The sequence below is a fragment of the Python bivittatus genome, unplaced genomic scaffold, assembly GCF_059951505.1.
Source record: "Python bivittatus isolate LINGU-HERP-01145 unplaced genomic scaffold, Pbiv_v1 ctg000580_np1212, whole genome shotgun sequence".
In the NCBI taxonomy this organism is placed as follows: domain Eukaryota; kingdom Metazoa; phylum Chordata; class Lepidosauria; order Squamata; family Pythonidae; genus Python; species Python bivittatus.
In genome coordinates this window covers 1112227-1395887 of record NW_028277087.1, presented here as the reverse complement: position 1 = coordinate 1395887, position 283661 = coordinate 1112227, and the positions used below count along the sequence as shown (strand labels likewise).

At 46.7% G+C, this 283661-nt stretch overlaps 8 protein-coding genes and 1 long non-coding RNA gene across 12 annotated transcripts; 5 read left to right on the top strand and 4 right to left on the bottom strand.

Moving 5' to 3' along the window:
* The first annotated feature begins 25104 nt into the window (after positions 1 to 25104).
* FSD1 (fibronectin type III and SPRY domain containing 1) lies at positions 25105 to 45343 on the top strand. Of its 2 annotated transcripts, XM_088149329.1 has the most exons (13): positions 25105 to 25236; positions 27852 to 27947; positions 29589 to 29720; positions 30399 to 30500; positions 31138 to 31160; positions 32210 to 32331; positions 34713 to 34922; positions 36132 to 36230; positions 37786 to 37945; positions 39487 to 39566; positions 41302 to 41553; positions 43634 to 43722; positions 45205 to 45343. In XM_088149329.1, the coding sequence occupies exons 1-13, from the start codon at positions 25222 to 25224 to the stop codon at positions 45313 to 45315; spliced, it is 1491 nt and encodes a 496-aa protein (XP_088005455.1). In that variant the 5' UTR covers positions 25105 to 25221; the 3' UTR covers positions 45316 to 45343. The 2 variants fall into 2 exon arrangements, with proteins under 2 accessions (XP_088005455.1, XP_088005454.1); XM_088149328.1 differs by lacking the exons at positions 25105 to 25236; positions 27852 to 27947; positions 29589 to 29720; positions 31138 to 31160 and having other exon boundaries at positions 30402 to 30500.
* Positions 45344 to 48646: 3303 nt separating this feature from the next.
* Positions 48647 to 76161, bottom strand: STAP2 (signal transducing adaptor family member 2). Its single transcript, XM_015890986.3, has 14 exons — positions 76090 to 76161; positions 75801 to 75970; positions 74720 to 74791; positions 72790 to 72921; positions 68576 to 68632; positions 65849 to 65976; positions 61334 to 61465; positions 60563 to 60632; positions 58358 to 58460; positions 57387 to 57458; positions 55764 to 55934; positions 53609 to 53695; positions 51879 to 51965; positions 48647 to 49951 (listed from the first exon to the last, which is right to left on the bottom strand). Exons 2-14 carry the CDS (start codon positions 75894 to 75896, stop codon positions 49893 to 49895), a joined length of 1266 nt encoding a protein of 421 aa, XP_015746472.1. The 5' UTR covers positions 75897 to 75970; positions 76090 to 76161; the 3' UTR covers positions 48647 to 49892.
* LOC112542799 (uncharacterized) lies at positions 56906 to 58666 on the top strand. The gene is made up of 2 exons (XR_003086386.2): positions 56906 to 57035; positions 58323 to 58666. It is a non-coding gene; the product is annotated as an uncharacterized LOC112542799 (long non-coding RNA).
* Positions 76162 to 89080: 12919 nt separating the features above from the next.
* Positions 89081 to 107824, top strand: MPND (MPN domain containing). The gene is made up of 13 exons (XM_088149326.1): positions 89081 to 89188; positions 90255 to 90472; positions 91991 to 92221; positions 93054 to 93216; positions 94862 to 94937; positions 96246 to 96342; positions 97466 to 97538; positions 100826 to 100902; positions 102032 to 102200; positions 102329 to 102399; positions 103621 to 103710; positions 104298 to 104390; positions 106672 to 107824. The coding sequence occupies exons 1-13, from the start codon at positions 89161 to 89163 to the stop codon at positions 106756 to 106758; spliced, it is 1473 nt and encodes a 490-aa protein (XP_088005452.1). The 5' UTR covers positions 89081 to 89160; the 3' UTR covers positions 106759 to 107824.
* Positions 107825 to 108021: 197 nt separating this feature from the next.
* Positions 108022 to 159659, bottom strand: SH3GL1 (SH3 domain containing GRB2 like 1, endophilin A2). Of its 2 annotated transcripts, XM_007431234.4 has the most exons (10): positions 158670 to 159658; positions 126458 to 126526; positions 123678 to 123750; positions 119986 to 120129; positions 117859 to 117992; positions 116754 to 116912; positions 115099 to 115202; positions 113487 to 113614; positions 112320 to 112373; positions 108022 to 111299 (listed from the first exon to the last, which is right to left on the bottom strand). In XM_007431234.4, the coding sequence occupies exons 1-10, from the start codon at positions 158712 to 158714 to the stop codon at positions 111100 to 111102; spliced, it is 1110 nt and encodes a 369-aa protein (XP_007431296.1). In that variant the 5' UTR covers positions 158715 to 159658; the 3' UTR covers positions 108022 to 111099. The 2 variants fall into 2 exon arrangements, with proteins under 2 accessions (XP_007431296.1, XP_007431297.1); XM_007431235.4 differs by lacking the exon at positions 112320 to 112373 and having other exon boundaries at positions 158670 to 159659.
* A 2665-nt stretch (positions 159660 to 162324) lies between these two features.
* On the top strand, positions 162325 to 191824 carry CHAF1A (chromatin assembly factor 1 subunit A). The gene is made up of 15 exons (XM_088149325.1): positions 162325 to 162534; positions 163406 to 163460; positions 166400 to 167163; positions 172373 to 172429; positions 174925 to 175166; positions 176518 to 176578; positions 176753 to 176821; positions 178204 to 178430; positions 181594 to 181762; positions 183250 to 183330; positions 183953 to 184045; positions 188167 to 188425; positions 188813 to 189294; positions 190340 to 190430; positions 191492 to 191824. The coding sequence occupies exons 2-15, from the start codon at positions 163412 to 163414 to the stop codon at positions 191560 to 191562; spliced, it is 2715 nt and encodes a 904-aa protein (XP_088005451.1). The 5' UTR covers positions 162325 to 162534; positions 163406 to 163411; the 3' UTR covers positions 191563 to 191824.
* A 1481-nt stretch (positions 191825 to 193305) lies between these two features.
* UBXN6 (UBX domain protein 6) lies at positions 193306 to 207315 on the bottom strand. Of its 2 annotated transcripts, none has more exons than XM_007431236.4 (11): positions 207128 to 207315; positions 203712 to 203866; positions 202928 to 202989; positions 201067 to 201198; positions 200878 to 200975; positions 200107 to 200182; positions 198779 to 198863; positions 197248 to 197470; positions 195817 to 195947; positions 195497 to 195642; positions 193306 to 194133 (listed from the first exon to the last, which is right to left on the bottom strand). In XM_007431236.4, exons 1-11 carry the CDS (start codon positions 207208 to 207210, stop codon positions 194005 to 194007), a joined length of 1320 nt encoding a protein of 439 aa, XP_007431298.1. In that variant the 5' UTR covers positions 207211 to 207315; the 3' UTR covers positions 193306 to 194004. The 2 variants fall into 2 exon arrangements, with proteins under 2 accessions (XP_007431298.1, XP_007431299.1); XM_007431237.4 differs by having other exon boundaries at positions 197248 to 197467.
* A 5295-nt stretch (positions 207316 to 212610) lies between these two features.
* HDGFL2 (HDGF like 2) lies at positions 212611 to 245580 on the top strand. Its single transcript, XM_088149324.1, has 16 exons — positions 212611 to 212770; positions 219990 to 220066; positions 220178 to 220316; positions 221044 to 221250; positions 225066 to 225182; positions 227658 to 227729; positions 228874 to 229030; positions 230996 to 231074; positions 231246 to 231519; positions 232481 to 232578; positions 238901 to 238971; positions 239673 to 239743; positions 240487 to 240588; positions 242272 to 242482; positions 242774 to 242906; positions 245129 to 245580. Exons 1-16 carry the CDS (start codon positions 212699 to 212701, stop codon positions 245220 to 245222), a joined length of 1974 nt encoding a protein of 657 aa, XP_088005450.1. The 5' UTR covers positions 212611 to 212698; the 3' UTR covers positions 245223 to 245580.
* A 3603-nt stretch (positions 245581 to 249183) lies between these two features.
* On the bottom strand, positions 249184 to 256450 carry LOC148214648 (uncharacterized). The gene is made up of 4 exons (XM_088149888.1): positions 256222 to 256450; positions 255266 to 255459; positions 252775 to 253950; positions 249184 to 251010 (listed from the first exon to the last, which is right to left on the bottom strand). Exons 1-4 carry the CDS (start codon positions 256256 to 256258, stop codon positions 249184 to 249186), a joined length of 3234 nt encoding a protein of 1077 aa, XP_088006014.1. The 5' UTR covers positions 256259 to 256450.
* Positions 256451 to 283661: the final 27211 nt, after the last annotated feature.

Sequence of the window (283661 nt, the reverse complement as noted above, 5' to 3'; positions counted from 1 at the left end):
GTTGAGAAACACTGACCCAAGTTCTTGGGGAAAACTCGATGGGAATGAAGGCCAACACCAGCTAGAGAACTGGCAACTGTGATTTCATGTTGTGATGTATATAATAATAATAATGATGATGATGATGATGATGATGATGATGATGATGATGATGATGATGATGATGATGCAATTCTCCTTTAGGAGGTGTTTTGGGCCACTTTGGAGTCACACCCAAGACAGTTGCTCCAGTAATACTCATGTCTCCTGGTTTCCAGGGCAGCACCTTAGCCACTACACCTATCTGACTCTCCTTTTTTAATCTGTATCTCTATATTTATTTTGTACATTTAATCTATATATCTTAATCTATAGATTGCCCTGTGTACATTTTAGTTTTGGAGTAGAACTTTATTTTTAACCTTGCTTTTCTGCGCATGGATACCTTATTGCAAACCTTGGAAAGGTCTTTTGCACGTGCGCAAAATCAGGAATCGGTAGCAGATTTCCTGGCTAACAGGTTTTATTAACTTTTCGTGTTGGCGCAGGGCGTGCCACAATATGCCGGCTTGTGATCCAGAAAGAAAAAGAGGGGGGGGGAGCAAACCACTTTCACACCGAACCAAACGTCCGAAGCGACTTGACCCTGCAAGCGTTGCGTTTCACAAAAGCCTCCCCTCGCTCCCCAGATGCTGCGATTTGGGATATTCCCATCATGCCTTGCCTGGGGCACCTCTTCACTTATAGCGGCTTGGCGGGTCAGGAATACGGAAGCAGGAAGGGGCTCGTGTGTGGGGTTCCTGAGCTGTTTCGGCCCACCTGGTGTTAGCAACATTTGAGAGTTTCTGACTCTCCCAATTAGGATTCAGTCCGGCAGAAGATCAGACATGAAAAGCCCAGCTGAGATTTTAAAGTTTATTGAAAGCAGGCCAAAAGAGTCAGCTGGGGTCTCCCCTTAAGGCAGGGAAGCACCCCGATCACACCCAAAGAAGATGATTTGATACACATTTCTTACACAGAGATACAGCAATTAACAAATTGATCGGCTAAAGTTGGGATAGATTTGGGATCCTCCTTATTATTGGGGGACACTTATCTTCCCGATGACCCATTGGTTGCCAGTCAAAGTTCGGGGCACCCCTTTTGATCTTCTGAAATTTATTGTTTCGTGGAACGCAGAGGCATCGCCAGAGCACTGAAGGGTGTTTTGAAGGCTATCAGATTGCTTCCTCCCATATCTTTATGGCCTTAAGGAGACAGGCCGTCTGCCCAATGTCTTCAACAATAACAGAAATGAGAGAAATGTGTGCAGGTTCATGAACATCAGTTTCCCTTGGCTCCCCAAAAGTAAGGAAATAAAGACGAGAGAAACCGAGAGCCCTTTTTCATAAGGTTTCACTGGGACAGCCCTCTTTCCCAGGCTTCGATAGGAATCGCGTGCGCCAGGCAGTGCATGACAGGAGCACGTCGGGCCCAGCGCACGCCTCCTTTTCGTCTGAGTGCAGCGCCTGTCCCGCGCCATCCCAGCCGTGCCTCCTGGAGGACACCGTCTCCATAGAAACGGGCACATCGGCCGGCTGCATCTTCGGTCCCTTCAAGGTGAAAGAGGCAGGAGCCTCCTGATGCCAGCCCAACAGCGGTCCCTCGCCTGATATTGCAAACACAGGCAGCGCCTTCTCGACCTCAGCAAGGGCCCCAGGGTGCCAAATTATACAACCCCCCCTTTTTTTTCTGATTAGGAGCTTGCAGGTGCTCTGGGTTCAAAGGATTGAGTCATGGAAGAAAACCTCTCCTAAGAGCCTAAATGATGGGGAAAAGGAATGTCTTTTCTGACAGCCTCGGTCATCCCGTCTGTAATACGGGGGTAATCGTGCCTGGGGGCAAAAAAGGATCTAACGCATTCAGCTGTACCTTGAGGGCACCCAACGTCCCCATGGGACACATTTTAGCTCTTAGGGGCAGGGAAGAAACTCGCTGTGCTCTTCTGTAGATCTCCCAAATTTAGGCTATAGAATCATCAGGTTGGAGGGGACCTTGAGGTCATCTAGTCCGGCCCTCTGCCCAGGGTAGGAATCTTCAGACCGTCCCAGACCAAGGTCTGTCCCACCTTGGCTGGGAAACCCTCCAGGGATGGAGCTTCATAGCTCTCATGGTCAGGAAATTCCTCCTTTTTTCAAGATTGGATCTCCCTCCGTAGAATGCCCACCTGTTGGTGCTGGTCCTGCCCTTGGGCGCTCCGGAGAATGAATCCACCTCCTTTTCCTGGGACAGCCCTTTGAGGATAGGAAGACTGCGATCATGTCTTCTTTTCTCTAGGCTAGCCCAGTGATTCTCAACCTTGGCAACTTTAAGGTGTGTGGACTTCAACTCTTTGCTGGCTGGGGAATTCTGGGAGTTGAAGTCCACACACCTTAAAGTTGCCAAGGTTGAGAATCACTGGGCTACACAGACCCAGTTCTTGTCACAGTTCTTCCTAGGATTTGGCCTCCAAGCCCCTCACCATCTTTTCTCTGTACCCTTTCTGGTTCTTCAGCATCCCATTTTTACTGTAGTGACCAAAACTGGACACTGTATTCCAGGTGTGGTGTGACTAGTACAGTGTAGAGCAAAACGACCATTTCCCGTGATCTCAACATTAAATCTCTCTCGAGGCAGCCCAGGATCGCATTGGCTCTTTTGGCAGCTGCAGCACATAGCTGGCACCCGCTTAACAACTTTCCAGAATTGATGGCAAATGCCATATCTCTTCCACCATGCTCTGCATTATGTCACAAGGCAGAGTCACTTGGTCCCCCCAGCTGCCATTTTGGGGAGGTGTCGCCTATCACCTGGTAACCCCATGGCACATCCTGGGATTTCCTGGGGGTGCCCATGCAAATATTAACCAGGCCTGACCCTGCTTAGCTTCCAAAGCCAGACAAGGGCTGCCTGAGTTCTGCTAATTGCTGACTTCAGCTGAGGTGGAAAAGCTGAACAGGGTTGGACTTGTGCAATATATGGAAAGGAGACCACTAGGAAATTGCAGGATATAGGTTATCCTGGGAAGTTAAAGCAAATCCTGGAAGATGGCACTGGGAAGGCATTTCTACACGGGTATCACGAAAATTGCATGGATGGGACCATTACTTCCTGCCTCACAAGAAACACCCCTTTTTTTCTACCCCACCATTAGGACTTCACTCCTGGCTCTTGAGTGTCTCAGTTCCCAAAATATGGGAGATTGCCTCTAATGTGACTTGGCAAGCTCTTCCTCAAAACTCGGGGCTATTTGGAATCCTACACCCATTCTACATATTCTTTGTTTTCCAGTGTTGCGAAATTTTAAAAATATACTATATTAAAATGACAGAATAGAAATGAAAAAAGAGGAATAAAAAGGAAAACTAAAAGAAAACATAAGATGTCCACACGTACATCGGTACATGCGCTGTTTTAAAAATACACATGTTAAGCATTGATACCCAACATTGCTATCTAGAAATGCACTTAAACAGACAAATATTTTAGGATAAACATTGCTAACCGAGCCAATTAATGGTGATTAAATTTGAGCAAATTCATCCATCGCGGTAGGAGTTTTTCCCAAGCTCTTTGATACATTCTCTTCCTTCAGCCAAGCAATTTCCCACACTTTTATATGCCACTAATCCAATGAAAGATGTAGTTTCCTTTTCCAATCTTGTGCAATTAATGAACTTGGCACCTCACAACAAGAACCGAATCCATTTGTTATGTCCCAACAATTTGCTTGCATTTGGAAAAATGGAAACTAAAACAACGCAGCCGTCACTGGGAAATACCGCCTGACTATTTTCTAAATTTCTTTACAAACTTTCCACTAAAAGGACTCATTAATTGGCCTTGCCACTAAAAATGGTAAATGTCCTTATTGAACTAGCCCATAATGACCCTTTGCGGAATGCATGAATTCTCGGGCAGCCGACGGTTGGGGCAGGCTAGTGATAACACACAAAATTGCAGCCCCACAGGGTCGAAAATATAGGGGTGAACAGCGCCTAGCACTCTGGAGAAAAGCATTATGTGTGTTTCTTCTTCCTTCTGCTTCCTTAGGTGATGCATTTGGCAGCCAGTCATCCAACGAGCATGTGCAGAATGCATTTCCCTACCCACCAGAACAGTGTTTTTTAACTTGGGCCACTTTAAGTCGTGAGGACTTCAACTCCCAGCATTCCCCAGCCAGCATGCTTTAAGATGAGTGGACTTCAACTCCCAGAATTCCCCAGCCAACATGCTTTAAGATGAGTGGACTTCAACTCCCAGAATTCCCCAGCTAGCATGCTTTAGGATGTGAGGACTTCAACTCCCAGAATTCCCCAGCCAACATGCTTTAAGTCGTGAGGACTTCAACTCCCAGAATTCCCCAGCCAGCATGCTTTAAGATGAGTGGACTTCAACTCCCAGAATTCCCCAGCCAGCATGCTTTAAGATGAGTGGACTTCAACTCCCAGAATTCCCCAGCCAGCATGCTTTAAGATGAGTGGACTTCAACTCCCAGAATTCCCCAGCCAGCATGCTTTAAGATGAGTGGACTTCAACTCCCAGAATTCCCCAGCCAGCCATGCTGGCTGGGGAATTCTGAGAATTGAAGTCCACACATCTTAAAGTGGCCAAGTTTGAGGAACCCTGCTCTGGTGGGCTCAGCATGCATTTGATCGTAGCTATCCCCTTAAGAGGACGCGCTAGACTTTCCCTGATCTCTAACCAGAGGTCAGGCGGGGCAGTTCCACACAAGGCACCGTCGCAGCCTTAAAAATTGCTTTCACAGGAGTCCGTGTCGTGAAGATGCTGGACGGCCCCGGGGAGACTCCAATTCTAGTCCCCTCTCAGTCACAGAAGCTCCCGGTGGGACTTTGGGCCAGTTACCGTCCTGCAGCCCTGTCTCCCTTACAGGGTTGCTGTTACAGGGAAGAGTGAGAAGGATTCCTATGTGCCCCCCCGCCCTTGAATTGCAGAAGAGCAGGATAAAAATCCAACCCAAATACTTAAAAAAAAAAACAACCACCCAAGCAGAAAGCAAAGAAGCCAGAAAAAAAGTCCTTTCATTTATCCCCCACCCACACCCACACCCACCCACACATACACACACCCACGCCCCCCCCCCCAGGCAAAGTGCAGGAAAGAAACAGAGCAACCCACCCAGCAGCGGAAGCGACATTGATTTTTCCAAGACACGAAGGACGCCTTTCTGTAAGGTCACATTGTCTGATTCAGCCGTTTCTGCTCGGAATATATTGACCTGAAAGAGGTAGCAGCGGTGGGCAGAGGCAGAGAAACGGGCCGGAGGGGGCTGCCAGGGGGCACAAGGCAGAGCTCCGAGGGAGCAAAGGAGGCCGCCCGCCCGGCCCTGGCTCCTTCTTAACCCTTTTCTTAGCACTGGCAGTCAAAAACAGCCCTCTTATGGGCTGCATTTTATTTATTCCTTCATTTATTTACACATCAAATTTGCAAGCCAATCCTATAAAAATAGCACGTTCATAAACAATGAGTATCAAACCTATAAAAATACACTGGTAATTCTAGGATAATTTTTCTCGTCTGCCATCTGTCTATCTATCTATCTATCTATCTATCTATCTATCTATCTATCTATCTATCTATCTATCTATCTATCTATTTTTTGTGTTGTATTGTACTTGTTTTAATTGTTTTTGGGATCGTTCGCCACCCAGAGTCACTTAGCTGAGATGGGCAGCTACAGAAAATAAAATAAAATAAAATAAAATAAAAATCGATATTGAAAGATAAATAGGATAAAAAAGCAAACATATTTTATTACGGTATCTTGAAGCATAATCTTAAGAAGTATGCTGAACCCCTGGGACGTGGATGTTAAATATTTAGGGAGGCACCGAAAATGGTCACCTGGATTCGTGGGGATCTTGGCAAGAACTGCGACTTCTTGGCCGTGAAGAATCGGTGGAAGGACAACACGGAAGAGGCGGTCAAGAGCGAGGAGGTCAAGGTCCCTCCAGGCTCCCTGATGCAGACTGACCAACATTTAGCCCACAGTAAGCCAGACCCGACCGTGGTTATCCAGAAGCCAGTAGGGATCGGGGTGGGAGGACCAGGAAAGATAAGGAAAGACAAAGACCTTCCGACAGAGATGGAGCGAATGTGGGAAAGGAAAGCCCCGCTGATGCCAGGAGCGGTTGGGGCACGCTTGGTGTCCCCCGAAACACCTGGAAAAGCCCTTGGACACAGCCCCCACCCACCAATTACAAAGGTTGCATTACTCGGGAGAGCATCTGTATTACGACGATATCTTTAACTAGCCTAGATCTTTGGGAAGGATCCGATAGTCAAAAGTACCAAATCCCGTCGGGTGAACTGTGTAAATAGCAGTAACAACAATTCTTCGGTGAGCGTGCAAGACAGAAGGCCCTTTCTATTAACGATTGCCAATTCTGTTAACAAAATTTGGGGTTGGGAGGGAGTCTTAACACAAGGGGGGGAAATGCTTATTTAAATTATCTTTTTCCACGCCGGGTTAAATTTAGACATCCCACCGTGTCTTCTGGGTGTGCTTTATAGTTTAATAAAGTTCCCATAAACCTATCTTGGGTCTCCAGGAGCATTTGGCAGGTCTGAATGGGGGCCACGGGGGAATGCAAGGCCCCGTCTGGGCCTGGTGGAATATAGGGAGGGGGCATCAGGAAGGGGGCGAAGAAGCTCCTCTGCCCCCCGGCTAGCACAGAGTCCCGCGGACCCCGCAGGATTCAGCCTGGGGAGATATTTGGGGTGGCTAATTGGAGCTGAAGGGAGAGGCACATTTGTAGCCCAGCGTCCCCCCTCCCCGAGTTATGGGGCTGTGCGGGGGCCCAGCTGTCTGATACATTATTAATCCGACACGCTCCAACACTTCTCGGGGATGAATTATTGATAGGATGTGGACCTCATCTGTCGGTAACAATTAGTCTCCCTTGGCTCAGAGCCCTGGAGCGGAGAAGGCGAGGCGCACTTTCCTTTCTCGTCTCTTTTCTCATCCCTTCCCGTCCTTTTTTCTCTTTCATCCTTCCCTTCCCTAGTTTCTGATCCATTTATGTCCTTCCCTTCCCTGAACGCAGCCTCTTTTCCTTTGGCCCGGCTGAGATCGAATTGGGGGAATAGCCCAAACTATTATTGTGCTATTGTTAGAAGTCAGTTTGGGATCAGCTTTCTTCTTGTCCCTGGAATTAATGTTTCTCAACCTTGGCTGCTGGAAGAGGGGTGGACTTCAACTCCCAGAATTCCCCAGCCAGCCTTGCTGGCTGGGGAATTCTGGGAGTTGAAGTCCACCCCTCTTCCAGCAGCCAAGGTTGAGAAACACTTCCTGGAGTCATAGAATCAGAGGGTTGGAAGGGACCTTGAGGTCCTCTAGTCCAACCCACTGCCCAATGGTGTCCAGTTGAGGAGCACAAAGCCACCGCTGGCATTTCAGGGCACCTCAGACAGGGCTGGACTCATGCCATCTCCTGCCCAGCTTCTCCCAGTAGCCCTGGAGGTTTTTGGCTCATCCGAGAAGTCCAGACCGGCTTGAAGAAGTCCCAGCTGCCCTCCCCAAGTTGCTTAAGTAAATTCAAGTCCCCGTGAGCAGGACTCTTGGTGGCCTCATGGAGACCCCCCCTGTAGTTTTCTTGGCCACAGGGTGGAAGTGGTTTGCCACAGCCTTCTTCCAGATTGCTCAGTGGTCTCCCATCCAAGGGCCAAGCATGTTTTTCTTGAGTGGCTACAGCCCTGGAATTTCCTTGTGGTCTCCTATCCAAGTGGTAGCCAGGTCCGAACCCGTTTATGTTGCTGCTGGTCAAAGCAGGGGTATCTGTGGCCACTGCAACGGTGTGATCAAAGCCCCGCCTGTATTTTACGCCCAGGCTTTGATCACACCATCCGAGCCGCCATCTTGACTCTTTTGACCAGGCCCTGCAAACACGCCTGGGTCAAGGTCAACCAAATGTTGTTCTGTGATGCAATTTGGACTGGAGAAATGAATATGCTTCCCAGGTCTCCAAAATGGAGGGATTGTCAAACCACAACCACCTTACAATGCCTGCTATTTTATTTTATTTTATTTTATTTTATTTTATTTTATTTTATTTTATTTTATTTTATTTTATTTTATTTTATTATTTTTATTTTATTTTATTTTATTATTTTTATTTTACTTAATTTTACTTTACTATTATATTTTACTTTTACTCTATTTTATTATGTTAGTTTATTTTACTTTACTATTTTATTTTATGATTTTACTTTATTTTGCTATTTTATTATTTTATTTTATGATTTTACTTTATTTTACTATTTGTTATTTTATTTTATTTTATTATTTTTAAAAGCTGGGTCAGAGAGACGGGGGGGGGGGACAGCATAAGGACGTTTCCCTCTACCCATCCAGCAATCAAAATCGCTAGCTTTCTGTTGCTCAGATTAGCAGCAAAAATGAACACCGTGGTTCGCTCCCTACCAGCTATCGCTACCCAGAATCCCCTTATTTGAGTTGGGGGTCCCGATCAACAAACAAACAAGATCCTTCTTTGATCTCCCCTGCGTTAACCAAGGAAAGCAGCAAGGCGGATCCGAGTTACTCGGAAGAGAGAAAGAGCAGCTATTCTCAAGAGCCCGTCTGGAAACCCAAGATCGGGCACAGCTTTGCCCACGGGCCGTGAAGGGCGCTGGGCTAAATCCCCCAGGACCCCAAGTTCAGGAAGGGAACATCGATGCAAATAAGAATAAATGCAATTTCTCCGCTCTTTCGCTCTGTTTGCACAATCCATTTAACCAGGCCAGGTTATTAACTCGGGGATGGTGTTTGCACAAGCCTCGCCGCCTCCGGAACTCGCTTTGTTTTGTTCTGCTTGGGTTTTTTTCGTGGCTGCACACTGTTTGCACCCTGGGCTCATTTCGTGCCAATCCAGACAGTGGATTAATTCAGTGCTAGGGTTCAGGAGTCTGTGCGAAGGCGAGGATGGCCCCCCAGATTCCCCTGGCGTGGGAGAAGGAAGAGGCTGAAAGCCACCGTGCAGACCCCTTAAAAATAAATTATTTTTTCCTGGGTGCTCCGTGGGGAAGGGGGCACTGAGTTTTCCTCCCTCGGTGCTAGATATCTAGAAACTGGCTGGAGCTCCGCTGCGGCTGAGCGTGCCTGTCAAGCCGGGCATTTGCTGCGGGAAGGTTTTCAAGCCTTTTCTGCTGGCTGACAGCATCTGACAGCTCGGAGGCAGTGGCTGTCACGGCATGCGACGGCTTCTGGCCGCTGACACGCGAGGACCAGATCCCATCGCGCCGTGGGGGGTGAGAGGAAGCAGGCCTGAGGGGGTGCCAACCCTGACTTTCAGGCGTTGGAGGGAGAAATGTGCCGTCCTGCCAAAGAGGGGAAGATGGCACGCTCTCTTTCCAGCTCGGTGGGTCTCTCGTGATGGGAGGAAAGGCGACAAGCAGTGCAAAGCTATCATCCTAGAGCAGTGTTTCTCAAGCTTGGCCCCTTTAAGAGGTGTGGACTTCAACTCCCAGAATTCCCCAGCCAGCCATGCTGGCTGGGGAATTCTGGGAATTGAAGTCCACACCTCTTAAAGGGGCCAAGCTTGAGAAATGCTGGCTTCGAATAAGGTCCAGCTCCCCTCCATGGGTCACCTCCTGGCTTGCTGGCTGGGGAATTCTGGGAGTTGAAGTCCACACATCTTCAAGCTGCCAAGGTTGAGAAACACTGGTCTAAGGGTATTATTGATGCTTGGGTACATAGCATATACATTTTTAAGTCAGCATCCAGAACTGGATGCAAGAGGGCGGATGACATCTAAAGATGGAAATCCATGCAGAATGAGCAGTGATTTCCCGCAATGTGAAATCCTTTTTCTAGGAATGAAATCGCATTCAGCTTGTTTGCAGCTGAGTCACCCCTGATGGCTCATCCCACTTATTGAATTAAGTCACGGTGGTGGAGTGGGGGATAGATACATAAGCGTGGCTTGGTGGCCCCTCACTCAATCATGCTCAACTGCAGGGGCCTGCAGTCTGCATGGGCAAGAGCAAAGGATGCTGGGAGTTGTAGTTCGGCCACACCCAGGAGGCCATTTGACAGTCCTGCACCTGCTTCAGAACAATGGTGCAGAACAATCACAAACTGATGCACTATTTGTTTGGGATTATTGGGGGGGGGGGTCAATCTGAAGCCCAGAATCCTTTGCAACCCTGCTGGCAGCCAAGTTGCTGCCAGCCTGCCCACACATCCCACATTTTACGGGCCTGTGTTTATTCAACAGTTCCTTTAAACAGGAAGGTGATGTCAGTGCGGCAGAAGGCCTTGAAAAGAGTGGTGGGATGGGTGGGGGGGACGGGGGGGCTGGGAGGAAATGGTGGAATTAATCATCCAAACATAGACATCTGTTTGGTGCCCCTCGGCGTGCCAGGAGCTATAAGGAAGCCTCGCAGCAGGGTGACATTGCAAGTAATTTCAAGCAAATCATTAAATGGAGGCAAATGGGGAGGGGGGGCCCTCCCACCATTCAGGTTTCCTGCAGGGGGTGGAGAGATTCAGGGAGCAGAAAACATCGCTCGCCCCATGCCGAATGTCCGTTCTGATCTCTTGGAAAATCAAAACCAGGAAAAGTGGTGGGGGGGCAGAGGAGGGGGAGGGGGAGGAGGGAAGATCCACGGTGGGAATGCCAAAAAATGCAAAAAAACATGGAGTCGTGTTGGGGGGGGAGGTGGGAGGAAGTTTGTCATTGTCAGAAATGCCAAAAAAGAAAAGGAAAGGGGGGAAAGCCCCCAATTCCGTCTCTTTAGGGGCTTCATCTGTTGTCAAGCAGCTGGTCTAATCAAAATTGTCACGAAAGGTTTGATGGAAGCGGAGATAGATCTGAATGTCAGCCTCTGCGAAGAGTCTGCACTGGAGCATCTGTCGAGAGGGCGGTGGGGAGTTTGTTGGGTAATCAGATCTCAAAGCAGTTTGGGGAAGGGGAGTCGGGCATGGGGAGGGGGCTTGGCGTCGCCTCCCGTCAGCCCCGAGGAAGGGGCAAAAGAGATTCGGAGGACGGGACCGGAAAAAAAAAATGGGAGAAACAATTCTCCCTCTTCCCAGAATTCAAAAGGCAAAGAGATGGCCCCCCATAATTGACCCCGTGTCCCCCCTCCAAAAAATCAAGCTTTATGCAATATTCCCTGAGTTGGGCCTACCTCAGCCGGTTGCCGGTCAAATGCAGGTGGGCATAACCCAACTCGGTGCCATGAGATTTAGAGAAGCGGGTAAGCTGGTTCCTGTCTGGATTTTGAATGATTTTAAATATAATCAGCTCTCATCTTTTTTTTTTTTTAATGGCTATCCCTTGTCTGAAATGTTTTTAGCAATGATGGCTTAAAGGGTCTCTTTAAACCAGTGTTTTTCAAACTTGGCCCCTTTAAGAGGTGTGGACTTCAACTCCCAGAATTCCCCAGCATGGATAGCATGCTGGCTGGGGAATTCTGGGAGTTGAAGTCCACAAATGCTGGCTGGCGAATTCTGGGAATTGAAGTCCAGGGATTTGGGTTTTGTTTAAAGCCAGCCCTGCGTCCCTCTGCTTCATGAAAAAAAAAAATCCCTGCACAGTCTAGGAGTAAAGAAACCAGATTTCTAGTGAGAGTAAGATCTGGCTGCCCCCTGTCCCCACCCCTACAGTAGAGGAAGAGGAAGAGGAAGAAGAGATGGCAGAAAGTGGAAATGCTGAATGAGAGAATACTGAGTGGGAACATAAGCCAGGCTAATACTGCTTGCAGTCAGCCCTGTGAGGTAGCCCAGACAGGAAACAAGACCAGATGAACTAATTCTACTTTATTGTAAGGTTACATTAACAAAAACGTGCAAGTCTGAAAGTACATTCCCCCCCCCAACACATTGCCTTTACAGTCCAAGAAGATAGGGAGGGTCCCTTCTGAGCCACTTGCCCCACCTATATTCCTTCTGCAGGCTCAGCTGCCTCTTATCAGACCGTACCCCTGGCTGCAGCTCTTCCCTCTGTCTCCCAAGGTCATTCCCACATACCATTACATCAGCCCAGTCTATGCTTTATGGCAATCCAGTTAGCCGGGTAAGCAGAGGCAGGGCTGAGCTGCATTGAAAAGGGATACATAAGGAGGCACATAAGGAGGCTGTGATGGATAGCATGAGCAGGGAAGATTCTGGAATGGAGCTTCAAGGTTGTCAGGAGGGGGGAGAGACATTCCTGGGCAAGTGCCTCCTCAGCCCGCAGCAAGAGTGTGGGAAGACGAAGAGGATGAGGCTGGCTCCTCCTTAGAGCCTTGTGGAGTATATTCTATAGTAGCTGTAGGTAAGTTTAGTCTGGCAAGATTCTGTCTATTAGGTACAAACTAATAAAGTATCTGAACTGTACTGGATGACCTCGTTGTTGTTTTTGGGCTGAACCTGACAGAGGCATACATAACGAGGCATAAAGGATATATAAGGAGGCACATAAGGTGGCACATAAAATGAAATTGCTCCCTGGTTCAGAAGTCTACAGCAGGGTTCTCCTGATAAGCACCACCTATACTGGGGATTCCAACTCCCAGCATTCAAAGCCAACATGGAATTGTAGTCCCAAAGCATCTGAGCTGGGAATGGTTGGTCTACAAAATACTGCAGATGGCACTGAAAATACTTCATGGTGCAAAAAACTTAGGGGCGCCAGTTAAACCAGTTCCAGCCTTGCTTCTATCAATCAGTGGGGAAACAGGTCTTTCAAGATAGCAGAGATCGGGACCCAGCTAAGATCACCAAATCAGAACAGCTGCCTCCTCCTCCTCCTCCTCCTCCTCCTCCTCCTCCTCTCCTTCTCCTCCTCCTTCTCCTTCTCCTCTTCCTTCTCCTTCTTCTCTCTTCTTTCAAGATAGCAGAGATCGGGACCCAGCTAAGATCACCAAATCAGAACAGCTGCCTCCTCCTCCTCCTCCTCCTCCTCCTCCTCCTCCTCCTCTCCTCCTCCTCCTCCTCCTCCTCCTCCTCCTCCTCCTCCTCCTCCTCCTCCTCCTTCTCCTTCTCCTTCTCCTCCTCCTTCTCCTTCTTCTCTCTTCTTTCAAGATAGCAGAGATCGGGACCCAGCTAAGATCACCAAATCAGAACAGCTGCCGCCGCCGCCGCCTCCTCCTCCTCCTCTCCTTCTCCTTCTCCTTCTCCTTCTCCTTCTCCTTCTCCTCCTCCTCTCCTTCTCCTCCTCCTCCTCCTCCTCCTCTCCTCCTCCTCCTCTCCTCCTCCTTCTCCTTCTCCTTCACCTTCTCCTTCTCCTCCTCCTTCTCCTTCTTCTCTCTTCTTTCAAGATAGCAGAGATCGGGACCCAGCTAAGATCACCAAATCAGAACAGCTGCCTCCTCCTCCTCCTCCTCCTCCTCCTCCTCCTCCTCCTCCTCCTCCTCCTCCTCCTCCTTCTCCTTCTCCTTCTCCTTCTCCTCCTCCTCCTCCTCCTCCTCCTCCTCTCCTCCTCCTTCTCCTTCTCCTTCTCCTCCTCCTTCTCCTTCTTCTCTCTTCTTTCAAGATAGCAGAGATTGGGACCCAGCTAAGATCACCAAATCAGAACAGCTGCCTCCTTCTCCTTCTCCTTCTCCTTCTCCTTCTCCTTCTCCTTCTCCTTCTCCTTCTCCTTCTCCTTCTCCTTCTCCTTCTCCTTCTCCTTCTCCTTCTCCTTCTCCTTCTCCTCCTCCTCTCCTCCTCCTTCTCCTTCTCCTTCTTCCTGTGTAATTTGCCTTTTGTAAAACGGCCCTAGGCTGCTCGCAGGTCATCCGCCAGAGGTGTGAAACCAGTCGAATCCCAGCTGGGCCCTTTGGGTAGAACGGAGAAGCAGGCGATTGGTCTGACTGCTGGAGAAGGCATCTTCAGGGCTTCAGGGTCACCAGTGGTGCTCACGTAAAGCAGGATTCCCTGTCTCTGCTTATCAGAGATGATGGACCCAACTTCAGCTCTTTATTTGTTTATTTATTTAAATGTCCATCGCCGCCCATCTCGACTAAGTGACTCTGGGCGGCCCGCCTTCCATCTGCGTTTCAATTTCCTTTCTGGTCCAGCTTTCTGGGTCCTCACATCTCCCCCCCCTCCTCCCCCACCATAAAGAAGCCTGCAGCTAGATGTCACACATGCTCATAATGAAGTTTCCCCATTAATTACCACCATTAAAAATCCAATTAGTCTATTAGAACTGCTGGCAGGCACGCAGGGGATGGTACAAGGCAGGAAATGGGAGAGTTGCCTAAAAGCATCTTTTTCATTCTTAGCCTCGATGTAAGCCAGCTTGTCTTTTTTTCCTCCCATAATACCAGTGGGTATTATAACCGTGGGGTGGGGGAACTGGGGGCTGTGAACGTTATTTCATTCCTTTCCTTTGTTCTTTATCAAAGGAAATGAAGTAGCTGGAGTTTTTTCGGACAACCTTCTGTGTCTTTAATAACATTAAAAGGGGAGGGAAGAATACTGGGCTAAGATGCAGTGGCCTCTGAGAAAGTACAGAGTTCCTTACTCCCTGCAGGTAAATCTACCTAGGTCCGAACTGGTCTCAGAAAAGGCTTTTGGGCTCAGCATAGTCTGATGTCCCCAGATCAGATCCCAAATATTCAGGGCAATTTGGGGGATTGCAGAGTTGGCTTGAAGGCCCTTTTTGATTATAGCCCTAAAACCCTTAACCTGGTTTAGAAGAGGGGATTTTGGCACCGGCTCCTCTCCTGGGACAGTTGCCATGATGACAGAAGAGATGCAAGAGAAAAAAACCCTTTTCAACTCGACTGCAAATGGCGCTGGACAGATGTTGCTTTGCTGAAGAACATTAGCAAAACAGCTGCTTTGGAAACAGCCGTTGAGATGAATGGGAGTCTGAAATTCGTTTGAAAGAAGAGGATTTCGGCGAAATTGACATGAATGCTCTAGGTCAGTGTTTTTCAGACTTGGCAGCTTGAAGATGCATGGACTTCAACTCCCCGAATTCCCCAGCCAGCGTGTTTTATGTTGTGTGGACTTCAACTCCCAGAATTCCCCAGCCAGCATGCTGGCTGGGGAATTCTGGGAGTTGAAGTCCACATGGCTTAAAGTTGCTGAGTTTGAAAAACACTGCTGTAGATGTTCTTGTTTTAAAATGGCCAAGGGATCTGAGATTGAGAGTGTCCTGTCTTTCATGGTACAGTCCTCCCCTAGGGATCTGGAGCTTCCCTGCCCTCTCACACTTCCATTTATTCCCCCGGAGGGAACCTCACCCAGGGGCACCTTTTCAGCCCTTGTGCTGGAAGATTTTGGAGAAATCACCCTTGCAACATCTTGGCCCTCTTGGACATGTCGGAGAATTTTCAAAAAGCCGTTCGTGTCGTTTTGGAGCATCCAGAGTTTGATGCGAATTGTCTGCAGGCTGAAAAAGTGAAGAAAAAGGCAAGGTTTTGGGCACAGGCAGGAAGAGATAAGTCTTTGATGTGGTTTTCCTTAGGGCACTCAGAACATGCTCTAAACCAGTGTTTCTCAATCTCAACAGCTTTAAGATGTGTGGACTTCATCTCCCAGAATTCCCCAGCCAGCATGGCTGGCTGGGGAATTCTGGGAGTTGAAGTCCATACATCTTAAAATAGCTGAGATTGAGAAACACTGCTGTAAAGTATCACCTCTTTAGATGCTGGATTGCTCCAACCTCAAGAGGGTGTCATTCCCTACTCCGGTTTTCCCACTAGTCCAGAGAGCTTCTCTTTGGTTTAGCAAAGATCAAACTTAACTCTGGACAACTCCACTGACACAGCTGTGCCATTTTCCCAGCAGCCACACAGAAGCAGTTGGCTAGTGCCTTCTTCCGGCAAAACCTTTTCGAGTTTTCAAGCCTGGGATCTCCTTGTGGTCTCCCATCCACGCATTAAGGCAGTCCAACTTTACTTAGCTTTTCCAGGATCCGGCTGCCAGCTCTGCTACCAATGGACTTTTTTTCAGATGTGTTCCTAGACCGGCGACTCAGCCAACAATTTCTACAGCTCCGACCTGAACCATCTGCTTCTGTGCTCTCTCTTTCTCTTACCAGTTTCTGATAGATTAGTGCAGTTTGAAAAATTAGGCCTAAACGCTCTGCTAATCAAGATAAATGGAACCACCTCTTGTAGTTACAGGAAAAGAAAAGCACAGGAGATGCGGTGGCCACCGAAAATGCAGGCATTGAAGAAAGAAGGAACGTCGGCACTGGGAAAATAGATGAAAAGCAGCGTCAAAGGTTAGGAAAACAGGGCAGCGTGAACCATGTGGCATTTTGCATCTAAAAGTGCCATGCTGTAACCTTGGTCCTGGCTCTGGTTGCGTCCTTATGAGGATTTCTACCTTATTCTTCCAGAGAAGCCGGTGAGGAATCCAGAAGGGGCGAGATCCCATAAAAGCAGGGAAAATAGCCCACAAACAAATAAAGAAATAAATATCTAATCATCAGCCCTATTAAAGCGAGCAGCACGGAAGCGAAGTTGCTGGAGGAGGTCAGCCTGGGCAAAACCCAGGATAGGAACACCGTTTCTCAGACCCCAGAAGAACTCACATTTAGATTAGCTTCTCAGCTTCCCCAGGGGCTTCCAGCTGGGGAGGAAGCTCCCCAAATCCAGGAAGAGGGGGTCTTTTGAAGGGGAGGTAAATGAATAGGTCTGACTGCAATCCCAAGGGCCTTGCAACGGCATTCCAGCGAGCAAATGGGCTCACCTCCACTGGAGTTGGGCGGCCAATGAATTAATAACACTAATAATATGATAGGTGGACCAAAATGCCAAATCCAGTCTAAACATCTGGCTGACTGTGCGGCCAACCATTGTCATCGTAGTCGTCGTCATTGTCATCATCATATCTGCAAGAAATGCCACTTGCCTGCAAGCAAGAACTGGTGGGACCACAAAACAGACAAAGTCATAGAAAATGAAGAAGCGAAAGTGCTCGGGGACTTTAGAAGTCCAACAGACAAGCGCCTGCCACACCACGCCCCAGACTTACAGTAACAATTGTGGATAAGAAAGACAAAAGAGTCTGCAGGGCGGACGTTGCAATAGCTGGATACGGCAGAAGAGAAGAGGAAGAACTGGAAAAAATCACAAGATACAAAGGGCTGCGAACAGAAGTAGAACGACTGTGGCAAAAGAAAGCCAAGAGAGTCCCAATAGCAATAGGCGCCTTGGGTGCCATCCCAAAACATCTGGAGCACCCCTTGAAGACCTTCCGCATTGACAAAATCATCGACAGTCCGTTGCAAAAGGCAGCTTCACTTGGAGCAGCTTCCATCCTGCGACGATCCCTTTAACCCCATCAGACAACCACATCTGCCCATCCCAGGTCCTTGGGAAGGACTCGATCGGGGGATCAAAATGCCAAATCCAGCCTAAACATCTGGCTGACTGTGCAACCAACCATCATAATAATCTTCATGCCCGTCTAACCGTGGCACAAAGAGGCCTTGCCAAATAGCTTTCCGTGCACTTCTGGGTGCTGCTGCAATTCCTTTCTTCCAATATGTTTTTTTCAACATCCCAGTTGATGTTTGAGAAAGGCTAAATTTCCACGCACTGCTTGTGGTGGGGCTGATTCCCCCCCACCGTCTACTGAAAACAAAAACAGAGGAAGACTTTTTTATCTTTTTCAACCTTCTTGCTGCAGAAGCCTGACCACAAACACTTTTCCATTTTTCCCCAGAATGCTTTGGAAAACCCATACAGATAACCCCAGAGCTTTCTGGGAAAATAAAAAGGCCATTAGTAAATCAGCCTCACTGCAACCCCTACTATGGGTGGCTGGTAGAGTTGGGGAGAAAGAAAAGTAGGAAAGACGTTGAATAACCACAAGCAGAACGATTTCGAGTCATGGAAGGGAACGTGCATGAAATAAACATGAAAACAAGTACAAACCGACTGCGGGAAAAATGAAACGAAGGCGGCTTTTCTGGCTGGAATGCAAATGCGATATTGAAATGGAAAGTGAGGCTTCATGTTCATAAATAATCAGGCACTCCCTTCCCCTTGAACGCCGCAACAGCGAAGAACATTTATGTCACCCATAAGTGTCCTCAAAGTTGTGGACTGGAGGAGACGTGGAAGGAAGAGTCTGTTGCCCCCTCGAGAACAGCCCCGTATTGTTATTTCGAGAGAAATCCACGCTCCATTCTTTTAAATGTATTGGTGGGTGGGTTGGGTTTCGTTTTTATTCCGTTCGTGCCATTTATCATCGACTCGCCCCCCACCGACTCTGGGCGGTTCACGGATATTAAAAGAGGAGTAGAAATGCAAATACAGGAACAAATGCATCACGAGTGACATTAAATGCTTAGAAAAATATGGATATGCAGCTGTGTTTCTCAATCTTGGCGGCTTTCAGGTGGGTGGACTCCAACTCCCAGAATTCCCCAGCCAGCATGGCTGGCTGGGGAATTCTGGGAGTTGGAGTCCACCCACCTGAAAGCCGCCAAGATTGAGAAACACTGATATTCAGACATACACACTCCTCTGCCTTTGCACTCAGTCTTCTGAAAAAGCTAAGTTTTTCCTAACGTCCCAAAACCCATGAACGCGGAGGCTGCCTTCAATCAAAGGCAAGGGTGACTGCCAGGTCAGGTCAAAAGAGTCAAGATGGAAGCTCCACCTGTTTTTTCGAGGTGCATAAAAGCCCCAGTACAGTTTAGGGTTAACATTGCCCCCCTTTCCTGATGAGATTAGCAAGTTCTCATGGATTCATGGATTCAGCCATGAGAAATCTCAGGGCAAGCCCTTCTAGGAAGAGCGATGAGTCTCCGACGGGAGGGATCCGCTGGCTTTATGGACCAGAGATGGCTGGGAGGTGGTGCTGGGGAGCACTGAATAATATATTATCGGATAATCATAGATTATTATTAATATAGGAGAGAAGGGGGGAACTGGGTGGGTGAATTCTCAATTAATGTGTTTATAGCCCCCTCTACTGGTCACAGAGGGGACTGGCTGATCAGCCCTGGTAAATACCAGAAGTATCAATCCATTTATTGATTTATGTGTTTTTATGTGTTTATTTATTGCATTGGCACGTTTTCTGAAAACATCTCCTGGCCCTTTAGACGTCAGAAAATAAAAATAAAATAAAATCACAGAACAGCAGAGCAGAGCCAGTGGGGTGAAGGGATAGGATGGGAGTGGGGAGACCCAGGTTCGAGTCCCTCTTGAGTCAAGGGGCATTCGGGGCCCCGTTGCGCTCTTCCAGCCTAACCTACCTCGCAGGGGTGTTGTTCTTGGGGGAACTACGTGGAGGGAACCCCATGCCTGCTGCCTTGAGCTCCTGAAGGAATACAAATCTGACGGGTAAGTAGAACAAGCAAAATCATTAAAAACTAGTAAAAAAAAACTTTTTTTAAAAAAGAGCAAAAATTGGACATCACGCAGGAGGCACCGTTCCCTCTCCAAAAGCCCTCCGGAACAGCTCTGTCTTTCATAGCTTCCAAAAGGCCAGTGATGAGGGTCAATTTCTGGGGAGAGGCTATTTCATAATATGGGGGCGCAGCCCGAAAATATGGCCTGGGAGTCTCCCCAGTTCCTTCCTCCCACCTACCTGGGGACCAGTAAAACATGTCAGTAGCTCCAGCCCGCTGCAGAAGTTCCTTAAGCGCAGAGCAGGTGATCCTGCACATAAACTCAGGCCGAAGCCACGCTGGTTTAAAACCAGCATTTCCACTTCTAGCCAGACGCTTAATGCTAAGCAGGGCAGAATGCAAAAATTCAAGGTAATGGCCACAATTACAGCTCTACTGTATGTCCACCATCTTGATTCTTTTGACCCTGCCTGACGGACACCCCTTGTGGGTCACCCGTGCAGATGTCATTGAGGAAGCAAGAGCTACAAAGACTGCAGAAAAGTCTCTTTGAAGCTTTGGGGGTGAACGGTAGAATTCGGGAACCTGTAAAAGGAGTTCAGGTGAATGAAGGAGGAATCTCTCTGAAATGCTTTTTCCCAGATTTCTCCCCACCTTCTCCCCACTCTTGCCATTAAAGAGAGAAGCTATCAAGGTCCTCTGACTCTTCTGCAGGGAAGGGGGTCAAAAAAGTCAAAATGGCAGCCTCAAAGCATGCGGTTGAAGACCCATCCCTTTTTACCTATGTCAAAAAAGTCGAGAGCCCCAACCACGCAATCGAAGCCCCACCCTCGTTGACATGGATCATGACACACGTTAAAAAGGGGCGGGGCTTCGATCACGTGCTTGAGGCTGCCATCTTGACTTTTTGACCCCCTCGCAGCCTCCCCATAATCTCTTCCAACAGTGATGGTAGGACAGGCGTTAGAGAGATGTAGGTTCATTAATATATGAGCTGCCATGTTTGGTACCCACTGCGATTTCAAACGGAGCCCTAGGATCTTCTTGTGGTCTCCCATCCCTGTCTGCTTCCCCATTTTAGAAGCAATCGAGGTTGGTTTGGTTCTGAGGATCAAACGGATTGGGCTAAGCTAGCGATTCAGGGCTTTGTGGTTTGGGCATAGGATGTGAACCAAGCTGTTGGCTTAAGCCAGTGTTTGTCAACCTTGGCAACTTTAAGATGGGTGGACTTCAACTCCCAGAATTCCCCAGCCAGCCATGCTTTCATGTTTTTGTGGTTTAAAAATAAAATGCATATGTTTCAGAACGGATTAACCGTATTTACATTGAACCTTATGGGGAAATTTGCTTCGAGTTGCGACCAGAGTCATGGAACGGATTAAGTTCGTAACCCGAGGTACCACTGAAGTAAATTAAGTTGCTAGGTTAATTCATGCAGGGCTCCTGGGGAGAACAAAACACCGGGAAGAGCCATTCTGTCACTGCCAGGGGTGCCCACCAGGGTGGTCAAAAAAGTCAAGATGGCGTCCACAACCGTGCCAATGAAGCTCTGCCTTTTTTAATGTGTGTCATGACATAAAAATGGGTGGATGCCATTTTGCCCTCGTGGATGCCATTTTGACTTTTTCGACCACACCCTGCAGATACCCCAGTCCCTGCTCTTCTCCCACTGCAAGTAGGAGGTTTAATTTTAATTTTTGTTTAAATTAAAGCTGAAAGTATCAGTTAAAGCCAAGGATCTGTCATCACCTGCCCTGGGAAAACCCTGAAAACGCCATGTAGAATTAAAATATGCCTATCCTATTTAAACAGAGAGTGACCAGATTGGGGTTGCCAACCCTGGAGGACCACTAGATTGTCTTCCAAAAATGTATAATTTGTCTTTTTTTAAAAAAAGAATTACGGATTTACTGTACTTGGACTGAGGCTCAGAGGATCATCCCATTTTCTTGGAATGACGTTGGTGGACCAAACAGAAGTTGAGCGGATGAAGCCTGTGGACTAAATCGATGTTAATTTTATTGAGGTCAAGGAAAAATGAGGTGAAATGATGCCAAGCAGGGGGAGGTTTAATTCAGTGTTTAAAAAACCCAGTGGGATGCCTGCTGTCAAGCAGGAATTGTTCATTTGGTCTTGTATTTGATTCCACGTTCCTTTCTTCGTTGGCAGATTTGTTCCATGATTTTTGCTTTGTTTTTTTGGCATGCAAATGCTTTGTCTATAAGTCTCTCTCTGTCTCTCTTTTTTCGCAATTGCCTTAAGGCAGTGTTGTCCAAACTTGGCCACTTTAAGATGAGTGGACTTCAACTCCCAGAATTCCCCATGGCTGGCTGGGGAATTCTGGGAGTTGAAGTCCACTCATCTTAAAGTGGCCAAGTTTGGACAACACTGCATTAAGGCAATAAAACTGATTTTAAAACAGGCCCAGAAATGCCGAAAACGCCCTCTTTGCTGCCCTCTGGTGCTCATGTATGTGTTTGCAGCCCAGAACCAGACCTACCCATGGGATCCCCCTGGGACATTTTGCTTGGTCCTTTTGGCCACCCCGCAGTGGAAAATGAGGCAGGAAATTCCACGTAAGCCAAGGAAGCAGGCCAGAGGCCCTTCTCTGCCTCCAAAGGCCGAAGTTTACAATCTCCAAGGGGCTTGAGAAGACACCCCCAAAGACCAGCAGCATCCACGCAGGGAGAAGCGGCTGTATAAAAATGGCACGCAGGTTGGCGCGGCTCTAGTTTAAGCTACAGGGAGGTTGTGCATCATGGAATCCGAGAAGACAAGGGTCCGTGGGACCTTGCGGATCATCCCGTGCAACCCCCTGACCGGGCAGAAATCCACACCGCTGCATCCCCAAACCAAAAGCCTTCCAGCCTTGGGTGGCAAGGTCCTTTGGCAGCCCCCCGCGCCACCGATGATCCGCGTTTGCTGTTGGGAAAAACCTCCCAGTCCTGCAGGAATCCAGTTTGTGGTTCAGAGACTTGCGCAAGTCTTCTTCTAGCGCGGCATCAATGTGGTGTGAAGCAGGGCATCGCATGAAGACGGCCACAGAGTTTATTGGCGTGCCCTGTGAAGGGGGCAGCTGCGTTTTGACCCCTTGGCTGGGGAAAGGGATGGCGGGCTGCCTTCCCACCACGCCAAGCGTGGTGAGCTACGTTGAAATCGAGAGGCATCAGAGGCAGGAACCACCATTTTATCCACTTCGGATGGACCTCATGGTTGAGCTCAATAGCAACAGACTATGACATGTTTTGCTCTCTCCGTGGGGTTCGTATATTTTAAAACCTAATTTTTTTTAAAAAATTGGGGTAACGTTTTTATTTTAACGGTATCTTTTTACCTTTTTATATGCCCGTTTTTATTCGCTTGTTATTTTATTCATTGGCATACGCCGCCCAGAGTCGTCGTGTGAGATGGGCAGCTGTATAAATGCGACATATAAATAAATACATAAATACATAAATAAATAAATAAATAAATGGTAAATTTGTACATGTATGGTACCTGTCTCTTTACTTACATTGTTATAGATTTTTTAAAAATTTCTATATCTTTTTTTTCCCCTCCTCTAGGCATCTTGGATTTATGTTAATGTAGTTACCGGATTTGGTTTGCTAATCGTAGTTCAAGAGAAACGATAAAAATCGAGCTCGGTGAGCTTTAATCTTGGTTAGACTTTTGGCTGCTTTGTGCCAACCTAGGTCAGGGGATTAGTTGGGGGTCAATGCAAACTCTGAAAAGGGGTTTGTTCAGGAACCCAGTTAAGGGCCTTATATGTATGCAAACAGCAACCATCTTAAGCCAGGGAGATGGTTTCGTGAATCCTTTTCAAAAAGATTCCGCAGACTTTCAACAAGATCCTGGATCGGGTGCAAATATCGAACGAGGCAAGAAGATCTACGGGGTGCCAAGGAACTCCTGGCCTCACGAATTCACTCTGGTCTCAGCCTTGGCTGGGGGGTGGATGGTCAAAGACCACACCAAACTGGATGGCACAATTTTTGTCTGCGATTCGATTATGGAAACTTGCCCTGAGAAGAGAAGTAAAGTATTCTGGATACTCCAAAAGTGCTTTATTCTAGAAGCGTGGTATTGTGCTAGAAGTGCTCGGCTGCTATGTGTTTTATTTTTTTATACGGTGCATTTTATGGGTTTTATCTGTTTCATTGTAAGCCACCCAGAGCAGGGTTTCTCAACCTTGGCCACTTTAAGACGTGTGGACTTCAACTTCCAGAATTCCCCAGCCAGCCTGGCTGGCTGGGGAATTCTGGGAGTTGAGGTCCATACGTCTTAAAGTGGCCAAGGTTGCGAAACCCTGCTCTAGAGTCACATATGTGAGTTGGGTGGCTATATAAATTGAATGAATGAATGAATGAATGAATGAATGAATGAATGAATGAATATATATTATTATTATTATGGTTGGTCACACAGTCAGCCAGATGTTCAAACTGTATAACATGCCACTGATAACAGGCCACAAAGTCACCTGAGTTCGCACAGTGGAACACGCCAGCTGTGCTCAGGTGAAGAGCATGGAACGGAAAAGTATTGCACCTGTGATTCTTGCAAGACAGCAAGGATGTATTCACCCATAGCTGGCCCTTCTAGGTTAGCCTACATCTAACCTAGATAACCTATTAAATGTATTCAGGATGTATTCACCCATAGCTGACCCTTCTAGGTTAGCCTACATCTAACCTAGATAACCTATTAAATGTATTCAGGATGTATTCACCCATAGCTGACCCTTCTAGGTTAGCCTACATCTAACCTAGATAACCTATTAAATGTATTCAGGATGTATTCACCCATAGCTGACCCTTCTAGGTTAGCCTACATCTAACCTAGATAACCTATTAAATGTATTCAGGATGTATTCACCCATAGCTGGCCCTTCTAGGTTAGCCTACATCTAACCTAGATAACCTATTAAATGTATTCAGGATGTATTCACCCATAGCTGACCCTTCTAGGTTAGCCTACATCTAACCTAGATAACCTATTAAATGTATTCAGGATGTATTCACCCATAGCTGACCCTTCTAGGTTAGCCTACATCTAACCTTGGTAGCCTATTAACTGTATTCACCTGTAGTTGACATCTCTTGAGGAGACAAAAGATACGGGGATTGGTCCACTGCACAGAAGAGATCAAAGGGAAATCCCAGTTCAGGTGATGAAGAACTTCTTGAACCATCAGTAATCTCTAAATGTTATATCTCCTTGAAGCAAAATGTATAAAAACCCTGATCTCTTTGTGTTCGGCAAGCCTCTTTCGATAGAGGTATCCCCTTTACTGCTGCGCACCGATAAAGGAATTTTGCTCTAAGGAGTTTCTCGTGTCTGGCGAAGTTATTGGCCGTCATCTCTGGGCTAAGAACCCCGTTTTGGGTCCAACACAGGAGTGGGGCCAACAGCTGCAAGGTGGGGGTTCACCCACCAAGTTAGGGGCTCAACCCATTGTGGAGGGTTATGCAATGCCCTGAACACTGGGGCAAGGAAAAGGGTTGGGTTTCCCCCTGCCGCAAGCCGCCATGAAAAAAAGTAACGTAGATTAAACTAACCAAGTTTAGAATCATGACACAAGGTTTGGTTGGGCAAAATTACCGGGGACTGAAATAACCGGCGTATCGTCAAAGCTTTGATGAAAAAAGTAAGGGCTTTGGGTCAAGATGCCCAATCCTTTGTTTGATCCTCTGTTTCTTTTCCTAGCCTCTCTCGCTCTCCCCCTTCTCCCCCTCCTCTCTTTGCTGGACTACATTTCCCAGCATGCCTAGGCAGCTGCGCAGAGAGGAGGGGCTGTAAGTTCAGCAGCCCCCCCTTCCCAGCTTTGTTAATTCCCGAGCAGGGAGGGGGAGGCGTTCGTGGACAGGCCCTTTCTTCCCTCTCAGCGCCGGCGCGGAGCCCCTGCTGGAGGGGCAGGAGGCTCGGGAGCCCCCCCGGACGCCCGCTCGCGTTCAGGCCGGCCCTGAAGATGGGGGACCAGAAGGTGAGGATGCTGGAGCGAGGGATGCGGGGCGAGGCCGGGCGCGGATGCAGCGGCGGCTGGACCAGCTGGGCGCGGGACGGCTGGCTCTGGGACAAAGCTGCTTCCCTGGGAGGGGAGAGGGGCGCGTCTGCCCGGGCTTGTCCGGCCGGCCGGCCGGGCCCGCAACGAAGCTTTCTGCAGCCTCGCCCCACGCACCCCGCCCCGGCCCGGTCCCGCCGCCTCTGCTTTGTCATCCTGGGCTTGTCTCTTGGAAAAGCCGCCCATCCGCAGGGGAGGGGAGGGGAGGGGGCGGAAGGAAGGAAGACCCAGCGACCCTCTCTTTGCAAAGCCCCCACCGCCCAAAAGCATGTCTGTTTTTGGAGGGGGGAGGTGTGCGTGAGGAGGGTTTCGGGGCAAAGCCCAGGAGATACTTAAGAGTCTGGGTTTTTTTCCTTGGGTGGGTGGGATTTCTGAGTTTCTGGAAAGAAAGGTGGGGTGGGATCTTAAGCCCCCGCCCCACCCACCTCATCCTGGAAGGTTAACGTAGCACTTTGGTCAGGTTGCTGCTGCGGTGACCTCTCCCAAGGAAAAAGGAAAGCCCTTTCATGTAGAAATCCTGGGTGTCAGGGCTGCTGTTTGAGCTGCTACACTTCTAAATGCAAGCCTGACATGTAAAAATCTTGCAGTGCTCCTACTTTTATATGAGCCTCTCCTGGCGGTCCGAAATGGTCCAGGTAAGGCACGAGCTGGTCTGGAAAGGTTCAGCAAGAGAGGCTCCTTAGTGAAAAACCTGGTTTGTATTCCCACTTCCAAGCCCTGCTTGAAACCCTGGAAAGCTTCTGCCAGGCCTGACTCAGCAGGGCATATGCTTCTCTCAGCCAGCGCCTTATTCAAAACCACGAGGGCTAGAATCTTGACTTTATCTTTCGGAAGAGGCAGAAGGCCCTAGCTAAGCCTAGGAAGGTGCCTTTCTCAAATCCTGGACAACTGACTGGCAAGGATGCTCTTCTGTCAAGTCAGCCCACAGTTCCCAGCAGTTGTCTGGTAGTGATGGGAATTGTAGTCCTTCAGAGCTGGGAGGTACCAGTTCCTTTTCTTAAAAGGTGTTTTTATGAGGGAAAATGTTAGGGGAGCATAAGGGGAAAAACACCCTCTTCTCTTCTCTTCTCTTCTCTTCTCTTCTCTTCTCTTCTCTTCTCTTCTCTTCTCTTCTCTTCTCTTCTCTTCTCTCCTCTCCTCTCCTCTCCTCTCCTCTCCTCTCCTCTCCTCTCCTCTCCTCTCCTCTCCTTTCCTTTCCTTTCCTTTCCTTTCCTTTCCTTTCCTTTCCTTTCCTTTCCTTTCCTTTCCTTTCCTTTCCTTTCCTTTCCTTTCCTTTCTCTTTTCTTTTGCTTTACAAAACTGACTCTGAATTTTTACTCAGTTTTCCTTTGATAGAACCACCGTGCACCCTTGTGAGAAACATGGAGAAAGAAGCAGGAAATGCAAATCTTCCTTTGACCGTGGAGTTGACTAAGTGGCCTGAGATAGTCACTGTCTCTCAGCCTGGCCTACCCCTCAGGGGTGTTGTGTTAAGGATAAGATGCAGAGAACCCCCTGCGTAGCTGCTAAGCTCTCAGTGGAAATATGGCATAGGACAGTCATAGAAATTAGAGATAAATGCTTCAGATGAGAAAGGCTGCCCACTGTCAACTCCTGAAATGCAAAGTGGCAGGAAAAAAAAAAAAGACTCAGCGTTGCAGATGTAAATTATGGGCAGGGGAGAAGAAAAAGCACTCTGCACACAGTCAGAAACTGCTATTATTATTATTATTAGTAGTAGTAGTAGTAGTAGTAATTAAATTTAAATTCTGCCCAACTCCCAGTGACTGTGCAGTTTACAAGAGTTAAAACATTTAAACACAAAGAACAATTCAAAAAAACACAAAAGGCCCCCAAAATTAGACTCAGAGGTTGAGTCCCCAAACGTTTAGGAAGAAAATAAAAAATTAGGGTCTTAGACAGCGATATCTTAATAAAATATGGTGAAAGAAGAAAGTATCCAGGATAGCTGCAAAAATTATCTACTTTAGCCCGTCTTTTGACAAAGACGTACTACAACATAATACAGTGAATCCCTGAAATAAAAAAGGCATTTTTTCCAACTCCCCTGTGCCATCTTTCGGTATTTCTCCACCAAAAGGCAGTAAATGAGGGATGGACCCCAGGGTATGGTCAAAAAAGTCAAGATGGCCACGATCATGTGACCGAAGAGTTGCCATTTTTTCCCGTATCTCGCATAAAAGAAGGCAGCGCTTCAATTACTCCGTTGCAGGTCTCATCTCGACCTTCTGACCCCTCAGAAAAGAGTGGGGACCCCCTGCCTTAAATATAAAAACATCTGGCCAGCCAGGCATCTGTTAATAAGAAGAGCAGCGGCCTTAAGCCAAGGCTGCGGAAATTTGATCCTCTGCTTTATTTTATGTTCTCAAAGCCCTTTCAAGGCGTTGGAAGTGAAAAAGTGAGATGGAATTTATTTGGGTTCTGTTGATTATTTGACTTCAAAATAAATCCGTCTGTTTTAATCTGGCAAAGGGGAGGAAGCTAACGTCCACCACTCACACCGGGCACATTTTTATTCCTTTTCCGGGGGGGGGCAGGACGAGCTGAGAAAGATCATCACGACCCTTGCAGTGAAGAATGAGGAGATCCAAAATTTCATCTACTTGCTCAAGCAGATGCTTCAAAATGTGGAGGTAACAGGGCTGGCGAAGGGGCAAAGATGGGAATTCCTTAGAATGGTTGATCCAGGTGGAGGGGAGGCACCAGGTCTCACCTGGGTGCCCCGGAGACGGTTTTTACTTGAAAGCACCATGGGTGGTGGAATCTGTGTTCTTGATTCCCAGAATTTTTTTTTTAAAAAAACCACAATCTGGACTGGCCACTCAGTCATTAAGCGAAGCGGTCACTAAATGAATCCATGACGGTCCCTACTATCTGACTTTACCTTTCCTTTGCTTTACAGACCTGCAAAGGTTGTCAATGCGAGGATGAGTTGTAAAGTTACTTTTTCATCACCATCGTAACTGTGAACGGTCGCTGAATGAGGCAGTAGCTAAACGAGGAAGCCCTGTAATGCGACTATTTTGTGGGATTCATTAACCGCACTAATCAAGCCCTAGCTGTATTCCTTACCAACAACGGCAGAAAGGCCAGCAGCAGCAGTACCCTCTGCTCTTGGCTGATATTGGACACTTACCAGCAGAAAACAGGCCTCCAATGGGCTGAGTGGCTGGTTTTTTGCTGGCAAGCAAGGAACAAGATGCAGGAACTATGCACTATGCAAAAAACCTGCAGGCATATAGAAGAAGGGGCTGCACAGTGATGGCCCTTTGGGGTGGGGTTTGCCGTGTCCCACTTAAGACACCCCTGCCCTAAATGCAGAATTTTAGCAGCACTCACACAATAATGCAGTTCCTTTCCAAACCTGTTCTAATTTCGACTGGTTTGTTTTCCTTATTGCAAAAAAATCGACGTAAGGAGAAAACATTCTTAGGGGATTTTCAGCAGTAGCCCCCTAGTATTGCATACAGTGGGTCGTTTTAAACTGGCAGCTCTGTATAAATCAGCCGAAACGCATCTTTGCAAAGCTGTGGCCCCCTTTTGTCCTTTTATGGGGTGTGGGAGATGCTATGGGTCCATTCTAAGCCAGCCAGGGTGGCTGGGGAATTCTGGGAGTTGAAGTCCACCCATCTCCACCTTGCCGAGGTGGAGAAACACCAGACTAGATGACCTCTAAGCCCCCTTCCCATCTATGCACTCCGTGGTTCTGTGAATGAAGCCAGGGATTCTCAAACTGTGGGTCAGGGTCCCCCCTCTTTCCAGGGGTTTTGAGCAACTTAGAAGGAGGAACTATGTGTGGGCAGAGCAGGAACCCCCTCAAAACCCACTTTTGCTCCTTGTTGCCCACTTGAACTCACAGTGGGCCGTTGCGATGTAGCCGGGATGGAAAACCCTGTGAGCGAATGATGAAAATCTAGTTACTGAAAAGCATTGGCTTGTGTCTTTCCTGCCCATCCCATCCCAACCCTACCCAAATCATTAATTTTATTCCCGGAAAGGAGTCGTAAAAATTCGTGTTGGCGAATTTATTTTAGAGGATCACAGGGCCACAGATTGGGAGAGTGCTGGAGTGCGCTCCCTTTCTGGGTTCACGGAATTGTTCAGCCTGTGCATTTACCGAAGAGGTGGGGTTCAGATGGGGTTTCTCCCGAGCACCCACAAACACCCCGGATTTGGCACGCTGGGTCACCGAGGAGGGAGCCTCCAGCTCCCCAACCCTGTCAGGCCAGAAATATTTCCAGTTTCATCTCCTTCCTTCTGCCTCCTCCCACCAGACCAATTCGGATCGGGTCCAAGAAGACCTGGAGGCCGAGTTCCAGTCCCTCTACGTCCTGCTGGATGAGCTCAAGGAAGGGATGCTGATGAAGATCAAACAAGATCGGGCCAGCCGGACGTACGAACTGCAGGTAAGCCTGCTCTGCTGGAAAGAGCCGCCGGGCATCACCGGTCTCAAGAGCGGTGGCTGGGAAGGGGATCCATAGATCTGGACTGGCTGGGGCATTCTGGGCGTGGAGGTCCACCCCTCTTGAAGTGGCTAAGGTTGGAAAACACCCTCGGCCCCAAGAACGGTGGCTTAAGGTAGACTGCGTTTGAACATGGATGCTCAACTGAGCCATCGCCTAGGGCTGCCCGAGGTTTGAGCGTTCTGCGCCTCTTTGCTGAGACCTAGTGGCCACCTGGCTATTTGCAGCCAAGAGGTAGCCCTCGTGCGATTGCTACGAGAGGCCTGGATTTATCTTCCCCCAGGAATTAGGCATCTCCTTCCCTTTCCAACCTATCTGAGTTTGTGGCTCTCTCCATCTCGTGCCGGTGAGCTCCTCTGGGCGAGAACGCAGGGCGCCGGTTGGTAACCTCACCCCGGACCTCTCAGCCAGCCTGTGCCCTTTATCCCCTCCCTGCAGGGGGATTCCGGCTGAATTGAAATCCGGATTGAAAAATAGCATGAATTTATATGTCCTTCCATTTCTTCGGGGCCAGAAAACGAAAATGGGGCCAGCAAAAGCTCTCCTCACCCCTTCTTTCAAATGTTTTTGCTAACATCCCTTTTGGGGGGGGGCTCTTCCCACTCGACTCTCTCACCCCAGAACCAGCTGGCGGCTTGCACGAAAGCCTTGGAAAGCTCAGAGGAACTTTTGGAAACCGCCAACCAGACCCTCCAGGGGGCTCAGAACCAGGATTTCAACCAGGTAAAGTAATTCCCAGCTGGCAATGCCTGTTGGGCTGTGTATGGGTGGGTGGGTGTGTGTACATGCGTGTGTGCAATTATAGAACAAAATCTGCAAGGGGTGCAAAGCCAGGTAAATATGGGCCAATAGGCTCCCCGAGTCGTATTTTTGCATCTCTCCAAACTGGCATGCTATAACTCCCTTCCCCCCCAGCAAGTTGGGGGCTGTGGATGATGGGTGCTACAATCCAACCCTTTTAGAGAGCATAGGCCCAAGCATCATTATGACCCCAGGCTTGGGTGGACCCCAGCCTGTGGCTCTCGTTGGGCGACATTTGGGTGGGTCATTTTAATTTTTTTAGTTCGCCCTCGCCTACCTCGCAGGGCTCTGGGAAGGATAAAAAGCAGAGGGGAGGCCGGTGGGCGGTGGGACTTGCACTCAGGTCCGGGGGGTTATTTTCCGCAAGCATGCACCGGATTGCAGCTTATCACGCTTCCTCGGGGCTTCCTGTCTAGAAATCTCTTGAAATAAGAAGATGCAATGACGCCCTTCTTTAATTCTTCTTTGTGACTCCTCCCTTGCTTTTTTCCCTTCTTCCTTCCCTCTCTCTTCCCCCCCTTCCCCCCCATTTCTCCATCTTTCTTGCGCTGCTTCGAAGGCTGCTAAACAGATCAAGGACAGGTACGCCACCCCTGGGAACAGCTGGCTGCTCTTTGCATTGCTCTTTTCTGGGGGGAGAAAAAGGGCCTAAAAGTACCCCCCACCCCCCCATGACCTGGATTGGGAAGGTACTAAGGCTCCCCTCTGTGGCTGGAGGTGACGGGTGCCCAGATTCATTTCTGAACAGAAAGGCAGGGTGGGTGTGGGTCTTCGGACCTGCAAAGGCCCCTCCCTAGACTCCAGATTTGTAGAATAAAATAAACCTATTTATTTATAGAATAAATTGGGGGGGGGGATTGCTGGCCTCAAGGCAGGGCCTTTTCTTCAGGGGCCCCACCCATATAAGCCAGCCTTGGGGGGGGTCCCCACGCAGGAGTAAATTGGCAAAATCTTTTCCCCTTCCTGATGGATGGAGGATGATGTCAATGGATGGCACTTCTAGTTTTTCAAGCCCAACCACTGGTGGCTTCTAGTCTAGTGTTTCTCAACCACGGCAACTCTAAGATGGGTGGACTTCAACTCCCAGAATTCCCCAGCCAGCTATGCTGGCTGGGGAATTCTGGGAGTTGAAGTCCACCCACCTTAGAGTTGGCAAGTTTGAGAAATACTGATTTCTAGTCCAAACTGAAGCCGGGCCTTGGAGAGATTCTCCCACCTGCAGTGTAGGCAGAGGGAAGTACACTCTGCACATGCCCCACTGTCCCCTTTACCTCATTACTTCCCGTCGTCTTGGCCAGCCAGCCCAACTCTCTACCCTGTCCTTGGTTGTGGTTGCTTGGTGGGGAATCCAAGTCGCTCTGCACATGCTCAGAAGCCCCTGGATTCTGCCCATTCAGCCAGGCCCTGCTGAGTTGACCCCAGGGAAAGGCACTTTGCACATGCTTTGGAGGCACCTTCTTCTTGTTCCCCTTAACTTCGGCCAACAGTCTGGGCGCTGGGTTCTTTGCATGTTGCATTCTCCGTCATGCTGTGTGTTCCTCCGGCCTCTCTCCGTTCACTCTCGCTAGGCTAAAAGACGTGGGGAAACTTGAAATCTCCTCTCTAACTTGCCTTTTCTCCCCCCCCCATAGCGTGACTATGGCCCCCGCATTCCGGCTCTCGCTCAAGGCTAAAGTAACGGACAACATGAGCCATTTGATGGTGGATTTCGCCCAGGAACGCCAAATATTGCAGAATTTGAAATTCCTGCCAGGTCAGTGGGAGAGTGGATTGATTGATTGATTGATTGATTGATTGATTGATTGATTGATACAACTTATGAGCCCCCCCACCTCATTTTTCCAAGAGACTCTGAGCGGGTTAAAAAAAACAGTCAATAAATACACCGGAAAATAGCAAAGATATTAAAAAAACCAAACTAAAACACAACATAATAGGCGAAGGGATGTTAAAAATCCTTCCGCAGCCTAGGTGTGATGGAATGGTATGGCGAAGGCCACGCTCGGGGAGATAAGCATTTCCTTAGCCCGCAGAAAGAGCGTGGGAAGGTGAAGAGGATGAGGCTGGCACCACCTAAGGAATTCGCAGTGTTTGCTTGCTGGCTTGGGGAGTTTAGATTCAGTCTGGCGAGATTCTATCTTGTAGGCGGAAGCTAATAAATGCTATAGAACTATATATGTACTGTCTCGTGGAGCTCTTTGGGCTGAACCTGACACTAGGCCAGATTTCCTTCAACCGAAGACTACCAAGCCCATGGTTTGCAGCCAGGGTGGCCACACTATTGGCACTCTCCAGGTCCATTGGCCTGCTGGCCTTATCACCCCCCAGACCCTCAGCACAGCCAGTGGTGCAATGGTGAACAAGGCCCCCTTCTTAAGGAAGCCTGGCCCAGATGCCAGATTTTGTTTGCTGAATTTGCATATTAAGCTCAGTTAAAATGGGGTTTAGCTTGTGGGGGAACCCAGCCCTTGTCTTGGCCTGTCAGGGGAACCAGACATCACATGAAGCTGGACCATGGCTTATCAGTTTGGGTCTTGCATGTTAGGTCTTGCAATGGTGTTTGGTTAATCCAAGATTACATTTTTCGCCTGCTGAGTAAACCCAGACTTTATTTCTTGGAGAGTTAGGGTTAACTGGCTGGGCGTTAGGCTTCTCTGCAGCAAAGGTAGGCTGAATCCATTGAGACGGACACACAAGAATCCAGGAACTTCTGAAAGGTAATTTATCACAGAAAAGCTAAGAAGCCATTATGAAAGAATTCCAGCAACTGCTGTGTATTAAAAGCGAGCCCTGTTTATACTGAAATCAAAGCTTGTGTTTTTGTGCTATTCCACCCCACTCCCGTCCCCCGTCTGTACAATGGTCTGGACAGCCCTCCCTTCCGGGTGGGAGTGAAGGTTTCTACTTGTCTCTAACAGATAGATCTGATCTCGGGTTGGTTTGATATCAGAGGACCTGGTTTAGATCCTCTTTGAAGCAAAAGCTGAATCTGTGTTCAGACCAGTGTCCCTTGGGAAGCTTGGCTGCCCTGCTGGATTCCCTACTGCCCCCATCTCCTAGCCTTGCTGTGGGGCATTGCGGGAAAATTTAGGCAGCAGCTGGTTGCTTTTGCTTGAGTTAGGGCTGAGAAAGAAATGGCCTTGCTCAATTTCCCGCCCGTTCAGTTTGCTCTTGAATTTTCTTTCTGCGGAGAGAATTCTGGTGACATTCAAACAGGCTGCAAATGCGGTTCTGGCAATTATTTAGTAACTGATGGTCCAGTTTTTCATGGCATAGGCAACACTCTCGTGGCTTTCATTCCATCTCAAGGGAGGATGCTAAGAAGGAGCTCCTCCTGGGGATATTTTTCAGACTGGAGTGTCTGGGCACCCAGACAGGCTTCAGCGGGCAGGAAAGTAGGATCCCAGACTGTAAACCACCAACAGGAGACCTTTTCACCATCTCCAGAAACGACACAAAGAGAAATTTGCAAGAAGTTTTCAAGAGAATAAGGTAGAAAAACAGAAGCCTCTTTCTCACGGGGAAAAGATGTCAGAGCTGGTATTGCAAGAGAGAGCTGGCCATAGCTTACACATATGTGCAGGGATCATGGTTCCTTCCACAGGAAAGTAGAAAGCATTAGCTGAGGTGGGAAGCTAAAATAATGTGATGTTTTGCTTAAGGTTATTACAGTAACTCATTAGGGAACAGACAACTCACGTCCTGTGTGGACTTCAACTTCCAGAATTCCCCAGCCAGCATGGCTGGCTGGGGAATTCTGGGAGTTGAAGTCCACCCATCTTAAAGTTGCCAAGTTTGAAAAACACTGCTTTAAAGGCATCCTGGTATTAATCAACTTCTTCAAAAAAGGGGGGAAGTTGAAATTGAATTGAAATTCCAAAATTGCTTGAAACAATTTTCCCATTAGGGTCTCGAGTCACTATTAAACTAATTAGCGCATATTATTAAAACAATGGTGGTCGCTAGTCACTTTCAAAAACCCTTTGTCTGTACCTGTGGCTACAATCTCAAGCGGCTGATTTAGGGCTTGAAGAGACAACTGAACATCCTACGGAAAAGGGGCTAGTCCCTGGTGAGCTGGAACTAGGATCACGCTGGGGAATCTTGCCCTTAACTCTCTGCTTCACAACGTAGTTCCCAGCGCGCCCGAGATAGACATGGCTGAATCGTTGGTGGCCGACAACTGCGTAACTCTTGTGTGGAACATGCCAGACGAGGACAGCAAGATCGACCATTACGTGCTGGAATATCGCAAGACCAACTTTGAAGGACCACCTCGCGTCAAGGAAGACCAGCCGTGGATGGTTATTGAAGGAATTAAACAAACTGAGTATACGCTTTCTGGTAAGGCAAGCTACCTGGGAGAGGTTAGCTGGGCCTTGACCTACCTACCTTCCTTCCTTCCTTCCTTCCTTCCTTCCTTCCTTCCTTCCTTCCTTCCTTCCTTCCTTCCTTCCTTCCTTCCTTCCTTCCTTCCTTCCTTCCTGTTGAGCAGTCTCCCTCTCAAGGGGCAAGGGGACTGTCCTGCCCACCCACCCTGACAGCTAGATTTGGAATTTGGCCCCACTGGAGAATCCCGTAGGGGTCTGGTACAAACTGTGATGATGTCACGTTCATTAAGATGTCATTTGGCAGATGACAACATTTGGGTCAATTGGCATGATCCACGGTTTGCATCATTTCCACGATGACATCATGGTTTGTACCATTTGCATGTTATGCGTGATATCTGTCCATGGATTTTCTAAGAGAGGGGGGCAGGAGGAAATTTACACTACAGGATTTAATTAGATATATACTATAATTGCAGTCTAATAGACTACAGGCAATCCCTGGGTTAAGAATGAGGTGTGTCTGTAAATCTGTCTTTAAGTCGAATTTGTACATAAGTCAGAACTCATACTGAAGCCGTGCATTTTTAATATACAGTATGTTTTCAGCAGTTCATGAAAACATTGTGCAGCTTCAGCGGTTTGTGGGCTCAAGGAAGGAGAACACCATCCGCCATTTTTAGTAACAGGCAACCCGTTCATAAGTACGAGTTGTCCATAAGTCGGACATTCTTAACCTGGGAATTGCCTGTATTTGGAGCGTGAAGAGGTATCGCCAAATCTGAACGCACGTACATTTTGCATGGTTTACATACCCTTTTCATAAATTATGTAAATTTATACAAATTGCCTGGACAGATTCACTGAACAATGTACTTTCCTGTTATTTGAGAGAACATCCAATTTTGTCTGTTGCATGCCACGCGTACAGGTGCATGAAAATCAAGGTTTTCTTGCAGTTAGATCTGGAAAAGAAAATGCATGTGGTCCTGGAGCCAGGTTGTCTCGGGGCCAAGGGGTCTTGACTTGCACTTAGTGGCACCCCTGACTTCAGGAATCTGGGGTAGCTGGAGAAGGAAGGAGAGAGACTGAAGTGGGGAGGAGGAACAGAGAATTGCTGGCCGTGGCAGAGAGCCCTTTAAAAGGGACGGTGGGCACGGTTGGTGACTTTGTTAAACATTAGGTTCCTCCTGACGTTCTCTCTCTTCCCCCATCTCTGCAGGGTTGAAATTTGACATGAAGTACATGAACTTTCGTGTCAAAGCTTGCAACAAAGCTGTGGCAGGAGAGTTTTCTGAGCCGGTTACGTTGGAAACAAGAGGTGAGCAAACCCCAAGGGGGCATTTCTGGAGAGGGGGCACGTGGATTTCTAGCCCAGCTAGAGATCGGCAGGGATTGGGAAGGTCCCAGCGTGTTCCAGTTCTGGTGACTGTGGTTTCCCAGTTTGGATTCCTAGGGAACTCTGGTTTGGGATCCCAAAAAGGTTGAACTCGGGGGCATCGGGAGTGGAGGTCAAAAAAATGAAGATGGTGGCTGCGCCGGTGTGATCAAAGCCTCACCTAGTGTCCTTGGCTGAACTTGTACTATGCCAAGAGGAAAGGAGGATGGGGGTTGGAGGAGATGGCCTCAGAGGCCCCTCCCCTCAGCATGCTTCATTGATCAATGAAGTTGTGTGTTGTAGGAAATTGCCAGTCCCAGTAAATAGGCCAGATCAGGAAGCCAACTCCACCAGAAGGCTAAAACTACTTTGACTGAGATGGGCTTAATAACAGAATCTTGCAAGTCTGATTGTGCTGACTTCCTCCCCCTTCTTATACTCCCGTGAATCAGGGAGGTGTCTGCCTGAGCCGCTTCTGAAGGTTATCTGGCTGTTCTGGACTTAAAAAATGTTTCGGCCCCCTTTGCCTAGGTAGCAGTCCCTGCATATTTCCATCAAGGTCATCTTCCTTGCTCTCTACAGAAGTGCCCAAATGCACGTCCCAATCACCGACTGGGTACAGCACCCACATATCTTGCTACCCGCCCAGCCCCTGAGAAAAGGTCTTGTGGTATCATGGAGTCTTGTCAGTACTTTGCTGGAGCAAACACTCACGGCTGCTGCAGAGAACATCGGTGGGGCTCCTGTGTTCCCAGCATGGTGCCTTTTGACCCCATCGGTGCGATTGTGCGCTACCAGAATCTTCAGTCATTTGACTGGGTTAGTGGCTGACCAGGTTAAACCTGTGAGAACAGGTCTCATGTTTCAATGATCATGCACACCTTGGTTTAATAAATGGCAATATCATTCAGTGTTTTCCTGGAATGTTTCTCCCCACCCCTCATGTACAACTTGCACTCCAGCAAATTTGGGTTGCACTGTCCATTGGGAAGACAGGAAGTTACTCCATGAAACCAAAGATCTTGGTGGAAAGTAGCATAGCTTGGACTGGGGAAAGGGATATCCAAGGGGAGGGAGGGAGGGAGGGAGGGAGGGAGGGAAGGAAGGGAGGGAGGGAAGGAAGGGAGGAAGGAAGGAAGGAAGGAAGGAAGGAAGGAAGGAAGGAAGGAAGGAAGGAAGGAAGGAAGGAAGGAAGGAAGGAAGGAAGGAAGGAAGGAAGGACTTTGATGGGAGAGAGAGGAAGGAAGGAAGGAAGGAAGGAAGGAAGGAAGGAAGGAAGGAAGGAAGGAAGGAAGGAAGGAAGGAAGGAAGGAAGGAAGGAAGGAAGGAAGGAAGGAAGGAGTTGGGAGAGGGAGAGAGAGGAAGGGAGGGAGGGAGGGAGGGAGGAGTTTGATGGGGAGGGAGGGAGGGAGGAAGGAAGGAGGCAAGGGGCTTAGAGAGGAACATCAAGAGGTGTTAGCAATACCTCTTCACATCCCCTTCCTTCTTCTGTTCTCAGCCTTCATGTACCGCCTGGACGGCAGCACCAGCCACCAAAATCTCAAGGTGGAAGACCTCAGCGTGGAATGGGACGCCATGGGCGGGAAGGTGCAGGACATGAAAGCGCGTGAGAAGGATGGGAAGGGGCGAACCGCCTCCCCGGTCAACTCTCCAGCCAGGTAACTCCTCTGCTTTGCTTTGCTTTGCTTTGCTGGCCGAACGGGAGCAGCTCGTGTGTCCGTGGGATGGGCAGGCAGGAGGCAAATGAGGAAATGCGGGTCGTGCAAACGCGGCTGCCTTTGTTCGGGTGCCACAGCGCTGCCCGGGGGTACCCGTCAGCTGAAGTTTGCGTTGGGGCGCTGCGGGGCAGGGTCCTTCCCTTTTGTAGAAGCCTCATGGCGTTGGAGACCCGTCATATCGGGCAGAGTTCGCATCGTAATATTGTGCCCCAAGTTCCTTGTTTTGGCAAAATTGGACAGACTTCAAATTCGGGTTCCCTGGGCTCAGGGAGATTCATCCTGATACGTTTTTTGCTCATGAAAAACAATCCTGTTTAATTACACCAGCTGACTGAGGAAACCTTCCGTTGATGAGGAAGCTGGATGAACAGGCCAATGGACTTGATGTGAACAGCCTTCTCTGACCCGGAGTTTTCTAAATATACTGGTTGGGAAGGATGGGTGATGTAGTCCAGCCCGTTTGAAAAGCATCTGGGGAGCTGTTATGACCTTGTAATAATGCGAGGACTTAAAAAGCTGCAGATGGTGGGCATCGTTTTAAAGGTGCCTTTGGAAATGTTGATCCATGAACCAGTTTAGCAGATGCTGATCTGAACCACGGATTAAACTCTGTTCCATCAGGAGGCAGTTTTAGGATCAATACTCTAATAAAATAATAACATCTGCTAATGTGTGTAGATTGTTTTCTCTGTAGTTTCCTTGTAAAAACTGCAATAAAATTATTAAAAAATAATAATGAATGCCCGACATGGGAAAAAAGTTCCTGTGTGTATATAGATATATAGATATATGAGTGTGTGAAATATATATTTATATTTATATACATACATGTATATTTATAGACCAGTAGTCCTCATTTAACGACCACTTGATCAGTGACTGTTCAAAGTTACGCCAGTGCTGAACGAGGGAACTTACGACTGTTCCTCAGAGTGGCAGCTGTCGCAGCATCCCCGCGGTCATGTGATCGTGATTTGGACACTAGGCAACCGGTGCACATTTACAACAGTCACAGCGTCCCATGGTCATTTGATCGCCATTTGCTACCTTCACTGCCAGCTTCCCACAAGCAAAGTCAGTGGGGAAGCTGACAGGAGGTCGCAAATGGCAGTTGCGTGATCGCAGGATGCTGTGAGTGCACAGGATTCGCCTAATGACAGCAACTGGAACTACCGTTGTAACTCAGTGCAGTCATGTGACATTGCGCTTAATGACCACGTCACTTAGCGACGGAGTTGCCCATCCCAATTACTGTGGTTAAGCGAGGACTACCGGTAAATTAATATAAATGTATATTTAGACACATGCACACATGCGCACAGACGTATAAAATGAGGCCTTGGTTTCTCAAACTCTGCTTTGCTGCAATGTGGAAGGAGGGCTGGGATCCGAAAAGGGGCCGATTCCCAGACCTCCATTGTTGCTCCCTCTTGAATGATGGTGCTCAGCAGCCCCCGGCCTCTGGGCTTTCTCCTCTGCAGGTGCGTCCAGTCTCCAAAAAGGATGCCGACCGGCCGTGGAGGGAGAGACCGATTCACTGCCGAATCCTACACAGTGTTGGGTAAGGATCTCATCGGTATCCCGAGTCCTCTCGGGGGCTCTTGCGAACGCCAGACCTGCAAGGCGAGGGCGGAGCTTATGCGGGAGGTGGGGTTACGGAGCCCAGAGAGGTGGGTGGAGCCAAGAACAAAATTTGGAGGAGATGGGAGATTCCTGGATTTCTCCTCCTGGTTTTACTAGAGGCTGACGGCGAATCGCATTCGTGTAGAAACGAGGAACAGGCCCCGTTTCGGTGACGGTGGTTGGGGGGAACACCTTCGGTAGGGCGAGCCCATGGAGGCCCGTTTAAGCATCTCGGCTTTTTTCCAAGGGTATTTCAAACTGTCCTGGGGGCAGGAACCCCCTGCCCCGGTTTTCGTTCTCAAAATAAGTATTAAAAAAGTCCGTTCTAAGTAGGAAACAAATAGTCACCAAAATAGCTCTGGTGTCAGGCCTAGCCCAAGGAACTCCAAGAGATCATGCCATTTCAGTCCAGCTATGTTTATTAGCTACAACCTCTAGCAAGAATCTTCCCAGACTCAAACCCCATCTCCCAAAGTCCTCCAGCCACAACAGTGTGAATTCCTCAGGGAGGTGCCAGTCTCATCCTCTTGTTCCTCCCACGCGGTTCTGGTGAGCTAAGAAAACGTTTATCTCCCTGAGCTTCGCCTTCATAATTCCATTCCATCATATCTGGATAGGTTCACATGTCGTGATTTCTTGTGCTGGGGCTTGGTTTATTATCGTTGTTGTTATCGTTACAGTGTTTCTCCACCTTGGGAACTTTAAGACGGGTGGACTTCAACTCCCAGAATCCCCCAGCCAGCCACGGCTGGCTGGGGGATTCTGGGAATTGAAGTCCACCCGTCTTAAAGTTCCCAAGGTGGAGAAATGCTGCATTGGGCTCTGAGAACCACCTGGGGGTGTGGCCAGGGTGTCATGACATCACCAGAATGGGTGTGGCCAATCTTTTCAGCCTTTTAGATTCCGAGCCTGGCATTTTCCTTGCGGCGCCCGCCCTCCTTTTCCGCCTGCCCCAAAATTGGGACTTTTGGCACCCACGAACATCACTCTGCCATCACGGATTCAGTCTGTGGGCGGAATAGCCTGCTCAGCTTGGTTAGGGCTAACCTGGATTCATTTTGTATGTCTTTGTGCCCCCAGGCGATTTGGTCAAGCGAAGTCTCGGGTGAATGGGTGAGCTCTGAAAAGGGTTAGTTCGAGAGCCCGGTTGAAAGCTACCATGCCAGCTCAGCCTGTGCGTTTCAGGGAAAGCCCTTGGGGTTTGTTTTAGCCCATGCAAAGCAAGTTTGTTCGTTTGTTTCTATATCAACTTGGTCACCGCCCGTCTCGTTGAACGACGCTGGGCGGTTTACAAAACAGTTAAAAGCAATCAAAATGACAAAATTGCCATAATAAATAGAAAATAAATAGATCCAAGAATAATTGGCAATCGCTCAGGGAGTGTCACCGAGGTGCTAGCCGCTCCCAGGATTTAATGGATTAAATTAACGGATTAATTTAACAGATTAAGTTAACGGATTTATCAGTCAATGCAGTGTTTCTCCACCTGGGGAACTTTAAGACGGGTGGACTTCAACTCCCAGAATTCACCAGCCAGCAAGGCTGGCTGGGGAATTCTGGGGGTTGAAGTCCACCTGTCTTAAAGTTCTCCAGGTGGAGAAACACTGAGTCAATCAAAGGCATCGACGACGCCGGCCTCCCATCCACGACTCCTTCTTTGTGCTCCATCGCAGGAGACACCTTGATTGACAGCGGCGATCACTACTGGGAGGTGCGCTATGACCGGGACAGCAAGGCCTTTGCGGTGGGCGTGGCTTACCGGACTTTGGGCAAGTTTGACCAGCTGGGCAAAACCTCCTCCTCCTGGTGCCTTCATCTCAACAACTGGCTGCAAGTCAGCTTCACCGCCAAACATAACAACAAGGCCAAGATCTTGGACATCCCGGTCCCCGACGTCGTTGGCGTGTATTGCAATTTCCACGAAGGTAACTACAGAGTCGCGCAGGACGAAGCCTCGTCTGGTTTCTTCCCCGTCTTCGGGGACCAGGGTGGGGTTGAAAATATTTGGCCCGGCCTGGACGGCTTTGGGAGCAGGGCTGTCCGCAAGGCGGGGTCAAAAAAGTCAAGATGAAGGAGAACAAGTCGAAGAGCTGGCTGGAGTCACCCATTGGGGGAGATATGTGGCATGCAGATTTAATTAATTAATTAATAAGGTGGCAGCCACCACTGGGTGATTAAAGCCTACGTGTGAAGAGGGGTGGAGCTTCAACCGCCTGGTTGTGACCACCATCCTGACTTTTTTGACCCCTTCCCCCAGAGATGCCCCCGTTTGGACGTTTTAAGGATGGGCGTAGATTCCTTGAGGGGACTCATCACGCCAACCCCACCCTTATTTTGGTGGCAAGTGGTGCGACTGAAAATTGGCCACTGAATTCTCGTGGCTCAGTCTGGGGGGGGCTCTGGGGGGCTGGGAAATGGAGTTGGGGGCCACGGGGTGATCTTGCTGATCCCGCCCCAAGCCATTGGATCTTACCCATCACCTCCTCTTTTCCCCTAACTTAATTTAGGGCAGGAAACTAGGGGCGATTCTGCTCTGCTAAGAAAGGTTTCCCGTCTTGTTCCAGCCAACAGATGCCCTTGGAATTGTGGGCGCGCTCACAAAATGGTTGTCACGCAGTGATGTTGGGGGGGGTCAAAGCAGGGAAGATGGCAGATATATTTACCCATTTGTAAATATGCTACAGATACAAAAGGGAGGGGTTTGGACTGTGATACCCTACCTACATCAACTGTTTTGACCCCCCCCCCTTAATGGACAATGCTGTGTTGTGGGGGGGGCTTACCTCCTCCCATCATGGGTCCCACAATAGGCATGGCTAGTCACGACCCTTTATTGGGGGAGCTTTGGCTAGCCCAATGGAGCATCCCTGTTGAGTGGCAGTCTACCTGGAATGGAATGGTATGGCGAAGGCCACGCTCGGGGAGATAAGCATTTCCTTAGCCCCCAGCAGGAGCGTGGGAAGGTGAAGAGGATGAGGCTGGCACCACCCTAAGGAATTCGCAGTGTTTGCTTGCTGGCTTGGGGAGTTTAGATTCAGTCTGGCGAGATTGATGTCGGGTTCAGCCCAAAGGACTCCACGAGATGGTACAAATACAGTTCTATTGCATTTACTAACTTCCGCCTACAAGACAGAATCTCGCCAGACTGAATCTAAACTCCCCAAGCCAGCAAGCAAACACTGCAAATTCCTTAGGTGGTGCCAGCCTCATCCTCTTCACCTTCCCACGCTCTTTCTGCGGGCTAAGGAAATGCTTATCTCCCCGAGCGCGGCCTTCGCCATACCATTCCATCACACTACCTCTGAGCACCACCACCATTTCTTTTCCTCCTCGATGACAATATTTAGTTATTCATTCAGCTGCCAGGATTAATTACAACTCGGCTGGCGGGGACCAGAAGCAGGGCCTTCTCAGCAGCCGCCCCCACCTTCCGGATCGTTCTTCCTTGGGAGCTCAGGACGGCCCCGGCCCTGCTGGCCTTTTGTAAGGCTTTACAAACCTGGCCCCGTGCCCAAGCCTGGGGTCCCGAAAGTGTCAGGGGCCCCGTTACCGGGTGGCACTGTGGACTTTTCTGTAATTTTTCTGGTGATTCCCGGCTGCCTATTGGATTAATTTGTCACGGTTTTGATGGTTTTAAGGATTGTGAAATCGTTCGCCACCCAGCGTTGCTTGGATTGAGATGGGCGGCTATAGAAATTGCATGAATAAGTAAATAAAAATGGAAAGAAAGCAACCGAGAACGAGCAAGGGCAGATCACATTTGTTAAGAGGAGGCAAAGGCAAATGCAGACCGTGCGGCCGCTGGGCGTTGGATCGAGTGCGCGCGCTTGCAAATGCAATGAAGATGTCAGTGGGTTTATTGGGGGCTTCTCCCAATAAACTGAGAAACGGTTCTGGGCTAGATAAATTTTTGGTCCGCTTCGACTTCCTCTTGTCTGCGTTTTCAGCTGCAAGCACCTTTTCCTCACCCCCTCAAGACCCTGTTTTCCTCTTCCCTCTTTGCAGGCTTCCTCTCGTTCTACAATGCCAAAACCAAGCAGTTACTGCACACGTTTCGGGCCAAATTTACCCAACCGGTTCTTCCGGCCTTCATGGTAAGAAATCTGGAAGGTGTCGGGGAGAGGAAACTTGTGCGTTATGGTATCCGGTGAAGACTTTGGACATAGTATTTTCCTTTTTTTTTTAAAAAAAAAAAAGAAGGTTCTAGTCCTTAGGATGGCAGGGTTATTGCAGGAGAACAGGGAGGCAGAGACTGATTGATTTGCTCAAAGGAGATAAACTGATAGCATGGATCAAGGAAGTGAATTGCACTAGACCAATGTTGTCCAAACTTGGCCGCTTTAAGATGAGTGGACTTCAACTCCCAGAATTCCCCAGCCAGCATGGAAATGGCTGGGGAATTCTGGGAGTTGAAGTCCACTCATCTTAAAGCGGCCAAGTTTGGACAACACTGTGCTAGACAAAATGACATAACCCCAAAAATGCATATTTGTGTTCCAGGGATTAGAAATCGTTGCTTTTTCCCCTTCCTCCTCCGTACTTAAATGCTGCACCAGTTTTGGATTATGACCAAAATAATTATTCAGTTAGGCGAGGAATTAGAATCGTGGAATTATTGAATCTTTGAGGTGGACGGGATCCTTGAGGCCATCCAGTCCACCCCCCTGTTGTGCGGGGGTCCAAATTAAAACGTCCCCCGATGGTGATTGCCCAGCCTCTGTTTGAATTCATCCACGTCTCTCTGTCGGGTTCCACCAGCAAACTGCTTGGATTGTTAAGAAGTTTTTCTTGCATTCAGCCAGAATATCTGTGTAATTTAAATCTATTACACGTCTTGCACTCTGGAATGAGTAAGGATGACTTCCTTGCAGGTATCTGAAGAGGGCTGTCAGATCTCTGTCCTCTCTCCAACCCTTCTAGACAAATGTCAATTTAATTAAATTTAATTAAATTAAATTAAATTTAATTTAATTTAATTTACTTTAATACTTTACTTTAATACTTTACTTTACTTTACTTTACTTTACTTTACTTTACTTTACTTTACTTTAATTTAATTTAATTTAATTTAATTTAATTTAATTTAATTTAATTTAATTTATAGACTGACTGATTCCATCTCGAACCTGGGCATCATACAGTAAGAGGCAGTTAGAAATAGAATAATACAGCGGTTGTACAAAATAAACATCCAGGGGAAAAAAAAATCAGCACTAGACTCTCAATGGAGCGCTGAAAAATTATCGAAAACTACGGGAACTGATACAAACTCCACTGTTTTCCTCCAGAAAGAAATGCACTGGCAACAGCAGCACTGCTCTTAAGATAAATGCATCGCTCAGTAGGAGCGTCCGTGGGAGGGGGTCGAAAAAGTCAAAATGGCAGACCCACGCCCCCACAAAGACCCAACACAGAGGGCCTTGGTGCAGTTCTGGCCGCCATCTTGACTTTTTTGACACACACCTGCCTCTCAAGGTCTGACTCCTTGTTTTGGTCGATACCCCACTGAATTTCTATGGCTCTTCGGACCTGCTGCAAGCTTTGCTCACCGCGGCTCTTCCTTTTCTCCCCGCCAGGTCTGGTGCGGCAGCTTCCACGTCGTCTCCGGTTTGCAGGTCCCCAGCGCCGTCAAATGCCTTCAGAAGCGCAACAGCGCGACAAGCAGTTCCACCACCAGCCTCACCTAGAGACCCGCGTCACGTTCCTCCTCCTCAAGACGGGGACCCTCCCGCCCTGAGACAGACCTGCAGTACTGACCGCCCACCGCAACAGACCCCACCATATTTTTAAAAAATATACAGTATATATTCTTTTCCTTCCAGGTCTCGGATAGGCCCTCAGACCGCCTTCGGCAAGGGGACCTGAAAGACGTTGGCCGGAAGGCGTTCGGTTCTTGAGGCCGGATTGCAGAGCTTGCCCTTGCTGGTCTTAGTGGCGGGGCGCCCCTCTGCTCCCCGGTGCCGTCGGCGGGACATGGGGCTCTCACGCAGCACGAAGGCTTGGTTGAAAGAAGGACAATGAAAGCCCTGGGTATTCTCCACTCCGGTTTTCTCCCCCACCCCACCCCACCCCACTCCACCCCACCCCACCCCTTTGCTTCTCCAAAATTTCAGAGGCAGGCCCACCCAACTGCAGGGGCCAAAGTTCTGCAAAAACCTTGCAAAACTAGTTGATGTTTTATCTGGCATCCTTTGTCCAGGGCTACGAATGAAGAGCTGTGCCGGCCCAAAACGAGTGGGCTCCTTGGCCTGATTTCTGTGAATAAACGATGGGAAAGTTGACTTGTAGCAGCCTGGGCCGTTTGTTTGCTTCAGCTAGGGTCACCTCTTCTGAATGGCATCGCCTCTCCGAGAGGAGAAAAACCGTTATTCGATTTGCGGTTTTATCCGGAAGTCCCTAAGAATAAACTAAGATTCTAATCCTCGTGCTTCTGAGTAAAAGGCCGTTTAGGAAAGAAGTCAGAAACTGCCGTATAATCAATCAGGGTTTGCAGATCTTTGGAAGCGCCTGTCATTTTGAGAAAGGCTACAACCGTGCCCCCTTCTTAGCCACTTTGCAATGCAATTCAGCTCTCGCTTCGGAGGGTAAAGTGGCCACCATATTTCCCTTCAGGCTACCCCAAAGCAAGAGGGAAATACCACTGTCCCTTTGCCTTCGCAAAAGTGATGTGCGGTCTTTCCCAGGGTGACTGCAGGAGGGGGGGGTCAAAAAAGGGGCAGAGCTTCAGTTGCACCATCATGGCCACCATCTTGACTTTTCTGACGCCCCTCCACGGCTGCTCCGTGGACTTCAGCACCGTCCCATTGCCCGAAGTTTTCCAAATCTGGAGCTTGCTCTGCACTGCCAGATGCTGCAAATGTTGCGGTCATTCTGCTACGGACCTTGTCTCACTCTGGTTAACGGTCCATGGTGGAAAACCAGCAGACCCCTGATTTTTTTTTTCCCCCTTCTGGTGATCCCCGGAGCATTCTCTGGCCAGCTTTGGGGCGTTGTGGCTGCCAAAAAACAAGCCGAGCAACCATAGAAGTTTCGTGGTAACAAGTGGTTTGCCACTGCTTTCTTCCCGGGCAATCTTTCCTCTTTCCAGCCCTGGGATTTCCTGGTGGTCTCCCATCCAAGGATTAACCAGGTTCAACTCTGGTTAATTTGAAGAGATCAGCCAAGCGTGGCCACAATTTGGACAGACTAAAGGCTCTTTCAGGTGAACGTGTGACTCTTGGTGATAATGTCCATGTTTCTTGCTTGGCAACTACACCAAAGTGGCTTGTAATTGTCTTCTTCCGAGAAGCTTTTCCAACTTCGCAGCCTGATTCGGAGGCCTGCATTTCATTGCCGTCTCCCATCCAATTAATAACCAGGCCAAATGTTGCTTAGCTTCCAAGCTCTGACAGTGTTGTCCAGTTGCTGCCTCCTACTGAGATGAACTAGGTAAATACAGTTTAAAAATGAAATACCCCCCATTGAAAAACGTGTATCAAATGGGTGAGGCAGTCCTGCCCATCTTGGCACATAGCTCTGCCCAGTTTGGTGATTGACCAGCACCAAAAAAATTAAGTATGCCCACCTCAGGCCTTGGATATCACAGCAAGCGTGTTGTTTTTCCTTTCAGCCTCTTTTCTCATCCATGAGGGACAGAGACTTAGTTTTATTTTACAAAGAGTGCAGAAATGTTGATGACATCAACTTCTCCTTTCTGGGGAATATGCACAAACGGGCTTGAATGGGAAGCTACTGAAGTAATACGGCGGGCAAATTAACGGAATGTGTTTCTTTCGGGAGCCATAATTCAGAAATGCAACCAGGTTACAGGTTTGTCCACATCAAGGCATGTCAGTTGGAATCTCCAGAGGGGGGTTTGCTTGCTTCCTTGTTTGTTTGAATGTCTCACCATGCAGCCAGCTTCTGGCCTCGGTAATAAATTTCAGATTTCTGCATAACCTGCAAGCTTACGCCTGTCTGTGACTGACTGCGGGTCCAAGAGAAAAAGACCTCGCCTCGCCTCTGTTCCTGTGGAACTCGTTGCCACGAGATGCGTAGAAAATAAGGAAGGTGGTCTTGAGGGAAATAGGCAAGAACCAAAGGGGGCTGAAGGATTTTTTAAGTCCAGAGAAACAAGGTAACATTCAAAAGAGACTCAGACAGACACCTCCCTGATTCACAGGAGTATAAGAAGGGGGAGGAAGTTCAGCATAATCAGACTTGCAAGATTCTGTTATTAAGCCCATCTCAATAAAAGTAGTTTTAGACTTCTGGAGGAGTCAGTTTCCCAGTCTGGTCTCCTAGTAGGGTTGTCAAGATGGGATAGTAAGTCTTAAAGTTGCCAAGGTGGAGAAGAACCTCACAGCCCCAGATCTTCCTTCTCTCTCCCTTGTGCCTGCAGCAGAAAGAGCCCCCTCCCCATCTCTCGGATCTTTGCTTAAGCTAAGCTGGGAATGCTGTTCTTGGAAGAAGCCTGCACAATTGCATCTTGGGGCTGGTTCACACCAGCACCACAATCCCACTGATCCACCTTCTGCATTTTTTCATACCACTAGTATAAACAGCCCTGGAGAACTGTCTGACTTCCTAGATCTATCTCCCTTCCCTTCCCTTCCCTTCCCTTCCCTTCCCTTCCCTTCCCTTCCCTTCCCTTCCCTTCCCTTCCCTTCCCCTTCCCCTTCCCCTTCCCCTTCCCCCCTCCCTCCCTCCTTCCTTCCTTCCTCTTTCTCCATTTCCTTCCTTCCTTCCTTCCTTCCTTCCTTCCTTCCTTCCTTCCTTCCTTCCTTCCTTCCTTCCTCAGAAGAAAGGGCAGTTCTCCCAAATTTGATCTCTTGGTCCCACATCTGCTTTGCAACACAGCCACCCTTTTAGAAATCGAATTTATGACCGGGATTTGCCACACATGCTCTATGAAGCCGAAATAGCATTGGCTGAAACCCTACTAACCACCAAATAGGATAATCCAACTCCGTCCAAGACGTGACCCAGCCCCACCCACAAGCCAACTCTCGCCTGTGTCCATCTCTTTCTAGACAAGGATGCACTAAAAAAAATTTCTTTATTGCATTCCAGGAAGCAATAGCCATCTATGATAGTCAACAGAGCCTGGCCAAGAAGGGAGGGGTGGTTCTTCTGGATTTATACCCAGTCAGCTCCTAAACCCTCCAAGCTCTCCTGTTGCACCACCTCTCTGAAAAGGAGACTCGGATTCCCCTTTATCGTTACCTGTCGCTATTTGTGGACGACGGGTGCCTGTTTACATTCTAGGCATTCTTGCCCGACTGTTCGGATGAGTCCACCATCACCCTGGAATCTTCCAGCCCTTGACTAAATTCCAGATGTTAAGAAGAAGACGAAAGAAAGGTGTACAACCCAACCAGCTCCCTCGCACCCTCTGGGATTTACTTCTGAGTAAACCTGTGCTGGAATAGGCTGCAAAGGACCCCATTTCCATATGTAAACTTAGAGGCTTGCAACTACAAATTTGAGGCAGGTTGGGTGCAATCACAGTTGGGGGGTAAATCAGTCCCACATTGGCCGCTTTTTAGGTCCCTGGTCTACTGACTCCCGTTAGCCTTGTCGCTTGCCTTTCTTCTGGGTGCACATCACACAAGACCGCTTCACGTGAGATTATTTCCCCTTCAAATTCGCAGAAAGCTTCTTGTGCGCCGTGAGATGCCGTGGAGTTGGGGTGGCGACTGTGTGGACAAAGGCTTTATTTGGCAGCTTTATAGGCATAACGTGTAGCTTATCCATCCAGAAACATTCCAGTGATCTCCTTGACCCTGTACATCCACTGATCCTCACCCTTCCTTCCTCCTACTTCCTCCAAAGCTGGCTTTTTTCGACTCCATTATCTGTCTGATGAACCTGGCCCATCATGTGACGTTCTTCTTGCGGTTCCTCTCCTGAGGAGTGCAGGACTTAGTCTTTACAGGATCCAGGACTGATCGACTGGTTCTTCATGCTACTGTTTGTAACTCTCCCCAGATCCCCTTCCACCCGCCTCTTAACTGCCCCCTTTTCCTGCAGGGTGGGCACCTGCTGTGACATCACGGCAGCTCAGCCAGTGGCTAAGAAAGAGGGTCTCAAGGGCAGGTCGAGGCGGGCTTTCTGATCGGACCCCAGAAGATTCCCCTCCCCAGGAACAGGAGAGCCGGTTGGCCGAAGAGAGCAATCAGAGAGGCTGGCCGAGAGATCCAGAGGCGGATTTGCTGGGAGTTCAGCTCGTTCCGCCCTCCCTCGTCTCCGTGCTGATCCTCTGCTAAAGGCGGGCACCACCTTTTCAGTTGCCTAACCTGGCTCTCCGCTCCTGCAGTTTGAGCTTCAGCTCCTTGGTCATCTCTGCAAAGAGAAACACGTCAGCAGCGTGCCCGGAGCGTGGCTGCGGAGCAAAAAGGCCCTGTGCGGAAATTAGTTAGAGCGGGAGTAGCTTGATGGAAGTCCCAAACTGGAAAGCTGTCAAGCGTGATTTTTGGACTTCCTAAGCCAGGGTTCCCCAACCTTGGCCACTTTAAGACGGGTGGACTTCAACTCCCAGAATTCCCCAGCCAGCAAAGCTGGCTGGGGAATTCTGGGAGTTGAAGTCCACCCGTCTTAAAGTGGCCAAGGTTGAGGAACCCTGTCCTAAGCTATTTTCCCCCTTGTGTTTGACTTTCAGGGGGAGATCTAGATGGGATTGTACGATGCATCATGCAGGTGGGGCTTTGATGGCATAGCCATTTTCTTTTATTCTTTTATTCTTTTCTCTTTTTATTCTTTTCTTTTCTTTTCTTTTATTCTTTTCTTTTCTTTATTAAATTTATATGCCGCCCATCTCCCCCAGAGCATGAATCCTAGAGGCTGGATCTTGAGTTTTTTGACCATGCCCCGTGGACAGCCCTCCCCAGCTTTTATCCAAATGCACCAGCGCAATGCAAGCTCTGCCCCATTCCTAGATGTGTGGGGTGTTTGATCCGTGAAAGGGTCCTGCCTGCCTCACAACCACACACGGATGCTTTTGTTCTTCTGCTCCCCCTTGACACCCCCTGAAGATGCTGTTCTGTAAGAGCCAGAGCGGGGACTGGGGAAGGTGCTGAGCTGGGAGACAGGAGACCCGGGTTCAAATCCACCCTTAACCACTAAAGCTCCCTGGGGGATTGCAGGCCAGTCCCTCCTCTTCAGGGCATCCTGCCTCACAAGGTTGTCGTTGTGCAGAAAATAAGGGGAGGGAGCCCTTTCTATGCTGCTTTGAACTCTTGTATCAAAGGCCAGATAGAAATCTAATAAATCTAATCAATGGAGGGCCTGTTTGATATAGTGGTTAAAGACGTCCGTCTAGAAACCGAAGGTTGTGTAAATGGGCTATGGGAATCCCCTTGAGGAACAGGAGGAAGAGCCGCAACCAAGTCAATGGTCAGATAAGAGAAACGGGAGTCCAGAGCAGGAACGTAATTTGAGAAAGCGTCTCAGACTGGACCCTCCCTAGTTCCCTTGATCGTAAAGTCAGGGAGGGGAGATGCGCATTCAGACTGGCAAGATTCTGTTACGGTAACCTTATAAAGGAGCATTAGCATCGATAACTTTAATTTCCTGGTCTGGACTACCTCGAAGGGCTGACAACCATCTTGCAAGTCGGCATGCGCCTCTCTCCTCCCTGCCTTTACGTTCAAAGGCCAACAGATAATTGAGTTTACATGTTTTGCCCTTCGAATGTTGACTCGGAGCCCTACACATTTTGACCCCTTGCAAAGAGTCGGGGCCCCCTCTTTTTTTCCCTGGCTGGACAAAACTGCTATTGAATTTGGCTCGTATAGATGAGTGCCACTTTAAATTTTGTAAATTAAAGAAGCCTTACCAGAATGGCCAGATCCTTTAGCAAAAGTGAGCAAAGGGACTTGAAGCTGAAACAGGCATAGGCCAGCCTGGAAGATTAACTGCTATTGTTTCAGAAGTCCCTCAAGACCTGGTTATGTCACAAGGGAACCGGAGACAACCTTAGATGGCTCCACTGTGGCTGACCTTCTGACTCTCTCCGTGCAGTGTGTATATTTCAATTTTTTGATAATGTTTTTCTTCTTAATAAGGACTTTTTATATTTTTATAATGAGCGTTTCTATGGATTTGTACTGGCGTGTATTTGTTGCTTTACTGATTATCGTACGCCGCCCAGAGTCGCTTTTTGTGAGATGGGCGGCCATATAAATGGGGTTAATAAATAAACACTTAAACAAAATAAATTACATATTGGTAGAATCCCGTGAGTGGATTTATATGCAATAAACTTACTTACCGCCGGTGAGGCTTCTGGATAACGGAGGCTCCTCGGTGGCCGATTGCACACCAGGCTTGGGGGCAGATTTACTATGCGGGAGGCTGCCTTTAGGAGACGGAGAAAGCAAAGACGCTTTGCAGACGGAGCATTTTGGGGCCAGCCGTGCCAGGTCTCTGGCAACTTCAGAGTGCGATAAATAGAGAGAAGCGAGTTTTGTGCAGGTGGATAAGGGGGTCTGCCAAAGGCTGCCCTGCCGAGGCAAGGTTCCCGAAGATATCACGGGGGGTGTTGGAAGGGATCCCAAAGATCATCCAGTCCAACCCTCTGCCAGGTGCAGGAAAAGCGATCCAACCAGGGAGGTGGCTCTCCAGCCTCCTCCTTAAAGCCTCCAGAGATGGAGAACCTACGGCCTCCTGTTCAACACTTGGACAGATCTTACCTTGGGAAAGTTTTTCTGCATATTGAAATGAAATCCGGGTCACTGCAATTTACATCTGTTATTTCTGGTCCTCATTTCGGTGGCTTTTGCATGGATGCTCACCTGCAGGCCCTTCCTTCCTGCCCCCTTGACAAGCTCTCTAAAAGGCCCGGGAGCTGACTTTCAGCTGTCCCCCATTTATTTCTTACAATATGGCCTCTTCGTTTCGAAGTTACAACGGGTGGCTTCAGAGTCCTTGCTCAGAATAGATTCCCATTCTCCAGGGGACACAGATGTTTAAGCTGAGCCTGGAGGACCATCCGTTGGGGATGCGGTAGTGGTGGATCCCTGCCTTAGGCAGAGGGTTGGACTAGATGATCTTAGAGATCTCCTCCAACCTTCCCATTCCAGCATTCAATGAAATGGCCTCCTCCAGTCTTCACTACTCGCCAGGCTAGGCTAAACTGGCCTTTGCAGCTGATTGGCTTAAACATGCGATGTGAGTGCAGCCAAACCGTGTGGCTGGTTCTCAGTCATGCTAGAGTTTAGTGGGAATTGAAATATAATCAGACCTATTCCGGTGCACTCAGGAGTACAGGTAATCCTCACTTAACAACCATTTGTTCGAAGTTACAACAGTGTTGAACAAGGGGACTTTTACAACCAATCCTCGCACTTACAACCGTCGCAGCATCTCTGCAGTCACGTGATTGTGATCCAGGCATTTGGCAACCAGCTTGCACTTATGACAGTTGCAGTGTCCCAGGGCCATTTGCGACCTTCCCAGCCGGCTTCCGGCAAGCAAAAATCAATGGGGAACTGCATGATTTGCTTAATAACCGTGTGATTCGTTTAACGGCCATGGTGATTCACTTAATGACCACTGCAAAAAAGGTCATAAACTTGGGCGCAACTCACTTGATAATCACCCCACTTAACAATGAATTTTCTGGTCCCTATTGTGGTCATTAAGCGAGGACTACCTGTATCCCCAAATTCAAACTGCAGAGTAAGACCACAAAGAGATATTTGCCTTAGTCCTCTTCAAGCTTAGCAGAGATCCTGCCCCCGGCCCATAATCTGCCTTAGCATATGACATCCAATGTTCTCATTTAAATTGGCAGAATCATGAGGACTAGAATCCCTATTTTTTAAAAAAAGAGAGAGAGAGACCAGGATTCATAGCTCAAGGCCCCTTGGATACCATCTCCTGAGCTGCCTCCTACGACCTGAACTCCAACACATCTGGAGAGACGGAACTAGCTTGTCACGTCTACGGCTGGCTGAAAATAACGTCTCCACGCAATGGCACAGGTCCCCCAAACCATACCTGACTTCGGCGGCTTCTTTGGTGGCTTGAGGGGTAAAGGAACATCCCGCCTGGCTTCCTGGCCACCAGCCTGACCCCACGCTCCTCCTGTTCCAGGTGGAAAAGTAGGGAAGCCACAGCTCAGTTCTCATGGCAGAAGACGTCATTTTCACAAAAACAATGTCTACCTTAGACACAGCAGCTGCAACCTTCCCCTATTTCATTAGCACCCTGGACCAGTGGCCAGGGGGACAGACTCCGTTATAGCAGTGAGGGGAGCCCTGTGGGAAGAGCTGAAGGACCAGGGTGGGGACAGGCTGCTAAGAGTCGAGATTGACTTGATGGCACATAATCAGCCGATCCACCCAGCTCTACATCTGGGGCTCCTGAGACAGTCCTGTCCACTCCGAATCCAAGATTTATTTCTGTTGCTTTTTCTCCCCCGGCGGTTGCAGGAATTAAATGGGGGAACCTTTGCTATGGGGCTTTGGCCCCAGCCATATCTGAGCATCCATGGACAGGCAGGTCTCGACTGGCGTGGTTAATGAATCCCACGAAATGGTCGCGTTACTCGAATCGGCACTATTTGGAGTGACATTCTATAGAAAAAGGGGCAATTGGTTCCCACTTGATGAAAAAAATAAACATAAACATTGATATTTATATGTATACTAATTGATATGTATCATAATTAACGTTATATGTATACTAACGAAATATTGCCGCAAAGGATAAAAAGAATATGCTTAGAATTTCAATTTATGGTTAACAAAGTCGCAGAGTAGTTACAGAAAGCAAAAGAAAACCAAAAACGTCTAAATATCATATCATTCTTAAAGGTAAGCTTGATGAGAACATCTTTATTGTCTCTCAATCTCCTTGTAGATATTTGCAAACCACAATAAGCTGGTGCAACTTTATCTTTTTCTTTTACTTCCCCTGCGTAATATTTATAATATTACACGCCGTAGATTCAGGCATTCCAACATCTCGTCCTATTTTAGTGTTGCTATGACCACGTTCATGTCTTTCAATTACATCAAATTTTTCCTCTAATGCGGTGTTTCTCAACCTTGGCCGCTTTAAGCTGTGTGGACTTCAACTCCCAGAATTCCCCAGCCAGCCTTGGGGAATTCTGGGAGTTGAAGTCCATGCAGCTTAAAGCGGCCAAGGTTGAGAAACACTGCCCTAATGTAATAACAAGGCTCTTCTCTTTTGAGTTTCTACTGTTTTCCTCTGACGGAAAATCTTCTCTTTCTCCATTTTGCACCCACGAAGATGAGCAGGGACTAAAATCCCAACCACAATTGCTCCCGTGTTAGCCTCATATTCATTGAATTTGGGGTCACATTAAACATAACCTGGTATACAGTGGTACCTCTACTTACGAACTTAATCCGTTCCATGACTCTGATCGCAAATCGAGTTGGTCGCAAGTCGAAGTAAATTTTCCCATAAGGTTCAATGTAATTACCGTTAATCCGTTCCGGCGTCCGCGGACCACGTGTCAGGGGCGGAAAAATGGCCACAGACGACGTGGAACGGGCAGAAAATGGCCACGGACCACGTGGAACGGGCAGAAAATGGCTGCGGACCACGTGGAATGGGCGGGAAATGGCCGCGGATCCGGTTCGTAAGTTGAGGCGAGTTCGTAAGTAGAGGTAAATTTTTGGGGCCGGAGCTGATCGTATCTCGAAAAATTCGTAAGTAGGGGCGTTCGTAAGTAGAGGTACCACTGTACTTCACGTGAAATTGAATATTGCAGTGTTTTTCAACCTTGGCCACTTTAAGAGGTGTGGACTTCAACTCCCAGAATTCCCCAGCCAGCATGGGAGTTGAAGTCCACACCTCTTAAAGTGGCCAAGGTTGAGGAACACTGGAATATTGCATTATTCACACTAATTGTGACCTACCTGTAATCCAAAGTCAGACCACTGATCTGCCCATACGGGCAGGAAACAGCCTTTGAAATACCAATGAATTATGTTGGGGTAGTGCTTAAATTTCACAGTTATGACTACCATTTTGACTTGTTTTTACACCCCTTGCAAACAGCTGTGTTCTAAAATCTCTCTCTCTCTCTCTCTCTCTCTCTCGTAGCCTGGCCTACCTGTCAGGGCTGTTGGTCAACAGGGGACTGTAATACCATTCACGTGATCCACCATTCTCAACTTACGTTCTTCGTTCATATACGTCTTCTGTGGAGGATCTTCCTTCTCGTACACATTCACAGGTAGGGGTGCTGATGCCTGGCGTGGAGGCGGGATGGGCACGATTGGTGGAAGAGGAGGAAGAGGGGATGGTCGACAATTTGGGGAGAAGTCACTCTTTTTTTCCATGAGATCACCTGCACGCAAATGGAAAGGCGTAATTCAGATGGAAAGTTAATTGCAGATCCCAGAAGACGTTTCCAATGGCTGTGAGTTCTCAGGGCTAAATGGAACCTCCTTATCCAGAGGCAGTCTATCCCTAAAGATTAGAGAGCCCCATTGCTTTCATCCCATCCCCAGGAGCTTCCTGGAGACTCCTCATTGATCCCAGGTGGCAAAGGGAGGATGGGTCTTGGCGTCACCCATTAAGACCTCATCCGAACCCTTCTCCCATCTGCTCCACAGAGGGTGGCCCGAAAAATCCTTGGAAGCCAGTTTTTGAACCCGAGATTATGGATAGCGGTTTATAGCACCTGTGAGCCTTCATCACACTTGCTGGTGGTGATGAATCTTTTGATCCACCAAGATTAACACACAGGTTTGGAAAGGCTGACTAGGTAGACCTGTATTTCTTCATTTCCAGTCATCGAACCGTGAAAGTTGGGTTAAAGTGCAGAATTCCACATTCTGAAGTTTCCAGGATTCTCCTTTCTTCTGTTCACATCTCAGGCCCTTTCCAGGCGAATCTCTCCAACTCAGCCCAACTGTTACTCATGTTGTGACTCTCAAACATGAAACGAAAATAGTTTGGCCTGCTTCCTCTATACCACTGTTAAGGTTCTGAATAGCGTTCACGAGACTTTGTCCAGACAGTGGGCAGATTTCAGCCAAGCTGACCAGTCCATGAACTCTCTTACCCTCCTTCTACTCGCCATGCCCCTTGAGAAGATGCGTGTGGGCAGTTAGCCCTTGGCAAAGAAAGTTCTGTGACACTGTTGGAGAAACTTTCTGAGCAAGGTAAGAAAATATACTTGCACAGCTGGCCCTCGGCAAAAAAACTTTTTTGAAAATATCTGCCAAATGAGCCAGAAGATGCCCCTGCCTCTGTGTGCCAGCTGCGTGCCAACCGTAAACACCACTCAATTGCTCTGCAATCACGTGGAATAAGGGAGCAGAGTCCACAACCTTTGGAATCGAGATTTTCAAGATGATCTTTGAAAGCAGTGGACGTGAAAAGGGAAAAGTAAGGTTGATTTACTTCGTTTTTATGCTGGCATCGTGAATTAACTCCACAGAAGGTAGGAATCAACTTACAAAGGGGCAGAGAAAAACAGCGATCAGGGAAATGGTTCGCCCCACTGAGGTCTAGAAAAATGACATGGTTTGCAGAAGAATTTTACTTTGCAAACTGTGACATTTGGGGAGATACCCGGACCTCTGACTGATTCCACAAATAGTTGCTTTACTGAGAAAGATTTTTTTCCAAGTTTGATAAAGAAACCTTGATCATTTATTAGCCATGGATTGAGGGTTGTGTCATAGCATTAGCATGCAAATTTGAAGTTGGAAGTAGAAGGTGGAAAAGGGAAGCTGCATCTCATGATCCAGATTAGATCCAGAACTGAGCCTCATAATTAGCACCCAAGTACCTTTAGAAGGTGGTTGGGGGGCATCAGGCACCGAGATGCTCCTTTCGCTTTCTTGATCCGTCTCCATGACCTCTGCAAAACAAACAAGTCATAGTAGAAGACCTGGAGGACGATCTGTTTGAGGAGATCAAGATGGAGGAGGCAGAAAGACCATGTAGTATCTCCAAGCCATGGTCTTCCTTGACTGATTTGTTGGTGCTGAACTTCTTTTCTTGCTAAGAAAAGAGAAAGAACATCTGAACGGCATAGCAATCCCGGACGTTTGCTAAGGGTTGTTAGGACACATGGTTCCGTAGAGCCTCCATGTTTAGAGGCAGCTTCTCCTTATACAGGTCATCCTCGTTTAGGACCGGCAACTGAGTCGTTAAGTGAAGTAGTTGCTAAGTGAAACCGCCCTTGTGCCTACGATCCGACTTCAGCTTTCCTTTGCTTTACAGACCCACAGAGGTCGTAAATGCGAGGATGGGTTGCAAAGTTACTTTTTCATCACTGTCGTAACTGCGAACAGTCACTAAAGGAGGCAGTTGATAAATGAGGATGACCTGTACATGAGAGTGCGATGTTGCTTTCATTCTGTCCTCATGATGTTTATTCATCTCAATGGCAAATGGGATGTTGGACTTGAGCTTGATTCTAAAGGTCTCACGTGTTTTGAGGCGGAGTAGTGGGGAAGGGGCTGGACTAGGAGTGAGGAGACCTGACTTCTAGTCCCCTCTCAGTCACAGAAGCTCATTGGCTGACTTTGGGCCAGTCAATCCCTCTCAGCCCCTCACAGGATTGTTGTTATGGGGAAAAATTAGAAAAGGAAGTGCTGAATACGTGGCCTTGAGCTCCTATATGAATGGAGGGATATTAATTTGAGAATTAAAATAACTCAGTAGAGACTGTAGGAAGGGACTGGACTGGACTGGTTAATTCCTTCCGTTTCCTCCCCAGCGACCCAAACACTTCCAGATGTGGGGGAGACCCACCCAGAGCCATGGCGTAGATCATCTCAGTGCTCAGCGGCACGAGGATTCCATTGGTCTTGGTGATGAAGAAGTCCAGCACGGCCATGAGCGAGGAGCAGTAATTCTGGCGAGGAAAGAAATGTATGCCACATATGCAAACAGGCACGCACAGGTGCAAGCCAAGGGGAGGACATAAACGCACACCCGGACACAACCCGTTCCTTCATTACGCAGAAGAAAAGACATTTCCTTTGACTTCTGCAAGCTTTCCTGACCTTGCTGGTATTGCTGGCTATAGGAATGTGATGAGTAAATAAAGAAATAAATATTGGCATGTATTTTATCAATGGGGGCACTGCTTAAATCCCGATGACTTATGAGCAGAGTCTCCCTCCCACAAATTGCATACGTGGACTGCTTTATATTGGCTGCATAAACACAATGAACCTGAACCATATTTTAACTATACAGGTAGTCCTCGACTTACAACCACAACTGGGATCAGAACTTCTGTCACTAAGTGATGTGGTTGTTAAGTGAGTTGTGCCCAATTTTACAAACTTTTTTCTTGCAGTTGTTAAGTGAATCACCTGGTCATTAAGCGAATCTGGCTTCCCCCATTGACTGCTTGTCGGAAGCTGGCTGGGAAGGTGGCAAATGGCAATCACATGACCTGGGATACTGCAACCGTCGTAAATACATGCTGGTTGCCACGCGCCCAAATTTTGATCATGTGACCTTGGGGACACTCTGATGGTCATAAGTGCAAGGACTGGTCATAAGTCACTTCTTTCAGTGCCATCACAACTGTACGGTTGTTAAACAAATGGTCAAAAGTCAAGGACTACCTATAAACTTCCAAAATGAGCTAGGTTTGAACAACATGTGAAGCTCCCCACTCTAAAATAACCCAAATCAATGATAACATGAGCGCAGCTTAGCATGTTGCGTGAAAGCAGGCGCTAAATCTTACTTAAGTTAAAACTTGGCTAAATGTGCTATCTATTGGTTTGTTCATTTGATTATTTATTTCATTTCTATCCTATTGTAATACAGCCGACTCTTAAAAGCAGCTGCATCATCCTGAGACAGGGCACGGCTGCTTTCAAGAGTTGTAACCCTTTCTCTCTACTGTACCTTTTGGGAATTGTACTTGAAACACTGCACAGACCTGGTGCACAGCTGCAGAACCCATTCACTGTTTCTTTATTATTTACTTCTTTATTAAGCCACATTTATGTGGCCACCCATCTCACAAGAAGCGACTCTGGGCGGCATACAACCACCAGTAAAAGCAAATAAATATATTTAAAAAATCATTATAAAATATAAAAGTCATTATTAAAAATGGAAAAAATGCTATAAAAATTTAAAATATACCAACCCCACAGAGAGAGTACAAGATCAACCACAACAGGGCCATCTAAGAACGTCTCCAGTTTCTTGGGAACCCCGAGCCTGATGGCCTAACCAGGTCTTGAGGGACTTCCAGACTGATAAAGCGGATGGAGCTAACCTGACTTTGGGGGGAGAATGTTCCATAGGGCAGGGGCCATCCAGCCCCATTTTAGCTCACATAACACTCTTGACCACTTCAGTGACATACTTTGCATCTGAATTTACACAACCTTTTAGATCAAGTTGGTGATCTCTCTAAATCCCAAGTTCTTTCTGTTCCATTTATGAAAAAAAAAAAATCACATGCCTTGGGTGAACACAGTTATCTGCTTCAGAGGGTATTATTATTATTATTATTATTAATTATAATATTTATTAATAATATTAATAACAACAACAACAACAACAATAATAATACCCTCTGAAGCAGATAGCTGTGTTCACCCAAGGCATGTGATTTTTAAATCACATTTATTATTATTATTATTATTATTATTATTAATAATAATAATAATAATAATAATAATAATAATAATAATTTTTAAAACCTACCTAAGATCTCGTGAGGTTGCCATATCTTGCAAGGTTTCAGATGACAGCATGCAAGATTTTGACATTTTTGTCCCCACCTGCATGAGAACTGGCAATCTGGGGAGATTGCCCATTTAAAAAAAATAAAAATAAATGAATAACTTGGAAAAGATGTCTATTCATGGTCTACTCTTTCTTCAGGATTTGGGGTAATGGAACCACCTTTCATCATTTCTCCTTAAAAACCTGGGCTGCCTTCATCACCCTACTATACCTCCTTATCCTTGGCTCTCTTACCGGCTTTTCCATAACAATGATGTATCCTCCACCAACAGGGTTGATTTTATAGTGCTTGATACTCACGGTTCTGCAAAAGAGCACAAAACAGAATTCTAGCTCTGTCTTCCCCTAATTCTGGTCCCTGGGCGTGATTTCATTCAGGGGTTCCCTGGTCAGCAGGCAAGGTATATTGTTGGCAATCCAAAATTCGAGCTCCTGACATTCAAGCATATTAAAAAGCTGGATTTATTTATTGACTTGTATTTATTTATGCAATTTTCATGCTGCCTGGCTATCATGGTCTGTGGGAATGACCTTGGGAGACAGGAGGAAGAGCCGCAGACGGGACAACCGGCGTGTAAAAGGTGTCTCAGCCCACAGAAGGAAAAGGGGATGTGGGAATCATCTCAGAAGGGACCCTCCCGAGTTTTTCAGAGAGCAAAAGGAGAGGAGGGGAGAAAGACTTTCAGTCTTGCAAGATTGATCTCAGCCCTTCGAGGTAGTCCAGACGAGAAGCAAAACCAGGAATACCAGCTCTATCTTTATTATATTAACAGGATCTTGCAAGACAGAAAATTCCTTGTTTTTGCACATTGTAGTATTTTATTGTTCTCTGTGTTTTTGTCTACGAACTGCCCAGAGTTGCTGGGAGTCGGGTGGTGTAAAAATGTAATAAAAAAATAAATGTGGGGAAATGAGTAGGAGAGCTAACAGCCCAAGAAGAAAACAAACCTGCGAGATGCAGGATTCCACCCATCCCCAAGCCAGACACTTGTCCTGCCCACTCACCCATCCACATTCTGCCGAGTGGTCAGCGAGAAACTTTTGCCGTCTCTTCCGGGACGTAGCAACATGTTGCCGTAGCTTTCATTCTGCTCCAGAAGGGCCACCGCCTCCACCCTGGAGACCCCGAAGAAGCAGCTGGGGTAGAAATAAAACAGAGCCCTAAGAGCGTGCAACACTTCTCTTTCTCATTTCATAACATGGCTGTTTTCTCTCCCTCTCTTTCTCTCTTCTTTGAGATTATTCTCCACTTTTGACAGCGTGCTAGATACAGTATGTGTTCAGAGAAGAGGACTAGCGCCGTCACTAGAGAGCGTTAGACCTGTGCTCCTTGGAAGGTACCTTTAAATCCAGAAGCCAAGATGGTGCTACCAGCTGTATGATCCACAGATGTGTGATAGGTTTTATGCTGTTGCTGTCAAGAGCTTTTGATAGCCTTTCTTTTTAGTGATTTTATTATTCAGGGGCCACCATTTTGCCTACTCTGTTTCAGCTCCATGGCCAGACACAGACTATTACAGAACCCAACACTGCCGTTCCTCTTGTTTCAATATAATTGTTATTGAAAATGTTTATTACAACAGTGAAAGGAAATACAAACTAAACTCAGTGAAAGAAAGAGAAGCAGAGAGGAAGAATAAAAAGTGTAAAGAAAGAAAAAGAAGAAAGTGAAATAGAGAAAAAGAAATGTATAATGAAGTGGCTTCTGATTTTCATCACAACAGTTATAAACAAACGTGATAACTCTTCACCCTCTATAAGGTTACAAACAAGTATCTCTTCTTTCCATAACCCATCCCTTATCTATTTGCAAATCCATAAATCATTAACTTTTCAGTCCTGGTGTCAGCAAAAAGTCTGTAAAGGGTTACCAGAGTCTTATAGAAACGTGTCTTATTTTAACCTTGGTCGAACAAACCAACTTTATATTCCTTCCTTTTACTTCTGACAATCTTGATCTTTAATTCATTCAGATGTTGTTGTAGGATTTGGTCTCTCTTCCATTTTTCTTTTTCCCATCTCCAAGGCTTCTTTGAGGCTTTAGCAAACCTCTTTTGTAAATCCAGTAAAAAGTCGTTATCCAGGTCATTCTCTTGGTTTATCGTTTGTATTTCCACTTTGATTTTCAAAGCTTTAAACAACGTCTTTTGTGTATCCAGTAGAAAATCCTTATCTGGATTGTCATTTGTATTTCCACTTTAACTGCCTTCTCTATGTTGTAATCCACACTTTTTTTGTTATTCAGTATTTCTGTTTCTACTATTTCCGCATCAGGTAAAATTTGTTTTGCATCTGTCATTCCTTCATTAGCACCTTTTGGACATAGTCTATCCATGGAAGCAGACTTCATTGTTGACACTGCTGACATTGCAACTACTAATTTCTGGCTCCATTTCCCTGAAGTATTTCAAATGTTACAGCGTTTTGTGTTATTTTGTAAATCGCCATACTAACTGAAAAAACAAAGACAAGTTTATGCTTTTCCTTTTCCTTTTCTGCCTGGAACCTTTAGTCCCCTCTACAGATTCCAGCCAAGTGTCCAATTTCTGAAATCATAAAGTCTCAGCTCTCTGTTATGACTTAAGATAGACAAAACAATTTGGTTCCCACAAAAAGCGATGTGTTTTATTTAATTATTTCCAAAATCTTAAAGTAAAAGTCTCCACATTCCAAATTTGTCTGGACCCTTAATTTGTTTATAATTTTCCTAGATCAAAATCTTATTTAGCTTTTTGCCATTTATTTCCAATTCTTTAAGTCCTTAAACACTGTTAAATTTTCTTTTGTTTAAGAAGGAAGTTAAAACTCACCAGGTGGCTTTCCAAACTTGTCATTCCAAAGATCTCTAATAGCCTTAGAATAGTTAAATAAACAATTTCCGAAAGTGATTAGAAAGAGAGGTTAGCGAACCCAGTGTCCTTTAAAAGGCTCCACTGCAGCTGTAAGCATGATGGCTGATCCTTTAGTCTCCCAGCGCTCAAATTCACGGGAGACCGCTTTCCTGCAGTCTCCTTGTGAGGAGCAGCTGTCCAGAGCACATGGGTAATCTCCCACCCTCTCCTTGTCCAGAGAGGTTCTGAAGAACCGGTCTACTCGCTGGTTCTTCGGTCTTTGCTGCGGTTATCATCTCCGCTCTTTCAGAGACATGTTTAGTTAGCCATACCTCCCCTGGAGGTCCCCCCAGTGCTGCCATTCCTGTTCAGGATGGAGCTTGCTCACTGTTGATCATTCCCTTCTGCTTCACCCCACACCCCTCTTCAGGGCCTGTGACCAACAAGTCATAGGTGAAGAAGCTCTCTGTGCCTATCTCCTGTTGGTTTGGCTACCTTGAAACATGGTTCCAATGTTCTTCTGAAAGAGCACTGCAGCCACTCTTTAAGTTTAGCCATTCTTTCTTTCAAAACTAACCCCATGATCTGTTCGATGGGTTGCTTCAGAACACGGGTGTAATGCTCTTCTGAAAGAGCACTAAACCCATATTCTAAAATATCCCTTTGCAATATTGAGATCCAGGGTGATGTAGTAATTAAGGTGGGGGATTGGCACTCAGGAGGCCTGAGTTCAAGTTCACTCTCAGCCACTGAAAGTCGCTGGGTGTCTTTGGGCCAATTCCTCTCCCTTTCAGCCCAGCCTGTCTCACAAGGTTGAAATACTGCAGAAAAATTGGAAGAGAGAGCACTGTGTAGGCCACATAGAGCTTCTGATGGAAAGGCAGGATAGACATCTAATAAACAAATCCATATTAATTCCTCAGCACTGTGTGTATTGGGGAGGGGGGAAGGACAGTTTCCAAACTAGGTGTTGCACTGAGTCCCAAAATTCCTTAAACCATTCCTTAAAAAGCCCTTCTTTTTAGTCCGAGAAATGGATACAGAAAGCTACTGTATTCCAGATCGGACTCTTTGTCCACCTTCCCAGATTCTGAGAGACAGAACTGATTTTTCCTCCACTTGATACCTGCCTGTTCTACCTATATAGATGGGAGAGAGAATGGCCTTGAAGGAGAGAAGGAAGAGCTGCTACCGAGCCAACGGCCAGATAAGCGGGGCTTGAGCCCGGGCCAAGAAAGTCATTTGAGAAAGTGCCTCTGACAAGCCCCTCCTTAGTTCACACAAAGTTAACGGGAAGGAGGGGAGAAGCATACTCAGATGTGCAAGGTTCTGTTACTAGAGCTTTCCAATAAAGTCAGTACAGGTAGGTCGCAATTAGTGTGAGTTCAAATAGTGCGATATTCAATTTAGTGTGATTTATAAATTGATACCAGGTTGTGTTTCATGTGAGCCAAAATTCAGTGAATGCAAGGCTAGCGTGCATGCAGTTGAGGCTTACACATGCACAGTTGTCGCTGGGGTCTTAGACGGTAATCGTTGTTTGTGCAAAATGGAGAAAAGGAAAGTTCCGTTCTAGGAAAGCTCAAAAAAGAAGGAGCTGATTTTGAAGAACTACAGAAGAAAACAGGAGAGAGCAGGTGCGCTTGGGATATGGGCTTATCCTCCAGCTTGTCCTTTGATCCCTTGATTTATTTTTTATTTCAAATATTTCTGAGACCTATTTAGATATTTAGATTTTTTTTGTTTTGATTTCGCTTTCTATGACTTTGTTAAAAATAAATTTAATTCATAAGTATATTCTTTTAATCTTTTACTGCATTATTTCATTAATAAAGATATAACAATTTATGTTTCAAAATTTCCGTTACCTATTTCCATCCAGCTGGGACCAATTACTCTATTCCCCATAGAAATATCCCTTCAAATACAGGTAGTTCTCACTTAGCAACCACAATTGGGATTGGCAATTCCATTGCTAAGCAAGATGGTCGCTAAGCAAAATTTCACATAGCCACAATAGACTTATGATGTCACTTCCCACTTGATCATTAAGTGAGTCATTAAGTGAGACATCATGTGACCACGACAGACTTATGCTGTCACTTTTCCTGCGGTCACTAAGTGAGGCATCACATGATCGTGACTTGTGACTTCTCGCTGGCTTCTCCATTGACTCTGCTTGTCAGAAGCCGGATGTGAATCGTGCAAATGGTGATCATGTGACTATGGGACGCTGCGATGGTCATAAACACCTTCCAGTTGTGGAGCACCTGAATCTCAATCATGTGACCATGAGGATGCTGCGATGGTCATAAGTGTGAGGACTAGTCATAAAGTTACTTTTTCAGCACTGTTGTAACTTTAAACAGTCGCTAAACAGGGTAGCCCTTAAGCGAGGACTATCTATAGTGTGAATTTGAATGATGCAACCATTCTGTGGGATTCATTATCCACACGAACCAAGACCTACCTGTACTGACTTTCATGGCCTTGGTTTCACCAAAAATGCCTCTGCTTATAGTGCTTGGCCTTGAAACAGGGACTTTCTCCATGCAAAGCAGAAGATGTTTTCGACTGCTATGGTCCCCCCATGCAGGCAAGTCCCTTCTGGCAGTTGTCCTCTCTTACCAGCTGCAGGCATATGGTCTTATTTTTAGTGTTGGCTCTGAGCAGCTCACAGCCTACTCACCTGGGCAGTTTCTCTTCCCTTTCAACGGTCACGCCCAGCTTGGACCGCCTCTCTTTCTCCATCTCCAGGGCTTCAGACAGCCTGTAGAAGTGTCCGGGCAGCAAAGCCAGAGAGGACGGGACCTTCAACTAAGGAAAACAGAAGACTGGCTTACAAAGCAGCGGGTGCCCAACGTAGAATCTATGTTTTAAAAACGTTTATAAAACACCTTAATGTTTGCTCCAGGTCGGTGGCTGAACACTGAAGAGCTCATATAAAAGCTATAAAAGAAACCATTATATTTAATTTTGAAGAGAAGTCAAATAACTATGCTGCTGGGAACATTAACATTCAAAATTGTAATTAATATTTACAGAATATCCATTTTTTCCCTTTCCTTTTTATTTATTTACATTTACATTTATCCTATAATATTTTTTTCTGATTTTACTAGCACTGCTGTATTTTTGGTTGTACTTTATCATATCTTGTGGTTGTTACAGTTATCAATAAATATATATATAGAAGGAAGGAAGGAAGGAAGGAAGGAAGGAAGGAAGGAAGGAAGGAAGGAAGGAAGGAAGGAGGGAGGGAGGGAGGGAGGGAGGGAGGGAGGGAGGGAGGGAGGGAGGGAAGGAAGGAAGGAAGGAAGGAAGGGAGGAAGGAAGGAAAGGAGGGAAGGAAGGAAGGAAGGAAGGGAGGGAGGGGAGGGAGGGAGGGAGGAAGGAAGGAAGGAAGGAAGGAAGGAAGGAAGGAAGGAAGGAAGGAAGGAAGGAAGGAAGGAAGGAGGGAGGGAGGGAGGGAGGGAAGGAAGGAAGGAAGGAAGGAAGGAAGGAAGGAAGGAAGGAAAGGAGGGAAGGAAGGAAGGGAGGGAGGGAGGGGAAAGGGAGGGAGGGAGGAAGGAAGGAAGGAAGGAAGGACGGACGGAAGGAAGGGAGGAAAGGAGGGAAGGAAGGAAGGAAGGAAAGAAGGAAGGGAGGGAGGGAGGGAGGGAGGAAGGAAGGAAGGAAGGAAGGAAGGAAGGAAGGAAGGAAGGAAGGAAGGAAAGGAGGGAAGGAAGGAAGGAAGGAAGGAAGGAAGGAAAGGAGGGAAGGAAGGAAGGAAAGAAGGAAGGGAGGGAGGGAGGGAGGGAGGGAGGGAGGGAGGAAGGAAGGAAGGAAGGAAGGAAGGAAGGAAGGAAGGAAAGGAAGGAAGGAAGGAAGGAAGGAAGGAAGGAAGGGAGGGAGGGAGGGAGGGAGGGAGGGAGGAAGGAAGGAAGGAAGGAAGGAAGGAAAGGAGGGAAGGAAGGAAGGAAGGGAGGAAGGAAGGAAGGAAGGAAGGAAGGAAGGAAGGAAGGAAGGGAGGGAGGGAGGGAGGGAGGGAGGAAGGAAGGAAGGAAGGAAGGGAGGGAGGGAGGGAGGAAGGAAGGAAGGAAGGAGAAATAAATAAATAAATAAATAAATAAAGAAAGAAAGAAAGAAAGAAAGAAAGAAAGAAAGAAAGAAAGGAGAGCAAGGGAGGAAGGACTGATTTCTATGGGAGCAGATTTGCAAAACTTGCTACATCTGTACAGGAAAAATGTATCAGAAAGTGAGTATACTTTTCTGCAAGCTGCAAATAAACAGGGATACGGTAGCTCCTTTAAAAAAAAAATTAGGGCAATTAAATTGTATGGCACCTTTTATTTCCCAAGTCTCAATAAAGCCAAATAAAGAGACTTGAGACGAGGCTTCTTTAAGATAACAGATGTATTTTGATCAAGACACAGCTGGGTGACCCCAATCAACACATTAACAAGAGATGTTGATGGAACCACCCCTCACAAAACAAACATCTGAGGCTTTATAGACATTTAAATCTGTAATCAGATAGTACATCCCCTCATACCCATACAAGGGATTTTTGGGACGGTCTGAGCAAGTGAAAGGTGGTTCTTAGGAAGGTAAACTTAAATGTAACTTTTTCTTCTGGTTACCAAGAGAATGGCATACAAGATTTTTCTTATCTCTAGAATGTAGGGCCCCACAACTGTTGCAAACTTGGTACAACAAACAGCTTGTACTCAGCTAATTGCTTATTCGAAGACAATCGGGCATTCAGCAAAGAGATAAGGGGGGGGGGAAGAAACCAGTGCTCTTTACAAAGCAAAAGCAAGTTAACCCTTTAGAAATAAAATAGACAGGTATGGTTATACATTATGTGAAGCATATATATACTGTATATATATAAAATATAAAATTGTGTATATATAGAATATAAAATTGTGTATCAAAATAATGCCCTTCAAAATCAATGGAACATGACATTTAAAACATGCTGGAATTTTGCATTAAAAGCTCAAAACATACTAATCTCTTACTAGAGGAAGTTATGCACAGAAACCTGGTAGGTTAATGGCCCATTGCAAATGAAAGTGAGTATCTTTTATTAATAGATTTAAAAAAAAATTATGGTTTTTTTTTTTATCATAGTTCTGCCCCACTACTAAGGAAAGTGAAACTAAAATAAATTTTAAAATCCTGGCAGGAGGCGGTGGCAAATCACTCTCATCTTGCCACATTCAGCTCAAGTTAATCCTGTCATTCCTTCTTGCTGGCACGCCTTTAAAGGTGGTGCTTCTTGACAGCTGATGATTCCAAATTGCTCCAGGGCCAATTAATTTAATTTGATGTCCTGCCTTTCTTCTACCTATTTAAAATAAGTACACGCGAGACATTCTAGAATCATTTCGTTTCTTAAGAAGGCTGGGAGAGAATAAAGAATACCTACCTCAACCATTGTGAGTATAAAACCTTTCCACATTTCCAGATGTTCCAGGCTTTCCATCTATAAAGGAAAAATAAAGCCCACGCACAGCATAAGAGTTATGCAAAGATTAGAATCAAGGAATCATAGAATCATAGGGTTGGAAGGGACCTTGGAGGTCATGGAACCACAGAGTCATAGGGTTGGAAGGGAGGTCATGGAATCATAGAGTCATAGGAATGGAAGGGACCTTGGAGTCATGGAACCATCGATTCAGGTTGGAAGGGAGGTCATGGAATCAGTCACAGGGTTGGAAGGGGCCTTGGAGGCCATGGAACCATAGAGTCATAGGACTGGAAGGGATCTTAGAGATCATGGAATCAGAGTCATGGGGTTGGAAGAGACCTTGGAGGTCATGGAATCATAGAGTCATAGGGCTGGAAGGACCTTGGAGGTCTTCTAGTCCAACCGCCTGCCCACAGCAGGACTCCTCAGACCACCTCAGACAGATGGATGTCCAATCTTAGCTTGAGACCTTCCAGTGATGACCTTCCACAGTTCTAGAATTAATTTTGTTTTGTTGTCATTTAGATTCTACATTAATCCAGCCTTTTCAACCACACTCTGTTGGACTTCCGGCTCCCAGGATCCTGGGAACTGACTGACAATGCATTTTGAGATTGCCAGATTTGGGGAAATAAATCCAATCACGGTTACTCCTTCATCCAGCCAGAGTGGGGCAGATTCAAATCAGCCTTTTGCCCGATTTCAAGAGCCCACCTCTTCCAGTTGATCTTCCTTGGCCAGTCTGCTTGAGCAGAGGAAGCAAGAGAGGAAGAAAACCAAAGGAAAATCTGGGTTCCTAGATTCTGTTAAGCCATGGTCTCTCTTAACTATTCTTGTTAAGGTCTACATGGCACCAAAGAGCAAATTTTTGTTTTTGTTCAGTCGTTAAGTCGTGTCCGACTCTTCGTGACCCCATGGACCATATTGTGCCAGGCCTTCCTGTCCTTCACTGCCTCCCTGAGTTGGCTCAGTTTCATGCTCAAAAGAGCTCATACAACATGCCAAACCTCAGACTTGAATGTGTCTGTCAAAAAAGACAAGATGGTGGAAGAAGCCCACCATGCAACTGAAGCTACAAATATCACCCAGGTGGCAAGACTGTGGTTCAGGCTTCATTTTTCAAGTTCCATGAATTCTCCACCCTGTCACCTTTCTTGCTTTAGGTCTGTTCAACCTAAAGATCTCCAGATAACTGTGCTGTTACCCTTAGAACTCCCCAGGTTTTGTTTGCTAAATCCTGGGAACTAAGCCAGCGCCCCATGAGAATCAATAAATCAATAAATACTACCTCAGGACAACAGGCTTGTGCAATGTCACCCTGTTTGCAATAGCCGAGTTTGAACATGGAAGAAGAAATGAGTTACATCGTAAGTGAGTGGTCAGAACAGATGGAAGGAAGGCCTTTGTCCCACAGTCATGAGGGGTACAGAGATGGCCTTGAAGAAAACAGGCAACAACCATTAGCAAAGCATGAATTTACCCCAGGAAAACAGGAAGGCGTGAGAAAGAAACTCAAGATTGCCCCTCCTTGACTCTCTTTGGTATAAAAGGGAGGGGAGGGGAGGCACTGTCAGGCTTTCCATATTCTGTTATTGCAGCCTCTATCAGCAAAGTCTAGTATTTCTTGTGGGGTCTGTTCCCTGACCGGGTCTACCTCAAAGGGCTGACCCATAAGGCTCAATCCACTGGCAGAACTCCCTGTCACAGGGAATGCCACTTAGAGGGCTTTTGGGGAATAGGTGAGACACATTTATGGAGGACAGTAGATTCCAGCAGCGGTCAAGACAAGTGGGAGATGCAATAAAATGTTGCCATGTGGGGTCCTCCTATTCATTTTTCCAGCCAGTCAGTTCTGCGTATCCTTATCCTGCCCTACTTTACCCTTTAATATGATTTCACTCCTTTCCTTTCCTTTCTATTATCTGACTCCTTAAATCCTATTCTATTATCTGAGTCTTTTCCTTCCCTCTTTCCGTCTCCCTCTCCTTGCCTCCCCTCCCCCACCCATCATTCTGTGACTACTCAACCCATACTGAGTTGTGGAGGATGGGTTTTGAAAGGGAGAGGAATCTTTGACTCAGGTTTCTCTTTCTGCAAATCTCAGGTTCTGTCAAGCATATCAGGACCTCAGGCCTGTTTCACTTGGGCTGTAATCATGTTGGCCGACTCCACTTGAATTTGCTGTTAGAAGGACACTTGCTAAAGGTGCAAAATGCTAGATTGACTCAAACAAGTTGTATAGCTTAAGGTTCAAGGTACCGTAGAAACACCATTCTGATCTCAGCATGCTGTGTAAAGCCATCCTAAGTTTTGTCTGGGCATTATGTATTATATGACTTGTTGATCTGGATTTACAGTTTAATATGTCGTCTGAACCCAGCCATGAAGTTGCCTAGTCTTTTGGTAACAGTCCTGAGGCTTCCTCTCTCCCCTTGCCTCCAATCCCTTAAACTGGAGATTCTTTGGGGGGGTTGCATGCAAACCACATGCTGCCTGGTTTGAGCCTCCAAGTTCAGAGGCTGTCTATCACTGAACACCAGATATAGTACAATATTTTACTTATTAATTCTCAGCAATACTCACGGACCTATGCTGGGCATCTTGGTGAGGCAAACTGTTGCAGACCCTGTCAGCGGGTTGCCCCTACCCTTTGGAATATTCTCCCCCCAGATGTGCAGTGGGGCCCAACCCTCCCGGCTTTCCGGAAAGGACTTAAGACCTGGCTCTGTCAGCTTGCATGGGGCGACAAGAGCTGTAATCAATCGTGGGGGTGGCTGGCACCCGGATGACACTCCCTGAGTTATTTGCCAATTCTCCATCGTTCTTGGAATTTATTTATTATTAAGATTGTTTTTATATTGTATTTTAATTGATTTTATCTCTGCTGCAAACCGCCCAGAGTTGTTTCAACGCGATGGGCAGTGATGAATTTGATATATAAATAAAAATAAATAATTGCAAGAAGTGAGCCTCATGAAACTCAAGCAAATAATCATTTAGAAGTAGTTTCCTGAACAGAAATGCATACTGCAGAACAGTACATCAAAAACCAATTTAAAAGCATATCAAAGACAGAGGAAAAGGAAAAAATAAAGTAGAGGTACCATAACTTGGCTGCTAGATCCCTGCTAGATGGCAGAAAAGGATACGGAAAACAATGCATTGCTATCTAAGATTCTTGTCCTGGGCCGAGGGTTGGACTAAATGACCTCCGAGGTCCTTCAACCCTATGATAGTCGGTATGATTCTAATTATGGTCTGGATCCAGTAGCTCTAATCCTCGATAATAATCCAACCCCCAAGCAGAACTTAAAAAATAAAATATCCAGCCAACTTTCATAGAAATCTTCGGGATAGTTTATGTAACTGGTCAGAACTAGATGTGACCAGAGCGGTGTTTCTCAACCTCTGCCCCTTTTAGACCTACGGGCTTCAGCTCCCAGAAGTGAACGGATGGATCATTGACCACATCAGCCCCGATTCTCACACGAGGCACCAATGACCAGGCTCCAATCATCCTACTTCACACCCATCATGCGAAGACCCAGCAGCTCTCTGGAGGAGGCTCTGATGCTGGGAAAGGAGGAAGGAAAGAGGAGAAGAGGAGGACCACCAGCCAGGGGGAGGGACTCAGCCATGGGGCGATGGGGGCACCCTTGGGAGACCTGAAGGACCAGGCTGGGGGCAGGTCTTCCTGGAGAGACTCGTCTCTCTGGTTGCAAACAGTTGGCACCAACTTGATGGCGCATAATCAACATCAAACATCACAATGGCTCCTAATCTTCTTGCTTTGGAAAACTATTCTTATGCTGATTTATCTGCTGAATGTTTGTTTACTTGTTTATCATATTTATATGGCTGCCCAACTCAGACAAAGTGACCCTGGGCAGTACACCCATGTGTGCATGCACACACACACACACACACACACACGCACACACAAAGAGAGTGAGAGGGTGAGAAAACAATCAACCAAGAAACACGGAAAACAACATGTACCCTTAAAACCCACGAAGAGAATAAAATGGGAATCAGAACTGAAATATACTGTCACCCTTCAGCTGGGAACTTACTATCCTCGTGCAAAGGTCTGGGGGAAGAATAAGGTTGCTAACTGACCAATGGGGTAATGCCCTCATACGCAGAATTTAACATGGAAGAAAATACATTACCCTTAACTTCACTTCTTGGTTCTTCATCTTCAGAGTCAAGCCTGGCTGGTCTGTAGACCTGGAAGCCACAGTTCCTGGACAGTTGTCATCAGCCAGGGAGACCAAGTTAGTCAGATCAATTTTCTCAATATACTGGGGGTGAGGAAGGGTGCATAAAAGTCAGTTTCCAAGCTTCTGGTCCTCCGGATTGCAGTTATCCAAGTCAGCCTACGTGGCTAGCTTTCTTCCTTCTCACTCCCACTCCAGCTGGCCCTCTTTTGAAACGTAGGATGTTGGCTTCTGCTAGATCAAATTGTTCATGAGCCCCACAAATGTTTTTCTGCCTAGCAGCAGTTTCAAACAAAGGAGGGTCTTTTGCGTGATTTTTTTTTTTTTACTAGAGATGCCAAGGATTTGAATCCAGGACTTTAGGCATGGAAAGGAAATTATCTACCACTAATTTATTGCCCCAAATGTATTAGGTTCTTTAGCCCTCTGCTTAATTTATCTGATTGTTTGTCGGGTGTTAATCCCTGCTTATCTGGGTGTTGATTGCAAGAGTCCTTGGTGCTCTCTGAGCTGGGTTGTTTGCTTGGAGACGTTTCATTACCCGACTAGGTGACATCAGTGCAAAGGGGTGTGGGGTTTTCTCCCTGTTTATATACAGTAGCTTGCCCTGCCAGTATTGGTGGGGGTATGGTTTTCCCCTTGGTAGTTCCTTGATTGGGATATTGTTTTCTGCTTGGTTGTTTGTCTGGTGTTAATCCCTGCTTATCTGGGTGTTGGTTGGTGGAGAGGAGGCGTTCTGGTCTTTTCACTTCCTTCTTAGCGTTTTTTAATTGTCTCTTTTGAATGGGGTGTAAGTGTGGTTTATCTCTATGTGTCTATGGATGGCTGCCTTGTCTGAATGCCAGGCTTCCAAGAATTCCCTTGCATTTTTGGATTTAGCTTGGTCTAAGCAACTGACAGTTTCCCAGTTGAAACTATGGTTGAGTCTGTCCATGGGTTGTGAGATTAAGGAGTTTTCACTGTGTCTTCTGACTGCTGGTTGGTGTTCATGGATGCGCTCTGCTAGCCTTCTGCCCGTCTGTCCTACACAGTGGCTGCTTCAGTCCTTACACTGGACGTTGTACATGACTCATAGACACATAGAGAGAAACTACATTTACACACCGTTCAAAAGAGACAGTAAAAAAGCTAAGAAGAAAACCCAAAGACCAGATCGGATCCTCTCCAGCGGCCAACACCCAGATAAGCAGGGATTACAATAGAAGAGAATATACATAGCTCAGAGTTGAACTGTGGAATAAATTTATGTTAATTTAGATACTTGGTAATGTTTGTTAATAAAACAAACAGGTTTGTTCAATAAAAACAGTAAAAAGCAACCCCCCAATTTTTTTTTTAGGTAGGGCATAGAATTACAGGGAAACATCTAAATAGAGTTTGGGTTTTAGAAAGATTGGTTTACTCCATTCCACCATATTTTTCCATTTTTCTTTTCTAAACTGGCAGCCAACATTTGCTGCCTTTTGGATTTATTTTTCAGGGAGCTATTTGGGTGGGTGGGCACTGAATTCCTAAAAAATGACAGGGTGTGTGCTAAAAGCCAGGTTAGTGATTAAGGTGCAGAGGTTGGAAGTTCTGGGTTCAAGTTCCCACTCACTGTTTTACTTTGCCTCTCCCTCTTTCCCTGCCCAGCCTACCTCACAGGGTTGTTGTAAAGTATGGGGAGTTTCCATGCATGTCCCCTGGAATCTCCTGAGAAAAGTGGGGTAGAGATGGATCAAATCCACACACAAATAAGTCCACATCTGGAATGACCCCAAACAGAATGATAACCTCTGGTTTTTTGCTTCTGGTCCCATTCACATCAGCACAAAAATATGGAGATCCCCCTTAGAGAGAGCAGGACCCTTTTGCGATGCTTTGCACACCACGCAACAGTTACCTGATTTTCTCTGCTGGTGTTGTAGAAATACAGAGTAGAGCCCCACAGACCAGCCCAGTATTTCTTAAAATCCTGTTAGGGTAAAGAGACAAGGCGAACAAATACAAGGGGCTGACTTCAAAGGCACTTCCAAGGGGAGGGGCTTGGATCCCACAGTCTCGCCCACCATCTTGACTTTTTGGACCCCCCTGCAGCCAGCGACTGATGGATAGAGCCAGGATGGGCTCTGCTGCAGCCTCTGAGAGAAAAAATGCCCACTTAATCTCCATATTTTCTTTTCGCCACCTCCAACCCCAGCTGTTTCCCCTGGGTTAGATTTGGTCCATCGAAACCCACCGCCCAGGACGCAGGAGCAAACTGAAAGCCCCCCAAACGCTGAATTAGTCTTGGAGTTTCCATTCGAACAAACGTCTCTGATGGCTTCGTTAAAAAGACGAGTCCATCGGATCGTTTCCGATCCTGAACCGTAGCTTGAACCGCGACTCCTCCGTGTAAAAGGCTGGGGAGAACTGCCCCATAACAGACTGATTCTCGCGGGGCCCCCCAAACATCTTTGCCCAGAGCATCCACGTTTCTCCTTCAGCCCCTCCCAAGCAGCTGGAACAGGGGACGGATTTTCACGGCCTGACCCTTTCGTAAAAGACCATAAACAGGAACAATTGGAAAAACAAAAGGGGAAAAAACAGAACTCAAGACCTACAAAATGCCAGCCCAATTTTTTTAGGGCCCTCAAATGACACCGAGCGCCGGATCAAACGTCCAGCAAAGTTTCTCCACTTTCTCACATTCTATTCTTATCTCTTCTCGGGGGCCAGCAACAAATAGTTTGGGGGCTGACCCCCATCCGAGGAGCAGACTTGGAGGAGCGCTGAGTTTTCTGACAGCTGCTGTGTTGGTTCCTGACGGCTGGCGCCAGGCTGCTCTGCCCCCCCATTAGAGTTTGGACCCTGCCCCGATTATCGGCGCTCAGCAACCTGGGCGGAAGCAACTGCATTTGCCCCCCAGATGTGCACAGCCCGAAAGAGCCTCTGGCCCCCCTCGCTCCTGTTTCCTTTCTCCAAGCAGCCCAGAGGGGGGGTACCTGGTCCCACGGATTCTTCTTCTCCAAGAAGCCCTCGTAGTAATGGGGGGGTGGAGCGGGCTTGGCTTTGGTGGGCCGGGGGCGCAGCGTGGCCATCCCTTCCTGGCACTCCGGGCAGAGGCTGGCGGTGGACGGACTCCCTCGCTCTCTCTCCTGCCGAGCTGGGGGTGCTGCACCAGGAAGCAAATGGCAATAAATTCACCAGGAGGGATGGCCTCTTCCTGGGCTCGCAGGCACCTGAAATTTCCCCAGGGCCCTCCCCTTGGCTGGTGCCCCTGGGCAGTCGGACCTTGGACAGGAGAACGGGCCGGAGCCTTGCCAGCTGGTTCATCCCTGCTGGAGCTCGCAAGGAGAAAGAATGCGGCTGGCTTTCGTGCCAAGGGCAGCCGGTTAATCCAGCCCTTTCTGATTCACCCGCGCCGGGGGTCTTGGTCCCCATCCGGCCCTGCCCCCCCAGCGAGGTTCGGTTTCCTAACGTAGGAGAAGAAAGGGGAGAAGAGGAGCATGGTCCTCTGAGAAAGTGCAGAGAGCTCCTTTCAAGCAGTCTGTTTGTGCAGTTTTGGAAATCCAGGGGTGCAACATGTGGACTCCTGGCCAGAGGTTGTTTGTGTGCTTGCTCACTCGCTCACTCACTCGCTCGTTTATTTATTTATTTATTTATTAACCAATCAATCAAATTTATATGCCGCCCACCTCACCAGAAGTGACACAACAGACTTCAACTCCGGCCTGTCCCTGTCTGAAAAATAGGGTTGGGGCTAGGCTCCTGATGACCACCAGGGGGCAGCAGAGAGAGACAGAACCCTCGTCCTCTTTGGCGCCATCTAGTGGGACATTCAGACACGTGCAGTCCAGATCTGGTAGCCCAAAGGAAGGCAGTTGTCATTATCTGAGCATGTGCAGAGTGCACGTTCTGGGTGCCCCTTTTGGAGCAAAGGGCGCAAGAAGCATCTGGAAAGGTTCCCGTATACCTTCTAACCCCTTGTATCATATTAGCAGGCCCTGGTATTTTATTTTATTTTATTTTATTTTATTTTATTTTATTTTATTTTATTTTATTTTATTTTATTTCTACAGCCGCCCATCTCAACCAAGTGACTTCTACTGCTTTCCTTCCGTTACGGTCACCGGTGTGGGTCCCTTTAATAATATTCTATTGAGATTTTAAAGATACATATTTAAAAGTTAGAAATGAGAAAGAAAATTTGAAATACAAAATATAAAGAAAAGGAAAAGAAAAAGTGAAGTAGAGGTATGAAAAATAGATAACTTCCCATCTATCTCTGGTCTTAGAAATAATAAGACTATGATAAGTGCTAGTTTTTAATACATTAAATAGGAATCATTCTTTGTCTAACTCTATCCCATTACATTTATAATCTAATCTTCAAATCCCCATGTAAGCTTCGCCCCACCTGCATTTTGCAAATAGTCCATCAATGGTTTCCATCCTTTAAGGTAGTCGTTGTCATTTTCTCGGTGTGGGCCCCTTTAAGAGGACTGCCACCTACCCGGATTGGCAGCGACTCCTTTTGCACCGGTGCCAACTCCAGCCATTCCCTTGTCTTGTTTACACGTCAAGAAAACAGGGCAGACCCAGTATTTCCCGGGTGACTGGCAAACCTTCGCTGGGAGGTTACATCCCAGCTCTTTTGGAGAGGGTTTTTTTTTAAATCGCCGCTGTTAATCTGCTGTTTCGTCCTGCCACATTCCAGCAGACCTGCCCTTTGTTACTTCAGTCAATATATATATATTTTTTTGAAGATTGATGGGAAGAGGCTGTGTGCACCAGAGGCAGCAGAGAATGGCTGCAGGAACTGCTGTTCTCCCCCCCCCCCGGATGAATCGCATTTCTTTGCCTTTAGGGGATTCCAAACCCTGTGCAAACATTTAGGGCAGTGTTGTCCAAACGTGGCCACTTTAAGAGGAGTGGACTTCAACTCCCAGAATTCCCCAGCCAGCCTTGCTGGCTGGGGAATTCTGGGAGTTGAAGTCCACTCCTCTTAAAGTGGCCACGTTTGGACAACACTGATTTAGGGGAAAAAAGCCTCTTCTTTCTCATACATCTAGTCTGGCCACTGATCTCACCACGATGCCGTCTACTCCTTTTGAGACACCTAGTTCTCCATGAATCCTCACTGGAAGTCCACCATTAGGTCCTCTCCTGATGCAGTGAAATGTCTTATGTGAACATGGCCACCCTGGAGCTACTGAGGGTGCCCCGTGCACCCGAAAGCGTTCTTCGGGGAAAGTCCCCTTGAGTGATTCATCTGGACTCTTCTTTCTGTCACAATCCATTCAACAGAGAAATGCGCTTGGTGGCTGATGTTTAAGACGGAATCCCACATTGTCTGGTCACTTTTTCTGCATTCTTTTAGCTGCTGAGCAAATGAGAAATGTTGGCTGGGGATTATGGGAGCTGGATGTAATGGCCTGTGGGAATGGCTTTGGGAGACACGAGGAAGAGCCGCGGATGGGATAACCACCCTGCAAAAGACAACTCAGCCCACAGAAGGAGAGGGGATGTGGGAAGCGTCTCAGAAGGGGGCTGCTGGCTGGGGAATTCTGGGAACCGAAGTCCACCCATCCTAGAGCACGCTGGCTGGGGAATTCTGGGAATTGAAGTCCACCCATCCTAGAGCACGCTGGCTGGGGAATTCTGGGAATTGAAGTCCACCCATCCTAGAGCACGCTGGCTGGGGAATTCTGGGAACCGAAGTCCACCCATCCTAGAGCACGCTGGCTGGGGAATTCTGGGAACCGAAGTCCACCCATCCTAGAGCACGCTGGCTGGGGAATTCTGGGAATTGAAGTCCACCCATCCTAGAGCACGCTGGCTGGGGAATTCTGGGAACCGAAGTCCACCCATCCTAGAGCACGCTGGCTGGGGAATTCTGGGAATTGAAGTCCACCCATCCTAGAGCACGCTGGCTGGGGAATTCTGGGAATTGAAGTCCACCCATCCTAGAGCACGCTGGCTGGGGAATTCTGGGAACCGAAGTCCACCCATCCTAGAGCACGCTGGCTGGGGAATTCTGGGAACCGAAGTCCACCCATCCTAGAGCACGCTGGCTGGGGAATTCTGGGAATTGAAGTCCACCCATCCTAGAGCACGCTGGCTGGGGAATTCTGGGAACCGAAGTCCACCCATCCTAGAGCACGCTGGCTGGGGAATTCTGGGAACCGAAGTCCACCCATCCTAGAGCACGCTGGCTGGGGAATTCTGGGAATTGAAGTCCACCCATCCTAGAGCACGCTGGCTGGGGAATTCTGGGAATTGAAGTCCACCCATCTTCAAGTTGCCAAAGTTGAAAAACATTGGCCTAGATGAATAAGTCTTTTACAGAATGTTAATCAAGGACAGTTTGGACACGCATTTATTTACGTATTTATGCAATTTCTATAGCCGCCCATCTCAGTCCAAGTGACTCTGGGCGGCAAATATAAGTTAATATGTTTTGAAAGAATTCTGTTACAATTGACAAAGCAAGATAACCACCAAGAAGGACAAAGGTGTTTCGCGGTGTGCAAACATTACAGACACATTCCTTGAAAGGCAACGGTAATCGTTCTGCTGTATGGGCGATGACGGAATATAGTTCCTGTATTTGATGGACGAAGGATGTTACACACCCTTGAATTTACTGCCTCTGCTTCAGGCATGACCATTAAAATCAATTCAAAACTAGTATTCTAGACACAGGAAGAAACTCCCTTTGTAAAGGTGCAACACAGCCAATACGGAAAAGATAAATACAATTATTCGATTTGCATTGGAAAGGACAGGAGTATACAATTACTCTGAGTTCACATTCCAGCTCTCCACCAATTTCTTCCCACCTGTTTGGCGCAACTGCGCCACCTTTGGCCCCACCATGCTTGGGGTCGGTTCCCTTGGTATTTCTTAGGCTTTGAAAAGGAGGTGCCCCAAAAATGCACTCTCAATATTTTGGATTGCATGGGCCTTTTCAGAATTATATGCAGCAGGATGACAACGAGCTGGGCTGGAATTAGTGGATTTTGCTGCCATAAGACTTGGGGACAACCACTGATCTATAAAGGAGAATGAAAAAATTTTATAGAGAAGAAAGAATTAGTCACTGAGACGGTGAACATACTTAGGAGTTGCTGAGCAAGTGGGCCAGGAATGGTTCTTTTAATAATATGCAATTTCTATAGCCTATACATTCTATACATTAAAAATATGTATTATTAGGTTTGTATCCCATCTTTATTTGTACAACTCAAGGCAGTGGGTATAATGCTCCTGCCTCCTATTCCCCCCCCCAACAACCACCCTGTGAGGTGGGTTGAGCTGAGAAAGAGGAGCTGGCCCAAGCTGGCTTTCATGCCTAAAGCAGAACTAGAACTCACAGCCTCCCCAGTTTCTAGTCCAACAACTTTGCCACTATACCTGTAGAGGGAGGAAGGGAAGGCCTTGGTGGACAGGAGGAAGAGGCACTACCAAGGCATTCGTCAGATAAGTGGGGCCTGAATCCGAGACAAGAATGTAATGTGAGTAAACATCTCAGACAAACCCCTCCCTAATTCATACGAAGATAAAGGGAGGGAGGAGGAAGCACATTCCGACTTGAAAGATTCTGTTTCTACAGCTTTACAATAAAAGTATATGGCATTCGTTTCTTAGTCTGTTCTACCTTGGGCTGACATCGATCTTGCAAATCTGAATGTGCTTCCCCCTCCCCCTTTTAACTTTGCGTAAATTAGGGACGGTCATATCTGAAGCGTTTTCTCAGGTTACTTTCTTGGCCTGAGCTCAAGCCCCTCTTATCTGACCATTGCCTTGGTAGCAGCTCTTCCTCTGTCCTTCAAGGCCATTCCCTCTTCCCTCTACAATACCAAAGAGGCTTTAGTGAAACCACTGATTTTTATATTTAATTTAATAACTTAAAATAAAGCTTCCAGTTCCAAGGATAGTCTACCACAGACTGCCAGTTGCCCAAAGACAGCGCCGAGGGAGGTCTGTTGCCTTCGGGCTGCCCTCCTGCCTTGCAGTCGGCCACCGTGCGGAGCCAGATGCTGACCCAGGTGGACGGAACGTCTCTTTATGACATCAGCTCCTTCGGTCATTGGATCTGTGAGTGCACATGGATGTGCATGAGATGGAGAGTGTGCGAGTGAGAAAGTAGCGACTGACCGAAGCATTCCAGCTTGAACAACGCTATGGAAATGGACCTGAGGATGTAAGTTTTCCTTTGTTTCCGGACACCTTTTTATGCCACTTTAGCCGATCTCGCTGTGATGGAACATCTAACCGACCCTGGAGGAGCAGAAAAGGGTGTAAAGGAGGCACCTTAGTGCTGGGGTGGATAAAATAAATAACCTGATTTTAAGCCATTAAATTAAATTTTGCAAGAGGAAGACACTCAGAGCAATCACACGAGGTGTACTGTAAGTTGTGCGGGATCATCGCTTTCAAGATTTGGGGGGCTTCCTGTCGGAGCAAGAAAGACCTTCCCAAAAACTCTTTTGGACCTTCCCGAAAGATCTTTCCAAGTGGTTCTTGTTCCCCATGCTGGCCAGCCCTGCAGGGTTGGACAGCAGCCGAGGAGGAGGCACACAAGTGTGAGTGCTATGATGCGTCACCGGCCTGGGAGCGTTGGAAGCTGCCTTCCGCCAGATCCGACCCCGGGTTCAACCGGGCTCTTCAAGCGCAGATGGAGAAGGCTCCACGCCTCCCCTTCTCCCCTTTTTCTCCTAGGCAAATATTTTGGGTCCGCCTGACCCAGGGGAAGGCCAGAATCGCGCCTGGGGCGGAAAGGAGGAGGAGGAAGTGGAGACATCTGAAGAGGGAGGAAGCACCCAGGGGGTTCCTCACCAAAATCAAAACCGGGAGAAAGTCTTTCAACCGTAAGGGATTGTGGGGGCTGATCTGGAAGGCAGAGCCTTGACTACTTTGGGGGCGGTCAGCGTTACAACAGCCCTAGAGGGTAGGGAAGGATAATTATTCCTTTGCAACTGGGGTGGGGTGGGAGGAAGGAAGGAAGGAAGGGCTGAAGCTCTGTAGGCTGACCCAGCAGCTGGCCAAGGTCCAAGAGGGGGTCCGAGTTCAAAACCAGGCACAAAAGAGCTCTTCAGTCATTGGCTGTCACCCCGTTGCAGCTTCCTTCCGAAGTGGGATTTTATTAAATTGTTTATTTATTTATTTCCCGATTTGTAAAGCTGCCTAACTCAGAGAGTGTGACTCTGGGTGATGGACAACACAAACACATAATGGTAAATGATAATGATAATGAAAACGAACAACCAATATCTAAATACATAAGTTAAAAGGTGAAATGGGATCGATCCCAACCCTGGAAAGTCGATCGAGATCGAGAGAAGTGGAGAAGTCAGTGGCAGGATTTCAAGGTGGTCTCTTTTCCCTACAGGAGGCCAGTGGGTGGAGCCTAAAGTCGGGGAAAATGGCCCGATGTACAAAGAAATGCAAATTGGTGAGTGCTGCGGGCGTTGACGCACGTGCCTTAGGGGACACGTGGAGGGGCGCTGAGAAAACGGGCTCGCTCACCTGTAAGATACTCTGATTGTGGCCCCAAAATGTCACCCGATGGCCAACGTGGTCTCGTTTTAGACTTGGGGTTTATCTTCTACACGGAACTCCCTGCTTTTTACATTTATTTTATGGGGAAATGTACCCCTGGGGGGTTGTGGGTGTGTCAAAAAGTCAAGAGGGTGGTGGGGTGTAGGATTAAAGCCCTGCTCCTCTTTTACGGGCATTGCATGTCAAAAGAGCTGGGATTTTGACTCCACACCTTTCACCGCCATCTTGACTTTTTTGACCCTCCCCCTTTCAGATGCCCCGGATAAGCACCATTTTGTTGGTAAAATGGACAGTTTTCACTCTGCAATCTCCTCCCCCCCCAGGAGTCATATAACCTCCCCCCTGGGCCTATTTAAATGAGCCCCCCAAAACCTGGGCTAGGGTGGGGGATGGGTGGAGCCTCTCTCTTTTTTTTTTTTCCTGGACTTTGATAACTTTTTCATGTTTTTACGGTATTTTTCCTGCTGCGTGTGGGAAGTCGTAACAGGCTGGGGCGTCCTACAAATGAAAGAAACCAACAAACGAATAAAAATATTTTACTTTTTAAAGTAAAAATAAAATGAGCGACTAGCTGGCGGGGGGGGGCGGCCTCTGATTGTGGGGGTTTTGCTTCCCCTTCTCCAGCCCAGCTGCTCAGCGGACGGGACGAACGGTGCTTCTTCCTGGAACGCCTTTCGGTGGCTGTCGAGGTAATGCCTGTTTCCCGGGACTGGGGAGGGGGCTGACTGGGGGGGGGCACTGCCTTCCCTCCCGGCCCCCAGCCGACTGCAGCGAGGGAGGCTGTCAGCAGTGGGCCCCCTCGGGAACCCTCCGGGAGCCACAACCTAAGCAAACGCCACCATGTTCTTCTTCTTTTCATAGGCACGATGTAAGGACTGTCTTTCCTTTTTTAAGTCTAATATTGCCCAGGTTGTCCCCACTGAAGTCCTCATCTTCTCATCTTTGCAGGTCCACTGATGTGCAGAACAACTAGCTCTCCAAAACACTGACCACCCTCCTTCCTTCCTTCCTTCCTTCCTTCCTTCCTTCCTTCCTTCCTTCCTTCCTTCCTTCCTTCCTTCCTTCCTTCCTTCCTTCCTTCCTTCCTTCCTCTCCATCTCCCTCCCTCCCTCCCTCCCTCCTTCCTTCCTTCCTTCCTTCCTTCCTTCCTTCCTTCCTTCCTTCCTTCCTTCCTTCCTTCCTTCCTTCCTTCCTTCCCCTTCTCTCTCTTTCCCTTTCTTCCTTCCCTCTTTCCTTCCTTCCTTCCTTCCCTCCCTCCTCTTACACTTCCTCTCCTGCCTTCAACTCTCTTTTTCCCTTCTCTACCTTCATTCCTTCCTTCTTTGATTCCTAATTATTGTTCTTATTTATCATGAATGGCACTCATATATTATCTTCATTCATTATTTAATCACTTTCACCATCCTTGCATATTATATACTTAGTACTGATGGATATTGCCTGTTGTGTATTATTATTATTCACACTCTTTGACATCCTATTCTTTATGCTTTTGCGCGCAAATTGAGTAGCACAACATGTCGTGACACGGAAGATTATTGAGAGGAGTTGATCTGATAATGCATGACGTGTTACTGTAAGGAAGATGCCTAAATATCTTTTGCTGCTGTATTTCAGAATACTGTGTATGTATTATTTCTTTGTTTACGAATGTTGCATAAAATTAAAACACAGAAAATCTATAACGTAAAGATAACGAGAAGAAAGCACTCCTGCAGTGGGATCCGAGCAGGTAAAAAAAGTCAAAACCGCAGTCACAATCAGGTAATTGAAGCCACGCCCGTTTTTACCTGCAAATTGTACAATGATTGAATAGGTCGGCCGATTCTGATGGGTGACAGTAACTTTATAGATCAGGACCAGTAAATTGCATTTAAACTGCACCCCAATCCTCTAGACATCATAACTTTCATGGGGGAGAATGCCAAAAAGATCTGCCATGCACAGCCGTTATAAGCATTGGTCCGATTCACTTATTTTTTGCAGGGCCGGCCCTGCTTAGCCTCATCTTCCCCTTAAGAAGGACCTATCAGTCTTGCCAGGGATATCCGCAGGAAGGCGGTCAAAAAAGTCAACATGGCGGCCAGAACCGTGCACTCAAAGCCCTGCCCCTTTTTACACGTGTCGCAAAAGGGCAGGGCTTCAATCCCAAGGTTGTGGCCGCCCTGTTGACCTTTTTGACCCCTGCCCTGGAGACCCTCTCGAGGTTCAAGGAGTAGCAGGAACATGGCACCACAAAGAGTTTGCGGGTCTCTGAGTTGGTGATGCGAAAAAAGAGGCTGGATTTGAAAAAGTGCTACGCTGGTTGGGTTGAGGGAAGGAAGAGGAGGAGGAGGAAGGAGGCAAGAGGGGCGGATCTGGTCAACAGGTGGACCTTTGGACATGGGTTGATGGATGTTGCCCACAGTCTTCAAGGCTTGAGAGTGATTCCCTGGTGTCTCCTAAACCAGTGTTTCTCAACCTCGGCCACTTTAAGATGGGTGGACTTCAACTCCCAGAATTCCCCAGCCAGCCGGCTGGGGAATTCTGGGAGTTGAAGTCCACCCATCTTAAAGTGGCCAAGGTTGAGAAACATTCTCCTAAACTAACAAATTACCTTCTTGGAAGAAGCATATTATCTCCACTGGGGATGGGGTATAAATCACAAAACTCAGATGAAATTATTCAGTTGATCGGCTCAGTTCTTTGGGAATGTGATGCAAACAGGGAGGTTCTAGCTGAAAACTTCATCGGACGGTTTTCTCCCAACTTTGTGGACGAATTGAACAGAGCCTGTGCACGCGTGTATCGTCTCCAGTGGTGTCCATGAGGGGGCATCAAAAAGTCGAGATGGTGTTTTTATGTGTGCTACCGAAAGGGTGAGGCTTCAGTTGCACCACGGCTGATGGTGCATCTTGACTTTTCTGACCCCCTTCCCCTGCAGATGCCCCTGATGATCACCAAAGCTCTCCACCCCAAAGTAATTGCAAGGGGGATGTCGCAATATGGATGTTTCTAATCAGACAGCCGGTTCAAACCGTGGTCTGTTGCAGAGAGGGGAAAGGATGCCTGTTTTTTACTGTTTCCAACCTAACAGAACGTGGGAAAGAAATTATGCAGAGGGGTCAGGATTCCGTCCATCTGCCCGTCGGCAGGATAACTCTCCGGAAACTGAACGGAACGGGACCCAATTTGGTGTGCTGGGAGAAGCTGGCAGAAGGAAGGTTGCTTTCAAAAGTGGGCCAGATCCGGCCAGGGGCTGCGGAGAAAAAAAATCCAGAAAAAATCCCCCTCCCCGGATCCTGACTGGGGAGAACTCGGGCAGCGGCTCAGAGTGCTGCTGACTGCTCCATTCTAAGCCCCTCCCTCCTCCTTCCTGGTCATGTGACCCAGAGGAGAGTGCAGGGAGCCTGCCCCGGACTTCCCAGTGCACACACCTGTGCAAATACACACTGATGCAGCTGGAGAGTACATCACAAACACGCTTGCACACACATTCCTTCATTACACAGAAGAAAACAGAAGTGCCTCCTATGGCGACTGCTGGTAAAGGGGCTGGAAAGAGTTCCAGAAGCCGGTCTCTGCAGGTCCCCTCCCTTCTTTCCACCTGCTCCGTTTTGATCATCCCACCTCCCTGTTCCCCTGAGCCCCATTTAAGCCAAGTCCTCTGGAAAGTGCCCCCCTCTCCTCATGCATAAAAAGTTTGCAAGCTCCAGGACTCAGGACCGAACCTCGTAGAACTCATTTCTTGCTATCAAGACTCAGTTATTCCAACTTTGGGGAATAGGACCTGTTGTAGAAACCCTTTGATTATGTGAGTGGCTTATTGTGCTTATTGCACATCTCTCAGTATTTTTTCTTTAATGCAACAACCGGAACCAGGCACAGTCTTCCAAACACGCTGGTGTTTTAGCTGGACCCTAGGAAAACCATTGGATGGTAAGAGCTGTTCAACAAGGAAACAGAGGGCTTCCTCAGAAGGTGGAGGACCCGCCTTTGCTGGAGGCCTGTCAATTCAGAAGTGGGTCTGCTCTGGGCAGGGGGTTGGGCTGGATGATCTCACAGACCCTTCCAACCTTTCCATGCTGTGATTCTACCGCCATCGATTTGCCTAAAGGCGGTTTCATTCCAGGGTTGCGGAGCGGGCAAGCAGCGCCCTCTGCTGGCCTGCGTCTTCCTTGCAATTTTCAGGGGTCACACAACGAGTAGCAATTTTGCTCCGATCTGAAAGCTTTCAATTGCTTCCTGCATCCCTCTTCCTTTTGTTACATCTCCCCTCGGTGCAGCATCACATTTCGTATTTTTTAATAAATATTTTATTGCTTTTTAATTAATAACAAAAAAGAAAAAAACACAAAAATAATAATACACAAGAAAAAGGAAGAAAACACGGTGCTATTCCAAAGAAGTGCTTTTCCAAAGAAGTGACAAACATACAACAACAAAAATATAAACCTAGTGTAGTTTACCATTATAACAGTAAATGGTTACAAATCTTTATATATTTATCCAATGCAAATATTATTCAAATGCATAAATATTTCCAGTACGTTTATATGACTATCGTTTCATATGCTACCCGTGGTCTTCCCTCTAAGCATCACAGGGCAAGAGACGTCATTCCCTCGTGTCATCATAGCAGTAGTTCTGGGGTTGTGCAATGCGTCAGACAATAACTAGCCCAATGCCTCGAGTTCTCACGTCAGGCTAAGCCCCCCAAAACCCAATGCCCAGCTGAAACCTTTAGCAGGCCACGTAAGAGCAACAGCTACTTAAATGCTGTTTCTGCAGTGCTGACGTGAGACTTTGAAAAGGAAAAGGGGTTTCCATGCTGTGTGTGAAAAAAGAACACACCCCAAACAATTTGAACTGCACAGTGTAGTTGTTCTGGTTCTGAGTAATCCAGATGCCTCTGGCAGGCAAGGAAGGAAGGAAGGAAGGAAATGGAGAAAGAGGGAGGGAGGGAGGGAGGAAGGAAGGAAGGAAGGAAGGAAGGAAGAAGGCAGGCAGGCAGGCAGGCAGGCAGGCAGGCAGGCAGGCAGGCAGGCAGGCAGGCAGGCATCGTTGAGCAAACATGCTGCTTTGGCTACAGAAATTGTCCTCTGGATTTGAGTTAGGAAAAGGAAGTGAGTGCCCCTGCTGAGGATCAGTTCTCTGTGCACCTCAATGCAGGGGACAAGGAAGCACACACTCGACTGAGACCACCGCACCTGCAGACATTCAGGGCCAGGATCTGGGGTGCAATTGGGTGTCCTGGTTAAAGAATGTTCTGCAAAACACACTCCCATTGCTCCAAGCTTAGAATAACAAGATGCAAGCTCGGGATGGTTTGGCCCGAGGTTGGAACACCCAGAATCATTGTTTGGAACTTGGCCAAGAGGATGCTTCATCACCATCAGCAAAATCCATCATGACTCAAAAAAAAAAAAAAAAAGCTTAACTTTTCTTTCTCTTGTTGGCTCCAGGAATTTTTAAAGTGTTGGTTTTTAAAAAAAAAAATCATCTTCTTGGACAACTTTTCTGTAAGTTAGATAGTATGGTCTCCCATCCCATTTACTTTGGCTTCAGACAAACAGCCAAGGGAACCAGGGGCTTGTTTTGAATTCCCATGGTTTCCCATGGTTTCCCATGGCAGAGCACTGAACATTCCCTATTTTGCCCTGAGCCTGGGCCAAAAGTGAGGAAGAGATGGGGTGGTTGTTTCCTGCTTGGAATATTTGAAATAGCCCTCCTCATCTTGGAATGACCCATAAAACTCTAAGACTGGTTTCACAGGTGCCATTACACCCCTCACTGTGTTCCTCCTCCCATTTCAATATTCCTTCTCCTCTTTTTTGACTTCTTGTTTTCTCTTTCTGTCCTGCTTCTCCCCTCCGCCTTTTCTCCTCCTTCTGTACTATTTCTGCCCCTAAAATGGAAACACCCCCCAAGATGAGGAGTTGGCCTCCTGGAGCCTTCATGGCCACACTCCCAGGGCTTGGGAAAATGACTCTGCATCCCCTGGAAGTGGATTTTAATATCGTTATGAGTTAAAGGTAGACGCTGCCCGACTCCCAGCAACTCCGGGCAGCTGTTTTCCCTATGAACTGGTTACTCGTTCCTGTGTGTTGTTATAACGCTCGTCCTTTCATGATTTTGAACGGCACCCGCGACGACGCGGCTCCGGTCCGCGCCTCCCGTTGTCGGCTGCCGTGGTCCGAAAAGCCTCCGCGGCAGACCGACGCTCCGGGCGTAGCTTCTTCGGGGTTCGCGGCCGCGGGAGGGAGGCGGCGTGCCGGCCTGCTCTCGTCCGCCCGCCCGGCCGCCGGCTCTGCCCCGCTTCCTTCTGCCCAGCCCCGGCGGCCAGGTGAGGCCCCCGGCCGCGGCTGCATCAGCGCCGGCGCCCGGGCGGAGTCCCGGCGACGCGTCCGGGGAGTCCCTGCCGCCGCGCAGCTGCTTCGGGCGGGTCCCTCGGCCTCCCGGTTCAGCCCCGGCCTTGGGATGCCCGAGTGGTGCCCCGTCCAGGCCTGCAGGTGCAGCCCCGCCGGGCTTCGCAGAGCGCGGCTGGCGAGCCCGGGAGGGGAAGGGAGTCAGGCGGGGGCTGCCCGGGTGCCCTCGGGCGCCGCGTCCCGGCTGCGCCCCGCCTGCCATCCGCCTCCTCCCTCCACCTCTCTCCCCACCTTCGCCCCCCCGCCCGGCTCTCCCCCCGCCTCCCGACGCCGGCCCTTTCTCCGCCCCCCGCTCGCCCGCCTCCCTTTGTTTCCGCTCTCCCGCGGCCGGCAGCCCAACCGAGCGCCCGGCGCCGCGATGCCCCCGGCCTGAAGGCGCAGCGCCCGAGCCATGGCTGCGGCGGCGGCAGCGGCGGCAGGTACCGGCGGGGAAGGAGGATGACGCGGGGAGGCGAGGACCCGCTCCCCTCTCCGTGCCGCGGAGGAGCCTGCGCCCACCCCGGCCCCGGGCAGCAGCGATTGCTGCCGCCTCGCCGGCGGCCGTCTCCTGGCAGAGAGAGAGAGTGTTCCTGAGCACGTACAGACGGCGGGCGGAGAGGAGGCGGGAGGGCCAGGGATGCTGCGGGGGCTGCGCGCCTCCGGGGCCTTCGGCGGCTTCGTGCGCTGGGGCTGGGGCTGGGGCTGGGGGGGGGGGGGGTCATGGCATCCAGTTGCCGGCCTTGCGAAAGGGTTTCTGGGCATGGGCAGATGCCAGCAGCAGGAAAAGCTGCCCACCAGCCCCCTCCCCATCCTTAAGAAAGGGGGAGAAAGATTAGGAATGGCTCTGGATGCTGTTTTCCAAACCTGTCCTCTGTTTTTTTGGGGGGGGAAGAGAAATGGTGTCTCTTTAAAAAGGCCCCCTCCCTGTTCTTTTGGGACCTTCCAGAGGGGTTTGTGTCTCCTGTTATTCTCTAGCTCTTAATTTTTCTCCAAATCATGCCATTTCTCCAGGGTTTCTCAGCCTTGGCACGTTTAAGACCTGTGGACTTCAACTCCCAGAATTCCCCAGCCAGCCTTGCTGGCTGGGGAATTCTGGGAGTTGAAGTCCACAGGTCTTAAACTGCCAAGGCTGAGAAACACTGCTCCACACCCTTCAATAATGAACATTTAAAGGGGCCCTCCACAACCTTTGCCCTTAACAGAAAAGGAAGGGGGGGAACCTCCCCAGGCCTGACAATCTGTCTTCAAGCGCTGGGCCACCTTCAGAGATTCTAAACAATCGGCCCTGGGTTCCTAAATGGACTGTTCCGTCCATGAGGACTAGAACCTCGAGGTTTTCAGAAAGGAGTTCAAGCCAAGCGGCTGCCCTTGGCACCCGAGATTTCATTTCACAGTTTGGATCGACGAGCCTTTCCCATTTCCTGACGGTCAACGGAAAGCAGGGCGATGCGGCGAAGATGCTCCGAGATCTTCCCCTTTGATTCCGTCTCGTGTTTGCTTCCTTAGTGATGGACGCGGAATCCCTCGCTGGGGATGAGTGTCTGGAAGAAGACGAGGAGGAGCTGGAGACCAGCCTGGAGGACCCTGAGCAGGACAGCGTGGGGAAATCCATCCCGGGGGGGCGCGGCTGTTGCATCCTGACCCGCCGGGGAATCACGCTACGGGTTCTTCTGAAGGATGGGCTGATTGAGCCCGGAGAAGGAGTCCTCTCGATTTACTATTTGGTAAGAAACCCTCTCTTCCCCCCGATTCTCAGGGAGTCCTGGTCAAAAAAGTCAAGATGGTGGTCACGACAGTGCCATCAAACCAGTACAGTATTATTTCCTGATTTTTTAAAATGTGTCTCCTGTGTATACCTCGTTTTGCACAATTGTTGTCTTTCACTCCGTGGCTAAATAGAGGAGGAGGGGGCATTCATCACAACCCTCATTGAACCCCACAGGCTTGGTTCACATGGAACGCTTGCTCACCAAAACCTAACCTGGCTGAAGAATAACCAAGCTCGGAATATGCATTGATTGATAGCTCTAATTTTTATTCCGTCACAACCTATCCGACCCTCGGCGTGCCATCGCATGAATGCAGCAGCTAGGCTGATTTAGCTAAGTCCATGGTGTGAAAATAGCCACTTGCCCTGGGGGGAGTCTCTCTCCAGGAAGGGCAGGTAAAGCTTGGCAAGACCCTGACGAGATTCAGATATACCCTAAGCCAGCGTTTCTCAACCTCAGCAACCTGAAGATGTGTGGACTTCAACTCCCAGAATTCCCTGGTTGGAATTCAACTCCCAGAATTCCCTAGCTGGGAATTCAGTTGAAGTCTACGTGTCTTAAAGGGGCCGAGGTTGAAAAACACAGCTCTACGTCTCTATATCATGTCTGCTAATATTCTGCCCCTCATAGGTAAATTTCCAGGAAGAACAGACAATTTCTATGGGAACCATCTTCTAGAACAGGGTTCTTCAACCTTGACCACTTGGAGATGTGTGGACTTCATCTCCCAGAATTCCCCAGCCAGCCATGCTGGCTGGGGAATTCTGGGAGTTGAAGTCCACACATCTTCAAGTGGCCAAGGTTGAGGAACCCTGTTCTAGAAGATTCAGAACTCTTTATCACCTGTGCCGTAGCCAAATTCTGTGACGCCGCAATGAAAATAAGGCATAACTGGTTACAGAAATAATCCCTTCTGTTTTATCCATCCCTTTAGGCTTAATACATACTAGCTATCTTGTTGATGATATATATATTTTATTTCATAGTCATATTTTAGAGTTACACCTGCGCAGTCAATTAATGCACCATTATAGCCCCGGAGTCACATTTTTATGTGTTATTTTAGCTTTGTTACGCTGGCGTTTGATCTCATCTATTTGATTTTACTTTGGTATTGTTCTTTATCGTTATTTGCTTTGGTATTGTTCTTTATTTCGATTACTTTTTATTTCTTGTTCTTTATTTAAATTTTGGCTGGACATTGACCGAATAAACTATTATTGATATACATCAGGAGGAAAGGTTTAAAATGTCACCGTGCACCCTCTTAAACTTCAGTTCTATCTTAGTCCACTACGGTTTGCTTGAGGCTGACGTACTGAGCAAACTAACATTGCACGGGTGGTGCTCACCACGAAGCCCCACTCAAGGAACTTCACGTGGGTTTAGCGTGACGTGTGAACCCAGCTTCTCATTCTCCCGTGTGCTCACACACGGGGCTGAGTATGGTCCCAATCCTCTTGCCCATCCCAGGGAAAGAAATTTTGGGGCGACCTGCTGACCGACGGGAAGATCGCTTGGCAACAGACCGGGCAGATCTTCAACTCCCCCAGCGCCTGGGCTACGTATTGTAAGAAGCTGGTCAACCCCGCCAAGAAGTCCGGCTGCGGCTGGGCCTCGGTCAAGTACAAGGGGCAGAAGCTGGACCAATATAAGGCGGTCTGGCTGAAGAAGCATCAACCCAACGCTCCCCCTGCGGAGGAGGTAAAACCTCATTCTTTGCTTCGGGCCTCCTTCTAGATTTTTTTAACTTACTAGTCTAAAGGTGGCTAACTTTTTTGGGTCATGGCACCCTTAGCTGTTCCCAAACTCCGCATCACCGTGCTGCAGCGAACTCACTAACACAGTGTTTCTCAACCTTGGCAACTTTAAGCTGTGTGGACTTCAACTCCCAGAATTCCCCAGCCAGCAGGGCTGGCTGGGGAATTCTGGGAGTTGAAGTCCACACAGCTTAAAGTTGCCAAGGTTGAGAAACACTGCAGACAGGTCCATTTATTACGTAGTAAAATATGCCTTGGTGTCCTTATGAATTCACTGTGGCACAGTTTGGAAACTGAGGTCCTAGTCTAATCTACAGCCCCAGGGTTTCCTGGTGGCCCCCCACCCAAGTCCTGCTAACCAGATGCAATCGTGCTTCACTTTCTCAAGTTCAGTTCACACTCACCAGGTGCTTCCACCTTCTGGGACCCCAGCAGAGTAGAACAAGGTTCCTCTCCTGGTGATGTGATCCACACATCCATATATTTTCCCAGGAGCAAAAATGGTGGGTTCTTGCCTTGTCCCGAAATTTGGGAGGTGGGGTGGGCTTTCCAATGTATGCTACCCTTCTGTGTGGTCTCCCATCCAAATAATAATTACTTCTGCCCTTGATTAGCCTTTGGAAGTCGGGCAAGGCCAACAAGGTGCTGCCCCCAGCTGGGCACCTATGGGATTGCATGCATGCGGTGAAGTGGCTGAACTGACTGGTGAAGCGACCGAGTCCCACGGGGAGAGCTCTGCTTAGCTGTTGCTCCCTCTTTCCTTCCTCCCAACTCAGAGTTTGATGAGTGAAGGGGAGGAAGATGAACTGGGCGAGGAGGAGGAAGATGACGCCAAAGGGATGAAAGCATCAGCCTTGTCTGACTCCGTGCTGACCAAGAAGCTGGACGAGAAAAGCAGGAAGCCGCCGGCTAAAAGTCTCGCAGATTTGCACAGCGCGGGTAAGTGTGCGTCGCCCGCCGGAAAGGCTGTCTGTACTGTAGGGTGCACAGCTTGGGCTGGCTGAATTTCTCCCTTTTGTACTGGTCGGTGCAGTGATGTCCACCGGTCAAAGAAGTCAAGATGGTGGCCGTGATGGTGTGATGACCATCATGGCCACCCTCCTGACTTTTTTACCATATCCTGCAGACACCTGTGGGTAAGTGCATAACAGCAGGGCCATCTGGCCCTCTTCTAGCTTCCCAAAGTGACAGTGTGCGGCCAGGAATGACCTTAACTGAGATATACTCCCGTGTTTTGATATCCCAATTATTTCGAGATTTTTTTCCCCTAGAATCATAGGGTGGGAAGGGATCTTGAAGGTCAGCTAGTCCAACCCCCTGCCTGGTGCAACCCAGGGCTGCCCAATCTTTTCTTGAAAACCTTCAGGGATAGAGCCTCCCACAACTTCACCGCTTAAACAAAACAAATTTGAATTTCTGCCTGCGGTTGGCCTTCCCACACCTGTTCATCCTTTCTTGTGCTTGTGGATGCTAAACAGAGGGGAATTATTTGGTCTGTGCACAAAGCCTTTGTACAGGGACCCTGAATAGCATTCCTGCAAGTGAAGCCCCCTTTCTGGGAGCTTTGAAGCAGCCGCATCCTTCGGAAGGATTGGCATGAATGTCTGGAAGTTTATGTGTGGGTGCGTGTACAGAAAATAGTTCTGCAAAGCGGAGTGGTTGTGTGCGTGCATGCGGGCAGAAGCACCGTGCAAAGCAAAGCAGCTGCATCAAGCATTGCAGAGGACATGGCTGCTTTAATGCCCAAGAGGGGTATCTTGCATGAGTCAGCATGAATGGCGAGGCACCCCTTCAAAGGCCTTGCCCATACTGACGATTGGGTATTAGAGCTGTCCATCAAAGCAGGCCAGTTGGGGCACCTCCTCCCACTTTTTTACGCCAGAGGGAGGGGGGAAACTGAGGGAGGGGGATTTGGGAGGTTGGGCGGAAAGGCAGGTTGGAGGGAAGTTCCGAATCCTAGAAAAAACTCCATTTCTTAGAATGGGGGAAGATGAATATATGTATTTAGCCCCTGGGGAGGCAAGAATGGGTATGGAATTGGGTGATTTGATTTGATTTGATTTGATTTGATTTGATTTGATTTGATTTGATTTGATTTGATTTGATTGATTGATTGATTGTATTTATGCAGCCGCCCATCTCACACAAAGTGACTCCCTTTACCACCCATTTTATGATCTTTCCTAAAAGTTATTTCAATCCCTCGTTTAAACGTGGACAAAGCGGTTGCCTTGTTCTACATCTTCCACCAAGTTCGGTCACCTCCACTCTCTAGAAAGAAAAGAGGAATTTCCAAATGAGGAAAAGCTTTGGTGGTAGCAGCCAAACCAGTAGATCCTTTCTATCCGTGTTTCTCAACCTCAGCAACTTGAAGAGGGGTGGACTTCAACTCCCAGAATTCCCCAGCCAGCACAGCTGGCTGGGGAATTCTGGGAATTGAAGTCCACCCCTCTTTAAGTTGCTGAGCTTGAGAAACACTGCTTTAGAGAGACTTTTTAATCACCTTTTAATGCTGAAGGCAGAAAAAACATGTTTACTTTCCAGCTGTGACTGGCAGATTTTGGGGGGTTTTTTGTTCCCCCAGATAACAGCAAGAGGCCGGATTGCCGCAACCGGGTCCCTGTCCGCTATTGCAATCTGGGGAGCCGGGATTCCGTCAGGTACGTTCATCTGGTGAATTTCGGGTCCTGTTTAAGGGTGGCTGGAAAAAACAGTAGCAACAACGGAGGACTCGGAGGCTGGATTCGTGGGGGGAAAGGAGAACGATGGAGGTGGCGTAAAAAAATTATTGATTGATTGATTGATTGATTGATTATTAAATTATATGCCACCCATCACCCCCATGCTTATTCTGCATGGGCTAGTCCCTCCCTCTTAGCCCAAGAGCCAATCAGATGTGGCAGGGAAGGGGCTAGACTAGGAGTGGGGAGACCCAGGTTCTAGTCCCCCCTCAGCCACAGAAGCTCATTGGCTGACTTTGGGAAAGTCCCTCCCTCTCAGCCCAAGAGCCAATCAGGAGTAGCAGACAAGGGCTGGAACAGGAGTGGGGAAACCCGGGTTCTAGTCCCCCCTCAGCCACAGAAGCTCATTGGCTGACTTTGGACTAGTCCCTCCCTCTCAGCCCAAGAGCCAATCAGGTGTGGCGGGGAAGGGGCTGGACTAGGAGTGGGGAGACCCGGGTTCTAGTCCATCTTCAGCCATGGAAGCTCATTGGCTGACTTTGGGCTAGTCCCTCCCTCCCAACCCAAGAGCCAATCCAGGGTAGCGGGGAAGGGGCTGGACCAGGAGTGGGGAGACCTGGATTTAATCCCCCCTGGGGGACTTTGGATCCCTTCCTCTCAGCCCAAACTGCCTCACAGGGCTCTTGGTTGGGAAGACTAATTGGAGGAGAGGCTGCTAGATAACCCCCCTGAGCTCATGTATACATCTAAGAAAGGAAGACCTCTTCCAACTCTGGAGTTCTAGGATTTGAGTACATTCAGCCTGGAGACAATATAATTAAAAGACCCTGTGATAGTCAAATATCCGAAGGCCCACTTTCTCTAGAAAGCTGATGGAGAAATCCAGAACACTTCAATTGATGGACTCTGATTACTAGAACGATACCTTCCAGGGTGGGGGGAGGCTGTTCCATGATACTTCCTAGGGCCCACCAGGTGATGCGTCTTCACCCAGGGCACCAGACCCTGCCCGCTCGGGTCAACCTGGTGGGATGGGCAGAGACCATCAGGGAGAGGTGGCCCCATGATAACGTGGCTCCATGCTGGGAGCAGCCTTAAAGGTGACAACCAGCACCTTGAATTGTCCTCAGAAGCCTCCTGAGACCCAGCACAGCCCACAGAGCAGAGGTGTTACGTGGGTCTGCCACGACACGCTCAATGCCGCCCCTGCTGCTGTGCTCTGTATTCCCCAAAGGAGGATCCTAGTCCTCAGGATCACAAGGTTTGGGGTGTTTCGCTTGCCTTTAGGAACCCACATACCTTGGTGGAGGTGACGTCTTTCGCAGCCCTCAACAAGTTTCAGCCTTTTAATGTGGCCATCTCCAGCAACGTTCTCCTGCTCGTGGTAGGTACCGCTGCTTGAGTTGGGAGGGCAACACCGGGGCTGGCTGAAGAATTCTGGGATTTCTGGGTTCAGCACGTTCAGAGGGCACCAGGTTGTGAAAGGCTGGCTTGGCGAATGTTTTTAATGCGTTTGATTTATTAGAAGTATTTGTATACTGCCTGGTGGTTTATGAAGAATCCATCCGATGGACAAAAAAATCAAAGCAAAGGAATCCATTGAATGCAAATACAGGGGAATACTTACACCAGTGTTTCTCAACCTTGGCAGCTTTAAGATATGTGGACTTCAACTCCCAGAATTCCCCAGCCAGCTGTGCTGGCTGGGGAATTCTGGGAGTTGAAGTCCACATATCTTAAAGTTGCCAAGGTTGAGAAACATTGGCCTAATGCTTTGCTTTTCTTGTTTCTGATATTTATTAATTTTGTGTCATGGATGTTTTAGTAGTTGTTTGATATTTCTATGTGTATGTGTAGAATGTAATTAAGGGAGGTATTTATTTTTATATACATGTATTATTATAATTAAGGGGGGGATTTAAGGGTGAGTATTTATTTATTTTGTACTTAAACTTTTAACAGATGTTCAAGAAAGTTACACCAGAATAAGCCATTCAGCCTCAGATTTTTCATCCTCTTGGACTCTCCTTCTCCTTTTTAGTAATGTTTTTAATTAATGTTTTATGTATTTATATATATTTATGTTTTTAATGTTCGTTGTGAATCGCCCAGAGTTCCCCCATTGGGAGGAGATGGGCGGTTGAAAAATGTAATAAATAAAATAAAATAAAATAAAACAAACAAATAAATAAATAAATAAGGACACTAAAAAAGCAAAGAAATGTTAAGGGTTGATGTGATGAGACGCTGCTTTGCAGACTTCCAAGAATCGCTGAGATGCGGCATCTTTACATTTAGGAGGGAGCTGTGGTTTACTTGTGGTTCCTTCCACCTACGGTGGGGCTGACCCTAAGCTGCCTGCTTAAATTTGGAGCTGGTCTCTGGACACCGCTAGTCCTATTTTGACAACGATCAGGTGTCAAGAAAGGCAACCCTCCTTGGGATTAAACGCTGGCTCCTGAGCTTTTGTCACACTCACAGACTTCCTTTGTCACCTTCTCTCTTAGGATTTCCACAGTCACTTAACCAAAAGTGAAGTGATTGGTTATTTGGGAGGCCAGTGGAACATCAACAGCCAACGTAAGTCCCGTTGGGTTATCTCGAGGTGAGCGAAAAGGTTGGATGCTTGGGAATTTGGTGGAATGGTCTTTTCCCTCCTCCATAATTCGCCCCTCTGCTTGGGAGCCAAAGAAACGACCTTTTTTTCCTCGTTTTTTTTCACCCAAATCTTGAAGAGAGATGTAAGCCTGGAGGTCTTCAAACAGAGGCTGGTCATCCACCAGTGAAGCTGTAGTGGATGCTGCACTGAAGAACGGGTTGGACTAGATGGCCCTTAAGACTTCTTCCAACTCCATGATTTTATGATTCTGTGATTTATATTTGAAGCCCCTAAGGTGGTTTGGTTTGATTTTCCCTGCTTTAAGCTATCACAAGGAGTAAACTTAGAGCAAATCCTGGTCTTGTCCATTTTAAGATCCTAGCCCACTTGAATTCAAGAGCTAGAGGAAGAAGGGTGATGTGGGCAAGGGCTTTGATGTGAACATTTGAGTGTGTGCAGTTGGCCTGTTCTTCTGCCCTGTTGATGCAGGGCTCATTTAAAATTGAAAATGATTTTTGCCGATTTGGGCTCTTTTGAATTAGAGTGTGTCTTTGCGCAACCGTTCTACCCAGGTTGTTCTGTTTTGATTTCTTTAGCATTGACTCTGACCTCTTTTGATAATTTTGTAGAACTGCTATTGTTTGTAGGCCTGTTAAAATGAATACTAGTGGGTTTTGATTTGCTGTTAAATACTAGACATCCTTCGTATTTTCCAGATAGTGAGGAAGTGGCAGCAACATTACTGTCCCCCCCCCCCGCCAACCCTGCCTGAGCTGCGCCTGATTGATGGGCTGCAAAATTAACAAAAAAAACAAATAAAACCAAACCTGATACTTGAACTTGCTAAGTAATCCATGCTGACTGCTATCTGCCACACAACTTTAGAAAAATTGGTCAAGGAGATGATATTTTAAAAAATAATTTAGAAATCCATTTAAAAACAATGGAAATGCATTTGCAGACCGAGATGAGAATTAAAACATTAACTGAGATTGGTTCCTTTGTGCCTTTCCTCTGTTGGGCTGAATCTCAGGGTTTATTCAAAGAACCAGAAAGACTTCTCTATGGAAGTAACAAATTAAACAACTTTATTTTTCAGCGAAAGAGGCTAGAAATGTTTGCACTGTTTCCTATGGAGATTTTTAAAACTGTTTTGAAAACTCATGCCTTTGGTCAATTTTATGCAACTTGGATGGCACGTTTTAGTCAGAATGGTCTGCTGTGCCAACTAACCTTGCAGCCCTAAGGGAAAAATAAGGAAGTTGCTTTTAATTCCTATTGTTTCCTTTGGCCAGACAGAATACTTCAAACAGGAATGATTTGTTCAACACTCAAAGCAAAATATGTGTTCGTTTTGTGCAAACCCTTGGCTACAAACCCAGTTCTTTTGTAGATCCCTTTTAAGCCCATAAGATGCTTTCATGAAAACATATTTTGGCTGGGTTCACACACTGTACTAAGCTAACGTATAGTTTGTTCGGTTTTGGTGTAGGATGTTGTGTGAACTCAAACATCGCCGTTTGCCTTGTTGAACCAAACCAAGTTAAGTCAAGCCAGAGTTTGAGCGACGCACACAGACACGAAATAATCCAATGAGTTGTATGAACCCAGCCCTGGTAACACCTTCAGAAATATCTCTAAAATACGCAGGGTTTTATTTGTTTGTTATATTTATATCCCATCTTTTCTCCACTAGTCCAAGATGGCATCTGTAGTGTTCTGTCCTTCTGTTTTTCCTACCACCCCACCACCACAATCCTACAGGTTTGGTTGGTGTGAGTACCCCAAGGAGCTCCCGTGGCGGAGTGGGGGGGGGCTAGAAGTCAGGGTTCCCCACTCCTAGACCAGCATCTTCACCCTTGGACCCCCCTGGCCTTGGGGCTGGCCCAGAGTCCCCCAGGGTGCTTCCACGGTTGAGAGGGGGACCAAGATCTGAGTCCTCCCAGTGCCAGTTCAACATCCTTTCCATTATTCCACACTGGAGGAGCACCGACTTGCAGAAAGCAAATTTCTACATTCTGAATATTGCTCCCCCCCCCCAAGTTAAAGATAGATAAAGAAATATTACTAAAGGAGGGCAGAGGAGCCCTACAAAAACATATGGTCGCTCAAGTGATCGGAAGCAGATCCTGCACCCAGCCAGAAGCTGGACTGGGGAACCTTTGAGGTCATTCCAACACTTTGATTCTCTTTGGCACGGACATAGTCCAGATTCAGTTTTTGACATTTATAAGAAAAGAGTGGACTGTTCAGCCAGCCACAAAATACAGCTTTTTGGTTTAAAGGCATTTCTTGAATGAATGAATGAATTTTTGTTATGGCCTTTGGCCAATCAGTAAATACAATAAACCCCATGACCAGAGTATTGTCCTTAAAATAAATAAAATTAGCGTAATGCAGTCAGTGCAGTTACACCAGCAATGACTAGGCTCTTGTCTTAACAGCAGTATAAAAAAAACCATTTTATTTATATCTGGGTTCACATCTGCAATTGCAAATTACAAATTACATCTGCAACTGCAAATCACATAAATCGTTTCTAAATCATTTCTTCCTGGGAACCTCAAAAGTCATGGAGCTGTACGTTCCTTCCTGATATCCCAGCACAGAATACCGTATAGAGGAGCACATGTTGAGAACATGCTATGACAAGTTATGAGAAGCAGCTTAGACAGTGACATAGAATATCCATCATAATCCTACACATACCGTGTGAATGGCATGTGGGAAAGACCTTGGGAGACGGGGCGAAGAGACGCTGCCAAGGGAATGGTCAGATAAGAGGGAGCTTAGCCTGCAGCTGCATAGTGGGAAGGGCAAGAGGCTCAGAAGAGACCCTCCCTAATTTCTCTGGGTGTAAAAGAGACGGGGGGAGAATTGTACTTTCAGACTTGCAAGATTGATGTCGCCTCACGGGGTAAACCAGTTAGGAACCACAACCAGATGAGCTCATTCTACTTTATTGTAAAGCTACATTGACAGAATCTTGCAAGTACATTTCTCCCACCTTCCCCTTTACAGCCCAGGAAACTAGGGAGGGTCCCTTCTAAGCCTCTTGCCCCACCCATTATCCAGCCATGGGCTGTGCTGTTTCTTATCTGACCGTTCCCTTGGCAGCGTCTCTTTGCCCTGTCTCCCAAGGTCTTTCCCACGTACCATTACACCATCTTTTGACCCTGGTTGATGTATAATGTTGCAAATTAACAAAATGGGAGAAAATTCCTTGTTGAACCCACAACCGTAACCTCCTGGCTGGATTCTGTTCCAGTGCTGACAGTGCTGCGGGCGTTCCCTTGCCGGTCCCGACTTGGAGATGGAGAGTTGGCGGCTATTGTGGAGGAAGAGGTGAGGTGAAGGGTGGAAATGAGAGGAGATCACCTTGGCTCCTTGGAAAGATCACTTGGAAAGATCACTTCCACTTTTTAAGCGCTGCTGGAGCAGCCTCCAGTGATCATCCTCATAACGTGTAATTTGAAATAGCGTACTGTTTACAATAATCTATATTTTAATAATTTGTCTAAGTGGTTGCAAAGGGTTGACACCAACTTAATGCTGCAGAAATAGTCACTATTCACATTTGTATCCTTTCAAGAAATGAAAATGCTTTGCGTGGATTATAGGGTGAGTCTTTTGCTCCCAGAATTCCCTAGCCACTGTAGAGGATTCTGGGAGATGAAGTCCACACATCCGGAGTTAGGTGACGGCTGGAGTTATACTGAGTTGGTCAAGGGATTGCCCTACAAATTGTTGCTGGACTCTTCCCCAGCAGCTCCAGCTAACATGGCCAGGCTGCATGGATGATGGGTGGTGTAGTCCAGCACCTTACCCCATGATTTAAGGCATGTACGGGAAAATGCCTGGTCTCCAGTGGTGTACTTAATGAGTTTGGAGTGGCCTGTTGAAGGTCACAGAGGGGGTAATATTGCAAATTGGGTCGTGCCATTCATGCTGGACTTTTGCAGGGTCTCTTTTAATTAACCGTGGCTGTGTTCATACAACATGACTAATCTGGTCGGTTAAAACACGGTGGCTTCAGGGTGGAAACCTGATTAATTTTTTTGTGGCTTAACATCTAATTCAATCTCAGTGGTTCGGATACTTTACAGGTCAGTGTTTTGTGCAAAGCCAGAAAATGGGTTAATTTACTAACTGGGTTAAACCTATTGTGTGAATGCAGCCAAAGTTTAGGTTATCTGAAATGGGAAATGCCAGAAAATTGAAATTGGCAGCTGGGGGGAGCTTTGGAGGCAGAAAAAAGGAGGATCAAGGGCCATTTCAGGCCTGGGGCGTGGGGGCTTACCTCCGCTATAAAGCAGAGCAGGTATTATCTGTCCCCCATAAGAAGAAGCTTATTCGAGAGCACTGTTTGCCAACCAAGAGCCTTGGAATGAAATAATTTATGGAGACTGACTGAGCCCTAAAGACAAATGAAGGGAAATCCGTTGGCTACCGAGAACAATCTTGTCCTTTCCAGATCTGCCAAAACCTCTTCCTGCGGGGGCTGTCCCTGGTGGGTTGGTATCACAGCCACCCGTTTAGCCACCCTCTCCCCTCCCTGCAAGACATCGACATGCAAATGGATTACCAGCTGAAGCTGCAAGGAACCAGCAACAACTTCCAGCCTTGCTTGGCGCTCATTTGTGGTAGGTTGCCCAAGAGGGGGTCTCCTCGGACTTACTCGGTGCAGAATGAAGAGGGAGCTGTGTGCGTTTCCAAAATGCGGCATCGGAGTGAGTGCGCTCATCAACGCTCTTCTTTCTTGCCCTCCCAGGTCCTTACTACCATGGCAACCAAGGTGTAGAGTCCAAGATCTCCCCCTTCTGGGTGATGCCCCCTCCGGAGGTAGGTGTGATTACCCTTGCCACCGAGTTTGGGCTGCGCACGGAGGCTGGTTGGCGTGAACAGATGGCAGCCTGGAAGGATTTTAACTGGGTGGATCAGCAAGCTGATTCATCCTTTTCTACTTTAAAACCACTGTGTTAATGTTTAACTGACTCAGAAAGAGCTGAGAGGGGCTTTGGAATGGCAGAGGGCCTTGCAGATGGCTTCCAGATTGGAGGCTCTGCCCCCGTGCCCTTAAAACGAAGCATGAACCTGGCTTTGTAGGGGTCAGAATAAGGGCCTTATAACAAGTTGCCCTGTTAAGAGCCATGGAACAGCCTCAGATCTGGGCCCTAAAGCAATGCTGCTTGATTCTCAGATGATTAAAATGTTAGCATCCCTAACCAGGTCTGAGCATGCAATGGGGGATCAATGTTAGCTAAGTGCCTCCATAGGTGGATGCAACTTCGAATCACATAGAAGTTTCCAGCAGCCAGATAATGCTTTGCGCCAGTAAAACTTCCCTTATCGCTCAGGAGATACAGGTAGTTCTCGCTTAACGACTATAATAGGGACTGTAAAATTCATCGTTAAGTGGGGCTGTTGTTAAGCAAAACATCATGTGGCTGTACCCAGTTTTATGACATGTTTTGTTGCGGTTGTTAAGTGAATCTGGCTTCCCCCATTGACCTTGCTTGTCAGAAGCTGGCTGGGAAGGTTGCAAATGGCGATCACGTGATCGCCGGATGTTGTAACCATTGTAAATACATGCCGGTTGCCAAGCACCTGAATTTTGATCACACAACCGTGGGGATGCTGTGATGGTTGTAAGTGTGAGGAATGATCTTAAGTCACTTTTTTAGTGCTGACATAACTTTGAACAGTTGTTAAATGGTTGTTAAGCTGTACTGTCTCTTAACAGTTGATCTGCTTTGTGGAGTTGTGTGGTGGTGGGCAGCTCAACCATTCTCCCACTGGTGAGCAGGAAAAGATGCCCCTGCTTTAAGAGTTAATTTCAATGAAAGAGTGGCATCTTTTCTTCGGGATTGCACCCTAGCCTGAAAAAAGTTGGGTTGCTTTAACAAATCACAAGGAAGGGCTGTGCTTGTGCAGGGTTCAAGTCTCCTTCCAAGTCATTTTCAGAGCATGCACAAGCCCTAAAAGCCAGGGATGTTTTATCCAAAGAGACAAGGACTCAAAGCTCTTGCCTTTCTTTCTTTCCTCCCTGCTCCCCCCCTCCAGCAAAGACCTTATGATTATGGCATCCCCATGGAGGTCGAAGTCACCTACATCCAGGATGGATTTTTAACGAACGATGTTCTCCACGAAATGGTATCCTGGATTCTCTTACGGAAGGGTCATTTGGTTGCACCATGACCCAAGCGTGTCATAGTTCTGGTTTAAAAATGTGACTGGGTCCCTGAAATGAAATGTACAAAGGTGGTAATACCTCACAAGAGAACTGCTGGCCCAAGAGGATTCACAGCTGCTCCTTCCAGGATAGCAGGTTTAATTCTAGTTTCAGTGTTTTCAGACTTGGCAACTTTTAAGACGAATTCTGGGAGTTGAAGTCCACCCGTCTTCAAGCTGCCAGGTTGTATCTTCCAATGTGAGCCAGTCTGGTGTAGTGGTGAAGGTCCCAGGCTAGAAACCGGGAGACTGTGAGTTCTAGTCCCCCCTTAGGCACGAAGCCAGCTGGGTGACCTTGGGCCTGTCCCTCTCTTTCAACCCTGGGAAGAAGGTGGCCAGAGCAAACCGCTTCCAAAAATCTTGCCAAGAAAACTGCAGGGACTTGTCCAGGCAGTCGCCAGGAGTCAAGAATGACTTGAAGGTGTATCTCCCAATATAGGCCCCATAACAAGAGCAGGCCATGCGAAGGGTCCTTGGCGTCCACTGACCATTTTCTAACCTGCTTCTAGATGCTGCTGGTGGAGTTTTACAAAGGGGCACCTGACATGGTGAAGTTCCAGGACCCATGGAGTCAGGAGCAGACCTACCTAGATAAACTCAAGGTAAGACCAATATGGATAAGTGGAGAAACAGCCTCTTGAAGGCCACTGAAACCTTACCCAAGCCAATTTCAGCTCTTCTGGACCAGTGGATGCAACTGGGTCACCCTGAATTCGCCACCACGTCCCGTGACCCCCCCCCCCGTCTCATAGGCAATAGCCCTGTGGCATATAAATGGCACCAGAGACAACCAATAGATGCCAAGTTGGTTGTTTCTGATGCCATGTCTGCTCTTCCTTCTAGGCTGACCTTGAAAGAGAGGGGGGATTCTTTCCTGCAGGGGCTCCATTGCCCGGCAGCAGAGGCTGGGTGAATGATTGACAGCTGTCTGTCAAGTCAGACAGTGCTGTCAGGGAAGAAGCAGCTGAGCCAGCAGGAAGAGATGCTGGATCATATTTCTGCCAAATAAATTCGCTTTGGATTGCAATTAGCCACGTCCCGTTCTGCTCTGGGTAGGTTGGTTTTTCAACTGTGCTTTAGTTTCCCTCGTTACAGAATGTCCAGTTGCAAAATTCAGAATGGACTGTTTTATTTTAGACTCTTTCTCTGTTTAAGTAAAGACCCCAGAAATGATAGGGCTTGGGGGGGTAAGATGCATGTCTGAGCAGCTTCTGACTCCCTCTTCCTCACCCCGAATGCCGTAAGTGTTCCTGGACATTTTATGTTTCTAAGCTGGGACTCAGTTGAGCCCCTTGGTTAGAATCATAGAATTGGAAGTGACTTCGGGGGTCATCCAGTCCAACCCTACCTTAACTGCGCCTGATCTGCTAAGGCAAGTTGGGCAGATGACTGTCCAGCATGCCTTTAAAGGCCTCCGGTGAAGGGAAAGAAGAGCTAATCTTTCTACTAGTGGGTGACCCTCAAGAAATTCCTTGTAAGAGCTAATCTGGATCTTCTGCCTTGTAGTTTCAACTCACAGGTTCTGATCCTGCCCTCAGGGGTTACAAAGAACAGGCCCCTTCTGGTAACCCTTTAGATATCTGAAGACCGGTTTCGGTAGCATTCAGGCTACTAAGAAGGTGAGGGGTCTGCAAACCCAATCCTACGAGCAGCAGTGCGATAGATCTCCCCTTGCAGCACTTGTTTTACAGACCCTCGCCATCTTCCTGGCCATCCTGCCTCAGTTTCTCCTCTCAGACTGTGGCACCCAAGATCAGACTCAGTATTTCAAGTGGGGCCTGATGGAGAGGCAAATGGAGTGGAACTTTTACTGGCTGGATCTGGACTCTCTCTCCAAGATTGCATTCGCCTTTTTAGCAGCTGCATCACACTGCTGGCTCATGTTTAACTTGTGGCCAAGGAGGACACCCTGTCCCCTTTCACACGTGCAACTGCCAAGCCAGGTCTCCCGACTCCTTTATTTGTGCCTTCCATTTTCTTACCCAAATGCAGAATCAGACACTTGCCCCTGTTCACTTCCACCTTCTTGATATCAGTCAGTCCACTGCTCAAGCTTGTTGAGATCTTTTTGAATCTCTCTCTCCTCCCCTAAAGTATTAGCTACCCCTCCCAGCTCGATGTCATCTGGAAACTTGCTTAGCATCCCTTCAACCCTTTCGCTCAGGTCATTAATAAAGATTTTGAGCACCCAGGGCCCAGGATCAAGCCTGTAGTCCTCTATTCAGTACTTCCCTCCAAGATGACGGGAGATCATCTGACTATGGTCATTTGGCCATTTATTACAGGTAGTCCTCACTTAACGACCGTTCGTTTAACAATGGTCCTGAGTTACAATGGCCTTGGGAAAAGTGCTTTATGATCCCTGTAGTCACGTGATCATGATTTGTGACATTTTAACGGTGATTGTTAACCGAATCACTGTGATCGTTAAGCAAATTGCGTGATTGTTAAGCGAATTCTGGCAAAAACGTCCATTGGGGAAGCTGGATTCGCTTAATGACCATGTGATTCATTTAAAGACCATGTGATTGCTTAACGATCGTCATAAAAAATTGTAAAATCAACTCCAATTGACTTAACAGCCAAATTGCTTAGCGACCTAAATTCCGGTTCCTGTTGTGGTTGGATAGCAAGGACTACCTGTAATCCGTTTAGCAATTGTGTACTTTCTAGCCCATTTATTAATGAGAAGTAAAAGAAGAGTTTTTTAAAAAAAGAACCCTTAAATCAGTGTTGTCCAAACTTGGCCACTTTAAGATGAGTGGACTTCAACTCCCCATGGCTGGCTGGGGAATTCTGGGAGTTGAAGTCCACTCATCTTAAAGTGGCCAAGTTTGGACAACACTGCCTTAAATGAATGCCATGTTGTACCCTTTCCTGCAGGGCTCCTTAGCCTCCAGGACACCCAAGGACCAAGGCTTCGGACACGTACTGGAACAAGTGTACGCTGCCCTCCGACACAGCAGCTGACGAAGCAGCTCTTCTAAGGGGACCGGGACTCGTGTTGAGGACAGAAACAACTGGAATTGACCCAGGATGTGAATCCAGAGCTGCAAGCCCTCACGTGCGTTAGGGAGGGAACGGATGGGGCCAGAGTGGATCCTTTTAGCATTTTTGGAATCATTTGCATGACCTTTGGAGGAGTTCGTGGCCTAGCCACGGAAAAGCTTTGGGGAGTTTTGCAGGAAAAGTGAAAGTACCCCATGATGTGTTAGCGAGTAGATCAGTGCTCCCATTTTACAGATAGGCAGGTGAGAGCTTAAGTAGCTTAGTTTGAGGGCATCCAGAGAACCATGGCATGATTAAGACTCACGCTTTCCATAACTTAAGCAGAGACGTGGCACGCCTGCCAGCTTCATCTGGAACTATCACGTTATCAGGCAGGCCAGGAAAATGTATCTGTGACCCATTTTGAGCAAAAACTGAAAAGAGGGCTGGCTGGGGAAGGAGGGGAGAAGTTTGTAAAGATCTGATTAAAATGGGTCAGGGAAGAAAATAAAAACTATGTTTTAAATCCCACCCTTGGGGGGGGGAATCGGTGCCCAACTTTACCATCCTGCTTGACCGAAAGAGAAAATTCATATGGGGAGAAGCAAAGGATGCTGGGCTGGGGAAGGCCAACCTGTTTTTCCCTGAGACCCCTTTTTCCAAAGAGAGGGGCTGGGAGGGAAGCCCTTCTTAGACCCAGAGGGGCTGAAGGATGAGGTGGAGAATCTCGGCAGTGGCCAAGACTGCAAAATTATGAATTGTCAACCTGTGGAGGTGGTCTCAGCCCTAAAAGGGTCTTTGCCCACTGGGGAGTTATAAACAACTATAATTCCTAGAAGTACAAAACGTCAGTTGATAAGCTATTGGTGAATGCAATTGATGGGGGGGGGGGCTCTCTCTCCCAGAAGGTTTGCTGGGGCAGAGAGACAACGGAAGGGCTCTTCAACCCCCAAACGAGCCACAATACCACTTTCAACCATTTAATACTTTTTTATTTTCAAGGATACAAGGTTTTTTTTATCTTTAATTTCAAAACAAAAATAAATGCATAAACAAGAAAAGGTTTTGTTTTGTTTTTCCCCCCAATAAATTGTCCAGACTAAGAAAATACAGAGGACAGGTTTCACTCCATCCAATGGAATAGATGCCAGCACGCAGCCACGACGTTCAATGGATTAAATATTTACAAACTTTTTTTTTTTGCTCGTCCCACTCCCAATTAGATGTTGTTTGGTTTCGTTCAAGTGGTCCTGATGGAAGTGGGGAGATCGCAGGGTGATACACAGCAGAGAAAATATACTGAGAGAGAAATTTATGGGACTGGTTAAAAAAACAAAAAAAGAGGTGGGGGGGCAGTTGTACAAAGATTATACAGAGTTAAGATGGGGGGGGATAAAAAAAAATAGAAGCAACTCTTAGGAAACAGTTACTCATGACACCTACCCCCGCTGGACACGCTCTCGAGCGAGGAGGAGATGCTAACTTTAAAACAAGATAAATCGATCGATACGCGTAGGACTATACGTGTGTCACATACTGGTCGAGGAGTTGAGGGAGGGAGAGAAAAAAAGCTGGCATGGGAATCAAAAGATGATAATGTTGGAGGCCAGGAAGAGTTATCCCCATACGAAGTACAAGTACTGTCTTTTTATTTCTTTCTCTGCAACCCCCCTCCCCCCTCCCATTTATTCTTATTTTCCAGAGCTGGTGCCAGCACCGCCACATCCTTAGAAAGCTGGCAGGGCTCCGAATTCAGATGCCTCCCTCCCGCACAAAGGATAAGGGGAGAGAGACAGCTGGGCCCAGCAGCCATGTTTAATTTGTCGCTGATGCATTGTAGGAAATTCAAATGCAACCCCCCCCCAAGAATGCATTTCCTCAAGGCTACAACCCACAATGGTGGGCTTGGTGAAAAGTATTGTGAGGACTCCCCCCCTCCCCAATAAGTGCCATAGAAGAAATTGTGGGAGGTTTTAGGAGCAATTAGATTGCTGGCGGGGGGGGGGGGGCAGCCCTGGCTTTGCAATCCCTCCCCATCGCCAGCCACCCTTTTGCAGGGAAGGACGGAAGCAAGACTGGTACCCACGCCCAGGCGCAACCCCTGGGAGGGAAAAAGGAAAAACGAGCCTGCGGCGAGAAAAGCACAAAGAACAGTTTTAAACCGCCAGGAAGGGTCGAAACGTTGGAGAGCAACATCCAGGCGCCCCACAGGATGTAGGTCCCAAGGAGAACCGAATCGCCTCCCGCTTCAGTCCTGAATCTCTAAGGCACCAGGTTGGTGCTGCCTTTCCTGCAACGTAGCAGCGTTAGAATTAAGCCTGACCTCCCCAAACCACCCACCTTCCCCCAATGGGGGGCAGGAAAAACATTGGGGTGCTGTGGGCCAGGGAGGTGGGGGGCTTGCTCCCCCTTCGAACCCAGAAACGCAAGGCAGGGCCTCTTCCTCACCAAGGGGGAGCGGAGCCAAAGGCTGCCCCCTTTGCAAGAATCACCATCGACTGCTCTCCGAAAAGCGTTCGCAAATTGCAAGCCCCCCCAGATGGGAACTCTGGATGGGGGAGTCCCGATGCAGCAGATGGGGAAGCCGGGCAACTTTGTCCCCCCACATCATTCCCCAGCCATCTCCCCCATTGCTTTGACCTATACAACTCGATTCTGCTTCACTGTGTTAACAACACGGGGTCTGGCTTTTCGGGGCGGGGGGGGATCTAGGAATGGCTGGATCCTGCAGCCTTCTTACGCTAACAAGAGTGCGTTTTATTGATAGCTGTTTTTGTATCTGCAGCTTTGCAAAAGAAGCACTAGTTTGGGGGAAAAAAATAATTAAATGGGGTAGCCAGGAAGCCACCCACAAGTCTCCTTCTAAATTGTGGGGCAGCCCTTTCCAGAGATTGAGCTGGACCGGAATCAGCTGGAGCATTTCTGCTAATCCTTGTTCTGTGTTTCTCAACCTTGGCCACTTTAAGATGCGTGGACTTCAACTCCCAGAATTCCCCAGCCAGCCCTGCTGGCTGGGGAATTCTGGGAGTTGAAGTCCACGCATCTTAAAGTGGCCAAGTTGAGAAACGCAAGGGCCCCCGTCACTCCAGCTTCCCCTCCGAGCAATGGATGCAGCAGCTTTGCAGCGGGGCTCAGCACTTCAGCTCCCCCAACTCCCCAGTTTCTTTGGCAGAAGCCGGGACAGGCGAAAAGTGCTTCCCAGTCTCATCTGTAGTGTAGGCAGATGTGCTGAAATTAACCTGAACAGCTGGAAAGGCAGGAAGCCAGGAACGGACGCACCCGCTGAGGATCTGACACGGTGCACTGAAGCTGACTGCCGGGGTGGTGGTGGAAAGGGTTGAAGGATGCAGAGGGGGGTTCAACAGAATGCAAAGCTGGTGGAGCACAATTTCCACCCTGCACCGCTGGATTAAGGATCCAGGCACCCCACAAGCCCCTGGCCTCAACCAGGCATGGCTTGAAGGCAGCTCACCACACCCCAGTGCTGTGGAGGCTGGTGGGGCTTATGGGCCGTGCCCTGAGGAACGCAGTGCCCAAGCTGGACCACCGAGAGCCAAAACACGGATAACCAGGAACGCCTTCTGATCCAAGCCCTTCCCAGAGCCTCCCACCTGGGGCCCCTCGGAGAGGTCGGATGATGACAATTCCTAGAAAGCGGTTGGCGAGGCTGGCTAGGAATTCTGGGAATCGTAACCAGAGCGCTCTGGAAAGGCCCACTGAGGTCTAGCTGCTTTAGAAGCCCAAGGAGAGCCCGGACAGAGGAGAAGGGGCTCCTGACGGGCAGGCAGAACCGGCCTGTAGAAAGGCAGGCACGTTTTCTTATCAAAGGTGAGTGCCGCTTCACGCAGCGCCTGGAGCCAGTACACACACACACACACACACACACAGACAAAAAGTCTCCACAGACCTCTACTCTGCAAGTGAGCCACCTTCCCCGGTCCTGGCAGTGTTCAGAAACACACAAAAAACATAAGACTGAACCAAAGCTGGGCACAGAGCTCCCTAGGCTATGCCCAATGGAAGCAGCCCCCATGGCGCCACTTGTGTCCGCCCCAGCTGGAGCCCCTCTGTGCTTCTCAGACCCCACCCCACCCCACCCCAAGGGAGCTCCGTGGCCTCGCTGCAGCCCCTGGGGCCGCTCAGTCGCACCTTTTCCAAAAAGCCCCCCTGGAAGGGAAATTAGTGTCAGGTATCCCCATACACGGAATGTAAGGAAGGAAAGCTCCCCCCGCAGCCCCTGAATTGGGCCAGCAAGGAAGGGGGGAGGAGGAGGAGGAGGAGGAGGAGGAGGAGGACGGAGGAGCAACGGAGAAGGCAGCCGTTTCACTGAGGTAGTGGGACGAGGACTTCCACGTAGTTGAGTGGGAAGAAGCCCGACTGGCCGTTGATCATGCCTTCGTACCAGTTCTCGTCGATTTGGTTGGTCAGCGTGATGATGTCGCCTTCCTTGAAGCCCAGCTCGCCATCATTCTCCGGCTCAAAGTCGTACAGCGCCTTGCAGCAGGGCTGGTCCAGGTGTGGGGCTGGAGGGGCCGAGGAGGAAAGGTTAGCCAGCAGCTGCCCTTGGCCTCTCCGGAGCAGGTGCTCCACCGGGCCTCCAGGGTCACCCCTACTGCCCACAAGGCTGGAAGACACGTGGCCTTCGGCTGTCAAAGTGGACTGTGTGTGGGAATTGTAGTCCACCGAACGAGAGCAGTGCCGCTCACCCACCCTCGACTGACTCCCATTCGAACCAGAAAAGTCTGCTCTCTGGGGCCGGACATGGTCTAGCTGCAATTCCTGCACCACCAAACGGGGCTCTTTCCTTTCCAGCATTCGTTTCGTTTTTTTTCTCAAGGCAAGGGGCTCTAATCGTTCGGATGACCCACCCTTTGCTACCTCTGGGTTATTCCTTTTCTTTTACAGAGATCCAAATAACCCAAGGCAGAGGTGGCACCACCCACCTTTCTGCGGTCAGGGGAGGTCTAGTTGGGAAATGCCTTTCTGAACAGGCTCCCTCCACTGTGTTCGACTGCCCGGTTTACTGCCAGGGTTGCAAACCGGTGGGGTGGCAAGCAGGCTATTTGAGGGATGTAGGAAGCTCTCTTTTTTTCCAATTTATCTGCCCCTCTAGGACAAGGCAGTCCTAGGGACTCCCCAAAATCTCAGGCAGAGAGAGGGGGAGATCCAGATCTTAGACGCTGATGACATCACCTAGCCTGATAATGGAATATCTGTAGGAAAATAACCCAGTTCAGAGAAACCCCAGAACCCAGCTGTTCAAACCTGAGCTATGATTCTCCAATGTTGCAACTGCCTCTTTTACAGCCATATGAACTAGAAACATGAGTCTTAGAAAGAGGCCTGAGCTTTGGCTAAGATCCATGTACCCAACAAGTGGAAAGCAGAACATGGATAGCCCCAGTTCCAGTTATATGCAGCAGTGAATGGAACAGAGGAGGAGGGGAAAGCGAGGGTGGGGGTGTCATGCCCCATGCAGGAAGGGGGGAACGGAGGGGAGAGGAGAGGAGGAGAAAACGCAAAGCGGTGGGGGCGGCACTCACAAAAAATCCTGCTGGGGGTCCGGGACGGTTTTTCAGATCGGAAAGAGGAGGAAGCTGCTCCCAAAAAGGAAAAAAACAAACATGGAATAAAATAAAAACAGACGTGCACACACACAAACAGCCGTTTCAACGAAAGGATCTCTCTACGTGACGTTAAAAACAAACATAGGGAGGAGGAGAACAGTCAAGGAGGCGGCACAGAGGAGTAGCAACGGGACCTTCAACATCAGGGCGCTTGTCAAAGCAGCAGATATGAGGCACATGTGGGAAAGAGAGGCTCGGGGACCCCTCTTTCCCCGCTCCAACCCCACAAATGTGAAGATTTCCGTAACCCACGAGGATTTGGGATGTGGGGCCACCCCTGAGTGGGGGTCCTTTGGTGCAGGAAGCAAGGGGATTCTCAGCCTCCGTCCCTGAGGCTCGGGATCGCTGCCTCGGTAGCTCCGGCTGCAAAGGAGGCTGGCCAGGGAGGCATGGCTGCGGCTGACGAATATCCAGCGAGGGAATGATTCTTCCCCACCCAGAAGAAAAGCAACGTAGCCAAGCTATGAAATGTGCTGCTGAAAATGGGAAGAAGACAAATGCTGCGTGGGGAGGGTTGAAATGGGGGGGGGGTTCTTAGCCCTGAGGAAAGGGTCCCCCCTCTTCCTGAGGAAGCCGGCTGCCAGGAGGGGCAAAGGATGGGGCTCACCTCCTTAAAGAATAGGGGGATATCCCAGAGGGGGAGCTGGGGGGCATCTAGCCCCACCCCTTGCTCAAGGCAGGGAATTCAGAGCCGAGGAACTCTGTTTTAGAAGACATCCAGCCAAGAAAAGGCCTCCTTCTGCAGGAGGATTTGCTGAAAGGCTCCTGGGGTTAAGGCAGCCTTCTGAACATTCATCCCAAACCCAGCCCTCTTAACAGCGCGTCCCTCTCGGAGGAGCAGCAGCGAACAGGACTGGGCTTTTCCGAGCGAAAGGCATGCCTCCAATTCACGGATGCTCCCCAGAAGTGCAGGGGAGCCACCCCCCCAAGTCTTTTAGAAGTCCGACCAGCAGCAGCAATAACTTCAAAAGGGGTCCTGCTAAGCTGGGGGGGGAGCAATCAACAGGAGGGGAAGAAGGCCCCTTTTCTCCAACGCCTTTTGGTCATTGCAGCAAGCTCTCGGTGCATCTGACTGGCCCTTACCAGAGACTTTGGGAGCCGGGTTGCAGGAAAAGCCACCGTTGGACTGGTCACCGCTCTCTCCAAATTCGTAGGATTCCCTGGGCTTCGGTTTATATTCTCGCTTGGGGCGTGAAGAAGCGTCTCGCACTCTGGAAACAGGAAGAACAACAGGCTATCGGCCGGTTGGTGACCAACTTTCCCTTCACTGCCCAATTAAACCAACTGACCTACTTTAAGCCATGAAGCAAGTAGGGTCAAGAAATTAAGGTGGTTTGTTTTTTAAAAAATGCAAGGACTTAACCACAACACAGGTGGTAGGGAGCAGCTTTGGTTAGATGAGGTGCTCTCCAGAGGGGTGGAGGACAACTCCCATCACGCTCGCACCACCATCACCGGGCTTCGGCAGGCATCATTCAAGACATCTGGAGAGTTAATTCAGAATTTTCCTTTACAAGCTGATATTTTAATTTTTGTAGGGCTGCTTCCCAGAAATGATTTTTAAAAAAATCTATTTCCATAATTGAAATAGGACTTTAAAATGCATGAAAGTAAGTACATTAGGGTAGTTGTTTCTGTTGTATGCAAATTTAGCCAGGGCTGTCCACAGGAAAGGGTCACGTAAGTCCACAGGGCAGTCAGAACCAGGCAATCGAAGCCCCACGCTTTTCATGTGCTTCACAGCACACGTCACAAAGAGGCAGCGCTTTCATCCCGGGGTTCTGGTTGCCACCTTGACTTCCTTGACCCTCTCCCCCCGCAGACACTCCTCGGTTTAGCTGAATAGCTATAACTTATTACAAGTAAAAGGCCCCTTTCCTCACCCAGGGCCCCCAAATGCTGGGCTACAGTTCCCGCTAGCCTTAGCCAGGATGGCCAGCAGTGGAAACAATGGGACTCGTAATCCAACAACGCAAGGAAACCTTCGATTAGTAAACACCAGAGTGGACTGATCAGAGGTTCTGTTTTAAATCTCAAAATAGACGCCATTAAATCCAATTAAAATGTGGCTGAATGGATCTCCCTCACTAAGTGGTAGCATCGATCTGACTTTATCTGCGTTCAAAAGCTTAATGGGATTGGATGGGAGACCACCAGAGAATTCCAGGTTAGACTGGGAAATTAGGAAAAAAAAAACATTCCCAAAGAAGGCAGTGCCAAGCCACTTCCATTCTATTGTCAGGAAAACGACATGGCTGCACCCATGAAGTCCCCAGAAGTGTCCAATTTGATTTTTGACAAGTGGCATCACCTACTCACCTGAGCTGACCTCAAAAAAATCTTTAGTAGGGTTAGACCCAGTTACTGTTTGGATGGGAGACCACCAGGGAGTCCGTGGGAGATAATTCAATGGAAACTTACTTGAAGGAATTCTAGGTCTCGATTCAATGTGCACTCTGCTGTTTGGACACCGGGAGGCACCACCCACATATGGGTGGGGCTTGAAGGGAACCAATCAGTGCAAGAGCTTCCGAGATCCCCTTGTTTTCCTGGTGGCTACCCAGGACTTCTCTTCCCAGGTCCTGTTTCCGTGACATTTGCTCGCTATATATTGGACCCAACAACTGCAAAACGCTTCTGTTTTTGTTTCCGGGAGAGTCACGGGCCCCTGCTCAAATGCCCTCACCCAGCTGACCTGCGTTTCAGTTTCTCCGCCAACTCGTCCAGAATCTGCACGGCTTGCCTGTGGTAGTCCAGCTGGGCATCCACCAGAGCCGAAAGCTGGCTGACTTGCTCAATCTGCAGCAAAGCCAAGGGAGAAGGCACAGGTTCCTATTTCACGGACAGTTTCAGACACCGCTTGTTGAACAAGCCATAGCTGATCTTTTCACTTCTATTGCGCCCTTGGTCCTCTCCAAATGGGACAGGGCCTTTTGGTTTTCCCAGATACCAGAACACCCACATCATAATTAAGAGCTTTTTTCTCATTTGGGCCTGGCTCTGGTCAACAGACTGCAACCAGGCGGATCTTTGGAATCAGACGATGTAAACTTTAAAAAAAAGCAAGCACTAAAAAGCTTTTTTTTATGGGCCCCTATGAAGCTGATTTCAAATAGATGAATTATTGCCTGTGGCTCTAAATGCGTAGAAGCTATTATTATACATCACGGACCTGTATGTTTAAATGCACCTTCTGTTAAAGGTATGATTAATATTAACCATTAAGAATTGTTTCTATTGTTATTTTATTCCAGGTCTGTACTGGGCTTAGTTATAAGCCCCTAATAAATAAAACAATGACTAGTAATATATGAGACTATTAGACCCTAAACCATGGTTTAAAATACTGGCTAAGTTCACACATCCATCTTCAGCCCGAAGCAAGCGGCTTTATGCCTTAGTTCCATGTCCTTAATATAGCCCCAGGTATCACCTTACAAGCTAGTATCTTAAGCCATGATGTCATCATGGACCTGGTTGGAGTTAAACTACGATGCGATTTGTTTGGGGCTTAGCATAATGTGTGAACCCAGCCCATCGATTTGCTAATCTTGGTCTTTTTAGCTTTATGTTGCGGAGAACCAGGCTCCTGTGGCTTGTTTGGCAAAACAGGGCTGAGAACATCCTGGCTTGGTGAGATGTCGGATCACCCCTAATGAGCGATTGGGGCAACCCGTTCTCCCTGGCAGCGGTGGGAGGAGCAGCCCCTGACTTCACGGGGTGGTCACCAGGGAGAACGCCACAAAGGTGGCATAACCCCCCCCCCCACACACACACACACCCAATTGGTGCTAAAGAAAGAACATGCTGGTTTCAAATTGGCCCCAAACGTTATTGCTTAAGGAAGGGAAGAGTTAATAGGAGCACTTAAACATCATGTGTCACTATTGTAAGATTTGCCTGTTTGCAAAGCTGAAACTCATTAAAAAACAAAAACAAAACAACGATGGTATTTCCCAAGCAGCTTTTTTTGCAACATTTAGGAGTCACTTCACATCATTTTAATGATCTGCCTGGAAGTTAAATGCCACACTCCTTATTAAATTCCAGTTCTACTATTACTACTATTATTCATCTAATAATAATAATTTAAAAATGCCTTCCCCTTTTGCAAAGGGTGATTTTTGTACGCCTCAGGGCTGAGCGAAAAACAAGCACTTGGGATGAGGGAACTGAAGATCAAGTTTTTTCATTAATGCAGGTCAAGGGCTAACGAATCAAGGCTTGATCTAGGATTGATGACCTTCTTTAAAATAGGGCACAATCCTTATGTGTCACTGTTATAAGATTTCCACGTGAGACAACCTACACTTCCATTTTTTCCCCCTCTTGGTCGCGAGGCACACTTACGTCGGTCTCGAGGAGGTTGTGCATACTGGTCTCGGCCACTTCCTTGGACTCTTCAAACTTTTCCAGAGCTTGTCGCAGCTCTTCGTCGGGAATTTTCCCTTGGCGTTTCTTTTTGTAGTCAAAATCCAAGCGTCGCCCTTCTAACTTTTTCAGATGGTGCTTTTGGGGTGGGCAGGGAGAAAAACAGGAGTAAATTGTCACAAAAGTGTAGAGAAGGGGTACGCTTGGCTTTTCCAAGTGAAACTACTTTTTAATGAAACCTCTTCCCCCAGTTAGCCGGTTATTAACAAGCATCGGTTACACTGGAGGGTATTCGCCTGCATTGGTTGCATAAGGAGGCCATTCTGCAAATGAGGTCATTTGGGTCAATCAATGGCATCTGCATAATAATGTCATTATGTAAATGCTGCAAATGCCCTCCACTGCGTAAAGGTGTCATGATATAAATGCCAAAGGTGAGGCCATTCCCCTTATACAAATGACATGAATTATTTGTATCACAATGATGTCGTAACCCATAACTGCCGGGAGTGCTCAAATACTTGGAGGAACAAGACTGCTAGCAAGTTGGAGGGGCCCTGAAACTTTAAGATAAGCTGTTCCATAACATGGAAAACCCCACCAAGAAGGAATGTCTCTAAGTCCCCATCCCTTTCACACCATGTGGAGATGGGCGTATTCTGGTCCTGAAGACCCATGGATCTGAGTCATGCTACTGCCTCTCTCCTTAACCCTCTCTTTGTTTCTCCTAAGATTTGTTTCCTCCTTATTTATTTATATTTAGGTGTTGCCAAAATGACTCTGGGCAGCTCACAATATCGAGATAAAAACACAATACAATATAAACAAACTAGATAGCATCTGACCATCAATTCATGACATGTGCAGAATTACATTCAACAAGGCGGTCCCACCCACCCTACTCCAAGGCCTGGGAGAACAGCCAGCTTTCAAGGCCTTCCAGTATGCCATCAGGGTGGGAGCTACAAGATCTGGAGGGATCTTGTTTCAGAGGGCAGGCACCACAACATGCAAGGACATGATCCAATCCGATGAGGTCTTCCTCCAAAATCCCCATCAAGTCACACATACACCCCCAGATTACCTGGATCTCTTTCAAGTCCTTATCGCACAAATTCTGAAGGGGATCAATGAAGTTCTGCTTGACTTCGATGTCCAGAGAATCCTTCACTTCGGCCAGGCGCTTCATTGATTCTCCAGCATCAAGCAAGGCATCGCCTTTACCCACATGGAAAAAGACCAGAGCAGTTGGGATGGGATGAGAAGGGAGAAAGTGGGACCAACTGAAGCTTATGAGCAAGGCATTTCATGCCTCAGAGCCTTGCCATGGTTTTGATCCAGCATACAATCTATGAGGAGCATTGCTTACAAGCAGAGAACCAGGGATCAGGATTAATCTTGGGTGCCTCTAGTCAGAAGGATCAGGAAGGAGGCTATGGGAAAGATCTAAGGACCTGAAGAGATGCTGTTAGCTGAAGTGGACACAATTGGTCAAACTGATAAATGCATTGTCTGTATTGAGTACAGAGGATGGCTTTAAAGGAGAGAGAGAGAAGCATGATCAGATAAACGAGGCTTGAGTCCAGATGAAGGAGGTAAAAGAGGAAGGGAAGCGTATCCAGACTTGCAAGATTCTGTTACTATAGCTGTTCTAATAAAAGCATGCTGGCTGGGGAATTCTGGGAGTTGGTCCACACATCTTAAAATGGCCAAGGTTGAGAAACACTGTTCCATATTATTCAGGTTCCAGGAGTCTGCCCATAACTGTTTAAGATTTAGTTTAACTTTGTTTTTACAACCAGCAAGCATAATTTTTAAATCTTCTTACATTTCATTCTTCCACACTGATTTCTGATCCAGTTCCTTATCCTGCTCTAAATTAATTTGTAGTACTCTGGGAACTCTTAGCATCCTCAACTAGTATTTTAGGAGAAAAAACCCAAAGGGAAGAAATCATAGAATGGAAGGTTAGAAGGGTCTGGGGGGTTGGATTAGATGATTTCAGAAATTGCTTTCAGTTCTTACATTCTATGATTCTTTGATTCTGTCTAATCCTTGCTTATTTTTTCACATACTATTTTGCCTATATGGGAAGTCACTCTCTGAATGAGGTTGCTAAAATTAGATAAATATGGAATTCTGTATAATGAGAACTCAGGAGAAGAAGGATGGGGCACATACAATAATCTCTCCTCTCCTTTTCCTGCACAACAGCTGACCCAAGTTTTGTTTTCTCCCAGTTCCCGGCTGATCATTACAAATGAATTAAAAATCATGATTTAAAACAGACACACACAATCTGAGTTCCAAGGCCCACAAAAACTTTGCTACAACTCTTAAAACCCTCCAAAATTGGCACGAAAATGTTTAATATAAATTTAATTTAATTAATTTAAATTCAATCAAATGCCATTTTTGTTCTTCCCCAGCTCCTGTATCCTGGGCCTGTCTATTTTTTGGAATGCAGTCCCTAGCACATCCCTCCAAAGTTAAATACAGTTCTGAAAGTCCACCACATCTGGAAGACATCAGCTGGCATGAAGAAGCCCTGTACAAGCCAACTACACACTCTGGAATGTCTCGCTATTTTGCAGAACGCATCCATGTGTTATAAACCATGATCCACAGTGTGTATCTTAAAAAGAAACCAGGAATCATTTCAAGTACAGTTAGTAGGAGTTCTTCTGTCAGTTATGCAGGAAGAGGAGGAGATGTGAGAAGTGGGTGCTGAAGCCAGAGACTCCTCGTGGGCTTGTTAGGGCACTTGGATGCTATCCTAAATGCACCTTTAGGTATAAGTGGAAACCCAATAAAAGCATCTCCCCAACAGAGGGAATCTTTTTCTCCCACCCTACACATACAAGCATCTTCCACATTTTTCTTTAAGGTAGAGAGAACAAATTCTTCTGCTCTGAATTAAACTCATTCCTCTCAGAACAGCAGCTAGGTTTGTAGAACACCTTAAATTAGGCTAAAATGGAGTTGGAGTGTTTATGATTCAGCACGCTGTTGGAAATCCAGTCACAGTCATTGTTCGCAGGGTGTGAACTGGGACAGTATACTCAGCCAAGACCTGGTTCATGCTGACATAGTGTATTATGTGGACATAGGAACAGTGTTTTTCTGTTTTTGTTTTTTAAACCTGGACATAGAATTTTACTTTCTGCAAACTGGAGGCACCCATTGCTTCATCAGGGCGACAGATGCTCACCGAAGTTGGAGTCTTCGCCCAGCTCCTTGCCATATCGGATCATGGATTCGCCAAGGAGGCCTTCGGACTGGGGGTACCCTGGATTCTTCACTTGCCCTCGGATCTTGGATACCGTGTTCAGCATAGTCAATTTTGCCCGGGACGCTGGCACAAGGGGGAAAAAAGCAGCCACAGTTGACTTTCCATTCTGCAGCCTTGCTCAGGGTCACCTGATTTCCAATTCTGAAAAGAAATCACAGACCGGCTCGCTGGCCAAGAAAACCTATCGCCTGAATCATCCAGAAATATCACAGGCTCCTTTGCTTTTAAAAGCAAGGCTGCTTTCCAAGGTAGGAAGCAGAAAATAGCTCTGGGTGAAGCTTGCCAAAAAAAAAAAAAAAGAAAGAAAAAAAAGGAGGGGGAAGGGGGGCGAAGAGAAATGTCTTAAGCCTTTCGGCCAAGTCCCAATTAATCCCTGGAGGGCTTTTCTCATAAATGTGGCTGGAAAGTGTGCTGGAACACAGGCTGGTTCCAAGAACTGACTGCAGGTCACAAGAATCTGCCCTGCTGGCCGGATCAGCCCAGCTTTCTGTGGCAACAGCCACTGCAAATGAAAGATCCCAGCTGGGGAAGCCTCACCCGCAGCCCTCCATTTGCTCAGGGTCCCTTTCCATGACCAAGGGGGCCGGTGACGGCCCAGTGGGCTGGGACCGGGTTTCTCAGCCCTCCAATGAACTGCAGACCAGCGTGCTTACAACAGCACCCCTTCCAAGAAGAATCGAGGCCCGCTTGCCCAGGGGCCTTTGCCAAGAGGGGGGCGGGTGACAGAACGTGCATCGCCGGGCCTTGGTGAAGATTCCTCCCCTTTTCATTTTTATTTATATATCAAATTTGTCACCGCCCATTGCATTAAAAAAAAACACACAACTCTGGGCGGTTTACAGTGAAGCTAAAATCAGTTAAAAATACAATATAAAACAGATCTAAATAAATAAGAAATAAATATAGTCGAAGAGTTGATGTTAACTGGCAAGTAGCTCAGGGAAGATCATCCACCCCCAGGGTTGATTAAAATTCTTGTTGCCCCGTGCACCTGGCAGAGCTCTGCTTTGGTACTTGGATTGGCACGTTGCGTGGAAGTACGGAAAGGCAGAACTTGGGTTGCGATGTCGCAATACAAGGTTGTCTTGCACGGCTTCCGATCCACTTCTGTGCCCAACGTTAAGTGGGATGGTTAGGGCTAATAAAGCTATTTAGTTCCAGGTTTTTGATAGCCTTCCTGTTGGCTCTTGGTCTTGCTTTTGGGATGGCTTCCAGAAATATTGGGGTGGGGGGACATGCAAGCAGAATTTCCAAGGATGTGTTGGCAATAAGGGGACATCATCAGAGGGGCAAGGATGATTTTGGGTGGGCATTTTGCCTACCAGAAGCTTAAGACATTGGCACTCCATCTTTAAAACAAAACAATGTTCCTGCACTGGAGGGGGTTGGACTAGATGACCTCCAAAGTCCCTTCCCACCCTTCTATGTTTCTATGAAAAATAGACAGCAGTAACCCTACTGAGAATGGATAATTTTTAATAGAATGTTGACAGTGCAATTTTGAGGGTCCTGGGGAAGAGAGATGACAAAAGTCTGTGAAAGCCATTTTGGCCCAGGCATTACCCTTACAAGCAGTCCCTGGGTTATGAACATCCAACTTATGGACAACGGACAATGGTGGAGGCATTCTCCTTCCTCGAGCCAACAACTGCTGAAGCCGCACAATGTTTTCATGAACCGTTAAAACCGCATGTTTTTAATATACAGCCTGTTTTCAGCGGTTTATAGCAGTTCATGAAAACTTTGCGTGGCTTCAGCGGTTCATCAGCTCAAGGAAGGAGAACGCTGTCCACCATTTTTAGTAATAGGCAGCCCGGAAGACCCACACCAGCCATCAATAGGCAGCCCGTTCGTAAGTATGAGTTCTGGCTTGCAAATTCGAGTTCAAAATAGACTTAGGAAGGGAATTCGTTCTTAACCAGGGGATTGCCTGTATTTACTTCCCTACTCATTTTGCAACATTTGGAAGCCATTTCCATCCTAGATTCTGGGTGGTTCTCAGCAGTCAAAGATAAAAAATCATCACCATCTAAAGTCCTCAAATTCAAGGTAAAAACCTAGGATAAACCTCAGACACAGAACACCATAAACATCAGCCACCCTTACAGACTACCTATGCCCCAGAAACCCAGTGGAGGTGGGCAGTCCATAACAGTCTGTGGGAATATGGCGTCCTTGAGAGACAGGAGGAGGAAGAGCTGCAGCTGGGGCGATGGTGAGGTGAGGGACCTCTCGGCCCCCAGAAGGAATGGGGGCGTGGAAAGCGTCTCGGAGGGGACCCTCTCCAATTCCCCAGAAAGCAAAGGTGAGGGGGGAGAGGCATCCTTTCTGACTTGCAAGATTGATGTCAAGCCCTTCGAGGAGCTCCAGACAAGAAACCAGAACCATGAGTACCAACATTACCTTTACTGTAAGGTTACAGTAACAGGATCTTGCAAGTTTGAAAACACACCTCTCCTCCGCCCCTTTGCTTTCCTGGGAACTGGGGAGGGTTCCCTCTGAGATGCTTTCCATGCCCCCATTCCTTCTGTGGGCTGAGAGGTCCCTCACCTTACCATCACCCTGGCTGCGGCTCTTCCTCCTCCTGTCTCTCAAGGATATTCCCACAGATCAGTACAGTGTCTTTCCTGCCAGGTAAAGGGAGGGAGCCTTTCAAATCCTGGTGAGGAGAGGGTTCTATAGGCCCAGGCTGACCACAGAAAACTTGGCTTCTACCACTTCATCCCTTGGACCTCCAGATGGGAAGGAACCGGGAAGATACCTCCCTAGTTAGAAGACATGTCCAGGGAGGGTGGATTCTACTCGGACAAGATGCTCCTGCGGAAACCGAGGATCTAAGCCAAAAAGGGATCTTAACCAGCCTTTTCAACCAGACCCAGAAACCTAGCAGCAACCATCGTAGTTCCTACTGTTGAGTGGTTATTCTGTTACGTCAACCCAGGTAGGTCACTAAATGGGCAACTGTATTTTGGACCAAGGGTAGTTTCCAAGCAGTCTTGAAAGGCAACCCGAAGGGAAGTCATTGCAATAATCCTGACAGAGATGGGGAGATCATGAAGGACTGGGCTTTGCTCCAAGACTGCATAGCAAGCTATCCTGGATGCAATCTCCACCTTTGGCATGGCTGGCTGGGGAATTCTGGAAGTTGAAGTCCACATATCTTAAAGTGGCCAAGGTTGAGAAACACTGGTCTAGCAGACCCCTCCAGATCACGTACATTGCAGAATCATAACTTTCCTCAACTTGCTGCCTTTGCAAGTGTGCTGGCTCCTGAGTAATTACAGGGGCTAGAGACCATCCCACCCAGAAGGTTCCAAGTTCAAGAAGGTTGATATAAATGAAATGAAGATGTCTGGCCACAAAATCACCAAATGAAAATGACCGCTTGGCTGCACCAATGTGTTTTGTGAAGTTCTCTTTCTTCCTTCCACTGGAGTGTTTCCTCTTGCCTAGCACTGAACAGTAACCAAGCAATGCATTTTTTCCCCTCAAGAGGTGGTGGGACTTCTTTTTAGGTCTCCAAGGGAAAAATGGCCAATGCAGGTTTCTCACAACAGAAACACAATGGAAGGAACAAACTCAGCATTTGCCAATGATGGCACAACTCTTACCGGGGTTAGGTTGAAGGTATTCTGTCGTTCTTGCCAAGATTTCTGTAACAGCCTTGCTGGTAAGGTCCACTTTCTGTAGAAATAGAAGTCATGAGTTGACAACATAATAAAAATGAGGTAATAAGGGGGTCCATTAACTTCATTTTTGGAGGTATCATTAAGCTGGCGATGGCTAATCATATTGGGTGGGTACCTTAGACCTTATAAACAAATAAAAATATCCCTAAATAACTAAAATACAAAATTCATAGCCCTCGAACCTGAACCTGACACCTTTCTTGGCAGCCCTTGGACTTTCTTCTGATCACCACAGCTGAAAACTGATGGTATAACAGCTCATCATTTTGAGGCAGGAAACATGAGACAATGGTAGATCAAATTCTGCGTTAGGCTTAACAAAAAAGTCAGGACCCATCACCACTGTCAAAACGGACTCCCAGACCAAGTAAAGTATGAGGTCCACCTGCCACCAAGTGGGACCCCTGGGCTCCCAAAATGTGAAGCCACCCAAAGGTTACCTCTCCTGTTTAAGGGTAAAATAAATAGTCAGGATATAAATCAGATAGGTGGGTGGGTGGGTGTTTGGATGACTATAATGCTATGTGGGAATGACCATGGGAGACAGGAGGAAGAGCCACAGACTAGACAACAATCAGATAAGCGTCAGCTGAGCCCGCAGAAGGAATGGGGACGTGGCAAATGTCTCAGAAGGAACCTCCCTAGTTTCTTGGACTGTAAAGGTGATGGGGGAGAGATGTACTTTCAGACTTGCAAGATTCTGTCAATGTAATCTTATAATAAAGTTAGAGCTAGTACTCCTGGGTGTGCTTCTTGTCTGGACTACCTTGCAAGGCTGACAGCGACTGTGTCAGTGAGTGAGTGAATGAATGAAAGGCATCTCCCCTGAAAATACTTTGTACTTTTGCAAGGCATGGGTGCCCCCAAATCTGCTGACCCCTCTTCTCTTGCGCTGGCCAGCGACTGGTGTTTGAAAAACCGACTTCCCTAACAGCGTCCCTTTTGAAAACATCGTAAGGAAAGAATGGGGAAAAAATCCCAATCAATAATTGCTTTGATTTTGAGTCCTTTCATTGCAAAGTAAAGAGAACAATGACAACCTTTGGCTGCCAGGAGAAGGAAATCTTGTCATCCTGTCTTTATGAATTATGGAATTGGTCTAAAGGACTTCTCTTGTTCTTAAGCAAACTAAAAATGAAATCAATCCACTTTAAAAGATAAGAGGGCTGGGTGCTGTTGTGCTTTTGAGCGCTACTCCAAGTACTTTGCCAAGCTGAAATGTGCAGGTTGGTTACCTGAGAGCAAATCATTTTATTAGTGGCCACACCCAGCTCTGGAATGCCCTCCCCATCAGAACTGCCTGGTGTTATATTTGCCAGGCCAAAGATGTTTTGATTCTGCCAGGCCTTTTCAATCAGTTAATATTCCATGCTTTGAATATGTTAACATTTAACGTGCAATGGAAATTTGGTTTTATTTTTCCTGACAAGTATTACTGCCTGTCTGGGTGTTTATATACGTGCTAGTTTTTTTTTAAGTTTCTGGTTTAGATTTGTGAATTTAAAGGGTTTTGTATGTGCTCCCAGGGAAATTTGCAAATGCATTTTTTAATTAAAAAAAGCAAAGTAACATCAGTTAAGGTGCTTGGCAAGCTCCTTATTAAAATAAATAATTTGACATCATGTCTGGAACACAGTGGCAAGAAAATGCACTGGAAAAAAAAAACACTGACATTTAAGATATACTCTGTGCGGGCTGTCGTCATATACAGTAGTTTGGTGTTATCGATGTGGAATGGCACTGGTTTGTCAGATAACAGATGGATCATTTTCCCTGCCTTAGGGGGTAGATTAAACTGGGAACCTTGATACACAAGTAAGGGACTTTACCACTGTCTTATGTAAAATAAAAATACGTCTCCATCTAGTCAAGCTCAGGTCTTGCAGTTTTCTTGGCATGCAGAAGTGGTTTGCCACGGCGTTTTGACTTCCCAGTTCAGCCTCTAGCCCTGGTTGTTCCTTGTGGTCTCCTTTCTAAGCCTTAACCATAATTGACCAGGATGGTAAAATCAGTCCAACAGTGGAAGAGCCTAGCTACGTAAATTGTGGCTTCTCCAACTCTGGACGTTTTTAGGAAGAGGCTGGTCAGCTAAGTCTGGAGGATGACTGAATTAGTTTCCTTGCACACTGCCAAGGGCTGGACTAGCTCTAAGATCGGGAAAACCGAGTATGCTCCAGGTCTCTTCAGTTAAACAATGCTATCTATTAGGACCTAGGAACTCGCTTCTCTGTGGCAGCACCTGCCCTCTGAAACAGCGTTCTCCCAGAGATCCACACAGCTCCCATCACGACAATGTTCAGGAAATTGTTGAAAACCTAGTTATTCTCCCAGGCCTTGGGATATGATCCTTGTAGTTTTTTTTTAATGTTATGGGTTGTTCTTTTCTGTATGTCTATGAATTTGGTTCCTTCATTATTGTTTCTTGCTTTTAAAGTTGTAAGCTGCCCAGAGTCTTGTGGAATTGAGCGGCCTCTAAATTGTAAAATTAAATTAAAATTAAACAATCCTTTCAATTCCAGTAGTCTATGATTCTATGGCTCTGCTAAGTTTTGGGGAACAGCTAAGGTCAGCTAAATGTTGTTACAAAGAGAGTCTATCTTGGGCTGGATATAGTTGCAGGGAATACCAAAGGCATTGCATGCATGTATACAGTATTCATCCCATTGTTTCATGCATTATTTGGTTATAATTTGGTTACTCACCTTCTCCATTTCTTTGAAGTCCTCATCCAACTTGGTTCCTTCAGCCCCACCAACCTTCTCGCTGACCAGCTGTGAACCAAGAGTATGTATTGATTATAGGTAGTCCTCATTTAGTGACTGCCTCAGAGAGCGACTGTTTGCGGTTACGACGGAGATGAAAAAGTAACTTTACAACTTTTGCAGGTCTGTAAAGCAAAGGACTACCTGTACAGGTATGTATTTATTACAGGTGCTTTGATACCACCCAACTCAAAATCACTCCTAGCGGCTTACAAGAAATATAACAAACTACAACAATAAAAACAGTACATTTAAACACAAATGCTCATCCAGTAAAAAAAGACACCAATCATCTACCCTTAAATGCCTAATCAAACTGCAGAGTTATGGGTTCTCATTCCCATACAGTCAGAAGCCTGATACCAAACCTGGCTGTTATCAAAATAATGAACCGATGGTCATTCTTTTGATTACTTTGGGTACCTGTTTAGCTATTCCAGTCCAGCTTGCCAGGGAGAAACCTGACAAAGGCCTCAAGAAAGGCTAATACGAGGGTGCTATTTGAAATGTTCAACTCCTCTGCCTCTTTAAAGAACATCTGTTTTATTTTGTACGATAGAAAACAGCAAGACATCACCATTTCATCTGATTGTTTGGAACACAGCCATCAATGTATACTTGCTTTGCACAGAATGACCTGAGTTCTGGTTCATCCAAAGGACAAGCCAGCGTGGGGCCATTCAGATTGGCTGTACCAACCAAAGATAACAGGATTTGAAGTCTAGAACCACATCAGGAAAATTGGTTTAAGAATGCCCACCATGCTTGCATTATCACCTTGTCCAGAATGGGTTAGCGTGTATACCACACCGTAAGACCAGTACTGAGTCCAACAGACCTTCCCTAAATTTAATTTTTGGTGACTGGCCTACAAAATATGTTGCTTTAAACCGCTTCTTAATGTTACAGCATGTTTTCTACAGCAGCCACCCTCTGTGACAAGGCAACTGATTCCTCCATAGAAGGCCCACCGTCCAGTTTCCAGCACATCCAAAATCCATGATGGTGCCGCTGAGTTTCAGCTAATTTAGGATCAGGGTTAGGGTTTCAGCTAACTTAGGAAGAATTGATAAGAACTGCCTGAAAGGTGAATACGAGTTCATAAAAAATGGTGAGCTTCCTCTAAGATGTATGGACGTTAACTCCCAGAATTCCCTAGCTAGCATGCTGGCTGGGGAATTCTGGGAGTTGATGTCCACACATCTTGAAGCTGCCAAGACGGAGAAGCACTGCCCTAGAGGTATTTAGCATAGCCTGGACTTCCTTTTTCCAGGGCAGCAATTTACACGATGATGATGGTATTTAAAAAGTATATCCTGCCTTTTAACCTTTTGAATAATCTCAAAGAAAGGAAGACAGTTGAATGAAATGACCTCGAACGAATCTTCCAATACTGTGATTCTGCACAGTCACAGAGGAACTGGGAGAGCCTCGCCAGGCACGGGTTAAAACTACGGACCTTCTGCAGACATACAGATTCAATTTCCTGCGCAGCCCCCGTTCACACACTGTCATAAGAGACGATGGAAGAGACCACGTTCTAACAGCCTATTCCACGTGGCCCTAAACCATGGCTGGTTTGCACATGCTCAGACATCATTGGTCTTGTTTCCTGGAATCCCACCCATCTCAGTGAAGAGGGGAGGAGAGGACGAACTGCAGTTGTTGGTTCTTCCTGATTTCCTTGCTGGATGAAAACAGAAAGCAAGCATCCAGGAGAAACCTCCTTTAGATACCACAAGATTAATGTTCACAGACAAACACACAACATGGAGAAGATGTGATGGCTAAAATAGCACACATGTCCGACTTCTATCAGCCTTCTCCATCTTGGCACCCTCTATGGGGTGGATCTAAGTTTCCATAATCACCCAGCCAGCACAGGATTATGGGACTTAAAATCCCATAAGGCCATTCCTGGTCCAGGGTTCCCAATTCAAGATCTACTTTCTGACAATGTTCATCTGCTCGCCTTGACTTCGATCAATCGTTATGGAGCTCCACCTACCCAATCTCTTGGTGACGCTGCTGTTGCTCAAACTGAACAACTTGGGAACCCTGCTTTGCATCTGGCTCCTCCTTCCAGTTTCACATCCTACTCCTTCCATTAAATGCCTCTCTTCTTCTTGTCCTTCATGGTTATCAGTTCCTTGTTTTCTGCTCATTGCACTGCTTGAAAGGTGAGGGGTTTTTGCTTTTCAGGCCTTAACTGATGTCCATGTTCTCTGTTCCTGGGGTGTGTGTTTTAATTTAGATTTGTAAACTTTTTTCCCTTTGCCCTCTGAAGGTGGCAAGCCACGGGCCTGACATTTAAAGTCCTCCAGCCTCATGATCAATGCCCACGTGCTTCTGCAGGGAAGACTCACATCCTGAACTTAACCTGGCTGCACACAGGGGCCAACTTCCACATTTCACTCTTTCCAGTCTCGCTCTGCTGTTCAGTTTGAGCTTTTTATCAAAATACACAAGCTAGACTATCTTTGATCCAGCTAAAGTAATTCTGATTTGTGATTCAGTATCTGTTTTCATTCTTTCTACCAACTTGCCCCTTTAGAATAGACCTGGACTGTTGTGATTCCTTTTTTTTAATAAAATGCTGGCAGTTACCAAGGTGGCCAAATACAGCTTTCCAGGAACCCCTTTGATGAGTACATTTCTTTTCTTCTGTAAGGCAAATCATGATTTTTTTTAAAAAAAAAAAAATCACTGCAATATCATGGAGCATATGCAATGGAAAAAAAACACAGCTGCAGTTGAGAGAGATACTAACCCATACATGTTATCTGGATGTGTGCTATTGGGAAAGATGCACTCAGGAAGTGTTATTGTTGGATACAGAAGCATGCCTTGAGACTCACTTCAGCCCTTCCGTTGCTGGGATCATGGCTGGTAGAATCACAGGCAATGCATACTGTGACTTTCTTTATGATATTCCCGGTCACAGGAGAGTAAATATAATCTACTATGCTTAGCTTGGTTGCAAAAAAATGCATTTAATAGGAGAAGTATTCTATTTTATTAGGCTGACAATGTTAATCAAAGCTGTAACATTTTAATGCAAGGATTCTCAAATTTTGTGGCACCACAGCACCCTAAAATAAAACATTTCTGTAACTTCCCCCGTGAATCAAATTATGATTTCACTGGGATTATGGTCAGGAAGGATATGGACGGATATTATACAGGCACACAGAGATCTTACACTGATAAAGGAGGGAGTAAGGCCCAGAGTGAGTTTTACCAACATTCCCACCTTGCCTGTACAAGCCAGACCAGGTTTTACAAAATTTTCCAACCCTACTGAAGTTGCTCATACCCCTCTGGGAAGTCACAATCCAATTTGGTTTAGTGATGAACACTCCAGGCTAGAAACCAGGAGATGGTGAGTTCTGGTCCTGCCTTACACATGAAAACTGGCTGGGTGACTTTGGGCCAGTCCCTCTCTCTCAGCCCAACCCACCTCACAGGGTTGTTGTTGTGTGGAAAATAGGAGGAGAAAGGAGTATTAGGTATGTTCGCTGCCCTGAATTATTCATAAAAAATAATAAAGGCAGGATAAAACATCTAAAAAAAAAATTCAAACCCTTATTGTAATCAAGAATGCCAAGCTAAGTGCTTTCACATGTGCGTGTGTCCTGTTGAGTATGTGAAAATTCAGCAAATGTATAACACTCACCCCTATTTTCTAATCTGTGGTTTCTAGCTCAAGACTGTAGCCAAAGGGTGTTTTGTAGGAAGAACTGCTTAAATTAATTCCTACCTGAGCTGCATCATTGCCCACAATCAAAACCAAAACCGATTAACTTCCTGTTGACTCTAATATTAAAAACAAGGGGGGAGTTTTCCTAAAGAAACCACAGCAAGATTGAAATAGCATCAAATTACGGAAGCATCCTTTTTCCTTCCACTTGAGCTAATTCTGGCACGCAGGCGCTAACAAAATCAAAGAACCTGTGGATTAATTAAAAGGAGGCCCTGCCGATGCAGACACGAACCGGGGAGAGAGATCCCCAGTAAGGTTAGTGGGATTTAAAGGGGGGGGGAGGAACCAGCCGGGTCTAAAGAAGCTTCTATTTACCTTTTTATTTTTTTAAACAACAGAGGGAGATCTGCGAATAGACACAAAAAACAGAATTAAACTTCCAGTTCACAACACTATGGCCAGGAGAGATCAAGGCCATTCACACATACACAGACCCAATCACACTCTGATTGGGGCAAAAATGGGAAAGTCATGCAGGTGATTGATCCATTCACATGACTGAATGATCGTATGATTCATCCATACAAGCCAGCAGGTCACCCTGAGCGGGACCGTCTTTCCTTTCACTTCTTTCTCATTCTTCTCTATAGAAACTTACTTGCATCTGCTGAACTGTGCTGCAGTTTTTGGTGAAGGAACGCAGGAAAAAAAAAAAAAAAGGTTATGGACAGCTGCTGGCCTTTCTTTTTAAAATTGTACATCTCTCTGCTCATGAGCCAAAGGAGTTTGTTGAGCAAAGACTTTTGAATGGCTGAATAAATCCGTGGCCCCAATCTGAAATGACTAGCAAAATGGTTGCGACCGCATCAACAATCCGCACTGAGGACAGTGATGCGGTGTAGAAAATGTGGAGTCCTTGGGGTTCTCTGAGCTTGGTTCTTTTCTTGCAAATGTTTCGTTACTTGGCTAGGTAACATCTTCAGTGCTAGAATGGGATGGGGTTTGCTCTCTGTTTATATAGCTGAAAATGACCAGATACAATTTCCCTAATGTGCATAAGGGGTGGAGGTAGGATCCAATTCAAAAACTTTTGGGAAATCTGTATTGGAGATTAAAGTAGAATTAGGTTTTTTTTTAATCTACTTATTTGCTTGATATGCATGATTTCAAGATTTAACAGCAGCAGGTCACAGAATTTTTGCTCCTGAGAATATGGATTGCATAGCTACTGGTTTATGTTTATTTTTAAGCCTAGTATTTACGTACCAACATTAATCCCCCCATTAAAGTTTTCCTGTTCGGTTTCATCTCTATTTCATACTGCCAAGAGCTTCACCCAATTCACCACCACAAATAAATTTGGTAACTGACAGCATTTTATCAAGTAAAAGGAATCACAACTGTCCAGGTCTAAACACTTATTTTTAAATTTTAAATGTGGTGAATTTTTAAAGATTTGTCTTATCTTAATTCTTTTTTAACTGCATGTTAAAATACTCTCAGAACAAAGTACATAATAATATAAAATAGGACCCCAAATCCCCAACATTTAAAACAGTGGATGCAAACTTGCAGCAAGCAAAATAGCTGCAATTATTCTGCAGTTTTTAAAAGCTTTTGGCATAACAATAATAATAATTATTATAATTTATTAAACTGGCATGCTGCCTGACTCTCAACAACTCTGGGTGGCTCGCAACAATCAAAGAAATTATAATCAAATCAATAAAAATAAATAAAATAAAGATAATATAAGTTGAGGAGATGTCAAAGGAAGATTCTGATGAACCTGCTTGGGGAGAAGATTCCACAAATGGACACTGACAAGACCTACTGAGGGGCTTTCTTTAGGGATCCTGCTCAATGCTGTAATTCAGCCCTTTGCAATATCAGAATAATTTTTCTCGGCTTTTTGTCACACCCAAGAAGCCTTATTCCACGTGACTCCTCTAAAACACATACAGTACACAACCTCAACATTATCACAAAGGACATTTGTATCAGTGGTTTAATAAATGAATCATTTGTGCACACAGCATGCAGGGTACTGCAAATAAAATTCAGCCTGCTGAGCTCAGCTGGGTGTAGATTTCCCCCTTGGCCCTGAGCTAAATATCCTGCATAAGGAAAGGAGTGAGCTGGATGAAACATACCCCGCTGTTTCTCCGTGGCTCAGCCATGGTTTGCTGAACAAGACACAGTGGGCTGCTTCACACATACAGCTAAGCCCCAACAGTCCTCATTCATATGTCAGGGATGTGAGTCAGAAGGCCATCCTTGTGAGAGCCTGTAAAGGGCTCCGTCGCTTAGGCACCCTTTGGTTACAGAGTATAGGTGGTAGATTATGAAATAGCTGGTTGGGTATAGTGGTTAAGGTGGGATAGAAATATTACCCTAGAAATAATAGGTTATTATTACAGGTAGTCCTCACTTAACAACCATTTGTTTAGTTAACGTTCGAAGTTATAACAGTGCTGAACAAAGGGACTTGTATCTGGTCCTTGCACTTACAACCATCTCAGCATCCCCACGGTCATGTGATTGCGATCCGGGTGCTTGGCAACCAGCTAGCACTTACAACGGTTGCAGCATCCTGGGGTCACATGATTGCCATTTGTGACCTTCCCAGCCAGCTTCCAACAAGCAAAATCAATGGTGAACTGTGTGATTCCCTTAACAACTACGTGATTCACTTAACAGCTGCCACTTGTCAACTAGATCCATGTCCCTCCTGGCTGGTTAGGGCTACTCGGGAGGTGACATGTGGGTGGGTCCAGGTGATGGCAAATTCATCCTTGAGGGAGGGAGTGTTCCCGGCTGCCTTTAAAGAGGCACTGGTGCATCCCCTCCTCAAGAAACCATCATTGAATCCCACCATACTGGACAATTTTCCTCCAGTCTCCCAGCTCCCCTTTTTAGAGAAGGTGGTTGAGAAGGTGGTGGCGTTGCAGCTCCAGAGGATCCTGGAGGAAACGAATTATCTGGACCCTTTTCAGTCAGGTTTCAGGCCCAGATTCGAGACGGAAATGGCATTGGTCACACTCATGGATGATCTCTGGCGGGAACAGGATGGGGGTAGTGCATCAATCCTTGCTCTTCTTGACCTCTCAGTGGCTTTCAATACCATCAACCATGGGATCCTTTTGGGTTGACTTGGGGAGTTGGGGGTGGGTGGCACAGTCTTGTGCTGGTTCTCTTCCTCCAGGGTCGATCCCAATCGGTGTTGATTGGGAGTGAGAGATCCAGCGCACAGCCTCTCCACTGTGGGGTCTGGCAGGGTTTGGTACTCTCTCCACTCCTTTTTAACATCTACATGAAACCACTGGGTGAGATCATCTGTCACCACTGATGAGGGATCATCAATATGCAGATGATACCCAGTTATACATCTCCATCCTGGGTGACTTGAGTAATGCCGTGACCACCCTTTCGCAGTTCCTGGAGGCTGTGGGGGTCTGGATGGGGCACAACAGGCTTCAGCTGAACCCTGGTAAGATGGAGTGGCTGTGGATTGGAGCCCCCCCCCCCCCCGTATCCAAGAATTTATCATCTTTGGTTTTGGATAGGGTTGCCCTGCCCCAGACAGACCCAGTGCATAACCTGGGGGTCCTCCTGGACTCACGACTCCTGCTCAGCTACATGTTGCGCACCAGTTGCTCCCTTTTCTGGATTGGGAGTCCCTCCAGTCAGTCACTCAGGCCCTAGTCATCTCCTGTATAGACTATTGCAATGCACTCTACATGGGGCTACCCTTGAAAAGTATCCGGAAGCTTCAGCTGGTTCAAAACGCAGCCATGCGGGCAACTTTAGGTGCCCCAAGGACGGCACGTTACACCTTTGCTCCGTGAGCTGCATTGGGTCCCAGTCTGCTTCCGGGTCCAGTTCAAGGTGTTGGCTATCACCTTTAAAGCCCTACATGGCATGGGACCGGGTTACCTGAGGGACCGTCTCACCCCCACTATATCCACCCGTCCCACCTGGTCAGGCAGAGAGGGCATGTTGTGGATCCCGTCAGTGAGTGAATGTTGGCTGGCGGGCCCAGGAGGACAGCCTTCTCTGCAACCCTTTGGAATATTCTCCCCCCAGAGGTGTGGCAGGCTCCTACCCTCCCGGTCTTCCAGAAAGGACTTAAGGCCTGGCTCTGTCAGCTTGCATGGGGCGACAAGAGCTGTAATCAGTCCTGGGGGTGGCTGGCGCCCTGATGACACTCCCTGAGCTGTTCGCCAATTTTATCATTCCTTGGAATTTATTTATTATTTATTTAAGATTGTTTTTATATTGAGTTCTAATTGATTTTATCTCTTCTGTAAACCGCCCAGAGTTGCTTTTCAGCGAGATGGGTGGTGTCAAATTTGATATATAAATAAAAAATAAATAAAGTGATCTTAATCTCAGAACAAAATGTGATTTTAGAATCAAAAAAAGCTTATCCTGGGCTCTGATGTAGATGCCCCCAACATATAAGGCTGGAGAAGGAGGGAGTGAAAAGGAATCTGAGTCAAAATCACTCAATACGCTTCATGGCTCTGAAAGTGGCTTTACTGATTCCTCATTTTAACACTTTAATTTGGGTTGGGGAATTAAAAAACAAAACAAAACTACAAAGTGCCAAGTGTGGGTGTAGCACAGATATGAGACAGACAGGCTTCTGAACACAAGACTATACAACGCGCTGCCTACACTGCTGCATCTGTGGGACATATGAAATTAAGATGACGTGAAACAAGGCTGAGGCGCCACAGATTCCCACCCGGCTTAACCACACAGGCTTGCATGTTTCAAAGCAAAACCCCCAGCAATTTGGGATCTCAGCTCTAAACAATGAAGGGAAAGGAGAATAAGTGCATGCTACTTTCGCAGTTGCGATGCAGCATGAAGCAAAGCTTAGCTTCCACCCAACCAGCGTGGCTTTTCCTTTTTGGCAACTACTGCACATTCCCCCTCTCCCCAGGCTGGGGATGGTCCAAGTGTGTCAAGGGGGAACACCCACCCCCTTGCATTCCAGGCCACGTGGAGCTGGCCTCGCGTTCTGCTGGCCTGCAAGCTGCATCTGCCCGGGAGGATTTGTGCTGCTCACTGCAACCGTGGCGCACAGAATCCTCCGCAGCAGTTTCTTGAGAGTTCAGGAATCGAGAAGGTTGCCGTTGATCAGCAGAGATCCCAGGAAGTGACCAGACTGAAAAGTATGATTCTGCTCATCCAGAATCTCAGGAAATGAGCAACCAATGTGAGCTGGAAATGCCGAGGGTTGGGCCAGCAGGTTCCGCAGATCTGTAAATAAGCCTGTGAAAAACAGATGCTCAATTGCCTTGAGAGTCAGAGAAGAAGGCAGGAAAAACCAGGGCTTGCATTAGCACCCCATTATTTTAGCATACTACACTGCTGATACTTGCTCTGGATCCTACTTGTAAGAAAACATTTTTTTTTTAATGGCTAGCATCCTGGAGCAGCTACCATTTTTATTTTCCACAACCCCCCCCCACTCACTAGTCCTCCTGAGACATTATGAGAAATTAAAATAGCATCTCTGCTATGCAAGTACAGGTAGTCCTTGACTTACAACCATTTGTTTAATAACCATTCAAAGTTTCAACGGCACTGAAAAAACTGACTTACGACTGGTCCTTGCACTTATGAGCATCACAGTGTCCCCGCAGTCACATGATCAAAATTTGGGCACTTGGCAACTAGCATGTATTTATGATGGTTGCAGCATCTTGGGGTCACAGGATCGCCATTTGCGACCTTCCCAGGGGGCTTCCAACAAGCAAAGTCGATGAGGGAAGCCAGATTTGCTTAATGACCGGGACATTCGCTTAACAACCATAGCAAAAAAGGTTGTAAAATTGGGTGCAACTCACTTAACGACCGCATCACTTAGTAATCTAAGTTCTGGTCCCAACTGGGTTGTAAGTCAAGCACAACTTGTAGGGAAAGCTCTGGGTTGGTTTGACTTGGGATTCCTCAAATCTGCCCCAGCAAGACTTGATCTTCAGGAGCACCAGGACACAATTTCCTCTGTTGCTGATCTGCTTATTTCCATACCAAGGTAAAGAGGAGAGATGGATCAGTTGGCCCACTTTCTTACTCCCTTGAACACTACTGCTGGTTGCCCATGGGTACCAGGCAGCTGCTTAAAATATAAATTTGGCCTTTTGGTATGAAAGTGTGCTCTGGCTCCTCCTCAAGGCAATGGAGGAGGAAGAGAAGGACTGTTTTGCCTTCTCAACTTTGTGAAGCATTTGAATGCTTTTAAAAAAAGGTGCTTGATCATTTTAGGGCCCTTTCTCTGGCCTCTCCCTTCTGATTAGAAGTGCTGTCAGGTCATTTGCCACTCAGCTGTACTTGCAATTCCTCCACGCAGAATCACTTGTTGAGATGGGTGGCCGCATAAATTGGATATATAAATAAATAAATAAACTCCACAACTCCTGAATTCCTTCCTTTTGAGCTTTCCACAGCTTTGTCTCCCCCTCTTTCATTTCTCATCATCTCCTACATCATTTCTACTCCTTAAGCCAAACTACACCCAGATGGTCCTAAGACCAGATTTGCTGGATCAACCAAAGGGGTGTTTAGTCCACTGTTTCACTCCAGCAGTGACCAAATAGACTTTTCAGGAATCCCAGTGACCTTGAAGACCTTCTGAGTTGTCAGCACTTGCCATTCAGAGGAACTCTGCCTCTGGTCCTCGGGATAAATCTAACAGTTCCAATCATGGGCCATTTAGAGAGCTTTCTCTCTCCAACAACTGCTCCCATGCCCTTGCAAAGCCATCTAAGTTTAAACCTCTTCATCCAAAAGCAGTGGAAGCAATGAACTGGGGGGCGGGGAGGGGGTCTACGTGTGGTCTTTTCCTGCTGGATATGTGGAAGCAGAAGCGGTACAGCTGTCTGTCAAGGATGCTTTAATTTGGATTCCTGCTTGCAGCACTCGGACTGGATGCCCTCAAGGTCCTTTCCAACGCTCTAGGTTAGTATGACGTGCTAAGCCATTATAGGACAGCGCGGTGTTAGTCTACAGTGGCAAAAAATCAGCACCTTTTCCAATTAACACATTTTAGTAAAAGGCATAAGTCATGTAAGTCTTAAAGCAGTGTTTCTCAACCTTGGCCACTTGAAGCTGTGTGGACTTCAACTTCCAGAATTCCCCAGCCAGCCATAAAGTGTAACAAGGGAGACTATGCAGGTAGTCCTCGCTTAACGACCATTCATTCAGTGACTGTTAGAAGCTATCACAGTGCTAAATGAATGGTAGTTACGACTGGCCCTCAAAATTACGGCTGTTGCAGCGCCTCCGTGGACATGTGATCAAAATTTGGGCACTTGGAACCAGCCCGCATTTCCAACTGCAACTTGAGCTTCAACGCCTGTTTGGCTGGGCGTGCCTTGTCAGCAGCAAGAAGAAGGCAACAGTCAGCTGAGGGTGGTAGGGGGTGGCATGGGTAGGGGGTGGAGTGTAGGGTGGTCAAAAGGGCAAAGATGGGGGGAGATAGGTGGGTAGGGGAATTGAAGCAGAGGCGAGTGCGGCAGGGCAGCAGAAGTGTGAGGTCCTGACCTAACAACCATAATTGGGAGTACTGGAACTGCTGTCGCTAAACGGTGCTGTCATGTGATGTTTTGCCTAACTGCTTTGCTTAGCAACAGAAATTCTGGTCTCAATTCCGGTCATTAAGTGAGGACTACCTGTAAATTAGTTTCCATAGACCCAACTTCCCATAAGCTTACAACTTTGATTAAAGAATACTACCTACAATCCAGCAGAAACATGGCTTAAGTAGACCTTCTATCTTAGTCTCTCATTCAAACACAATCCTCTGTTTTCCACCATTCCTCTCGCTGTCTTTCTGCCCTTGATGTGCAAAACCTCTCTCCAAATATTTACCTACTTGGTTCCCCATTTTTTACATTAGCCCTCCAAAACCACCTTTTCTTTTGGGACTTGCTTTATCCCCTTATCGTGCAAAACTGTATTTCTTCCATCAGGGAGAAAAGTCACAATGAGCTCAGCCTCATTATCTCTGGAGAGGGATGGAGGGAGCTGCACGGGCCCTCCTTCTTCCAAACTGTTACCAAGTTTGGAACACGTGGGATAACCCATCCCCTTTGCTCCAATTTTCCTCATTTGTCCACTCCAGATTGGGAACTCCTCGGGAAAGGTACCCGTCTATTTCTTGGGTGATGACAGCCCAGCAGCGGGAAGGGGGCAGAGTATAAATAAGATATTTTTCAATGGTTTGATTAGAGAAGTTGAGATCACACAAACCCACAGACACACACCGCCACCCCGAAAAGCTCAAGAAACAGGTTTCCTAGCAACATTACAGCAACTTGGGAGAGACTCTGAGTTTCTTACATCCATTTTTGCTGTTGTTCTTGGCAGCACTGCTAAGACTTTGGGCAAGCCAAACGGCCATTTAATATCCTTAGCAACTGAAACCAGGGAAAGACGTCGGGGACTAGACTTTTGTGGAAAATTTAGCAGCCAGCTTGGATGGAGAAGACCACGCAAACCATTGCTATGCCAATGAGAAAAAGGATTTTGTTCTTCATCCACCGTTTTCTTTCAGGCATCGCAAAACCACACTCCCTGGGCAAGCGTAGATGCCGGGCACCCGACAGATCCCCACAATGATTATTTCCTTTTTACTGAAGTTTTGGACCACCTAGTAACATGGTTGGGTCCCTCTGAATATCAGGAGATGTTCCCCTCTCTTAGTATCTCTGGACCCTGCAGAAATTCAGGCAGGTCGTCCTTCTACCAAACCTCTACGCATTACAGAAGATTCAGGTGTAGGTAGGAGACCTATGGCAAGTCATACTTGTGGCTGTTTCATAAGGTAAGCTAATGTGGAAATCAGGAATGAACACCATACAGGACCAGCCGGAGAGGCACATTATGGACCTCATCTATGAAAGATCTGGTGGGAGCCTGGAAAAGAGTATTTTTTGCCCTGGCACCCGCCCTGTGGAACATCATCCCCCCAGAATTTAGATTGGCCCTGATCCTCCCAGCCTTTAGGAAGCCCTGGAAGACATGGCTCTTCCACCCTGCCTGGGGGTCTGGCAATGGCAGGGAGTTTTAAAATGGCTGTGTTGAGCTGATGTAAGACAAATCCTACCGCCGATCGTGATTTTCTCTTTTTCTAAATTGATTATGGACAGTTTTTATTATGTTCGAATATTGGTTTTTAACTTTTGATTGGATTGTTTTTACCTGTAGTGAGCCGACTCAGAGTTGTGAGATGGGCAGCCACACAAAATCAATCAATCAATCAATCAATCAATCAATGAACGCCAGCCAGCACTGCAGTGTAGACATTTTCCTTCTGATATTCCTGAGGACGCAGTGCTTAGATGTAAAGGCTGCAACTCCACAAGAGGATAAACAGACTAACTCAGGCTAGCCCACGTGGACTGATTACAACTGCCCAAGATTTTAGGCCTTGCTGTATCAGTCTTGATCTCTCTCACTGCAACTCTCAGATCCAATTCCTACTAACCCAGACAGCTGCCTGTCCTGCTCTGAGATGCTACGGATTTAAGGCCAAATCTCTTTCACACAGCGCACATCCTTTCCATTTCCTTCTCCCTTTCCTGTCAACAAGAGACCATTTCTGAAAGTGATGAGTTTGCAGCTTGAGGGGACGCGCGGAAGGAAACCGCATGAGAAGAGGAGGATGTCTCTCCCTATCAAAAACAGCTTCTGGGAGGCCGTGTGAAACTCAGAGCTTCACCCTGGGGCTTGATTTCTAGGAAGGGAAGAGATTGATCCATTCTCTCTTTCTAGCATCTTTTCATACCACTTGTGGGGCTGAGCTAGTGTTTCTCAACCTTGGCCACTTTAAGCTGTGTGGACTTCAACTCCCAGAATTCCCCAGCTAGCCATGCTGGCTGGGGAATTCTGGGAGTTGAAGTCCACACAGCTTAAAGTGGCCAAGGTTGAGAAACACTTGGTTAAGCTATTACATGATTTGCTTGGTTTTGGCGCAGTGCGATGGGCCACAGAGCTAGATTCAACAACACAAGTCATAATCCAACATGGAACCTCACTGAAATGTGGTCTGCTAAACAAGCTCAATGTGAAAATTCAGACTATTCTATGTATGCTCAAACTTCTGGGCCACGGAACGGTGAAAAAAATGCAGGGTTTTTGCATTGTACCAGAGGCAGACTCTTTGAACTTCAGGCTTTAAAATCACCCCGAAAAACACTGGATGCAATGGCACTGGGCCGCAATGCCTTCATGGAGATTTGGGGATTCTTGGGGGAAGGGAAGGGCGTTAAAATAAAAACATTTCTAACTCCCAGATGGAAAGGAATAATGGTTTGTAGCTGCGCAAAGCTTTTAATGCTTCAAAGCATCACCCCAATATTCATATTTTCGTATTTCTTATAAGCGATCTGTAGGGAAGGTCAGCGTGACCAAAAATGGCCATGGCAATCCTATTTCTCTCTTTCAGCCTTCGCTTTGCTGTGGTCTGCAGATCTGAATCAGACTCTCCCACTTGGCAGCTTCCATGTCTGAGAAGTCACAGGCAGTGGATCGGGACCCCCTTTTGCCCTCAAGCAAACTAAAATGCCTACGTGCTCATTTCCAGATTCTTAGGATCATGAGAAGGCTTCTCTGGATCTGACTGAATCTTTTCAGCTGGGTGTGGGGGCCAGCCAGCTGCCTCTGGGAAGTCCACAAGCTGAACACGATAGCAAAGGCGCCCCCGCCCCCCCCAACGCTATCTAGCAACTCAGACCAAAACTCCGGCAGTTCTGAAGGCTGGAGAAAAGGTCCAGGTTGGATTCCCAGAGGCTAAGCTAAACCTAACCGGATAGCTTATGGTGTTATGGAAACGCAGCTGATGTGGGTTTGGATTAGTTTGGACCTAATCCAAGCAGCTGAGGTTATCAAGTTGTGCAAACATAGGCAAAGCTTTCGTGGCTAGTAACCACAAGCAACTTACAACCTCCAATTCTGGCAAATCCCTTTTTAAAGCCATCGGTCCATTTTCAGGGGAGCAACTTCTACAGCTTAACCACACCCGTGTGTGAATAAATCCATCTTTTTGTCTATCCTGAAGCTCTCATCATTCACTAGCAGAGCCCCAAAGCGTCCAGCATTCTGAAAAAGGGAGGAAAAAAAAACCCTTTCTGGACCCCAAGCATCATTTTATACATCTTAGCTGCCTTTTTCTTCTAATCTAAAATTCTTTTGGATCCTTGCTCTGAATGTCTGGCTTCTTTCTCTACACATTTTCCACCACAGCTATATCCTTCTAAGATACAATGATTAGACTGAGATCTATATTCTGGGAGGGAAAAATGGTTACCTGTCACCATCATCCTTTTCCAGGTCAGTTATCATAAGTATGTACCGGTGCTAAATAGGGAAATAGGATCCTGAAAGGGTACCACAAGGAAGAAAGTCAAGAACTGCCCTCTCTTGTTCCAAAGTGCAGAAGATACTATAGAAAACAACTTAATACAGGAAAGCAGGTTCACAATGAATGTGTGGAAATACTTCTCAACAAGAAGAGCAGTTCAACAGTGGAGCCCACAGAAATGGCGGGTTCTCCACCATGGGATATATCTAGCCATCTGTCAGGGATGCTTCGATTTGGATCCCTGCACCCAACAGGGGTTGAACGCCATGATCTCTAGGGCCCCTTCTGGCCCCAGGAGTCTATGCGGTTAAGTTTCCCCCCACCTTGCATCACTTTACAATGAGTTGCACTGAACTGTCTTTTGCCATTTTATACTGTGTCAGTTTTGAAAGACTGGCTGGGAGGAATGAAAAGGCAGAGAAACAGGTAGGTGATACAATGTCCCCTGCCCTAATTGCAGTGAAGCTAGCTCCAATCAAGCCACCGCTGTGAAAAGAAGCCATAAGCTCCCTGCTGGCTTTGAGACAATATGGGTGGGCATAAAAGCATGGGCCCTAGATGCCAACTGAGTCACCCAAGAGCACACGTTGCACCTACACAACAATGAGTTGTGGTCAACTGACTGGGGCATATGTATCATGTGTACGTGAACAGAGCCAACGTCTCTGACTTGCTCAACAGAGACTTGTGCATGTGTACGTGAACAGAGCCAACATCTCTGACTTAGCCAACTAGTCTCAGCATGATGTGCCAACCTGACCATTGTGCCAATACTAGTTAATTTTATAAAACAATGCTTTTCTTCTCAAAAGCAGAATATTTTTGATGGAAAAAGCACTAACAAAACATTTTCTGGGAACTGAGTGCTTCAGAAAATATTCCATGCCACGTCACTGGACTTACAAGTTTCTTAAAAGGCCTGAGCCAAACACAGGACCCAGAGGGAACAAATCAGAGCTAGAACTGTGATCGGCAAAATGTTGTCCTTTCCAACGCCCTACTCCTGCTTCAGCAGCATTTCCTCAAGTGTTGCAATTACACAGTAACTGTCAAATGGTACATTCTGCGGCCTGCACAAAACCATGATTTATTTACAAGCAACAGAAAAACATAAGCACTGAAAATTTTCCAGGCTGTTTTCTAGTTTGAAAATGTTTATATCTTCCATGAGTGATCCAGACGGTGAGCAAACTGGACCTGCTTAGTTTCAGAAAAGCTACTGGATTTGAGTTTTCCAGCTAGACCCTGAAGGGTAGGAAAGAGACTGGCAGTGTCTAGAAAAGGGTTTTGTGGATGGGATGCAAGAAAAGGTACTTTGGGGTACTTGGGGTTCTCTGAGCTTGGTTGTTTTCTTGCAAACGTTTCATTACTCGGCTAGGTAACATCTTCAGTGCTAGAATGGAATGGGTTTGCCCGATTCCATTCTAGCACTGAAGATGTTACCTAGCCGGGTAATGAAACGTTTGCAAGAAAACAACCAAGCTCAGAGAACCCCAAGGACTCCACAGTTCAACCCTGAGCTACACAGATTCTCTTCAAAAGGTACTTTGCTAAAGATCAGTGCAATGAAGCACCACCGGTTTGCACATTCTGAGTTTGGACCTGACTCTGGGTGAACCAGTTTTAGCTGATGTCTCCTTCCTTCTGTCCATCCATCTTGCTCTCCCTCTCCTACAGCTGGACAAGGCTGCTGATTCACCATTAAAAAAAAAAAAAAAAAAAGGTTTCACCAAAGGTTGGGAAGACTAAAAGGCCTGCAGGCAAGATTCTGGGGATGAACAGGAATCACTTGAGACTATGCCAGATTTGGGGAGCAGCAAATTAGTCATTATGCAAAGAGAACTCAAGCGCTCAAGTGGAGGTTCAATTTGCCTAATTAAGCTTGAGCAGGTGGAGTTCAGCTATGAAACTACACATACAGGATCCATGGGGCAATATTGGGTCACATTGGCTGGGGATAACATTTTATCTTTATTTTTTAATGTTTTATTGATTTGTCGTTTATTTGATTGTTGTGCGCCACCCAGAGTCGTTGAGAGTCAAGCAGCATACAAGTTTAATAAATTATTATGGTTGGTCACACAGTCAGCCAGATGTTTAGACTAGATTTGATGTTTTTATCTACCTATCGAGTCCTTCCCAAGGACCTGGGATAGGCAGATGTTGTTATTTGATGGGGTTAAAGGTATCATTGCGGGATATAAGCTGTTCCAAGTAAAGCTGCCTTTTGCAATGGACCGATTTTGTCAGTGCCGATGGTCTTCAAGTGGTGCTCCAGATGTTTTGGGATGGCACCTAAGGCGCCTATAACTATTGGGACTACCTATGCTTTCTTTTGCCAGAGTTGTTCTACTTCTGTTTGCAGGTCTTTCTATTTTGTGATTTTTCTCCAGTTCTTTCTCTACTACTATTACTATTACTATTATTGAAGCTGGAGCCCAAGATCACCAAGCAGCAGAAGACTGCTTTGCAGGAACATCTAAAAAAAAGGAGGAAAAAAAGAAAAAGGAAGCAGCAGAGAGATCTGGGTTCAAGTGCACTCTTAGCCACAGATGCTTCCTCGGGGACTTTGGGCAGCCCATCTCTCTTAGCCCACCTCTCAACCCTACCACACAGGGTTGTTGTGGTAGGGAAAAATAGAAGGAGGGAGCACAATGTATGCTTTTTTCAGCTCCTGAATGTAAGGCAGGATGTAAGTCAAACAAGCAAATGACCCCCACCCCAATCTTTCTTGACCACGTTCCACTGCTTTCAGCAATTCTCTTGCAGCCCAGCCCTGATGCTGGAAGGAAGCCGGTGTGGGGGTCAGTTTTCAGGCTGGGAAGGATTCAGGACACAGTTTTGCAGACTCAGTAAAAAGACCTGCCTCTTTGCGAGTTCACTGAAAAGCCATTAGAAAGAAATTATGAAAGTCTGTGCTCAATGTCTTAGGATAGTGGTTCCTAAACTGTTTGACCCAATTACCTATTTTCCTGGTCTAAAATGTCCTTACCCCCACAAAAGATGCAGATTCCGTGGTTTTACACAAGTGTCTTGGCAGCGGAACTCCCAGATGGGACCCTTGACTTGCAAGCAAGCCGTTACAAATTGCTCCATTACCCCCTGGATAAGCCCAGATTACCTCTTGGGGGTAATTACTCCCAGTTTAAGAACCACTGTCTTAAGAGATAGACCAGTTCCCATGGGAAATAGTTCAGCTGCTGAAATCCGTGTAACATGATTCTTTTCACTTCAATAAATCTTGTTAAGAAGACTCTGCATGATTGGGAAAAGCATGGCTTTGGGCTCAAGTCAACTGTCAGGGCACCTGACAACTGGACATGTCAGGATCTGGAAAGAGAGACATGATGCAGCAATGTCTTGCTTCCATTCTGATGGCTGGAGAAAGGAGGAATCTTACAAAACCTGCCAAGGAGAACCAACTTTATGGCGAAACAAATAGCAAGAGCTATTCACACTTGCTTGTTTGCTACACTCAACAGGGAGACATAACAGGCTCTGCAACACCTGAATAGGTCAACGTGATGTAGGCCAAAGCTGGTTAAGCTTGTTTAAAAGGTAGGACACTTGACACAACAGCCATCCTCCTTTAATAACAGCTCCCTTCTTTCTCCCAACCTGATATAGGGAATCCTTCCACATTAGCCCAAAGGCCTATGAAAGCTTTTCCTAATCTGGCTCCCCTGGATGTGTTAGGACTTACAACTCCCAGCGTTTCCTTCCAACATAGCCTTCAGTAATGGACTTTCCCAGTTTTGGGGAAAGAGGTTGGCTATTTGCAAAGTATGATAAGTTCTGGAATGTTTATACATTCTTCCTTGATCAGGAAAAAGGGAGGCCCCTCCCCACTTGCTAACAGGTGGTTAGCAAGAGGATCAAGGAATCCCTGTTCTAACAAACTTAGAGATAAATGGGGTAGTAAAGTAAATGTAATCAATTGCCAAGATTTCTATAAGTTAACCACCTTTTTTCCATTTCCAGGAACCTGCTTAACAAGGCCCTGGGAGAATCCAGCTTTCTTGATTGCCAAAGCATGGTTGGGGGTCAATCAATCAATAATATTTATTTGGCCAATGACCAGCAAAATTTTAAAAAAAAACAGAAACACAGTGAAGCAAATGGATACAATAATATACTAACAGCTAACAAAATAAATCACATAATAGTATAGCATTCACTCCTCTATTACTATATTGGTACATTTATTACCTTGGTAATATTAATCTAAAACATTAGTAAGTATAAAATAAAAGATATATATCCCCTAATTTATTAATTAAGGTCTATCAAGCCAAAAGTAATATTTAGCTCAAAGGTAATTACGTCTTTAACCGGTTTCATCTTACTTTCTTTGCAGTAACACAAAATTTAGCTACTGTGTGCATAATGAATGGTTTTAAATCTTGAAGAAGAAGGTTCATCTAAAAGTTATCTGGACTCCACATGGTTGGGGGTTGCAGTCCCAACACATCTGGAGGGTACAGATGGAGGAAAGCTGGCTTCCCAAGGCCAGCATTCTATGTTCTCTACTAGGGTTTACTAAATGCCTATGAGAAGCCCAAACACTGGCATACAAGCATGGCAGCTTCCTCATAAGCACCTGCAGTTCACAGGGCCCCATAATCACTATCCTTGGCTCCTGCCTCCGTGAGGATCAGACTTCAAATCCTTACCCCTACTGGGCAACTCCCAGAGAAACCATCTAAAGATCCCAAGGCCCATGCCCAGGAGAAACAGGCGGTGTCTCCAGCTCACGGATGCTTTCAGGCACCTGGTAATTCGGCCCCACAAGTTTCAGTGCCAGTCGGCTAATGCGTGCATCGCCTTTCAACACCTCCCTGAAAGTGGAAGCACCGAGAGTGGGTGGGGCGCACCTAAGAAGGCAGCTCCAGAGTCAGCCTTGGGACCGTCTGCTTCTCGGAGAGAGGAGGACACATCCAACAAAAGGGAGATCTGGTTCCACTGATGAAGTAAACTTACTGTTAAGAAGTATCGCTGCCTTCTTGTAATATCAATCCACGATTCCAAGTCCTGCTGTCTGGAATGAGAGGTGACAGGGCTTGACCTTCTGTGTGACCTCCTTGCAGGTACTTGAAGGGGGCTACCACATCCCCCTCCAGAGTCATCTTTTCTCAAGGCTCCTTCAACCTCCCTTTGCGCAATTTGGGTTTCATGTCCCTTGATTCTCTCTTTGCGCAGCCCTTCCCTGCACCTGTTCTTATTTGCCCGCACCAGAACACTCCAGGGGTAGCCCGAGCAATAATAATCCAACGGAATATTATTTCTCATGTTCTGGAAACTACACTTTTACTGATGCAACATGAAACTGCACTGGCCTTTTTAGTAGCCACATCACATTGCTGGTCTGCATCGGTTGCAATCAACTACTCTTCCAAGATTATTTTCATACATGCTGTCTCCCTTTGTCTATTGGTGGACTCCATTCTTTCTCCCACCCAAAAGACCTGGTCTTAAATCTTATTTTCAGCTCACTTCTATAACTTGCCATGACTGTTTTGAAATTTTTTGCTGCCTTCTACAGATTTGCTAGCCAAGTTAGTTTGGTGTCATCTGCAAATGTGCCATGCGTGCCTTCACAAACTGCACTGGCCTTGACCCAGTTTGTTTCCCACACTGTGCTCAGAGCAGGAAACAGGCCCTCATCCAAGGAAGTCACTTCTATCCTATTTCAACCTTGCTCTGTAGGCATTTTTAGTAAAACGAAGCATGGGTAAGAAGACAAAAAATAATTTAAAAAAATTAACAGGCATAAACTCACAAATGTTTCTGCCCTTTAATAAAAAGTGTGACTTGGAAAAGGGGCTACCAGATTCCTCCTGATTTATTGCCGCCACAGACTAATATGGGTCTCCTACAATGGTTAAGAGGGGAGTGAGAAGGTCAGATTCATATACTTCACTAACTCATAATGAGATTTGCCTATCTGTAAAATGGGAGCCCAGTCAAGGGGGGTTGGAAGCCATAGTTTACAGCTTAGCATCTCGGGTGAAGCCAGCCTATTGTGGCTTTGAGTAAACCATGACTTAGTGTAACCTATAAGCCCCAGGCAAGAAAGCATACATATTACTGAAGAGAACTGAACGTACCGCAACTGGTTCTGAAACCAGACCCACAGTGAAGAGGACCGACAGAAAACTGCTACAGAGAAAGTGGAAGAAAAATCTGGTGGAAGGAAACCCCTCATCGACAAATAAGATGGGGGAGTTGGGGAGAGAGGATCTGGCCTTAAAAGTGAGAGGGGTGGGGAGGAAGGGAGTCTAGAAAAAAAGCACCACGTGCTGCTTTGCCAAAAGAAACTCAGTGAAGCCACTTCTGAAGCCAGACGTTTTGGACACATGTAAACAAAGGCAGGGGGACCATTTCCATTTACTGATTTGACCTGAATCCATCCTGTTTTTAAAAAGTGCCTCCACCAACTGAATATTGGTCCCTAAATGTACACATGCACCCTTGTTAAAGAAAAGGAAAGGAAAGGAAACAGTTCTACCTTCTTTTACAGGGTTCAGTTTTGGTATATGCCTCTTCCAATCCCAATTTTAGGAAGAGGTAAAGAGGCATTTTCAACCAGATTGGGGGGAGGCTATGACTTTGGATGACATGGGCAGGCATTTCAGCATCTCCGGAAGGAGGAATGGCTTTGTGCTAGTTGAGCTCCCCTTCAGCTGAGAAGCTAGGTGGGGAAGGAAGGAATCAGATAGAACTCATTCCTGGTCACATTAGGAGATTCCCACCTAGGGCAGCCCCATTTTTCTTCTCTAGTTTTGCAGCCTTGACAAACTGGATTTATTTCAAGGAGATGTCGTTTTCCATCACTTGCCATGCCTCAAGTGAAGCTCCTTTTTCTTTTTTTCTTTTTACAAAGAGGTCAATAGCCCACCTTCCCTTACAGATCTATCATTTCTGATCTAATAAATGTCACAAAACCACCACTTTGAAAAAACGTACAAGAGCTTTCTTGGCTAGTTGCCATGAATGATTCTTGCTCGCGGCAAGCAAGATGTACTGGCAGGCTTGCCATAGTGTCAAACCATAAATCCATATCCAATTTGTAAGGGGCTGCTGTATGTACACCCCCTTATGATTAAGACTGCATGCATACCAATTGCACACTAACAAGTTGGCTTTCACAATCCTGGTTTCTTTAAAAAGCCACAAAAGCCTGGGTTCTCTCTCTCTCTCTCTCTCTCTCTCTCTCTCTCACACACACACACACACACACATATATATATTTATATATGTAAGCACAGTGTTCGGACTCTATCTATCTATCTATCTATCTATCTATCTATCTATCTATCTATCTATCTATCTATCTATGGTCCAAACACCCTGCTTACACATTTACATAACCATAGCTTCCTGGTTTAGTCTAACTGGTTGGGTTCACTCAACATACAGAGTGAGGAACCCTCCACCACTTTTTAATGTAGCATGTTGGACAGTCCCAGCCATAGTTCCAGTTCTACCACTGAATGGTAGAACCTCAGCAACTTTAAGGGATATGGACTTCAACTCCAAGAATTCCCCAGCCAGCATGGAGTTGAAGTCCACACCTCTTAAAGTTGAGGTTGAGAAGCACTGCACTAAACCAAATAAAACAAACCAGATTAGGGATTAGCGCAAAGTGCAGATCTAGCCTGTGATTGGGCCAGGATCAATTTGGCATTTTAAATGTGGTCTTCCCAGGTTTAATTGAATACTTTAATCCAGTGTTTCTCAATCTTGGCGACTTGAAGATGTGCGGACTTCAACTCCCAGAATTCCCCAGCCAGCTATGCTGGCTGGGGAATTCTGGAAGTTGAAGTCCGCATGTCTTCAAGTCGCCAAGGTTAAGAAACACTGCTCTAATCACTTCACTACATTACAATCTCTTCCCCTTTGCAGGGACCTTGCTTGTGTGTGTTTATTTTTAATAAGAGCTGTTTCATTTGATAAGTAAAACTCTCCCACCCCAGCTTTCATCAATACTTCAAACAAACTGCAGGAAGAAGGAAGGAAACCTTTCCATTGCATAACTGTTTTAAAAGTAAACCGTGGGCATAACCAACAGCTAGTCTCATGCAAAACAACAAGATCAGAGATCTCTGCAGGATCCCACCTTCTCCAGAGGGCAGAGTGCTCCTGAGTTTAAATATCCCAGCTGCTCTCAGAGCCTGAGAAAAAAATGAATTAATTCTGGACCGAGAGGTAAACAGCAACAACAAATTCTACAAATGCTCCATTGGAAAGCTTCCACTTCCTGTAATACAAGAGAAGGGGAAGAAAATTACAGCAAGGTACAACTGAGTTACTGCATTTACTGAAAGCTCGAAAAACCTGTTCATATTCTGGTGCTTGTAAACAGCAGCTGTCTTGCCTTCTCCAACCAACTCCCAGATTTTTGTTCTCTCTGCACCATTAATTTTAGTTTGCCATTTGAATGTTGTAAGGTATCCTTTCTGTTACCATACTTGAAACAATTTCTTCTCGGTTCTTTAGCAATCAAGCTGATCCCTGCCTCCTGGGTTTAATTCTACAACATAAAGAGAGATAAGGGGTGGGGAGGGAAGAGGAAAGAAGTGCAAATTCTTCAAGAGATCTGTAGTTGGAACTTCATAGCAAGGTGGGATCTACCTAATTTTTACAACAGAACAGAAGGAGAAAATGGGTTTTTCTTTGATTCCCTCTTCAATAGGAACTTTAACAGGGCTTTGCAAGAATCACAAGCCTAGCTGAGCAGTTTGCTACCTTACCAGCTTTAAAATAGTATTGGTTGCTTAACCAACCAATTCCTCAGTAATTTGTGACAGTGAGTGAACTGTTTTCCCTATTCCCAGATTAAGTTCAGAACCAGAAGCCAGCTACTGATCTATTACTTGGAATTTCAGAAAGTTTTCTGGTGCTTAGATCAACGGACTATGCTCCGTAAACAAATTGAAAATGAAGTACTAAAGACCACTAATTTTTTTTGCTTGTTTTGTCCAATAACCAAAGTAGCTGAGCTAAAACATTACGATTACCAAGAGAATTAAATAAAGGAACTCAAGCAGAATCCTGCCTTTGCTTATTTGTGAACAAGCCTCCTTGAATACAGGGTAGTGAGGTAACTTGGATTCAGTGCCTCTCTGCAATATGATGGTTTTTTTATATGCTTTTATACTGATTTTAAACTGTTGCATTTTTTGCGGTTTTATATTGTTTGTCAGCCACCTAGAGTCATATATGTGAGATGGGCGGCTATATAAATTGGAATAAATAAATATTAAACATGTTTACCAGGGTGCAACTTCCATTGCCCAGGTATGGTTTACTTCTGCATAACCATGGACTGTAGAGAACTTTCTTGCCACCATGATTTAAATTCAGACAAAACTTTATTTGTATTAGTAGAAGACCTGCTGACATTTTGAGGCATGCCAATTCAATACATAAATATTCTATAAATAATTACCATTCATTTTCTTTATATTAGATGGTGGGCCATTTGAAATCTCTCTTTATAAACTAACTTCTGAAAATTCTCCCACGTGTGTGTTCTACATGTGTATAAAGATAAGACAGACTTCTCTGTTTTAGATCAGTGTTTCTCAACCTCAGTGCACTTCCTATGGGGGCATCTGGGGCGGGCAGAGGTTCGTGGGAAAAGGTGGCCCCACAAGTAACCTGGTCCTATGCCATGTAGGGCTTAAAAAGTGATAACCAGCACCATGAATCACACCCAGACGCTTACTGGGAGCCAGTGCAGCTTGCAAAGTAGAGTGTTACCGTCACGAACCACGATTCAGAGTCTGACTCTGAAACGCGGCTCATGACAGTTACATGGGCATAATGAGCTGCATGCACAGCTACCCACATTGCTGCATTCTGGACCAACTGAAGCTCCTGGATGGTCTTCGAGGGCAGCCCCATGTTGAGTATGTTGCAGTAGTCCAATACAGTAGCCTTGTAATGGTGGGAAATGCTGGGTTGATGGGTTTCTAATACATCCACCAGGTGCTGAACTGGGGAAGGCTGAACTTGATGGACAAATAGGCTAGTCTGCTAACCCTTTCTCTGTTATTTTGGAGAAAGATCTATAGCCAAAAGTTCCAGGTTCAATCAATGATGCCTCTAAAAAGAACTGAAGCTCTGGGGAGCTCCCGGGGGTCAGCCTAAGGAATTCTGAGCCAGATGGACTGATTGTCCAGCCCAACAGAAGACAAACAAATCGGGTTGGGAGGCTGACCTGCCAGATGGGTGTGCGACATTTCAGAACTGCAACCTTCTGGCATTTCTGCAAATAGATCTGGTGAGCGGAGCCCTACCAAATTCTCTCCACTGGGGGTTTCTCCCAGAGCTGCACATTCATTATGCACCCCCCCTCCCACACACACACAACCTTTCAACCGTGGGAAGCCAAAGAGAAGGATCCTCTGCCCTCCCTCTCCTTCCTGACCGTCTCTAAACTATGCTGCACAATGGCAGGAGGTGGCCACTTCCTCAATTTTCTGAGCCACAAATATCTGCAAGCCCTTCGTACAGTTATGAACCCACTGGGAACTTAGCACTGAACCCACCAGGACCCCCACAGAGTTCCTGAGGTCAAGGGGGAAAGGCCAGAAGGTAGGTGTTCTCCAAGAGCTGTCAGTTTCAAAACCAGTGATTAGAAGTTCCCAGCAGATAGAAGGGACAGATGGTTTAGTTCCCTCTCTCACACAGAGACACCCCCACCCCTGCCAAAGCTGGAGATTCATGCAGAGAGCAAGGGAGGAGAAAGAGGAGGAGGAGGAGGAGGAACACAGCAAGTAAATAATTGGTAGCCATCTGCTCGATCTGGTTCCCACTCTGAAAATCGAGGGAGCAGAAGCAAAGAGGGCAAATCAGATGCGCATGGGGCCGAGGAGTGCAAGGGGTGGCGTATTGGGAGCATCTGCCATCACAAGCCTAAAGCCAACCTCCATTTGAGGCTTGGCATCACAGGTTTGGAGTGGGATCCCCCTCCCCACTGCAGTTCACAAAAACCCAGGGAGCTAACACAACGCCATGTCAGGCTGGAAGTGGTTCTTCGGGGACTCAGGGACAATCTTCACAACAACAGCACACAATGCCAGACCCAAACAAGCCACCTTATGTATAGGGCTAGTTTCTGCAAGCCTCCAAGCGTTGTTCCTTCTTTAAGGCACTCGGCGCTGGGGCTCCAAATCATCTCCAATGTCTCAGATAGGTGGGATTGGAGAGGGGAAGCCTAGGTTAGACTCCCCCACCTCAACCCCCCACCCCCCAAATGCTTAGAAACACAGCAGCAGATTGAAAGCAAATCAGATCCAACACAATAATTCCAAGGGGCAGAAACTCTGTTTCTCTGAACTAAAGGTACCAAAATCTAAATTGTAAACCAAGTATTTTGACCCTCTTGGCTATTACAATCCACCAACTTCACACAAATGCCACTGTCATGATCTATGCTAAACCCAAGTCCTATTCAAACGCTCTTGGTTCCCCCTCTGCAAAATCTATTTATTTATTCAATTTATATGGCCGCCCATCTCAAATATATGACTCTGGGCAGGTAACAACACTTAAAAACGAGATAAAAATATAACACCATCATGTGAAAATATTCCAGAATCACTCTAAGGTGCCGCTCCTGGATATGTAACAAGGATTGGAAACAGAGGTTAGCTGTAAATGAACTTGGGTTATACCTCTGCAATTAAGGCACAACTTAAATTATAGGGGTGGGCTGTGATTGCCTTTGTTATGACTCTGATTCGAGACTAAAATAGCTGGGGACTTTGAGTTGCAGAAAAGAAGAACTGCAGATGGCAAGTGTTGAGAGCAGCAATAAAATATAAAAAATAATCCAGAGGATAGTGGGAGGAGGAACTCAAATGATATTAATTTGTCTTCTTCTCCAAATAACTAAAATTAACCAGGAAGCCATGACAGGTATCAAAAGATGATGCCACAAGGAAAGCTTATATTTAAAAAAAGAAAAAAAAAGTAGGAGCATAACCCTGGAGCTCATTATGCACATGAATGGAAGTTTTCCCATTCTTCATAAATTCCCCAAAGCAAAGGGGGCTGAAATTCAACAGTAAGATTACACAGCCCGCAGGAAAATTTGTCACCTTCATCCCCTGCATGTGGGAGAATGAGCTTCACCAAATTTCTCAAAGGTGCAGGAGATAATTCAGCAGAGAAGGAATGATAAGAGCTAAAGTCTAGCGCATATCCGCACCGAGAGAAAGCTGACGTAAATCCAAGAGAGACCACCAACTTCGACAAGTGCATGCTGCTGATTTTCAGGAGCTTAAACCAGATTAAGCCACAACTCTAGGGCACCAACCTCTAGCCACAGCAGTTCAACTGCTTTCCTGAATACTTTCAGGGTGAGTATTAACGGAATTTAATTTTTGTTTTGATGCCGAGAGTTCCCCACCTTTTGGGACTTCCTGATGGCACGCACATACACAGAGCACATCTGGTTCTCCGCCAGATAAATAAATGCTTTATTTATCTTCACACCACCGTGGCATAAGCCGTGTTTAAGCTTCTAATTAAAACCTCACCCCTTTTGCCATCTTAAGACTTGGCTCTGCCAGACTCAAATTTTAGCTACCTTCCTTTCCCAAGACTAACCCAGCCCGTGCATTCTCTCAAAAGCAAACTGGCTGAGAAGGGGCCCTGCCCATTTGAATGTGTTGACCAGGGAGTGGGCTGCAATCTAAGGCAGCATCTAAACCATGCGTTAGGCACCAGCTATGCAAAAAACAAAGCCCCACAAGGTATTACAGGTTGTGGAAAGAATCTAGGGCCATATTCCTAGGAACTAAAACAAGAATGAGGAACGTTGCACTAAAGAGGTAAAAGTCCTCACGCAGATGGATGCCTACAGGAGATCCTACTATTAGTACGCAAAGGAATGGAGACTAACAAACGGCTGACAGACTTTGACCCTGCCACGTGTACAAGCAGCATCAACAGTGAGCACCGTTTCCTACAGCTCAAGAATGCCACTTAAGAGACAACAGCATCATGTCTCGTGCCTTATTTCAGACTGTGATCAAACCATCAGGATTTAGACTGCTGAACAACTCAGAACCTGCGCCGGAAAAGGAAGGAGCGAGGCCCCTAAAGTTTCCAAAAAGGAAAGCATTCCCATGGCCAGAGAAGAGGGAGAGGTCATAGTCTGGCACGCGGAAGGTCTCAGCTTCAATCCGGAAATGCTACTTGAAACTCTGGCACTGTCATCAACATTGGTGTGGACAGTTATTAACATGGATGAACTCAGAATATTATTTGGTGATATGTAGGCTCTTACGCTCTTAAAAGGATTAGGACAGTAGAAAGAGGGAAAAGGTTCTCCAAAATGAATTAGGAGCAGAGAGAGAGAGAGAGAGAAACCCTCCATTAAACAATGGATGTATGTTTAAAATAATTGTATAGTTTTACAAAAACTGTAAAATAAAATTGGAAAACTGCTTTATTTATTAAACGTTTTAAACCACTGATTGCTGGGGTCTGACAGGTCACAAACACACACACACAGATGCAGACCCCCCAGTAAAACCTGATATTAAAAACAGTTCAAACAAAGAACTAAATCCCTGTATTAAATGGTGTGTTTCTAAAGCCTTTTCAAAAGCCAAGGATGGGATACAACTCAGCAAGGAGCAGATTCTTAGGAAGCAATGTGCAGTGCTAGTCATTAGGAATCAAACCAGTGGCCACGTAGCGGAGTCCCTTCAGAAAAGGGAAAAGAGAGATTTAGGAGGGATGGAAAAAAATTTTCTCTCAGGTCATCTAGACCAGGGTTCCTCAACCTTGGCGACTTGAAGATGTGTGGACTTCAGCTCCCAGAATTCCCCAGCCAGCCATGGCTGGGGAATTCTGGGAGCTGAAGTCCACACATCTTCAAGTCGCCAAGGTTGAGGAACCCTGATCTAGACCTAAACTGTGCTGGACTTTCAAGGTAATGTCCAGAATTTGTCTTTCACCGGGAAAATACTGGCAGCTGGGGCAATGCATTTAGTTCCAGTATAAGGCAGGCTCCCTGTCCGAGCTCCTCCAGAGACCAGCTTAGCTGCTGAGTTTGGTGCCAACCAAACTTTTAGGCCTGGACACAAAGGCAGCCCCAGAAGGCACTTATTCCAGCACAGTAATCAACTGTGGAGGTTACCACTGCAAATACACACATATACCTACACCCGTCTGGCACCTGACAGTGTGAGTTGTCTCCTGTGGAAACTTCCTCCTTCTGCTGAATAACTGAGGACTCACAGAGAGCCAACTTATTGGTTTGGACATTAAACAGAGCCTCCCCAAGATAAGGAGCTTCCCCAGATAGGCAGAAGTAAATGAATTTAAAACAGCCATGATAGCAATGGAAAAAAGGCTGGAGAAGACTGTCTTCAGCCCAGAGCAGTTTGTATACCAAAGAGAGGAGGAGGAGGAAGAGGCGGCGGCGGCAGCTCCCTGGAACCCTCTTCAGCACAACTCCCATTTGGGGGTGCAAATATGGTGCTCTGCACACAGGGCAACTGTTGTTGCAAGCAACTTAATGAGTACTACACGCGCAAGGAGGTGGGAATAACATTTGTTTGTCCTTCGTTGGTGATATTCCTAGAATTAGGAATAATGGCCTGTATTATACAACACGTGCATTTTGGCATGGTCCAGCCTCCCTCCAACAAGATGCTCTTTGTCCTCTCTGTTACTTCCATACCCATCCCTCTGGAATAATCATCTGGACACAGGATGGAGAATGTTCTGCACACAATTCCCCCTCTGGAACCACAGAGAGAAAATGAAAGCTTTTGGAGAATACTTTCATCAAGCACGCACGCAGCAGATCCTGAATGGCTTGAGATAACTTGCAAGCTGCTGCTGCATGGGAAGTTAATTTGCTCAGGGCAGAAAGTCCCCCCACCTTTTACAAAATATTACAATATGTCAGACTTGGAGCAGCGAGTGCTGAGTTCAAATCCATGGCACCTACAGAGAATCTCAACCTACTATCTGCAGTCTGAAACCGAGAGGGACACCTCAACATTTTATGCTGCCTTAGCAAAGCTCTGGTATCTTTCTGCCAATGTCCCAGTTCCCTGCCTTTTTCTAGAGTGCTGTTGTGCCACAGCTAACATGGCACCGTCCATCTCCTAGAGCAGGGTTTCTCAACCTCAGCTGCTTTAAGATGTGAGGATTTCAACTCCCAGAATTCCCCAGCCAGCATGCTTTAAGATGTGTGGGCTTAAAGCACACTGGCTGGGGAATTCTGGGAGTTGAAATCCTCACATCTTAAAGCGGCTGAGGTTGAGAAACACTGTCCTAGAGGGAAGTACTGTATTGGCAGGTTTGGGGGAGTTCAGATACTTGCAGAAATGAATGTGCAAGGAGAGCTAAAACTGCTTAGCTGCTACCGAAGGCTTCTGACTACTGGGGGAGGAGGGCAGAAAGAAGTAGTCTGAAAGAGAGTGTGACTGCCTGGAATAATGAATAGGAGGACCTCACACTGCCACACTTGGTCATAAGTCCCATGTCTGTATCTCCGGAGAGATGGCTCACCTATTGCCTAATTTTTCTCTGGAAAGCAGAAGTTCAGGGCTGCAGTGGTGGCAGCCCTGCTACGTGGAATTGTCATATTTGGAGGTAGCACAAAGCCTCTAAATGTCCAACTCCAGAAGAACAAGAACAGGAGGGAAATATTTATTCCGCCATTTAATCACCTTTGACGTGCCGCTCGCTTTCTCTTCTCCGTTTTCTATCCAGAAATAATTATAGCAACCTTCCTTGCAGGGCTGACAAAAGGATTACTGAGGTAGCTTGCAAAGGAGCTTCAAAGACCTTACAGTACGTGGCAGTTACTTATTAAAACCAACCTTGTATTTCACAGGCAATTTCAGACAAAATGGTAGGCTTTGTGTCCTTGGGAAAAAATCAGTAAACAATGTTTTAAGCATGCTTGAGAATGACCGGGTGTGAAGAAAGGAACTGTACTCTTTTCAGGGGGAGGGGAAGGAACCCATTGAGAGCCCATTCGCAATTTGAAAGAGCATGTAGTGGGTGCACTCACAAAATGGCTGCCATGGGAGACTTACCTACTCACAAAATAACCACTATGTCGGGCATGGTCAGTATCAAAATACTCACTGGCTAGAAAGTGAACCACACACCTCCCTTGTGTGTGGCATTCCTTCTACCAATCCAGTGAGACCTTTGGGCAGCCGAAAAGTATTGCTACAAATAAATACGACAATAGAGACTGATGCTTTACATCACATCAACTTCCTATCAATGTTTTGATAACCATAATCCTTCCAAAAAAGAATGGGGGGGGGAGCAGGGAGCCAGCTGGCACCACAGTGCTGACCCCTGCCCTATATTCATTATGATAGAAGTTTGGAATATTCCTAATACCACCACCATTTTTAGAAAACTTGTCTCAAAAGAGCAATGTAGAGTTGACCACTTAGTCTTGGCACACAATTTCACAAAAGTGATCTTTCCCCCACTCGCTATTCTGTGTATAATTAAGCTGCTCCGTGAAAGCGACCATGCCTAGCTCTCACCACCATAACAGCAAATGAAGGGGGTTTTGTAAAGCTTCACACACTGTCATCGAAGAATTCGGATTGCTCAGTCCCAGGCAGCCGTTCTACAACAAGCCATCCGTATTCTCTGGGGATGAAACAGGTTACAGATACATTTACAAACCTGTTTTAAAGCTGCACTGAATCAGCTCTGGATTGGGGGGTTTCAAAACATGTTTCACCCTAGTATAACTTTCACCACATCCTGCCCAGGGCCTGATGAGCCAGAGGCAGCTACACAAAGACAACTGCACGAAACAGCTGCCCAAATTGTTCCTCCCAGCCCAAACACCAAAACATCTCCTCGGATTCCCTTTCCGCAAAGCACAGCTTTGGGTCCAAGGGGCCCAGACGGAGCCCGGATTCCCCAGCCCAGCCCAAATGGTTTTGAAAAAGTCACCGTTCAGCAAACAGGAGAAAACAGCCAAGTCTTTAAGGAAGAGAGACACCCCCCCCACTTCCAGCACATCTGGACCCGTCATTTCTTTTCGCCGCTCTCACCTGGCTGGCTTTGTAGAACTGCTTCTTCAGCCCTGCCACAGACATGACGGTCCTGCTGAGCTCACAGAGTCAGGGAGGAAGAAACGGAGCCCCGAGGAGCTGGCAGGCGGATCAGGACCCCGCTCTGGGGCACGGAGGCTCTGGGCGGAGGGGCAGAGCGGGGAGAGAAAGTGGGGCAGAGCCGTCCCCGCTCTGGCATTAAGGAGTCAGCAGCAGCCGGACAGGGGGGTCAGGCCGGTCCTGGCAACCCAGAGGGGACGCTCCGGGCTCGGGGCAAAGGGAGGGCGGCTCCCCGGAGACAGAGAGGTTGGGCTCTGGATTGGAGAAGCCCAGAAGCGCCCCACCGGCCAGAGCAGCCCCCTCCCCAGCGAGGCGGGGCCCAGGTCTCCCTGCTCGAGGCAAGTCAGGCCAGAGCAGCCCAGGGACCGACTTAAAAGCCGAGCACCGGCGCCCAATTCATGGAGAAACGCAGACTCGGGCTCTGCCGGAGACAGAAAGAGACCGCCTCCCAGCGAGGGCTGCTCTAGGAGGCTGCGAAAGCCAGCCTCTCCCTCAGGAGCCCAGCCGCGGTTGGCTGGCGGTTTTAACAGGCTCAAGAGACTAGTCCTCAACGAGGCCAGAGGAGAGCAGAATCCCTGGGGGTCGGAGAGGCCGGCGTAAAGGCTTAAAATAACGTTTTGGAGAGGGGGAGTCTTCCCTTTTCCGTTTCTTTTCTTCTGGAAGGGGAGCAGAAGGGAAAGCGCGAGAAAGAGGGAGCGCAGACGGGGCGGAGAGCCTGAGGGGGGAGGGGGAGGAGGAGGAGGAGGAGGGCGGGCTGCCTGACGGGCGGGCGGACGGACACACAAAGTAGCCCCAGAGCGGGCGGACGGACAGGGAAAGGGGAATGAGGGAGACAGACGACGCCCCTCGGCTCCCGCGGAGCTCCGAGCTCAGCCCCGCTCGCTCTCCGCGTCCCTCAGGATGTTACACGGTCCGATTGCACACTTCCGTCCCCTCACTGCGCCTGCGCAAACACGCTCCTCTCTCTCCCGGCGGAGGGATTCAAAGGCGGCGACTTAAAACCCCAAAGCGGGAGGGGGAAAAAGAGGGTCCGGTTTCCACGCTTTTACCATAGATAGATGAGTGATAGAGCGTCCATTTATACATTTCCGTCCCTTCCCTCGGGGAGAGAGAGCGTCAAGGAAGGCGCCAGAGCGCCCCCTAGTCCTCGCGCCCATCACGCGCACGTGATAATTGCAGCCCGCCCAGCCACGTGTACTTCAGTTCAACTCCCACGGGGAAGGTTACGTCCGCCTGTTTCTGAGCGTGGATAATAGGAACTGTAGTTCAATGCTTGGAAGAGTGCCCAATTGGGAATTATCTCGCATATGGGATGCTTAAGAGTGCACGTGTAAGGTGGAGGGTTTTTTGTGCCTTCGAGTCCGTGTTAATTCCTGGCGACTGCCTAGACCAGTGTTGTCCAAACTTGGCCACTTTAAGATGAGCGGACTTCAACTCCCAGACTTCCCCAGCCAGCCATGCTGGCTGGGGAAGTCTGGGAGTTGAAGTCCGCTCATCTTAAAGTGGCCAAGTTTGGACAACACTGCCGTAAGCTATTGTGATGAAACGCTTGCAAGAAAAGAACCAAGCTCAGAGAACCCCAAGGACTCCATTATTGGGAACAATTATTACGTCAACCGCCAAACCCCCTGCCTGATTTCTGCAGAACTCCGCGTTCACACAGTTCTGACGTGATGGGGAATGAGGCAGTCTACTTAAGAAGCTGGTTTTGACTGTCATGAAAGGGCAGCGACTTCATCGGCGGCTTTGTCTTTTACATTTCTTTACTAGAGCTTCACCGAACACAAAGATGCCTTCGCCTCGTGACGTCACCGCACAACTGACGCAGCCTGTGTGACGTCACCGGCCCCCTCCACGGGCGCGCCGGCCACGGTAATTAAAACTTGCGAACACACATTAAACCGGAGGACGCTCAGGCCACAGTCATATACCGAAGGCCCAGAGACTAAGACCCATTGCGCTCAGAGAGACTTCCTTCCCACCCTGGCCCTGTTCAGACGAGCCTTTAAAACCTGGGTTTATCCCCAAGGCCTGGTTTAGAATGGGTGGTTAGACCCCTTGTAAGCGGTTTCGGTCTTTTAACCGATCGTTGATTTTCTTTTCTTTTCTTGAATTTCTTTCTGATTTTTTCCTGATTGCTAATTTTCCTCTTTGTGTTCTTCTGTTTTCATTGATGGGCTATTTAAGCCGCCCAGAGCCGCAACAGCCCATAAATCCCCTAAAATAACACTAAATCAGTTCCTGAATAGGCGCCTATAAGATCCACCTGCAAATCATTCGCGCAATCGCTGCTCAAAGTAAACCCGGGAACTTCCACTTTCCGCCTTTACTTTATAAACTTCGCTTTCGAGCCAATCATGAGCGCGCGTGTCTGCGATAGCCAATAGGAAGGCAGAGATTTCGACCAATCAGCAGGGGCGATTGTTCCCCTTTCAAGTTTTGCGCTGTCGACTGAGCCATAGAGGTAGAACTAAAAGGAAGGGAAGGAGAGTCTTCGGAGCCGGGAAAAAAACCGGCATATTCAAATACTGACCAATAATATTCCTTTTCTTCTTTAACAACAGAGGCCGGCCGGCATCAACCCCATTGATCAAAGTAAAATTGCGTCCCGCTCGAGGTCAGTTCCTGGGGGAGACGCTTTCATGCAGCTTCCTTGGCTACGCTTGAGAAGTGATTTTGCGATTGCTTTTCCTAGGAATTTCCACCCCCCACCCAACTTTCTTGCCTCGACTGCAGCCCTGGGTTACCTGGTGGTCTCCCATCCAAGTACTGAACGGAAAGAAGAAAGTAAAGCCTCCTTCGAGTCGAGCTGGCATCTCCCGGACACACCCTTGTAGTTTCCTAGCCGCAACAGCAGCGCTTTGCCGTCTGGCATGATTTTCGTCTTCTCCAGCCCGGGGGTTGCCTGGAGTTGCTAACCAGACTCCGTGGCAGAGCTGGCACAGTGATTGTATTGAGTGTCTTGTTAGATGTGATTAATCAGGCCATGGATTTTTTTCTGATGGTTGTTTGATATGCTTTTATATTGGTTTTCAAATGGTTCCCTTTTGGCTGTGTTTATATTCGTTTTAATCGTTTGTAAGCCACCCAGAGTCATATACGGTAGATAAGATGGGCAGCTATTTAAGCTGGAATAAACCAACCAACAAACAAACAAACCAGCCAGCCAAGGTCTATCGTACAGGGACAGAAATTTCAGAAAGTGAGAAAATTTCACCGCTCCTACGCTTCTCTTATGAGAACAGAAAGGGAGAAACGAAACGCGGCCCCAGCTTTCAGGAACCTGCTGCCCTGCCTAAGTCTTGGAGTACAACCCCCCTTTCTTTCTCTCCCTGGAAACTGGAGAAGACCAAAAGCAGCTGGCAGGCTCCCGCGTGCAGACTGCGCCCGCAGGACGCTCTCCCTGCTCCCTTCATTCCACTCTCCCCCCAGCCCCCGCCGGAGAACCCGCAGTGGATACGCGTCGCCTTTTCACCCGATCTCTACAGCCCACTGGGAGGGGTGGGGCCAGGCGCGTCCCGTTGGGGCTGTTATCGCGAGATCTTGAGCTGCCGCCGCCGCTTCCCGCTCCTTCCCTTCTCCCTCCCTCGCCTAGAGCCGGCGGGGTCACGTGGGAGCGGCGTCCCGCCCTATCAGGGCGCCGGAGCGCGAAGGTCGTCCGAACTCCCGCCAAATACGAGCGAGCGGGCGGTTGGGCGGACGGTGAGCCGGACGGGGCCGGCAGCAACAACGAGCCTCTGCGGTCCCCGGGGATGTGAGGGGAGGCGTCGTCCTCTCGCCGCCCGGCCCTCTTCTCCCCGGGCAGGTGAGGGACAAGAAGCGACCCGCGGGGGGCGGGGGGGCCTGGGCGGGGGGAAGCTGAGGCAGTCGGACGGACGGGCGGGCGGGGACTGAGGGGAAACTGAGGCGGGCGGGCAGGGGTCTCTGAGGGGAAACAGGCAGGCGGGCGGGCGGGGAAACTGAGGCGGGCAGGGGTCTCTGAGGGGAAACTGGGGCAGGCGGGCGGGAGAGGTCGTTGAAGGGAAACTGAAGCGGGCGGGCAGGGGTCGCTGAGGGGAAACTGAGGCAGGCAGACGGGCGGGGGGCGAGAGAGGGCAGCAGGGAAACTGAGGCAGGACTCGCCGCACAGGCCTCGTCGGCTCTGAGGGCTTTACCCCTGGGTTGAGCCTGGGGTTCGAGGCGTCGTGTGAACCCCGAGCAGGGCTTAAACCACGGGACAAGTTAAATGCGTCGTGGGAACCCCCTCTTGCGTGCTGGGGGGAAATGGGTGTTGATGGGGGGAACTGAGCAAAGGAAGCAGGGACTGGCCCAGGGAGGGGGATGGTAGCAAAATCGGATGCTGGGGGGACACGTGGAAATACTGTCCCCCAGGGGTTCCCTCAGCACCTTAAGGCCTCAACCATGGCTTGCAAATTGCAGTGGCTGGCTTAAACTAAATCCAGGCAAGGTACTGGGTATATTAGGTGAATCAGAACCGGGAAGTGTTAATTTTGTCGTGCGTACGTATATATGCGTGTGTGGTTTAATGACAAGAGGGGTTTGGTGCCTGGTGAACAGAACTGAGTGATCCAAAGAAGGATTGGGCAAAGGCCATCGTGAATTAATAATCTGAGGTGACCAGCATTATATTTGTTCTGAATGTCTATGGAAATTTAATGGTTATCTGCCTTTGCTAGGCAACTATGGAGTGTCGAAATAAAGCAGGAGTTCCAGCCCGGAAGCTAATCCAAGGTAACTTGTTTCCTCTCAAAATATATGATCTGTTTTTTTCAATTCTGCCTTATGCTTTTGATATTAAATGGAGTTGTAATACTATTTGCATTCAAGCTCTGTGTTTTGTACCTTTATCCTTTCATGGTGTTGCAGAAATTGGACTGCGAGAACACTGGGGTTGGGTCCTTTCTTCTGTTAACCTTGTTGGCTGAGGTGGCAGATATCAGTTAATCTTGGTCTTGGTCGGGAGAGTCCTGAACAGTGCTGATGTGGGCAGTGACTTCAAGATAATCCCCCGTTAAACTATTAGTGCATCTGCAAAGTCAGAAGCCCAGGTCTCCTTTAAAACTGGGCATTCTTGCTTGAGCTGTGGGATGAGTGGTAATAGCTTACTGTACTTAGGAATCTAGGTACTCATATTAAGAGGTCAAGCATTATACTAAGTCAGAATTTGTATAAGTATGTGGAATAAGCTATAGTAGGTTGGGCTTATTCCTGTTACTAAGCAGTAAATCATGGTTTAATAATGCCAGTAGGCTGCTTTATATAACATTCTAAGTCAAAAGGAAGTAACCACATAGCTTAAGGTTATGTCTGAATTCAGCTATATTATTTGTCTCTGATACCAGAGAAAGTATGGTGGATACAGAACCACTGTAACTCATAGCTGGTATTGATAGCTTTATTGTTTTTGAATTTGTCGAAATTCCCTTTTGGAGCTAAATTGGCAGCATTTTCTGTGTCCTGTAGCAATAAATTTCATTGTCAGTAAAGTTTGAATTTATTTGAAAATTCAAATAAATTTATCTATTAATAAATAAATTTGAACATTTATTTATTAATAGATCTCTGGATAGCAAAATACAACATAAAAATTAAAAATTCAACAATATTTCCTTCTAGTTGGAGGCAGAATCAAACAATTATTTCAGAATGGGAAGCTATAGTAAATAGAGTCTAGGCTTGGTTAAAATTTAATTATGTTTTAAAAGGCTCTGGTGATTTGAAAGATGTGTATGCTTTCAAAAAAGTATTTCCTTTGGTCCCCAACCTCCTATGTTTCATAAGAACTGGTTCAAACCATAAAGTCTTTCTCATCCAGTCACTTCTTCCCACATTGGTCAGTTAGATGCTGGGGAAGCCCAGTATCTCAATATCACCTGTGTGATATTCTCCCACTCATGTTCCCTAGCAACTCCTACCAAGAGGCTTAATGAGTCTGATATAGAAGATAATGTGTATCAGTCATCCTTAGTAGCCTTCAACCACTTTGTTTTCCATGAATTTGCCTAATCCTCCTTCAGAGCTATCCAAGTTGCCATCGCTCCATTTGATAGAAGTGAATTCCACGGTTTAATTATGCCCTATTTGAAAAAAAGGTACTTTACCTGTCCAGACTCTCCTGGTTTAGTTTCTTTGGATGATTCCAGCTTATAGTATTTTAACAGAGAAAAAATTATCCACATTTGAACCATGCACTCCTTTTCCTTACATTGTAAATTTTTGTCAGGGATGTTCCTCATATCCAAATTCAGTCGTTTGTAGTCTCTGTTCCAGGATCCACTGATGGACTGTGAAAGTACATCCATAAACGTTGGTTTCCAGGCTGACGAATAGTCTGGAGACTGTAATGTTAACAGCCAGCTACAAGCTTCTCCATTATTAGTGAAGAGACCTGTCTCCTTACTGGATTACAGGAAGAAAGAAAATCAGAAACTCTCTGCCATAATGTACATGGAAATATATTGGTTCTAAATGGGAAAAAGTTCAGTTGCTAGAATTCTTGTAATCCCATCTCTTCTCAATAAGTCTTGCTAATGAGAACTCTGTGAGAATTGTGCTTGGAAAAGAATCACCCTCAGTTTTAGGCAGTTCCCCAAGAGCCTGACAACTTCAAGTAGTCCCTGATATGGGTGTCAGACAACCAAAATCTCATACGTCTGGGTAAGAACACAAACATCTCACGTGATTTAGCAACCATGTTAATTTTTGGTCTTGAAGAATAAAATATTTTTATTTCATTTGGAGTTCTGCAGATGTCATTTGAAGAGGATGTATGGGTAATATCTGCAGGCATTCTGTCTTTTGGCTTATGTGATAATCATCAAAAGCTTTTGATGATGTTGGTAGTAGTCCATCTAAAGGAAAAGGTTGAGAATCAGTCCTACAGTATATCATTTGGATACCTTTTTATCTTGATAGTAGTCTTTTTATCAAGCATTTGTACAAGGGTAATAAATGTTGACAGTTTCCGTTCCGATTCCTTTCCTAATGATCCCCAGCATGGCATTTTCCTTCCTCACAAGAGCTTGTAGCTGAAGAATATTTTTCTACTGCAAGATTCCTTTCTTGGTCAGATGTTAAGAGATTGGCCTGGGCCAGAAACTGATATATTTTGCTGTAGGGATTATTATTATATTTTTATTCCTCCTTTTTATATATATAACACAAGGTGGCAAACACATCTAATCCTATTTCCCCCAAAACAACAACCCTGTGAGGTGGGCTGAGCTGAAAGAGAGTGGCTGGGCCAAAGTCACTCAGCCAGCTTTCATGCCCAAGGAATCAAATACTCTAATGTATGTAAAACACACTATCCCACATAGGAAATATTGTGATACTAAATGTTTAATTTTCCATTTTTTAAAATGTATTTTTATAAATAAGATGGACCTGTACATTACATTTAAATAATTTGAAGCAGGAAGTAAAAATCAGTTGTAAACTGCCCCATGGGTTGAGTTGATGTAAGGAGGGATTTTGCCACTGATCACAATTGTTTTTGTTTAAAAATTATTATTGATTGATTTATATGTTTGTATATTGGTTTTTTAACTTGCTTTTATTGGATTGTTGTTTTTACCTGTTGTGAGCTGCCCAGAGTCGCTTAAATGAGATGGGCGGCCATAAAAATAAAATAAATAATAATGTTCATTTTCTTGATCTTATTATTCCAGCTCGATTGCCTTTCAAGCGCTTGAATCCCATACCAAAGGAGAAACTTGACACAAACCCTGACGTTAAAAAAGCCAGGAGTTTGCAGAACATTCTCGATCAAAACACACCTTGTCCTGCTTTGCCGCATCCATTACCGGACAATGTGGAAAACAGCTGTGAGGAAGAAACTGAAACGCATGTTCCAAAACTGGTTAATGGCAAGGGGCCACTAGATAACTTTGTGCAGAAAAGTATAAAGTATGATACAAGTCAGCCTGTGCTCTTAATAGACTTGACGGGGGACCCTCATCACGGACTGAATGATAACACGGGCTGTCCCAAGTCCAACAACAGAGTAGCATCTTTGGAGGAAACTTCAAAGGAGAAAGAAGGCCAGCCTGGTTTCCAAAATTCCACATGTAACAACCAGGTAGATCCTTGCTTAGAAACTTGCTTAGATGTAACAAATAAGGAATTATCAAGTCTGGTGTCAACTGAGATAGGAACTAATATTTCCAAGGAGGACAAACCCCAAAATGTCATATTTGAACAGAAAATGCCTGTCGTGGTTCTGGAGGATATCTTGGCAGCCAGATCTCCTCAAGCTGCATCTTTGGAAAGGAGCCTGGCTTCTGAAAATGAAACCATGGAATCTTGTCCTGAAGTGGACACGCCATGTACAAATTCCTCCTTAAGTTCTCTCTCTCTTACCAGCTCTCCTGAATCTCTGGCCACCAAGGAGCATAACGTTAATCCATTAGCTGCTTCAACACCAGTTTGGAAGGTTAGTATCTGTTTCAGGGAAGCAACTTAATGGTAAAAATTGCAATTTGTTTGGGCAAGGTAGAAATAAACTTTCCTTAGCAGTCTTGGAGAGAATTTCTGTTTTCGCCAACCTTTTGCCTTTGTCATTTATCCATTTTGCAGGTGTTACGATTTTTTAAAAAACAAATTGTGCTTTTATTTAGATAAAAATAGTTGGATATTGCCTGTTGTGCAATACAGGTAATATAGAGAAATAAATATACATCTAAATGTAATAAAATAGTTTTTTAAAAAAAATTAAAATAATAGGTTTTTTTAAACAACAAATAATAAAAGTGGTTTGGTTTATTCAAGTAGTTTAACTTGGTTACTAAATTAGCCTATTTTCTCAGTTTGCACGATATATTCAGTGTGGACTGGTTTACACAACACTGATCGATTAATTATATCTCATGAAATCAGTGTTGACCCTTAGTAGCTACCTCGATAGATTTTCTGCATGGCAATCTATCCTTGGCCAATCCTTCACGTCTCCCAGGGATACACCCGTTGCCCCTGTAACTGGGTCTCTCCACCTTGCTGCTGGTCATCCTCTTCTAGGTCTTCATATCTTGTGTCTGAAATACTGTAGGATAATTTGAGGCTGCTCATTTGTGCTTTGAGTGAGAACTCTGGGTTGATTTGTTCTGTGATCCATTTGTTTGTTTTCTTGGCTGTTCATGGTCTTCTCAGGAGTCTTCTCCAACACCAGAATTCAAAAGCATCAATACTCTTTCGATCCAGTTTCTTCAGAGTCCAACTTTTGGACAATATTCCAAGACACAAATGAATACAAAGTTAACACTTGTGAAGGTTTACATGGTTAAAAACACCTGCTCAGTTTATATCTGACCTAATTAAGCATGTTTTGTGAACAGCACTCTGAGAAGGCATTCTAGAAACTCTGTATGGCAATTTAAAAATATGTTCCTTTCTGGGTGAAGTCAAATAAGTGTTCAAAGGATGTGCTAAACCTGGGGGGTGGGGGTGGCAGGTACTAAATATACTAAGGCAGTTCTACACAGGGAGAAAGCTTTCTTGGCAAGTATTTGAGCAGTTATGAGGCAACTTCCTATGAAGTTCCTGATTATTCCTTAGTAATTCCTGCACACTCTCCCCTAAATTGTTGGAAATAGATTTGGGGTACAGGGGGAATGCTATAAAGAAAAACCTGTTGCATGAACAGAAGCCTGCTAAAATAATACAGGATATTTTTACTTGGAAAGTGATTTTGGCATATTGCTAAATATGGTAAGGTGCTGACAAATCGATTCTCTTTATGAAGGGTGCACAGTTTTATGAGATAGTGCACTTTTAGAAACTGAAAATGTTTTGTGAATATTTCTGTGGGAAAAATAATATAGAATGGAAAAGTTTTCACTATAGCATGCAGGATTCCAGAAAATTATCAAATCTGAGGGCATTTGTAGAATAATAATAACTTATTAAATGTATATGCTGTCCAACTCCCAGTGACTAAGAAACTGCCCAGAGTTTCTAAGTTAGCTTTAAGCTATTCCAATTATTGGATTTAACTTGGAGAATGAGAATGGACTTTAGGGAACAAGAAGGAATGAGCTTTGAAATGCCACTTTGAAAATTTGCAGTGGAGGAGCTGTACTGTATTAATAATGTAACTTTGTACATGTATGTGTGCGCGCCTTCAAGTCAGTGTTGACTCCTGCCGACTGCCTGGACAAGTCCCTGCAGTTTTCTTGGCAAGATGTCAGAAGTGGTTTGCCACTGTCTGCTTCCTATGGCTGAGAGAGTGTGACCGGCCCAAGGTCACGCAGCTGGCTTTGTGCCTAAGGCGGAACTAAAAGTCACGGTAACTGGCTTTCAATGTAGCATTAGTATATTTATAAAAGAAAAATAATACAGTAAGTATGCCATGCTGAGGACAATAGGTTCAAAATCTTCAGTCTCACGGGAATAAAACCCAGCACTTCATTTCCATAGAACTAGCTGTTCCACAGAGCAGATATCATATGTGTGTGTGATAGGGAGGGAAACAATCCAAAAGGAACAGGTTGTGCTGTGGAATTTCCTTTAAATCCCAGTGGTTATGGGCCATTAAATGCTGTCTATAGATAACTTCTAGTGGAATAATGTGAATATTTTTCAGTGATTACAGGAAACGGTTTGGAAATTCCTTTGTGAGAACATCTAGCCCACCAGCCAAAAAATATTAGGTGAAGAGTAAGAGGATTGTATGTTACAATACAGCTTGATATGTTAGGATTCAAGCTTGCTTGTAATGAAGCAAGCTTGTTAACATCCAGTGTTTTCTTTAGAAAGGCATACAGTACATAGAACTTTGTGCTGAGTCAGCAGATATGCCACATATATGGGCTGTGGGAAGCACAAGGTCCAGTTGCTAAATGTGTCCCCTTCCAGCTATCCCTGTACCTTGTGGCACAGAAGGTTTATGCTGCTAACTAGTATACATCTATGGCTGTGTTCTGTAGCACTAAAGGCACACTCTTTGCTTCTTAAAATCTGCCCCTTTCCACCAAAAACTCAGAAGGGTCTGAAAATTTCATCCCTAACCCTAACTGCATAAGCAAATAGGCAGCTGGAAATGCTAAATATGAGCCAAGGTTTACTCACTGCTGACTTAGTGTAATGCATGAATTGGTATGATGGATGTCAACTTCTCCAAAGTGTCCTGTACTGTAGTGGGTAATTTTTTTAAAAAAGCTGCTCTGTTTTGTTTTTATTGGGTCTCTGAGCTGTGTAATGTGGCATGTTGCCTGTGTTTTTTTTCAGATAGCCATTATATTATGAAGCTCTCCAGCTAGTAGTAAGGTTCCCTGTATTGTTTTTGGAAAATATTCACAGGCCTTTGGGATATAAACTGATTTGTTTGCTGCTGTCCCAGCATTAAAAAACAATGTTTTTAATATGTTAGTTTCATTCAGCTTCACTTCAAACCAAGCATGTTACTTGGTTTGAAGCAAAGTCCTGAATTGTTCAATTGGCCAAACCTTGGTTAGCTGGCAATGTTTATTTTCTTGATTTCAAATAAGGATGGGAAAGTCTTGAAGGGAGGTCACAGTGCCAATACGATTTGCACTCGTGGCAATTCTAAGTTCATTTACTGCATTTTTTTTCATTTTAAGTTGTTTAACTAATGGGCCCACAGCTGGAATAAATAGCCTTCATGGAAACAGTTGGAGAAGATTCTTGCCTTGATATAAATTCAGGCCAAGCCGGGTTGGGTTAGCTCTCTGCTGCTGCTGAGACATAATCCCTTTTCCTGCTCCTGTTGAAAGTTAATGGGGTATGTTTTCTCATGTTTATTCTAACCAACTGGAATTGGGAGGCAGGGTTATCCTTTCATTTGAAGGATAGCCAGAACAGCAACTCTCAAACATTGCAAAACATAATCTCCATCCTTTCATCCCCCTTCAAAATGTTCAGATGAAAATCCTATTGATTTTTAAGTCATCTTGCAAATACGTTTTCTTGCTTTGCCTGTTTGCCATAGTGGTAAAATGAAACATTTTAAAGCCATATGAGCAAGCTAGCGGGACTAGGAGTTTGCTTGGTGAAATAAATGCATTATAGAATGCTTGGCTGATACACTTTCAAGAAAATCAGGTACCTTATGCACAATTAGTTTGTATTTTTAAATATTGTGCTGCAAGGAAGATACAAAATAGAGTCAGTAGGACATGCCTTTGTTTTAGAAATTCCTGCTTCATGCATCTGATGCCTGTTTTACTGAAAATGCCTGATACCGTATTCCTTCTGTCACACTGGGGTCCACTTTTGTATATTTGTCATTGAACTATGGCAACAAACAGACCAAATCTAGTTCTCTGGGAGATGCTGCATTTGCATTTTGCCTTCAGTTTAAGATAGTAGATATACTGGATTTATATGCTATATTTTTCTGGATGGTCTTTGGTGTAATACTATCTTAATGAAAATATTACAGATCTCCATATTAATAATAAAGTGGAAGCATCTTTTGCTAGTGAGAATATTTGCCTTTGGAAGTAGTATATAAGATTATTAAGTTGAAGGAAAATAAAAATGTTTTTAGAGACACAGGATGAATATTCTTATAGATCAGTGCAGTTGAATATTCAGTTAGACATTATGGTTGAATATTCAATTAGATATAATTATAATGAGGAACTATAGTGGCTAAATAAACCCCTACTCTTTTATTTATTCTTACATCCTGTTTATTTGCAATGGTATGTCCTTGAAATATAGCGTAAGTCAGTTTATACTGCTGCTTGGTTTACAGTTTGAGACTTGAAAGGCTCTGAAAAGCTGTGAGTTATCATGATAGAAATTAATTTTGTACTGTCTTCAAATTACTTGATAGGTTGATTTTGTTTGCTGTATACTTTAAAACCTGTATTAATTCTTTTAATTAATGCACAAAATAAAGGAGTGTGAAACTAGCAAATAATATGAATAAGGCTATGTTGTTCAAAGGCAGCTTTCCCTAACATGGTCTTGACTACAGCTTCCATTATAGCTGCTGGGTAAGAATTATGGGAGATGTAGTCCCAGCCCATCTCTGAATGAGGAGGGCTTTTGGGAGGTCTTCTCATCCATGTTGTAGGGCTGGAATTCATTGCAGACTCCATGTGCCAAAGCTGCTTTTCTAATCACCTTACCCAAAAATTCAGTTTTCTGTGTTATGATTTTTGAAGATAAGTAGAAAATTGATAGGTGTAACTACCTGACTCTACCCTCAAAAAACTTCCCAGTGTTTCTCTTTTTACAAAAGCTATTAAATGCAGCTTGGTGTTGCCAAGTGCAGCCCCACAAGAATGGGCGGAAGGAGAGCCTTGCATTCTGTATCTATATGCACAAGATGCATTTTGAAACATTGGTTTCAGAAGGTAGACTTGTGCTTGCCCTGTTTCTTAAAGAATGGATGAGGAATTCAGATTACTGTATTATGCCATAATAAATCTGTTGGTCTTTTAAGATGCCAAAAGTGACTCTTTGATCTGATTCACACTTTGTGCTAATACATAGTTCCCTTACCTGTGATTTGTTGAATAAAATGCATCATGCTATAAGTGACAGCTTGCAAAGTGGCTGGGTTTTCACAACCAAAACACCCCATTATGGTTTGTGCTATGTATAAATCCTAGTCCTAATTTTGGTTGCTTAAAGGAATGCTGATGCTATAAACTGCTCCATCCTTCCAATTTCAGGCTTCTCCGAAAGTCCATCGAAGTTCTGAGGAGAAGGAGAAACTCAAGCTACAGAAGGTAAGACGGTTCCACTGACTGAGTTTACTTGCTGTGCTTTTGGTACTGAAAAGTGTGCATGCTTAGAAAGTGATGTGAAAGATAGCATTAAATGGCTTTAATGACAGGAACTTCTTGGTCATCACTAAAGCAGCCTGTTTTGTTTTTTTTAAAGGCTTTCATGAAAGCCCAATAAAATATGAGCTACTTTAGCAGATTATCTCTGATTGCTAAGAGTTGACACCGACTTGATGGCACGTAACCAGTCACTTTAGCAGTCTAGCTGTTCAAGCACAGAAGCCTGAGAAAAGCCTGCTTTAATGAGTAGCAGAGAGATTTTCTACTTTTATGAGGTCTGAAGTGCTTCTTCCACAATGTTTTTGAAGCATGCACCTCCCTAATAAGTCATAAACTTTGCCTGCTGGAACAGCTCAGAGCCACCTGTTCGGCAGGCAAGAAAGTCCTAGCTTCTATGGAGTCCCACGTCTCCAACTAGGCCAGAAAAGATCTAAATTCTGGGGAAGACACTATGAAATCAGATGGAACGTGGCCTGACTTAGTAAAAGGCCTCTTCCGGCATCCCATATCTTCCAGGTTTTTATGGCTAATATGCTACTTTGATAGTGCTAGTTTGTATAATCAAAGTTGTTATGTGATACAGCTCTTTCTGGACTTGGCAATATCCAGTAGCAAGTGGGACATCACACGTTTTGCTATTTCTGTTTGGGGGCTGGAGGTTGCAATGATTGAATTACCAGTCCAAGCAAAACACCTCCTTCCAGTTATATCCTGGAAGGAGAGGGAACTACAGAGACGATGATTTGGGAGATGTGGGTGGAAGGACAGGTTTGAATGAGGTTCAGAGTCCTAGCCTGTGAAAACCTCCACCTATCAGAGTGATAGGGTTAAGAATATATTTAGTGCCAAGGAAGGCAAAGATCAGCAGACTATAGGTATGTTATTCTATTAACAAAACTTGTTTGTAACCCCTTTTAGTTACTTAATTGTTTCTTTGTTTCAATGTTAACAAAGTGACTGTGTTGTTCTGTCTTCCCCATGTTCCACCTAGTCATGTTACTTCTGACGGATAAAAAAAAGAGAGGAGAAAAAAAAATAACAAGCAAACCAGGAAAGGATTTGATGGTGGCAGCCACACCAACACTTCCTTCAGAGATCTCCCAGAATTAATAGGATTTCGCTTTAATTTTGAAGGACAGATAATTTTAAAAGGGATAAGAATAAGAGACAAGAAGTGAAGCATATAGTTGTGTGAGTTTAAACCTTTCCGCTGAATTAACCAAGCTGGTGATACCTATGATGTGGAAAGTTGTTTTATTCAGTCAGCCTATGAACATGCAGATAGTCCTCGCTTAACGACCATTCGTTCAGCAAGTGTTCAAAGTTACAACGGCACTGAATGAAGGGACTTATGACCAGTCTTCGAAGTTCCATCCATCACATTGCCCCCACAGTCAAGTGAACAAAATTTGGGCCTGCCTACATTTACAACCATACATCCACAGAGAGAGAGAGAGAGCTGACCTTTGTCATCTTCACCTGCCTCCCCTCTGCTGGGCTCACCATCCCAGCCATGTGCAGGGTAGGCACTGTGGAAACATCCCGCAGGCCAATGGGTGAGAGCTACGGGCAGGTGGGGTTGTGCTGTGCTGCTACCATCTGGGGCTCCTTTCGCGAAAGAAGGACCTGGTCAGTGTGCAAAAGAAGGCTCCAGCTTGCACTGGCGCGAAAGAAGGCCCCAGCCGGTAGTGGCGTGCAATGCAGTGGCAGGCAAGGCCAGGTGGTGGGGAGGCGGCAGATAGGTGGGCGGCCAAAAGGGCAGAGATGGTCATGAAATAGTCGATGCGGGAGAGTTGAAGAGGCAAACCCTCACCTTCTTCCAATAATGGCTTGGATCTGGGTGGGATTCGTTCAACGATAGCAACGGGGATTGCCAGAACTGTTATTGCTAAGCAGAGTGGTCACGTGACATTTCACTTAATGACCGCATCACTTAGTGACAGTTGCTGGCCCTATTAGGGTTGTTAAGTGAGGACTACCTGTAGTCAGCCTGCATCCTGAAATAGTGCAATCTAGAAGGTGCCTTTATGCAGCCAAGGAATTACGCATACAGTCATTTTTTCTAGCTAATATTTGCCAGATGGATTATAAATCAGTCACATCAGGATTGTGGTGGTTTTCACAATACAGGAGAGCTCCCTCTCCCCTGTTTCTTACTGAGGAAGCAAACAATGGCTTATAAGAGCAATATCTTTTTGACAGCCCCTAACATAGTGTCTTCTTCAAAGCCATTTGCTTTTGGGGTTCCTATATAATGATAGAATCTTGATCGCTGTTTTCTACAGTCTTGGTTGGAGAGAGATCTCCGTTAGCTGGAGAAGCCAGAGATTGAACCTTGTACCTGTTAACACATATTGGGCTGCTTGGCTGTGGGGATATGACTGTGTCAAGAATTCCCTATAAAGACCTCTTCTGTTCTTCTTCTTTTTTTTTTAAAGGACCAAGAACGTGCAGATAAGCTTCAGAAACTACAAGCTAAACGGGAGGAGAGGGGAAGACTGAAAAAGGAAGCCAAGGCTGCGAAAGAACGTGCCCGAGAGGAGGCGAAGAGGAAGAAAGAAGAAGAGAAGGAGCTGAAGGATAAAGAAAGGAGGGAGAAAAAGGAGAAAGATGAAAAAGAGAAAGCTGAAAAACAACGTGCAAAGGAAGAAAAACGGAAAGAGAGGCAGGAAGCCCTGGAGTAAGTAAACTGTTGCTTGGGATCGTCAATCAGCTTGTTCTGATATGCTGGTTGGATTCTGGTGGTTGGACTCAGTTTCTGCTTCCTCTCGGTAGAATTGTGTTCTGTTGTATCGGTTGGTTTGCTTTAATCCTGCTAGGATTACCACTGATGAGGACGTTCATTCGTTGATTCATAATTCATATTTCACCCAAGTTGCGAAGACTACTCTGTCTCCAACGCAACTTGCTGTCCAGTTGTGATTGATACCTTCAAGGCTGCTTCTTCTGGCTCTTGATCCTAAAACTGGATTCAAACTGGAAATTCAAATGGAAGCTTTTCCAATAGAAAATGCCTTTAAACAAAGGATCTGCAAAATGTTCCTGAACTGGAACACCCATATCCAGTGTTTTGGGGGTGGGGAAAGAGGGAAAAGGCCAAGGACATCAGTACTTAAGTGGAAGTAGGGGAAAGAAGGCACTGGGGGGACAGCCACAAATTCCTTAGCTTCAAGTGAGGCATATTCAGGTGACCCAGGCACACCATTTTCCCCATGACTTACATTCCATTCCATTCTCTGATCCCTTTCCCTCCCATTACACTGCACTTGAAGTCAAGGATTGGCAGTTAACTGGAGATAGGGAAAAGAAAATGCTGGAAAGTTTGAGGCAAGGCCAGCCAGTTGGATAACTTCCACCAATATTCTTGGCTTCAAGTGCGGCATAGTGAGGTGGCCCTCCTGCTGATTTCTCCAGGGCCTTCCTTTCCTTACCTCTCCTTGTTGGATTCTTGGTGTCCCTGGGCTTTCTTTTCTTCTTGCCGACATTTCATTACCAGGCTAGGTAATGTCATCAGTGCACAGGGGAGTAAAGGTTGCTGGCTGTTTATCCAACCTGATTTTCTGTTACAAACCTAGCATCGGTTCTTAAGAGTTAAAAGGCTAGGGTGTTTTTTGCTGTTGTTGAGGTTTTGTTGTTTTTTTACTTTATTGGCTGGCTTTTTAAGACTGGATTCTTTTGGAACAAACTGCTGATAAATTAATTCTTTAACTACTTTGTGGTATAATTGGACATGTTGCCACTGTGCAGTGAAGTTCAGTATATCTCAGTAATAAGTGTCATTATCTAGCTGTTTTATTTTCCCTACACGCTTACACAAAAACACATATATTACAAATATTGTGCTGGAGCTGGAAGCTTTTTTAAGAAAATCCAGTTACCTTTTTTATTGTTATAATTAGTAGTGTCATCAATCTGTTGGGCCTGCAATATCTGAGTCACATTTGAACGATCCTGATGCTTGTGTTTTCCTAAACCTCAACCTTTTTTCCTAAATAAACCTTTATTTCCTAAATCTGGGCTTTATTTTGAAGGGCGAAATTAGAAGAGAAAAGGAAAAAAGAAGAAGAAAAGCGCTTGAAGGAGGAAGAGAAGGTAAAGCTAGCAGCCCTTTTTTTGTTCAGTTCCAGCAAGAGTGCAGAGTTCAAAAGAAGTGCTCTACCATCACGCAGGGACAAAGTTTGCCTTCTCTTAGAGAAGGCTTTGTTTGCAGTGGTATTCTTAATTTCATGGATTGTGACATATAATTTTGTCCATTTTTTAATCCAGCGCCTCAAAGCAGAAAAGGCTGAAATCACCCGGTTCTTTCAAAAACCAAAAACCCAGCCTGCTCCAAAAGTAAGTTTTCTAACCAGTTCTGTGATTTTGTGTACCAGTGAGGTGTTTAAACCTATTAGTGTTTTCCTGTGTAATACCATTATATACCTGAACTAGAAGACCAATGTCATCATGAAGTTTGGGAACTGTTAAGAGAACTGTGTGCGAAAATAGCAGGAATACCACAATTTAGCTAAAGAAAGAAGTTCCACATTGGCAAGGACATCTGGGCTTATGGTGCTCTGTACAGGTAATCCTCAATTAACAACTATTCGTTCAGCGACCATTCAAAGTCAGGGGAGCACTGAACGAATGGTAGTTATGCCTGGTCCTGAATTTGCGGCCATTGCAGCACCCCCATGGTCACGTGATCAGAATTTGGGTACTTGGCAGCCTGCCCACACTTATGACCACAGGGGCGCTTTTTTTTAATTGTGTGCCACAGCACAATCCTGAGACAGAGGCACATTTGGTTTAAGGAGTTGCACAGCCTATCCAATACAGTGGTACCTCTACTTATGAACGCCCCTACTTATGAAATTTTCGAGATACGACCAGCTCCGGCCCCAAAAATTTACCTCGATGTGCAAACTCCACCTCGAGGTACGGCCATTTTTCCACCCTGACACGTGGTCTGTGGCCATTTTTCCGCCCCTGACATGTGGTCCACGGGCGTTTTTCTGCCGCGGTGCACGGGCGTTTTGCCGCCCTGCCCCGCCCCTGACGCACGGCGCGCGGGCGTTTTGCCACCACACGGCACACGGACGCTGTTCTGCCCCTGACGTGCAGCGCGCGGGCGTTTTGCCACCCCAACGCGCAGTGCACGGATGTTTTGCCGCCCCGACGCGCAACGCACGGGCGTTTTGCCGCCCCACGACGTGCGGGTGTTTTGCTGCCCCGCTGCGCGGCGCGCAGGCGTCTTACTACCCTGCTGTGTGGTGCGCGGGCGCTTTTCCACTCCTGACGCGTGGTCCGCAGATGCCAGAACGGATTAACGGTAATTACATTGAACCTTATGGGAAAATTTGCTTCGGGGTGCGACTAAATTCGGAGGGCGGGACAGATTAACCGTATTTACATTGAACCTTATGGGAAAATTTACCTCGACTTGCGACCAACTCGACTTGCGATCAGTGTCACGGAACGGACTAAGTTCGTAAGTAGAGGTACCACTGTATGTGTAATCAACTTGCAATTTAAAAAAGCCTAATATGGCTGTGATGTGATGCTTCTTCCAAAGCATGGATAACCCATTTGGCTTTGCTTTAAGCAGCAAAATGCTAGCATCAGAATGGTAGCATACATTTTAATTGTCTTGTTGTCCTTGGCTTTCACAGTGAAACTTTCATCTTACGTTGCGTTCCAAGGGGAGCAGGATAATAAAGTTAGCATCTTGTTTTCAGATTCTTGCGGGCTGGTGTGGAAAGTTTGCTCCCTTTGAGATCAAGGAAAACATGGTTCTTGCTCCACTTTGCCGTGTGGCCATCGATCAGGACTTCCCCGACCGATTAGACCGGTTCGTGCAAGAGCAGAGCTGCAGCACTTCTTTCTTGGCAGAATTGAAGGGTCGTGATCCTAGGAGATCCGAGCCCACCCTTCTCTGCGGCCGCAGTGCTGACGGGATTAACAGGTTAGTTACTCCTCTTGGAACAGAGATGTGGATTGTAATGGTATTCCTTCAGAAGCCTGTTAATACCTGCGTTGACAAATGTCATGGGACAGACGTGGCTTTAGCAAAGCACCTCATCAATGGCTCTTGTGTAAAAATAGCGGTCATGGGACAAAAGGACAGGCTCCTCTTTCTGTATCAATTTATAACCAATGAGTAGAAATAAATGGGCAACTTTCTCAATCAATATAGGGAGAAGGTGGAGTCTCAAGGATCCGTATTGATCTTGTTCATAAATTATCTTGACGTAGATGTTAGTTGTGGGCTAGCTAAGCTTGAATGTGGTACCAAACTAGGGTGGGTAGTGAAAACCAGATGTGTTTGTGTAGAGCTCCAGACTGATCTCTTTAAACTGGGTGATAAGTATATTTTAAGTAAGTGTACACACGAGTGGGGGGGGGGAACCCTATTTTTATACACCCATTGTTGAGATGAGGTGTCTGTAATTCGTGAGGGAAGAAAACTTGGAGTCACAGTGGATGGGTGTTAGGACTGGCACCAGGAAGAGCCAGGTTCTAGTCCATCCTCAGCCACTGAAGACCATTGGGTGATTTTAACCAATTATTATTTAGGCCAACCTGCCTCACAGGGAGTTATTGTGAAGGAAAATGGGAGCAGTATTCTTGAACTCCTGAATGAAAGATTGGAGTATAAATCAAATAAATAATAACTCTATACAGTGGCTGTGAAAGGCAAATTGCATTCTAAGGATCATTAGCAAAAGGGACTGACAATAATGCCCACACCATATGACATTATTCAAATGTGTGGTATGTCTGTATCTGGAATGCCCCCTACAGCTTCAGGTGGACACCAACTTTGAAAAAGGATAAAACAGCTGGAGAAAGTACAGAAGGTGGCAACCAAAATTATCAGGAGGTTTGAAAACCTTCACTACCAAGAAAAGTGTAGGAACATCTGGGGCACTTTATGTTCTTATGCAGCTCCTCTTGTGGGGGGTTGGGCTGTTACTTTGGTAATGGAGCACTTGGTTCGTGTGGATTGTTTTTCGATAGACCTGGGTTTCTAATTTGCCATCTTTTCCTCTGCTGATGAGGATATCTAGGAAGGGTAGTATGTTGTTTTCTTCCCTTGTGAATTTTATTTCTCTGCAGATGTTGTTGATAGTTTCATGTGTCTTCTCTAGTTGTTCCTTTATGACGAAAGGGTTGTCTACATACTGGATCCATACTTTTGGTTGTACATGTGGGTGTGCTGTAGTTTCTAGGCATTGCATTACCATCTCTGCTATGAGTCCTGAGAGTGGTGATCCCATGGGTGTTCCTCTGATTAGTTGGTATATCTGTCCATCACACTGAAAGTAGGCAGTGAGGCAGAGATTGATGAAGTCAGTGATTCTGGGTATTTTGATCTTAGTGTATTTGACTAGGTCAGGTGTGTTGTGTAGTACTGCTGCCATGGATTTTTTCGCTTACAGAATTTTATGAAAATGGCTAGTAAGAGAGAAAGGGGACTGATAGATGTTTATTAAATTAGACATGGTAAATAGAGAGAAATTAGTTTTTTCTCCATCCTGCTGGAGTGCAGGGTTATCCAAAGAAGAGAACTAGAGGAACAAAAAAATCCTTCGGATGGAGTTGTTAAAATTACAGAATTTGGTGCCCCAAGAGTGGTTGATGGCAAATCTTTTTGTAAAAATATATTATTTAAATAATAATATCATCCCTTGTTAAACAAGGAAACTTGACAGATGGTTCTAGGTTCAGTGACCGTCTGGCTCCTGATACTCTTGGAAGAGGGAAAAGGAGAGAGGGCTTTTGTCCACAAATAAACAGAAAGTTCCATCCCATAATGTTGTAACCCCACAATGTGTTCCAGAACCAGTCCAACCTCAGAATGGGACCCTTGGAATAGGCCCACTTCTGGATGTTTTGCGCACCTCTTCTTTTTCCCCCTGACCGGGTTGTAGAATTCTAAGAGTGAGTTGGATTCAGACGAGGGAGTGACATTACTTGCATTCCTGGGTGAAAAATGGGATATAAATCTAGTTAGTGAACAGGGATGATGTAGTCATCACTGCCTTTTTTTTTTTTAAGTCTTCACCTGGTTAACATGGTATAGCCCTTAGACATTTATAGGATTCTTTCCTCCTCGAGTTGGAAGCCATTTTTAATCAATCAAGAATTAATATTTTAGTAAAAAAATATAGTATATACCCACCTTTTAAATAGTTTAATGTGAAGTTTTTGTGTGTTCTGGTGCTTTGGGGGCTTTTAGCAAAACATTCTGTGGATGGCAATTTCTAAAATAGATAAATAAACAGAAGCCTGTGTCCTCTGAATTCTAGCTTCAGACAGCAACAATGGAAAAAGCTATTGAGCTGAACCTTTGTGGATGGGCCTCTTGAGATGTATCTGGCTGGGCTCACAGTGAGATCTGATGCTGATCTGATACAGAATTAGGGTGTTATGTTCCTTCGATAATTTCCCGAAATACATGCTGCTGTTCAGATCCACTGAAGCTTCCTGAGTCATTTCTGTGTGGTGATAGGGTCACCCATCACCAGTGGAAATGCATTCACCTGGTGTTGGAATGCACTGCGTATATCATTTCACAAAAATGCTCTGGGGTAAGGACCCATTTCAAGATGTCTCCCTTGCTCAGCTTTAAGCCTCAGCTTGTCTTGTCCACAAGCAAGGCGCTGTATTCACAACTTCTCTCCTACGTGAAGGGTGTGCCTTGTGACGCATTAATCTGTGGTCATCCTCTTTAGAACCTACCACTGCAGGGTGCCTGGCATTTCTGTGCATCCAGCATAGAAAGCTTTCGTGTCCCCTCCCTCTCATTGGTCTACCTCCTCTCCCCCTGCCCCTCTCTTTTATCCGGAGTGGTTTGCACCATACTGTTTCCTTAACTTTCGCTCACTTTTTTTTAGCTGTGATATAATTCACCAGTTCAATTTTAATTGAAATCTCTAGAGAAGGGGACAAAAGTCCTTTTCTTGTTAGTCAAGCATTGCTATCATAGTACTAATTAGGAACTTCATTTTAATGGAAAGCAAGGAAGACTTTCAGCTCCCCTTTCCCCCAACTTTCTTTTGATGTCAGGAACCCCAGTGGGCAACATCAAAGATTGAGCACGCCATTTTTTTTTTGTTCAACAGTGATGTGGTCATTGTGGGTAGCAGCCAAGCAGAAGATGTGCCAGAAAGAAAGAAGTTTGGCAGGATGAAACTCCTGCAGTTCTGTGAGAATCACCGGCCTGCCTACTGGGGCACATGGAACAAGAGATCTTCAGCAATAAGGCCAAGAAGCCCTTGGGCCAAAGATATGGTAAGCTAAGAACATTACAGTACATCACATATGCTCTACAAACAGGTTAAAAGGCCATAGGGACCAAGTGGGTATCAAAGGAAAGAAATGGCAGTTTAGTAAATCTTTGTGGAAAGAAAACATTCCATGTCAGGAATCCTACAGGAACATCCAGAAGGTCCATCTTCTGTTGAAATAGTTATGCTTCTGAGGCAAGGGAAATGACTTCACCTTGAGAACCACTGCTGGTCAGTATAACTGAGCTCAGGACAGCCTCTTGTGTTCCCTTGGGGGAGGGCAGTGCAATTTTGGGCTGCACGAACAGAGATGTAGTGTCAAGAGCATGGGAAGTGATAGTTCCTCTCTCTGCTGCACTGGTCAGACCGCACCAGGAATAATGTGTTTAGTTCTGGTTGCCACAATACAAAAAGGATGCTGAAGAACTGGAAAGTGTGCAGAGAAGAGCAGCAAGGATGGTGAGGGGCTGAGAGGTTAAATCCTACAAAGAGCAATTTGATATGGTTAGCCTAAAGAAGAGAAGGCTATGGGGAGACATAATAACAGTCTTCTAATCCTTGAAGGGTTGTCCCAGGGAAGAGAGGGTGCATTTAGTCTCCTGAGGATAGGACAAGAACCAATGGGTGGAAGCTTTGCAGAGGGGGGTTCCAAACTCAACATAAGGAGAAATTTCCTGACCCTGAGAGCTATGAAGCTATGAACAGCCTGCCTCCTGAAGATCTGGGTGCTCCATCCCTGGAGATTTTCAAGAAAAAATTAGACAGCCATTTGCCTGGGATGGCATGAGGATTCCTGTACTGGGCAGGGGGTTGAATTAGATGACCTCCAAGGTCCCTTCTAGTCCTATGATTCTGTGAAGGTATCTTGGATAAGAAGGACACATGGACTGCCTGCGGAGGATCCCTGGCATTTCACTAAGGCTAGGAAAGGCTTGTCTGTGAGATGTTGAGGAGCTGAAGCCAAGCCATGAGACAATATTGAAGCAGATGGACCAGGTGGAAAGCTGATTTGGGTGGGGGAGGAGTGTCGGGGGCTAAGAGGTGCTTGTTAACTTCTGTTTTCTCTGCTCAGTGTTGGCCCCCTGGCCTCCACTCTAAAGCATCATCTGCTGGAGAGACCGGCCAATGATGCAGCATTGAGCACCTCAAAGAAATAGTCCTGAAACAAGGCAGTTTGTATGTATGGAGACAGTGATAAAGACCTTGCTGTGCATACCTCAATTCCCAGGATCAATTTCTAGTTCTAAAAATGAAGGTGCTGGGAAAGATCCTGGAGAAGTACAGCTAGTTCAGAATTAGTCAGAGATGTTGTAGTCTAGGGGATCTTGCACTGAGCAGGGGGTTGGATTCAATGACCTCTAAGGTCCTTTCCAGCTCTAGGATTCTGTGTTTCTACTTTGTCACTGATACTGTTCTAAATCAATGACCTTTCTCCCCCTCTGCACAATCCTTCTTGAAACGTACTTAGCTTCTTTGCTTCTTTCACTGCAGAAGCTCCTGGACTACGAAGTTGAGAGTGATGAAGAGTGGGAGGAGGAGGAACCAGGGGAGTCCCTCTCTCACAGTGAAGGGGTAAGGCTAAGCCTTTTCACGAAGCAGCAAAGTGCCCATCCTTCAGTGACAAGAAAACTGTTGGGAAAAGGAAGCCCTCAGACTGTTTAGTGATTGAAAAGTTGCAGGCAACATCTGGAATCAAGCACAGAAATTCGTCATCCACACTGTTCGCCAGGATGCTCTGGAAGAAGATGATTGGAGTAGTGTCTTACAGAAAAGAGCCAGAAAGATCTGGGCATGGTTAATCTTGACCTGGCATCAAGATCCATATGCCTGGGGTGAAAAACACCCTACCGTTTAAAGGTTGGCGGCTGCAAGGGCATTCCTCCTTGTGAGTCAAACCAGTCCTGATTTGTGATTTTCCAGCTGCTGCTGCTGCTGCACCATATTTGGAACCTGCCCCCATTCTTCAAATTCTAATATGCCTGAAAAACATGCACAGCTGGGGGGGGGGGCGGTGAGGAGGAAATAAGTCTTTCTAAATGTGAGGGATGCATTTCTTTTGGATATGGCAAAACTGAGAATGCCCTTTCCTCCCCCAGTGAGCACTTTTGAAAAGATCTGCCTCTGAAGTTTTTCTTAGGAAAACATGCTCTTCTGAAGCTGCTTTGCAATCTGTCCCTGTGTTCCCTTCTCTCAGGATGAGGAAGAAGATGGGGGAGAGGAGGAAGATGATGACGACGGGTTTTTTGTTCCTCACGGATACCTTTCGGAGGATGAAGGCGTGACTGAAGTAAGCCCCAAACAGAAGGGAATTTTTCTAAGTCTAAAAGGCTGAAAAGATGACCTATGTAGTAGATGTTGATCTACCTAACATGGTGACAATATACTAGCCCTTAGGACTGGCAGTTACGATCTCTGTCAAAAAGCTGCAACCCAAATTTAAGATCCACTTATTTGGGAAGATGTATTGGATTTCCGTACTTGCTTCTGCAGGAGTAAAAGTTAAAAAAACAACCATAGGCTTTAGTGAATCACATTTATCAGATGCATGATAGGATATTGGCCCAATGTGTGTGTTATATATACACAACCATTATTGTGGGGGAGGGTGGATATTATAAGGAGAGGTCAGAAACCGACTAGCTATAAATCATAGCCATTTTTTTAAAATGTGTTGGATGTGACGTAGGTATCTATGCACCGATGAACTGATTGAACTTATGTAATGTATTAATAAACAAAGAATAAGGTTCCTTATTTACGTAACTGAGAAACAGCCTTAAGTCTAATGACCTCTGACCTTACCTTTCACAATGTAAACAGAGGCATTACTGATTTGTATTTCTGGGCGGGCATTTTCTAGTTTTGTGCAATAGAAGTCAGTTGTCAGCATGAAGTTACTAATCTTGAATGTTGAATTGCTTATAATTTCATCATCTGTTTGGAAAGGCTGTTCTTGTGTTGTCACTTTGGTCAAAAGATTTCAGATGCATCCTTTTTCTGACTCTGCCAGATAGTCTGACAATGTCACTGTGTAGGTGTTAGATGGTTACAATTATACAAAACAGTAAGCCTATCCAGAGAGAGGCTAGCAAGCAAACCTCATGTCCTAGCTTGTCATAAATCAGCTATTTGTATGTCACCTGTTCTCTTATTCTTGGTTTAGCCTTTTAGTATGAGCAGATCAATTAGCCAGAAATTGAAAGTTTATTGTGCTGTCTAAATGAGATCCTGGCTTATTTAACAAACTAGTTTTTTTTAACTCAGTTGCCATAATGTGTTTTGGATAGGGGGCTTAGTTCAGCCCTCATTTTGGTGAGGGATCAAATAGAAGCAAATAGTTTCTGCTTGTGTTGAGTCCTCTGAGGATAGATTGTAATGAAACTTTCAAAGACAGATTTCAGATTTTAGTTAGAGCTACAGTACAAATTTACATTAATCAAACAGTGCAAACCAAAAGTCCTTTTTATTCAAAGAGAGATGTATAAAACTTGTTTTCAACTTGATAATTGCTGTATATTTGTACAGTTGTCAACCATCTTTATGACTCCTCTGTAAGGAAATTCCATCCAAACCACAGGATGAGTAAGCAGTTGGCCAGCTATAGTACAGTTCAGTTGTAGCCCTGCATAATAAAGCAAATAAAAGCAGTAACCATGGTATATAAATTCTCCCTTTATAATGTGCATTTATATGCACTTCTATCAATTCCATGGATGTGATGATAAAACAGCCCATTATTATTAACTTGCTCTGGAGAGCTGTATTCACACTGCATGCTAAGCCAGGTCATATATCTGTACATTTATTTATTTAATTTATATTTTGAATTTCGATACTGCCCATCTCATGAAGAAGTGACTCATTTGCACAACCAGCAAGTTTAGTTATTTTTTTAACTTTGGGGTTTTGTCTTTATTTACTGGCAAAAAAGAAAAAAAACTTTAGAAACATCCATCTGTTAAATCTAGTCTTGCATATATTGTCAGGTTAGTAAAGTATTAACATTTAAGTCAGTTCTATCAATAGAGCAAACAGGGCATGAACCATATAAATTAGTGCATGCAGTCCACATTTCTAGGAGCTCTCTGAATGGAACTTCTGGTGGTAAGATGTTCAGATATTGAATGAGAAATGCACTCTTCAAACGTTTGCATCGTTGATGGGATGGGTGTCATTCTCATCTTGTAGTATCAGGGTTTTTTTGTAATATAAAAGCACACAATATCCAATCTTGTTTTCCTCCTGTTTGTTTCTAAACCATTTGAATAGAATTCAAAATAACATAAGCAGTGAGTTTTCTAGAACAAAATCAATACAGATAGTCCCCTATTTACGAACAGTTTAAGTTCCGAGAGGCTGTTCATAAGTCCATTTTGTTCGCAAGTCCAACGAGCATTAAAACATGCACAGTTCACGTCTTACATAAGCGGCAGCATTGACATAGGTGCTTGTGGCAATGGCGTAGGCTCGTCCTCTGTAGTTGAAACAGCACTTTTTTCCACCTTCCTGAAGAAGCAGTCCAGTGAACTTTGGGTGGTGGTCGTCCTTTTCCCATAAATAACACTGTAGCACTGGATTGCATCATGGATAGCTGCAGACACCTTGGTGACGCGCTCCACATTAGGCTCCTGCCTCTCAAACAATGATAGCACTTTTTCAGTTAAGCTGAACCCCTCTGCCATCAGCTTGGTCTGGAACCGCTTCAGCGGTTCAGTCTCTTCCTCTTCCTCTTGTGTTTGCTGCTCCTCCAATTCCATGAGGTCTTCATTGGAGAGGTCCTCTGTCTGTGCAGCTCCAGGTCAAGCTGAAGCTCCTTGCTAAGGGCAACCAAGTTGCTGATAACAGCCTGTGACTCCCTTTCTGCCACCTCAAGCCCGCGAGAGTCATGAACGAACTGCGGGCACAGACGTTTCCACACCCCATTCATGTTTGCAGGGGTTACCTCGCACCAGGCTGCATCAATGTTCTTCATGGCCTTGTAGATGTTGTAGGACTTCCAAAACTGGCGCAAGGTCATCTGGGAGTCCGCTTCGGCTGTCTGGACTGCCTGCCTAAACGTGTGCTGAAGATAGTATTTTTTGAAGGTTGCTATCACTCCCTGATCTATCAGCTGCAGGAGGGAAGTGTTGTTGGGAGGCAGATACACAACCTCCACGTTCGGATAAAAATCGTCCAGGTAAGGTGGATGACCCAGGGCAATATCCAATATGAGCAGAATCTTGAAGTCACTGCTTTTTGTGTGGCAATACCTCTTCCCTTCTGGGATGAAATGGTGGAAAAACCAGTCTTCAAAGATGAGAAGGATGACCCAAGCGTTTTTGTTAGCCTTCCACACAACAGGAAGTGAGTTTTTGAGATGTTCTTGAGAGCTTGTGGGTTCTCAGAGTGGTAGACTAGCAGCGGTTTTAGGTTCAGGTCGCCAGAAGCGTTGCCACCTAGCAGCACAGTTAGCCTATCCTTCGCAGCTTTGAAGCCTGGCATACTCTTCTGCTCCTTGCTGCATGTTCTGTCCGGCATTTTCTTCAATAAAGCTCCATTTCATCCACATTGAATATTTGCTGGGGCAAATAACCATCTTCCTCGATGACCTCCTTGAGGGTTTCTGGGAACTCCTTGGCTGCAGCCTCGTCTGCACGTGCTGCCTCGTCACTGACTTTCACGTTATGAAGGTTCATACAAGCCTTAAAGTGGTGGAACCGCCCATGGCTTGCAGCGAACACCTCTTCAGCAGCACCTTCACCAGCCTTCTGTTGTAAGCCATGGAATAAGCTCTTAGCCTTCCCCTGGATCAGCATTAGGCTAAGCGGCGCACACCGCTGATGCTGGTCTTCAGTCCACATGGTGAGCAGCGCCTCCATCTCCCATCACTTTTCCTCTCTTGCTTATTATCGTGGATTGCATAGGCACTGAACTTTTGACATGTTCTGCGACCTTGTCTTTGTTCTTAATGATCGTTCCAGTTGTGGAACAATTCATGCCATAGGAACATGCCACATTCGCCATCTTCTCCCCCCCCCATTTTCTTCAATATCTCCATCTTCGTGAGCATCATAACAGATTGCCACTTCTTCACGCTACCCCCCTCCCCATCAGCACTCTTGCACTTAATTGCAGACATTTGCAGTCTGCAATTTGCAGTCGCCACACACCAAACACAACTGATCATGAATAAGCTTATTCATTGTTTGCATGCTGTAATTTTACACCGTTTTAAGCAAACCTGGCCATGTTTTCCTAGTAACAGTTGTCCATGAAACTTGTTAATAGATCCTTGGTTTTCAGAACAGTAGAATCCTTGGAATACATTAGTTGTTGATTTAATCTTTTGGTTCATTAGCCTGGCCCAATGCTGAGCCTTTTCATCTCCCATCAGGGAGTAAACTCATCTCCCCCTCCGTCCTTGTCCAGGAATGCGACCCTGAAAACTACAAAGCTCGCCAGAAGCTGAAAGCCAAGGAGTGGGACGAGCTGATCACCAAGGGGAAGAGATTCCGCGTCTTGCAGCCTGTGAAGATCGGTTGCATTTGGGAAGGTGAGGACAGCAGTGCCGGCACAAGTGCAGAAATGGGAATCCTGCAGCAGTTTACAGCTTCTCTCCTGGATTCCAGCTTTGCCGATGAAGAATTGATAGAGAAAATCAGCAAAAAGAAAACGAAGGACCAACAAAGTAAGCTGTGGGTGGATGGAGCAAACTACAGTGTTGCCTCCCCCAGAACAGGGGACCTTTCTGGAGTGGGCAGTGAGCTGAGATTCATGACTCGCTTTGGGTTCTGACATTTGTAAGACCTTTCCATATCAAAGAGAAGGTCTAAAGGGTGTCCCTTTCACAGTAGTCACATAGTAAGTTGTAACATCTACGCATGTTAAATGTGAGCGTAGCTGGGGTAAAGCACTTTGCTCTGTTCCTGTGCTGTCCCAAAATACCTGTTTTAAAAACCCGAACAATTTCCTGATACTTAAAGGCCAATGGTTTTTGTGTGACTTGACTTCTGTTGCTCCAGCAGTAAGGAGCCACCTTGGCGTAACTAAGATTCTGCTCTTCGCCCCCTTGCAGTCTTGGCCCAGCTGCTTCCGCTGCTTCACGGCAACGTGAACGGAAGCAAAGTCATCATCCAGGAGTTCCGGGAATGCTGCCGCCTGGGGCTGCTGTTGGACAACGGCAGCCCGGCCTCCTCGGGCAGTGGGGACGCCAGCCCCAGGGTCTCCCACGGCCAGGCTGTGGCCTGTGAGAACGCTGTTCCTTCCAAAGCCAGACTGAAGAGGATCATCTCTGAGAACTCCATATACGAGAAGAGGCCTGAGTATCGAATGTGTTGGTATGTGCACCCTGAGGTACTGAAGAACTATGGCCAAGAGCACCTGCCCGTTCCTTGCCAGTGGAACTACATTAGTCAGGTTCCATCAGTGGCCAAGGAAGAAGGGAATAATTTGCCAGGAGGGGCGGCGACCCAGGCCCCCCCAGTCTCGGCAAAACGGAAGTCAACAGGAAGCATGTCGATCACCAAGTTCATGAGGAGACCTCCGGGGACCCAACAGGTAATGATGGCCTTCTACCCAAGTTGGAAGCTACCTCCTTGGTAGTCATTAACAAGCTGTACCACCCTCATTTCTTTTCTACATGTTTTGGTTGCCTAGTCTGGTGGAGACTTGGGTGCTTCGATCCAAGAAGCTTGCTGGGTCTAATTCACATAGGATGCTAAGCTAAACCACGATTTGTTGAATAAGCCATAAACCGTGCATTATGGCTGGGTTTACACAAAGGCGCAGCCGGGACCAAATAATGCACCAGCCTGTGTGGCCTTGGTGCAACATCTCCTGCTCAGCCCACCCTGTAACTGAGTAAAATTGGTGGAGGGCCCCAATGGCATGAGCTTGAGAAAGTCCTCATTTGGGGAACGGAGGTTTGCCCACTTTGTTGCAGGAAGTGCCTGCAATCTCATGAGCCCTTCTGCACCAGAAGAATACTGGCACTAGTCCCTTCCTCAGTGGCTAGGCAGCTGGCAATAGGTGTGGCTTGGGTGTTGTAACCAATCAGATTGGGAAGTATAATCTGTGTGCCAGGACTTGGCGGAGAGTTATGGAATAGAGAGGCTTCTTTTCCAGCTTCTCTTTCTCTCCAACTCTTTTTCATGGAGGACTAGGTCTAAAAGTGTTTCCACAGATTAATCCTGCACACGACAATCTGTTGGGGTTGAATTTAACTCCCTGGAGCTAGTCCAGTTGGCTCCATTATCCCTTTTCGGGTGTTCCCACAACATACACCACTTCCCCTGCTTACTGACCTAGTTGGGCTTGTTGTAAAGACAGGAGTCAGATGCCAGCCGACGGGCCACCTTCTTTTTCACTGTTGGGGACTTGCTTTAAACTGGAGAGTCCAGCAATGGAATTTGGGGCTGCCTGCATGCAAAGCTGTGGGTCTACTCCAGAAGCCCTTCCCTTACAAGCAAACAGACCCCAGAAGAAGCTTTCTTCATGAGTACCAGGTCTCAATCGCGCCACTCTCTTGGGTCACGGTTTATTTCTGATGGGCATCGTTATTTGCTAACCATATTTGACAGCACCACCTCTGTTTCGTTCAAAGGTGGAAAGCACAGAGATGGACGGATTCCAGGCAGACACAGAGGAAGAGGATGACGATGAATGCATCATTATAGACATACAGCAAAACCAAGGCAAGTTCACTAATTCAGGTCCTTGTCCAAAGGCACCCAGCTGGAGGGGAGGGAAGTCACGTTGACCGCACTTCATCGTTGAAGGAAGCTAAGCACGAGTGTAGTATGAAGACAATTCCATCATACCCAACTGAGTTGGGAAAGGCCTCTGCCCAGACTGGTCAAGACCCACTGCCAATCCCCAGGGTAATCCAGACCAAAAACTTTTTAAGCGGGACTTTTATTAGATCTAGAAAGCCAGCAGTGTGGTGTGGTGGTTAAAAGCACTGGGCTAGAAACCAGGAGGCTGAGAGTTCTAGTCCTGCCTTAGGGATGAAGCCAACTGGATGGCCTTGGGCCAGTCCCCCCCTTTCAGCCCTAGGAAGGAGGCCAGGCCAGGCAAACCGCTTCCAAAAATCTTGCCAAGAACACTGCAGGACTTGTCTAGGCAGTCACCAGCAATCCAGTTACTCAAAAGTGCAAGAAACAAAAGTGAAATGCATCAGTGAAATTTATTTTTGTTCTTAGCATCCATCCCTTGTCTTTTCAGAAATTGCTTTCAATATTCAACAAGTAGCGATGGTAGAAAAGAATCCGGCTGCCTCAGAAAGGCAGGCAATTCCTCCGCGGGCCCTGCCGTGAGCCAAGCTTCACAGGGCTCGTGGAAGGGAAGCAGCAGAAGCTTGGCTCACGGCAGGGCCCGCGGAGGTCTGATCTCCCGCCTTTTCTCCAGGAGTTCAAGTCCTCACAGTGGGTGCCATGGCAAAGATGCCAGGCTCCCCTGTCATTCCTTACAGAGAGGAAATGGTGGTTGGTGGTTTGAGGACGCTCTCCCCGTGTTTTAACCCTGTACATATATAGTGAAGTTTTTCCTTCTATCACTTTTTTTTATCTGTAAGCCATCTAGAGTCACTTGTATAGTGAGATGGGCGGCATATACGTTTGGTAAATAAATACATAAATAAAAGTTTGATTCTGTAAGCCGCCTGGAGTCACTGTGAGTTGGGCAGCCATGTAAATTTGTTACGTGTACACTGGTTACAACAAAGCAGTTCTTTGAGTGAAATGTTGTGTCATTGCAGCACCTGAACTGAGGACCTCGGAAGTGGAACCCGCTGCTGTGGCTGCCAACAGCTCCCCCAATGCCTTTTGATATACACATCCCCGTACTTTACTGCTTTGTACGTATGTAGAATTCTTTTAGATTATTGTAAAACCCTCGTGTATCTTTTTTTGTTTTTGTTTTTGTACAAGATACTTGATACTTGAACATACTGTGTTCCTTGTAAAGAGAAGACAGCACTTTGTTCTGCTTCAAACTGGTGGAAGCTTAAGACATATTTTTAGGGGGGTGGTAGGCGAAAAAAATATACGGCATATAATCTCTCTAATAAAAGCATTATTGAATTTTTGATGGGCTCTGCGCAAGATGTGGTGATCTTTTCCTTTTACCTAAAACGGAAGGTATTTAATCTTCGGGTTTATAGCTGCTCAGATGAAAATGTCTGCTTCCACGGTAGTGATCTCCCCTCCAGTCCTTCCTAGTTCTAGCTCACCTTTCCAAGCTACGCTTGTGTTTCACTTCAATGGTAGCTGCGAGCAGAGGTTGCGATCTGTAAGCCAGCGCATCGCTTCTGCTTGCCCGTTTTGCCCCTTGCTCTCATTGCCCCCTCTGAAAGGGCCGATCCTGTTCCTTCTGGGCTTTCAACAAACGTTCTTCCGCAGCATCCCTTCCCATCAAGCAGGAAAAGAGTGGAGTGGCACAGTCCAGTTACAAACGTTATGATTTACTTAAGTTCTATTCGGGAAGCTATAAATAATTTAGACTGTTAATTCATCTAGCCCAGGACTTAGGCTGCTCCAGGATTTCAGATCAAGAACGATCTTGTAAAGAAGATGCTACAAGACTTATGGCACACTAGACGCATCAGCCTGTAGTCATTTCTTTTCCTTACAACATTAAAAGAAGCTTTTAAGAAGTGGGTCTTAATTCCAGGAACGGGAGCCCTGTTCAGGTGCCAGCTCTTTCGGCCTGTGCAGTCATCTGGTCCACAGCCAGGGGCTAGTTGTTACAACCATTAAATAATCACCCCCAAAACACCACCAATCAAACATTTTAAACAGCTGACTTTCCTTTAAACAGCATCATCAAAACAGTATAATTGTACAATTTTTATACCTCGCGCTTTGGTTGAATCTGGTTGAAAAAGAAAATATGCACCAGTTGAATCCAGAGCCTTCCTGAAGAAGAGTAAGAAAAAGAACTGTTTGTGGGGGTAGGTGGGATGACAGCATTCTCTGCAAGTGACTTTCCAGAGGGATGCATACGCATTTCAGTGGGTTAAGGGTTCTGCTTCCAATTTAAAGAGATTCCACAGACCAAGGGATATGAGAAAAATAACCCCTGTTTAATGTGTATCTTTCTTTATACATTATAAAAATGGTGTTTATCTCCCCAAAGCCACCTCTGTTGAACTCTGAAATGAGGCTGTACTTGATAGAGCAGAGCCACCAACAAAACCAAAAATAAATCTTTCACCCCAGACACCTAAAACAAGAGTGGGGGCTAGGTGGCCCCACCCTTTCACTTCATCTACTTGTCCTGTCCCCCAGCAGCATCAATCAGAAATCTAAACAAACGTCCAAAGGAGCCTGCCTTATTCCTCACTACGAATGAACAGAGGAAGCCGGCAGAAACTAGCGCAGTGCATAAAAACGGGGCAGAGAGGCTCAGACGGCTGTCCGGTGCCGAGGGATCTTGCCACCCTGACCCTGCTCCGAAATCCAAGAGCCCACCACATCAATGGCAGCATAGGCAGGGCTTTTATGAAGATGGCTATTTGTGGGGACCATTCCTGCCGCAAAACAGCCTCAGCTCACACAGTCAAAATATCTGAAAAAAAAAAAACCCTGTGGGATTGATGCTTCTAATTTCCTAATCTTCCTCGCTTTGGACTGTTTAGAACTCTTTCCAATAGCTTACAACTTAAGAGCACTGACCCCCTCATTGGCTGCAGTAGTGTATGTACATTCCTTCTCCAATAAAGCTAACAGCTTATCTATGACTTAAAAGCCAGCATGATTCAGGACCTCCTCCAGGCCTAGAATCTGTTACGGACAGTGCTTTGTGAAGCAATAGTTGGCCAGAAACACTGGCAGCCCCGAATGCTGACAAACAGCGCAACTGGGAATTGTTTGGTAAACGCTCCTTCTCTCCTCCCTCAGGCAGTGTTTATCTTTTTCTACCCCAAATGTGCTTAGAAGCTAGAAAAAGATTAAAACCTCTTTGGGCTGAAGATGAAACTTCAAAAAATATAAATAAGAGCAGAGCTGCGCTGGAAAAACATCCCTTGTCCTCCAACACATGTAAAATCAGCTTGAGATCTCCACGTGCAAAGCCTGGGGAAGCCACCTCACCTATTCTCCTTGCAGCTACCCTCTTGCCAGGCTGCTAACACCAGTTAGGAAACAGTGTCTTTTGCTCTAGTCTGCAAGACGAGGTACAGGAAGAGCCGGAGCAAGGCTTCCATTTGACAGGCAGGAGTCGGGGACCACACAGGATGGAACTGGATCCAACCCCACTGCTCCTTTATTTTCAGGACAGCATCTGCACGGTTGGCAGCAGATCTGGTTTCAGCACACTTCCCATGCGCTCGCCCCCTGAAGCTTTGATATCCGCCATGACGTCAGCATCCCAGACGAATGTCAGCAGCGCGGAGGGCACCTTGAAAAGAGAGAAAAAAACTCAGTGGGTGTTTTCAGGGTGCCCGCACTGAACCAACGCTGATGCCTACCGGTGCCCCCAATAAGCACGAGTAGAAACGGCAACCCAGGAGAAGACCGTGACAAACGTCTTCTGCAGCACCGTGTGGGAAAGAGAACCCGGTACAGATGCTGTCACCAGGAATCCAGCTCGACTGAGCTCTTACTTTAGCATCTCTGGGTGGTTGTACGGCTGACGGCTTTGTAAGAAGTGACCTAATTTGCACTTCCTGGAGCCACCGTGAGTTGGGCAGCCATATAAATTGCTTTAATAAACAAATGAATAAATAAAAATAAGGCATCTACTCAAAAGCCTCTGACTGAGAGCAGCCTTTTCTGAAAGGAAGATTGGTTATGCACATGGGAAAAAATAGGTGTAATTACTACCTAGGAACACCTATATTTTGCTAATAATGTTTAAAACGTCTTTCATCTGTTGCTTTTCCTGGGAAACTGCTTTCTGGTTTTTACAGTTCACATCTCTTTATTTCCCTGTTGTTCTGTTCAACATGTCCTGCTTATGACTGCCTTTGCTATTCTCCCCTTCAAATAAATCATCATGGTTCTGTCTGAATTTGACACACTGCCCTTCTTAAGTGATTTAGCTAGGGCTTCTAGATCACTGTTTTTCAACCTTGGCCACTTTAAGTCGCATGGACTTCGACTCCCAGAATTCCCCAGCCAGCAAACAGCATTCTAGATGTATCCATTATAGTCACCATTGGTGCATATCTGCCTCTTACGTTTCCTCCCAGCCCATTTTTTTCTGTATATAGTACAACCACAAAGTCAAGATTTGCACAGTAGCTTCTCCTCTCTTAGAGCGAAGACTGGTACCTAAACAAAAATATACTTATGTACTGCCCAGCTTCCTCACCTGCTTCTACCTCATCCCCCCATTTTTATTATTCTCCAGGAATTAAAACAGACAGCAGTGAGAAAAGTTGGCTTTTTAGCTTATTCGTGGCAGGCACTGCATTCTATGAAGACCTCTTTTTTTTTTAATGCCTCTTACTTAAAAAAAATAAAAACCTTTCTTTTGGATGAATGTCCACTGATTGATACAGGAATTGGACAGGATGAATTTATAGTCGATTATCCTCCATACTGACACTGGAGGGAAACCTGTACAGCTTAAAGAAGGATGCAGAATTGTGCTTGGAGAAGCAAATAAGATTACAGGGCAGTTGCCCCCCCGAGATGGAGATGAAGTCACGGTGTTCAATTGTTTTAACTCCCACATCTTCAATCACAGAACAAAACGGAGAAAAGGCAAAGGGGTTACCAGTTCCATCTCCCTCCCTCCCAAGGAACTGGATACTTACCAGCCCACATTCATTAAGTGCCAAGCTCTCGTCAGTCAGTTTGTGGCCCCCAGGGGCCAGTAGCTCAAACGGGAGCCAATCATTCTGCAGAGTCCCCCGCACAAACTGGAACAGAGCTGAAACGGGCTCTCGGGCATAGAACGTTCCTGCATTGGGGGGAAAAACAACAAGCTTTTCCCTTCTGCTCCCTTTCATATTTTGCACAAGTTCAGACAGAAGAGACCTACTGGATGCTCCTGGGCTGGGCGCATCAAGCACCTGACTCAAGGTAAGCCAGCTCACTGCAGACTGACTATGGCATGACCGGCCTCCCCATTTACCTTGTAGGATGTACCCGTCAGGGAAGCGAACGCGCAGGAGCGTGTAGTTGTATCTCCTCAGCTCCCTTTGTTCTTCCTTCTCCCGCATGGCTTTGGTCCTCAGCATGGAGGCCTTCTCAACAGCTTCTGTCCTTCAGAGAGAAGAGAAGAGGGTCAAAAATGGAAAGCAGAGCATCTAAACAGGACCAAAGCAAGGAACAGACCACAGGTTCTACAGAGACCAGTGGTGGCTCTTCAGGGTTGCACGCTGGACATGCACGGAGCATCTACTTTACCACAGAGCCATGCCCTTCTTAAGAAAAATCCTCCCAGTTCTAAAGAAGGTGAAATGCCTTGTACTGAATCGGACCGTTAATCCATCCAGTCCATTATTTTCAGCACTGATAACTAAAGGCAGGATTTTTTTTCTGGGAAAACGTTCAGCATGGACAAAGAGTACTTGTCCACTGGGTTATGACTGTTCGTCAATTCATTCTCCAAGGTCCCAGGTCAAGGAAATCTTCCCACTGCTACTGAGCACTGCTTAAATCAGACATGAGAAAGCTAGAAATTCATGTAGAACTTAGCGGCCAGGTCACCTCTCTCCAGGCACAATGATGGCCATCAGTTCAAATGGCTTTCAAACACTTGACGAGCCTGTGCAGGATGATTGGCAATGGTTAACAGCCATGGAGCCTTCAGCAAGTCTAGAATGCAATTCTTGGCCCAGAATGCAGGACCCCAAACAACCACTTGAAGTTACAGAAAGGCAGATTCTAACTGAATGCTATGAAGAACGTAACGTCAAGCCTGGTTAACTAATAGGACCCATGGCCTAAAGGAGTGGAAGGCTCCCTCACTGGAGGTGTTCAAGCAGAGGCTGGACAGCCTTCTGTCTGGAGTGCTTTAATTTGGATTCCTGCGCTGAGCAGGGGTAAGATTTGGCAGTCTCACAGTTCTCTTCCAAACTCTCTGTGTGACTGAATGCCAGTTGGAAGAGGGGAAAACCCCAAACCAAAACCAACTCAACCCCAAACCAAAACCCTCACAGAATCATCTTTCCAGGACTGAGTTGCTGTTTCTCCCCCCTCAATGGCTCTTGCACTCCTTCATCAAGGTCTCCTCCACATCCCTTTCTGCTGCCCAGCACCCCATTCCAGAAATGGCTGAGCCACAACGTGCAGGCAGTGCAGGAAGAGAAAATGCTTGGCCCAAAGGGGGGTGCCCCTCTCTTCTGTAAGACTGAAGACCAGTGATGGTGATCACTGGAACTTTCTTAAAAGGGCCACACTGTTCCTCAAAGGGATCTCAGCGGTTTATAGATTGAAAGTTTATCTGCAAGTTAAACCCCAGAATCTCCTCTTGGAAAGAAGCCCAGGCGAAGCCATGAGAATGCCACAGTGGAAAGTCCGAGCTTAGCGCCCACCAGCTCCAGCTGAGATGGTCACTCACCGGGTCCTCTGCTCCCGTCTCAGCTCCTCTGCAGTGAGGCTGAAAAAGTCAATGGGCAGCTCAAAATGAGAGGCCTGCGGGGAGGGCTTGAAAATTTGGAGCTGGCGATCCAGCTTGGCCCTCACTGGCTCGCCGTTCAGCAGTTTCTCTTTGTACTCTTTCAGGTCCTCCAGCTTCTCCAGGACCTTGTCCTTCAGCACATAGAAGTCCTCTGCGGCCCCTTCTGGAAGAAAGGTGGACATCACTTTTGGCCTGCCACCTGTTCTCCTCTTCCCCCTAGCCTGCACTAGAGGCTTACGGCTGGTTGGTTAAACCCCATAAACTCCTTTCAGCCAGCAGCAAAAGCCAACATGTAGGCTGATGATCTGGAAGATGGAGGAGCAACCTCACCTTGGACTGGCCAATTCAGCTCCATCAGTTTGGGGGAACCACTCCATGGCCACATGCAGCCAGAGTGCCAAAATTATCCCATGCAAAGTACATCCTTTTCCCAGCCTTATCCCGTGATAACAGTACTCCCTATCTTAATCTGTGGCTTCACAACAATGCCCCCCCTCCTTTTCCAAACCAAAACAGAGATCAGAAAGATGAAGGCACCTATGCTGTCATTTTTCAACCCCACATTCCAGCAAGGGTTGGAAATAGGTTTTCCAGGGAAGGGCAGTTTGGTGGTGGAGCAAGATGGAGAAGATTAACTGGATGCTCCGTACAACTGATTTAATTTTCTGCTCTTCTGCACACTGATTGCTCTAGACAGACCAAAAGCTTATCTAACACCAAAGACATTCATTTGAGCAGTTATTTATATGTTAAGAACAAGGATAAACTGTAGGTTTAAATTTAGTTGCCCAGCAGGATAAACGACAGGTGCATCGGGGAGGGGGGGCAAGCAGGAAACACTTCCTAGCAGAAAGAGTTGCTTAACAGCTGCCTTCAAAAGCGGTGGCCTCTCCTTTGCTGGGGGCCTTTAAACAGAGGCTGGAGGGCCGTCCGTTGGAGATGTTGCAGTGGTGAATTTCTGCCCAGAGCAGAGGACCGGATTAGATGATGACCCAGTTCAAATTCCAATCCATGCACTCTGTGGCTCATTAGCTGGTCATCTATGCCCACGTGCAGCCCTGTTAGCTCCACAGTGTCTATCCCAGTCAGCCCCCACCTGGTGCCTTCAGAAGCAGCCAATTCTCCATGGTCTGAAGAGCATGTTCAGCGTTCCCTCCACTCCACACAGCCAGAAGCAAATGATTTTGCTTCCCTGGCAAAAACGGCACCATTCACACACACAAACTCAGTGGCTTGTAGAAGGCTCCCCTCCCTAAATAAAGCCTTGGTGGGGGATTCCCCAGAGAGGACACGCACGCGCTTCCCCTCCAAAGGCATCTACCCCATGGCCACAGAAGGCTGATGCAAAGACACCCGAAAAGCAGAGGGAAGAACAAAATGGAGCGTTGTCGAGAAGAGGATGACTGAATGGGCACAACAGCACGAGTAGCTTTATCCGGGTTAGGAAAGGCTTGTTCACACGGAGCCTTACCTTGTCCTGCGACATCCAGGGCAACCTTTTCAAATCCAACAGCCTGGAAAAATTTGTCTGCTCCTTCCAGGCAGTGGATCCTTTCCTAGAAAGAAGTCAGAGAAGATCCATTAAGGCTAATTCTTCTTGGTGCGCTTTATCTGAACTTCTGCCAGGAGACCAAGAGCGCGACCTGCCTTTCAGGGGGTGTGATTCTCTTTTATCCTTCATTGCTGTATTCTCTTGACCAACAGGGATCAAAGCACCAGTCTCCTCATGGCAACCCTTCCTAGATTACGTGCTTGGGTTGGGAAAAAATGAAGCTTTGATTGTGGGATTTAATGATTAGATGATTTGCGTTGATAGGAATAATGTGAATTAGGATTAAATAGTGGTAAGAGATTAATTCTTTTTAATTTGTACTTATATCTGTATTGGAGATAGTCAGAAGTCACTTTCTGTTTCATCTTTCTACTTGATCTCACTCTTTTAGTTCTTGTCTTTTTCTTTTAGTTCTATCTTCTCTCTCTTCTATACTTTCTGATTTGTATTTTAATTGTACTTTTTATATATCTTAATAAAAGTTTTGATCAAAGAAAAAACAAGCCAAGCCGCGAAGGATGGTGGGGAAGTACCTGGACGTCAGATGCCTCTGGGCCAGAGCCAGGCACCCTCCTACTGTCCTGAATGTTTTATTTTTTAAATTTTCCTATAGGAAAATCACTAACATACAAGAACATTTCCTGCAGATCTTTTTATAGAAAGTAGAGCTTTCGTAGATATTCCCCACTTCCTCCAGCCAAGCGCACAACCCAGAGAACTAGCATACATTCTACCCCTTGAGAATTTTGCTGTCTTTCTCATCTCACTTCACAGCTTGTGGCTGCAGCTGTGCTCTCGCTTTTCCAGCAGGAAGCTCCTTTAGTCAAGAGGACTCACTTCAAAACGGAGGAGGAAGAATTGAGGTGACTTGCATTTTATCCATCCCTCATCCCTCCTGGCTTCACCACTGGCTATTTTAGACTACAATCTCCCAAACGGCAACGGTCTTCTGCTTCTGTCACTCGTATAACCCTGGAAGGCCTTGCAACTTTATACTGACAATATAAAGTCATAAAGTGCTGACTTTATGTCCCAGTCATCATGCACTGAACCTCTGGAATCCAGGGAGTTTGGAAGGAGGATCTGCAGTTCACTGAACCCTTTCTGAGGCCAGCTCTCATTCTTCAGAGCAGCCTTCTCCAACACGACACCTCCCATTAGACTGAAAATGCAGTCCCCAGAATCCACAGCCATCACCCCCGGAGAGATCCAGCAAATGCATTCCCACTCCCAAAGCTCCAGCTCACCTGGAAGACTTTGTTCTGCACCTTAATTTTTCGGTATTTCTCCTCCTCCGGGTGGAGATGGATATTATCAAGGTACCTGAGAAGGAAAGGCAATAAAATTGTGTGCGCTCTGAGACCAGCATGTCCCGGTCCGGTTCAAGTTCATGCAGAGCCACTGAGTGCGGCTTTTGCGCTCCTCAAAAGCAGGGACAGAATAGCAGACTAAACTTGGGGCATCTTACACTTCCCTTGTCTCTCTCACTCTCTCTCCCCAAAGGTATCAGACCACCTGAGCCCGTCTGCCTTAGCAGAGAGCAAGATCCTTCCTAGCCTTGCAACTAAAGAGCCTTTTTAGGCAAAGGACGAGGACAGACTCTGGCCCTGATTCTGTGCTTAAAGGCCAGGAAGAGAAAATGGATTTTGCAGCCATTCAGGACTTCATGGAACATTGCATCTCTGAATGGCACAGCTCCTCACAACGCTGCTATACAAGAGTCTTATGATTGGGAAACACCGTGAAATAAATAAATAGCTTAGCGAACGACCAATGCTGGACACTCATGGTTTGCTTGCTGACTTCTACAGACCCCTTTAAGTGGGGTGAGGGGGAGGGCAGCAGGGGCTGATCTTCAGTCTCATTTTTCCCACCACGGTCTTGACATCCCACAGAAGCGGGCTGTCCTCTCTCCTAATTCAGGAAACACTGGAGTCAAACCACAATTAACAGCAGGCACCAGAAAGTCCAGCCAGGGAACAAAGAGGATGTTTCTGAACGGAACAGGCCACACCTACTTTGCAATGGTCTCCACGCCCAGTTTGACCTTCTCCCGGTCCCTGTTGAATGTGTGGATCTCCATGATGGATGCAGCCACTGGATCTCTGGCAGTGTGCTGGAGGAAGAGGAGCAGCCCGTGAGACAAGAGAACAGCGGAGATCCCTCCTGGTTTCAGTGCCCAGAATCCCAGGAACAAGTTGTTTTACCTCGAGGATGGCGTTTTTGATCTGTATCTCCCTTTTGTCTTTTCGGACGGTGACGCCAGTTAACGGGCAAGTGAAATAAACACCCGAAACAGACAGTGTAGAAGAATCTTCTTCAACTTCAGGCAAGGAATTCTAAGAAAAAGGAATTAAATAGAGACACTTGCGCGGGAGAGGGGAGACAAACGTTTCTCCCCACACCTTTGGCCTCTATTCCCTCCTTTGTTGCAATAATGGAAAATGGACAGTAATGGAGAGTTTGCAAACAAAATGCCAAGCTCGCGGAACATCAAGGACCCAGCACTGCTCACTCTGCACTGACTCAGGTCCCATCATAGCCACATCTCTTTCTTTCTCAATGAGTCCTCCTTTCAGGAAGGAAGACAAATGAAGAGGTAGCTGACTCAGAAGCTTGTGGCATTCCAGCCCCTTGACAAGACCGTGCCAAATATCAGATGACAGTGTGAGCATCTTTCAAGTCATGTCAAAAGAAAACTGTCTTCTGTCTCCCCGGGAACACTGGAAGCTGCTGTGGACTAGCTCAAACTCTGTGCTCCTCTAGCCCAGAGTTTCTCAACCTGAGCAATTTTAAGATGTCTGGACCTCAGTCCCCAGAATTCCCTAGCCAGCTGTGGTCCCCAAACATTTTTGACTGCACCCTTTACCAGACAAAAGTTTTTGAGCATTTTATGTATCTTTATTTATTTATAAAATATATCCATGAAGTACTGTATTATACTGACATTCTTATGCACAACAAAAAACATACCCCAAAGCATACTATAAAATAGAAATAAATAAAATAAAGCATACTATATACATATTTGTATATTAGGTATTAGCATTTGCTTAATTTTGTTCTACTTTTTTAAAATTTATTTTTCAATAAATAAAATTTAATAATAAAATTTATTTTTTAATAAATTTATATAACTAAAAATAAATATAAATAGACATTCTAATATTTACTTCTTGCATCCCAGTGGATCATCTTGCAAACTCCCTGGGTACATACACTTAACTTTGAAGAACCACTGTTCTAGAGGCATCCGGCCACTGTTGTACCAGGTAACAGTAATGTTTCAGCTATGGTTGGGTGGTGCTATAAAGTGTTTTTCAACCTCGGCAACTTTAAGATGTGTGGACTACAATTCCCAGAATTCTGGGAGTTGGACCACACATCTTAAAGAATGCTGGCTGGGGAATTCTAGGAGTTGAAGTCCACAAATGCTGCTGGGGAATTCTGGGAGTTGGAGTCCACACATCTTAAAGTTGCTCAGGTTGCGAAACACTGCTGTAGCCCAGGAATGGCCAAGGCAGTGACGCCTGGTAGGCAGGGCCTTATTGCTCCTGTGGACAAGTACTGTACAGAACTTTCTGATTTTTTTCCCGGATTTTTTGGGGAGAACATTTTGTATATACAACATTAAAATACAACATCTTTGTATTTTAAGCTGTGATCAGCTATTATACAGCTTGAACAACCGTCTTCATGGGCTTCCAACCTTAACACGGTGGAAACTTCTGCTTCTGATTCTCTGCAGTTGTGCCCACTGTGAGCTGAAGCATTAAGGTGTAGGGTTTAAGGACTGCAGGTTGGCCACCCCTGAGCTAGGCTACTATTATCTGGACCAGCAGAAGGCATCCAGTTCTAGAGCAGAGAAGATCCACCCTTTACTTCTGACCTGGAGATACATTCTGTCTGCATGCAAAAGAGGTGCCCTTTCCCACCTTACCCCCCAGAAAACGTGGGTGCCCCACTACCCAATCAAACAGGCTATTCTACCACAAGGGTCCCTTAAAACAGGATGCCTCGACAGCACCCCATTATTTGAAATCCAGCCACTTCTCTCCATTTCCTTACCTTCTGATCCACAGGCATCCCCTTATCACTTGCAGCCGCTTCAGCCATAAGCTCTTTTTTCACTGAAGCAGAAAAGGAAATAGACTGATAAATAACAGAGGGAGATTTAGAACAGAGGAAGCAAATTATTCAGCATTTCTATACAGGGAGTTTACATTATTAAAATTAAATCCAAGTGTGACCATCCAAGGGTGCCTATTTTAGCCTGGTTCTGGTATCCTGCAGCACAGCAAGATACAAAAACCTCCCATGCCTGACTCATATTTTCCCACCCTTAAAGTCTAATAATCTGTCCCTATGTTCCTAAATAGTTCCACTAAAGCATAATTGCCGGCTTAGCTGTTATGTGATCAGCCATTGTGGTTCCCACGCCATGGCTTGTGGTTAATGCAGAGAGGTGACCTGTGGCTTGCATAAAACTCCTGGCCTCATTTTCATGACCACCATAACACTTCCAGCTTCAAAATCTGCCAAAATCATTGAGGGGTAGTCTCCCCAATTTTTTTTTTTTTTTGGCCAAAATAATGAGCATAAAACTTTATATCACATAATTCCTTAAAGTCCATAATGTCCCATAACCACCCCAGGTGTGATCAATATCCATATTTCATGCAACCCTCCATCACTGCAGGAAAACGACTGTTGATTTATTCAATCAACCAGGATGAAGCAGACCAAGGCTTTGCCAACTGCTTCAGAACCAAGAGGCCAAGTTTTTGAAAGATTTCTGCTGCTGTAATTCTGCTGCCTCTTGTCCAGCTCCTCTGACCATTTCCCCCCTCACCCTGATTCCGGATGGCATCTTGGGACGAGAGAGGGCGAGCTTTGGGCTTCTGCTCCAGCCGGGCCAAGGCGGCGGCTGCAGCCATCTGGGCTTCGTTGGTGGGCCCTTGGCGACATTTGGGAGGGTCCGGTTTGGGCTTTTCCTTGGATTTTTCCCTGTGGGAGAACAATTGGATGGCAAAAGTGAGAAGCTGGGAATCTCCACATTGTTGAGATTGTTCTTATAATCTCTGATTTCCATTCCACCCTTCTACAGTTCTGACAAAAGATACTTGCTCTACTTCCATTAAGAGAATAATTAAAAATTGAGAAAAATAAAAGTTCCACCATATCTCAGCTAACACAGGACATCATCACATACTCCTTCAGCGAAGAAGAGATGAAACTCAGCAGATCCACCAGAAGGAAAATCCTAAGAGGGCTCAGGGCTCCCACAGGGTTCAAACTCTCAGGCTTGGACCAGAAATCCAGAAGGGAGCAGCTAACCAGGCCAGTGAGGCTGGCTTCCCATTCATGGATCACCTCTACCACCCCAAACTTCTAGAGAAACCAGAGCCCGAAGGCTATCCTGTCGTGTGTTATCTGAAACAGGCCGATAAATCCCAAAGCCACTTCCGTGGGCCACCATCCACCCTGCAGGAAAGAACAAGGCCTTAAAGGTACAGAGAGGGATCATTTGCCTTACAGAATCTGCGAGCAGAAGCACCTACTGAGGCCAAGAATCCAAATGATGGCAACCTCCATTTGACACATCCAGGGAAGGGAAACCAGCTCTGTGTTACTAGTTTCATTTCACTCTTTCAGGAGGTTGGTTTCTAATATTTGATTGGAATCTACAGTCCTGTAATACAAGATTCCATTTCCTATTTTCAGGGATAAAAGAGAACAAGGTTTGGATCACCCGAACCTTCCATTCTGTCATTCTGATTCTTCTGTACAAAATCCTTCAGGACTAATGCAGCCCTCCTTTTCTTTTTTCTTAGAAGTGCAAGAGGAAGGAGAGAAGAATACAAACCTATTCATATAGAGGAGGCAATCCCTGCCAAATCACGGGACAGTTTCCAATAGCAAGGACAGAGAAAAAGGGGGCACATAACGTTGGTGCCTGTAGCTCGTTCTGGCATGTGCAGGCTGAGCAAAGAAGCTAATGCAGTGTGGCCCCTCCCCAAGCCCGTGTGCCCCCCCCAATGTCACACCTCTCCCTACAGCATCATAAAGGGCCAGAGGATCACCCTGTGCAGTCTAGTTTTCAATTCCTAGCAACCCAGGACGCCAGCTGGATTCAAGCCTCTGAGGGCTCTGGGCTCAGAGGTTAAGGCTTCCATTCTCATTTCCAAGAGGCCACTTCCAGCACAGCTTGGGGTTCTGCGTCCCAAAGAGGAAGGAAAAAGGATTCATCTCAGGCAGGTCCTTCTGTCATCTCTCTCCAGGCTACACACTCAAAAACGGGAGAGGTTTATAATGACCAGAGATGAAGTGCTTGTGTGACCGAGGCAAGGAAAGGGTCACCGGCCCCCAATTATGTTTTGCTATCTGATAAGCCACCAAATCCCACCCCTCTCTGGGAGGCATTCTGCAAGCCCATGTCAAGTTGCCCCACGTGGCATGCAGCTTGTGTCATTTGCAAAGACCACCTGAAGTGAACCATGGGGGACTATCTTCCGAGGCCAAGAGCTGGGGCAGGTCAGGTTCTGGACCGCATGGATTGACGGATTACTGTCTTCTGGCCACGGTCATTGCTCTACATTGGCCTTTTCAGCTACCCCTGTGGAATTTTTTGTCCGCCCCAAATCGTGCTGCTGTAAAGGAATGTAAAGCTGACCTAGGGGATAGGGAAGGAATGAGCGAGCCATTAAGGGGGAGAGAGATTTCACACTCCTAAGAAAGCGGTTGGCGTGAGAATGAAACTCAACCCCGCCTTGATTTTGCTTGGTATTCAATGGGACAAGAGAGAAACTTGAGAGGCTTTCAAGATGGATGCCAGCCCTTTGAGGTAGGCCAGGTTCAGAAAGAGGCCCGGCCACTATTCCAGAAATGCCCTCGATTGCAGTAAAGTAGAACAACAGGATCCTGAAATCACTTTCAACCACACTCAGAAACCTATTGGTAACCCCTATGTGACTCAGGAAGGGCGGCAGCTGGCGCAACAGCCACCTGCTGCCCGGGATGAGTTCAAAAAGCGGAGACAACGGAGGGCTCTCTTTGGTGGAGATCTTCAAGCAGAGGCTGGATTTCTGCCCTGCGACGCTTTACAATTCAAGATGCTGGTTTATCACCTTTAGAGCCCTAGGACCGCCTGCTTGTAGCGTGCGATCTGGGAGGGAGGCCGTGCTGCGGCTCCCATCTCCCGAGGAATCCATCCTCATGGGCCCAGAGGGGGCCTTTTCAGTGGTGTCACCCCTCCTGAGGAACTGCTTGCCCCCCTCCTGACTTTCCACAGAGTGGGGCTCTGGAGGAGAGCGTTGGGGGACGTTGATGTAGTGGGCTGCGAGAACAACCCTGAGGAAGAGCCCCACCCAAGGCAATCGGACTCCAAAGCAGGAATGGAATTTGAGAAAGCGTCTCAGACTGGACCCCCCTTCTTCTCTTTTGGAGAAAGGCACACAGGGGAGAGGCCCATTCAGAGTTGCAAGGTTCTGTTATGGTAACCCTATAATAAAAGTAGCTTTAGTATTCATGATGCTGGTGTTCGAGTCTGGTCTGCCTCAAAGGGCTGACAGTTACATTTTCTTTTGTTATCTACTGCTGTTGGCTAGTGATAGAGAGAGAGAGGCAGATCCTGTTTTGATGTTTCTAGCCTTTACCTCCACCATAGGCAGCTTAAAATGTGAGTCTCCAGTTTAAGGACGAGTTCCATTCCCAAGGTCTGTCCTTAAATCGAATTTGTGTGTAAGTCGGAACAGTATTATTGTGTAACACTGTATAAGTAATACTTATTGTGCAGTTAACTCGAACCATTGTGTATTTAACTCGAATCATCATGTATTTAGCTCAAATTTTGCTACAGTGGGCTCCTTTCTTAACTATGGGTCGTCCTTAAACGGGGTGCTCTTAACTAATGAAACCTAATGAAAAAGCAAATTAGTTCAGGAGCATTTGGTGGCTCCTCTTCCTCGGATGTCTTCAGGCGGGGGCTGGACAGCCGTCTGTTGAATTTGGGTTCCTGCGCTGGGCGAGGGGTGGACTGGATGACCTCAAGGGGTCTTCCAGGTCCACCATCGCTAACAAGCCCGCCCGTCCCCTCATCATTCTTACTCCGTTTCCCCCCACCTAAGTCCGCCCAGGATGGAGGGCGGCAACTCCCAGGGCTGGGAAAGAGGCGGGTGGGGTCGATGAAGCCCAAGCCCCTCCGCGGGCGCCAGGTTGGGGAAAGCGACCGGGACCTTCCCCCCCGTCCAGAACGGGCGGGGCGGTTACCTAGGCGACTCGCTGAGCTTCTGGCCCGGGCCTGCCGTCTTGAACTTCAGATCCGCTTTGATTTCCTGGAAGAACTTCTTCATGGCCCCTCCCGCCCGCGGCCTCCGAAATCAACCGAACCCAAACACGAACGGCCTCGCAGCGGCAGCCGGGCGGGGGGTCAGGTACGCAGGCGGCAGAAGGGAAAACAGGAAGCGGAAGCTGGGGAGCAAACAATTTAGCTTCCTGTCACGTGCTGACGCCGCTTCTGACGCCATCTTGACTCAAAGCCGCGAGGGGGTAGAAGGAATCGCGTCGCGTACGGCCTGCGGGCGGAAGTCCCAGCTGCCCTGAAGCCCCGGGGGAGATGTCGATGGACCGGAAGTTTCGCTGATTGGGTGCCCAAGGAGCTTGCTCGCGGCCAATCGCGACCTGGGAAATGGGGAGGAGGCGCTCTAGGCAAGAGGAGGTCCTTCTCTGTGATCCCAAAAGCTCATTAAGAACAGCGAAGAACGTGCTGGGCGTATTTTGAGACTTTTTTTCCTTTCTCGCTCTACCTTTGTGCCATGAAACATTATAACAACTAATAATAAAACTTAGTAAATAATATTAAGTATATTTTGATATCATATATTAATGATTAAAATATTATTTTGCTTCCTAGCGCCCTTAAATGCAGCATTTGGAACACGAGAATAAGATTGTAACGATAAAAAGAACTGCACTATTAATATATATATATATATATATATATTTTAATAGTGCAGTTCTTTTTATCGTTACAATCTTATTCTCGTTATTATATATATAATGACCTATTTGGGTAGAAAATAAATGTATTTTACATTCTTCATCCATGCTGCAAGTCTAAATGTTCTATGGATATGTCTTTGGTCTGCTATTTATTTATTTATTTGTTTGTATATTAAAATTTGTAAACTGCCTATAGTTAAAGCTCTCTGGGTGGTTTAGAATAAAACACACCAAAAAAAAAAATCGAGTTTAAATATATACAGTAAAATCAAACGAAATGCAAAATAAAAACACCATAGAACCAGGCAGCGCAAGACGGTGATTGGGATCTAAAACAGTGTTTCTCAATCTTGGCAACTTTAAGATGCGTGGACTCCAACTCCCAGAATTCCCCAGCCAGCCATGCTGGCTGGGGAGTTCTGGGAGTTGAAGTCCACGCATCTTAAAGTTGCCAAGATTGAGAAACACTGATCTAAAACAATACAAACTGAAATATGATTCAAATACCATTTAAAAGCTTGGGGAAAATAAAAAGGTCCACCTGGCGCCAAAACAGTGCTAATATGGAGGAGAGAAATACCCTGTCCATTGCCACCAAACATAGATCTCCTACTACATCCTCATCAAAGTCCCCTCACAACTGCCTCTACCAAACAGCAGTGAGACTTTCAAAGCGCCTCTGCTGATGTATTTCATCCTCCTTGCCATGTGGATGAAAGATCAAAGTCTCTTTACTCTTGTGCAGGCATGAACCCTTCCGTCTTGTTTTCGTAACTGCAAGTCAGAAGTGGTTTGCCACCGTGGCCTTATCCAGAATATTTTTTCCAGTTTTCCAGATAAGATTTCTGAGTGGTCTCCCATACAATCACTAAATAGGCCTAGTGCTGTTAAGTACTGGGGGAGGAGGGGGAAACAGATTTTTTGAGGAAGGAGGACTCATTCTGTTGAGAGGAGAAAGGCTAAAAATCCTCCTTGTGAGTTAGTTAGGATTAAAAGGAATTCTGTTTGGGAGGCCTACAGAGTAGCCAAAGATGCGAGTATAAGATGTGGGGATGAGGGCCCAGGGCCCCTCCCACGGACTGCATACAGTTCATAGATCTGAGATTTCCCACATTTGATTTATTGCACCAAAATGCATTGTTGTTGTTGTTCAGTCGTTAAGTCGTGTCCGACTCTTCGTGACCCCATGAGCCACATCGCGCCAGGCCTTCCTGTCTTCACTGCCTCCCTGAGTTTGCTCAGTTTCATGCTCATTGCTTCGGTGATGCTCTCTAACCATCTCACCCTCTGCCGTCCTCTTCTCCTTTTGCCTTCAATCTTTCCCAGCATCAGGGTCTTCTCCAAAGAGTCCTCTCTTCGCATTAGGTGGCCAAAGTATCTGAGCTTGAGCTTCATTATCGATCCTTCCAATGAGCAATCAGGGTTGATTTCCTTTAAGATTGACTGGTTTGACCTCCTAGCAGTCCAGGGGACTCTCAAGAGTCTTCTCCAGCACCACAGTTCAAAGGCATCAATTCTTCGGCGCTCGGCCTTCTTTATGGTCCAGCTCTCACAGCCATACATTACTACTGGAAAAACCATAGCTTGGACTATGCGGATCTTTGTCGGCAAGGTGACGTCTCTGCTTTTTAATATGCTATCTAGGCTCGCCATGGCTTTCCTCCCAAGGAGCAAGCGTCTTTTAATTTCATGGCTGCAGTCTCCATCTGCGGTGATCTTGGAGCCCAAATAAATGAAGTCTGTTACTGCTTCCATTTCTACCCCTTCTATTTGCCAGGAATTGATGGGTCCAGATGCCATGATCTTAGTTTTTTTAATGTTGAGTTTCAAGCCAGCTTTCGCACTCTCCTCTTTCACCCTCATCAAGAGGCTCTTTAGTTCTTCTTCACTTTCTGCCATTAGGGTGGTATCGTCCGCATATCTGAGGTTGTTGATGATTCTCCCTGCAATCTTAATTCCGGCTTGTGATTCTTCCAGCCTGGCATTTCTCATGATGTACTCTGCATATAGGTTAAATAAGCAGGGTGACAGTATACAGCCTTGTCGTACACCTTTCCCTATTTTGAACCAATCGGTTGTTCCATGACCGGTTGTAACTGTTGCTTCTTGGCCCGCATACAGATTTCTCAGGAGACAGGTAAGGTGGTCTGGTACTCCCATCTCTTTAAGAATTTGCCACAGTTTGTTGTGATCCACACAATCAAAGGCTTTTGCATAGTCAATGAAGCAGAAGTAGATATTTTTCTGGAATTTTCGTGCTTTCTCCATGATCCAGCGAATGTTGGCGATTTGATCTCTAGTTCCTCTGCCTCTTCGAAACCCAGCTTGTACATCCGGTAGTTCTCGGTTCATGTATTGCTGAAGCCTAGCTTGTAGGATTTTGAGCATAACCTTGCTAACATGTGAAATGAGTGCAATTGTGCGATAGTTTGAGCATTCTTTGGCGTTGCCCTTCTTTGGAATTGGAACGTAAACTGACCTTTTCCAATCCCGTGGCCACTGTTGCGTTTTCCAAACTTGCTGGCATACTGAGTGCAGCCCTTTAACAGCATCATCTTTTAGCATTTTAAATAACTCAGCAGGAATCCTGTCATCTCCACTAGCTTTGTTGTTAGCAATGCTTCCTAAGGCCCACTTGACTTCACTGTCTAGGATGTCTGGCTCAAGGTCAGCGATCACACCATACAAACCACATCATACAAAGATCAGAATCATGCAAGCCATGGACCATCTATGGAAGCAAAAGTTGGACTTTGAAGAAGCAGGATAGGAAGAGCATTGACACCTTTGAACTTTGCTGTTGTTGTTCAGTCGTTAAGTCGTGTCCGACTCTTCATGACCCCATGAACCATATCGTGCCAGGCCTTCCTGTCCTTCACTGCCTCCCTGAGTTTGCTCAGTTTCATGCTCATTGCTTCAGGGATGCTATCTAACCATCTCATCCTCTGCCGTCCTCTTCTCCTTTTGCCTTCAATCTTTCCCAGCATCAGGGTCTTCTCCAAAGAGATCTCTCTTCGCATTAGGTGACCAAAGTATCTGAGCTTGAGCTTCATTATTGATCCTTCCAATGAGCAATCAGGGTTGATTTCCTTTAAGATTGACTGGTTTGACCTCCTAGCAGTCCAGGGGACTCTCAAGCGTCTTCTCCAGCACCACAGTTCAAAGGCATCAATTCTTCGGCGCTCAGCCTTCTTTATGGTCCAGCTCTCACAGCCATACATTACTACTGGAAAAACCATAGCTTTGACTATGCGGATCTTTGTCGGCAAGGTGATGACTCTGCTTTTTAACAAAATGCATGGAGAATCTTAATTACTGGATTCACACATCGCTTTTCTTTGTACAGTAGTTGGAGCTGCACTTTAGAGGGAGCGGAATTAGCCCCCAAGAGCTGGACACGATGCTGTTGCTAAAGTCAATGGGGATTTCCTAGGTGCGTCCAGACCATTATGTTAAGGCAGCGTTTCTCAACCTTGACAACTTTAAGATGGGTGGATTTTAACTCCCAGAATTCCCCAGCCAGCAAAGCTGGCTAGGGAATTCTGGGAGTTGAAGTCCACCCATCTTAAAGTTGCCAAGGTTGAGAAATGCTGCATTAAGGTTACATTACATCAATCCAGGGGCAATAGCTACTTAATACGTTTCACTTTTATTTTCGCAGCCAAGAGAAAGTTGCTGTTTTCCTGTTCAGTTTCAGGGGAGTGAGGAGGACTCCGAAGGGGGGGGCAGCAGGAGGCTCTCTGTTGGCCCAGATGCCAATCTCCAGCAGGGCTTCTCTGGTTCCCACCTGGCACAAGATGCAAGCTTGGCCGTTCCAGTTCGCGTGCCAGCAAATCTGCAATTTATTTAATTGGCCAGATCCCAACCGGAGGAAAGAGGAAAGGAAGCTGGGAAACAGGTTGGGCGATGCCAAAGCCAATTATTCCCAAGGCTTCCTTCACTTTGTTTTTCTTTCCTTTGTCACCTCCTGGGTGAGCTAAGGAAAATCCCCTTTTCGCTGCCTGGAGCAAGTTTGCTGCGGGTGTGGAGGCCACCTGGAAAAGCCATTGCCAACTTTGCACCCTCAGGGTCAATGAGAGCAAGCCAGCCGCTGCTACAGACGTCAATCTGGCCCAGATCACTCGCAGGCCGGGATTACCAGGAGATTGGATTTCCATAATCCCCTGCCAGATTAAACCTGGATACTAGGGGAGGTGAGGTCCAGTCTTTTGGAGGTGACCAGGTTGGGGAAGGCAAGGCCCACACACCCCACTTGGCACAGAAAGGCTACATCTGTCAGCCTGTCCTGCCTTGCAGGGGCGTTGTGAGCCAGGAACAGCGGGTGCCCGCCCTTCTTCTGCCCTGGGGCACATCTCCTCCTTACAACTGATTAATTATATGCCATCAAGTCAGGGTCTACCCTTAGCGACCACCCAGATAGATTTTACAGCCATTGAAAAACCCCAGGGCGGGACCAGGGCTTCGAAGCATGTGCAGAGTTCCCCCCCACGCATGCTCCGCCCCCTCCTTAGCCCCTCCCTTTGCCTCCCGTGCTCCTCTCCCCCGCAGCCTCTGGCCAATCCCGTCCTCCTTCGGCGCAGCTGCTCCCACCCCACTCTTCCCTCCGCGGGCTCTGATTGGTCCGCTGGCAGGGAGCGCGAGGCGCGCGTGCCGCCATCCCGCCAGCCAATGAGCCTCGCGGGCCGGGCGGCCGCGGCGCCGAAGCGACACCAGGCCGGGCCAATGAACCGCCGCCAAGCGCGTGTCCCGCCCTCCTTCCCTTCAGGCCGGCGGCCACGCCCCTCCCGGTTGCCTGGCGAAGCCTGAGGCCTGGCCGGGGCCTGCTTGCCCGTCGCCGCGATGCCGCACGGCTTCAAGGCCGGAGACCTCGTCTTCGCCAAGATGAAGGGCTACCCGCACTGGCCGGCCCGGGTGGGTGAGAAGCCCGCGAGGGCGCCGCGGACGGGCGGGGGAGGGATGGGAAGAGCCGTCGCCTAGCAACCGCGCCCTCCCCTCGCTCGTGGCGGGGGGCGTCTCCCCTCCCCTTCTTTGGAGCGCGCCCTCCACGTGACTTCTTCACGGGGGGGGCAGCGCCCCTCTGCTCCCTAGGGGGACTCATCTTGGGGGCGCTGATAAAAGTGGGAGGGAGCTTTGGGGCGCTGACATCCCGCACCAAGTCTTAGCAAAGACCCCCCCGACCTCCTCCTCCTCCTCAGGACGCTTGGCAGCAGCCGGGGAGGGGGTGGCAACGTCCCCCCTTTGCAGGCCTGCAGGCTCCTGTGTAGGTCCCGTGAATAACGTGCACGTATCGTGCGGGGGTGCAATAGGGAAGGCTTGTGCATCAAGCGTGCAAATGCACACCTGCATATCTCTGCCTGTCGGCGTGCATCTCGGTCGTGTTTTGAAGCAGGATACCAAAACACCCGTGCGGGGGGCGGGGGTGCGCGTGTGCACCACCCTTCTGTCGATGTGCATACGCCCACCCCCCGGGTGCACAAAGTACAGGTGCAGGATACAGTTGCTCGCTCCTGAATATCTGCAGATATATCTTCTTTGTACCTGTCACGTATGTGCATGTTTGTATATTTTTATATTGTTTGTACAAACTATATATATATGTATGTATGTATGTATGCATACACAGAGAATATATGCTGTCGAGGACTTTGTAATAGCCTTTTGGTATTTGGGGAAGATACCTCATGAGCCTCAAAGAGTTTGGGTGGTATGTCTTTGCAGGTACTGCATACACACAGATTTAAGCACCTAACTCCGTATATACAGTGTCAGAGACATTGTAGGAGGAGAGCTGTGTTAGTCCAGGGTAGCCCAACATCAGGAGGAGTCTGACCCTCATTAAGGGCTCCTGCTTGAGCATGGAAGTGTTGGAGCTCGCTTGCCTCTATGTCTGTGGGTAGAACAACATGGTTTGGTCTTGTTGGCAAGATAGTTGATTTTCCCTTACGCTACCCCAAGATTCAACCAAGAGGGGCTAGGCTTGAGAGTTTGGGGCACCTTTGGCTTGGTGGGCCTTCTGGCAGTTGTATCTGTTCAAAAGAGTCCTCTGTGCACAAGAACAACAACAAACCATCTTAGCTACAGATAGTCCCCAATTTAAGAACGAGTTTTGTTCCCCTGGCCTGTCCTTAAGTCGAATTAGTACATAAGCCAGAACAGTATTATTGTATAATACTGTGTAAGTAGTATTGTGTAACGAACTATTGTGTATTTAACTCGAATTGTTGTGTATTTAACTCAAGTTTTGCTACAGTAGGCTCCATTCTTAACTATGGCTCATCTGTAACCCAGTGTTCTGTTACTTTGCTTAAGAAAACAGGAAGCCATAAAAGGATTTTTTCTTCTTTTCTATCCACTGAATTTTGTGTAGGACTGGGCTTGTCTGTTAGCCATCATTTGAAATTTAGGAAGGAGCTCCCTGTTTCTTACCAATGCTGTGTGTTTGGGTTTTATTTACTGTAGTCCCTCCTATCACACTCCATGAGATTTTTCAGAGGTGTAAGGTTAGATGTATATGCATGCTGTATCTAGCCTGGCCCACTTCTCTTCCCAAAGTTTTATGTCACACAATCAATAGAAATGTAAAAGCACCATTAATAAATAGTGCAATCCATAAGCATACCTGTCCCTGAAATAATTATAGACTCAAACCTTGGGGGGGGAGTCCTCTGAGTTTAAATATTTGCCGTTTGATTGCAGAGGCCTTGAGAAAAGGGATAGCTGACATTGGGAATGAATGTCAGCTTTTTTCCTCCTTGCATCCACAGTTTTGTATAAAGTTGGCCCTGTAGGCTGGTTATTATTTTAAGTTATTTTTGCATCAGTATAAGAACTTGCAATGGGAACAGCCTTAGCTAGTATTTGATACCATTGGTTGTGTTTTTATGCAGTAGAATGTAGCATTTTAACCTGAAACCATCTCGCGGATCCTGCAATGGACCGAGATCTTTCTCTTGCATCCTGGACTGATCCTTTGGGTGTCCCACTTACTACCTCTCTCCAATTTGAATGAGCAGCCTTTAGACACATTTTTCATTACAATTACATATCCGCTTAGTTGTCAAGCCAACCACTCTACACTTAATTAGCCTGCTAATCATCCTGTCAAATGCTCTGTTGTAGGCTAAATATATGTTGCATGTCTACAGCATTCCCACAATCTGAAGGAAGTTAACTTGATCAAATAGTGAGAAAAGATTAGTTCTTGAAAATTCATGTTGGCTTCTGGTAATTATTCCCCTGATCTCAGGATTTCTGCTCCAGAATCTTCTCAAGTACCTTCGTCAGATTCACTCAGCTAGTTCTCTGGATCTTTCCTTTCTTCCTTTTTTGAAAATAGGGACAGCATTTGCTTTCCTCCAGCCATCTGGCTCCACTTCTTCAGGATTTTTCAAGTGCTAGACAGTCAGCTATTTCCTTCAGTATCCTAGGGTGCTATGTCTAAAGAAGTCATCCTTGATATTTTTAGCATCCCTGACAAACCTCAGCTCACTCTGAGCTCAGCCTACAGTTCAGGGCTCTCTCTCTGTATTGTTCTTTTGTGATGGGGCTCTGCATTTTCTTTCATCTGCCTTTGCTTTCAGATCTCGACTAAGTTTATGTAAAGGCATGTCAATTTCTTCTGCTTTCCTCCACCTTTTTTTCCCCTCGTTGGACCTGCTTGCAGTTATGCTTTGGATATCTTCTTTAGAAATTCCCACCTGACTAGAGTATCTTTTTCCATCAACTTTTCTTGCTGTGGATTTATTTATTGGATGTTTAAAGCTGCCCAACTCCAAATAGACTCAGAGCAGCTTATTCTTATTTATTATCATTGCTGTGAATTTATTAAAAAGAGCTGGTTTGGTCTAGTGATTAAGGCTCCAGGCTAGAAACCAGGAGACGGTGAGCTCTAGTCCCACCTTAGCCATGAGAGCCGGCTGGGTGACTTTGGGCCAGTTCCCCTCTGTCAGACCAACTCACCTCACAGGATTATTGTGGGGAAAATAGGAGGAGGAAGGAGTGTAGGTATGTTCGCTGCCTTGGATTGCTTATAAAAATAATAAAGGCGGGATCAAAAATATTTTAAAGAAAGGTTGTTGGTGTTTTTTTTGTAGTACAGGATATGTGTTGGGCTATGTTCAGTTCTGGTTTCCCTTAAAATCAAGAACTCTGGCATTACACATTCACTTCCCCAATGTCCTGCCACTTCCATTTCTTCAGCTAAGTCTTCCCTGTTTATTGGTATAGTAAACTACATTCTAGAGGTGTGCAAATGTAAAACTTTCCAAGTTTGAAGGGGTCTCTTGTGTTGCTCTCAGTTTGGAATGGGTTGTTTTGAGCTTGAAACACTTCCAAAATGATCAGAATAATCTGACTCAGAACTGGGTTTCTGACTTGAAGCTGAAAATGTTTCAAATTTGAAGACAGTGGCATTGCCAAGAACCTGCATGGATGTGCCTCTGAAGTCACTCAGAATCATGTTTGACTGAAGGGAGACTTCACCATCTTAGATTCACCCATCAGACTAAGCTACAAAAAAATAGCCCAGAGTTGTTGGTCACCACTGACAAATTGGGCCTGTTGTTTAAAAACCCTGACCTGATAAAATGCAGCTTTGTTCTGAGCAGGTAGTCCTCCAGTGACACTCAGTAAGTGTTCTGTTTCCATGTGCTCCTGGCACCTTCCTCTCTGGACATTGCAGAGGTCAAGGGGAGCATTTGTCACAGTGACCCAGTTGGAAATTTTATTTATTTATTCATTCAGTTTGGGTGACACCTGACTCCATCTGATTTTGAGAGCATGTAATGAGCACGTGCACAAAATAGCCATTCATAAAATGGCTGCCACATGGCCGTGGCCAACTACAACATAACCGTTTACCAGAATGCAAGCAAGCTACCTCTTCTGCCTGGATGTTCTCTGTCCTTTCGTTGGGACTTTTTATAAGGTTCAAAGGCAGTACTGCAGGCAAATAGGATGGAAGCTGATGCTTCATTTTGCAATATGTAAGATTTCTGTGCTTATATTTTCTTAAAAGACGCTTTAAAAAGAAATCAGGTGGCGACACCAAGAGAGATATTGGGGGGAACATGGGTGTCCGTGGGCATGATATGACCTTGGTGCTGGTTTTCCTCCAAACCCTTGAAAACAGTGGGGTATTATACCCCGCATTTTTCAGTGATTTACCCCCAGACTTTCACTTCTGTATCTTAAAACCATCTTATGTAGTTGGTTTTGGGAAATACCTTTTCCCCACATCTACCTAGTGTCGTTTCTGCAGCTTTGTATTCTTGCCTCTAAACTGTCAGAAAGTTTCCATGCAGTTATGGTGTCCCTGTTGATTTTTTGCTTCTTCTTGTTCCCCACGATTTCCTTGGTCAACTAAGTAGGGGAAGAGGAGCTATGTAACCCTTTGTATTCTGGGCCTGGCAAACCTGTTCTTGATCTGTGCACTCTATAAAGAATGTGTTTCTGCATTAGTGATTCCAGTCTGGAGAGTTGAATGTGCTATTTTCATAACTGGGCATTGGAAGCACTCTCACACTTCACCCATCCCAAGAAGGTTTGTTTCTAGGGTCAAATTCTGTTCACTTTGGGGTACCATATTTTAACAAGAGCTTTGATAACCGGCAGCTTTATGTGTGGGCAACCTGGAACCAGTCCAGTGGAGTAACATAAAGATGATGAGGGGTATAAAAAGTCCAATTTTGGCAGAATTATTGGAGAAACTAGGAATATTCAGAAGAGAAAGGTAAGACAGATCAAAGGCAGGAACAAATAGATTTCTTAGGGCCAAAGTGTGGAAATTCCAAGAAGTAGATTCCAGAAACTTTCAAACAATTCATTGACTAAGGAAATGGCAGAGCTATGGAGACATTTAAAAAGAAGCTGAAGAGGCCTGCTACAGCTGTTACCGTATTCTGCTATGGTGGAAGGTAGAATATATTATGTCTTTCAGACCTAAAATCTGTCAGACTATTCAGGAGAAAAAGTTCACCAAAGTCTCTGTATCCTGTATCTCAGTGAGAGTTACTTTACCTCCTGAATGGAAGCTAGATCTCCAAACAGCATCTCATGCAGAGGTGCGGCAAGAACGCTCTGCAAATTGTATAATTTCTCTTGCCTGATAAAACATTGGTGATTGAGCAGTTCCTCCAGAATCAGCCACTAGAAGTATATTCTGCTGACACCCACCTGCTCTGCTAGGAATTGCAAACCCAGAGAGAGGCAAAAGAGGGGTGAAGAATGAATGTCCCCACTCACCCCCCTTTTTTTTCCCATTGGGCTATCCCTGCAGATAGGAAGGGATATTCCAGTTGACCCAGTGACACTTTGGGGAACAAGTGTGTGCTGGCTGGTTGGGTGAGGCAGAACCACACATTGGAGCTACAAGCTCAGAGTTGCGCTCTATATGCAAACGGCCAATTGGGCTGGTGGCTATTTAGTCTGTCTGCTTCACCTTTGTTCTGCAGTCCATCTCCTCTCCTGGAAGCTGGTTTTCCCCACTCAAAAATGTATCTTGTGACCTTTCCTGGGGCACAGAGAGGAGGGTCTGCCCACAGCGCCTCTTCAGCAGGTTTCTCCCTCCTCCACCATCATTTGTACAGCAACAGGAAAGCCAGAGTTACTGCTGTTTGGGAACATCGTCAGCTTGTGGGAAGCGTGTGCTTATTATTCCCTTTGGGCTTTCCCTTCATTCCCAGAGCTTAGGGCCTTGCCTCTCCTTGCTTCTGGCTTTAGGTTAAGCTGCCCAGGGTCTCTTGGTGAACTTCTTAGCTGAAGAAAGATGTGAACCTGACCTTCTACCAGGTTGTCAGCAGGGGGGGTAATAGAAAAGTTGAGATGGTGGCTGTGATCATGTGATGAGGTGACTCAAGTTAAAAAGGCTGGGCCTTCAACTGCAGGGTCATGGCCTCCATTTTTGATCCCCCCTCCCCCTGCAGATGTTCCCACCCTCTATTTATATTGAGCAGCAGAAAGCCGCGCATGACCAGTTTTGTTCTACTTGGAACTCGTCAGGTGCATGTAGCCATAGATCTTACTGTGGGTTCACACCTCTATTGGGAATTGAGCTTGTGCAGTATGGCATTTGACAATACAGGTAGTCCTTGCTTAATGACTGCCCTGTTTAGCAACTGTTTGAAGTTACAACGGCACTGAAAAAGTAACTTGATGACCAGTCCTTGCACTTATGACTGTTGCAGCATCCCTGCAGTCATGTGATTGAGATTCAGGTGCTTCACAACTGGTGAGCGTTTACAACTGTCACAGTATCCCACAGTCACGTGACTGCCATTTGCATGCTTCACAGCCTGTTTCTGTGAAGAATCAGAATCAATGGAGAAGCCAGCAGAGAAACCACAAGTGGGAGTCAAGTGATGTCTTACTTAATGATCCACAATGACTCGCTTAACAGCTGAATGGGAAGTGACGTCATAAGTCGGTCATGATCATGTGATGTCTCACTCAGTGACAGAGTCACTGGTACCATTTGTGGTAATTAAGCAATGACTACCTGAATACAGTGTATTAGCTTGAGGAGCTGTCTGGGCATTAGGGTTCAGCAGTGTTGCAGGAAGGCATGTCTAGAATTTGTCTTCAGAGTGATATACAGGTAGTCCTTGCTTACCAACTGCCCTGTTCAGCAACTGTTCAAAGTTACAACAGCACTGAAAAAGTAAACTTATCACCAGTCCTTGTACTTATGGCAGTCACAGCATCCCCACAGTCACATGATCAAAATCTGGGCACTTTGCAACCAGCGGACCTTTATGACTATCACAGTGTCCCACAGTCATGTGATCACCATTTGTGCACTTCATAGCTGGCTTCTCACAAGCAGAGTCAATGGAGAAATCGGCAGTGAAATTGCAAGTTGCAGTCATATGACATCTCACTTAATGACCACGGCGATTCGCTTAACGACCACAGGAGTGAGATTGTAAGTCAGGCACAGTCATGTGATTTTTTTTGTTTAACAACTGCTCTGTTTGGTGACAGAGTTTCCAGTCCAGTTGTGGTAGTTAAGCAAAGACTACCTGTATACTGTCCACCCTCCCTTTTCAGCTCTCAGGCACATAAAAAAAACCTGTGTGATTCTTGTATGACACTGTTAAACCCCTGATTGACTCTGTCTCCACCTTCTTTCCAGATTGACGATATCATTGACGGGGCTGTGAAGCCTCCCCCCAACAAGTATCCCATATTCTTCTTTGGCACCCATGAGACGTAAGTGCCAGGTTTGGGGTTCTGCACCTGAGTCGGTGGCATAAGCGTTGGGGGGTTGCTATCTCTCTCCAACCTCTCGCGTCCCTTCTTTGGTCTGTCCTTATCCTGCAGGGCGTTCTTGGGCCCTAAGGACCTGTTCCCTTATGAAAAGTACAAGGACAAATACGGGAAGCCCAACAAACGGAAAGGCTTCAACGAAGGGTTGTGGGAAATCCAGAACAACCCTCATGCCAGCTACAGCGCACCTCCGGTGAGTGAGCCCGTCTGACATGATGCGTTTGGTTGCCCCTCTGTTTTGGTATCGGGCAACAGTCGGCCCTAAGAACCAAAGTCACACTGCAGTAGAAGAGAATATCTGTAGCTCAGGGTTGAGCTGAGGAGCCCGCTGTCTGGGGAATTCTGGGAGCTGAAGTTCACGCATCTCAAAGTTGCCGCATTTGAAAAACGCTGCATGAGACTTCCAGCTGCTGTTGCAAAACTGCTTCTCATCACCAGGATCCTTCCTTTTGGCCAACCCTGCCCTTCTCACACGGCATCTTCGCAGCTGACTCTTTATTTTTATTTTTTGTTTATATACCAAATTTATCACCGCCCATCTCTTCGAAACAACTCTGGGCGGTTTACAGCAGAGATAAAATCAATTAAAATACAATATAAAAACAATCTTAATAATTAATAAATTCCAAGAATGATGGAGAATTGGTGAATAACTCAGGGAGTGTCGTCAGGGCGCTAACCCCCCCAGGGACGAACAGAGCTCCTATCGCCCCATGCAAGCTGGCAGAGCCAGGTCTTTAATCCTTTCCGGAAAGCTGGGAGGGTAGGGGCCCACCCTTAATCCCTTATTAATTTCTTTAATTAATTAATTAATTAATTCCTCTGTAGAGTTGTGTCCAGAGGCCACCCAAGGCTACTTTTTCCAGTCACTGCTCCCCCTGTCTCTCTCTCTCTCCTGCTCTCCTTCCCTACACCTATAGCCCCTGAGCTCCTCCGACAGCGAAGTTGCTGATATCGACCCCATCAGTGGAGGAGGAGGAGGAGGAAGCGACGTTCCCGGGGAGGAAGGCTCTGCCCCAACTGCGGGTGTCGGTGCAGCAGGAATGACTATGGAGAAGGCGGAGAGTGATGAGTCGGACAAAGGAAGCGATCACAGCAGCATGAAGCGGAAATCATTAGCCATGAAAGTGAGTGATTTCAGGGTGGCGGAGATTGGTAGCTCCTTGCCTACAGCAGGCTACTGTGTTGCGAAGGGTGTTTCTCCCTCCAAGCAGGTTGGCTTATGGTGGCAATGGGAGCAGCACAACTGATGGTTCTCAGTTTTACATCTTGACTCCAAGCCAAACTAGAGTTGTGGTTGAGAGCCTGGAGGCTGGTGAGGTCTGGATGGGGATGAACAAGGGTTTCGTCTCAGCTGGATAAAGTAGTTCTGTGTGTTAAAACCTCCTGAGTCCAGAGAAGGCCCATTTTTAATTCTGGGGGCCTTGCTTCTCCAGGCAGAATCAGTTCATAATTTGGGGGTCCTCCTGGACTTAGAGCTGTGGCTGGAAGAACAGGTGGCAGCGGCAGCCAGGAAGGTCTTTGCACATCTCCATCTTGGAGCCAGAGGTCTTGCTTGCCATCACTTGTGCCTTGGTCATCTCTTGTATGGACTACTGTAATGCATTCTACGTGGGACTGCCCTTGAAGACCTGCTGGAAGCTTCAGCTGGTCCAGGGAGTAGGGCTTAGGTAATTATGGGTGCCAGTTGGTTTACCCATGTAATTCTGCTGCTTTGAGAACTGCACAGGTTACCAGTTTGCCTCTGGGTGCAGTTCAAGATGCTGGTTGTCACCTTTAATGCCCTTCATGGCTCAGGACCTGGGTATTTTGGGGGCTACTTCCTTCCAGTGGGTTTTGCCCATCTGTTAAAATTTGAAAGAGGAGATTCCCCGAACCCAGGGGAGTGTCATCTGCAGGGCCCACAAAGTAGGGCCTCCTCAGTTGCTGATCCCCTTTTCTGGAGTACATTCCCCTGGAGATTAGATCAACCCCTGTGCTCCTGAGTTTTCAAAAAGCACAAAAATATTTGCTTTTCTGGCATGGCTTTGGGGTTTGCAATGTCTTTTTGGTCCTCCTGCTGAGGGAATATTTGTTTGGGACTGTTAACCAGTGGTGCCTGGGGAATTTTAATTATCTATTTCTGATGCACTTTGTTTTAATCCAGTTACTGTATGGAGTAACTATGCCACTCAGAATCAGTTATGATTGGACCAGCATATATGCCAAATAATTAGCACTCCTGTATTGTGCTCCGCTTGGACCAGAAGGTCCAGCTAGTGCTTGGTGCTACAGTCAGGTAGTTGGGTAGAGTGCCTGGCTGTGCAAGAACGATCCTAGCCTTGAAGCAGACGCACTGACTGTGTAATAGCTAGTGCCTGGGGAACACAAGTGCGATGGTTTATCACACTCCTGTGTGCTCATGCACTTCTCAAGTGCAAAGGCTGAGCAAGATGTGACACAGAAGGCTAGACTAGGCAGACTTTTGGCTGGACCCAGTTCTTTAGACAAGGTTTTGTTTGTTGGGGCACGGAAGACCCTAACCAGCTTGGCAAGATCGCCTTCCCCTTCAGAGAAGTAGATGGTCAGAGGTGATTCTGTTGCCGAGGTTATAGCTTGCATATTATCCTGTTGCAGTTACTCCCAGGCGGGTCTGTTTTGTAGTCCTCCTTACACTTTTGAGCACTTTCTCTCCTGGTATTCAGAAAGAATATTTGGAGGGACCTCTTGGCATCTCTGTGTGGGAAAGCTGAGAACGGATCCTCTTTTTTCCTTCTTTACCCTCCGCCTGTGAGGACTTGTCCTTTCAGAGGAGGTGGCATCTAGAGCTAAAAAGGGGGAAAATTCTGAAATCTCTTCCTGGGATTTATCTGAAGCCTGCTCCATCCTATTCAGCCTCTCACAGCCTCTAGGCACCCTGTCAAGACTTCCATTACCTTTCCTGCTCACCCCAACCAGTAGATGACCACTCCAGTGTTTAATGATACTGACCAGAATGGGGGAGAAGGCTGACCCCTAAGGCGCTCCATATTGGAGTGTCCAAGAGTCTGACCTCTCCTCTCTCACTCACACCGACTGAAACTGCCCACTCAGTCAGGAGTAGAACTGCGTCTTGCAGGCAGTTCAAAAGGATTTTCCGATCGGTGGTAGGGGAGGCTGCTGAGAGACGGACCCAAACAGGGCTGGCTTGCTTCAGATCCCATTAGTTGAGCCATGTCATCCACTGAGATCTGGAGAGGGGGCCTTTCCTGTCATTGCAGCTGCAGGTTGGAATAACATCTCTTCCCCTCCCTCCAGAGACCTGCATGGCCCCCATTTTGCCCACCTTTAAGCATCTCTTAAGAAACTGGCTGTTCCTTTAGACTTTAGGTTCAGAGGGTGGACGGACCCTGTGAGTTGGTGGGAGATATGGCAGGATGGTTTTGTTCCCTTAAGTCACGGCTTTGTACCTGTTGTTGGTGGTGCGGTACTGTTGTATGTGAAGCTGCCCAAAGTTGTTTGGAGTGGGGCAGCCTAGAAATTTAACAAATAAATAAAACAGGACAAAGAGGGGTACATTCCATCTAAGCCCCACCTAAGTCATCTGCTAGAGCAATGTTGGGAACTTTAAGCTGTGTGGACTTCAACTCCCAGAGTTCCCCAGGCAGCATGCTCTGGGGATTGAAGTCCACATAGCTTAAAGTTGCTAAGGTTGAGAAACACTGTGCTAGAGTGACCAACATGGCCTCTGTCCCTTGCCTGAGCTCGCATCTGCATGAGGACTGAAAGGGTCTCGATAATTCATTCCCTCTGTCTGGCACCCCCCTATCGTCTCGACAACTTTCCTAAAATGAGAAGATTGGAGACTCGTTGATAGTTGTCCAGAATGCCTGGGTTGAGGGTTGGCTTCTTAAAATAGGGGTGCCCTACTGCCTCCTGGAAGGCTGGTGGCATCACCTCCTCCCTCAAAGAGGCATTACAACTGCCTGTACCGGTCCCTCGTCCCCTTGTTCACATAAGGGACGAGGATCAAGCTTCCCAGAAAACCCCATCCAGTTCCTCAGAGTTCACTGCTTTAAAAGGATCCCAGATCACCTGGCAAGGTGACCTCCCCATCCTCTCCTTGGATCCTGCTCAGCTAGCATCCAGCTCTGAGCGAATATAAGTGATGGTCTTCAAAATGCCTAGCAAAAAGCTCATTGCAGCCTGTGGAAAGTTCTTCCAACCTTTCATTCCCAGGGGGGGAAGTCCTAAGAGGGCCGTTGGCCAGCCGTCTGAAGACACACATGTAGAGAAGCACGCTTGCTTGCTTGCTTGCTTGCTTGCTTTCCTTCCTTCCTTCCTTCCTTCCTTCCTTCCTTCCTTCCTTCCTTCCTTCCTTCCTTCCTTCCTTATTTATTTATTTATTTATTTATATTTCAGATTTAGACACCACCCATCTCATGGGGAAGTGACCCTGGGTGGTTTACAGTAAAAACAAATAAATATCAGTTAAAATAGAATAAAAATAGTATAAAAATACAATAAAACCAAATACATACATAAATAATAATATCTTCCGAGATGCTGGTGATCGAAAACATATTAACATACGGGAACATCTTCTTTGCTGCCCTGTGTCAGCTCTCTTATCCTTCTAAACAAAAGAACCTCCAAATGTTACCGCAGTTCCTCCTAAGAGAGGTGATTCCATCTTTTGTTGTCCTTTTTTGCACTTTCTCTCCTATTCTACAATATCACATAACTGTATAGCATTTCAGTGAAGCAGAGATGGAGTGATGTGACGCTACTTGGTAAGTGAGCAGCAGGATATCTGTTTTGACAAGGCTTCCCTCCTTTTAGTCCTTCCAGAATGATTCCTAGTTGCTCATGTTTGGGTTGCACTTTGTCATTTTCTGTTCTGCAGCTGACAAAGCAAAGCCTTCATGGCTCACTAGGCCATCCCTAATGCTCCATCGATTCTGTTATCTTCCTCCTGTCCTAGATGCCGGTAGCGAAACGGCCCCGGAAATCTTCGAGTGACCTTGACCAGGCCAGCCCCTCTCCTTCGGAGGAGGAGAACTCCGAGAGCTCTTCTGAATCCGAGAAGTACAGTGACCAGGTCGGGTTTGTGTTGGTAGAGCCTTAGCTTCTGATAGGTGAACCCCGTGGAGTTATTTTGGGGAAGGTGGAATGTGAAATGGATGGGAGCTTTGATTTTTTTCCAGCCTCTGAGGCATTTTTCCCCCTCTTTTATATCAATCTAGGAATCATTCCACTCCCTGCAGCATAGGTCCAGTACAGTGGTGATAGTTGGAAGAAGTTATTTAGTCATCACAAAACCAGTTCATAGGGGTGAAAGAAAGTTTGTGAACCTTTTAGAACTATCCATGGCTCCTGCAGGACAGTGACCTACAACATGATTAGTCTTTTCAATAGATGAAGATACTCTGGTTAAACAGACAACAAGCAAACGGTATATGGTGCTATGTCATTACTGATTTGCAGTAAGCCAGCATTCACTGACCTTGTTGGAAAAAGTCCCAGGATGGTCAGCTTTCAAGGTGGCAAGTTGTAGCAGATGCTCTCATCAGTGAGGTGACCATCGTGTATGAATTGGAAGGGCTCCCCTTTCAGAAAACAAACACGGTTGCCACCATTGGAGAACACGTTTATGGAAGTGAATCATAAACCAATCCTATACCAATATTACTGTTCCCAGGAACACTCATTCCACAAGAATCACCCTAAGAGCAAGGTGTACAATACTCTGGGAAGTCAGAAAGAACCCCAGGTAATGGTAAAAGATTTATTTGCAAGTGCCCTCTTGCTATGTCTGATGTGGCTATTTTTGAGTCCATATGGAAAACCCCAAACAAGAGTGTACGCACGGGATAAACCACTGCTCTCCAGAAACCACCCATCTCAAGTTTGCCAAGGCCACCTGGATAATCCAGCAGGCTGTTGGAACAATATTCTGTGGACAGATGAGATGAAAGAGGATTTGGGGGTGAACGTTGATGAGAGTCATGTTTGGAGAACACAAAGCCCAGTTTTCCAGCCAAAGAACCTTCTCTAAGCTGTGGCATGTGGTAGTGGGGTTGTCAGGGTCTAGGCTGCTTTGCAACCTACAAAGCTAGAAGGGTCACAGCCATTGAGAAAACAATGAATTATGACCTGGATGATTGATTGATTGATTGATTGATTGATTGATAAACTTGTATGCCGCCCATCTCCCCCAACAGGTAACTCTGGGCGGCTCACAATAACTAAAAGGAAAAAACACCAATCCCTCCATCAATGGCTAAAATCCATAAATAATTAAAATAGAAACATACCTTAAAAATGTCCTAACCCCCCCCCTGTAATTTTTAGCCCTAAAACCTTCAAGATGCTGGGGGGGAACCAACCCCATCACCCCACCAGCCATCTTCACAGATGCGAGCCCCCATCCGGCCCCCAGGCCTTCTGGCAGAGCCAGGATTTAACCCCTTTTCTGAAGGCCATGAGGGAGGGGGCACACCGGACCTCGGGAGGCAAGATGTTCCATGGGGTGGGAGCCACAGCAGAATTAGCAAATTCTGTAGGAAAATGTCAGGGTGCCCGCTCCGCTGAAGAAGCGTAAGTCACCCAGCACAACAGCAGACCTAAACATAGAGGTAAATCTCCAATGGAATGGTTGAAGCAGAAAAAACATTGGGTTTGGGAAGGGCTGAGTCAAAACCCTATCCTTAAGGGGGATGCTGTGGCAGTTCTTGCAAGTCAGAGACATCAATGAATTGCAAGATTTCTGAAAGGAAGAACAGGCCTAAAGGACCTCCAGGCTAATATGCAGGTGTGATTAACTGGTCCAGGAAATGTTTGGTTGAAAGCACTGCCACTAAAGGAAGGGCCAGCCTTTCCTAAATTTTAAGCTTCACATACTTTTTCCAACAAAGACTGTGACTCTTCTTAAATAAATGGTCCTTTGTGGCTCTGAGCTACGCTGCTGTGATATCCGTATTGAGCAGGGTCAGAGTTGGATGAGAAACGTGGGTACAGTAGTTTTCTGTCATGCTAGTAGTTGTTCACTGCTGCTGCCCAGAATCCTAGTTGTTTCTCTGGCCTCTGACCAAATGCTTTTCCCTGGAGGTTTTCTGTATTGGATTCACTGATGTTCCCATCCCACTGGTCCAGGACTGCAGCTTCTGTCACAAAAGTACTCCATTAAGCTTTGGCCCTTTCCAGTGGGGTTTGGGGGGCTGTAGGCAGAGCCCTGGGTCTGACTGTTGTACAGTTCAGGATGGGCCCTACACTTTCTGTATATGCATGGGGTTGCTGCTAGCAACATCTGGCCTGTATCTTTATCCTCTGTGCCCCTCTTACATCTCTATAAAGGGATGATAACCTTTTAACACCTGGAATCATAAGTCATCTAGTCCCCTGAAAATTGGACCCACGGTAACATCAGGCAAATATCCGCATGCCTTGAGGTTCATTATTTTAATGAAGTTTTTAAAAGAGGGAACAAACTCTCTCCTGCCCTTCCTTAATTTTGCGGGGGAGGGATTAGGAACTGAGAAGGCTTCAGTGTAAATTCCCATGTCTCTCTGTGTAGGACTTCACTCCAGAGAAGAAGCCACCTCCTAGGACTTCGCGGCGGGCACCTGCTGGAGGGTGGAAGAAAAAGGTAACAGCCCTTTCAAATCTATTCATTTAAAAAGGTTATGAATTATAGGTAGTCCTCAACTTACAACCATTTGTTTACCAGCTGTTCGAAGTTTCGACGGTGCTGAAAAAGTGACTTACAGCCAGTCCTCACACTTAAGACCATCGCAGCATCCCCGCAGTCATGTGATCAGATTTTAAGTGCTTGGCAACCAGCAGGTATTTATGATGGTTGCAGCATCCTGGGGTCACGTGATCTCCATTTCCAATCTTCCCGGGGGCTTCCAACAAACAAGGTCAATGGAGGAAACCAGATTCACCTAACGACTGTGGCAAAAAGGTCATAAAATCGGGCATGACTCGCTTAACAACTGCATCACTTAGCAGTGGAAGTTCTGGTCCCGGTTGTGGTCATAAGTCGAGGACTACCTGTATCATTCATCCTTTGGAGAACCAGGACAGGCACAGAATATGGGACTGCACAGCCAGTATCAGAAACAAAAGAAACTCTGTCTTTCATAAAAAAATCACTGTTAAAGTGTGAAGAAAGTGGGGGGGCAGAGGATGACCATTAGCTGCAGGAGCTTTAGTCCCACGCTGCTCGGAGCAGCTCCTCTTTATGGTTGAGGATAAGGGAGTGACAGAGGCAGCTTTTGGTCTCCCTGACCAGAGACCCTGCTTTGGGGGAAGCTTGGCCTCCCCCGGGGGAGAGAAGAGGGTGTACAGAGAAGCATCAGATACTCAAAAGGACGTCATTTAGAAAGAGGCTTTCTCTCGTTCCAAAGAGCAGGGTGCTGGATCAGGGATTTAAGTTGCTGGAAGGCAGGTCCCAGCTGAACGTTAGGGAAAAGGCTTTGTAGCGGCAAAAGTGTTTGGACGGTGAAGATAGGGACCCAGAGAGATGGAGGAGTTCCCTTTGCTGGAAGTGCTCACGTAGAGGCTGGATGTCTGGGATCCTTGGATTTGGCTCCCTGCAATCGGACTCCGTGGCCAGGAGAGAGTCAGGTACAGCAGCCAGCTAATAGGGTCACTGTCCAACAGGGATATTTTCTGGCTCTGGGAAGTGTACGTTGGGCTTTGGTCGGGAAGATCATTTTGCAGGATGGAGGGATGGGGACCCTGATCCGGCTGCCTCTGGTGCACTGAGAATGCTTGTGTATTGGCAGAAAATCGAATCAGCCTCCGACTCTGACAGCAAGGCAGATTCCGAGGAGGAGGAGGAGGACAATGACAGAGAGGGCACCAGGGCGCTCACTCCCAAGTCCGATTCTGACTCCAACTCAGATGAGTCTGTCAAGAAGCCTTCCCGCGGAAGGAAGCCCTGTAAGTAACCCAGTTGGCTCCCCAAGCTGGGATGATGATAGTTAATTTTGGCCATGGGGAATGGCGCATCCCGAAACGTTGAGCCAACTTCCAGGGGACTGTTATTCAATTAACAACCTTTACTGGGTCGAATGGTTCTTCTTTTCCTCTTTGGAAGAAGAGTTCAAGAAAGGGTGGCAAATGGATGCCAGGTGCCTTTTTAAAAAAATAAACAGGGTGGCGACACAGAGGGAAGAGGGAATGGACTTGAAGGACAGGAGGAAGAACTGCTGTCAAAGCAACAGAGTCTGGGACGAGAAAGTTGTTGTTCAGTCGTTAAGTCGTGTCCGACTCTTCGTGACCCCATGAGCCACATCGCGCCAGGCCTTCCGGTCCTTCACTGCCTCCCTGAGTTTGCTCAGTTTCATGCTCATTGCTTCAGTGATGCTATCTACCCATCTCATCCTCTGCCGTCCCCTTCTCCTTTTGCCTTCAATCTTTCCCAGCATCAGGGTCTTCTCCAAAGAGTCCTCTCTTCGCAGACAAGAAAGTAGCATGAGCAAAAGTCTCAGACAAGCCTCTCCCTAGTTCACACGGAGATGAAGGGAGGGAGGGGGAAGCACATTCAGGCTTGCCAGACACTGTTACTACAGTGGTACCTCGGTTCACGAACTTATTTCCTTCCACGGCTCTGGCCGCGAACCGAATTGGTCGCGAACTGAATCAAATTTTCCCATAAGGTTCAATGTAAATACGGTTAATCCGTTCTGAACCATATGTATTTTTTTTTTAACCCACAAAAATATGAAACAGTATAGTACAGTACAATATGAAGAGAGAGAACACTAACCTTGCTTGAGGCGACTTCTCGCATGGAGGACAGGAAGGCAGGTGGGGAGGCGGTTATTGTTTGGAGGGAGAGTCCCCCTCCCTACAGGAAGCCACGACCACGTGTCACAGCAGGGAAAATGGCCATGGGTCATGTTCGTCACCCGATGCGGAGTTTGCGAACGGAAGCAAAATTTTGCGAACGGTGCTGTTCGTGACCCGAATTGGTCGTGAACAGAACGTTCATGAACCGAGGTATTACTGTATAGCCTTACAACAAAAGTAATCCTGGCCTACATGGACCTACTTTCCTAGTCTGGTCTACCTTGTACAGCAGACACACAGCTGAGTATTTTCCAGGCAGAGGATCACAGGTTCAGCTCCCACCGTGATCAAACTTCCCCACTGGAAATCTTAACAAGCTGCTCCAGGAAACTCACCAGTGAGATGAACCAGTGTCCCCCCCACCAAAAAAACCCAGTTGTTTTTCTAAGATAGTTCCATCGATACAATGAAGCTGAAACATTCTCAGATGATGTTCCGCTCTGCTGCCCTGGGAGATTTTGATAAAATATAGGCAGTGTCATGGAATCCGTCCAGGTCAAAATAGGTGCCATCAGATTGGGGCTTTCCAAATCTCACCCTTGGTCGGAATATATCTTCGAATAGCTGTCACAATGCTGCACCATTGCAGGAGGAGAGCTGTGTTAGTCTATAGTGGCAAAACGTCAGGAGTCTGGTAGCACCTTTTCTGACTCGCAAATTTTATTCAAAGGCATCAGCTTTCGTGAGCTGGCGCTGCAAAGCTGATGCCTTTGAATAAAATTTGCGAGTCAGAAAAGGTGCTACCAGACTTCTGACTGGATGCTGTATCACAAAGATGATGCCATAAGTCTACCAGACGAAATTCTTCCATGTGGGCACAAAGTGAGTGGCATTTGCGCATCTTTCTTGCTTAGGAGTAGCACAACAGGAATTGCTTCATGCCTTGCGTGTGGCTTTCCCAAAGGCACGTGGCTGCCAGACTGGACTCTGGCGGTCCATCGGTGGTTATTCCAGCTTTCTTCCATGCTACCCTTCTGCTTTGCCTGGTGGGGTTGCCTGCTGCACCTTGAAACGCCTCTTTCCAAACTAACTGTCTCCCTGCCTCCCTCCCAGCTGCCGAAAAGCCTCCGCGCAAGCCCCGTGGGCGGAAACCTAAACTAGAGAGACTTCCCAGCAGCTCCAGCAGTGACAGGTGAGAGATGGAGGCCTTGTCCCCTCCCTTGGTGGTGGCCAGGAGATCTGTCAGGGCAGCACGTGGAATTGCCCCGGGGGCAAGCTGAGCTTCCGTGCAAAGGAAAAAGCTGAGATGCTGCATTCCTTGGACATTTCCTCCTGTCTTCTCTTCTCCCCCCCCCCCCCCCAGCGACAGCGACGTGGATCGCATCAGTGAATGGAAGCGGCGGGATGAGGAACGCCGGCGAGAGCTGGAAGAGAAACGGAAGCGTGAGCAGGAACAGGAGCTGCGCCGGTTGCGGGAACAGGAACGGGAGGAGAAAGAGAGGAAGAAGGAGAAGGCTGAGAAAGGGGAGGTGGAGGGCGCAGACAGCGACAGCAGCGCAGACAGCGAAGTCCCTAGAAAAAGCAAGAAGGGCCAGCCCAAGGCCCCCTCTTCCTCTGACTCAGATGCGGAGAAAGAGGTGAGCTTGCAAGGGGCAGGGAGGGGGTCAGGCGGATGATTCCCAGGGTCCTGGGGGAATGCAGGAGCCTCCTTTTCTTACCAGAACTGCAGTTCTGTAGCTACAACAGCAAATAGGCTCAGGAGTGCTGTTAGTGCACGCGGCTTTCTTTTAAGCATGTCTTTCCTGGAACATCTGTGAGTTGCAAGTGGGCAGGAGGGCTTCGTTCTGCACATCTAGTTCCCTGCCTTGGACCTGGCTTCAAAGTGTCGTGAAACCGCCCACCAAATTATGAACTGCTTTGGGTGGTTATCGTCTTTTAAAGAGAGCCAGTTTGATGTTGTGGTGAAGGCCCCAGGCTAGAAACTGGGAGGCTGTGAGTTCTAATCCTGCCTTAGGCACGAAGCCAGCTGGGTGACCCTGGGCCAGTCACTCTCTGTCAGCCATAGGAAGCAGGCAAGGGCAAACCGCTTCTGAACTCTTGCCAAGAAAATTGCAGGGACTTTTGTCCAGGTGGTCGCCGGGAATCAATACTGACTTGAAGGTGCACACACACAAACACATCTTTTTAAGATCAGTAAATGATTAGGAATAATGCATCAGTGGGAGATCAAACCATCCTGAGGTTGCCCCAAAGGCAAGTCTGCCCAAGCTACTAGATACCCAGCCTTGCTTTTCAGCTACTGAAATCAAGATCCTCGCATCCTAGCTCTTAGACGTTTATATCTTTGCAGTGCCTGCACTCTTTTTATAGAGGGATCAGAATTTAATTTGATCTGTTTTCATTCCCTACTTCAAATGGGATATAGAGAAAAGATTGAATGGCGATGGAGTTGATAATGATGGGGGTTGTAATCCAGCATGTCTGCCAGGTGCCAGATTCTCAGTCAGTGAGAAGCGTTGGTTGAATTCATCTATCTCTGCTCTAAAGGCTGGGAAGTTTTCCGTTGCCTGGAACAGCATCTTTTTCTCTTTCCTGCAGATGAAAAAGCTGCCAAAAAAGCAGCTGTCCTCAGAACTTTTAAAGAAATCAAGTCAAAAGGAGAAGCGAGGCCACGGAGATGAGAAGTCACGGAACAAGTGAGGGCCTGCACGGGTTTATTTAACTCTTGACATGGTTTTTCTACTGCCTTTCAACTCAAAATGAGCATTCAGGTTATTTTTGTTTGCAACAGAGCAAAGAAGGTGGGAGGTGTGTATGCCAACAGGCCAGCTTCTTGGTAGCATTTCTGTCCAATACAGTTGTGTAATGAAATGTGCTTTGCAAATTCATTCCACCAATGTATGCATTTTTATGCAAACTTTTCCCTAGTATACATATATTTGTATGCAAATTTTTTCAAGAAAACATACCACGAAATTAGGAAATGTACAGATTTCGTGTATAAGCTGCAACGTTCGAATAGGGTACCTCTGCATCAGAATGCAAATGTAATAAATTGATTCACCTATGCAGAACTGGACGACAGAAATGGCCGTACGTGGTTTTATGTAGAAGTGATGAGTTTTTGCTGAGAAAGTACTACGTTGAAATACAGTGGGAACTATGTCTTTTGTTTGCTTCTTTATTTGGTTTATGCCCTCCTTTTCAAGTACAGGTAGTCCTTGAGTTATGACCATTTGTTCAGCAACTGTTTGACGTTACGATGGTGCTGAACAAAGGGACTTACTACTGGTACTCAAAGTTCCAGCTGTCACAGTGCCCCCGCAGTCACGTGAACAAAATTTGGGTCCCTGGCAACCCGCTTGCACTTACAACCAGTTGCGGTGTCCTGCGGTCACGTGATCGCCATTTGCGACCTTCCCTGCCAGCTTTCCCCAAGCAAAGTCAGTGGGAAGCCAGCAAGGAAGGTCGCACGTTGCTGGCTAAGTCTCTCCCCACCCCTGCCTTTCTTTGCTCACACGCACTGCACCCTCCTTCCCCCCTTTGTTCACACACACCCTGTACCCTCTTTCCACAGCCTTCCTGCACTCGCACGCACGTACCCCGTGCCCTCTTTCCCCAGCCTCTCTGCAATCACACACACACATGCACGTACCCTGGCCCTCATTCCCTGGCCTTTCCGAGCTCTCACCTCACCGAGCACTCCTCTCCTGACTCATACGTGGCCCCAGGCCTCCCAGGGCTTCCCCCGCCCTCCTGTAGCACCCCCGCACTTCTTACCAGGGATTCCCTCCACTTCCCACTTAATGACCTGTGTGTCTTGGGTTATGACAACAGCTGGACCTGCCTGAATTGCTGTTGCTAAGCAATGCAGTCACATGACATCACACTTCATGACCGCATCACTTAGCGATGGCAATCCCAGTCCCAATTGCAGTTGTAACTCGAAGACTACCTGTAAGTACTCAGGATGGCTAATAAAAGGAAGTGTTTAATTTTGTTTGAATGTTTTAAAACAAAATTAGTTAACAAAAGCCTGATGAATGAAATATGCTTACAGATTTTAAAAAAAGAAAGTAAAGGTGGCCACACACACTACCACTCCACCCAAAGGATTGTGTTTCAAAGTCTGGCAGAATGCCAAAAGAGGATCTCCAAATGTGCAAGAAAGGCCTTGACAGAATGGAGGGATGTTCAACTGGGTTCCTCTTACAGATTTTATTAACAGGGTGGTTCATAACAGGAGTTAGAATTGGCAATGAAGATATTGAAGTGGTGGAGAGCTTCTGCCTTTTAGGATCAACCATCAACAGTCAAGGAACCAGCGGTCAAGAAATATGCTGCAGGCTCGCACTTGGTAGACCAGCCATGAAGGCCTTGGAAAAGATATTCAGATGACGGGATGTGTCTATGTCCACAAAGATCAGAATCATGCAAGCTGTGGCCTTCCCTGTGATCTTTTATGGAAACAAAAGTAGTATAGGAAGAGTATTGACACCTTTGAACTTTGGTGTTGGAGAAGACTCCTGAGAATAGTGTGGACAGCCAGGAAAAGCAAAGCGATAGATTGTCGAACAAATCAGCCCAGAGTTCTCACTCGAGGCACAAGTGACGAGGCTCAAATTATCCTACTTTGGGCACATGATGCGAAGACCCAGCTCTTTGAAAAAGGCTCTGATGCTGGGAAAGATGGAAGGAAAGAGAAGAAGAGGATGACCAGCAGCAAGGGGGAGGGACTCAGTTACAGGGTGATGGGTGCAGTGTTGAAAGACCTGAAGGACCAGGTTAGGGGGAGGTCGCTAAGAGTCAACCATGACTTAATGGCACATAATCAGTCACTCTCTAGTGGATATACCTGCAGACTAAATGTATGCGTTGCTATTTCTAGATTCCTTTCCTACTTATCGTTAAGTAAATGGATTAATTACACCAACTGGCAGTCTCTCTCAAGCAAACCTCTGTCTTCAGTTACCCATGGAAGTCATCTGCATTGAGTAGATGCCCTTGACACCCTTTCCTCTATGTGGTCATTAGGCCATTCATGAACCTGAAATCTTCCAACTATCATGGTCTCAGCAGTGTAACACTGCCTAGTCCACCTCAGGATCCTATTTTCAAGCAAACTCCCTTTTTCCAAAGAGAAGGGTCCTGAGCCTGTGAGAAGGCAGACAATCTCTGCTTCTTCCAATTTCTACTGTCAGCTGAAACACCCAGGGTGAATGTTTAAGTATGTCATAGGATAGCAGACAGCGCTGGCAGTGACACACTGTCCCATGCAGACTGGATTTGGAGACGAATAGAATCTTTCAAATCATACTCATTTGCATAAGTAAATTTTCCAATGCAAAACTTTCTAAAAAACCCATGGCACTGGGTCCCTTGAACAGTAAGGACCCAAACCATTTCAGATTTTAAAGGTCAATGCCTGCCAGAGTTTTATTAGCAGACAGAGATTCTCAGAGCAGGAATACAGAGAATATAAACATGCAACTGCCATGAGCAATGAGTGGTAGAAATGAAAGGCCAGAATTTGGTTACATAAAAGGTAATGCAGAAAAAGAATGAGCTGGATTTGAACCAGGAAGAAATCAAAGTTCTGGTTCAGTCAGTTGCTTCATGTCAGCTGCCTGTTTGTTCCTGTGATGCAATCAAGATTTAGTCCTTGATGTGTTACTTCAAATCTCCAGGAAGCTTCAGCTAAGTCACATCAGCCAAGGGAAGTTGGCTTCCGAGCGATAATATCAGCCAAGGGAAGTCACATCAGCCAGGGGAAATTGGCTTCCGGGTGAGGATCCATGGTAAACTAGATGTCCCTGAAGGAGCGGGGACAGCTTTGTGGCAGCAATCAGTGGCCAGACGGTGAATTCTGGCCAGCCCTGTCTTCCTGGATAAAGGAGAGATCATGAGATCACCCACCTGTACTCCAGACAGCTGCTCCTTGTCAGTAGACTGCAGGAACTGCGGGTTTTGCGGTCGACTTGTGAGTGGCTGGGAGTCGAGGGATTTTAATGAAGCTCACAGCCTTGATGCAGCCTATACAGACCCAAGGTTCGCACAAGCCTCACTTTCTTAAACACTTTTGGATGTAATTAATTTACAGCTAAAGAGAGATTTTCTGAGTGGCAGGATAAGAGAATTCCTCTTGGTGAGTCAACATTCTTTCTGGATTAAAAAGGTTTTAAAGATTTAAAAACATTTGGCAAAAAGCTTAACAAGGAGCGGATGTAAGAAAGTTTAAAACGGATAAAGGGGACAGTTTTTAAAAAAAAATTTTTTGGTGAAAATGCTTTTGAATAAATTGGAATTAAATAGACAAACCGGACCTTCATGGGAACTTTTTTTGTTTACTATTAAAGAGTGCAGACAATTGGTAGATTTTACAAAACAAAAGATAAAGGTAATGTGAACCAGACTGTGATGCTGACTATAACTACAGAGTGCCATTTGAGACAAAAGCATTAAGGGCACAGGAAGACAAAATGAAAAAAAGGGGAAAACTTGTCTTTTACTTTTTCCCTTGTAATTGAGACACTTTCACTTTTGGATTACAATATTACAGTGGCAACCACCAGAAAAGCAGCCAAAATAACAGAGGGGAAGAAAGGATCGCTAGAGCAAACTGCAGAGAGAGGAAGTACACCAGATTTACTTCAGAAAATTGGGCAATAAGTTAACTGAATCACTTGATACTAAATTGACAGCTTTAAAAAAAAAGAATGGATCAAAGACTTGTAAAGATGAAAGAGGAGATGAAAGAAGAAGTCAAGAAGATGGAAAGCTCTGCAAAACAAGTGTCTGGAGATGTAAAACAAATTCATGACAAAGAAGAAATTTTGAGGAGTAAGACAGAAGTTATGGGCAGAGAACTGGAAAGAGAGTTAAATAATTTGGCACTACTGGAACTGAGAGAGAAGGAATTTTGTTTGAGATTTAGAGCAATTCCAGAGGATTCTGGTGAAGTTATTAGATAAAAGGTTATTAAAGTTTTAGCACTTTTTTTTTTAACTGGGATGAGGAGGATACAGAGGCAGAAATTGATAAAGTATATAGAATAATACAAGATTTGCAAGAATAAGAAATGTTCCAAGGGATGTCTTGATGTACTTTGTCAGGAGGAAGGCAAGGGGTCAAGTTTTGCTGCACCATTTTAATATAAGACTGAAGATTGATAATACATATGTAATTTTTCTTAAAGAAATTCCTGTTAGAATCTTGTATAAGAGAAGATAGATTAAAACAAAAGAAGATTCCATTTTAATGGGATAAATTGGAAGGTGTGGTTTTTACTGTGAAATGTGGAATATAAATGGAGCAAATGCGTGGCCACCCAAAATGCATTTCATCAATATTTTTCTAACTTGTATAAAGCAAGCCTTTCAATCACCATGAGATCACCTTTTACCATGAGATTACTAATGGCTGTATTTTGACATAGTAGCAACTTCTGGACACTTTTCGAAGATAGCCACAAGATGGGTTAAAAGCAAGGCATGGATAAAACCCATACCTCTGGGTTCCATGAACAGTGAGGACCCAGACCATTAAGGATTGTAAAAGCCAATACCTGTCAGAGCCTTAATAGCCGATAGAAATTCTTAGAGAAGGAATGCAGAGTATGTAAACATGTAACTGCCATGAACTATCAGTATGGGAAACAAAAATCCAGAATAATGTTAGACAGATGGTGGATGCTTTTCAAAGGTAGCCACAGGTGAGTTGTAATCAAGGCATGGATGACCAGCCAAGTCCAACTGATCCAGGAATAATTTAAGCTGACACACTAGGTGTAATTGTGCAAATGCACTCCTTCCCACAGTCTCTGAGTCTATCTACTTCTGCTGATCAAGGAGTATTTCCAGACGGTGTGTTTGTTCTTTCAGAGAGTTTCTCCTAGCTACCACAACACCCCAACTTATCTGGATGTCACATCAGCTTGTTTATCCAGCACATTAATGAACTTATGCAGTGGTCAAGAGTATTGATGCTTCCTTGAAGTTGGATCATGGTGATGAATAGACTGAAAAATTTCAGATGTTTTCCCCCAGCAAATTCAAGTCCCTTGCACTGTTCAACAGCTACAAGACAGAACCCTTTGGGACACCAGAGATCAAAGGTCTGGGGGGTCAAGCAGCACTACCACTAGACCCAGGAATACCAGAGCCACTGCAAAAATGGCTCCCAGAAGAAAGCCATGGTTGATGATATGAAAAGCCACCCAGCAGGCTGGGAAAACTAGCAGGGTCACACTCTCTCCCCTCTAGTATTTTCTGCAGCAGTTTGTATCACTGCTTGCCTCTTTTTTAGTTTCTTGAGTTTAAAGGCCTTGGAAGTGAGCTGGTGTCCACTGAAGGTTTTGTTGTAAGTCACCCCTCCAAATGTATCCAGTGGGCTCTCTGAGTTAAGTACAGGTAGTCCTCAACTTATGACCACAACTGGGACCAGAAGTGCTGTCACTAAGTGATATGGTCATTAAGTGAGTCACGCCCAATTTTACGACCTTTTTTGCCACGGTCATTAAGCGAATCTGGCTTCCCCCATTGACTTTGCTTGTCAGAAGCCCCCTGGGATGGTCGCAGATGGCAGTCACGTGACTCCAGGACACTGCATCCATTATAAATATACGCAGGTTGCCAAATGCCTGAATTTTGATCGCGTGACCATGGGGATGCTGCGATGGCCATAAGTGCAAAGACCAGCTGCCACTTTTTCCGGTACTGTTGTAACTTCAAAGGGTCGTTAAATGAATGGTCATAAGTCGAGGACTACCTGTACCTAATACCTGTCTTTGATGCTCCCTGCAATTTTGGGCATCTCTGATTGGCAGTTCTGCCCAGAGTTCTTGGCAGCAATCCGGTGGAAAGAAGGCAGGTATCTGCTTTTGACAGGCAGGGGCAAAGGGTAGAGCTGCAAGCATGCACGTTTTCTTCAACTGCAGAAGAAAACTCCAGCTGATCTGGGACACCAATTCAGCTCCCTTCCTTCTTTTGACACCTCCCTGCTGCCCTTTTCTCTTTGTAGATCTCTGAAAGCGGAACGAGGCAGGAAGAAGCCCGATTTGCTGCCGGAAAGAAAGGTGGAGAAGAAAAAAGGTAAAAATTGCAGTAAAGTCTAAGGCAGGAGGGGGAAATGGTTTGGTGGCCGAGGACCATGATTCTCATTTACCTGGCACGTTGAAGGTCATAGAGCGGATGGCTGTACAGCATCTGTTTCAGCAGAAGTTGAGCCTTTGTTTTTAAAACAAAATACTTATTTTCAGTCTTAGCTTTCCTTGGTCTCTTTCCTCAAGATGGGAAGAAACTGCGCTGCGGGTTTTCAGCAGTTACCAGCAGAGGAGGCTTCAGTTGCCACAAAAAGGGAATTTGAGAATCCTCAAAGTCCTCATAGTCCTGCCCACCCCGGCCTGGGCCCTACTTGCTCTCAGTCCTGTCTAGCACTTGGAAGTTGGAAGGGGCCATTGAGGCCATCAAGTCTAACCCCCACTCAGTGCAAGAATTAAAGCGCCCCCATCCAGCTCTGCTTGAACCCCCCTGACAAAGGGGTGCCCGTCACGTCTCTGGGACATGGGTTCCACTGTGTGACACTTCTGCTTTTTGACCTTGTTTCTCAACTCTTGCCTATCTCACAGGGTGGTGGTTCCAGGGGTCAAATTGGAGGAGCCGATGCCCCCTGGACTGCCTGGAATTAGAACAGGGTATAAGCCTGGCCTGTAAATGCAGCTGTAGAGTGAGCCACTGTGGGAGTGCCGCAGGCTGGCAGGTCAGGCTTTTTAAAACCTTTGCTCCCTTTGCAGAGCCAACTGTTGAGGAGAAGCTCCAGAAGTTGCACAGCGAGATCAAGTTTGCTCTCAAAGTTGACAACCCGGTAAGCTGTTTTGAGCCTGCCTGGCTATTGGAAGCTCTCTTTCCTTGCTTTGCTTGTGGTTCCAGCAGCAGGAGACCTGACACTGCCCAGCTGAAGGCGTCTTTCTCCGGGCTGTTTTTTTTTTCTCCGCTCCATCAAGCCAAGGGGGACAACTGGATGAGCATCACTTTGCTGGCTCATGCTTCAGACACACTCCCTCTCTGAGTGGGCGAGCCAGTCAGCTTATTCACCTTAGCTACAACCTCCCTGCTTGCCGTTAGAAACAGTACAGCTGGTGTCCAGTGATCCTGTCATTCCCCTAAGTCAGGTTTCTCAATCTTCTTGGTGACTTTAAGATGGGTGGCCTTCAACTCCCAGAATTCCCCAGCCAGCATGCTTTAAGGTGCGTGGACCAACTCCCAGAATTCTGGGAATTGAAGTCCATGCATCTTCAAGTGGCCAAGTATTGAGAAACACTGTCCTGCGTGTTGAAGGAGATGTCGGAGAGGAGACGTGAACATCCAGGTTTGTTTTTCTGCTTCGCACGCCTCTCCTGATTGAAGTCCAGGCTTTCTGTAATCACGCCTGGTGAACTGTTAGCATTGCACCATTGCTTTGGCTCCCCGTGCCCTGCCCCCTCTTCTTGCAGTCTAATTTGCTACCAGAAACGCTTTTCATGGGACTGTAAACCAGCTCAGCTGGCCTGAGTATACTGACACGGGCTGGAAGCTGGGAGCTCACAGGATCCTGTTCTGTCCCTTTAGGACATCAAGAGGTGTTTGAGTGCGCTAGAAGAGCTGGGCAGCTTGCAGGTCACTTCACAGATCCTCCAGAAACACACTGACGTCGTGGCCACCCTGAAAAAGGTACCTGGGGCCGTGGGGTGCCTGCTGCTGTTTCCTCTCTCCCCTCCCGCTGCCTGCACGTGTGGCGCGCCAGACCGGTGGGGGACAGGCTGTGCCAGGGCTGTCGCCTCGCAGTGTCAGGCTTTCCACAGTGCCAGGAGGGAACCACCATTGGGTGGCTGGGAGTGAGTAACCTTTACAGAGGGCAGGCATCACGGTCGCCAGACTTGCATGCATTCACAGGGGCTGGGCTAGGATTGCCTGTCTTTTGGGAAGTGGGAACTGGGGGGAAAGGTTCTTTCTCTTTAATTACCATAGGCCCATTTTAAGGCATCAGGCACAGTTTCCATCTAGGTGCGTTTCTGCCTGAAAAGGGCAGGTGGGCAGGCAGACAGTTCCAGAAGCACAAAGGTTGGGAGGCACCTGCTGATCTTCGGCCACAGGTAGCTCATTGCTCTTTGCTGCCACCTTCCCTTAATCCAGCTTTGAGATGCAAAAACCTTGGAGTTGCAGCTTAGTCGGTCTGGAGAAAGGCTGCAGCTCATGAGCTCTGACCTGGAGTGGTTCTCTGTTCTCTCTCCCTCCACTTCGTAAGTCACCTCCTTCTCCTCCAAGGTCCTCAGAGGTTAGGAAGATGGCTGCTGAGCCAGGCCGAAGTCCCCAGCAGTTGCTCACTGCCTCTGACTCAGCAGGTGGCCACCAGGGCTAGCAGCTGTTCAGAGGTTCCTCTTCCACGGATTTGTCTAATGTCTAAAGCAAGAGAACATCAGCCCGTCTTGCGGCATGGAGTTCCATCCACTAATGAAGTGTGTTGTGAAGAAGAAGTTCCCTTTGTCTGTCCTGAATCTCCTGCCAAGAAGTTTCATTGGGCAATTCCAAGTTCTAAAAATGATGCATGCCCAGTTCCTCTGTCTCGTGCAGAGTTTTCTATTTTGCCTTCTGTGTTCCCTTTATTCTCTGCACGATCTTCCCTTTTGGTTGGAGACACTATCTTATCAACTTGTGCCCTTTTGTGCCCAGTCCGTTAGCTTCTAGTCCTCTTGGATTAAAGTCTTTCTGCCCCTGGTATTCCTTCCAGTTTCATCAATGCTTTTTCGTTATATTCCAGCTCCCTTAATCCCTGACTTTAGTTATGCCTGCTGTGGTCAATAAGTGTCAGAGTTCAGCCCCTTCTGTCTGATCCACTTTCTCTGATTCCTCCTGATCCACTTTCATGGCCAAACATCTCCTTTTCTGGGACACTGAGTTCAACTGGCCTTCCCCCCCCCACTCCATTTTTCCCCCTCCATTTTTCTCAAAAATAGTCACGTTGCCTCCCACCCCTCCTTCAATGCTTCCCTTTGTGGATTTTTGAAAACTGCAGGGCTCCACCAAGTCTCCATTGCAGATGAGCATTAGCGTGACTACGTCAAATCTGTCTTCAGATTAGGTTTACACAATTAGGGCTTGATGAACAAGCTGTAATGGCTAGCTTCGAACATCGTACTAAGTTTTCTAAGCATGGTTTATTGACTGAGCCACAGTGGCTAGGACCAGCCAACAGAGTAAGCCAAAAGCAAGCTGACCATTGTGTGAACACAAGAAACCATTATAATTAAAGCAGCCTGCAGGGTTTGGATACCTGCCCTCGTGGGAGCCCTTTGGACCTGCCCTCCCAGACAGTCCCAGGCCGAACTTTGTTGTATCTTTTCTTTCGGCCATCAGATTCGACGTTATAAAGCGAACAAAGACGTCATGGAGAAGGCCGCCGAGGTCTACACGTGCTTGAAATCTCGCGTCCTGGGCCCAAAAGTTGGGGCAAACCAGAAAGTGCACAGGACTGACCTGGAGAAGGAGAAGGAGGAGGGGGGGAAGGATAAAGAGAAGTTGCCGGCAGGAGAAACGGAGAATGAGCAAGGCGAGGAAGAAAGCGCCGGTAAGGCCTTTCGGGGAAGGGAGTGGAAATTAAAAGGGAGTTCACGAGATTCTGAAAGCTGTGAAATCGGTGGGATTCTCCCTCATCCTGCTACTCTTCAGTAGAAAAGGAGACTCTGTCGAACCCCCAGCTTCTCATCTCGACCACCATGGGAACCCCATTCCCGGGAAGCAGTCCAAGATCCCCAAGGAGAGAGAAATCCAGCCAATTGCATGAATTCTAGCTTCCCCTTGCCCCCTTTGCTTGCCTGTTCCTTTTCTCTTGCTGTGAGAACGCCTCTTCCTTTTCCAGATCTCCCGGCGCCTGTGAATGGAGAATCAGCCACCCAGAAGGGAGAAGGGGGAGCGGAGAACAAAGGCCAAGGGGAAGACTGGACTTTGGGAGATGGCAAGAGAGGCACATCCCCCGAAGACACCCACAATGAGTAAGTGTGGTTGGCAGGCTGGGTGGCACCAGAGCTGAGGGTTACCTCTCAGCAGCACCAGCATCTCCTACATCAGGCAGCCAGCCAAAATGGCTGTAGGATACGCAACAGAGGTACCGTAGTGGGCAGAGGGGATGGCCTTGAGGAAGAGCTAATGCCAAGGCAACGGTCAGATAAAAGAAACCTGAGTCCAGGGCAGAGCTGTAACCTGAGAACGAGTCGCAAACAACACCCTCCTACAAAGATAAAGTGTGTGTTTGCGGGGGGAAGCACATTCAGATTTGCAAGATTCTGTTACAATATCTTTATAATAAAAGTAATATTGGCTTGCATGGCTGGTTTCCTCGCCTGGTCTACCTGGAACGGCTGACAGATGCCTGTCCCGGTAACTACCATAAAAAAAAACTGAGTTTCTCAACCACTTGGAAACCGTTACGTCTGTTGTGTGGCTTTTTTATGCATTCCTGTACGTGGCTGAGTTTGACATTCTCTCATTGAGGTGAGGGCCGACCAAGAGATCTCGGTCTTCATTTAGCTTTGCACATAGAATGTTCCTGGCATTAAGATTAGACAATGTAGCAGGAATTGGGAAATGCCATTCTTTCTGGTGGTAGGAGCAGACAGCTCTGGAGTAAATAGACAAAGAGGCAGCCTGAGACAAGAATTAGGAGACTGGTAGCACCTTCTCAGACACGCCAATTTAATTAAAAGGCAGGAGTTTTGTGAGCTGCAGAGAGTTGGAAAAGGTGCTCCAGTCTCCTTATTTTTTGCCGTCCTAGGCTAACACAAATCTCCTACTGCAGCCTAGGAGAGTGTCTTACATTTAGAGTTGCAGGATATGGCTTATCGTACCTTCCAACAAATATTAGCAACACTCTTCTTCTCTGTCCTGAACTCTGAAAATATGTTGGACTACAACTCCTAGGAATCTCCAAGCAGCATTTTGGGGGGATGGTGGGCATTGTCCTTCAGCAATTCGAGAGAGCACAGATTTATTCTCGCCATTTTCTGACCCAGATTTATAGAATGGAAAAAAGTTCATTTACTGGGTCTTAGAAATGGGAGATGTGTACGTTAGCACCCCCTCTATCAATAAGTGGGTAATATACCGAAGCTTTGCAGTTTAACTGTTTATCAAGAATTATGGTTATATCGAGCATGGGGGTGGCAAAAAGAATTAAATAGGTATCCTTGCTTACTGACCACTCGTTCAGGGATCATTCAGAGTTACAATGGCACCGAACAAGAAGACTTATGGCTGGTCCTTGAAGTTGTGGCTATCACAGTGTCCCTACAGTCATGTGATTGCAATTTGGACACTTGGCAACCAGTGCACATTTACAACTGTCACAGTGTCCCATAGTCACATGATTGCCATTTGTGACCTTCCCTGCCAATTTCCCACAAGCAAAGTCAATGGGGAAGCCGGCAAGAGGTCGCAAGTCACGGTCACATGAAGTTGCACTTAATGTCCACAGATGATTTGCTTTAACGATAGCAGCAGAACTGGCGTAAGTCGGGTGCAGTCACATGATGTTTCACTTAACGACCATGGCACTTAGCAACAGAGTTGCTGGTCCCAATTGCAGTCAGTAAGTGAGGACTACCCGTATTAAGAAATTGGAAAAGCGGTATTATTCCAGATGTCAAGGAACGGTTGTCGGAAATGTGTCATCTCTCTGTTTTGGAAAAGGCAATATTTTCTACCAATAAAAGGATGCAGCAGTACTATGGCAGAAATTCTGTAATATCTTACAATAATATCTTGTATGGTTCATATTATAGTAGTAAATTCATTGGTAAACCAGTGACTATTGATAAGTATAAAACGTAAGGTAGATTTTTTTTTCTTTTCTTCCTTAGTTTTAGTATTTTTAGTTTGTACTTTTAATTTTTTAAAAAGTTTCTTTATTTAAGATTAAAGATTGTTTTAATCGGGAGGGAGGGAGGGAGGAAGGAAGAAAGGAAGGAGAGGGAAGAAGAAGGAAGGAAGGGGGGAGGGAGGGAGGGAGGGAGGGAGGAAATGGAGGAGGAGGGAGGAGGGAAGGGTTCTGACCTTGTAATATTTTGCAAGCTGCCCTTCCCTTCCCCAGGCTCTGAGAAGGCCATTACCAATTTGGGAAGGCTGCTGCTGAGCACTGTTTCCCTGCTCTTCCTTGCGCCCTGACATCTCTTTCTGTTCTTCCTTCCCCTCCCTTCTCACCCTCCTGGGATCCCTGCAGAGCGCAAGACTATCCTGAGACGGACCGGGCAGGGACAGAGCGAGGGAGAGTCCACCCAGAGTCGGACTCGGCGGACGAAGACGACGAGAGTTGAGGGCAGCCAAAAGCCCCACGAGGAAGTGGCCCCGGATTGTTGCGATGCTGGCACGCTTTGCCCGGTGTTTCTGAGATGCTTTTCCAAGCCACACAGTAGACAGCATTCTAGGTCATGTCCTTCCCGAGAACTCTTTCCCCTTTCTCCTTTCCCCAGCCCTCTCTCGCTCCCTCGAGAATGATGAACTTCTGGGGCAGCCCCACACCATTGTACGTTTGTATTGGTCCCATGTTCTGCCCCCCACTTCCCTCCCCTCCCCTCTCCTTCCCTGCCTCTTGCCTTTACTCTTGTGATTTCCACAGACATGAAATGAATATATAAAGGGTTGTTTTTTAATGAAAAAAAAAAGGCCGTTGATCTTTGTCAACCTTCTTTGTTTTTCCCTTTGGTGCTGTGCTGTTTGAGGAATGAGAAGAGCAGGGATTGCAACTGCTTAAAAGTTCCACCAAGCCCTGTTGCTCTGGGACTGGAGTTTGTCAGTGGGTCAGGCTGAAGCGCTCTATAGCAGGGTCCCTCAACCTCAGCCACTTTAAGATGGGTGGACTTCAACTCCCAGAATTCTGGGAGTTGAAGTCCACCCATCTTAAAGTGGCTGAGGTTGAGGGACCCTGCTCTGTAGCGTAGCTTTCTGTCTGACTGGGGAACAATCTCTTGGGGGCTTCTTCTGGACCCTAAGCCTGAGGATTTGTTTTTTGGCAGGGTAGCCCCCTCTGTAGGCCTCTGGACTCTGGCGCAAGAGGAAGACCCTTTGCTACCGTGCAGAATGCTTGGGTCACACCCCAAAGCACATCCTGTTCCTCTTGCAGTAGTTCAGGTCTAACTAATCTGCTTGGGGGCATGGCTGGACCCACGAGCTCTCATGTGGGGCAGGAACTTTGGGGCCCTTTCAATCTCTTGCTTTGAAGACCTTCCTCTGTGCCCTGAAGAGAAGAACGAGGTTGGGGCTGAGCATCGGCCCAGGACCTGCAGCTTCCCCCTCTCCCCTGGGTGAGGACAATGGCCTGAGTTCAGCCCCCAGACTAATATAGCAGGCCATTCTGCCATGCAGTATTGGGAACTCTGGGGAGACTATAAGAAGCCCACAGCGACCCAGAGCAGAGTTCACGCCCCTCCTTCTCTGTAACGTCAGCTTCATCTGCCCGTGCAGCGAAGGAGAAGGTTGGAAGAGATTTCTACCCTTCAGATGGTGGGTGAAGAGTTGCCAGGGTGAAGGCTGTCTTAATGGCTGGTGGTTGGCAAGTAGAAAACTAGCAGAGCAAGGAGACAGATGGGCCAGGGCTAGCTTCCAGGGAAAAGCTCTCAAAGCAGAGTTGGAAGGGTCGGGTCTGGCCCTTGGCAGACCAGGCGGGTGCAGAGTCAGCTCTTTTGCCACCAGCTAAAGCAGAAGTCAAAAGGGAAACGGCTCTTAGACCTGGAAGAACCCACCTGCTCTGGGCTCTCTTCCCCTCCCCGATTTGACTTTTATATCATGCCTGGCAGGTCAGCTTAAAAAGGCTGAACTACTGGGTGGCGGGGGACACTCACGTTCAAATGGGCCCAGTCGCAGAACTGAAGATCGAGGCTGCTGAGTTCCCTGTGTCACACCATCCGTTCCCCCCAACCCCCAATTTCGGCCTGCTTGACCGTTCCTGCTTTTGCTTTATAGCTTTCAATAATTAGCCTTGCTTGTCAATGCCCAGAGCGCAGCCAGGTCCTCTGAGTGCGGATGGATGTCCACCCGTGCCTCCTCGGAGGAGCTGAAAGCGGTGGGTTCCCGTGTGTGTCTTGTTTTGGGCAGTAGGGAAGTCATGGGGGCTTTTGCATCCGAATGGCAAGGCGGGACAGGGAAAGACCCAGGAGTTTTGAATGGAAGCCAACTCTCTCTGCACCTCTTTAGCTAAAGCATCCAGCTGTGGGAAGAAATTGGCAAAAGATGGATAAAAATGCCCAAAAGTGTTGGAGAAATTACTCAGATTTTAGGAACATGAAATAAAGGCCCAGCAGCCTCAGTCCGTTAAGGAACACCAGGTTGTAATCCCACAACCCCAGAAGACTAAGGTGTGATGTAAAGTTTGGCTTCTGAGGAAGGGGGCAGGTGAGTTGTTTCTTTTCCAGCAAGTTTTTAGCCTTTATGGCTGTGCAAAGAATAGAGAAGTTGTTCTGCATCATTTCCAAGCTTACACGTCTTACTGGGATACGTATACGAGCTGGTTCCCTTGTGGGGTCAACGGGGTTATGCACAGCACAGAAGGGGAGCTGGAAGCAGAAAGCCCCCATATCGAAGGCTGGAGACGAGGAAGGCGAAGGAAATGCAGCTACTGTGAATCTCATGTACACTCACCCTGTGCCCTCTGTCTCTCTTGGCTTACCAACCTTCCTCTCTAACCTTTTCCTTTTATTATCAGGATAGCTAAATTAAGCAAACTGGTAGAAGCGTCCTCATCTGCATAATTTAAATTAAGCTCGCTGAAAGATAAGGATGCTCTTGGCCCAGAATGTTTGATGGCGCAGAACCGTTGGGGCGCATGGAGGTAACAGAGAGTCTGCAGGGCCATGGTGGGGCTTAATCGCGGCTTCCCTTTTTTGCGTGATTTGAATTAAGATTGCAGAATGATACGTGCCAGGCTTGATCATTTGGGGCTGCAAGTAAAGGTTCTTGGGACTGCACGAGCCAAGTTGTTTCTGCCGGTAGAAAACAATTTCCATGTTGTAGGAAAGAAATAAAGTCTATAGCCTTTTTTTTTTTTTTTTTTACACGCACGTGTCTTTTTTGTTTGGGAGGTTATTTAATAAGCAAATCCTTACTGAGAATTTGATTATCAAGATTTTTCTGTTTCGCTCCTTTCTGGAGCAAAAATAGTGGAAAAATTTAGCAGTGACTGAAAGTCCTCAAAACTTGTAAGAGAACTAGATTTTGCTTAGTTATTTTAAAATGTAGTCTCCCTTCAGTTAAGCTCAGCTTCCTTGGATGCATTCAGGTAGTTTTCTCCACAGAAATGGTTTGTCGTGGATGTTCCCCACCCCCACTTCCAAGTCTGCTATAGTCCTGGGATCTCCTAGTGGTCTTCTATCCAAGAACTAATCAGCCCCCCACCCTGTTTAGCTGTTTCAAGACCAGCCAAAGTCAGCTTGGCGAGTATTTTACCATTTCTGCACAAACATCTTTGGAGGAAGCCAAAAAAACCTGTCCAAATTAAAACAGCTAATTCGCTACCATAAACGTTTGAAAACTTCATGTAGGACAGTGTTTGCTTGCCCCCCACCCCACCCCTGAAGATTAATTCCTAATTGGACTAAAGTGGGATACAATTGGGATTAATTCCTAATTGGAATAAACTGCTCTGCTCCCAATTAGTACAGCCTGATTTATAGATTTCACCTAATCTGGGGCTCCCCCCCCCAATTTTCAGTTTCCTGTTAAATGGCTTTTTTTCCCCCACCTAAATGTTTGTTCAGTGAGGCCCTTGCACAAAGTTTGGATGGGAATCCTGCTAGGATAAATGGGGCAGAATCTGCCCCATTTCCACCTTTTCGCAGTGAGATCCCCTTTCGATGTGTCGGACTACCGCTCCCAGCCACCACAGCGAATGGTGGGGGTCCTGGGGGTTGTACTCCAACATCTCCAGGGGTCACCAAAGAAGTGAAAATCCACGTTTGTCCCAGGATCTGTCAACCCACAGGACTGGGAAATCCTCTCCCAAAAACCAGCCCAACAACCTGTTTGAACAAAAAAACAATGGATATTTTAGTTCCTGACCAACAGGACTGGGAGCGATGGGTGGGGTGTGATAGTAAAACACAGGCACCATTCAAATGAACCTCCAAATCAACGTCTCGTACTTTAGTAATTCAAGCTCCGTGCCTCGCTTTTTGGAGACGAACCACGCTGGTCACTCTCCGGGGTGAATCTACTGCCATTGGCCGTCACTGCTAGGCACCCTCGTTTCCAAAGCATCACCCCCTCCACCTCCCCCCAGTCTTTCTATTTGTCTTCACAACCTTTTGGCTCATATGCTTGCAGGATGTTCAAGATGTTGGACGCTCTTTCACCTTTGTCGCCAGGAGGCGCTTCGCGGTCTTGGCCTTCTGCGCCCACCTGCTGGCTGCCAGGAAGGACTTCATCCTTTGAACTCTTGGGGAGGTAGGACTGCATGAGTTTTAGTATGCTCCACTCCTGATTTCCAGATGTTGGGGCTGCTACTCCCTCTTCCCTGTGGGAAACCACTTCCTCGCACTCCTTGGGGTCGTAGGCCTGCTGGATTTTTATGATGTCCACCACCTCCTGTTGACGGGAAGGTGAGACCTTTTCCTCCTTCATGACGACAGATGGTTCATCCCCGCAGTCTTTTGGATCAGAGGCTGTCTGGATTTCCTGTGCCTCCTGAATTTCCTCTATGCTCTTTTCTTTGACAGGGGATGGGGCTTTCTCTTCTTCCTTGTCCAAAGGTGGGACATTTTCATTCTTGTCTACAGGCAATTCATCACTCTCTTTGGGGTCCTCATTCTCCTGAGGTGTAAATATGTCGTCCCTGCTAGGAAGAGAGGGTTCCTCTTCTTTCTGAGCAGCAGGTGGGATCTCCTCGTTCTTCTCGACAGGAGGTGGGACTTCCTCTTGCTTCTTGACAGAAGGTTCTTCGTTACTAGAAATTTGGGGCACATAAACCTCTGGGATTTTCATTACTACCTGATTGGCTGGCTCTTTGATGGAGGGTGCCACCTCTTTTTCCTCCTTGATGGAAAGGGTGCCTTCATCACACTCTGTGGGTTCATAAGCCTTCTGGATTTTGAGGATGTCCCCCCTGGCATCTTCTCTTTCAGCAGCAGGTGGGACTTCCTTCTTGACAGAAGATGCTTCATTACCAGAAAGTTGAGGGATATAAGCCCCCAGGATTTTCATTATCCCCCAATCTGTTGCCTGTTTTTCTGAAGAAGCCATGTCCTCTTCCTCCTTTTTGGAAGGTGTGTCTTCATCGCAACCTTTGGGGTCATAAGCCTGCTGAAGTTTCACAATATCTTCCCTGCTCAGAGGAGAGACTTCCTCTTCTTCCTGGGAAGGTAGGTTCTCCTCTTCCTTCTGGGTAGAAGATGGGATGTCCTCTTCCTTTTTGTTAGAAAATGCTTGGATATTGGAGATTTTGGGCACATAGGCCTCTAGGATTTTCATTATGCCCCAGTCCTTTGCATCTTCTTTGTCAGAAGATGCCACATCCTTTTCCTCCTTGCTGGAAAATGTGTCCTCATCACAATCTTTGGGGTCATAAGCCTGTTGGATTTTGAGGATGTCCTGTGATTCACTTTTGATGGAAGGTGGGGCCTCCTCGACCTCTTTCTCCTCCATCCTGAAAGGCGTTTCATCGTAACACTCTTTAGGGTCAAAAGCCTGCTGGATTTTCAGGATGTTACTCTCTTTCCCCCTAATGCTGGAAGGGGAGGCCTCAACCTGATACTCATAATTGGGTGACTCGTCATCTTCCTTTGGCTCCTGCCTCAGGGTCATTACCGGAGGGAGATAGTCCTTCAACCAGAGTAAGGCCTTGGGGCTTTGCAAGGCATATTCCATCAGTTCGTCCATGGAGCCTTGGGCTTCAGCCATGACTTCAAAGCTCTTGTTCAAGATGCCAGTAGATAAATCGCTAAAACTGTGTGCTGAGGCAAAACTGGAGTGTAGCTCACTCATATCCCGACAGGTTTGGTACAGCTTGTTTTGGAGATGGGTTGGAAGATCTTTCAAGTTAGCCAACAGGCTTTCATATGTATCCTTCAAGTTGCTGGTCAGGCTCCGAGACATGGCTAGCGTTTTGGCTTCCACCTGTTAGAACCAAGGGATATTCCTTCAGATGTATAGTTCTCCCTACCTACTCACCACACAGGTAGCAGCCACCAATTAAACCACCAATTAAATCAACTAAGTCCCAATTCTATTATATTTCCCGGTCTAATCCAATCCTTCAAATGCCAGCCTGGGTAAGTAGGTTTCAGAATGGTTTGCAGAAGATTTCAGGAGATCCTTAAGTTGAACTTTGGAGAAGCTGGATTAGCAGGGAGATTCCATAACTGGGAGATAAACTAGTAGTTTTCTACAGTTTCCCCATAAAACTAAAGGCTTTTGAATTTATTTATTTATATATATATATATATATAAAATTTAAAAAATGAATATAACACAGCAGTGATTCATAGTGGTTTACCTCATAAAAATATGAAACTTCATCAGAGTAAAATAATCAAGTGTGAAATACATTGTCTGGTGGACAAAGGTTGAGGGCAGGGTATTCCAGATTTCCAATTTCCAGCTTTTTTTGGGTGGGTGGGGATAAACCCCTTCTATGAAGGGGAGAACTCATTCTCCCATACCTCCTTTTGAGATTTGGCACCCTCTGAATGTGTTAGGATTCCAGAATCCTGACTGGGAATTTTAGGGGTTGAAGGCCTCCAGGTTCAGGAAGGCAATTTTATTTCTCAGCATAGAGGGGTATGCAGATAGCCTTGAAAAGGGTGTGCGTCAGCCAATAGGAAAACATCAGCTGGGAAGGCAGGAGGGAGTGAGGAAGAAGCTCAAGATTTCCCCGCTTTGATTCTCTTTAGTGTAAGAAGATGGAGAAAAATTGTCCAGGCTCTCATGATAATAAAGTTCCAGTTTCTCAGTGTTTCTCAAATTTGGCAACTGTAAGATGTGTGGACTTCAACTCCCAGAATTCCCCAGCCAACATTGGAGTACGCATAAGAACACTGCAGCAGTTCTTATGGAGTCTGTTTCCTGACCTGGCTTATCTTGAAGGGCTGACATTGCTGCAATCATAAAACTGACTCTAAGCAAGGTTAGGGAGTCACCAGGGGTGAGCAATGTACTGGTAAGGGGCTTCTGAGAGCCTGGGAAGGAGGAAAGCAGTTGGCAAAATACTACAAATGCCGCGTTCTGCCCATTCATCAGGGAAATGGCCTCCCTACAGCATCAACAGGCGATTAGCAAAAGAACCAAAAAATTTTCACCCTAACAAAATTAGAAATGAATGGGATGCTGAAGTAAACATCCAGTTGCCATGATTTTTGTAACCTAATCCCTTTTCCATTTCCCTTTCAATAAATCTTATTAAAGAAGAATCTTGCTTTTGGGTTGTAAGCAGCTGCTAAGGGTGGTATGAAATGAACCAGCCTTTGCCAATTTGTCACTGCATAAATTCTCTAGGTTGCAATTCCCACCCACTCCTGCACCATCCACATGATCAATATTATAGGAGTTCTACTTTAGCAGGTCCCAGGTTAAGGAAGTAACTTCTGACTGTCTTTTAAAATTGGCATGGTAGCTTAAGAAAAGAGAATATTTCTGTTTAAGAATATCTAATAATTCACTGGGGGAAGGAATGTACTTCAGTATGAATTGCTCTTCTGTATTGTGTTCCAAGGTTCAAAGTCCAGAACAGGGACTCATAAAAGAGGCAGCCTGTTTTCAGCTATTGATCTCCCATATTCCATGAAAGTGCCCCAAGATACTACCTGGAAATCACTGTGCAATTTCTAGAATTTACACAGATAGTGTTAGGACTTGTGGGGAGCAGGGGCAAGGAAAACTTACTTCAGAAGTAAAAGAGGCCTCTTCTTCACTTCCAGCCTTCTTTAACATTAGATCATCTTCATCGCAGGCAGGATTTGTTAGAGTTATGTTAGCCACATCTCTGTGGACCCGCTCCTTTTTTACTACCTTTGGTGGAGGGGTTGGTGGCACCTCTGGCTGGATGACTTCTGGCGGAGGGGTTGGTGGCACCTCTGGCTCGATGACTTCTGGTGGAGGGGTTGGTGGCACCTCTGGCTCGATGACTTCTGGCGGAGGGGTTGGCACCTCTGGCTCAATGACTTCTGGCGGAGGGGTTGGTGGCACCTCTGGCTCGACTTCTGGCGGAGGGGTTGGCACCTCTGGCTCGATGACTTCTGGTGGAGGGCTTGGTGGCACCTCTATCTCTTCTTCTGTTGGAGGGGTTGGTGGCATCTCTGGCTCGATGACTTCTGTTGGAGGGCTTGGTGGCACCTCTATCTCTTCTTCTGTTGGAGGGGTTGGTGGCATCTCTGGCTCGATGACTTCTGTTGGAGGACTTGGTGGCACCTCTATTTCTTCTTCTGTTGGAGGGGTTGGTGGCATCTCTGGCTCAATGACTTCTGGCGGAGGGGTTGGTGGCATCTCTGGCTCAATGACTTCTGTTGGAGGGGTTGGTGGCACCTCTATCTCTTCTTCTGTTGGAGGGGTTGGTGGCATCTCTGGCTCGATGACTTCTGTTGGAGGGGTTGGTGGTACCTCTATCGCTTCTTCTGTTGGAGGGCTTGGTGGCACCTCTATCTCTTCTTCTGTTGGAGGGCTTGGAGGCATCTCTGGCTCGATGACTTCTGTTGGAGGGGTTGGTGGTACCTCTATCGCTTCTTCTGTTGGAGGGCTTGGTGGCAACTCTGGAGCCGGTGTGGCTTCCTCTGAAGGAGGTGTGGGGACCATCTCTGGGGGTTCACTCGGAGCAGGAGGTTCCTCTTTTTCCTCAGTCTTGCTGCTTTCAGTAACAGTTGTCCCGAAGTCTTCATTATCACTGCTCTGGGCGAGCCGTGGACCAATTTCGTCAGAACTGGTGACTGGGGAGAAGTATTCGCTTTGTGTGCTTAGCGATGCCTGCTGGATGGAATTCCTCTGACTCCACTGTAAACTGATTTCAGTCAGCTTTTCTAAACTCTTCTGGCAGTCCATATATTCTGCATGTTGTACCTGTCCAATCTGGGACCCCCCCATGCAAACAGGGAGAGAAAGGAAAAAAGATGAAGTCACTGGTTTGGTGCCAAACATGCAGGCGTGTGACGGAGATGCTTGGCGCAAACCCAAGGGGAACAGAAGCACATTCCTTTCGACCCGCTTGTTAGGGCTACAGGATCTGGACTGGAAATATCCAAAAGGCTATTGGGGGCAACAAAATGGTAGAGTTTCGGTATCTCTTTGCTGTGATACCCCTGTGCTCTTGGGTCTTCCCAGTGGCTGTCTGCAATTTTGCAGCCTGGGTCTGATAGTTTTAAGCATTTCTTTAGCGAGGTGAGAGAGGGGCAAACATGACTACAAACACACCAGATTTGGGTTGCGTGGGGCTGCAGGAATCCTCATGGGTGAACGCACCTGGGCACGCCCATTACCACCCGGGGGCTGATGTTTCTTGATGGTCCTCAAGAGCCGCCCCACGTAGAGTGATCTGCAATAAAGCCCGCGGTTCAAAGCCATCCCTGAGACTGCTGGACACCAGAGATGGAGAAGAAATTCTTTTGCCTAATTTTTCGTTATCAAACCAGCACATGCCCAGGAACTTCTTATTTCCCCAACTTTGCAGTGCAGTTTGCCAAGTTTTTAAAGACTGAGAATTTCTTCATGAAAACAATACTCAGATAGCATTGTGCTAGGCAAACTTATGTGTAAAACGAACAAAAGGCACATGGAGAAATGCCCTCCTCCAATACATATGAATTTTAGGCTGCTTTAATTTTATTTTTTAATCAGGTTTGACAAACCAAGCTGGACAAATCTACAACAATGAGAAACTGAGAAAAAGTGAATTTGATAGAAAAGCCAAAATGGACTTCTTTGGCTATTTTTTAAGAGACACCACCGTAGTGAGTGATAGCATCTAGCCAACTTTTTATCTCCATAAAAGTTAAGCCTAGCTGATAATGGGGTGGGAGGTTACTAGGAAATCTCATTGCTTTGGGCTAGATTTTTTTTTTTTTTAAACTAATTTTTATTTTTTTAAAAATTAAAACTTTTTAAAAATGAAAACTATTTTCTTAAAAAATTAAGATTTAATGCATTTTTTAAAATAACATTTTTAATTTAAAAAATTAAAATGTTTAATTCAAAAAAATTAAAATTTAATTTTTTAACATTTTTAATCTTTAAAAATTAAAATTTTAATTTTAAAAAATTGTAAAAACGTTTTAAATTTAAAAATTAAAATTTTTTTTAATTTAAAACATTTTTTACAAATTTTTTTTTTAAATACACACATCCCGGAAGGCAGCAGCGGCAGATGGGGAAGTGAGGTTGAGCCTACCAAATCGATGGTTTGTTGGAGTTGGGAAAGATTTTCTTCGGTGTTCTTCCGGGCTAGTCGCAGCTTGCTCAGGGCCATCATGTAGGCACGTTGGCGCAGTTTGCCTGACAAATTGCTGATCCTGGCAAAGCACGCGTGCATCTCATGGTCGGTGGTGGAATCACCCAGCTCCTCAACAGCTTTCTTCAGATTTTCTGAGCCAGGGAAGAAGCGAGCATAAATAACAGCCTAGATTGATTTAGAGCCCAAGACTTTCATCCAGGGAGGTGGTTTATGGGGCTCTGAGCTTGGAAGGGGCAATTTTGAGGGGGGCCACATATATCTCTTTGGGGGGAATAGCAGTCTCCACACCTCAGCAAGGCTGAGCCTACAGAGGAGGATATTAATTGGGGAGGAATTTTTCTCTCTTTAGAAATTTTTACTCCATCTTAGTGTCTTACACAATGTCTTCTGGTGTATTTCCAGAGTCAAGGTTATGATAAATTATGCCCAGTTTCATCCACTGGAATCAGAAAAGCCCCCAGGGTTGTCAAAAGAGACTCCAGGAGGATGTTATTTCGAGGAGAGAAACCTATGACACTCTTTCAGCTTTTGTGGCCTGATAGACCAAGCCAAGGAATAAAAAGCACTTTAGTGAAAAGGATGCTGGCTGGGGAATTCTGGGAGTTGAAGTCCACACCTCTTAAAGTTACCAAGGTCGAGAAACACTGGCTTAGATTTTCCAGATGGTATTTTTGTGGTCTGTTTTTAAGTTCAACTTTTGTACCAGGGATGCAGGGGTTAAACCTTGGCACCAGGGTTGCAGGAATGAGGCTTTGCCCCAGGGATGCAGAGAATAAACTTTTTGCACCAGGAAGGCAAAAAGCAGAGTTTCATCTTTATGAGATACGGTGCCACAGAGAGCCACGTAGCAGTGCTGTATTATTCCACCCAGCAGCACGGCCAGCCCCACGTACCTATTTCCTCCTCTGTAAGGGGCAAGTAATGATCCATCAGTTGCTCTGATTTGTCTAGCAGCCTATCTACCGTTCGAACAAAGAGTTGGCATATCTGACAAGTCAAAAGGCGGTGGGGATGACCGCCGTCTTCAATCCACTCGATATCGATCTGCTGTAGCCCGGTAGCATATTTTGAAGCTTCTGCCTCCGCCTCGGCCAAGATATTGGCGGTGGTTTCCCCCAGGACCTTTGCAAGGAGAGAAAGAGCATGGGATCAACGCCTGCAGTGGCTGGATCACCTCCCCTCCATTCGGGGGCCCAGCGGAAAGCTTTCCGTGGCCTGGGATCGCGTGACTCTTGCCACTTGGATTATTTTTCATGAGTTTTGTGTCCCTCATCTTTCACCCCTGGAAGGTCGCTGCCAAAGAAGATTAAAACCACGCAAGTAGAAAAGCAGAAGTGGTTAACTAACACAGAGAAAAAGCAGCCAGGGTGTTCCCGTCTACAAGCCAGCTCTAGTTCTTTTTGCACGAGAGGGTTAGTGGTTACGTTTGCTCTGCCCCGTGGCTTTACCTTGGTGAGCCGGTCTGGGTGTGATGGAAACGGTGCTTGGCGTTTCACCGTACCACGTGAACCAGGAGATGAACGAATCCAGCCACCAGGTGGTTACCTGTCTGTGTGCAGCCTCTGTCAAAGGCCTGGTTAAATAATGCACACCTTATTTAACCCGCCGGGCCAGACTTTCCAGGAGAGCGCCCAGCTGGTTTCCTGCGGCAAGGAGTTCCAAAGGGTCCGAGCACCCCATAAAGGTTTCTGATGGCCGTGAGAGACCCCCTAGCCGGGTTACTGTTACAAAACAGCCCTGGCCATCAGCGGGAGACCTCAAGTGCTCCTCAGAGGCCGCCCTGTATGGGGAGTTTGGGGCACCTTCAGAGCACCCTGCCGTCCCGGGCAGAGCCACTGGGGGGGGTCTGCAAGGGGCGGGTGTCAAGATGGTGGCCACGATGCTCCGCCTGTTTTTTAAGTGTGTCGTGCGACCAAATCGATCAGAGGGGCTACAGGTGGGAGAAGACTGTAGACTGCAGGGGCGTCCACCAGGATGGTCCAAAAATGTCAAAATGCACCCACCACGCACATTTAAAGCTCCTGCTCCGTTCTTCTATTTTTTATTTATTTATTTATTTATTTTTATACACACACACATACACACACACACACACACACACAAATAAAATAAAAATAATTGTGTGTGTGTTGCATGCTAAAATGTGGCAGGCCTGCCATCACGTGGCTGTGGACACCATCTTGACTTTTTTGACCCCCCCTCTTGTGGACACCTTGACCGTAATGCCAGGAAGGCAAGGAAAGGTTGTTCTGAAGTGCTCGGAATTAAGCAACGGTGTGCGTGATAACCAAACTTTGCACCTTTTCTTCCTTGAACAGCTTCTGCCAATGTGCAGAAAAGAAAGTGGGGTAGAGATGTTCGGTGGGACGGGAAAAGCAGCGTATCATTGAGAGCCAGATGGGGGTGAATTACAAGCAGGGAGACCCCTCCTCCGCAGAAGCTCCTGGGGGGACTTTGGGCCAGTCCCTCCCTCTCAGCCAGCCTACCTCACAAGGTGGTTGTGCCAGGGAAAAACGAGGCAGTGATAGGCCTGCCACCTGGAGCGCTGGGTGAATCCTAATCAGGAAATCAATACCAGGTGGCTGATGAAAGCACAGGAGCAGTCTCTGATCAAAGGAGTTGGCGACCCTACGTCCCTCCTTCCAACTCCCGTAACCTGCAATGGGCTGGCGAGGAGCATCTGCCCTCCGCCCCCCAACCCAGCAAGCTGGCTCTGGGGCTGCTGATGGGAGGGACGGCGCCCACACACCTTCTCGATGGAGAACGCCGAGTCCTCAATCAGGCTGCAAGGAAAGAAGGAGTCGAGGGAGGGGGGCGGCGGGGGAGACACGGAGTCCACCGACAGGCTCAGGTCTATCTCCTGCGGGAACTGCTGGGAGGAGACATCTGGAGTGAACGTGATCTCTGGGGAAGGGGACCGGGAGACTTCCCAGTCCACCTTCAGCTCCTCTTCTCGGCTGCTCACGAGGTCTAGGTTGAGAGCTGTGGAGACAGGCGCCGTGAGTGAAGCCAGCATCCCACCCGCCACAGCGGACTGCCTCGGACGGGCCATGCCATGGGGCTGGTCCAGCTTCTGCAATTCAGAGCTGGGCTGGGTCTTCCTAGGGAGACCCCACAAGGTTGCTAAGCCTAAAAAGTAAGGGGGGGGGGACGGGCATCTCTGACCCTGTTGAACCTCCCCTCCCAAGCTCCTTCAAGGGAACAGCCAGGGCTGGGTGATGCCCTAAACACAGCCCAATGAGGGGGCCCCGGGGACCCTCCATTGCTTCACTGGCAAGACGTTCAGACTCAGTAAGGGCTGGAGGTGAAATCCAAGATTAAAAATTCAGTTCTCTTCCAGGCCGGACCCCACAACTATATTAAATATAGACTTTTTTTTTTAATGTATTTAACACTAAATAGTGGTGAGCAATATAAGCAAATGATTTACTTATAACTAGGAAGAGGGGGTGGGAATGCAAATGTTCAACACTTTTTCATGCATTTTCTAATGTTGTAAGGGGAAAAGGGGAAATACAAAATGTGTGTTGAAAACTAAAGTCAAGTGTGGCAGTGAAAGAGTTAAGGGCATGAGAGCTGGGGCAAAAACTCTGGGGTGCCCCCTTTCCCTTGGAGCCCCGCGCATGTGCTGATTTTGCTGAATGGTTAACCCAGAGCTGCGACCACCTCTTCCCCGTAGGAGAGTTTTCCTGATCACGGAGTCCCAGAATGGGAGGTTTGGGAGGGATCTTGGAGATCATGCGGCCAACCCTCCACCACCACTACAGTGTCCCTGACAGACGGCCGCTCAATCTCTGTTTAAAGACCTCCAAGGAAGGAGAGTCCCCCACCTTCCGAAGCAGCCAGATCATAGAGCCATAATCCTAGAGTGGAAGGGTTGGAAAGGACCTTCGAGTCCGACCCCTCCATCCAGCAAGGAAAAATCCTTGTTGAGGCAAATTGAGAAGTGCCATGGATTGAGTCTCCCCCCTTGCAGCCAGCACATGGGGCTTTCTTTCCAACAGGACTTCAGGGCTCGTAGAACCCCCTGGAGTCAATCAAGGGCATTTGTTACAAGCCACAATGGTGGCGTATATCCTGTGATGTCACCATGCAAAGAACATCATGACACACGTGGGCTGATTTGCCTCCTTAAGTCCGTATTCCTAATTCTTTTGGTCCATAACTCTTCCCACACACTGTTTCTCCCAGAACCCAAGGCTTACTCACCCTCCATTTCCTCCTGTTCCAGCTGATCAATGATAAAATTCAACTCCTGCAAAGACTGGTTGTCATCTGAGATGCTCCCTGCCTCTCTCTCTCCAAACTGGACAACAGATTTAAAGACACGTTAGCGCGTTTCCGTCCTTCCAAACCGGATTTGAACCTCTCAATTTCCTAAGGTGTCCTAACCGATCAATATTGATATTAACGGATCAGTCATAGCAAATGTAGCCCCAGGACAAAGTTCACACGTGATAATCGCGATTTGTTTAATCGCGACTAATTTTGACTAAACCAAAAGTTGAGGTCACAGCCCTGCGATTTTTCTACTGTCCCTCATCCACCCAAGCCTCCAAATCTATCTTAGTTTCCAAGCCCAGACAAGGATCCCCAGTAAAAGACCTGATGCAAATTCTGACCTTTGGAGTATTGTTTTTTTCCTCTAATGGTCCAGACCCTTCCATTAACCAATGTCTAACCACAGCACAAACACGCCCCGTAATTGCTCTTCTTCTACCACGCCTTCGTCTCACCCCCAGCTCCTACTGGAAGCAGCTGAAAGTCCCTGTTCCAGTTTTAAAGTCAGGTTTTTTTTTTCAGACAGCACAGTTTTTGTCATGGAGGCAACCTGACGTGCTTTGACAACGGCGGGACTACTGGTGTGGTCAGGAGTGGGGTCTGCCCAGTTCCGACTGACCAGGCCGCTCCCTCCTCTCCAGACAGCGGGGAGACTTCTTGGCTTGGGCCGCAGAACAGACCAGGTATTGGCTTCCACAGCAATAGCTACGTACATGCAGCCTGACCATCATTTCCCAAAGTGCTTGCCAGGCCTTTCCTGATGAGAGAGCGTCAGATCGCTTTTTCAGGCGTGGCTTTAGTGCTCTTTTGATAGAGCATTCACATTTTTTCAAATGGGCGTTTAGTGCTTTTTTGATAGAGTGTTAGCCACTTTTTCAGACGTGGCTTTAGTGCTCTTCTGCTGAGCTTCAAACTTTTTCAAATGGGGGTTTAGCGCTCTTTTGATAGAGAATTAGCCACTTTTTCAGACGTGGCTTTAGTGCTCTTCTGCTGAGCTTCAAACTTTTTCAAATGGGGGTTTATTGCTCTTTTGATAGAGAATTAGCCACTAAAACCTTGTTGGCTGGAAGCACATAATTCACGGCCTTTCCACAATAACGTCACATTCTTCATGTCACCATATATGGAGTCACGTAACAGGCAAAGTATCCCATTGCAAATGAAATGAATTTATATCTGTATTTCTATATATGGGGTGGAGGTCAAAAAGTCAAGGAGTAGTCCCAACAGGACGACCAAAGCTTTACCTGTTTTTTTATGTACCGGTGGAGCTTTGATTGCATGGTTGTGGCTGCCATTTTGACTTTTTTGACCCCCGTAGTCCCTATCTGTATCCTCACACACATAATAGTAATAGTGTCAAGCAATCATAGGTAACAATCAAGATTCAAAGGGAGCCGCTTATGTTTTCCCTGTCGCCATAAACCGGTTTCCGTCACAATGTGGCCAAAACTCTCTTCTTATCAGACAAAACAGATTGTCCTCTTTTCTTTCACTATAAATTGCCCAGCTTCAAAGTGAGTCCCGTGCCCAATCCCTTGACAAATCCATCTTCCCCATAGGGGTAAGGGGGAAGAATAAAAACAGCACGGTTTTGATACGATTCACAATCAGTTAACGCCTTATCGACAATAGCAAATTACTTCTGATCCATCATTGTTAGATGTGTGGCAGCCTTTTGATTCAACAAGTTGGTTTGTGCCAGGGAATCAATGCTCTGTATTTTGCTGAGGTGCACAAATGATGCCATTGACCTTCTCAAGGAGTTGCACATACTTTGGAGGTCTCCTGCAACACTCTGTAGCAGTATTTCTCAACCCTGGCAGCTTGAAGATGTGTGGACTTCAAATCAAGGCTGGCTGGGGAATTCTGGGAGTTGAAGTCCACACATCTTCAAGCTGCCAGGGTTGAGAAACACTGCTTTGTAGCTTACTGGAAATGTCGAAAAAGCCTTCTGGGCATGTGCAGAAATCTATTCCAGTTATTGGGGAAGCCCAAGGAAGCAATCTAGGCACATCCTAGATTTGGATCTAATGCCAAAGTGAAGGTTTAGACTGGGTGTGGGTCTATCTATCAAATGCTGCATTTTTCCTGGACGTGCAAACTTTTGCAGCCCCAGAAAAAAATGATCTTTGGGATAAAATGGTGCTGACAACCCACCCGCCTTGCTCTCCTAGACCCTGGCAGTTGCCAAAGCTGAACCTGATTTTCCAAGCCCATTTTCATCCATGCCCTTTAATAACATTTACGGAGAAGAATGGGATGGAATTACAAGAACGACGGTCGTTCTTCAACTTTTTTTAAAAGCTACCCCAGAGCTGAAGATCTCTGGGCGGTTTACAATAAAACACACTGAAAAGTACAGTCTGAATAAAAACATATTCAATAAAATCCAAAATAAAAGCATGATATAAACTAGGCCACTGCCGGGCGGTCATTCAAAGACTAGAACCACTGGGATTGAACTGCAATTTAAAGCTAATCGAAAAGCCTGGGAAGAGAGAAATGTCTTCGCCTGGTGCCGAAATGATGCTAAATGAGGTCGAGGTCAGCCTCACGAGGGAGGGCGTTCCATAAATCCCATAAATGGGGTGCCACCACAGAAAAGGCTCCCCCCAGCTTGTAGAGACCCGCCTCACCTGCTTTGGTGAGGGAACCTAGAGGAGGACCCCGTGAGATGATCTGAAGATCTAGGTAGATACATACGGAGAATTCCCACAACTGAGTTATTTCCCAATTTGGAAGCAATATATCCTCTTGGGCATCTTAGGATAGAGATTTTCCAGCTTCCTTTCTAAGAAGTTTCCTGCGATCTGCTGGGAAGGTGGGTCTGCTGAGAATGGGGACGTTTGCACCACGGCCTCCTGAATCTTTCTCTGTCTGGGACGTGAGCACGAAACGCTCACTGCAAAGCGCTTTTCAGCTTCGTACCTGAAGCCCAGCACACCCATCAACAAATCCAACTGCACTGGATTCGCTTCATTCTTGGGGGGGGGGGGGCGGGGAGGTTATGCTGCGAAGCAACTCGGAAGGGGCACTTTGGGTGAAGCCCACCCTTGGGTGCTCTGCACAACCTGAGCAATTACAAGTGAGTCCTTGCTTAGTGGCATCACTCTGGCTTCGGTGAAAAAAAATATTCATCCATCCTTATCCAACTGTGGATCTTATTTTTACTGTTTTGCTTTGTTACGCAGGTTTGCTTGGCCCTCATTGCTATTTCTGGTGGATGTGGTCTTTCTACCCCTCTTGTGCTGTGCCACTTTGCGTGTCTGTGTGACCAGGGAAACCCACTTTGTGTCTTTCAGGATGGCCCCAACGGGCTGGGTTTGTCTTAACAAATACCTGTTCTTGGTCAGGATCTGCAGTCATCCACAGGACATCATCCAGGGGTGAGGAGTTCAAAGAAAGGAAATGAAACGGCAGAAGCATTAGCGGGTTTGGGAACCTTCAAGGGCATTTAGTCTATCCCAGGCGTGCAAGAAGAGCGTTTACGCAGCACTCCATTTCTGGTCATTTCGCAACTCAGTTTGTTCAAGGGCCCATCCAGGAGTCACAAAGCAAGCATCTTTCAAATCCCCCCCTTCTCTCATGACTTTGGGGAAATTGGTCAGGACCTGTCTCTTGGAAAGAGTTTGTGGGGACTGAGAAATGAATTGAAGTACATCATGTTGTCTTGGGAGGGAGGTGACATCTTGGTGGTGGTAGGGGGGTGGGTATCGCGCTTGTGATTATCACGTAGTCGTGGACGGGATTGTTAGAATTTTGCAAGCCCCTTGGAGTGAGCCAGCTAAGAGTGGTGAAGAAGCCACTGTAGTAAAAATAAAATTAATACAATAAATCTAACTTCTGCAGTTAATACAGATTGCGCTGGCGTGAACATCTCTTTCTCAATTTCTAAGGTTCTGGTTTGTAAAAGGAGAGGGTCAAAGCCTTGGTTTCCATAAAGATGACTGTTACCGTACGGCCCCCCATTTCCCCAATGTTTCCCTTCCTTCCCCAAACCTCGGGAGACCAAAGGGCGTTGCCCCTGCCTTCGCTCACCCATGGTTCCCCCACATCGGCCAGGTGAAAAAGACCTCTTGCTTCATCTTCCTTGGTCCCCTGTGGGCCAAGATACTCCCAGCATTCCATGCTGCCCTTGTGAAGCAGGGTGATGTCACAGATGGCCAAGGCCGGATCACTCGCTGCCGTGGTCCCACTCCCCAGCCCAGGGGGGGCCGAAGAGGAGGTCATTCCCAGCCGGGGCTGATTATCTACCCAGATGACTGGCTTCTTTAACAGATTTTCCAACACAGCCATCTAGGACACACTTCTGCTCATTTTCTCACCCAGCCCAAAATGAAATTGTATTTTTTGAAAAATAAAGCCTTCCCACTCCCTTTCCAGATGGGTTCCCACTTCCATTTTTAAATTCCTGGCTGCCATGGGGATGTCCTCTCCCCAGTCTGTTCAGTTCAAGTGTCGCGGGTGTGTGATTTTGCCTCCCCGCCTCCGGTTTTCTCCCCGTTTTGGCAACTGTACCCCATTTTTCTGACCTTGTTCTTGTCCATTTCTGCATTTTGCTCTACCAATCCTGGACTGGTTTGAAGGTACGGTGGGGGAAAAAAAGCCCATGTACCGTGATTGTATTGCTTGAAACATCCTGGTTGAGTTTGTACATCATAGGTAATCTGTTGGTGAAACACCAAGTAGCTCCATTCACACAACAGCTGGGTTAGTTTTCACATTAGTTATGGGGGAGCATTGTGTCTTAGTGGACCAGGGAAAACCAGACCACTTTGCCAATTTAGAGATCAAGCTGCAAAGCCCTCCCAAAAGGGTTCATTTTGTCACCATGTCATCCAGCGCCCCAGGTTTGATTCCAGACTTCGCTAACTAAAAGGAACAAGCTACAGAAGTTGAGGAAATCTGAGATGCTCCAAAAGGCTGACCCCTCTGGGTAGGTAGTCCTAAAAGTCTTGCTAGGTTTCTTCGTGTGTCCCTGGCGCATGGTTTGGCCCAACTATACCCACAGACCAGCAGTGCATGTCAGCTGCTATTCAAGCCCACTCAGGTGTGGGACCACAGAAGGAGAACCTGGTTTGAAAGACTTGGTCTCTCCTCCTCCTGAGATTAGAAGGATCATGGAGAACGGGGCCCAGGGCCAGGCTGGCATTGCCTGAAGCAGAGAGTATATAAATTTGATACATAAATAAGGAAAATGCTGCTTTAAAACCACAGCGTGAGCAGCGGTTGGACCGGGGAACCCGTGGCCCCAAATGGGGTTGGGATCTCCTTCACTGGATATGTTCAAGCAAAGGCTGGACAGCCATCGGTTCGGGAGGCTTGAATTTGGATTCCTGCCCTGAGCAGAGTTTGGGCTGGATGGCCACGGGGGACCCTTTCAAGGAAGGCTTCTCCTGTTCTATGCCAGCGTGAGTGCCAAGTAAGCGAACACAAGGGGCGGGCATCAGCTGCCAGGAGTTCGGGCCAGCTAGCGCCACCACTGCCGGGGACTTCAATGGTTTAAGTGCCACGTTTGGTAATGCCTCATCAAAACAATGGCCGTTAGGTCTCCCCTGCTGTCCACTATCGCCAGCCCCCAGGAGGTGGTAGTGCAACTTCAGCTCAGCTGGGGTTGGGTGCCAGAAGAGGCCACGTTCGCTCTACCTGTTAGGTAGCTATCCGTTTGGGCCTTGAAGTTCAGCTGGAACAGCCCATCTCCTGCGGCTAGGCCCCCCGTTCGAGGGATTCTTTGAGGAGATCCTTAAGGAACGTGCAGATGCCTTCTGGTTTCCAGGGATCTTTAATTGGAAATGACGCCTGAAGCCCTTCCCCTGCCCCAGAGATGGTCCAGGGATGCTCACCTACCTCATCCCTTCCGCTTCAGCCCCAGCCCTGTTCTCAAAGAGGACCCCCAGCCCCAGCTTCTGTGGGAGACTCCAGCCTCGGGCACGGCCCCAAGAGATGCGGCAGAATTGGAGGACTGTAGCTCATCTGACTGGCACAGTTGGCATCTTTGGGCCAAACGAGACTACAGTCGAGGTGGGGCTGGTGGAGGAGGGTGGGGAAACTGCCGAGGCCCGGAGCTCTCTCCCTTGGCCTTCTGCTCGATGGCGGCCCCTTCACGCTGCCTGCTGGGCGGCGGAAACAACAGTTCCTTGCCTGTGTGGGAAGAGCTCGGCTGGGGGAGCCACTGAGGCACAGAGTTCCGAGCCATGAAATCCAAAAGCTCGTCCAAGTTCTCCCGGGCGCTGGCTATTTTTTGCCGGCTTTGGAGGACGATGCTGCTGGGCAGGTCCTTGAGGTTGGTGCTGGAGGACAGGTACGCTTGCATCTCCTCCAGACTTTGGTGGATCTGAGTCACCTTTTCCTGGAGGTGCGCGGGGAGCTCGGAGATATGCGGCAAGAGGTTCTGGTAGGTGTGGTATAGCTCCCGAGCCAAGTCCCGGGTAAGAAGGAAAGCTTTCAACTCCAGTTGCTAGAAGGAGAACAAGAGAAACTATTGGACCTCGGCCTTTCCTGGGTGCGATTCCACCTTTTCAACCAGGCACTAGACTTGAGTTGCACGGAATCTCCCACATCACCATGAACTTCTAATGCAGCGTTTTTCAACCTTGGCAACTTTAAGAGGCATGGACTTCAACTCCCAGAATCCCCCTGCCAGCATTTGTGGACTTCAACTCCCAGGATTCTCCAGCCAGCATGGTCGCTGGGGAATTCTGGGAGGCGAAGTCCACACCTCTTAAAATTCCCAAGGTTGAAAAACACTATTCTAGTGTCTTTATCGCACCACCCAACCATCGTTGAAGCATTACTGTTACCTGGCTACAACAGTGGTTGGATGACTCTAGAACAGGTCTTCCAAGTTAAGTGTAGGTATCCTGGGAATTTGCAAGATGGGGTGCCGGAAGCAAATATTCGAATCTCTATTTATATTTATATTTATCTGTAGAAATTTATCTATATAAATCTACATAAATTCATCCAGATAGAATGAAATTAAGCTAATGCTAATACTTATTATAGTATACTTAATAATATAGTATATTTAAAATGTTTTTTTAATTTTTATGTTTTATGTATTTATGGTTTTAATGTTTTGTGTGAACCGCCCAGAGTCCCCCATCAGGGGGAGATGGACGGGGGAGAAATTCAATAAATAAACAAACAAATAAATAAATAAATAAAAATAACAAAATACTGTAATATACGATACATATACAGATATACACACATACATACATGCTCATAGGTAAGCCAAGAATTTTAGGTGCCAAAATGCACCCACAGAATTGGATTTGGCTTATTCGTGGATGGGCTTATCTGCAAGTATATAAGGTCATTCTTTTTTTAGAGTACCTGTATATCCTATATATACCTGCAGATAAGCCCATCCACGGGTAAGCCAACCCTCAAGATCTTCAGAGGTTTTAAGTTTCACAGTTGGCTTCTCCGCAGGTGGTGCCATTTTCATGGTATTTTGGTTAAAAATTCGAGGGTTGCCTGAATGACCAGAGCCCAGTCCTGCTTATGCAGCGCTAAAGGGGGAAGGAATTCCATTGCACAGTCCTGGACACTTTCTTGACTTTTTTGCCTCCCCCCGATGCTCCTGCTCCCCCCCCCCCCGACCAATGACCACTGATAAAACCTGGTCCCGCTGGGGGTTCCTGCTTTACCAAGATACCTCAGGCAGTAAAGACAGAGACTCCTTGACGGTCCCTGTTGCGGACTTCGTGCTGGGCACGTCCTGCGAGGAGTTCCACTGGGCCCATAAGCTGCACAAGTGCTTGGGGACGGTGGAAAAGGTGGCGCTCCCCGTGCTTTGGGCGTAATCCACCTGGAGAGGAGAGAGAGAGGGAAGCATGTAGGAGTCACATATTAACGGGGCAGGCACTTTTTCTCTAAGCACAGTATAAGTCCTGTTTTGCCTCCAGTAAACCCCTGTGCGGCTCAGTGATTGGACCTAAAGTCCCCTGGGGGCTTCTGTGGCTGAGGAGGGACTAGAACTCGGGTCTCCCCACTCCTAGTCCAGCCCTTCCCCACTACTCCTGATTGGCTCTTGGGCTGAGAAGGAGGGACTGGCCCAAAATCAGCCAATGAACTTCTGGAGCTGAAGAGGGACTAGAACCCAGGTTTCCCCACTCCTGGTCCAGCCCCTTCCCTGCTACACCTCTCAGCTCCACTTTAACCCAGACCAGGAAATCAGCTCCACCAGAAGGCTAAAACTACTTTTTTTGAGATGGGCTGTAATAACAGAATCTTGCAAGTCGGATTGTGCTGAACTTCCTCCCCTTCTTATACTCCCGTGAATCAGGGAGTGTCTGTCAGAGGCACTTCCAAATGGTATCTTTGGCGTTCTGGACTTAGAAAATGTTTCAGCCCCCTTTGCCAAGGTAACTTGCATATTTCCATCAAGGTCATCTTCCTTACTCTGTACATCACCCCACTGCCTCTTATGTTGAGAGAAAGGGGTTGGGCAAGGAGGACCTAGAACCCAGGTCTCCCCATTCCTAGTCCAGCACCTTCCCCCTGGACCACCCTGGCTGCTTTTATGGGCCTCTACTGTGGTCAGAGGAAATATGCATGATTCTGCAGAGGGCAGAAGTCCCAAAGGCTGTAGGGAACTTGCTGCCAAATCCATTGGTAGCCTTCTTTGAGGGCTCAGAAGTCTATCTAGGGGATTCTTCCTTCCTGAGAACATTTGCATCCTGCCTTTGCAGAACCCGGGCATCAAAGGCATCAAAGCCAAAGAGCTGAGAAATAAAACATTGCAAGCCAACACACTCTTCGCTTCAATCAATAAGTAATCAGGGAGAATGTATTTTCCCGAGCTAAATATCACCCGTCAGACTGCTGATCCTGGCTGGCCTACATTCTCTGCGCTGAGAATGGTTGCCTTGCTAGGACTAATTGAATAAACACAGTTGGCTGAGCCCGGAAGACCCACACCAGCCAACAGTTGGCTGAGTTCACAGAACACACTAGAGCATAAAATAAGGATGCCCAAAATGTAGTTCAAGCTTAACAGCCTTGCAGGGGCTCCTGGCACCCACTTCACCCCTTCATCCTTGCCCCACTGGATCTTCGGCCTACTGAAGTGGCCAGTCTGCTATGCAGGCTGAGTCAACAGAAGTCGCACACTCCTGCCATCAGCCATGATCCTCACATCTTACCAAGCCCAAGAAGGGTGTCCCTGATGGGTATGCAAGACGCTGGGTGAGTATTCAGATCGGAGGAAATATCTGGAGAACTTTGAAACAAGGATGGAGGACATGCGATGGTGGAGAACTTTGAAACAAGAATGTGATGGTGGTGGGACTGGCCTGTCCCAGCTCCTACTCAGACCTACCATCTCTAAGATCTGATCAAGCAGCGAGAGGTTATCATGTGCACTCTGACGCGCTGCCTTGATTTGGTGCAACACAATTTTGAAGGCCCGGTTCCTTAGCTGGGTCGAAAGGGCGTTGATCCTCACGAAACAGCCTTCCTTGCAAAGGTCCTGCAAAGACGTGTCCACTTCCTCTGGGCCAGAGCTGGAGGGGGCTGAGAAAACATACACACATATCTCCCTGAAATGGAAGCATCAATGTGAACTTTGCCACCACTGGGGTTGAGGTCTTTGGTGTTTAAGAAGACTCTAGGCTGAACATCACATTGCGGTCACCTGATGTAATAGTCTGTGGGAATGACTCTGGGAGACAGGAGGAAGAGCCACAGACTAGACAACGGTCAGATAAGTGGCAAGTGAGTCTGCAGAAGGAAGGAGGACATGGCAAACATCTCAGAAGGAAGCTCCCTAGTTTCTTGGACTGTAAAGGGAGATGTATGTTCAGTCTTGCAAGATTCTGTTAATGTAACCATACACTAAAGATAGAGATAATGTTCCTGGTTGTGCTTCTTGTCTGGACTACCTCGCAAGGCTGACATCTGGCCTGACCCTCTGTGTGGTGCAAGGATCCTGCAAGCTATCTTGGCTCCCAACTTGCTGGTGGTGGGACTAAGATACCAGAAATACCTTCTTTGACCAGACAGCCTTCTGCCCTACTTATCATTCAATAAAAGCATTCTTAGAAAATAGTGAAGGTCCGTATGGTCTACTGTGTGATGTAGCCTTGCACCTGTGTGTGTTTCTTACACATCTCCAAAAGGCAGATTGTCCAACGAGCTCATTTGAAAAACCCAGCTGAAGAAAGATCAGCTTGCAGAGCTGGACTTCTGGAACTGCTTCCAATCCGTGGACCAGCAGTCGTTGGGAGGTGGCCGAGTGGTCTTCTGTGTAATGAAGTCACGTCGTCTGGGTGGGTGCATGTGAGGGGTGGGGTGGGGGTTTCTCCTCCTCTCTCATGTTTCATCTGTGTGCGTTTGTGTGTGTACCTGCACTGAGAGCACGGGATGGGCTGTGTGTGCTTTGCAAAGTCACATGACCAGGAGGGAGAGGCTTAGAATGAAGCAATCAGCCTCAGTAAGATGTGTGGACTTCAACCCCCAGAATTCCCCAGCCAGCCATGCTGGCTGGGGAATTCTGGAAGTTGAAGTCCACACATCTTAAATTTGCCAAGGTTGAGAAACTGCCCTGGGGAGACCAGGGGGCATAGAGGGACTTCTTTTCTGTGCAACCTCCAGCTGGATTTGGCCCATTTTCAAGTAAATTTCATGTTTCTTTGGTCAGCTTCTCCCTGAATCATGTATGCAGTAGGAAGATGGGCTTGGAATGCAGCTGCTGGAAGCAAGATTGATTGATTGATTGATTGATTGATTGATTGATTGATTGATTGATTATGTGCCATCAAGTCATTGTGACTCTTGTCAACCACATAGACAGATTTTCTCCATGATGATCTATCTCTAACCTGGTCTTGCAGGTTTTCCAACGGAGCTCCCATCACCACCGTAACTGACTCCAAGAAAGGCTTCCACATATATTACATATATGCAGCAAGATAAAATACAAAGACAGAGAATATGGTTTCTAAAGACCTACGAAGCTCTGCAAATCAGTTGGAGTACAGAGAAGGGGCAAGTCAGGAATTAAGTATTTATCTATATGACTTTTAGGGTTTTCTCTTTTCTTTTTCTTCTTTTTCAACAACAACAACAACAACAATAATAATAATAATAATATAGAGGAGATTTGGGCATTACGTTCAAAACTGTGTCCTGTTTTATATACGGAGAACAACTCAATCTACCTTGCTTGGCATAATGTTCTATTGAGCATTAATTGCATAACTTCAGTAATTATCTGTCCATTTATAAATACTGTCTTTTTGGAAAGTACACCTTTGTTTTAAACCGTCTTTTAAAAATTAAATCTAGGGATGGCCTCCCATCGCTTCGATGGAATGACCAAAACTGTTAAAAATATTTAAAATAAAATTAACTGTATGTGTGTATGTAAGTGTAGAGATATAGATTTTTTTCCCCCAAGTGTTTTTTTCTGGACAACCTTGACCAGATATGGCCCATTTTCAAACGTTTGCCAGATCGTCCCCTGCCCCCCCCCCCAGCAAATTGAGTGTGTTGGGTTGGAACAGATGAAAATGATGGGTAACCTTTGACCTGTGGTTAGTTTGGAAATGCTTCTATAGCCCAGAACATGGTGAATCTTTGAAGGAAACGTCTCGAAGAGTTAGAAGGGTGGGGGGAGAATCTTCCTCATGCTTTTTGTAAATAGTTGCTTCAGGTCTGGACCTGTGCAGAATACAGGTAGCCCCAGTTTAAGAATGAGTTCCGTTCCCAAGTTCTGTCCTTAAGTCAAATTTGTACGTAAGCCAGAACAGTATTATTGTATAATACTATACAAGTAGTATTGTGCAATGAACTCAAACCATTGTGGATTTAATTCAAATCATTGTGTAGTTAACTCAAATTTTGCTATAATAGGGTCCGTTCTTAACTATGGGTGGTCCTTAAACAGGGCACTCTTAACCCAGGGTATCCACAAATTGCCCCCCAAATGTACCCATCAGCTCCCGAGGCTCTTCCCTCTCCAGTGGCTCACATCATAGCTTCGGTTGCCCCAAGCAATTAGCTGAAACCTCTTTCTGAAATTCCAAAACATCTGGAAACCAGCCACTTGTCAAACAGCTGGCCTATTCCCTGTTGGAAACCCCAGTCAAGACAACCGTGGGGAAGAATAATGCTATCAAGGGTTTGATAGCTGTAAGCGAGGGGAGCATTGAAGAAGAAGAAAAAGAGTTAGCACATCTGTAACCAGAGGAGTCCTCAGCTCCAACTAGCGTGACCCATTTCTCACCCATGTTAGTCTCTGGTGCTGGAAGGTAGTAATTCAGCCATTCCTCTGATTTACTGAGCGCCCGCTCGATCGTGTTAGCAAAGACCTGTCCAACAGGCGATTCCACGAAGGAGCAGAGGCTGGTGGCCATTGCTGATAGAGGTTCCTTCCCAGGATGAGAAGACTTTTCTTCCGCGACCTCATGAATAGCCTTCTCTTTTCCTCTTTGGGATAACAGTCTCCCCTTGTGTGTCCCAAAAGTGCTGTCTGCTTCTTCCTTCTTTGACCAAGGCTAGACGTGGGATTGACAGGAGGGACAGGAAGAAGAGATGTGAACGTAAACTCTCCAACCGGGAAGACATCTCTGTCAAACCCTCTCATCTTCTGTTGCATGTCAGCATGGCTCCCCACCTAGCAAAGCTCGCAAGCTACAAAATTCAGGCAAACCCATCAAAAGAGGCAAGAAATAGCAAGCCCATGGAATTAAAGCCATGAGACAAGAGACAGGAGAGGAAACATGGTAAAAGTAGGTTACGCGCCTCCATTCACCATATCTCTCTCTATATCTTGCGTTCCTTGTGAAGCATCTTTATTTCCATCACTTCCCTCCACAACTTCACACAGTGCTTTGTTGATAAAGCTTCTCAACTCTCTCTTTCAGGACCTCATCTGCTCCATTCAACCACAACTTTCTTGACCTTCTTCTCAACTCATTCACTTTTCTTTCAGGGATTTGTTTTGTGATCAGATCCTCATTCATGCTCTCGCTATAATCCAGAATTTCTCAGCCTTGGCAGCCTTAAGCTGTGTGGACCTCAGCTCCCAGAATTCTGGCTGGCCAGGGAATTCTGGGAGTTGAAGTCCACACAGCTTAAAGCTGTCAAGGTTGAGAAATACTGCTATAACCAAACCATCTCGTATTTCTCCCCCACTGGCCACTCCTTTGATCCACATCTCACATTCATTCTTGACCCCATGTCTTCCTGTTTTCCTGCAGGTACTTCTTTCCACTTACTTTCACACATGCATGTAATTTTTGCACTCAACCTACTTTGACTAATGCCCATTGGCTATTCCATCTGCAAAGGTCAACATTTCCATCTTCTGACATTAAATATCTGACATCTAGCAGAATCAGAAAGGATGATAGATCTGAAGAAACTATATGTTCAGGATGTGAACAGAGTATCTTCCACCATAAGGACTCTACTTGGGTGCTGTTTTGGGAAATGAGTCTTAAATGTGAAAAAGAGGATCTACCTTAGTTTCTGTTTGGGTCGCTACTTCCGTCTCTGAATGGTGCATCGCAGTTATTTCATTCATGATGGAATGCAGTCCCCTTGGGACAATTTCAAGGACTGGTTTGGTCTGACAGAGAAGACAAAGAAGTCAACTTCTTAAAAGACCAGATGTTTACTGAGCTAAACACTTCAGGGTTTCCAACAAAAAAGGGTATTTTCTTTACCTTCACCTGCTACTTTTTTAAGATGATGGTGGTCAAATTCAGGACTTTCTATGTTTTCCCCTATTGATGTAGGACCCTTTGACTAAAGTAAAGATTCCAGTCATGTAGAAGACTGGGTAGAAGTGTTCAGGGTAGTTCCAGAAGATGAGACAAGAAAAATGGGTTGAAATTACAAGGAAACAGATTTCAGTGGGATATGAGGGCAATATTCTTAACGGTAAGAGCCGTTCATCAGTGGTCCAGCCTGCCTTGGAAGGTGGTGGACCTTCTTGGCTGGAGGTGTTTCAACAGAGGCCATCTGTTGGGGATACTGGAGTGGTGAATTCCTGGGGGTTGGACTAGAATAGATGATCTCCCAGGTGTCCTCCAATCCTTCCTTTCTACGATTCCGTGAGAAGGAAAACATCCCTAACAATAAGGGAGTTGGACTACATGATCTCCAGGGCCCCTCCCAACTTTTCCAATCATGATTTCATGAGTCTGTGATTCCAATTTCTTAAAGGAAAAGGAACACAATACCTTTTCTAACAACATATGAAGGATGGACTCTTCCTCGGGGGCTGTTTGTTGAGGACTGGTGGGTTCCTTCAGGGAAAGTGGTGGAGGGGTTGGTGGACGCTTCTCTGGATAAGGAAGAGGACCTGAAAAAAGAATCCAGTCTGAATTATTGGTTCCTGCATCACTCCTGCTGGAGAAGTTGCTGGTTACTCCTTCCATGACCGCCAAAGCTTACGTGGGACTTTGGAGGTTGGGGGCAAGATCGCCAAAGCCTCACTCTTTGGTGGGGGATGGAAGGCTGGGAGCTCCTTCTTAGTGGGTTTGGGCTCCTCAAAAGCTCCCAGTTCTTCCTCTGAAGCTGTAAGCTGTTCCTCTGAGTCTGATTCTAGCAAGATAATTATTGGTCCAGATGGTGGGTGTGAGATGGCCAACTCCTTCTTAGGTGGCATCTGAGTTAATAACTTCCCTTTATCCGGATGTTGAGCTGCTGTGTCCTCTGTCTGAATCTCTTTCTCCTCCTACAATGGTGGTTGTGGATAAAAAGAGAACAGTTGAGAGCAGTGTTTCTCAACCTTAGCAACTTCAAGATGAGTGGACTTCAACTCCCAGAATTCCCCAGCCAGCATGAGCTAAGGTTGAGAAACAATTTGCCAAGGCTGAGAAACACTGGTTGAGAGGGATACTGATGGGACAAAGTATACTTTGGGCTGGGTGAACTGTGTCCCATATGTTAGATTTTACAAAGGGAAATAAAGCATCTTGTACTTCATGCTTTATGCATAGGTAAGAGGTGGGGTAGGGGAAAAGTATACTTTGTGAAATCTCTTTTGCCCCCCCCCCAGTACAGAATATGTATATAACTCTAAATGAAGTCCCAGAAGTTCCAAGCAAAGCATTTCTAGACAAGAGGATTCTTGGAAAAATATCCCTCTGGTCCACGTCCTTCTTCAAGGAGAGCGGATCTCTACACCAAGAAAGTCTACAACTTTCAGCTTTCAGAGCAAAAGGACCCTCTAAGATGTTGTATCATGACCTGGTGCCCCATAGCAGTGTTGAATTCCTAGCCACTATGGGCTCCTGAATGGCACCAGGCTAGAGAAGGCTGGCTGGGACAGAGATCCCACTGCCCAATGTTCAGAGCACTTTGAACTCTCTTGTGACAATTCCAATTAGGCCTGGGCATAGGACCAAGGTAACATTGGTTTCTCTGGTAGAAGATGGTGTCTGGATGGGGGAAGAACATCTCTTTTGGCCCTGCTTGAGCTCTTGGAGGTCTTTGATACCACTGACCAAGGTATCACGTTGGACCACCTGCAAAGGTTGGGGATTGGAGGTACTGTTCTGCAGTGAATCCCCTCCTTCCTCAACAGGTGATTTCAGTCAGTGGTAGTAAAGGGGGCAGTAGAATCGAGAGATCAATTCTCTCCTTTTGCTGTTGCTATGATGCCACTGGGAGAGGTCATTCCTCAGTTTGGAGTGAGGTATCATTCGTGTGCTGATGATAACCAATTGTCCACCACCTATACTGAGCTGAAAGGATGTTGTCAAAGTCTTGACCTGGTGGCTGGAGGGTGTAAGGGTCTGGATGGGGCAAAATAACCCAAATTGCAGTTTGCTCAGAGAACGTCTGGTTCCTGGCTTGCTTCGGTGGTTATTCTGGGAGCTGTGGCATCTCCTGGACACCTGGATCCCAACTACCATGTCTCACAGGGGCTGAGCAGGTGCATTTTAGAAGCTCATCACAGGGCCTGATCACTTTCTTTCACCCATACTCCTCAGTGGCTGGTATTCAAGTGAGTTTAACCCTATGGGGAAGTCCTTCATTCTGTTAGCCCCAAATCTCCCCATATTTTCTTCTTCATTTTCATGGATGATCCCAAGTTCTAACGCTGTGAAAAGAGGGGACCATATTTTTCATTTTCCATACCTTCATCATGCTCCCTCTTTCCCACCAATGCTCCACGCTTAAAAGCCCCAGGTGCTCTGTTTTTTCTATGCAGGAGACTTTCTGTCTCTAACTCCAGCCCCCACCCCTACAAGAAATAGCAACCCAGAAGAGGGCAAATCAACCACATTTTATTCCTGCCAAGAAAGTAGTAGAAGGGCTCCCAAAGCCATCAAGAATGAAGCTCAATTCAAGGCAAACAGGGTCAGACCTGATTCATCCTCGGATGGGGAACCACCAGGAAATTCCAAGTTGGTACGGCAGATTGGGAAAACAGGAAAGATACATGCAAATGATTACTACACCATAGTTGCATGGGTTCACCTGTGAAACCACCAGAAACCAAGCCCACTGTGGGGGATTTTATGCCTTTTCTGCACTAATAAATAGAGACCTTTTGAGGAACAATGTTCTCCTCCACGAATGGTTGAGGTGCTGGTGATGTCTCTTCTCCCAACAATTCCTCATCCTCTTCTATAACGTTGAAGCTCAGTGTATCCTTGTCTTGGTCCTTGGTTTTTCGGGCTGTGAAGGTGAACTGCAAATGAACTTCCTAACCCAGTGAGACTCCACTTCCCAAACCCACCCCTACTTCCCAGCTGCTGTAGCTGCTTGTTCCCCACCTTTGCCACCATGCCACCCCACCCCACCCCACTCCACAACCTGACTGGTACTCACTTGGACTCTTCGAGCGAGGCTGAGTTTCACTCAAAGTGGAAACTCTCTCCATCCTGATGTCGAGGTCATACTTTTTGTCATCCAAGCCTCCATCGGACTCTGCATTCAAAATCTCACTCAGGCTAATTGTTTTGTTTATGGCAACCTATAGGTCAAAGGAAGGATGGGGGAGAACCATTTGCACAAAGGTACACACTTCTATACAATTTACACACTTTTTTCTCCACATTTTCCTTCTTAAGCCTTTGAAAGATTTCACAGGTATCACGTACATGGTCCTCACACTATTACTACTACTACCTCTACTATTGTACCTTCTCACCTGATGCCCTTGCTGTCTGCCTACCCCACAGAGCTTCCAAACCTCATGAGCAGTTTTCAGGTGTAGTTTTCCTTCACAGTAGTTTTCCTGTTGTAGTGCCCCTACTCTCCCGAGTAAAAGACCGGCAAGACACATAGGGCGCTTGTTCCAAGAGTGCCCTTTACTAGGGGTTGGACTAGGTGATCTCTCAGGTGTCTTCCAACTCTATGATTCTATGGTTTGTTTGCTCTTTCTCAGAATCTTGCCTGGAGACTTTGAGATGGTGTCCAAGTTGTGTTACCATCATTAAAAGTTTTCTACTGTCTAGTCTTGGGTCCTGCTAACAATGCTGGCTACATCACACTGAGAACTTCCAATGCTTTGGGTTGTTATTTTCTTTTTATCCAGAGACTCAGATACCTAGAAATGAATGTAGACCCACAACTTTTATTCTCCATCTTCCGAAAGAGAAGCTCCATCCATCTGCATATTCATGCACCCATTCATGTTGACAGGTTCAAAGATGACCCAAGGACATGAGGACATCTTTATGAGGACAGGCTGAAGGAACTGGGGGTATTCAGTCTGAAGAAGTTAGAGACATGACAGGTCCATAAAGGGAAGGTACTGGGAAGATGGTTGAGAACAAGAATCAGAAATAACACATATCTGTCTAGATTTTGCTTAAATATAAGGAAACGCTTCCTGACGGTAACATCTGTGCAAGAGTAGAACTCTCTTCTTATGGAGGTTGTAGGTTCTCCATCTCTGGAGGGTTTAAGAAGAAGCCGGACAGCCACTTCTCTTGGATGGTTGGATTGATTTTCCTGCACATTGCAGGTGGCTGGACTAGATGAGCCTTGGGTGTATTTCCCTATTCCATAGTTCTATGATCTATTCCCAATCCAAAGGCTAGTTGCCCAGGTGAGGTTGGAGTTTCAGAAGACTCAAGGTGGGATGCCCATACAGACGTGTGATGGCTTCCAAGGACTACAGTTCCCATGCATTTTTCTTCCATCCAATAAGACTTAGCCAGTCCCACCACGGCACATTTCTCATAACTCCTGGTCTTTTTCCACTGAGTGCCATTTCACATGGGAAATCCAGTTCCCATGGAGACCATTAATTGTTTTAGGAGGGAACCGTCCTTTGTTGTGAGAACAGTATCTTGATGTTCCTCTGGTCCTTTCCCCCATGTTGCTTAAGTTAAAACCCTGAGCAAATCTCTTGGCCTGTTGGGCATATTTTGAGAGGGTCACTCATACGCCATCTTGATAGATGCTCATCCTCGTACTTTTTTTCCCCTTCTGCCTTCAAGTCAGTTTTTGTCTCCTGGTGACTGCCTGGAACAGTCCCTGCCATTTTCTTGGTTTGCCCTGGCCTCCTTCCTAGGCAGAACTAGAACTCATGGCCTCCCAGTTTCTAGCCTGGTACCTTCACTACTACACCAAAGTGGCTCTCTCATCCTCATAAATACATGGGATAAAACTACATATTATCACAATGCCATTGGGCTTTGTGCTGATAACACTCTTTCGTGGATTGGGAGGCCCTGCTTGCAATCGATCATGCCTTATCCACCTAGCGGCTGGACTACTGCAAAGCCCTCACCTAGGGCTGCCCTTGAAGACTACAACTGGTCCAGAATGCAGCTCCTTGAGCAGTTATGGATGCACCTTGGTCCACCCAGATAACATCTCTGCTTTGTGAGTTGCACTGGTTCCCAGTTGGCTTCTGGTGAAGTTCAAGGTTGTCATCTATAAAACCTTTCATGGCTCAAGGTCCGGTTACCTGCAGGATCATCTCTCTGCAGCTAGCTCTGTTAGATTTAGCGCCCTCCCATCGTTAAAATTATGCCCTGGGACCTTGGAGACACGGTGTTTTTGTGGCCACCCCCGCCCTGTATGCTCTGACTCTGTTATCCTTTCGGACAGCCCTTAAAATGTGCCTTGTTCAGCAGTCCTGGGGTCCTGCGGGGCAATTTATGAAGCTCTACATGGCATGGGACCTGCCTCTGCCTAAGAATATCTGCCCGTCCCACTGGATGGGATAGGGTGGGCACCCTCCAGATCCCTTCCCTGAAATCCTGCTACCTAGTAGGACCTCGGGATGATTAAGGGTTTTTGTTTTTGTTTGATCATTTTACTGTTTTACAGACAGTCCCCAGTTTAAGGACGAGTTCCGTTCTCACGGTCTGTCCTTAAGTCGAATTTGTATGTAAGCCGGAACAGTATTATTGTATAATACGGTATGAGTAGTATTGTCTAATGAACTCAAACCATTGTGTATTTAACTTGAATTTTGCTACAATAGGCTCTGTTCTTACCTATGGGTTCTTAATTATGGGTCGTCTTTAAACCAGGCATTTTTAACCCGCCGATTACCTGTATTGTTTTTCAGTTATGTTTTATAGTTACCGGTTTTACTGCTCGGAGTTGTCTAAGACAAGTGGCCATACCAATCTTTTAAATAAAATAAATAAATAACCCCACATGGAGCTTGGGATATTATTCCTTGATTCTGGAGGTTTCTGACCCCGATGCAGGAATATATGTTGGATTTTGTTGTTCGTTACCCTTTTTTACTTGTTTTATGGTTTTAATATGCCAGATGTTGCCCGGAGTTGCCTGGACAATTGAAGCGCCTCGCGTATTGAGCCAATAAATAAATATTAAACAAAATTCATTGCCAAAGGAATCTGCTGGACTTCAGTCCTTGGTGGTCTGGATATCCCTCATAATGTCCACGACAAACACCCTGTTGTGTTTGTCGTGGACGTTATTAGAAATATCGAAACTACAGAAGTCCAAAATACAGCCAGAGGAGTTGCAATGATAAACTAGTATTGTTGTCCCTGGCAACAAACTCATTCTTGCTCTGGATCCTCTTTCTTCAACTCCTTCACGCCAACTATCCGACCTAAAGCAAAAAAGTGGGAATACCTTTTTCTCCTCCCTCAAATACATGGTTTGTGTTGCAGGATCCGAGGCACTGGCGATCATCTTGTATTCTTCCGAGGTCCAAACTGGATTAAAAAAATTCAATCCGTTTATTGATTACAGACATTTGTATGTCCCGCCCTGCCTTCAACCTATCCACCGTCCAGCTCAGGACTCCAGGACAAAACGTATCGCTGCTTTCCGCAATTCTCTTCCAAGTTCGGCTCTCTGCCGTCAGCCTGGGCGGCTGTTTCAAAAGCACGCGTTGCCTGAACGCAACTCTGCAGGAATTCAGAAGATGAAGGCTTGTTCCAAGCCACCTTGCTGGGGGGCTGCGGGGGGGTGGGGGTCAAGGATGGGTTGTGGGTTTTCAGCACCTGCCCTCCCTCTGAGCTGTCATGTAAACACAGCAGGACACCAGTCCTCATGGTTCCAGAATAAGAAGGGCTGGTTTAAGTAGGAACTGCAATCAGTGGTAGCAGCTGAACTGGGCGGGGTTAATCCCTGGAGGGGACACCACTAGGAAATCCCAAAAAACATTGTGAGAAATGCAACGGCAAATCATATTCCCATTGTGGCGAAAAAGGCAGCCAGGTTGGGTCTGGGTAGTCATCCAGACTGGAGAAACGGGCTGGATGGCTGGAGTAGGAAGGACGCGTGGAACCGGGGGGTTTGTTCCTTCCCCAGCCTGTTAGAAGATGCTGGAATGGGCAAAGGAACGAGTTTAATAAGGGCGAGGCCTGCAAAATTCCCAAGCAAGTTCCAAACTTGGATCCTCCCCGCCCCACCGGGCTGTTCTGCTTTTCCACTCACGTTCCGCCATGATCTCGGCTTGGGAGAGACGGGGGCTTAGAAAGAGACGAATCACGGCATCATGGTTTCCCCACCCAGGCTGGCCAGCCACCCTCCCGAGAGCGGCGGCCGAGGCAAAAGAAAGATTCTCCCACCATTCCAGGCAGCCCTTGTGATGTAGCCTGTGATGTCACAGATCAGGCGATGGGCCAGCTTTTCCCCAATCTGGGTGGGCACTACAATGCCCAGTATCCACAGCGGGCTGGGGGCTCTGGGGCTTGCCGTTCCCCCGCCCCAGCTGGAGGGAGGTTGCATTAGCGGGGAAGGAAAGGGGAGGGAGGCAACTCCGAGAATCGCGGCACACGCCAAGGTGCTGAAGGGCATTATTTTGATACACAATTTTATATTCTATATATACACAATTTTATATTTTATACAGTGCCATGCTCACGTGCAAGGGTGCTGTGCTGATGGATCTCGCACTCTCTTCCTTTGCATCCTCGGTCTCTTTGCGGGTATTTCACAAGGTTAAAGCTGAGCAGCTCGTGCATGTATTGTATGAACGGGGTTCTCTGGCTTGCAATGCATGGGAGCTGTATATTTTGTTTAAAATTTCAGTGGATGCCCTGCCTTTATTTTGTGCAAATCAAGGTGGCCCAGCCTCCGATTTTCCCCACAACCTTGTGAGGTGGGCCAAGCTGAGAGAGCGGGACTGGCTCAAAGTCCCCCAGCACGAAAGCCTAAGGGAGGACTAGAATTCGTGGTCTCCCAGTTTCTAGCCCAGCCCCTTCCCCACTACTCCAAACTGGGGCTCAGGATAAAATACAGAGGAAGATAACAAGATGCATGGTGAAAATAATCTGTAGGAAGAGCCGTTTTCTCCTTCTCTCCCAAAGTTAGAACATATTTATTAGTTTTATAAAATTGTACTTATTTGTTCCAGAGCTGAAGACAGAGTACATGGCATTTGCTCCTATTTTATTCTCTGTAAGAGTAATTTTGTGAGGCCCATCAGGCTGAAGGAGGGTGACGGAGAGCTTCTGGTGTTGAGGATGGCTGAAGCTGGGTCTGCCTGGGGTCAACACCTTCGCCTCACTCAAGCACTCAAGTTGGGGTCATCCGCTGACCCTAAATGCAGGAAAATTCGTGAGCAACAGAAAGAAATTCGTTTTCATTCAGTGCATGGCCTGTGGACTTTGTGGGCAACATGGCAGAAAATGTGGATGGTTTGTAAAGAGGAATGGGCAGGTTCAGAGAGGACCAGGTGCTAATTCTGATGGCCCGTGGCTACCACCTGAAGCCTGAAGTTCTGGGAAGGGACAGGCGAATGGGACAGTCCCCCCTCCAGTCCACCCATATGAGCTTCCGAAATGCATCCAGTTGGCCACAGGGTGACTCAGAAGGCTGGCCTGATCCAGGGAGCCTGTTTTGTTCTTGTCTTTCCATGGGTGAACATTCACATTAAGCCATAATATGGTATGTTACATAACTAAAGTATGCTAGCCAAATAGATTTGTGGAGTCCTTGGTGCTCTCTGAGCTGGGTTGTTTTCTTGCAGACGTTTTGTTACCCAACTAGGTAACATCATCAGTGCGAGGGAGTGTGGGGTTTGCTCCCTGTTTATATACAGTAGCTTGCCCTGCCCGTGTGGCTGGGGTGTGGTCTTCTCCTTGGTAGTTCCTTGATTGGGGTATCGGTTTCTGCTTGGTTGTTTGTCTGGTGTTAATCCCTGCTTATCTGGGTGATGATTGCTGGCAAGGTGGTGTTCTGGTCTTTTCGTTTCCTTTTTAGCTTTTTATTGTCTCTATTGAATGACGTGTAAATGTGGTTTATCTCTATGTGTCTATGGATGGCTGACTTGTCTGAATGCCAAGCTTCCAGGAATTCCCTCGTGTTTTGGGATTTAGCTTGGTCTAAGCAGCTGACAGTTTCCCAGCTGAAACTGTGGTTGAGTCTGTCCATGTGTTGTGAGATTAAGGAGTTTTCATCGTGTCTTCTGACTGCTGGTTGGCATTCATGGATGCGCTCTGCTAGCCTTCTGCCCGTCTGTCCTACAGTGGCTGTTACAGTCCTACAACTGTATGTTGTAGATGACTCAAATACATTTTTGAAGGACTTTCCAGTGCCTCTAAACAAGGCCTTCAAAATGCCACAACTATCCTGTTTAGTTGATGCTTAGGAGATCCAAACACCTACAGCCTCCATTTCTAACCTTTTATCGTTCCTCTTCCTGGAGAAAATAATTCTTGAAGGAGGGAGGGAAGAAAGGGTCACGGTGCTTTTTGACTGCATTGCTAAGCCACTCCATCAGGAGCAACCAGGTGAAACTTTCTGCTACATTTAACGTGACTTCCACTTGTACGGCAAATTTAAAATCTATCCATCCTTTACATCCGGATGACCGATTGCTTTCTGCTGCCATGAACACGTCGCTGGAACTAGAGAAAAGAGCCAAATGAGAAAGCCTTCACCGGGGTGGCAATGTATTATTTGTAAATGGATTTAGAAAAAAAATAAAAAAGCTTGCTAAAAAGGAAAGTTTTAGGAAACCTGGTGGCCACCTTTAACGGTGGAACTCACTGCCACGGGATAGTGATGGTAACCTGGAAGGCTTTTAAAGGCAAGATTTGAGGCGGCGGCTTCCAGCTACAATGGCTGGTAGAAAGGTGAATGAAGTTCTGGGCTGCATTGGAAGACATGTGAAGCCCTTATTCCCCCCCTCTGCTGTTTTTTTTTCCTGGGAATTGATAACATATCTTAAAAGTTGCCAAGTTTGAGAAACACTGCTATAGACAAAACCCCTGCTATATACCATATGCCTGGGGTTGGAAAATAAAAATCATTCCACTTCCATCACTGAAACATGAACTCACAACCAACCAGCTGGGGAATGCAAACATTTCTGCTGGTTGATAAGCTGTGGGAAGTCAAGATTGGGCTAAATGCTCGTATGTTCCCACTGGATCTTCATCCTCATGATTCTTGGGCAGAGGGCTCATTTTAGTGCTGCCAACAATGCCAGAGTACCTCTGCGGCACCTCCCCCACTTTGCAGTGGGCTTCTTCTCTCTATGCCGCCCCCCCCATGCTACTTTTTGGCCCAGAGCTTCGCTTTGTGTTGATGGCGCTTTGCTGTTCTTTGCATCGCACCAGTTTGGCTTTGCCCTCTTAGTTGCTGCAGCTCAAGAAACTTGCAAGCTTCATATGAAGCCTTAATT

Coding starts and splice junctions, on each gene's coding strand:
- CHAF1A (XM_088149325.1), top strand. CDS start 163,412: ATGGAGTGTCGAAATAAAGCAGGAGTTCCAGCCCGGAAGCTAATCCAA. Junction 172,430..174,924: donor AGAAACTCAAGCTACAGAAG/GTAAGACGGTTC, acceptor TTTTTTTTAAAG/GACCAAGAACGTGCAGATAA. Junction 176,579..176,752: donor GCTTGAAGGAGGAAGAGAAG/GTAAAGCTAGCA, acceptor TTTTTAATCCAG/CGCCTCAAAGCAGAAAAGGC.
- SH3GL1 (XM_007431234.4), bottom strand. CDS start 158,714: ATGTCTGTGGCAGGGCTGAAGAAGCAGTTCTACAAAGCCAGCCAG. Junction 123,751..126,457: donor ACTTCAAAGAAATGGAGAAG/GTGAGTAACCAA, acceptor CTATTTCTACAG/AAAGTGGACCTTACCAGCAA. Junction 112,374..113,486: donor CCCGGCTCCCAAAGTCTCTG/GTAAGGGCCAGT, acceptor TTTTGGGAGCAG/CTTCCTCCTCTTTCCGATCT.
- UBXN6 (XM_007431236.4), bottom strand. CDS start 207,210: ATGAAGAAGTTCTTCCAGGAAATCAAAGCGGATCTGAAGTTCAAGACG. Junction 198,864..200,106: donor TGCAGAACAAAGTCTTCCAG/GTGAGCTGGAGC, acceptor ACTTCTTTCTAG/GAAAGGATCCACTGCCTGGA. Junction 195,948..197,247: donor AGACGGGAGCAGAGGACCCG/GTGAGTGACCAT, acceptor TTCTCTCTGAAG/GACAGAAGCTGTTGAGAAGG.
- FSD1 (XM_088149329.1), top strand. Junction 29,721..30,398: donor GCCGGACGTACGAACTGCAG/GTAAGCCTGCTC, acceptor CTCTCACCCCAG/AACCAGCTGGCGGCTTGCAC. Junction 41,554..43,633: donor GTATTGCAATTTCCACGAAG/GTAACTACAGAG, acceptor CCCTCTTTGCAG/GCTTCCTCTCGTTCTACAAT.
- LOC148214648 (XM_088149888.1), bottom strand. CDS start 256,258: ATGGATCATTACTTGCCCCTTACAGAGGAGGAAATAG. Junction 255,460..256,221: donor CCTTACAGAGGAGGAAATAG/GTACGTGGGGCT, acceptor TCCCTGGCTCAG/AAAATCTGAAGAAAGCTGTT. Junction 253,951..255,265: donor TCCAACAAACCATCGATTTG/GTAGGCTCAACC, acceptor GGGGGGTCCCAG/ATTGGACAGGTACAACATGC.
- STAP2 (XM_015890986.3), bottom strand. CDS start 75,896: ATGGCCACGCTGCGCCCCCGGCCCACCAAAGCCAAGCCCGCTCCACCC. Junction 60,633..61,333: donor ACTCGGCAGAATGTGGATGG/GTGAGTGGGCAG, acceptor GCTCTTTTGCAG/AACCGTGAGTATCAAGCACT. Junction 53,696..55,763: donor GACGTATATGAACGAAGAAC/GTAAGTTGAGAA, acceptor CACCTGGAACAG/GAGGAGCGTGGGGTCAGGCT.
- HDGFL2 (XM_088149324.1), top strand. CDS start 212,699: ATGCCGCACGGCTTCAAGGCCGGAGACCTCGTCTTCGCCAAGATGAAG. Junction 212,771..219,989: donor ACCCGCACTGGCCGGCCCGG/GTGGGTGAGAAG, acceptor CCTTCTTTCCAG/ATTGACGATATCATTGACGG. Junction 240,589..242,271: donor TCGTGGCCACCCTGAAAAAG/GTACCTGGGGCC, acceptor TTCGGCCATCAG/ATTCGACGTTATAAAGCGAA.
- MPND (XM_088149326.1), top strand. CDS start 89,161: ATGGCTGCGGCGGCGGCAGCGGCGGCAG. Junction 93,217..94,861: donor CGCAGATTTGCACAGCGCGG/GTAAGTGTGCGT, acceptor TTGTTCCCCCAG/ATAACAGCAAGAGGCCGGAT. Junction 104,391..106,671: donor CCTACCTAGATAAACTCAAG/GTAAGACCAATA, acceptor CCTTTCCTGCAG/GGCTCCTTAGCCTCCAGGAC.